A 288,358-nucleotide genomic window follows, 5' to 3' on the forward strand; every position below is an offset into this window, starting at 1 on the left:
ATTATTATGGAAAGGATCCCTGAATGTCTAGTTTCAGATTACCAAATGACAGATGTCTATAAATAGGGTTTTGGGGGGTTTTTTTGTTTGTTTGGTTTGGGTTTTTTTTTTTTTTTTTTGGTTTTTGGGTCACACCTGGCAGCGCTCAGTGTACTCCTGAAATCACTCCTGGCAGGCTCGGGGGACCATATTGGATGCTGGGATTTAAACCACCGACCTTCTACATGCAAGGCAAATGTTCCACCTCCATGCTACCTCTCTGGCCCTAGATGTTTATAAATAGTTTTCAAATACTGGAATACCCACATGATAGAGAGAGCATGCTTTGCTTTTGTGAAGCCCTGAGTTTAGTCCCCCAGAACACTCTGGTTCTCCTAGCATTGCTAAATATAGCCCTAATGGCCCCCAAACTCTATAAAGCCCAAACACCACATTTGCACTGTTGGACTAAGCCTCTAAATCCGGCATAAATATATGTGGCTCCTAGAAAAAGAATAATTTGATTTTTGGAAAGGCCATTCAATAATGGCCATCAATGGATTCGCCTCTATATTAACAGCCAAGGTTGGGGGCTAGAGAGTTGGGTCTGTAAGACTAAGATAAGAAAATGGGTTAAGGGGACTGGAGAGACAGTATTGTGGGTAAGGCAATTGCCTTGCATGCATACTTGTCCTCAGTTCAATCCCAAGTACCCCACATGGTCCCCCTTAATTCAGCCAAGATCATTCTTCACACAGAGCCAGGAGTAAGACCTGAGAACTGCTAGTGTAACCCTAAAAGAAAACTGGTTGACAGATTTGTAATTTGTCAGCGCTGCAATCAGAATTTAGGAAATACTTTAAAAGAATAAAATAATTTAGAAGACTAAAAATATTTGTAGAAATAACTTGGGCTTGAGTCTAAATCACATAGCAGGTTTTTTTGTTTTGTTTGGTTTGGTTTGGTTGTTTGTTGTAGGTTTTTTTGTTTTGTTTTTGGGCCATAGCCAGTGATGCTCAGCAGTTACTCCGGGCTCTGTGCTCAGAAATCACTCCTGGCAGGTTCGGGAGACCATCTGGGATGCCTAGGATCAAAGCCCGGGTATGTCCCAGGTCAGCCATGCGCAAGGCAAATGCCCTAGCACTGTGCTATCGCTTTCGCCCCTTTTAGCAGGTTTGAAGACAATCTTAGGTACTTTGTAAGTTTAGTGTTGAAACTGAGAGTTCTTGAGAGAATGAATTGAAGTATTTTCCTGAATTTCTTCACATTGCTCTTTATTCTGAGCACTCGGTTATTCTCTAAATCTTTTTTTTTATAGCTAACCTTACATTATCTTGTATTCATGTTTACACTGGCATGCTCTGTCTTCATAGTCATATTAGAAGCTAGTTAAGGCAGAGAAAGTGTGTTTACACGGACCTGTACCACAGTCCTATACTTGATTGTTAGTATCCCAAGTGTTGTTAAATAAAGAATGTAAATCAACATGGTTTTATATATTTATTTTGTTTGTGAGTCAGGCCTTGCAATACTCGGGGACTCTCCTGGCTTCATGCTTCAAGGATCATGCAGTTCAGGTATCCTCCATGCAAAGTCTGCTTTTCAGTGCTTTTCACCACAAGTACTTTGCGCCGCAAATCAACACTGGTTTGTTGTCATGACTGAGCAACAGCATGCCAAGTGATTTTCACCACCTTTGGAGCAGCTGTGAGATCTGATGGTAACACTGACCTCTCTTCACTTGCCATTTGGTACTAAGCAATTTATGGGAAGCAATATTTTCAGCCCTCCCCCAAATAAGGCTTGTGGTACTTTAATCTTAGCTGTGAATTAAAAAAATCAACCAGTTATTAAATGATCTGAATACAGCATATGAACACATCATATATTTAATTTTAAAAGTGGCTTTTAAGATAGATAAAACCATATTGCCTTCTTTTACTGATGTTACCTAGTACCAGATTGCAAGGCTTTGAAAATGTCCTGGAGTTGACTCTGAGGTCAAATCATATTGTTGAAACTCTGTCCTTTGTATAAATCCATATCATTGATAGCTAAGTAGCTTCTATATGAATAATTGTACATACTTTTAAACTTTGAAATACATACAGTTTGAAACAATTTTAGCATATATACACCCATATAATAGTGATGGTATCCAGTGTTACTGTTTAGTAAAATATCTTCTTACTATTTAAGATTTCTTTAACACTAGTAAATTTCAGAGCTTCAAAATAAATTTCATTAGTAATTTGCTTCATTTGGTATTTGTTGTTTCTTTTGTTTTGGTTTTGTTTATTAATACAGAAAAGCTTCATTGGCCTGAGCAAGAACTTGCTAAGAAGTCTGTCCTAAGTGTTGAAGACTCATTGATCATTAACAGCAAAAGAAACAATTCGCATTTACCTTCTGGAATTCTTAAGGATATATTCACAACTGGAACCAGTAGTTACAATGTCCTACTACAGAGCAAAGAGGAGAAAAAGCATCATTCACAAAAGCATTCTTCCTCTAACTACTCCAAAAGATGTAGAAAAACCAGCAAATCTAGCTCTTGTAGTAAAGATCTCTGCAAGATGAAAGCCCCACTGCCTCTGCTACGCAGAGGGACCTGGTGCTGCCTGGAAAGGCAGCCTACTGTTTTTGTCACTAGTTCAGTTTCAAGTATTGTAAAGTTTACACATGATATCTCTGTTACAGGGAACAGCATAGTCCTACCACCTAAACCCAAACCCAAGGCCAGGCAGCTCCATTTCTCCACTCTTCTGAAGCCAACGCCGCAGCCTCAACTATCTAGAAGTTTTGAAAAAGAAGATTTTTCTGGAAAGAGATTTTGTATACTCACCGCTATAAAGCCTTCCAACTTGGAGAAAGAAAAATTGAGCTTCTTCAAGTCTGACTTTGCCTACAACCCTCAGTTTGAATATGTTAATCCTTCTCTGCCAAGTATGTTAGCCAAGCACAGTCAAGCTTCTGATCGATTTCTTAAGCAGGTAAATCTACTTACATTGTGTTATTTCTATGAACTCAAACAATTATTTTCTACGTTATAAGCAAAAAAAATTATATTAAAGTGCCCTGATTATATTTGGGTGTTGAATGAAGATAAAGTGATATGCATGGTACCCCTTCATTAACATAGTGCAATCCTAATGGTACAGTGAATAAATATGGTGTTTGCCCCCCCCAAAAAAAACAAAACATAGTGTAATCTATAATATCTAAAGGGGAAAATGATGTGAGGAAAGAGAGGAGAGAGAGAGAGAGAGAAAGAGAGAGAAAGAGAGAGAGTGTTAAATGCCTGCTCAAGAGGTCAAGAGGTAGGCACGGTGGGTAGAGGGAAAGTGTGAGCTTTGGTAGCGGAAAATGTTCATTTATTCATTATAAAACTGAAATTCAATCATGAACAACTTTGTAATCATAGTGTTTAAATAAAAGGGGAAAAAATCCCAGTTATTTATATGTTTTAGTTAACCTTCCATCTAGGACATACAAATCTCCAAAATAACAAGAATTCTCCAGGTAAGTAACATATAACATATGTGAAAATGACTAGGTAGCAGTTAAAATCCATACTCTGTCTTGTACATTTTGTGAAATCAAGCATCTTAATTAGGAGAAGCCCTTTAGGATCATAGCAAGCCACACCCCTGAATCTGGTTAGTCAGCATGTACACCAGACACTGCCTGTGGTCTCTGTAGTTTTCACTACTTTAGGTGGAGCTTGTGGTCCCTCAACATCTCCTTGTTGTCTCTTCCATTCTAACCTGCTTAGGTTCCACTTAATTGCTTAAGCAGTTTGGGAACCAAGGCATAATTATTGCCCATAAGTTTTTTTTCATGCATTCTTAAAATTCTTAGTCATTGTCAAGAATCAAAGCACTCATTAAAAGAGGAAAATAATGGAATTTTTAGATTTGCCTTAAGCTTAATAAATGGTGATAAAAATGTTATGATAGCACTCTTCAGATTAGTTCATTTGATACCTAGCACTACCTATTTATATTAAAGTTCTTTAAGGGGCCAGAACAGTAGCACAGCAGGTATTGATCCCTGGCATCCCATATGGTCTCCTGAGCTTGCCAGGAGTACTTTCTGAATACAGAGCCAGGAGTAAACCCTGAGCACAGCCAGGTGCATCTCACACATACACACACTGCATACTACTTTAAGTACTTTCGTAAATTTCAAAATTCACTTAAGTACTTACAATTCTTTGTTGTTGTTGTTGTTGTTGTTGCTACACCAAGCAGTGCTCAGGGTTACTTGTAGCTCTACACTCAGGAATTACTCCTAGTAGGCCCAGGGGACCATATTTGGATGCCAGTTGTCAAAGTCAAGTCTGCCACATGCAAAGCAAAACACCTTACCCACTATACTATTGCTTCTGCCCCCAGATTTTTTTCTTAAATTACTTAAAATCTTAAAGTTTGGGCCCGGAGAGATAGCACAGCGGTGTTTGCCTTGCAAGCAGCCCATCCAGGACCAAAGGTGGTTGGTTCGAATCCCGGTGTCCCATATGGTCCCCCGTGCCTGCCAGGAACTATTTCTGAGCAGACAGCCAGGAGTAACCCCTGAGCACCGCCGGGTGTGGCCCAAAAACCAAAAAAAAAAAAAAAAAAATCTTAAAGTTTTTTCTTTTTCTTTTTCTTTTTTTTTTTTTTTTTTTTTTGGTTTTTTGGGCCACACCCGGCTGTGCTCAGGGGTTCCTCCTGGTTCTCTGCTCAAAAATAGCTCCTGGCAGGCACGGGGGACCATATGGGACACCGGGATTTGAACCAACCACCTTTGGTCCTGGATCGGCTGCTTGCAAGGCAAACACCGCTGTGCTATCTCTCCAGGCCCTTAAAGTTTTTTCTTAAATTTATAGAAGAGCCATAAAGACACATAGGAAAATCATGGTAGGAGCAAGTCTCTGTTAATTTAAATTCATCTGAATGTTAGAAACTTTAATATGTGAAGTGCTTTTTCTCAAGTAAAGTTGATATTTTGGGAGTAAAGTGGCACCTTACCAGGACTATGGCAGCCTCTTTTCTCCCCCATTTTATCTATACAAAGTTTAGCACTAAGGCCTTAGCAACAAAGCACAACTGTTTACATGAGCAATTAGCTCCTCTGAGATTTACACATTAATAATAGTCCTTTTTTTTTTTTTTTTTTTTTTTACTGCAGTCTCCAAAGCTCCTGTAGCTTCCTGGGGAAAAGCATAATGAAGTATCTCTCGGAAGGAATTAATGATCATCAAGAAATGTATTATTAATGCACAAGAAAAGTAGCGTCCAGGATACAAAGTTAGAATTTTGTGCAATGAACACTTTGTTTTAATAAGGCATTCACGAGGAAACTCTTGATATTTTTGTTTTTCGCTTTTTTTGTTTGTTTGGCCACACCCGGTGACACTCAGGAGTTATTTCTGGTTCTGCATTCAGAAATCGCTCTTGATAGGCTCGGGACCATATGGGATGCCAGGGATTGAACCCGGATCTGTCCTGGGTCGGCTGCATGCCTTATCACTGTGCTATCAGTCTGGCCCTGAAACTCTTGATTTCTTATAAAAATTAGAACAATTGTGTGGGAGTAAGAAAGCAAAAACAGGGGTGTGAGAGGGAAAATGGGAACATTAGTGGAGAGAAGTAGACACTGGGGATGGATCAGTGTTGAAACATTCTATGCCGGAAACAACTTTTCTGAACAACTGTGTAAACCACAGTGCCTTACTTAAAAAGAAAGAAGAAAGAAAGAAAGAAAGAAAGAAAGAAAGAAAGAAAGAAAGAAAGAAAGAAAGAAAGAAGAGAGAAAGAAAGAAAGAAGAGAGAGAGAGGGAGGAAGGAAGGAAGGAAGGAAGGAAGGAAGGAAGGAAGGAAGGAAGGAAGGAAGGAAGAAGGAAGGAAAGAAAGAAAGAAAGAAAAGAGAGAGAGAGAAAGAAAGAAAGGAAGGAAGGAAAGGAAGGAAGGAAGGAAGGAAGGAGGGAGGGAGGGAGGAAAGAAAGAAAGAAAAAGAAAGAAAGAAAGAAAGAAAGAAAGAAAGAAAGAAAGAAAGAAGAAAGAAAGAAAGAAAGAAAGAAAGAAAGAAAGAAAGAAAGAAGAAAGAAGAAGAGAAAGGAAAGAAAGAAGGAAGGAAAGAAGAGAAGGAAGGAAGGAAGGAAGGAAGGAAGGAAGGAAGGAAGGAAGAGAAAGAGAGAGAGAGAGAGAGAGAGAGAGAAAGAAAGAAAGAAAGAAGAAAGAAAGAAAGAAAGAAAGAAAGAAAGAAAGAAAGAAAGAAAGAAAGAAAGAAAGAAAGAAAGAAAGAAAGAAAGAAAGAAAGAAAGAAAGAAAGAAAGAAAGAAAGAAGAAAGGGCAAGAGCATTCTTTTGTTTACTTTTGGTGTGAAGACACATTGCAATGCTGGGGACTACAAGCTCAGTGCTTGGAGGCTGTGCCAGAGACTGTGGTGTAGGAGATGGAACTCGGGCTTTCTACTTTCAGGACACGTACTCTGGCCCTGTAAACTATCTCTTTGACACCGCACTTGTTGCTTTATTTTAAACATATTATGTTTAAAGTTAATGGCAGTTGGGTTGGAAAGACTATATGGGGCTGGTGGTGGGTGTGTGCAATGTTCTTGCCTTGAATGTGGCAGGCTCTGGTTCAGTTCCTGGCACTGCAAGATTCCCCAACTACTGTTGAGAATGACCCCGGAAAATAGCAGTAGCCCCACACTCCCAGGAATGGCCCAAACTATATTCCCAACAAAAGATTAAATAAGATTCAGTTAGTGATCCCATGTTACCAGAAGTAATTAAAGTTGTGGGTTTTTTTTTTTTTTTTTAATAAAAACCATCTCAAAGGTATTTAAAATGGGGGAGGGATGGGCTGGAAGGATAGTCTGGTGGGTAGGGTACTTACCTTGCACACAGTTGATCCAAGTTCAATCCCCAGTGAACCTTAAGGGTCCCCTGAAGTACTGCCAATTCTGATCCCTAAGCACAACATCAGGAGTAAGCCCTTAGTACCACAGTGTATGGCACCAAACCAAATTGTGCCAACCCTGTCTGCAAGGGTAAACTTCCTCCCAGTGTGTTCAGGGAGCTAGGATATTCCCCCAGCTAATGACCTGGAAAGAATGGGTCCTAGACTGAAGACCAGAGGTTGTTTATTCCTTAAAACAATGCTTATATAGGGCCAAAAGAGGAACTGGATATCTAAAGGGTTACAGGACATAGCCTGGAGGTAAGTGAGCTGCTGGGGTGAAATTCAGCATGAAATAATGGAGCTAAGGAGTGTCTTGGAGCAAGGTAGTATTGATAAGTATTATTATCTTATGGAAGCTCTCTGTGAGGGAGGAGGAATGGCCCAATTTCAAGCCCAATTAAGAATCATGTGGGAGGGCCGGAGAGATGGCATGGAGGTAGGGCATTTGCCCTGCATGGAGAAGGATGGTGTTTTAAATCCCAGCATCCCACATGATCCCCCAAGCCTGCCAGGAACGACTTCTGAGCTTAGAGCCAGGAGTAATCCCTGAGCACTGCCAGGTGTGAACCCCCCCCCCCCCAAAAAAAAAAGAATCATGGGGGAATGGTGCCCCTCTGTGCTGTTTATCCCCTTCTCTGGTTCGGTGTTGTTTCTGAAGCTTTCAGCCTCAAGGAGAATCTAGAGTCCCCTGGAATAAATAGCTCTACAGGGGTTTCATCTGCCAGGCAGTTCCAGAACTGCAGTTCCAGTATTACAGAGGGCATTCAACACCAACTAAATCTAAAAATGAGGAAAAGGGTAGAGAGAGATAAAAACAGGTTAAGTACATACCTTGTAGGTACTCAGCTCTGTTTAATCCCAGCATCACATGGTCTTCCAGAGTCTCTGAAGTCTTTGGAACATTGCTGGATATGGCCTTGGGGGACTCCTAAGGATAGCAGGGTCAAAGCATTATATATCCTTGGACCCTTACATTAAACTATTTAGCAGTTATTTAAGAACCATCAGAGGAGTCTAGCAGGAGGAGGCTTGGCAGGCCCACGCCATGCCGGAGGCCTGCTTGGCCAGGCCTAGGGGGGGGTGCGGGATTTGGGTAACCCCAGCACCCCTCTGCCGCCTTGCTCCAGATCTCCAGGGCTTCCCCGGGCCACACCCCTGGGCAAGCCGGTGAGTTGGGTCCCTTGGTGGAGTTTGAAGGTACCCTAGGCCTTCCCCCACTATCCATGCGGCTCCTTAGGGAGGGTCTGGGTGGGGCTCTGAACTTCTGTTCTCCCAGCTTCTTGAAGGATCTCTCCTTCCTGGGAGCCGGGAGTCTAGCAGGAGGAGGCTTGGCAGGCCCACGCCATGCCGGAGGCCTGCTTGGCCAGGCCTAGGGGGGGGTGCGGGATTTGGGTAACCCCAGCACCCCTCTGCCGCCTTGCTCCAGATCTCCAGGGCTTCCCCAGGCCACACCCCTGGGCAAGCCGGTGAGTTGGGTCCCCTGGTGGAGTTTGAAGGTACCCTAGGCCTTCCCCCACTATCCATGCGGCTCCTTAGGGAGGGTCTGGGTGGGGCTCTGAACTTCTGTTCTCCCAGCTTCTTGAAGGATCTCTCCTTCCTGGGAGCCGGGAGTCTAGCAGGAGGAGGCTTGGCAGGCCCACGCCATGCCGGAGGCCTGCTTGGCCAGGCCTAGGGGGGGGTGCGGGATTTGGGTAACCCCAGCACCCCTCTGCCGCCTTGCTCCAGATCTCCAGGGCTTCCCCGGGCCACACCCCTGGGCAAGCCGGTGAGTTGGGTCCCTTGGTGGAGTTTGAAGGTACCCTAGGCCTTCCCCCACTATCCATGCGGCTCCTTAGGGAGGGTCTGGGTGGGGCTCTGAACTTCTGTTCTCCCAGCTTCTTGAAGGATCTCTCCTTCCTGGGAGCCGGGAGTCTAGCAGGAGGAGGCTTGGCAGGCCCACGCCATGCCGGAGGCCTGCTTGGCCAGGCCTAGGGGGGGGTGCGGGATTTGGGTAACCCCAGCACCCCTCTGCCGCCTTGCTCCAGATCTCCAGGGCTTCCCCAGGCCACACCCCTGGGCAAGCCGGTGAGTTGGGTCCCCTGGTGGAGTTTGAAGGTACCCTAGGCCTTCCCCCACTATCCATGCGGCTCCTTAGGGAGGGTCTGGGTGGGGCTCTGAACTTCTGTTCTCCCAGCTTCTTGAAGGATCTCTCCTTCCTGGGAGCCGGGAGTCTAGCAGGAGGAGGCTTGGCAGGCCCACGCCATGCCGGAGGCCTGCTTGGCCAGGCCTAGGGGGGGGTGCGGGATTTGGGTAACCCCAGCACCCCTCTGCCGCCTTGCTCCAGATCTCCAGGGCTTCCCCGGGCCACACCCCTGGGCAAGCCGGTGAGTTGGGTCCCTTGGTGGAGTTTGAAGGTACCCTAGGCCTTCCCCCACTATCCATGCGGCTCCTTAGGGAGGGTCTGGGTGGGGCTCTGAACTTCTGTTCTCCCAGCTTCTTGAAGGATCTCTCCTTCCTGGGAGCCGGGAGTCTAGCAGGAGGAGGCTTGGCAGGCCCACGCCATGCCGGAGGCCTGCTTGGCCAGGCCTAGGGGGGGGTGCGGGATTTGGGTAACCCCAGCACCCCTCTGCCGCCTTGCTCCAGATCTCCAGGGCTTCCCCAGGCCACACCCCTGGGCAAGCCGGTGAGTTGGGTCCCCTGGTGGAGTTTGAAGGTACCCTAGGCCTTCCCCCACTATCCATGCGGCTCCTTAGGGAGGGTCTGGGTGGGGCTCTGAACTTCTGTTCTCCCAGCTTCTTGAAGGATCTCTCCTTCCTGGGAGCCGGGAGTATAGCAGGAGGAGGCTTGGCTGGCACTGGTAATCTCTGTCCAGTCTACATTTTCAAAATCGCGCGGGGGCTATTGCCCCCGCGCGCACAAGAAACATTAATAGTACTCTCACAAGAAACATTAATAGTACTCACTATCATTGAATTATGTTTTTATGTATGCAGAATGTCCATTTTGTACTCTGCCCTTTTGCATACCCCTTCATAAGTTCATATTTCTCTTTAACTTCTTTAACTCCTATCATCATTACTCCTTTTTTACCCTTTCTAACTTAAGTACTGTTGAGTCCTAATTCACAGACCAAAGTGGTGCCCTAGAGTTAACACCCACCCAACTATTTTAAAAGGCATAAAAAGGACACATATCTTTTCAACATTTTATGGGTGTTTTCTTTGACGGCTATAACTTTTGCTAAATACTTTCTTATACAGTGATGATCCCCCCCCCATGTTTTTTATCTTCTCTTTATGAACTGCTCAATATGGAATTTGGTGTGAAAGAATCCCTCAGTTTAATACTTATGTTTGAACCAAGTCATGGGTCTTGTTGGAAATGTTCTTATGCCCCCATATATCTGATAGCACCACGTGGCTTTATATCTTGTTTGCGTAGGCACACTAACATAGGAAAATACTATACATACCAATAAGTTCTTATCTAATAGAAATGGGAACTCACAAATCTTGTAGTGCAATGAGACCTTACACCCTGAACATTGACATAAAGACCTGGCACAGGCCTCAGAAGAATGGGCATTCTCCATTTACCCCTTGATCTACAGAAGACATTTATAAAACATCCAAGGTTGTATATAACATCACCTGGAGGCATTCCTGTACCAGGGACGACCCTACAGCTGCTCTGACATCGATCTACTCAAAAGAGACATCCCTTAACACTGAGAAGACAACAAGAACAATGACCTGTTTACTGGACAGGGCTTGCTGTATTGCCCCTTTATGGTGAGGTTTGTCTATAACATCACCTGGAAGCAATCCTCTACCACGGAAGACCCTACCACTGCTCAGACATCGTCCTGCTCAAAAGAGACTTCCCTTAACACTGAGAAGACTTAACAACAACAACCTGCTTACAGGACAGGGCTTCCTGCATTCCCCTTTCATGGTGAGGTGAAACGAAAAGGCACTCCACATCATGACTTCAATGTAGGACATGCAGATTCCAGAATCTTTAATACAGAAACATGAGACCAACAACAGAGACTGTGTGATAAGTGTGTTGGCGCTACGGACAATGTCTTGGAGCGAACGATAACTTTCCTGAGGCCTAGAGCTGGTCTTATGCCAGGAAACTTCAGGGGTAGGATCTCTTTGTATTTAGGCCAAGGCTATTCCTTTCCATGCCTCTCATATTTTGGTGGGCCTATGCAAACAACAATTGCCACTCTAACACCGTTTTTACTGTGCTCCTTTGACTCTAATCCTTAAAACACACCCACTTAAAATTTGAGGTTAACTTAAGCTAATATGCATGTACATGGAAATGTAAAAAATACTATGCCTCTAATGTTTAAGGAGTTACGTAAGTTTGATGGCTTTAGATTGCCTTGTGTGCTGTTAAGAAATATTATAATGTGCTACAATCTGGGGACTTGAGGGAAAAAGTAATTGCACATGGATTCTGTTTTATTTATCTTAACTTTCTTTGGTGAAAATTCAAAGTTAAGATATCAGCAAGGGGACTTCTTCTGATAATTATGTTATGGGTGATTGTCCTTCCACTGTAACTTTACCTTATCCTCTTTCTTTGCATCTTTTGTTCTCATAATTCATAATAAAAATTATAAAAAAAAAAAAAAAAAAAAAAAAAAAAAAAGAACCATCAGAAATGGTCCTTGTGTCCCTGAGCACCCCTTGTGAAGCCTAAAATATATAATCAAATAGGGAAAGAGAAGGTCTGTGACCTGATAGCCAGTTTCCCCTACATGACACGTCTCGCCTAGCACTGTATTTTCATTTACAGTTTCAAGCATTCAAATAAAAACCTAGATGGACTAGCTTCATTATGTTAAAAAATCAGATTTTCCTCTTCCTAGTTTGTAAACTGGTTAGGTTGTCTCAGGAATTGCAGTCTTTCATGTCTATCTAGGCAGAGATTATAAATTATGCAATGAGCCAACAAGAGGAGGTAGAAGACCTGAATTCTTATACGGAGTCCTATAATTTGCAAATATTGACAGCTAAATCAATTAAACAAGCAAATATTTTTAGGCCAGTATAAATATACCTGTTGGCCACATTCAGGTTGCCAGTTTATCTTTTGTGATTTAAGATTGCTTCGTTTTCTAAAATTATATCCTGTGTTTAATATAATAGAAAACCCAAATATAGTTTTCACAAGATGGTGTCTTGCTTTTAGAGCTTATAGTATAAATGCAATAAAACATTCATGGTTAAAAATATAGACAGAATAAAATAATATGTAGAACTTATTTTTCACTTTTTTTTTTTTTTTGGTTTTTGGACCACACCTCGTAATATTCAGGGGCTATACCTGGTGGTGCTCAGAGGACTATATGGGGTGCCAGAGATTGAACCTGGGCCAGCTCTGTACAAAATAAGCACTATCTTTCCAGCCCCATTATCTCTTCTTTTATTAACAAAATAATTTAAAACTTTTTGTTTTTTGTTTTATGGGCCACACCCGTTTGACGCTCAGGGGTTACTCCTGGCTATGCGCTCAGAAATTGCCCCTGGCTTGGGGGGACCATATGGGACGCTGGGGGATCGAACTGCGGTACATCCTACGCTAGCGCTTGCAAGGCAGACACCTTACCTCTAGCGCCCCAACAAAATAATTTAATTGGAAATCAATTTCCTTCACTAACAGCAGAATTTACTAGGTAGCCTTAAATGTAGTGTTTTATCTTATAGATTTCAAATCTTTAGCATTTATCTGCCCAGCCAATAAAAGGCAGATAAAAAATAAAAGCTTCCCTGGTGATAAGATTTTGTATATAATAAATTACACACCTTTCAGATAAACCTAAAGTTGTTAGCTTTAAAAGATTCCAGGGGCCAGAGTAATAGCACAGCAGTAGGGTGGTTTGCCTTGCATGAGGCTGACCCAGGAAGGACTTCAGGAGCAATTTCTGAGCGCATAGTAGGAGTAACCCCTGAGCATCACTGGATGTGGCCCAAAAACCAAAAATAATAAAAAAAAAAGATTCCATAGTAAATTTGTGTATTGGAATAGAGAAGAGAGGAGTTTATGGTCTTATAAAGGCTTAGGAGAACTTGTGACTTTGGTGACCAAAGAACTTTGTTGTGACTGAAGCCTGTAAAGTCTCAGATTCAAACATGGACTTTTTAGCTGAACAGCTAGAATTGCTTCTACTGCTTTTCCTCCATAGAAAGTGAGAAAAGTGTCTGTAGTACCAGTTGAGCATACTTAACTTATTCTGGTAGCTGGCGACATCTTTCTTTATCCTATTGTAATCTTTTTTTTTTTTTTTTTTTTTGGGTCACACCCGGCAGTCTCAGGGATTACTCTTGGCTCTATGCTCAGAAATCACTCCTGGCAGGCTCAGGGAACCATATGAGATGTTTGTTTTTGTTTTTTTTGTTGTTGTTGTTTTTTGTTGTTTTTTTTTTGTTGTTTTTTGGGCCACACCCGGCGGTGCTCAGGGGTTACTCCTGGCTGTCTGCTCAGCAATAGCTCCTGGCAGGCACGGGGGACCCTATGGGACGCCGGGATTCGAACCAACCACCTTTGGTCCTGGATCGGCTGCTTGCAAGGCAAACGCCGCTGTGCTATCTCTCCGGGCCCCATAAGATTATTCTTTACCTGTTGTCCCACCTTGACCTCCCAGGTGGGGGCGCTGTTGAGAGCAGAATAAATAGCTTGGGTGCCAGGCGTTCGGGGTCTGTTGCCAGAGTTGGTTGGCTGGCTCTAGGTGTTTTGGAACTAGCAGCAGGCTGACAAAGGACTCTCCTCACCTAACCTTTTAACCTTTTTTTTTTTTTTTTTTTTTTTTGGTTTTTGGGCCACACCCGTGGTGCTCAGGGCTTACTCCTGGCTGTCTGCTCAGAAATAGCTCCTGGCAGGCACGGGGGACCATATGGGACCGGGATTTGAACCAACCACCTTTGGTCCTGGATCCGCTGCTTGCAAGGCAAATGCCACTGTGCTATCTCTCCAGGCCGCATACAATGTTCTGTTTCCACCTACGCTTATCCCTCCACCACCAATCCCAGATTCCCTCCCACCACCAACCTGGTTCCTTGACAGACACATGTTTAAATTTAATTGCTGTAGTTTGGGTCCTAGGTTTATAGCAATGTTGGACTTAGTGGTTTAGGCAGATGCTGATACTTTATCCAGACCTTCTTTACTTTCTCCCTTGTCCTTCTCCCTTGAAATTTTTGTTTCTGTAATCTAGAGCCAGTGTTTTTGTGCCTTAGCTACCAACAAAGATATGAGGTTAATGTGACTGCTGCTCTAGTGTCCAGTGTTGGCTATAGTATAATCTTCTATAATAAGAAGAAATAGCTATCATGATACATTCATTTAGTATTTGAATTTTTTTTATTTTGGGGCCACAGCCACTGGCCATCAGGGGTTACTCCTGGCTATGCCTCAGAAATCGCTCCTGGCGTGGGGGACCATATGGGATGCTGGGGGATCGAACCACAGTCTGTCTGTCCTAGGTTAGCATGTGAAAGGCAGACACCCTACCGCTGGCGCCACCGCTCTGGCCCAGTATTTGAAATTTAACATTTTATCCTGAGAATCTCAAGTGTATATATGTGTGTATACATCACACTTAACTGAAGTGTTTTTAAAATGGTGTGAGGTTTTGGGGTTTTTTGTTTGTTTGTTTGTTTTTTGTTTTTTGGATCAGACCTGGCAGCACTCAGGGGTTATTCCTTGCTCTATGCTCAGAAATTACTCCTGGCAGGCTCGGGTGTGGGGGCATATGGGATGCCGGGATTCAAGCCACCGTCCTTCTGCATGCAAGGCAAAACGCCCCGCCGCCCAGCTATCTCTCTGGCCCCACAGTCTGAGTTTTAAAAACACACTTTCTCATTCATACTTTACTCTGTATGAGAGAGAATTCAATATTTAGAAGCTAATTTGTCTATGGAACATTTTAAAAAAAAGATTTAAGTACTTTTTTTATAAGAAACAGATTGGAAAACATTGACTTAAAGAAAAGCAGTGGGGAGAACCTCATGCAATCTTCTAAAGGTTATTTTGGCATTTGAGGGCTAGGAAGAGTTCTGGATGATATAATTTTTTTAAGGGAAAGTAATGAAAGAAGAGGGTTGGGATTTGATGGAGTTTAAGTTTAGATTCAGCAGAATCTAAATTCTAACAGCACTTATAAACTACATGTAATCATATGAGAAATCAGTTACAGTACATGTTCATGACCTCTTACTTTTCTCATTTCCCTTTTGCTTTTTCTCTATCTCTGATTTTGTCCTCAGAACAACCTTGTGAGGCAAGCAGGGCAAAGATTTGTATCTCCATTTGCCCGTGGAGAAACTGAAGCTGAGGAAGGTAAATGACATACATAAGGCCACATAATAAGTGCAGGTCACAGGCTAAAACCAGATCTTCTTCTGAGTCTGGTCTTTCTGTATCATAGCCAACTCCTATCACACTGGTGCTCTCATTGTGCCATTTGTAAGAGCTGCCTTTGAGAAGAGAGATTGTTTGGGGCACCTGACTGTTGCAGTGGCTTGTGACTGATGGTCAGATTTCCAAACTACTGAGTAGTAAACAGAGTCCACAGGTAAACTAAGATCAGATTACAGGAGATTTTTGGATTGCTTGCTTGCAGTGTTACAATACAAACATTTTGTCTTAATACTACTACTTTTTTTTGTCTTGGGTTCCCCCAGTTATCAGTTGATGACATTTAACTTGTTTCTATTTTTCTATAATATATGAATAATGCTATTAGGAACAACATGTATAGAATATGTTTCACTCGTACACCTACTTGGTAGAGTTGGTCATATGAGAATTCTAACCTTTCAATGGACACCCTTCTGAATTACCCTTGGTAATTCCAGCTAACAGTATATGGAGGTTTTTGGTCCTCGGCCACTTTGTTTTGCTTTTGTAACTATCCTGCTAGTTGAGAAGTGCTATATAATTGTGGTTTTGATTTGCATTTCTCTGAGTGATGTTGAACATCTTCTCATGTGCTTTTGTCTATTTGCATTTACTAAACAACTATGCATTCAATTCCTTAATGACTTTTTTTCCTATACCCATCTGTACTCAGGGCTTTCTTTTAGCTCTATGCTCAAGGATTATTCCTGATAGGACTGGGGATAAGATACAGAGCTGGGAAAGGAATTAAGCTTGGTCACATGTAAGAAGAGCACCTAAACCCGTGCTTGGTGGTTTTTTTAAATGTTTTTATTTGTTTTAGATTATTGAATTACAGAAGTTCTTTGTATATCTAGTTTATAAGACTTTTTGTTTGTTTTGTGACACATCTCTTAGTTCTGCACTCAGTAATCACTCCTCTCGGTGCTTGAGGAATGGGACGCCAGGAATTGAAACCAGATCAGCTGTGCGCAAAGCAAACGTTCACTACTCACTATGCTATCACTTGAACCCCCAAGACCTAGTTTATAAGTCTTATCAGAGATGTATCTGAAAATAAATGTTCACAGTCTGTGAACATTTTGCTGGTGTCCTTTTAGTCAGTTGAGGCTTTTTTCCAGGAGTGTCGAGTGTGCTTGAGGAGGAGGATATTCCAGGTGATGCAGGGACCCAGAGGTGTGGCACTCTGGTTTGGCAACCCCAGCATGCCCAGGGGTTGAACTCAGTGCCTTTCACATCCCAGACATCTTTCACATCATCTGAGCCATATCTCCAGCTCTGACCACAAGGTTTTTGCTTTTGTTTAAGGGGCAACTTCAACTTTAAGGCTTACTTCTGACTCTATGCGTAAGAATTACTCTTGGCGAGGCTCAGGGAAACACATGTATTACCAATGATAGAACCAGGATCAACCACATTTAAGGAAAATGTCCTTATCTGCTGCACTGTCTCTTTGTTCCTCCACAAAGTGTTCTAATTTTAAAGTATAATTTTATTGTTCATATTTTTAATGAAGTCTGATATCTCCATTTTGTTATTTAAAAACCACCTAATTCAGGCCCGGAGAGATAGCACAGCGGCGTTTGTCTTGCAAGCAGCCGATCCAGGACCAAAGGGGATTGGTTCAAATCCTGGTGTCCCATATGGTCCCCCGTGCCTGCCAGGAGCTATTGCTGAGCAGACAGCCAGGAGTAGCCCCTGAGCACAGCCGGGTGTGGCCCAAAAACCAAAAAAAAAACAAAACAAAAAAAAAAACCCAACCTGATTCAAGGGTATGTCTGCTTTCTTCTCAGAATATTCTCACTGTAAGGACTGGAGCAGAGGCACAGAGCAGTAAGGTGTCTGCCTTGCCAGCACTAGCCTAGGACAGACCTAGGTTAGATCCCCCGGCGTCCCATATGGTCCCTCAAGCCAGGAAGGATTTCTGAGCACATAGCCAGGAGTAACCCCTGAGATTCACCGGGTGTGGCCCACGAAACCAAAAAAAAAAAAAAAAGAATATTTTCACTGTAGCTCTTATGCATATAATGTATATATCTTTGATCTGCGTTGAGTTGATTTTATTTGTGACCTGTTCAGCTGCATTCTTTTATATGGGTTTCAACAACATTGTTTTATAATTGTTAATTTGGACCCTTTGTTGTTTTTTTGCTTTTGTTTTGGGGCCACACCCAGTGGTGCTCAGGGGTTACTCCAGGCTGTGCACTCAGAAATCACTCCTGGCAGGCTGAGGGGACCATTTGGGATGCTAGGAATTGAGCCTGGGTCCATCAGGCAAAGCAAATACCCTACCACTGTGCTATCTTTCCAGCCCATCCTAGGACCCTTTGTAGAAAAGAATTTCACTGCTATCTTGGGCCCAGCGATGACTGTGGCGAAAGGGACCTGATGCTAGAAAATGTTTGGCAGAATCCTTGTGTCTGGGACCCCTTGACAGTGTGTGATCTGGTATACAGCCAGGTTTGCAAGGACTGAGCTAAATAGATTTGCCAGGAGGATATTCCCCCTACAGCCCCCACAAGCATATGGCCAGCATCACAGTTGAGATCGTCTTGCCACCAGAGTCTACATCCACAATCTGTAACCAGATGGGCTGATCCCACTAGCACTACAGTCTGGCACATGTGACCCTGATCGTGACAGAAGTGACAAAGTAAACAGGAGAGGAAATGATTGGGCTCCTCTAAGAAGAAGGATTGATTTGAGCAGAGATAATGTGTTGGTTAATAACTTAGCCAGAGATATGCTAACTTTTTTTTTTTGCCCTAAACGTAAAGAATATTTTGGTGGCTTTTTTCAACCTATTTTTTTTTTTTTGTGGTTTTTGGGTCACACCCGGCAGTGCTCAGGGGTTATTCCTGGCTCCATGCTCAGAAATTGCTCCTGGCAGGCACGGGGGACCATATGGGACGCCGGGATTTGAACCGATGACCTTCTGCATGAAAGGCAAACGCCTTACCTCCATGCTATCTCTCCGGCCCCTTCAACCTATTTTTTTAAGCAAGAAATATATTCCACCTAACTATGTCTTGTAGAATTCAGGAGTAGGTGCCTCTTGTGTCATTTCCTACTGTGACAGAACTATGCATTGAAGAACTGCACACAGAACTGTGTAATGAGAAAGGAAGTGAAGGAGAGGTGCCAAGTCAGAGTCAGGGTTCTGCCAAACAGGAGACTGCGGCCTTAACGGTAGGAGGGATATAGAGTCAACTGCTTGGTTTCAAGAGGTTTAAAACAGATAAAGCACATTAATTAAACAACATAATGTCTCATTCACTCTGTATTTTGCCATTCTTAGAGATGGAAAGAAATAGAAAAATTTGTCAGGATTCTTAGAAGCTAGATATCCACATAGATGAGGAAAGTAGAAGCTTGCTCTATAATTACATCTCAAGAATGTGAATATTACTCTCTTATATTAGCAATCTAATTTTCCTAAAGGTAACTTTAGTATAAATTATCAGTAATTATGTGTTTCCTCTAAGTACAGATACGTTGGAGAGGAATGTCTGTGGCTGACTGGCAGGTGGGGGATAGTGACTAGATAGGTCTGGATTATAAAGAGAATACTGAAAACTGTGCTTTGCCCATTATAAATATTTAATATAGAGGTTGGCGAGATAGTATAGCTGGTAGGGTGCTTGCCTTGTATGAGCCCATCCAGATTTGATTCCCAACATCTCATATGAGCTCTGCCAGGAGTAATTCTTAAGTGCAGAACCAGGAATAACCTCTGAGCACTGCCTGGTGTACTCTTCCTAAGAGCTTAGTATAGAAACAAAAGCATAATTTACCATCCATAGAGAATCACTCTGAATACTTTTACTGTTTTTGGGTTTTTTTTGTCATGTGCCTAATTTTCAAACTTGGGTCAATGGAAGTCTATATGTCTAATTTTTTTGTGTAATTTAACAATTGACACTTTCCTTGATTATATATATTCTGTGCAACCGGTATAGAGAAGAAATTGAGGTGAGTCCTTAGGTTTTTCCCATGGGTGCTTTGACATAAAAATATGTTTGATAATAATCCCCTCACTAAGTACCTTCTTGCCTGGAGTTTGTAGTAATTAAGCTGTGGGAAACATTTGATATTTCTATTTCAGTTTAGTTTGGAAATAAGCACAGAACAGACCCTGATAAATAAGACTGTAGCTGCTCGTTACTCATCTCAAAGTAATGGGAGACTATTTAATTTCATTATCTGTTTCTTTTTCAGTCTATCAATATTATGGAACTGACTTTACAGAAATATGGAAGCTATGAAAAATTTGAACAGGCTAATGGTGGTAGCCTGTTATCTAAAACTCGAATCTGGAGCCATGTTAGAAAGTACATGGTGAAAGAAGGCTGCATGGGCGAGGTATGGATGAGGAGGAGCTTAGCGCTCAGTCAGAACCACATGAGCTCATTTGCAGCTTCTGTTTTCCCAGCCCTATTATACTCCAGTGACATAGGTCTCTTAATAAATAGTATACATTTTCATTTCTGTTGCATTGAATTGTTGTGTTTGATTTCATTGTTCTTTTCTTTCTATTGTGTCAACATAAATTGTAGGATGTGTGTGTGTGTGTGTGTGTGTGTGTGTGTGTGTGTGTGTGTGTTGCACTGGGTTTCTCACACATGTAGGCATGAGCTACATCTCTCACAATGTGAATTGCTTTATGAAACATTAAAGAAGAGAGTCTGGGTATAAGGAGAAGAAAAAAAATTTACAAGGATACTTTTCCCAGTAGCTTCTCATTAGCAGCCAGTTCCAAGGCTTCCACCTCACAGTATTCTCTGATTCCTGTACTTTCTTTTGCACCACTTTCTCTCTGGTTCATTTTTGAGAGCACATCACAGGTACAAGCACATTACTTGCATTTTTTATTGTTTTTTTTTTCCTTTTTTCTTTTTTTGTTTTTTTTTTTTGGGGCCACACCTAGTGATTATCAGGAGTTACTGCTGATTCTGTGCACAGGGGTCATTCCGGTCTGGCTCGGGGGGACCATAGGGATTTTGGGGATCCAATCTGGGTGGGCCACATGCAAAACATATGCCCTACTTGCTATGTTATCTCTCTGGCCTCAAAATACATTACTTTCAACACAGTAAGAGATTGAGTTCTCCAAAAGCTCAAAGCTGGAAGAAAGGATTAAAACTGATTCGTTCTGCATTTCATCATCTTGTTTTCTGAAAGGTTTCAAAGTGGTTGCAATCATGAGAAAGGATGTTGATTTATGGGGATATTGTTTCCTGTGACCCCTTCCATCTTCTCATTCTGTTATTTATTTATTTATCTTTCCTTCTGCCCTTAGATTGTAGTCCATCTCACTGAGGATCTGCTTTCTCGAGCTTCCATGACAGTGGTGAACGGGTGCCCAACACTGTCTATCAATGTCTCCACTGCACGTGAGCACTGGCTGGAAGGAATGCTGAGACATGAGATAGGTAGAGTCACCCTTTTCCCTCCCTGTCATCGTGAGGTCAATAATCAGCTTCAGAGAGGATTTTTTATTATAATTGGCAAAACATCATGGAATAGTGTATTTTATTTGAACATAATGTCTCATTTAAATTGTAAGGCAATATTAAGGTTGGAAAGTTATTAAATTCACTGAGTTTCAGTTCTCCATTTCAACAGAGAATTTCATGGAATATCTTTTTATTTTTTTTTATTTCAAATGTCAAGTCTATGATTTTCCTTGAAAAAAATTAATTCACTATGAAAGTTACACCTGGCAGTGTTTTCTAGTTTGTATGCACACCACAGTTTGCTTTTAGAACCCCTTTGAAGATGTTAAAAAATAAAAAAAAATGGCTATTATTATTTCTTATGTCTTTTCTTTTCCATAGGCACACACTATTTTCGAGGTATCAACAACCTCCAGCAGCCATGGAACAGTTGGACAGGCCGTAGAAAACATGAGCTAAAGCCAAACAATCCCACAGAGGAAGGTCTGGCAAGTATTCACAGTGTCCTGTTCAGAAAAGACCCCTTCCTTTGGCGGGCTGCTCTCCTCTACTACACTGTCTACCAAGCCAGCCACATGTCTTTTTGTGAGCTCTTTAAAGATATCGGAAAGTTTGTCAAGGACCCCAATACAAGATGGGATTATTGTGTAAGAGCCAAGAGGGGATTGACTGATACTTCCCAACCAGGTAGGTGTCCCTCAAGTTTTCTGAGATGGGGGTAATATCTGTGGATGTATGTTTTAATCTTCCAATCAGAATCCACTCGCTATAACAGATTAATATTTTATTACTTGAGATCACTGATAATTTTCCAAAAACACATCTGTTAGCATTTCTCTGTGAAAACTTAAGTCCTACAAAAATAGAATGATAGAACCAACCTACTTCCTTCAATTTACCTTCCTATTATCTATCTGTCCTACCTCTAAGATGACCAATTGGTAGAATTTTCACCTTTTTTTAAAATATTTTTTTTAATTTTAAGTGAATTACGAGTCTTTCACAGTGATATTTAAGGTACATAGTGACAAAGAATCAGGGGCATTCCCACCACCAGTGTTGCCTCCACCCGTTCCCAGTATGCATCCTAATCTCCCTCCTTTGCCCCTTGGACTGCTAGTGTAATTGGTCCTCTCTGTGTATAGCTTGTAGATTGGGTATCGATTATGTTGTCGTTGACTTTTAAGATGACTTTAAAAACAGTTTTATTGAGGTATTAATATAGGTATCTTTTCATTTACTTATTTGAAATATAGTTTACTGATTTTTAGAATATTCCATATAAATATTTGATCATCACTACTAATTCCAGAATATTTTCGGTTTTTTGTTTGTTTTTGGGCCACAGCTGGTGATGCTCAGAGGTTACTCCTGGCTATGTGCTCAGAAATTGCTTCTAGTTTGTGGGACTATATGGGACGCCGGGGATTGAACCTAGGTCCATCCTGGATCAGCCACTTGCAAAGCAAACGCCTTACCACTGTGCTATCATTCCGGCCCCTAATTCCAGAATTTTGTTTTGTTTTGTTTTTTGGGGGCACATCCAGTGATGCTCAGGGGTTACTCCTGACTTGGGGAGAACATATGAGTTTCTGGAGGGATCGAACCGCAGTCTGTCCTAGGTTAGTGTGTACAAGGCAAGCACCCTACCATTTGCACCACTGCTCTGGCCCCTAATTCCAGAATATTTTTCATAATCTCGCACCCCCACCAAATACCCCAAAACCTGTAATGTCAGAAATAGAGTGTAGGGGTTAAGGAATGTAGCCAATGCCAGTTTGATCCCAGCACTACAGAGAGTCCTTGAAGTGGCCCCAACCAACTACCCCAAATAAAAACAGGTACCTGTTAGAGGTTATTCACCATTTCTTTCACCTCCTAGACCTAACTCTAAGCAACCACTAACCTGCTTTGATGGATTTGCCTGTTTTAGACATTTTTTTGCCATTCACTCTGGTTGACTTTCATTTAATATAATAACTCATATTTTTAACTACTGAATCTATAAGATTTGAAAGTGAGAAAAGTGAAGTTTTGACAGTACCTAAGGGCACATTTACTAATATTCAAAGTCTACATTATAAAGAATAAATATTAGTTTTACTTTTTTATTAACATCTTTATTTAAACACCTTGATTACAAATATGATTATAATTGGGTTTCAGTCATGTAAACAACACCCCCCCCTTTCACCGGTACAACATTCCCATCACCAATGTCCCAAATCTCCCTCCTTCCCACCCCACCCTCGCCTGTACTCTAGACAGGCTTTCTACTTCCCTAATTCATTCACATTGTTGGGATAGTTCTCAATGTAGTTATTTCTCTAACTGCACTCATCACTCTTTGTGGTGAGCTTCATGTCGTGAGCTGGACCTTCCAGCCCTCCTCTCTTTTGTCTCTGAGAATTATTGCAAAAATGTCTTTTATTTTTCTTAAAACTCATAGATGAGGGAGACTATTCTGCATTTATCTCTCTCCCTCTGGCTTATTTCACTTGGCATAATAGATTTCATGTACATCCATGTATAGGAAAATTTCATAACTTCATCTCTCCTGATGGCTGCATAGTATTCCATTGTGTGTATGTACCACAGTTTCTTTAGCCATTCTGGCTACTATAAATATGCTGCAATGAATATAGGTGTGAGGAAGGGGTTTTTGTATTTTTGTGTTCCTAGGGTATACCCCTAGGAGTAGTATAGCTGGATTGTATGGGAGCTCAATTTCCAGTTTTTGGGGCAATCTCCATCTCGCTTTCCATAAAAGTGGACTAGACAGGCATTCCCACCAGCAGTGGATAAGAGTTCCTTTCTCTCCACATCCCTGCCAACACTGCTTGTTCTCATTCTTTGTGATGTGTGCCAATCTCTGTGGCATGAGATGGTACCTCATAGTTGTTTTGATTTGCATCTCCCTGATGATTAGTGATGTGGAGCACTTTTTCATGTGCCTTTTGGCCATTTGTATTTCTTCTTTGACAAAGTGTCTGTTCATTTCTCCTCTCCACTTTTTGATGGGATTAGATGTTGTTCTTTTTTCTTGTAAATTTCCATCAGTGCCTTGTATATTTTGGGATTGGGTGAATAGTTTCTCCCACGCAGTGGGGGCTCTTGTATCCTGGGCACTATATTTTTTATCATGTATCAATATTTCAGCAGTTTTTATACTGAGTAATATTCTGTTGGCTAGACATATCATTATTCATTCAACAGTTAATGGTTATTTGAGTTTTTGCAATTTTTGTCTACTTTAATGTGCTTTTGTGACACATATGACACAAGTTTAATTCTCTTGAGTATATATTTAGGAATAGGGTTGATGGCACAAATGGTAGCTCGATATTTAACCTTTTGAAGAACTTCAAGGGAAGCTCCCAGTGTGCACCACACTGCGACCGTACACATGTGACCAGAAGTAAGCACTCCTTTCTTTCTGTCAGGGTGCTTCAGTAAAGACCAGGTATATCTGGATGGCATCCTGCGAATCCTGCGCTACAGAGACAGCATTGACTTTCATCTGCTCACTGCTTTGGGGAAGGTGAGTGGGACACAGAGTTCTTCATCATAGCCTACTAACATCTCTTCCAGCCTTGACTTGCCATTCAATAAAATGGGATCACAATGGTACTTTATTTTATTGTCTCAGTATCTTTTCTTTACGTCATAACTGAAGGGAAGCACTATGAGACCAGCATGATTAGACAGTACAAAAACCAATTTAAAAATTCCTGATGGACATTCTGATGAAAAACAAATGGACAATGTGGGCACATCTTTTTTCTTTTTTTTTTTTTTTTTTTTTTTTTTTTGGTTTTTGGGCCACACCCTGTGACGCTCAGGGGTTACTCCTGGCTATGCGCTCAGAAGTTGCTCCTGGCTTCTTGGGGGACCATATGGGACGCCGGGGGATCGAACCGCGGTCCGTCCTAGGCTAGCGCAGGCAAGGCAGGCACCTTACCTCCAGCGCCACCGCCCGGCCCTGGCACATCTTTTTTCTAAAGCAATTTTTTCCACACTTCTCACAGCTCTGTGCTTAGGGGTTGCTCCCAGCAGTGCTTAGGGGGACAATGCCAGGGATCAAACCTGGGCAGCCTACATACAAAGCTCAGATATCAGTAGCTCTCAAAAGCATTTTAAAGTAGCTTCTTCCCTTAATATTACAACATGCATATCCCTAAATGACAATAAGATTCTGACTTTGTCTCTAGGATATTCTTATTTTGTTTCATTTTTGGCCACAAATGAAAGTACTCAGGCTTACTCTTGGCTCTGTGCTCAGGGATCACTCCTGATGGTGCCTGGGCACCTTATGGAATGTCAGAGATTGAACCCAGGTTAGATCTTGTAAAAGGCAAATCCCCTCTTCACTATAGGATTGCTCTGACTCCCCTCTTTTTTATTTTTAAGTTTTGATAAATTATCTATTTAAGCACCATGGTTACAAACATGTTTGTACTTGGGTTTCAGCCATAAAATGCACACACCCCTTCACCAGTGCAACTTTCTTGCCACCACTACTCCCATTTCCCTTCTCCCCCAACTTCCTGCCTATCTTTGAGTCAGGCATTGTATTTCTCTATCATTGTCATGGTAGCTGTAAATGTAGTTATTTCTGTAACTGCACTTACCATTATCATGAGCTGGTCCTTCCAGCCCTTATCACTATTGTCTCTGGGTGTTATTCTTTTTTTTTTTGGTTTTTTTGGGCCACACCCGTTTGATGCTCAGGGGTTACTCCTGGCTGAGCACTCAGAAATTGCCCCTGGCTTGTGGGGACCATATGGGATGCTGGGGGAACGAACTGCAGTCCTTCCTTGGCTAGAGCTTGCAAGGCAGACACCTTACCTCTAGCGCCACCTCACCTGCCCCAACTTCATTATTTCTAACAGCTGTATAGTATTCCTTTTGTATAGGTGTACCACAGTTTCTTTAGTCACTTATCTGTTTCTGGGAATCTAGGTTGTTTCTAGATTCTGACTATTGTAAATAGTACTGCTATGAACATAGGAGTGTAGAGGGCATTATTGTATTGTGTTTTTGTGGTCTTAGAGTATATCCCTAGGAGTGGTATCACTGGATCATATGGAGCTCTATGTCCAGCTTTTTAAGGAATATGCATATTCTTTTAAAAAAGCTAGACTAAATGGCATTCCCACCAGCAATGAATGAGAGTTCCTTTCTCCCTACATCCATACCAGCAGTAGTTGTTCTTGTTCTTTGTGATGTGTGCCAGTTTCTGTGACATGAGATGATATCCCATTGTTGTTTTGATTTGCAAAACATCACTAATTCCTAATGATTAGTGGTGTGGAACATTTTTTCATGTGCTTTTTGGCCATCTGTATTTTTTTCTTTGAGGAAATGTCTGTTCATCTCATTTTTTGATGGGGTTAGATTTTTTTGTTAAGTTCTGTCACAATACCTTGTATATCTTAAATATCAGCCCCTTATCTGGTGAATGTTGTGTGAATAGTTTTCTTTCATTCTGTGGGTGGCCTTTTTATCCTAGTCACTGTTTCTTTTGAAGTGAGAGGCTTCTCAGTTTAATGTAATCCCATTTGTTTAATGTAATCCCATTTTTTTTATCTCTGCTTCCACTTATTTGGAAAGTAGTGTTTTCTCCTTGAAGATGCATTTAGTTTCAATGTCATGGAGTGACATGGCTATGCACTCAGAAATCACTCTTGGATTGGGGGACTATATGAGATGCTTGGGGGATCGGACTGTGGTCTGTCCTAGGCTAGCACCAGCAAGGCACACCTTACTGCTCCGCGCTACTGCTACTGTTACTGGCCCTGCTTCTCTATCATTATTTGTGTATAAGGAGGCTATTAATTTTTGTACATTAATTTTGTCGCCTGTCACTTTGTTCTATGAATCTATTATTTATAGGAGCTTTTTGGTAGAGTATTTAGAATTTTCTAAGTATAATAACATGTCATCTACAAACAGTGAGAGCTTGACTTATTCCATTCCTATCTGGATACCCTTGATATCTTTTTCTGCCTAGTTGTTATTGCAATTTCTTCCACTATAAGATAAATGCATTCTAATTTTGCGATTTTGTAATCTAAAATAGTTCACATTTTGGAAAGCAATTTGAAAAACAAGTCCCATTCTTTCACTTAAGACTAGGAAAGAAACTGCTATTCAAAATGTAGCTGAAATTAGATGTTTAAATCAGCCATCTTCCTTTTTCCAGGTATCTTATGAAGATGTGGATCGCTTGAAAGGATTGGCAGTTACTGAGAACATGAGGGTCCCTCACTTCCTACAGGACCATAGCCGGTATATGGAACATTTAGAGAAGATCATGGAAGTGAATGAACTGACTGACAGAGAGCTCAAAGATCTTATTTGTTAATTAGCATTCTTGCAAAAACAGCTGCCCTGAACTTTTCTGTATATTGACAGTTGGGGGCAGTTAGCACTGGCAGAGTTATCAAACAATGAATATTTACTTAAGTTTTCAGAAAAACAGTTTGCAGTGTTCCGCTGAATTTCTAGATTAAGTATATACTGCACACTTTCTCAAGCCTGCAGGGTAAAGTCAGTCCTCTTCTCATCTGATCTTAGATGGGAATCAGAGGGAGATGACAGCAACACCCATGAGTGCCTCTGAAGAACCGTGGTCACACTGAGCAATAAACTTTTCTCTGAGAAGCTCCAGTTAGAGTTCCAGGTGGCTCAAACTCCAGAGCTCTATTGGTATTTGAAAAATGATACTTAGCTTCATTTGAAAAATCCCCTTTCTTATTTTCAAAGATAAATGTAGCTAAGATTTCTTATTTCTCTTATAACTTATGCTAGGGAGAGTGAAAATGTACCCCGAATAGTTATTACTACTTATATCGTTTATAGATTATTGCTTCACTAAGCAGTTTCCAAGAATGAAATTGAAGAATTACTTCTTTTACCCACTTATATTTTAACTAAAATTTTTTTAAATTTTCTGAGACACACTGAACTTCAATATTTTAAACAAGATTTAGGGTTTTTCCCACTTTTATATAAATGATAAGTACAAGAACTAGTAAGGCTAGACATGATATAGATGGGAAAGAAAGATACCACTCACCTTTATATTAAATTGAACTAGAAGTTGACTGACTTGCAGCTATTGATTAGGTAGAATCTGTACTGAACTTGATCTTCGTCTGAAAAACGCACCTTTTTGATGTTCCTTTCTGATAAATTGGCCTTACAATATTGGCTCAGTATAGTTTTTCAAAATATTGGACTTTATCAGGCCAATAATAATATAATTTGAAATTCAAAAATCAAAGTCTGTTTTACTACCTTTCTCCTGCTAATTTATCTAGCTTTGTAAGATATAAATTTGAACATATACTTGAATATATATGTGTATATATATATATATTTGGAATCAAAGGTTCACTTATTTTAATGATCAGAAATATTTCTGTAAATAGCCCTTCAAAATTGCTACCTTAACTTTGACCCAAAGCTACTTAGAATCATTGTCCCCTCAGTTTATGCTGAGAGGTGGTGCTAACACTGGTAGCTGTGTACTACAAAGCCTGGCCCACATTCATGCTAGTGAATGGCTTTAGGAAATCTTTGCAAACAAGGTTCTCTGATTATTTTCTTACATGAGGAAAGAGACTTTCCTCAAGAATAGTGAAGCGGGGCCGGGTAGGTGGCGCTGGAGGTAAGGTGTCTGCCTTGCAAGCGCTAGCCAAGGAAGGACCGCGGTTCGATCCCCCGGCGTCCCATATGGTCCCCCCAAGCCAGGGGCGATTTCTGAGCACATAGCCAGGAGTAACCCCTGAGCATCAAACGGGTGTGGCCCAAAAACCAAAAAAAAAAAAAGAATAGTGAAGCAGGGGCCGGAGAGATAGCACAGCAGTAGGGCATTTGCCTTGCACACAGCCGACCAGGACTGGCCCAGGGTTTGATTCCTGGCATCCCATATGGTCCCCTGAACCCACCAGGGTGATTCTGAACACAGAGCCAGGAATAACCCCTGAGCACTGCTGGGTGTAGCCCAAAACAAACAAACAAACAAACAAACAAAAGAAAATATTGAAGCTGATAAGACAGCCTATGACTGGCACTCGAGGTTGCTGAAAAACCATCCACCTTCATTTGGGCAGTGGTGGACTGGGCCCTCAAAGTACTAAAGGGGCCTCACAGCAGCACATTGTGTGGCATAAAAGTTCTGTGTGGGGGTAGAGCCCATGTGTCTATACTCTGCAGATAACTAGAAAACCTCGTGACTTCCAAATGTTATTTTCTGGTACCAAAGTCTTGTAGTCCCTGCTTTGTCTAGTCTTTTTCTAGCTTAATTTTCAAATTTACAAAGGTGAACAGTGAAAATAGAGACAGAAATGGTAATATTTATGTTCTGTGATTTAAACCCAAATGCTTATAAATTTAACACTTACAATCAATAGCACTACTAGTAATTAGTTATGGTTTAAATACAAAGGAAAATCATAGTAGCCTAAATTTAAGATTGGTAATATTTTCTGCAGAGGTTTTATTCTCTAGCTTTCAAAATGGATAAATATTTCCTCTATCTAATTTGAAAAGGAATCTCTCTAGTGCTTTCATGTAAAAGACAAAAAATCCCAACCAAAAAATGACCTTAAATCACATTAAAGTTTTAATATATTATTAAAGTTAGCAATGAATCAAAAATAGTCTCAAATAAGCAGAAATATTTAAAAGAGATCTAAGATTTAAAAGTTGGGATTGAATAATTACTGTATATTCTTTTTCCTGAAATAGCAGTAAGATCAATTTTGTTCCCTACAATGAAATTTTTATTATTAATAGTAATTTATAGTAGCTGTATTTGAGTCATGAGTTGAATATCGTATTTGTGTTATAATAGTTACTAGTTATAGGCTATTGATCAGAATTTCTTACATTTTATTTAACATAATTCTAGGGTTGTTTATATCAAATATAATTCTGATAAACTTGAGTTTTCAGACCATAAGAGCTTCAAAAATTGTTGACGAATATAAATCTATAGTTCTGCCTTCCTTATATTTTCACCTTTACAAAAGTATTTCAAATTTGTATTGTCTGTTTTGTATATTTGTGAATTTTTTGTCAGCTAAATAGAAATAAACTACAGGTTCTTAAATGAAGTATCTTAAATTTGCTATTGTGCTTACAAACTAAATTATATTTTTGTGATATTGCTGGGTTTGTATTTGTGGTAATTATTTCAGGGATTGTTTTTGTTTTTGAGTATTCATATTTACATAGACACACTAAATTTGCCCCTCTCTGGCCTAATGAATTCAGCTCATACTCATTGGCAAGGGGAGAAGAGATGAGACAGAGGGACTGTGTTTTAAAGTGCTTCCCAGTTTGTTTGTAAATTTTTACGTAGAACCTCTCTGCTGAATGCCAGAAAACTCAGATGAGGAAGACAGGAACTGTCCATAGTCCACTGAAAACAATTATACAAAACCAGGTCACCAGTCCTGGGACAGCCTCTTAACCACAAAGTACAACCAAACTAACATAATCTGAGGACAGGCAGACAGTTACAGAGATTAAGGCATATGTGAAAACCTTGCCAGCTGGCTATGTTCGCCTCCATTTTTATTCACTCTGATTGCAGCAGGTAAAAATCAATGCAGTAGGATTGGATATGCCACTAAGTGTCAGAAATCTATGAGAGAACTTTCAGATCCACAGAGGAAGGACCACATATATAGGAACAAGAGGATAGCCATGTACAAGCAAGAAGAGAGACTTAGAACTGTCCTTTCTCCCAGTTGCCAGGAGGTCTTCATTCACCAGCACCTTGGTCTTGGTTTTTAACCTTCAGAACAAAAAGGATTTTCTCCTTGAGAAAGATGGGAGAGCAGAACTGCAGAAATGTTAGCACTAAGCAAATGACTGTGATGAACATAGTCATCAGTTGTTCATAATAAAGACCACTGCAGAAGTGGATGGGCCAAAGCAATAGCACAGTGGATAGAGTACTGGCCTTGCATGCAGCTGACCTAGATTCCAGCCCCAGCATCCCATATGCTTCTCTGATTTGACCAGAATTAACACTTGAGCACTGCTGGGTGTGGCCCTAAAGCAAATAAAGAACCCAGAAGTGGACTTAGTAATAGGTTCAGTAAGATGTTGCATGAGGGCCCGGAGAGATAGCACAGTGGCGTTTGCCTTGCAAGCAGCCGATCCAGGACCCAAGGTGGTTGGTTCGAATCCCGGTGTCCAATATGGTCCCCCGTGCCTGCCAGGAGCTATTTCTGAGCAGACAGCCAGGAGTAGCCCCTGAGCACCGCCGGGTGTGGCCCAAAAACAAACACAAAAAAAAAGATGTTGCATGAGTTGTTCAGTGGTGAGTGCATGTTTTTAATATTTACAACTCTAAGTTCAGTCCCTAGAATTCCTAGACCCAATAAAAAAATCCCTCTCTCAGTGTTGTCCCATTCCTGGCCTGCAACAGCAGCAGCTCATGTAAAAAATTGCCTTTCCCAGAGCTTTGGGATTTAGTCTCTTTATTTTCATATAAAAGAATTTTAATTTTTATCCTTAGAACTTTATAGTTTATAAATTTAATTTAATATATAACATGATTTAGAAATAAAATTATCAAAAAATGTCAAAAGGAGAATCATCCAATCTAGTTCTTCTCTTTGGTCATCCAGAAATATAATATCAACTGTAATCATTCCTGCTTGTTGCTTCACATTCTTTTTTTTCTCATGAGTCAGTTTTATTAAAAACATCCAGGGGCCGGGCGGTGGCGCTAAAGGTAAGGTGCCTGCCTTGCCTGCGCTAGCCTTGGACGGACCGCGGTTCGATCCCCCGGTGTCCCATATGGTCCCCCAAGCCAGGAGCATCTTCTGAGCACATAGCCAGGAGTAACCCCTGAGCGTTACCGGGTGTGGCCCAAAAACCAAAAAAAAAAAAAAAAAAAAAAAACATCCAGTAACTGTTTCTTCACCTCTACTTAGACACTAAGTCCAAGAACTAAAGCCCGATCGCCTTTAAGCATTCTGTGCTACATAAAAGCATAAACTCTAGACATGTAAGTTTTACAGAACTCTTTTTTATTCCTCTGCCTATTTTTCCCTTTTATTTAAACATCTTTTTTTGTTTGTTTGTTTTTGGGCCACACCCGGCAGTGCTCAGGGGCTACTCCTGGCTGTCTGCTCAGAAATAGCTTCTGGCAGGCATGGGGGACCATATGGGACACCGGGATTCGAACCAACCACCTTTGGTCCTGGATCGGCTGCTCGCAAGGCAAACACCGCTGTGCTATCTCTCCAGGCCCTATTTAAACATCTTGATTACATATATGATTGTGATTATGTTTCAGTCATGTAAAGAACACCCCCTTCACCAGTGCAACATTCCCACCACCAATGTCCCAAATCTCCCTCCAACCCACCCCACCCCCACCTGTACTCCAGACAGGTTTTCCAGTTCCCTCATTCATTCACATGATTATGGTAGTTCTCTGTGTAGTTATTTCTTTTTTTTTTTTTTGGTTTTTGGGTCTCACCCGGCAGTGCTCAGGAGTTACTCCTGGCTCCATGCTCAGAAGTCGCTCCTGGCGAGCACGGGGGACCATATGGGACGCCAGGATTCGAACCGATGACCTTTCGCATGAGAGGCAAACGCCTTACCTCCATGCTATCTCTCCGGCCCCTGTGTAGTTATTTCTATAGCTGCACTCACCACTCTTTGTGGTGAGCTTCATGAAGTGAGCTGGTGTTCCAGCCCTCCTCTCATTGTCTCTGAAGATTGTTACAAAAATGACTTTTATTTTTCTTAAAACCCATAGATGAGTGAGACTATTCTGTGTGTCTCTCTCCCTCTGACTTATTTCACTCAGCATGATAGATTCCATGTACATCCATATATAGTAAAATTTCATGACTTCATCTCTCCTGATGGCTGCATAACATTCCATTGTGTATATGTACCACAGTTTCTTTAGCCATTCGCTTGTTGAAGGGCATCTTGATTGTTTCCAGAGCCTGGCTATTGTGAATAGTGCTGCAATAAATACAGGTGTGAGGAAAGGGTTTTTGTATTGTATTCTTGTGTTCTTAGGGTATATCCCTAGGAGTGGAATAGCTGGGTTGAATGGGAACTCAATTTCCAGTTTTTGGAGGAATCTCCATATCGCTTTCCATAGAGGTTGGACTAGACAGCATTCCCACCAGCAGTGGATAAGAGTTCCTTTCTCTCCACATCCCCCCCAGCACTGATTGTTCTCATTCTTTGAGATGTGTGCCAATCTCTGTGGTGTCAGATGGTATCTCATCCTTGTTTTGATTTGCAACTCCCTGATGATTAATGATGAGGAGCATTTTTTCATGTGCCTTTTGGCCATTTGTATTTCTTTTTTATTAAAGCATCTGTTCATTTCTTCTCCCCATTTTTTGATGGGATTAGATGTTTTTTTCTTGTAAAGTTCTGTCAGTGCCCTGTATATTTTGGAGATTAGCCCCTTATCTGATGGGTATTGGGTGAATAGTTTCTCCCACTCAGTGGGTGGCTCTTGTATCCTGGGCACTATTTCTTTTGAGGTGCAGAGGCTTCTCAGCTAAATGTATTCCCATCTGTTGATCTCTGCTTCCACTTGTTTGGAAAGTGCAGTTTCCTCCTTGAAGATGCCTTTAGTCTCAATGTCATGGAGTGTTTTACCAACGTGTTGTTCTATATACCTTATGATATCAGGTCTGATATCCATTTGGATTTTACCTTGGTACATGATGTTAACTGGGGGGGTCTATGTTCGCTTTTTTGCAAGTGGCTAACCAGTTCTGCCAGCACCAAGATGTTTTCCCTGCTCCACTTAGGATTTCTTGCTCCCTTGTCAAAAATTAGGTGATTGTATGTCTGGGGAACATTGTCTGAGAACTCAAGCCTCCACTGATTTGAGGGTCTGTCTTCATTCCAATACCATGCTGTTTTGATAACTATTACTTTGTAGTACAGTTTAAAGTTGGGGAAAGTAATGCCTCCCATTTTCCTTTTCCCTAGGAGTGCTTTAGCTATTTGAGGGTGTTTATTGTTCCAGATGAACTTCTTTGAAGAATGCCCTGGGTATTTTTAAGGGGATCGCATTAAATCTGTATAATGCTTTGGGGAGTATTGCCATTTTAATTATGTTAATCCTGCCAATCCATGAGCAAGGTATATGTTTCCATTTCTGTGTGTCCTCTCTTATTTCTTGGAGCAGGGTTTTATAGTTTTCTTTGTATAGGTCCTTCACATCTTTGGTCAAGTTGACTCCAAGATATTTGAGTTTGTGTGGCACTACTGTGAATGGGATTGCCTTCTTGACATCCATCTCTTCCCTATCATTATTGGTGTATAAAAAGGCCATTGATTTATGTGTGTTAATTTTGTAGCCTGCCACCTTGCTATATGAGTCTATTGTTTCTAGAAGCTTTTTGGTAAAGTCTTTAGGGTTTTCTAAGTAGAGTATCATGTCATCTTCAAACAATGAGAGCTTAACTTCTTCCTTTCCTATCTGGATTCCCTTGATATCTTTTTCTTGCCTGATCGCTGTAGCAAGCACTTCCAGTACTATGTTGAAGAGGAGTGGTGAGAGCGGACAGCCTTGTCTTGTACCAGAATTTAGAGGAAAGGCTTTTAGTTTTTCTCCATTGAGGATAATATTTGCCACTGGCTTGTGGTAGATGGCCTTAACTATATTCAGAAAGGTTCCTTTCATTCCCATCTTGCTGAGAGGTTAGATCAAGAATGGGTGTTGGACCTTGTCAAATGCTTTCTCTGTGTCTATTGATATGATTATGTGATTTTTATTTTTCTTGTTGTTGATGTTGTGTCTGATGTTGATTGATTTACAGATGTTAAACCATCCTTGCATTTCTGGGATGAAACCTACTTCGTGTAGTGTATGATCTTCTTGATGATGCATTGGATCCTATTTGCCAGGATTTTGTTGAAGATCTTTGCATCAGCATTCATCAGGGATATAGGTCTGTAATTTTCTTTTTTGGCAGTGTCTCTGTCTGGTTTTGGTATCAAGGTGATGTTGGCTTCATAAAAGCTGTTTGGGAGTGTTCCCGTTTGTTTTCAATTTCATGGAACAGCCTGGCTAGGATTGGTAGTAGTTCCTCTTGAAAGATTTGAAAAAATTCATTAGGAAATCTGTCTGGGCCTGGGCTTTTCTTTTTGGGCAGATGTTTGATTACAGTTTCAATTTCCTCAGTAGCGATGGGGGTGTTTAGATATGCTACATCTTCCTTACTTAAATGTGGAAGGTTATAAGTGTCCAAGAATTTTTCTATTTCTTCTAGGTTCTCATGTTTAGTAGCATAAAGTTTTTCAAAGTAGTCTCTGATTACCCTTTTGATCTCTGCAATATCTGTCATGATCTGCTCCTTTTCATTTCTAATATGGGTTATCAGATTTCTCTCTCTCTGTGAGATTTGCCAATGGTCTGTCAACCTTGTTTATTTTTTCAAAGAATCAACTTCTGTTTTCGTTGATCTTTCGGATTGTTGTTTGGTTTTCCACTTCATTGATTTCTGCTTTCAGCTTTGTTATTTCCTTCTGTTTCCCTATTTTTGGTTCCTTTTGTTGGTCATTTTCTAAATTTTTGAGCTGCATCATTAAGTTACTCATGTATGCCCCGTCTTCCTTCCTGATGTGTACTTGTAGAGCTATAAATTTTCCTCTCAGGACCGCTTTTGCTGTGTCCCATAGATTCTGGCAGTTTGTGTCTTCATTATCATTTGTTTCCAGGAAAGTTTTGATTTTCTTTTTGATTTCATCTTGGACCCACTGGTTGTTCAGTAGCAGGGTGTCTAATTTCCAATTGTTAAAGTTTTTCTTCTGTGTGTCTTTGTAGTTCACATCTAATTTCAGAGCCTTGTGGTCAGCAAAGGTAGCCTGCAAGATTTCTATCCTCCTGATTTTATGGAGGTATGTTTTCTGTGTCAGCATGTAGTCTATCCTGTACATTGGAGAAGAATGTGTATCCAGGTTTTTTAGGATGAAGTATCCTATATATGGCTACTAGTCCTCTTTCTTCCATTACTCTTTTCAGGGCTCGTATGTTTTTGTCGGGTTTCAGTCTGGTTGACTTATCAAGTGTTGATAGGACCATGTTGAGGTCTCCAACAATGATTGTGTTAATATTGATTTCTTCCTTCAGATTTGTCAGTAACTGTATTAGATAATTTGCTGGTCTCATTGGGTGCATATATGTTTAATAGTCTGATTTCTTCCTGTTGCACATATCCCTTGATTAGTACATAGTTTCCATCTTTTTCCCTTACAACTTTTCTGAGTATAAAGTTGGTGTCATCAGATATTAATATGGCCACCCCAGCTTTTTTGAGGGTGTTGTTTGCTTGGATGATTTTCCTCCAGCCTTTGATTTTGAGTCTATGTTTGTTCTGATTATTCAGGTGTGTTTCTTGTAGGCAGCAGAAGGTTGGATTCATCTTTTTGACCCATTTTGCCACTCTGTGTCTTTTAATTGGTGAATTTAGTCCATTGACATTGAGAAAGATGATTGTCATGGCATTTAATGTCATCTTTGTAGATAAGTTTGCTGTGTTTGTTGGTCTCTCTTGTCTTAGAGTAGACCTGTCAGTTTTTCCTTTAAAGCTGATTTTTCATCTGTGAAGTTTCTGAGCTGTTGTTTATCCATGAAGCTATATATTCTTCCTTCAAACCTGAACGTGAGTCGGGCTGGGTGCAGTATTCTCGGTGAGGCATTCATTTCATTGTCTTGTCAAAATATCCCACCACTGTCTTCTGGCCTTGAGAGTTTCTTGTGACATGTCTACTGTAAGTCTTAGGGATGCTCCTTTGAATGTAATTTCCCTTTTTGATCTTGCTGCTTTCAGTATTCTATCTCTATCTGTGGGATTTGTCATTGTAACGAGGATGTGTCTTGGGGTGTTTTTCTTTGGGTCTCTTTTAGCTGGTACTCTTTGGGAATGTAGGATTTGATTGCATGTAGTCTTTAAGTCTGGGAGTATCTCTTTGATGATGTCTTTGACAGTTGATTCTTCCTGGAGATCTCCTACCTGGGTCTCTGGGACTCCAATGATTCTTATGCTATTTCTGTTGAATTTATCAAAGACTTCTATTTTCATCTGTTCGCATTCCTTAAGTACTTTTTTCATTGCCTGTTCGTTTGTCTTAAGGTTCTTTTCCAATTTCTTCTGCTGTGTTGAGTTTTTCTGCATCACATCTTCCAGTATTCCGATTCTCTCCTCAGCTGCTGTTACCCTGCAGGTGAGGCAATCCATTGAGATTTTCAGTTGATCTACTATGTTTTTCAGATCTGTTATTTCAGTTTGGAGTTTTCTGATTTCTGTCTTTTTGTTCTGTTTGGATCGACCTATGCTTTCTTTGAGTTCTACAAACATCTTCCATATTGCTATTTTAAGTTCCTATCCGAGAGGTTAATCAGGTGGTTGGAATTTATTAGGTGTACCGAGCTTTCGTCTTCATTCTCTGTGCATGGTGTTTGCTTGTGAGGTTTCCCCATTGTCACGCTTGTAGTGTGGTTTTTCCTGCATGTTGTGGTGGGGTTCATTGGTTAGAAAGTGTAAGGCCGCAAAACAAAGCAGGGGTGCGCTCCCTAGGCCTCTGAGGAGATCTTCAGGTATTCAGAAACACAGACAGGCACCTGCTTCACATTCTTTTTTTTTTTTTTTTTTTTTTTTTTGGTTTTTTGGGTCACACCCCGTGGTGCTCAGGGGTTACTCCTGGCTGTCTGCTCAGAAATAGCTCCTGGCAGGCACGGGGGACCATATGGGACACCAGGATTCGAACCAACCACCTTTGGTCCTGGATCGGCTGCTTGCAAGGCAAACACCGCTGTGCTATCTCTCCGGGCCCCTGCTTCACATTCTTTACCTGTGTATTCATCATAGTCTACTTTCCCTCCCACAAAAACCCAAGACTTCTTTTTCACATATCTTAGGGGCCTTGCCCAAGTACTGATATTCTGTGCCATGTTGTCTTTGACAGACATCACCATATTGTATGCTTCATCTTCTGATCATTATATCTCACTTGTTGCCAGAGAAAATATCATGTCTGGGTTTCCCCCCCCCTTCCACCTTCTTACAGGGTATTGGCTGACCCATCCAAGTAACTTCCCACAATTTTTAAAGATTGCTCAAGAACCAACCTGCTGCTTGCTATCTCAGACTGGTATCTCTCTCTCTTTTTTTTTTTCCTTCATTTTCTTTTTTCTCAGACTGGTATCTCACAAGATGGTAAAGCATCTTTAATGTAGGTCTTCAACGTATGATTTCTAGTTTCTATCATACATATCTAATCTTTAGCCTTTTCCTTCCTCCCTTCCCAGTGTGAGTCTTGACTACCAGTACAACAAGTAATTCAGGTTTGCACTCAAGAACTGACTCCATCTCCTCTCGTCACAGTCCAGGAAACCCTGGAAAAGGCAAAATCTTAAATGATCTCTCTTACATAAGAAATACTTTGTGGAAGTTGAAACATCTACTGAAAAAGTTACAACACATTGTTGGGATAAAAGCAAAACGGGGTGGGGCCCAGAGCAATAGGACAGCAGTAGGATATTTGCCTTGCACGCTGCTGACCCCAGGCAGACCCGGGTTCGATTCCCAGTATCCCAGATGGTCCACTTAGCCTGTCAGGAGCAATTTCTTTTTTGTTTGTTTGTTTGTTTTTTGTTTGTTTTTGGGCCACACCCATTTGATGCTCAGGGGTTACTCCTGGCTAAATGCTCAGAAATTGCCCCTGGCTTGGGGGGACATATGGGATGCCGGGGGATAGAACCGCGGTCCTTCCTTGGCTAGCGCTTGCAAGGCAGACACCTTACCTCTAGCACCACCTCGCCGGCCCCAGGAGTGATTTCTGAGTGCACAGCCAGGAGTAACCCCTGAGCACAGCCGGGTGTGGCCCAAATCCTCCCCCCAAAAAAGGCAAAATGGGGCCTATGCATGGTAGAGAAGGTAAGAGAACAGTTTACCTCTTCCTGAGTTATCCCTCCCAGAGAAAGAGTCCATAGTTTCAGGTGTGTGCGATGCTGGCAAAGAGGTCTGTTTTCTCCCCACTGAGGATATTCAACCAGGACTTGCAAATCTTGGAAGCAAGATGGATCAGACAGAACAGAAATGATTCTGAGAAGGTTCAGGATTTGCGGAGTAGAGAAACCAGGCTATATGCGAGGAAAAACTTTTCTAGGAGGAGGAATCCTGGATTGTTTAAGAATCCCTATAAGGACCAAAGGAAGCATTCATACTGTACATTTGACAAAGTACTCAAGAAAAAAAACCCAAACCCTTTTTAAAGAAAAAAAACCCAAACCCTTTTTAAAGCGCCTCATCATAAAGTAGGTGCCAGCAATGATAATCCAGGGGTTAAGTCACTTGCCTTGCATGTGGCTGACCCTGGTTCAATTTACAGCAGTCCATATGATGCCTGAGAACAACTGGGTTTGGCCCCAATCAAAAAATGGTAGAGGAGGTGAATAGTCTTCCTTCAAGACAAAGACCTAACCAACAGACACATGAAAAGGTGTTCACAACTATCAGGAAAATGAAAACCAAAATGATTAGATCACTGCATGCCATCACGAAGACGGGAAACAATTAGCTCTGGTTTTTCTAACTAAGAACACAAAAATATCATCTTATAAAGGTAAGTGTTCATTGCAGCACTAGTTACAAACAGCCTTGGAAGCAACCTGACAGACAATTGGTTGAAAATCATTATATGAAAAATGCTGCTCCACTTTTAGAAGACTAAATTCTGTCTTCTGCTTCAACTTATATAGAGCTACAGAGAAAATTAGTGAGAAGGACAAATACTAGATGATCTCACTCATCTGCAGTGGATTTTTTTCTTTTATTTTTCTTTGGGGTCACACCTCAGGGCTTACTCCTGGCTCTGTACTCGTATTACTCCTGGTGACATTTTTGGGACCAAATGGAGCACTAGAAACCAATTGAACCAGAATTAGTTTGTGCAAGTCAGGTGCCCCACCTGCTGTATTTCTGTTCAAGCCCTAAAACATTTTTAAAATTTTTATTTAGAGAAAATGCATCACATAATTGACATAGTTGATCATAATACATTTGTTTCCAGGTAAGTTAAAAGCAATGTTATTGAAAAAAAGAAAGAAAGAATAAAATGGAAGAAAAGAGAAAAAAAGAAAAAGTACAGTAGCAAACTCATATGTGAAAATCATTGTATCCCCCCCAATGAAGTCATTAATTTAGTGACAGTAGATTTAGTAAGCTCTTGTTATATATGACCAGTCTGATAAACTGAGGTGTTCTTTTAGGCATGACAGCATCAAACAAATGAAGTTGTCCAGAAATTCAAAGCTACAATACTACAAATTTTAGTGGCACATTCTCAGCTGCAGGGCCTCCTGGAAGAAGGGTGTGGTTACAGCTGAGAGGCTTTTCCAGTAAAAGGAAGATATGGGGCAGGGTGCCTGCACTTCCTCCAAAATAGCCCTGCTGGTATTAGCTCAACAACCTGTGTACCTGAAGTGGGCACATTGGCGTCCCTGCAGGGAATCATAGAAGATCAGTGATGAGGCAGGCCACCAGGAAAACTGTGATTCTCAAAACATTTTTTTTGTGAAGCAAAACCAAAACATTCTTAAAGGGGCCGACCCTGGTGATGCTCAGGGGTTACCCCTGACTCTGCACTTAGGAGTTATTTCTGGAAGGCTCAGGTGACTATAAGGATTCTGGGGATCAAATCCAGGTTGGGCAAGTGTAAGGCAAGAATCCTGGAGCCCACTATAATCTCTCTAGCTTCACTTAGGCTGAGGGGTGGAAAATTGGAGATATTGATGGGCGGAAGTGGACACTGGTGAAAGGATTATTGTTGGAAAATTGTGCAGCTGAAACTTCAACATAGTGCCTCAATAAAAGTTAAAATAAGCAACTTAACTGTTCTGAATAATGATGCGCAGTGAGCTACAAACATGAAATAAAATTACTCTTTGGAAGCATATAAACAGCATTTGAACCAAAGGAGCAACCTAACAATAAAAGTTCACATTCTGGAATGGAAAAACACATTAACAAATGAAAAATACAACAGAGGACCAGAGTGACAGTACTGTGGAAAGAAGTACTGTACAATACATGCCTTGCATGTAGCCGACCCTGGTTCAATCCTTAGCACCCCACATAAGTCCCCCGAAGCCTGCTAGAAGGAACCTCTGAGCACTATGGGGTGTCCACACACACAAAAAAAGGGAAAGGGAAACAGAAAAAATCAACATTAAAGTAGAGAATTCTGTGAGCTCGAAGGAAGTTGGAAAATGTAAAATTATCTCCTAGTCAGGGAGAACAAAGAAAAAGAATGACAAAAGCCTATGAGATACATTTTAAAAATAAATGGTTATAGATTGGAGTTCCTGAGGAACAAGTATGGAGCGAATGTTAAGCGATAATAGCTGAAAATTTCCAAATTCGGGAGAGATGTATATATCCAATTTCATGAAGTTATAGGTCCCCAACCTCAAAATAGATAAGCCACACGAGCAGCTAAAAAGTAATGAGCACAGCTTCTTATTACTTTCAAAGGGCAACTGGGTCTGAGAGGTGGCCCAAAAGGCTGACTCATGTTTTGCATGCAGGAAGCCCAGGTTTGATCTGTGGCACTGCGTGCTCCCCCAAGCACCTCCAGGAATGACCCTGAGTGCTGAGCCTGGAGTAGCTTCTACTTATCGATGGTCATGACAGCCCCCAAAATGAGCCATAAAACAAAAGTGAACCCCCCTTGTGATCAAAATCTGTGTCAAAACCTCACCGTCAGTACAGAGCCAGAAGACAGCCCTGGGAGCACAGAAGGAATGAGTGCCAATGCTGGCAGTGCTGCCCAGAAGTGCAGATGGGACCAGAGAATATCAATAGGCAGGAACACAGACTTGGAGACCTGGGTTCAATCCCTCACATCATTGGGTCCTTAACACTACCAGGACCAAACCCCCATCCAAGCACAGAACAAGAGTAGCCTCTGAATGGATCTGGGCAAAAAGAAATGAAAGACTTGCCCAGACAAAGCAAAAGCTGAGAGTGCTTATCAGTACTAGTTCTATCTTCTCTTGCAAGAAATGAAAAATTTTACCTGAAACAAATGGATTCTAATTAGTAACAGAAATACAGGAAATAGCACACTAGAAAAACACACTAGTATACTGTCAATTTTAGAATATTCTAATTTTGAAACATGACATATCAATCTTATCATCCTAACAGAAAGCATTAAGCTAGTGGAGGCCAGAGTGACAGCACATCAGGGAGGCATACTATCTTGCATGCAGCCAACCTCGGTTCGATCCCCAGCATCCCATAAGGTTCCCTGAGCCCATCGGAAGTGACTTCAGAGCTCAGTGCCAGGAGTAGCCACCGAATACCATCTGATATGGGCCCACATCAAATAGACAAAAAGCATTAAAATAATAACTACAATAAATTTTCATAAAAATGCAAAAGTGCAGACAGGAAGTAAAAAGGTTTTGTTTTGGTTTTGGTTTTGGTTTTGGGCCACACCCGGCGGTGCTCAGGGATTACTCCTGGCTATCTGCTCAGAGATAGCTCCTGGCAGGCACGGGGACCATATGGGACACCGGGATTCGAACCAACCACCTTAGGTCCTGGATCGGCTGCTTGCAAGGCAAACAACGCTGTGCTCTCTCTCCAGGCCGGTAAAAAGGTTTTGTATGTGAAGTAATCATAGGCATAGACTGACACAGCTCCAAAATATTTTACGTAATTTTCAGGCAATTTACAAGGTTAAATCTTAGAGTTACAAAACACAAGGAAAGACTTTTTAAAAAATTAATTGATGCTAAGGTAGCATTTGACAAATTTTTTTTTTTTGGTTTTTCGGGCCACACCCATTTGATGCTCAGGGGTTACTGCCGGGGGATCGAACCTCGGTCCTGATCCTTGGCTAGCGCTGGCAAGGCAGACACCTTACCTCTAGCGCCACCTCGCCGGCCCCTGCACTTGACAAATTTTAGCACCCATTTAGAACTCACGAAAATTAGACAGAAGGAACATAATAAAGGTCATGAACCCACAGCTAATAGATACAAGGAGAAAAAAACTAGACATTTTTCTTCAAAATCAGGTTTTGAAGGTTGCTCGTTACTACCAGACCTCTGTAATCATTGTGTGTGTTTTTAATCATGTAATCTGACAACAAGAAATACAAGGAACCCAGACTGGAAAAGAATCAAGCAATCGTTATTTGCAGATAATATAAATAGAAAACCTATTGTCCATTATCAAGCTATGAGAGGGATCAGAAAGATAAAACAGGGTTAGGGTGGCCAACTCCACTTCCATCACCAGTTTCGAGTGGAAGCCACTCGGTGCAGTCTCAGAGGCCTAGTATTGCTGTTTGTTGCCCAACATTTGTTGCTACATTGCAGACTTGAACTCATCGATAACTCAGCGGTTTTTGGCATTTGCCTTGCACACAAATGATGGACCTCGATTTGATCCATGGCATCCCATATGTCTCCCAAGCCAGGAGTGATTTCTGAGTGCATAAAACAAAAACAAAACAAAACACTGAACAAATCCAATAGAGTAGGGAGGAAATCTGCATCTGAGCATGGCTTGTGAGGTCCAAGAACCAATATACTGTGCATCCTAGCAGGGGTAAGGCCTGGGTAATCCTTGGAACACACAAACACACACACACACACACACACACACATGTGCACACACTACTAGAAACAATAAATTATATAAATGACACATATGTGAGGTTTTTTGAGTGTGGTTCAGCACCAGAAAATAATGGTTTTAAATAGAAACAATAAATACAGCCAAGTTAATTAATGGTTACAAATTCTATTATCAAAATCTGTTGTTGCATTTTTTTTCATATATATTATAGTTATATATTAAAAACAGAAAAAAAAACTGCCTGAAAACTCCTGCTAGACCCAAATGGCCCAGGAATATTGCTGTCCCCCCTGTTCCCACCCACAAAAATTCTTTTATAAAACTTTCCAGTGCCATCTTCAGGAAACCGTGCCCCCCCACCCCGATCTCCGCTGCCCTCCCCGCCAGTCTCATCTCTGGCTGTCCATGGCCGCCATGGCTTCTGCGGGGCAGCCCCCTGTGTCGCTCCGGGGGCCCACGTGGGCGGCGGGTGGTGGTGGTGGAGGAAGCCGTGGGCCGTGGGCGACGAGGGTGGGATCCAGGCTGCCTGGTGGCCAGGTGGGGAGGAGGCCCAGAAGGGGCTGAAGTTGGCTGGGGGCGAGCAGGCGGCAGCCGTCCTGGGGCTCCCCGTGCCCTGTAGCCCCTCGGAGGCACGCAGCGTGGAGAACATGGCCAGGGCGTCGGGGAAGTTGGGCGGGGTGGCAGGCGTGTTGCTGGGTGTGCACATCATCTGGGGGTGGTGGTGGCTGTTGGGAACGTTGGTTTCTTGGAAAAACGTGCTCAGCGCCGTCTCGAACTGCCAATGCGCCGCCTGCAGCAGCTGCTTCGCCTGGTCCGCCGCGCAGCCCGCGGCCAGCACGAACTGATTGATCATGACCTGGTGCCGCAGCTCCTCCATGTTCACCGACCTGGCTCCGGGCTGCGCGGCCCGCGGAGCTCGGCTCGGCCCGGCCCGGCCCGGCGAGGCTCGCGATCCGGCTCCCGCAGCCGCCGATCGAGACGCTGAGCCTCGCGGGGCGGAGCCCGGGTGTCCCCGCAAAGCTTCGGGAGGCCGCGAGCCGCTGCCGATGGGCCGCGGGGCCGAGCTCCGGGGGGCTCCGCGCGGCCGGCCTCCGCGATCCCGATGCTGCGGCCTTGCGGGGCCCGCACTGTTTCGCCTTTTTTTTTGGCCACACCCAGTGACGCTCAGCGGTTACTCCTGGCTATGTGCTCAGAAATCACTCCTGGCTTGGGGGACCATCTGAGACACCAGGGATCAAATCACAGTCTGTCCTAGGTTAGTGTCCTAGGTTAGTGCATGTAAAGCAAATGCCCTAGTGCTTGTACCACTGCTCTAGCCCCCTGTTGCATTTCTTTATGGAAATGATGAGCATAAAAAAATTAAGAAAGAAAATTCATTGCCTCCAAAAGAACAAAATGCCATAAAAGAATTTGATCAAAAGAAAAAAAGCAGAGAAGGTCTAAAATTAACGGTCTAATCAGGGATCCTCAAACTTTTTAAATAGGATAAGTTCACTATCCCTCAGTCCATTGGAGGTCCCGACTCTATAGTATATATATATATATATATATATATATATATATATATAGTATAATATATAAACTATTTTACAAAAAAAAAGCTATGAACAAATTCCTATGCACACTGCGCATACCTTATTTTGAAGTCATAACAAGTAAACAGGAACAAATACAATATTAAAAAAGAACAAGTACATCAATAACAAGAAAAATAAAAACCACATGATCATATCAATAGATGCAGAGAAAGCATTTGATAAGGTCCAACACCCATTCTTGATCAAAACTCTCAGCAAGATGGGAATGGAGGGAACCTTTCTCAATATAGTGAAGGCCATCTACCACAAGCCAGTGGCAAATATTATCCTCAATGGAGAAAAACTGAAAGCCTTCCCTCTAAATTCTGGCACAAGACAAGGCTGTCCTCTCTCACCACTCCTATTCAACATAGCACTGGAAGTACTTGCTATAGCGATTAGGCAAGAAAAGGATATCAAGGGAATCCAGATAGGAAAGGAAGAAGTCAAGCTCTCACTGTTTGCAGATGACATGATACTCTACTTAGAAAACCCTAAAGACTCTATCAAAAAGCTTCTAGAAACAATAGACTCATATAGCAAGGTGGCAGGCTACAAAATTAACACACAAAAATCAATGGCCTTTCTATACACCAACAGTAATAAAGAAGAAATGGACATTAAGAAAACAACCCCATTCACAATAGTACCACACAAACTCAAATATCTTGGAATCAACTTGACTAAATATGTGAAGGACCTATACAAAGAAAACTATAAAACTCTGCTCCAAGAAATAAGAGAGGACACACGGAAATGGAAACACATACCCTGCTCATGGATTGGCAGGATTAACATCATCAAAATGTCAATACTCCCCAAGGCATTATACAGATTTAATGCCATCCCTCTAAAGATACCCATGACATTCTTCAAAGAAGTGGATCAGACACTTTTGAAATTCATTTGGAACAATAAACACCCTCGAATAGCTAAAGCAATCATTGGGAAAAAGAATATGGGAGGAATTACTTTTCCCAACTTTAAACTGTACTACAAAGCAACAGTTATCAAAACAGCATGGTATTGGAATAAGGATAGGTCCTCAGATCAGTGGAATAGGCTTGAATACTCAGAAAATGTTCCCCAGAGATACAACCATCTAATTTTTGATAAAGGAGCAGGAAATCCTAAATGGAGCAGGGAAAGCCTCTTCAACAAGTGGTGTTGGCACAATTGGATAGCCACTTGCAAAAAATTAAACTTAGACCCCCAGCTAACATCATGTACAAAGGTAAAATCCAAATGGTTTAAAGACCTCGATATCAGCCCCAAAACCATAAGATATATAGAACAGCACATAGGCAAAACACTACAGGACATTACAGGCATCTTCAAGGAGGAAACTGCACTCTCCAAGCAAGTGAAAGCAGAGATTAACAGATGGGAATATATTAAGCTGAGAAGCTTCTGCACCTCAAAGGAAATAGTGCCCAGGATACAAGAGCCACCCACTGAGTGGGAGAAACTATTCACCCAATACCCATCAGATAAGGGGCTAATCTCCAAAATATACAAGGCACTGACAGAGAACTTTACAAGAAAAAAACATCTAACCCCATCAAAAAATGGGGAGAAGAAATGAACAGACACTTTGACAAAGAAGAAATACGCATGGCCAAAAGACACATGAAAAAATGTTCCACATCACTAATCATCAGGGAGATGCAAATCAAAACAATGATGAGATACCACCTCACACCCCAGAGAATGGCACACATCACAAAGAATGAGAATAAACAGTGTTGGGGGATGTGGAGAGAAAGGAACTCTTATCCACTGCTGGTGGGAATGCTGTCTAGTTCAACCTTTATGGAAAGCGATATGGAGATTCCTCCAAAAACTGGAAATCGAGCTCCCATACGATCCAGCTATACCACTCCTAGGAATATACCCTAGGAACACAAAAATACAATACAAAAACCCCTTCCTTACCACTATATTCATTGCAGCTCTATTTACCATAGCAAGACTCTGGAAACAACCAAGATGCCCTTCAACAGATGAATGGCTAAAGAAACTGTGGTACATATACACAATGGAATATTATGCAGCTGTCAGGAGAGATGAAGTCATGAAATTTTCCTATACATGGATGTACATGGAATCTATTATGCTGAGTGAAATAAGTCAGAGAGAGAGAGAAAAACGCAGAATGGTCTCACTCATCTATGGGTTTTAAGAAAAATGAAAGACACCCTTGTAATAATAATTTTCAGACACAAAAGAGAAAAGAGCTGGAAGTTCCAGCTCACCTCAGGAAGCTCACCACAAAGAGTGATGAGTTTAGTTAGAGAAATAACTACATTTTGAACTGTCCTAATATTGAGAATGTATGGGGAAATGTAGAGCCTGTTTAGGGTACAGGCGGGGGTTGGGTGGGGAGGAGGGTGATTTGGGACTTGGGTGATGGGAATGTTGCACTGGTGATGGGTGGTGTTTCTTTTATGACTGAAACCCAAACACAATTATGTATGTAATCAAGGTGTTTAAATAAAAAAAAAATTAAAAAAAAAAAAAAAAAAGAACAAGTAAAGTTAAATCAACAAACTTACCAGTATTTTAGTGGAACTATGGGCCTGCTTTTGGCAGGACTTTAGTTTGAGAACCCTTGCTGAGACTGAGGAGGAGACAAAAGGAGGGAAGTCAAAGAATGTGGAGCGCATCTCACTGAAGGCCCGGGACAAGTCAGCTGCTAAGCAAGACAGGCAGCAGTGGCAAAAATATCAGGTGGGCTAGATAAATGTCCTCAGTGGGCCGCACTGAGGATGAGAATGAGAATGAGGACCCGTGGTCTAACTCAAAGCATAATAGATGTTAATCCAAAAGTTAACAGCAGGAAGAAAATAGCGAAGAGCAGAAATAAAAGATGAAACAAACATTGGATTAGGTTTCTAAAGATTTTTTTTTTTTTTTTTGGTTTTTGGGTCACACCTGGCAGTGCTCAGGGGTTATTCCTGGCTCCAGGCTCAGAAATTGCTCCTGGCAGGCACAGGGGACCATATGGGGCGCCGGGATTCGAACCGATGACCTCCTGCATGAAAGGCAAACGCCTTACCTCCATGCTATCTCTCCGGCCCCAGGTTTCTAAAGATTTAAGAGAGTGCTCCTCTCTTTGAAATGATATAGAGGGGCTGGGAAGGTGGCGCTAGAGGTAAGATGTCTGCCTTGCAAGTGCTAGTGGAGGACGGACCGAGGTTCGATCCTCCGGCATCCTATGTGGTCCCCTCAAGCCAGGGGCAATTTCTGAGCGCATAGCCAGGAGTAACCCCCGAGCGTCAAACGGGTATGGCCCAAAAAACAAACAAAAAAATGATATAGAAATCTTTCCTAGAAAATTCATCCTTAGAATTGGGTTTTAGGAGCCAGAGTGATAGCATAGTGGTAAGGTGTTTGCGTTGCATGTGGCCTACCCAGGACTGACCCTGGTTCATTCTAGAGTATCCCGTATGATCCCCTGAGCCTTTCAGGAGCGATTTCTGAGCACAGAGCCAGGAGTAATTTTTGAGTGCCACCAGTGTGCCCCCACACAACAACAACAACAAAAACCAACAAAAACTCTGGGTTTTTAGTTTGACTTTAGCTCTAAGAATTATCCAGTCATGTTAGTCCTTGTTAAGGACAACTTAAAAACAAACAACAACAAAATCCAACACTACAGAGTAAGAAAAAGAGGGAGAAAAGAGTGCTGATCATCCCGCTAGTGGAGGAGTGGCACCCAGAATCCAATCAAGAATTCCCTGACACCCAGCCCAGAAAGAGTCAGACTCCCTTAGAATCTAAACTACCTAGTCTCCTTGGAGATAATACCAAATTAGAACTCCTTTAGAAAGAAAAAAGTAAATAGAACTCTGGGGCCAGAGAGATAGCATGGAGATAGGGCATTTGCCTTGCATACAGAAGGACGGTGGTTCGAATCCTGGCATCCTATATGGTCCCCCGAGCCTGCCAGGAGCGATTTCTGAGCATAGAGCCAGGAGTAGCCCCTGAGTGCTGCCAGGTGTGACCCAAAAAAAAAACAAAAAAAAAGGTAAATAGAACACTCTACTACCTTTAAATTGTTCCTTATATACACTCCATGTTTATTGCAGCTCTAGTCACCTAGTCAAACTAGGGGAACCACTCAAGGGGCCATCCATGCAGAAAGGATCCAACCACGCCTTCCTTGACGGCACAGTGACATGCCAGTGGGTTATTTCATCATTGTGTGAACACACCATTGTGTCACCATACAAATGTAGATGCAGCTGCCCACTGAATATACAGGCTACGTGCTACAGCCTCTGCCATCTGCCCATGAGTATGTGTTCATCACTGACCAGAGCATCGGCATCCACGCATGGTTGTGCATACACAAGAGAGCAGTAGACAGATGAGGGTGGGAGAGAGCACAGCTGGTAAAGCACTTGTTAGTCTGTGGTGTGACCGCAGTCTGGATGAAACCCTGAGCACAGCCAGGTATGTCCCTGAGCACTGCTGAGTATGGCACTCAAACAAAACTAAATGCATACATAAAATGTAAAGAAGATAAAAGCTAGTCATATGGGATAATATGAAGAAACCTAGAAGATATTTTGTTAAGCAAAATGGAGAAAAACTATCGTTACACCATATCAGTGCTATTTTTTATACGTGAAAGATAAACCAACTAAACAACAAACCAAATAAAAATCCAGCCAATCAAGCTCTTAGATTATAAGAACAAAATAGTTGTTACCAAAGGAAGAGAGAAAGGGATCACTAGATTTTGGTAGTGACTGTAAGATGTTGAAATATAATGTTGTATGTCTGAAATCTTTATAAAAATCAGTGTTACTAATAATTTTTAATTTAATTATTAAATAAAATGAATTAAAAATAAAAATTAAAGATTATCTCCAAGTTATATACTGTTGTTTCAATATAAAAATGGTGTCCTGGCCCGGAGAGATAGCACAGCGGTGTTTGCCTTGCAAGCAGCCAATCCAGGACCAAAGGTGGTTGGTTCGAATCCCGGTGTCCCATATGGTCCCCCGTGCCTGCCAGCAGCTATTCTGAGCAGACAGCCAGGAGTAACCCCTGAGCACCGCCGGGTGTGCCCCCCCCCCCAAAAAAAAGGTGTCCTAATGTTGGGGGTGGTTGAGACATTTCTCAGCTTGGCCCAGCGCCTGCAACCTGATGGGCGATGGGTCTGTAAGTTGCAGGGTAATGGCGAAGAAATGACCCACAGGCAGTCAGATGAAGTTTCAGGAGAAATCCAGATTTATTTCAAGGCCCTAACTGCCATGTGCATATTCCTCACATGGCCTCTAAGCTGAGCCGCCTCTTTCCTGCTCCTCTCCATCATAGCAGGGTATGCTCTCTCCCTCTCCCAACAGGCAACCCCTTAATCAACAACCTCAGACTTCTCCCAGCTGTGGGTGGGTCTGACCATCCAGGTGAGATTAGCATATGGAATTGGGAGAGGGGTAACAATATACCATGGAAAAAATCAAATACATGAAACTAATTGTAACATTTGTGCTAAAAATAACTATTTCTACATAATCAGTTCTGTGTGCCTCCATAACCTGTGGGAGAGATAGAGCATGATGCTAGTGTTTGCGGGACTAACAAAGACTTACCATAGTGGGCTTACTTTTTGTTTGTTTGTTTTGGGCCACACCCGTTTGATGCTCAGGGGTTACTCCTGGCTAAGCGCTCAGAAATTGCCCCTGGCTTGGGGGGGACCATATGGGACACCGGGGGATCGAACCGCCGTCCTTCCTTGGCTAGCGCTTGCAAGGCAGGCACCTTAACCTCTAGTGCCACCTCACCGGTCCCCATAGTGGGCTTACTCAGCACTCATTATCACTTCACATAATTACCATTTCTTTTCTATAGTGAGAACATTTGTTTATTCTCAGCAACTCTCAAGTTCAGCGTTACTTCTTATAACCCCAGCACTGTTCACTAGACCTTCCAGAATGAACCAGAATTTGTTCTCCATGACCAACCCATGACCTCCCTCTGCCCCTACCCCCTCCTCTAAAGCACCATTCTATACTATCTGACTTTTTTTTTTCAATTCCACATATATTTTTTGTTTTTGTTTTGGGTCACACCCGGCAGCACTCAGGGGTTACTCCTGACTCTACGCTCAGAAATCGCTCCTGGCAGACTTGGGGACCATATGTGATGCCGGGATTCGAACCACTGTCCCTCTCCATGCAGACGCCTCACCTCCATGCGATCTCTCCAGCCCCTCTTTTGTTTTTGTTTTGGAATTCCACATATATGTAAAATCACACACCACTAGTCTTTTTCCAACTTATTTCATGTAGTACAATTTCCTCTTGACCCATTCATGTTCTCCTGAATGACCAGCTTGCCTCATTTCGTGCATACCAACAGCATCTGTTGTACACTACCCACACATCTTTATCTGCTCATCTTGACAATGAGGAATGTTGTAACAAGCAGGGGTGCAGATGTCTTTTTGCAATCTGTAGCAACATTTGCTGCACATCATGATGCACATAATGAACAACACAGAATTATCCCCAAGTATCTACAGTGGCACATCCCTTTGTAACCTTTTACAGCATCCCCAAGGGTTTGTTCATTGTAATTTCATAACAGCACAATTTTCCCTTGTCTTGAACTAATCTCTTGAACTAATGACCCCCCAACATTTAGAATGCAATACTAATGGTACCACTTAGGGGCGGGATGATTAATAGAAACTATTAATCAAAAGTGGCCATGGGCTAGCCAATGGTGGGCAACCTTTTTTTTTGAGCCAAATCTCGACAAAACCACAATTGAAATTTATTTTGAGAGCCACATTTTTAAAACAGAAAATACATAGGATGGTACACTGTTTTTAGTTTCAATAAGTTTTTTATTGAGAATATTCTGCATGCAAGTATCCACATAGGTTGGGAGAATACAAATAACACAACTAATAAAACAAACTTTAGAACAATATTATTTATTGATAACGTTAAATTCTGTAAAATTTGCCTTACAATGTAGAGAAAATTACATCCTGACAATGACTGACAAAGTCACAAACACTAATGTGAACATTGGCTTTGCATTTCCTTGGATAGTTTGAGTAAGTCGGGTTTGAATGTTGCTGTTTTTAATTTTAGGCATGATTCCCGGTTCTCATCGATTTCTCAATTTACTCTTTATAAGATTCATGCTTGAAAATGATTGTTCGCATAAATATGTAGACCTGAACAAGGAAAGAAAAGCAAACGCTAACTTTTTTTAGTTGATTATATGTAGAGTCAGGAATACTATTCCAGGTGTTAAAAATCAACATATCTTCCTTCTCCAGGTCTTTCAAAGTAGACCAGTTGTGCTTTGAACTAAGTTCAAATTTGTGTTTCTCCAATCTTTCTTTCTTTTTTTTATTTAAACACCCTGATTACATACATGATTGTGTTTGGATTTCAGTCATGTAAAGAACACCACCCATCACCAGTGCAACACTCCCATCACCAATGTCCCAAATCTCCCTCCTTCCCACCCGACCCCCGCCTGTACTCTAGACAGGCTTTCCATTTCCCTCATACATTCTCATTATTAGGACAGTTCAAAATGTAGTTATTTCTCTAACTAAACTCATCACTCTTTGTGGTGAGCTTCCTGAGGTGAGCTGGAACTTCCAGCTCTTTTCTCTTTTGTGTCTGAAAATTATTATTGCAAGAATGTCTCTCATCTTTCTTAAAACCCATAGATGAGTGAGACCATTCTGCGCTTTTCTCTCTCTGACTTATTTCACTCAGCATAATAGATTCCATGTACATCCATGTATGGGAAAATTTCATGACTTCATCTCTCCTGATAGCTGCATAATATTCCATTGTGTATATGTACCACAGTTTCTTTCTTTCTCTAGGTTTACTCCTGGATTGATGTGTGGCAATCACTGCTTGTAGTGCTCAGGGACCATACATGATGTCATACAAGAATTCAATCTTGCATCAACTATATGCAAAGCAAGCAGCTTATCTGTTCTACTCTCTGTCCTCCTACATTGCTCTTTAAGTTCTTTTTTTTCTGATTTCTTTATTTTATTTTATTTTATTTAAACACCTTGATTACATACATGATTGTGTTTGGGTTTCAGTCACATAAAGAACACCACCCATCACCAGTGCAACATTCCCATCACCAATGTCCCAAATCTCCCTCCTCCCTGCCCGATCCCTGCCTGTACTCTAAACAGGCTCTCCATTTCCCTCATATATTCTCATTATTAGGACAGTTCAAAATGTAGCTATTTCTCTAACTAAACTCATCACTCTTTGTGGTGAGCTTCCTGAGGTGAGCTGGAACTTCCAGCTCTTTTCTCTTTTGTGTCTGAAAATTATTATTGCAAGAATGTCTCTCATCTTTCTTAAAACCCATAGATGAGTGAGACCATTCTGCATTTTTCTCTCTCTCTCTGACTTATTTCACTCAGCATAATAGATTCCGTGTACATCCATGTATAGGAAAATTTCATGACTTCATCTCTCCTGACAGCTGCATAATATTCCATTGTGTATATGTATCAGTTTCTTTAGCCATTCATCTGTTGAAGGGCATCTTGGTTGTTTCCAGAGTCTTGCTATGGTAAGTGTGCTGCAATGAATATAGGTGTAAGGAAGGGGTTTTTGTATTGTATTTTTGTGTTCCTAGGGTATATTCCTAGGTGTGGTATAGCTGGATCGTATGGGAGCTCGATTTCCAGTTTTTGGAGGAATCTCCATATCGCTTTCCATAAAGGTTGAACTAGATGGCATTCCACCAGCAGTGGATAAGAGTTCCTTTTTCTCCACATCCCCGCCAACACTGTTTATTCTCATTCTTTGTGATGTGTGTCATTCTCTGTAGTGTGAGGTGGTATCTTATCGTTGTTTTGATTTGCATCTCCCTGATGATTAGTGATGTGGAGCATTTTTTCATGTGTCTTGGCCATTTGAATTTCTTCTTTGTCAAAGTGTCTGTTCATTTCTTCTCCCCATTTTTTGATGGGATTAGATGTTTTTTTCTTGTAAAGTTCTGTCAGTGCCTTGTATATTTTGGAGATTAGCCCCTTATCTGATGGGTATTGGGTGAATAGTTTCTCCCACTCAGTGGGTGGCTCTTGTATCCTGGGCACTATTTCCTTTGAGGTGCAGAAGCTTCTCAGCTTAATATATTCCCATCTGTTAATCTCTGCTTTCACTTGCTTGGAGAGTGCAGTTTCCTCCTTGAAGATGCCTGTAGTCTCAATGTCCTGGAGTGTTTTGCCTATGTGTTGTTCTATATATCTTATGGTTTTGGGTCTGATATTGAGGTCTTTAATCCATTTGGATTTTACCTTCGTACATGATGTTAGCTGGGGGTCTAATTTCAATTTTTTGCAAGTGGCTAGCCAGTTGTGCCAACATCACTTGTTGAAGAGGCTTTCCCTGCTCCATTTAGGATTTCCTGCTCCTTTATCAAAAATTAGGTGTCTCCAATCTTTCTAAATTAGCACAAAGACATTCAAATTTCAAGCTCCATAGTTCTTTGTCTTTTAAATCCAGCAATTGCACTTCAAAGTTGCCAATGTCGATATTAAAGGGAGAAAAATTTAATTCTGTTACAGTGGCATCCAGAGGTTTCTTAACAAAGGCCAACGTCGCTTTGCTGTTTCTGAAATCCTGAAACCTTTTGAGAAAAGCTTCCCTCATATTTAAAAATGCTGTTTTAAAATAGATGTCAATATCAGAATTATTTTCTTGGCAATGTTTTAACAGGCTTGGAAAGTGAATCAAAGTTTCTCTGTCAAGGGCCCGGAGAGGTAGCACAGCGGCATTTGCCTTGCAAGCAGCCGATCCAGGACCAAAGGTGGTTGGTTCGAATCCCGGTGTCCCATATGGTCCCCCGTGCCTGCCAGGAGCTATTTCTGAGCAGACAGCCAGGAATAACCCCTGAGCACTGCTGGGTGTGGCCCAAAAACCAAAAAAAAAAAAAAAGTTTCTCTGTCAAAATCTTAAGCAAAAAGAGATAATTTGTTTTCAAACAAAATAACTTCTTCTAACATCGAAAAAATTGTGTTTTCTTTCCCCTGTAGTTTATGATTAAGCTGATTTAGATGTGAAGTAACATCCACCATGAAATACAGTTTTTGAATCCACTGATCGTTTGTTAATTCTGAATAGTGAACATCCTTCTCGAGGAAAAATGCTTTGATTTCTGATAATAAGGAAGCAAAACGTTTCAAAATGTTTCCTCTTGATAACCAAAATGTGATGAAAATTTGAAACCCTACAGTATGGAGATGAAACAGGTAAAAGAGAAAAACCTTTTAACAATCTTTAAAAGCAAGAACAGTGTTCCAGAGAAAAGTAGTGATTTCACTGAAAGGAAAAATATTTAGTGTGTGCTGCAAGAAACCAAACAAAAATATACACAAAAACAAAAACGGCACTTTGTTAAAGGCATATGATATCATATGATAGAGTGATAGAAACATTTTAAAAAATAGTTTTTAATTTAAGCATATTTGTTACAGAATTATTCATACTTGAGTTTCAATCATAGAATGTACACCACCCTTCACCAATACACTTTCCCCACTACCAATGTCCCGTTTCCTTCCCCCTCACCCTCCTCTGCCTATGTCAGGGGCAGGCATTTTGCTTTTTTCTATCTCTCTTTTCCTTTATGACATTGAGGTTTGAAAAATTTCCTTTATGACGCCGTGGTTTGCAATATTGTTAATTAAAGGGTACCATGCATGTCCCTTATCCATTTTCAGTATCCAGTTCTTGTCCAGAGTGATAAGTTCCACTATCAATGTCATAATGTACCTTTCTCTATTCTAACTGAACTCACCTATCCTGTCCCTCATTCCTATTTTCTCTAGACATTATTACCATATTGCCATTTATTATTCTTATATGCCACAAATGATTATTCTGTGTCTACACCTCTCCTTCTGACTCATTTCACTCAGAATAATCTGATGTGTTGATGTATGTACAGATGATGCACTGTGCATGGCTCAGTGTTTTTGTGTAGTCACAAGAAACAGAAGTTGCACACCCGTACATTGTATCCACTCATTGTATGATAGACTGGATTCAAAAAAAACTCCCTGTTGAACTAAACTCTGTGACAGATGACACAGTAAAGATAATTTGTGAAATTCACAATTGTGATCAAACTAGGCTATTCACCACCCTGGGTGAGAGTATGGATGCCCACTTCTAGCATCTTCTTCATGAGGAAGTGAAGTGGCTGTTCAGGGGAAGGGTGCTCTCTCGCCTTGTTGGCAAGAGGGAAGAAGTAGTGCAGTTCCTGTGAGAGCAGAACTCTGACTTTGTACAGCCCCAGTTGGCCAAGGAATGGGTAGCTAAGCTTGTGTATTTGGCAGACATTGTTCATTTTCTCTGTGAACTTAATATTTCTCTACAGGGGAGTTTCACAAGTAGTTTTTACAGTGAGACATAAGATGGATGTGTTTAAAAAAAGAATCTGATTCTGGGATAGCTGTGTCTGAGAAGGAGATATTGAAATGTTTCCACTCTTGCAAAAAAATTTCTGATTGGCACTTACATTATGCAGAAAGTAATAATCAATATGAAAAACAGCATTTAAGGGCATTAGCTCACAACTTTAATCAGGAGTACTCTGACCATGAGAATCCACAGAAAAGAAAACTCTGGGTTGAGAATCCCTTCATGGAAGATGCCCACTCTTGTGCAAAATAAAGTATGTGTTTTAAGTCACTCCAGGCACTGTATTTCTAAATGCCACCCAACCTGGTCTGAAGAAGCAGGGTAGCAGGAAAGAAATAATAAACCAAGGTAGCCAGGAAAGGATGATCTTGGAGTCCATGGCCTTTTACCTTGTACTCTCTGCCTCGAGCCCAAAAAGCTAGAACACCTCTTTCTTTATTAAAACCAATTCCCAATACCAGGAGGCTTCAGGTCAAGAGAGACAAAAGTACATATTCAGTGGACTTTTATATATCAAAGGAAGAGGTTTAAGAAAGGATGATGTTGAGGGAACACCACCTTTGTTTAGGGTTGATACTGGGTATCATCTTACACTCTTGGAGCCAGTCGCTGGGGCTGCACACAGGGCGTGCACTGACAGAGGCTAGGAACAGAGTCCTGACTACTGGAGCACACAGAAGAGCCACATTAAAAGTATAAAGAGCCGCATGTGGCTCGCGAGCTGCAGCTTGCTGACCACTGGGCTAGGCTGAGGCCCAGACAAACAAAACTAAGTCTTGCTTGTTGAAAAGACTGGATTGGACAATGCTGTAGGAATCACTGATCATTCTGGATATTGGAAATGTTTTGAGCAATGTCACTCATCACATAGTGTCAGTGAAATCTGGTGAAGCGAGAGCTGGAAAAGTGTGGGAAACTTTCAAAGCTGATTCTAGAGGGAAATTACTTGTCAGAGTTAATCCATATAGGAGAAATCTCCCTATCCTGGAAATGTACCCAAGAGAACTTTCAAAAAGTAAGTCTGTGGTTGGGAAGGCAAATTACTTCCATCTGGAAATGGCAGACACTGGGAAGTTTCAAGAAGTAGCCTGGAGAAATATAGTAATGGAGTTGTTCATACTAGAACAGGAACTCAGTGCAGAGAACAAAATGCTGCAGCAAAGAACTCAAACTGAATGTACAGGAATGAATTTAGGCAGAAAGTTTCTGCAGATTCCAGCAGACTCCTGGAAAAGTTTAAAAACATGGGGCCCAATACTGAGATGTTTTTACTGATATAGACAAAATGTTCCTGGTGCATTATCTGTTTACAAGCAAATCTACATTGAAAAAAATGCACACCAAGTGTGGGGACTGATTTCCCAGAGGCTGCCTGCTTCCTAAAGTCCTCCTGTGTTTGTTCTGACCCTAGAATGTATGGTCAGCAGCAGGGGCATTGCACAAGAAAGAGGCAGAGTCACAGGTGAAGGTGCATAAGGTTAGGGAGGTTGAGCAGCCCCTTGGATCTACCTGGGTGAGTCAGCTAAACTGACCTGAGCTGCTTTCCCTAACAACTTTTATTAGCCAGAGTTAATAGAACAAAGGGGCAGGGTTGATGCACTAAAGGGTATTTATGTTAATTAACCTTAGGTGAGTCCCTAATCAAGTCTAGGTGGGGTTTTTACAACTCAAAAAGGGGTGTGAGAAGGAAAAGAAAATTAGGAAGTGGTTCAAGAATAAAATACACGTGTCTACACCAAGTAAACCACTATAATATTTTTCTGAAAAGGATGCCTCTTCACTTAGTCTTTCAGTCACTTTTCACAAGAAAGGGTTGCCACCTAGGATCTGAGGATCCTGTATCACTTACTGACCCTGATGCCCTCTGTGGGAGACTTGGCAATGAGATGCAAGATCTGAGGATCCAACTTGATTTTGTTGCAAAGCTGTGTCATTTATTGTTTGTGGGCAAAACGTCACGCACACCCAACAGCACTCAGGGCTTAGGGATTCAAACCAGGTCAGCCACTTGCAAGAAAGCAAGCGCCCTTCCCCTCTGTAACATCAGTCAACCCACCATTTGACTTTTGTTTTGTTTTGTTTTTGGGCCACACTCGTTTGACCCTCAGGGGTTACTCCTGGCTATGTGCTCAGAAGTCGCCCCTGGCTTGGGGCGACCATATGGGACACCGGGGGATCGAACCATGGTCCTTCCTACACTAGCGCTTGCAAGGCAGACACCTTACCTCTAGCGCCACCTCGCCGGCCCCTTGACTTTCATTTTTTAACAACCCAAGTTTTAAAGTAAAACAAGTCATTGAATTTTTAAATGGCAGAAATATTATAGCATAAGAATAAGTATAATTTATTTGTATCACTAATCTAAGTGACACACTAAACCACTAAATCACTAAGCTAAGTATCAGTACAAAGGACTCCAACGTCCAATCATCAGAGCTCAGGGCTCGCTCCTAGCTGTGCTTGGGGCAAATGCAGTGCCAGGGATTGCATGCAAGGCAAGCTTTTCTCCCTCTGGCCTGAAGGTTTAAAGGATGTTTATAATGTAAAACTATACACTATTCACAATAGCCAGAAGCTGGAAACTACTCAAGTGTATGAGAACAGATAAGTGTTTAAAGAAACTGTGGGACATCTACACAATGGAATTCTGTTCAATTCTATTAGGAAAAATAAATTATTAAACTTGCTTACACATGGATTGATATGGAGAATATTATGCTGAATGTAATGAGTCAGAGGGAGACAGTAATAGAATGATTGCATTCATTTGTGCGAGATATATATATATATATATATATATATATATATATATATATATGATAGTATGGTAATAATAACCAAAGACAAAAAGATAATAGAGATGAGGGCCTAGAGGAGCAGTTCAAAGTAGGAAGCTTGCCGCAAATAGCAAGGGAGTGCAGTTAGGCTAGAGAAGGGACCACTACAACAAAGATAGTTGGAAACGATCACTCTGGACAAGAACTGGGTGCTGCTGGGTCAGTGATAGCACAATGGGTAGGGCATTTGCCTTGCATGCAGCGGACCAAGGTTTGATCCCCAGTATCCCATATCCACCCCCCCCACAAGCACCACCAGGAATGACCCCTGAGCACAGAGTCAGGAGTAACCCCTGTGCCTCTCTGGGTGTGGTCCCCAAACAAAATAAACTCAAAAAGAACTAGAGTGCTGAAATGTGAGGTGCATGATACCCCTTCAGCAACAATATTGCAAACTTCTAAAAGAAAAAAAGGGAAGAACAAGAGAGTGAGAGAGTGGGAGAGAGAGAGACAGAGAGAAAGAGAGAGAGAGAGAGAGAGAGAGAGAGAGAGAGAGAGAGAGAGAGAGAGAGAAAGAGAAGATAAATGTCTGCCACAGAAGCAAGTAGCAGGGAGATTGGAATGGAAACAATTCAGTGTGGGTCAGACTCTGTGCTTATGGGTATGTCTGCAGCATCATCATTTTCCGACCCTCATGCAGGAAGCCCAGGAAGTTGCCATTTATACAAGTTCCATTCACATTGCAAGCGTATTCTTCTAAAAATTCCACTCATTTTTCTTTTTCCTTAGTCTTGCTAAATTTTTGGCCAATTTTATAGCTTTTCTTTCTTTTTCAGTTTTAGAGACACCGTGTAGTTAGTGCTCAAGGGCTTACTCTCTCGGTGCTTAGGAGCATACTTCACAGGACCATGTGGTTCCGGGAACTGAGCCCAGGCTCCCGCACAGGCAAGACAAGTGCTTAGTCACTGGACCACATTCCTGACCCTTTGCTTTTCTTTTAAAAATAGTCTGAGGGTGGGCCGGAGTGGTGGCGCAGCAGTAGGGCATTTGCCTTGTATGTGGCTGACCCAGGACGGACCTCGGTTCGATCCCTGATGTCCCTGATAGTCCCCCAAGCCAGGAGCAATTCCTTCCTTCCTTCCTTCCTTCCTTCCTTCCTTCCTTCCTTCCTTCCTTCCTTCCTTCCTTCCTTCCTTCCTTCCTTCCTTCCTTCCTTCCTTCCTTCTTCCTTCCTTCCTTCCTTCTTCCTTCTCTTTCTCCTTTTTTTTTTTTTTGCTGGTCACACCTGGCAGCACTCAGGGGTTAACCCTGGCTCTACACTCAGAAATCGCTCCTGGCAGGCTCGGGGGACCATATGGGATGCCGGGATTCGAACCACCGACCTTCTGCATGAAAGGCGAATGCCTTACCTCCATGCTATCTCTCCGGTCTCTTTTTATTTTATTTTTGCCAGGAGCAATTTCTGAGCTCATAGCAAGAAGTAGCCCCTGAGCATCATCAGGTGTGGCCCAAAAAAACCAAATAAATAAATAAATAAATAAAAGTCTGAGCACTGCAAAGGTAGCACAGCAGGTAAGGTGTTTGCTTGCACATGGCTGGTCCAGTTGGATCCTGTTCAAGTGCTCTTCAATCTTCTGTTCAATTCTCTCAGTAATAAGTTTGTCATAAAATGACTTAGAATAACAATGCGGGGCCAGAGAGATAGCATGGAGGTAAGGCCTTATATGCAGAAGGACTGTGGTTCGAATCCCGGCATCCCATATGGTCCCCCAAGTGTAGACAGGAGTAACCCCTGAGCGCCGCTGGGTGTGACCCCAAAAACCCAAAACAAACAAAAAAAGAATAACAATATGCAAACTGTATAATACAGAATATATGATATATTAAGATATTTTTAGATAGTCTTGAGTGTATCTAATAACATTTCAGAATGTCCTTTTGAAACGTATTTCGGATGTAGATGCTTTGAAATGCAGGTGCTACTCTTTCTAGATAAGCCATTATCTCTGTAAAACTTGTGTTTCTATGGCTGGAGAGAGCACAGCAGTAGGGTGTTTGCCTTGCATGTGGTGGACCCAGATGAATCTGGGTTGGATTCCCGGAATCCCATATGGTCCCCCAAACCAGGAGTGATTTCTGAGTGCAGTCTGGAGTAACCCCTGAGCACCAAGGGTGTGGCCCCAAAACCAAAAGACAAACAGAAAACTGGTATTTCTTTGAAAGAAGTGAAAGAGAAGGAGCTAATGAGGCCCAGATTCTGTAACTAAAGATATTTCTGAGCCCCATAGCCAAGAGTGACCTACCAGTGAGTTTTTCTATTATTTCACCCAGGCAAGGCTGTGAAATCTTTCATCTGATTTCAGGCTCTACCTTGCTCAGAATCTGCACAACAGCTCTGGGGAATCTTGAGGTCTCAGAATCAAACCCAATATAGTTGGACCCAGGCAATCTTCAAATCCTTTAAGATTCTGGGATGTTGTCAAAAGAAATACTGTAAATGGGATCTGTCTCTTTTCTTCCCAACCCAACCCTCAATCCCCAATGATCAAGGCCTTCCCAAACTCAGGACTTTCAGGGACCTCCTGGAAGACTTTTATCTTTGTTTTTGGGTCACACTCTGCGCCTCTCAGGGATTACTCCTGGTTCTGTGCTCAGAAATCGCTCCTGACAGGCTTGGGAAAACATACGGGATGCTGGGTATTGAGCCCGGGTCCATCCCAGGTCGGCTGCGTGCCAAGCAAATGCCCTACCACTGTACTATCTCTCTGGCCCCGTGGAAAAGATTTCTGATGTTTAGGGGCAGACAGAAATAGTCTAGGCTTTGAGTCAATGACCACAATGAGGTGAATCAGGGTCCATGTGCAAATGTCTTGTGAGTGGCTTAACTGTCCTCTGATGTAGTCACTGCATTGTGGACAATAAAACTGTCACCAAATTCCTTAGGCCTGGCCAGTTCTAGGCAGCAGGTAGTAAGACCATGGAGGAATCACAGATGGAACGTCATACAGTTCCTACAACTTCATACAGTCCCTGGTCATTTGAACTTGGTTAAGTCAATGATAAAGAAAGATGTTTGGGGGCCGGAGAGATAGCATGGAGGTAAGGCGGCATTTGCCTTGCATGTAGAAGGACAGTGGTTCGAGTCCTGGCATCCCATATGGTCCCCAGAGCCTGCCAGTATCGATTTCTGAGTGTAGAGCCAGGAGTAATCCCTGAGTGCTGCTGGGTGGGACCCAAAACCAAAACAAAACAAAACAAAAAACAACAACAAAAAAAGTGGAAAAAATTAAAAAATTTAGAAACCAAAAATTTAATTGAAAATTGAAATTTCTTTTTTTTGGGGGGGGTTGCACTGGAACCTGTAGGTATAATCCTGCTTCCGTGATATTTTAAATTGTTCCTTTTTGGTTTGGGGGCTACACTCAGCAATACTCAGGAATTACTCAGGAATTACTTCTGGAAGTGCCTGGGGAACCAGCTGGGATGCCTGGGATCAAAACTGATTCAATCTTATGCAAGACAGGGGCCCTGTGTGCTATCTCTCCAGCCCAGAACTTCTGTTATTCATTGTTTCTATATTAAGAATTCATTCATCTATCTAAAAGGGGGAAAAAGGAATAGAGAGAGTAAAAACATTTTGGCAATAGAGATTGGCAGGAGGAAGGGCGGTGGGGTAGGATGGGGGCAATTGGGGACGTAGGTGGTGGGAATGTGCACTGGTGAAGGATGTTGGACATTGTATGACTGAAACTCAGTCATCAACAAATTTGTTACTGTATCTCACACTGATTCAATTAAAAATTAATTAAAAAAGAATTGATTCATCATCACCATGGAACATTGTCACCTGGTGAGCACAGGATTAAGAACATTGCTCTCGGGCCCGGAGAGATAGCACAGCGGCGTTTGCCTTGCAAGCAGCCGATCCAGGACCAAAAGTGGTTGATTCGAATCCCGGTGTCCCGTATGGTCCCCCGTGCCTGCCAGGAGCTATTTCTGAGCAGACAGCCAGGAGTAACCCTGAGCACCGCTGGGTGTGGCCCAAAAACCAAAAACCAAAAACCAAAAAAAAAAAAAAAGAACATTGCTCTCGGGCCCGGAGAGATAGCACAGAGGCGTTTGCAAGCAGCCGATCCAGGACCTAAGGTGGTTGGTTCGAATCCCGGTGTCCCACATGGTCCCCCATGCCTGCCAGAAGCTATCTCTGAGCAGACAGCCAGGAGTAGCCCCTGAGCACCGTCAGGTGTGGCCCAAAAAACAAAACAAAACAAAGAAAAGAACATTGCTCTCAGTTGCTTGGATCTGCCAGGACAGCAAACCTGAGAGGTTAGCTCTGGGTGAAAGTAGATGATAGAAGGCGGACAAGAAATAGCTGAGAGGGGGCTGGAGAGATAGCATGGAGGTAAAGCGTTTGCCTTTCATGCAAGAGGTCATCGGTTCGAATCCCAGCGTCCCATATGGTCCCCTGTGCCTGCCAGGAGCAATTTCTGAGCATGGAGCCAGGAGTAACCCCTGAGCACTGCCGGGTGTGACCCAAAAACCAAAAAAAAAAAAAAAAAAAAAAAAAAAAAAAAAAAGAAATAGCTGAGTGATTCTAACCCTGGAAGGACCGAGGATCTGAGACAGAAAAGCTGGTGATGGAGCTGGATCTGCAGGCAGAGGCAGGGAACCTCTGGCACCTAGCCTGACATTCCAGTCCAAACAGGAAAACACGGCGTCACATCTTTGTGCTGTTTTCTCTCAGCCAGGCCATAGGGACGGCCATGTGCATTATTCATGGGACCCAAGAACCAGTGTCCTGAGAGCACCTTGCCACTCACCTTCCTGTGGGTCTGTCCAGGTCTCCTGTTCCCAAGACTCTGAGGTTGTAAAAGTCACACTTGAACTCGGATAAAACTTCGACATTTCTCAGATCCCCTAGTTCCTCCTGCTGCATAAGCAGCTTTCTAGGGGCCATAGCGGTAGCACGGTGGTTGGGCGTTTGCCTTGCATCCGGCTGACCCACCAGGACTAACCTGGGTTCAATCCCTGGAGTCCCATATAGCCCCCAAGCCAGGACTGATTTTGAGCACATAGCCAAGAGCATCACTGGGTGTGGCCCCAAAATAAAAAAATAAAAAAATGGATTAGTACTATCCAGATAGCACTTGTGAGGCACTCAAGTGAGTTCTTCTACATTTGTATGTCTCGGGACACTAGGGGTGAAGCAGCTGGGTTTGGGCAGGACCCCAGGTGTGTGTTAGGGCTTCTGCAGGCCATAAAGTTCCCAGTTGACCCTCATATGCTCCCAGATAGTGTGCTGATGGCTTAGAGAGATTTTCCGCTCTCCACCCTCTCTACCCCAGGACGCCTTAGCAGAAGGTGAACAAGATTTCTACCCACCCCTATTCCTGTGCTTTGCTTTGTGAGTCCTTCTGTCCTTCTCTGTCCTACCTCAGTTCCCCAGGGCTGCACCATCTCCCAGGTCTCCGTTGCTTCTCAGATCTGGCCTTGGACTCCATCCTGTCTCCCAGCACACCCTGCAGCACACCTTTGTCCCACAGAAGCCTCTGCCCAGACTACGGACTCCCCCAACCCCATCAGCCGAGTGCCAGCTCAGCCAACACCTACCTTCCTGCCTTCCCAGTCCCCACAATCCTCCTCCCCAACCCCCCCTCCCCCCACATTCTGCCTTCCAAGCCAGGTGCAGCTGGCCCTGGGAGCTACATCTGGCCAACTCTTTCATGTTGGCCCTGGGCAGCCAGGAGGAGCTGAGCTGCTCTGAACTCCAACAAAGCCCAGTGGCTCCTTCACAATAGAGGGCTCGTTCCCATGAAGTGCAGGGACCCATCTTCACCCCACGGAAAGCTGCTGGGCCCAGCTCCCCTGAACCCTTAGACCGAGGGAGGTAGACAGGGACAGATATGGGAAAGACCTTCCTGGCCCCCAGTGTGTCCTGGCTAGCCTGTGTGGCCCCGAAGTTCTGGCGCAGGCTGGTGTTCCTGTCATGCCTTTGGGGTGGGGGTAGCTCTAGAGTTCCTGGAGGCCTGGGCAGGGTCATAGGGCAGCAGAGAGGGAACACTCTGGCCCAAGTGTTACGCAAAGGTTTTGTCTGGGTCACTGCCGCAAGACTACACACCTCCCTGTCCCATCTGTGTTGGTGATATTTTTTGGGGGGATTGAAGGGGAGGTACCTGGTAATGCTTAAGGCTTATTCCTAACTGTGCTCAGGGATCACTCTTGGAAGGGCTGAGGGGTGCTACCACCACCACCACCACACAAAAAAAGAAAAAAGAAAAAGAAAGTGCTGAGGGCCTTCTGTAGTCCTGGGAATGAAATCCAGTTCACTGCTCCCTCTGTGGAGCAGTTGTGAAGCGCCTGCTTGTTGTCTACACGGTGAAGACATCAGAAGCCTAGTGAGATTTCAGAGTGTACGCAGGACTGTTCAGAGCCAGGAGATCAGAGGACAAGTCAGCACCAGCAAGACAGACACCTGTAGGAGACACCTGATCCTCCTGGGGTGACAAGGGAGAACAGGGAGGTCACAGGAGACCCAGCTTCCTGCTGGCGAAGCACCGTCCTGATGGAAGGGAAGGATAGGATGTCTGGCTGCTAGTAGCAGGAGAGACCCAGCAGAGATCTCAGCTGCCAGGTCACATCCTTCCGCTGCTTACAGGCTCAGGTTGACTCAGGAGAGGTACCAGTCAGTGTTCAGGTCTAGTACAGCGCCCCCCAATGGCCGGGATATGGGAAAGTCACTGTCCAAAGCCCAGGGCAACTAGCCGCTAAGTCTCCAGCATGCAGTGAGGGGGTTTCTGGGATTTGGGCCACAGGCGTGCCCATGAGGACGACAAAGTTTCAGCCCTGCAGGTGAGTGGGGACATGGGCACAAGAGCTCAGCATGGCCGATGGCCACATCCAGGGCCGGGGCCCCACAGACATGACGCATCCCATCGCTCGTGTGCTGAGGTGACCCTCCCCTCCCAAAGCCTGGTCTCTACAGCGGTGCACAAGCCTGCTCAGTATCTTGGGCTAAAAGAGAACGCCCCCCCCCAAAAAAAAAAACCCATGCACACCACTGTGATTCACATCGGGCCTCCCCCATCCAGGGGGGCTTCTAGAAACAGTGAAGGAGGAAGCTCTTGTCTGGGAACTGGAGTGGGAGACGCAGCGCCATTCGACAGAATTCTGGCCCAACAGAGGGGTTCCCAATAAGACTCAGGATGGGGACAAGAACAGTGATTTTTTTTGTGCCCTGAACCTGGTGTGGGAGCAGTGTTGGGTGGCAGATGAGGAGCGTGGCTTTGCTGTAGCCGACTCCATTCTCGGTACTGAAAACCCACAGCCCTGACTCACCCATGGCACTGCGCCCACGCTGCCAGACAGGTGCATCTGTTTATTTCCCCCCAAACACAACTAGAACTCAGAACATTCAGGAGAATATTCAGGAACTAGAACTCAGAACATTCCAGGAGAGTCTCAGCTGGCGCAGGCACTGTCTCTTTGGCGTCTGAGCTCTGGGCTGGAGGGACAGCTCGGCAGGTGTCCGAGGCGGCAGGCCACAGGTCGGGCCACACCCGAGTGGCTGCACACAAACAGTCACCGCTCGGGCCTGCTGTGAGCCTCGCTGTGTTCCACCGAGATGCCGCCACCGTTCCGTGGCGCCTCCTTCCTGCTCCAGTCCTTGTCGCTGTAAAACTCAGCCAGCACCGGGCAGTGTTCCGATGCCACGCCACCCCATGACCAGTTGTCAGGGATCCAGGGATTCGTGAGTCCTTCTCTCACCACCGCCCAGTGACCTGTGGGGCAAGAGAGATCTTCAGTCCTTGGCTCCCACTCTCAGTCCCCCTATCCAAGGACTCTGTGCTAGGACCCTTAAACATGGCCGCAGAGGCCATCAACCATGTGCCTTCCTCCCTCCAGCACCCCTCCAACAGGGTAACTGCATGCTCTGGAAAAATCTACAAGGGGTCCAAAATGAAAGTCCAACTTTGCAAGGGCAATGTGAGTGGGGAGGGAAAAAAACTGTAAAAAACAGTTACGAGTGACAGTTTGGGGGGGGGGGGTATGCTGGAGCAATAGTCTAGTGAGTAAGGTGCTTGTATTGCATGCTGCCAATCCGGGTTAGATGCCTGGCACCCCCAAGTGGTGCTCTGAGCCAGAAGTGATCCCTGAGTACTGCAAGATCTAGCCCCCAACCAACCAACCAAACAAACAAACAGAAAACCAGGGGCCGGAGAGATAGCGTGGAGATAAGGTGTTTGCCTTGCATGCAGAAAAACAGTGGTTCGAATCTCGGCATCCCATATGGTCCCCCGTGCCTGCCAGGGGCAATTTCTGAGCATAGAGCCAGGAGTAACCCCTGAGCACTGCCGGGTGTGACCCAAACCCCCCCCCAAATAAATAAATAAAATTAAATAAACAAAAAACTAAAAGAAAAACAAAAACCAAAAAAGTTTAATGAGAAAGGTGTAATGAGAAACAAAGCTTTAAGCACACAGCAAATAGGGTTGCAGTCTCTTTTCTTTTCTTTCTTTCTTTCTTTCTTTCTTTCTTTCTTTCTTTCTTTCTTTCTTTCTTTCTTTCTTTCTTTCTTTCTTTCTTTCTTTCTTTCTTTCTTTCTTTCTTTCTTTCTTTCTTTCTTTCTTTTTTTTTTTTTTTTGGTTTTTGGGTCACACCCTGTGGTGTTCAGAAGTTATTCCTGGCTCTGCACTGAGAAATTGCCCCTGGCAGGCTTGGGGGACCATATGTGATGCCGGGAGTCAAACCACCGTCTGTCCTGGATCGGCTGTGTTCAAGATAAACACTCTACCACTGTGCTATATCTCTGGCCCCCAGGGTTGCAGTTTCTTTTGGTTTTGCTTCGTCTTTATTTTGGGGCCACATCCCATGAAGCTCAAGGCATACACCTGGCTCTGGGCTCAGGAATCACTTGTGGTTGTGCTCAGGGACCATAAGGGGTGCTTAGGATCGAACCGGAGTCATGTACGCACCAGTCAAGCCCCCTACCTGCTGTGCATGCAGGGGGCTCCGGCTGTAGCTGGTAGTTAGAAGTCAGCACCCAGGGCCCGTGGGGTCCTGTTCTGAGCTGCATCCAGCCCCGGATGAGGCGAAACTTCTCCCTGTCCCCCACTGACCCTGCATCAAGCAGGCCATGTGAAGTCGTTTCTTCCCTCTTGTGGACCTATGCTTCCAGTTCTCCAGCTATCTCCAGTCTTCAGCCCTGGCCCAGGCTCTTAATGCAGATGCCTTCCTGGTCTCTCTCACTGGCACCGCCTGCCGAGAATGGCTTTGGGCAGGGCTGATTGCAACTGCTCCTCTTCATCAAAGCCCACCAGCCGCTGGGAATGTGGTTCAGGGCAGACCACTGCCTGGCACGGGAACAGCCCTGGGCTCGATCCCAGTACAGCCAACAGGCATGTCAGGGCCTGTGGCCATGCTCATAATTCCTTTCTTTTTAAATTTTAGTTTTACTGGAGCTGGAGCGGTGGCGCAGCGTTAGGGCGTTTGCCTTGCATGCGGCTGACCTAGGATGAACCACGGCATCCTCCCTCAATTCAGGACTGATTTCTGAGCGCATAGCCAGGAGTAACTCCCGAGCGTCACTGGATGTGGCCCCAAAACAAATCAAAAAACCCAAATAAAATGTATTTTTATTTACTTAGCATGGGGTATGGTATGTGGTGCCAGAAATTGAACCTGTCAAGCTTTTACCCCGTTTCATCAGCTTGGGCTCCCATCTCTTGGCCCAAAGCCTTCCCTCTGGGGTGGCAGCATAGGTGGGAACTATACTCTGAGCCTGCTACTGTCATCGAAGCTTTTTCTGGCCTGGCCTGGGGATCTGGACAGCTTGGCCAGACTGTGCATGCAGGGGACCTAGGTTCAACTCCTGGCTCCACATATGGCCCCCCAACACCATTAATGTGACGACTGCTGAATGCCTCTGGGTGGAGCCAATAAGACAAAGCAAGCTTTAAATAAAGGGCAGTTCATGTGCCATGTGCCACTCAGTGAGATGTTTGTTCACTCCTAACTTGCTCCTCAGGGCTGGCACACGCTCAGTTTGCCCCGACACTCTCAGGTGCCTGGGCTATGGATCCATAAATGACTAATTTATTTCTTCTCCTCCTTCCTGCTTGACAGAAGTCACTTTCCGGGAAAGTGAGAGTGCCCTGTGATTGTCCCCTCCACCAGGAACCCTGTGAATGCCCCCAGTCACCCTTGGTTCGCTAGCTCCTGACCCTTGGGAAGTACCAGCTCACGCGGCTTCTGTGAGTCGATCAGGGCAGGTGTGGACACTTCTTTACCTGTGTAAACCTTCTTCAAGTTTTTGCTGATCCAGATGTTGTCCAGGGACCTGGAGCCTTGCGGGTTCTTGGTGCTGATGTTGGTGAACGTGTGTGCAGGGACCAGGGGATGGAACTTTTCTTTCCTCAGAACGTCGTGCTCACTGCTGTCTGGGCCCTGCCCAAAGTCCCCTAGAACAATCACGTCTTTTTCTCCTTGAAGGGAAGAAAGGAAACCCGAGTTCAGAGGTAGCCTAGCGGGTGCTGAGCATGGGATTCTCCACTGTGTTGGCCACCATTGGGGAAAGGGCAGCAATGTGCAGAATGGCGACTACACCACTTTTGAGTTGTGATCTACTTGGGGAGGTTTTCTCACGAGCCGCCCCCTTTCTCCTGAGAAACACAACTCATTGGGAGCTCCCACTGGGCCCTGGTGGGGAAGCTAACGTTGTCATGTCCGGGACACATCAGAGGGTAGTGCAGGAGAGCTACCGAGGCTTGGAGGTTCTGTGTTCCAGGGCAGCACTGAGAGAGCCTGGAGGACACACTGGCACCCCTCAGGCATCCTTGCATCCAGAGCAGTGCCCACTCCCAACACACAAATGAAAGCAGCAGGCAAGGGGTATACTAAGGCCTCAGAGTGAAGGGTTCAAAAGGAAAGATGATATAGTTGGTTGCAAGGCTACATTTATCTAATACTAAGCAAGGTGGAGAGAGAGGGAGAGAGAGAGGAGGGGAGGAGACAGGAAGGGAAAGAGAGGATAGTAGAGAAGAAAAAAGAGGTAGAGAAATAGATAGGGAGAGAGAGAAAGAGGCAGAGATAGGGGTCAGAGTGATGGCACATAGGGCATTTGCCTTGCACGCAGCTGACCCAGGATGGACCTTGGTTTGATCCCCAGTGTTCCATATGGTCCCCCAAGCCAGGAGTGATTTCTGAGCGCATAGCCAGGAGTAATCCTTGAGTGTACTGGGTGTGGCCCAAAATAAAAGAGAGAGAGTGAGACAGATAGGGATAGGGAGAGAGAGAGAGGGGGGAGAGAAAAGAGAGCGATTAAGAGAGAAAGGAAGAAAGGAAGGAAGGAAGGAAGGAAGGAAGGAAGGAAGGAAGGAAGGAAGGAAGGAAGGGAGGAAGGGAGGGAGGGAGGGAGGGAGGAGAGAGAAGAGAGAAAGAGAGAAGAAAGAAAGAAAGAAAGAAAAGAAAGAAAGAAAGAAAAGAAAGAAAGAAGAAAGAAAGAAAGAAAGAAAGAAAGAAGAAAGAAAAAAAGAAGAAAGAAAGAAAGAAAGAGAAAGAAAGAAAAAGAAAGAAAGAAAGAGATAAATTCTGCTGGGAGGCAGAGCTGAATAGGTATGGAATGGAACAATTCTGACCAGGAGTGAAGGCCCAGCTTGTTGTGGCCTCAGAGACAGAAAGAACAGCTCTCTGTGAGGCTGGGGCTGGCATGGGTGAGACTTGCCATCTCAGATCCCCCGAACTCTCCTAGAAAACCATTGCCTGTCGCAGTACATGAGTGGCCAGAGTGAAGAGAAACCTGAGAATCTGATTCACTCAGATTTGTAAATATACCATCCCCCCCATACACCCAGAGATCAAGGAGACTGTATATCCTGCCTTACACTTGCCAGAGCAAGTCCCTCCCTCAAGTGCTCAGTGGTCTGGGAGAGAAAATGTCCTCAGATACACAAGTCACCAGCCGATGCAAGCTGGAAGCATGTTCCAGACTGGGTGGCCTAGCCCCTGCCCATCCATGACAGAAACCTGTGAGGGAAGATGTGGTTTGTTTGAGAAGAGCTGCCCCTGCTGTTAAGGGCTGACACTACTGCCTGCCCACAGGGCTGGGCCTTCCTGAACTCTGGGGTCTATGTCACTGGCTCACAATCGATTGGTTATTAGTTATGAGCGGAAGAACAGCGCGTATGAATCACCATCCGCCCAAAAATGCACGTCACGGTCAGACTCAGCTGAGTCAATCGTTTCTCCACCAACCTGAACAAAAACTGACCACTCCCCAGAAATCCTAAAGAAAGAGTCCAGTGAAGGCTAACTTGATGAAAGAAGTTACAAGGGGCATTTTTTTTCTTTCTGTTTCCATGTACAGAAAAACCCTAAGATTGAGAACAATAGAAATGTCCACAGGCATTTCCAAGAGCCTCGAGACTACCTGTAGGCACACTTCCTGTGAGGCTGCTGCCAAGGCTCATGGAATGAAATGCGGGTCAAGCCTTACTTCAAGAGGTCAGCTTGCAAAGCTTCACAGAAGTTGAGAGATGGAAACAAAGCAAATGTTTCTCAGACTGATAAGCAGACACAGAAAATATGGCCCCGCTGTTTCTGTAAACACAATGAAATAGTATTTGCCCTTAAATGGAAGAAAAATTTTGACATATTCTATAAAGTGAATCATGAAGAGATAATGTCAATAAAGGACACAAGCAGGACACTTTCTATCTATATGAGATTTATGTTCACAGAATGTCCTAGGACGGCCGAGTCTGTAGAGACAAAACACAGAACAGTGGTTGCCAAGAGCCAAAAGTAGGTAGGCAGAATGGGGCACTGGCAGGAGCTTCGAGTGTGGGATGAGGAAAATGGTCTGGAGATTATCTGGCTGATAATAGTAAAATAACATGAATGCATTAAATGCTAAATGTAAATGTACTTACTAACTGTAAAATTTAGTTGTGCACATTTTGTACAATACAAAATATGTTTAGAAATGTAAGTGTGGCTTAATGTATTTTTTGTAGCTAAATCTTCTGAGTTCCTGTCTGGTACCAAAAACAGAGGCGCAAATATCAGAGAGATGAGTTGATCCCACAACAGACAGGTCTGACGCCCCTTGTGCTTCCCATGCATACAGCTATAGAGAGAAAGCTGACCCAGGGGATAGACACGGGATGATGCGTGCAGGCCTTCACCGCCAGGGGGCGCCATGAGCCTTACTCTGAGAAACAGTGAAACAAGGTGTGCGGGTCTGTCTCCACCAGGGAGTGCTGTAGGCCCGGCTCTGAGAAACACTAACACAAGGTGTGCAGGTCGGCCTCCACCAGTGTGGAGGTGGCAGGTTCTGCAGAAAGGTGTTCTAGACTTCGTCCAGGGATCTGTGCAGAAACCAAGATCTCTAGTTACAGAGGACTGACTGATGACCAACCGAGCAGGACATTCCTGGCACCGTAAAGGAAGACCTTAGGGTTCGGCAATGAACAGGCCGGAGCCTGTAGTTGGTCCCATGACAGTATGCTTCAAGGGTAGAGATACCCTGTATCTCTTAGGCCAAGGGAATCCCCTTATTAATTCCTCCAATACTTACTGTGCCTATGCAAAAACCAAACCAAAACAAAAAACTTTGCCACCAGCCTCTTCTTTCTTCTGTTTCTTTCTTTTTCTTCTTTTAAATCCACATTTATAACTTCTAGTTGGGCTCCCACCCACTTTTTTCTTTATTTTTTGTTTGTTTTTGTTTGGTTTTGGTTCTTGGGTCACACCCGGCAGCGCTCAGGGGTTCCTCCTGGCTCTACACTCAGAAATTGCCACTGACAGACATGGGGGACCATATGGGATGCCAGGATTCAAAGCACCGTCCTTCTGCATGGAAGGCAAACACCTTACCTATCTACCTACCTATCTCACCAGCCCCTGTTTATTATTTTAACAGAACCACAGAATATGAATCATCTTGTTCTGCCTCCTATTTCTATGTTTTCCTACCATTGAGAAATAGAGAGGATGGTACCATGGGCAAAGCCGTCTCGTGAGCATTGAGTGGAAATAAAAAGTGATCAGCCCTAAATACCAAACCCAAAGTCAACAACAACATAATCAAGAGGCCCAAACAACAACAAGCTATCCACAAAAGGGACCCGTGACACTAGCAGTCCAGGGAGCTGAGGGTGGAGGGACGGGAGGCATGCTGGGAAGAGTGGCGGAGGGAGATCAGCACTGGTGGTGGGAATGGCCCTGATTCACTGTCACTACGTACCTGAAATAGAACCGTGATCAATGTGCAATTCCCAGTGGCTTCAATGAAAATTCTGACAAAACGGAAGACAAACAAAAGGAGCTCTTACCTTCCAGGCTTTCCTGCAGGGCCTGCACGAAGCCAGCCAAGCGGTGGCCGTCACTGTGGTTCCTGCTGGCGTTTTCGCGCCCTGCAGGAGCTGGGGCTGGCAGGTGAACATTCACCAGGGTCACGTCGTTGCTTCCCACCTGACAGCGACAGCAGAGGGACAGGCTCAGGCACTCCTGCGCCTCCTGCCCCAGACTGTGCTCGCGAGGCCCCTGCCCAGAGACACGAGGGAGCTTCTCTTCTGCCCCGCAGCCCTGGCCTCAGCCCAACGTCACTCTCTCCCATCTATGGGCTCTAAGGGCTGCTGTGGGCTCTGTGCTGGGGGCCGCTCGTGGTGCTAGGAATTTAACTGAGGGCCTTGCCGTTGCCCTATGCCATGTGCCAAAACTGGAGAGGCAAGCAGGGTTTCCTTCTTCCCTGGAGACCGAAGAGACGGAGGATGTTCAGAGCCATTGACTGGCAGAGCCCTGAGCTCTTCTTTCCCCTGGGCCAGTCTGTCCTGCTAGGAACCTGAGCCAGCTGGAGCCTGGCATTCTCTGTCCAGGATAGATGTCTTTGTCTAGGGCTGGACGGGCAGGGCAGAGCTTGAGGCAGGGGCTGATCTCCACCGATGCTCGGGCTTGGCTATCCTGCGCCATTCATGGACCACACAGAGTACAGGGCCGGGAGGCTGAGTAGAGGAGTCCCGGGAGCGGGAGGTAGCCACACTGTGTTGCGGGGTAGCCCCGCTTTGCTGTCACCTGCTGGAGGAGCTGCCATAAAGGTCCCTCAGCTAGACCCTCTGCTCAAATCCATGACCTGATAGCACCGTCTCACTGGCCACTGAGACAGCCGACCTCTGAGAGGCCACCTGAATGGCAGGAGCCATCTCAGTGATCAGGAAGGGCGGGGAGGCTAGGGAGAATGGGGTTGGGGAGCTGGAAGAGTCGGGGAGAGGGAGAGCAGAGGCGATGGGAAGGAAGGACAGGCTGGCGGTAGAAAACAAGAGACGGGCATACCTTAAAGCGGGCCAGGTAGGGACTGCAGCCTTCAGCCTTGCCGTGACCATTGCCAGGGGAGCTCTCCTGCCAGGGGCCATCCCTCAGCTGCACACCGGCGGCCGCATCCCATAGGAATCCCAAGAACGAGTGCGTGCCCCCCTGTGGGATGAGAGAGGGTAGAATGAGGCGGAAGGCAGTGGGGCCCAGGCGAGGCTCAGATCCAGCGCACAGAGCCATGCTCACCTCCCGCCGCTGCTCTGCCACCGAGACAAGAAAGCCAGTGTCCCGACAGAGGGAGAGCCCCTAGTGCCCTGGAGGCGTCTCGGGGTCAGGCTGGGCCCGAGTGGGTGTCACTTAGGGCCCACGGGTGCTGAGTGATGGAGCACGGCCTGGTCTATGCAAGTGCGGGCCTTGTGGAGCTGCACCAGGTAAAGGTGAAGGTGAGGGAGAAGGGCCTGGGTGGAGGGGACACAGGCTGTGATGCCAGAGGCCGGGTTCCATCTCCCACACCACGTGGATCCTGAGCAGCTCCAGGTGTGACATTACACACACACACACACACACACACACACACACACACACACACACGAGAGAGAGAGAGAGAGAGAGAGAGAGAGAGAGAGAGAGAGAGAGAGAGAGAGAGAGAGAGAGAGAGAGAGAGAGAGAGGGAGAGAGAGAACCCTATGATTCCATCAGTATTGACTACGGGGCAGACAGACCACGGCAAGCGGGATACCGATGAAAAGCTCCTTTGCCTTCATCCCCAGCCACACTGACTAGTTACTGTTCACACCCGCAAATGTCAAAGAAGTGACCGGAGGCTCAGAGGGGAGTGGGCCGCTCTGCCCACCCACACCTCTCCTCCTAGCCAGGTGTTTTGAGCCCCGGTGGCCAAGGCCCAAGCTTGAATCTGTCTGCAAGTGCAGGCCGGGGATACTCAGAAATCTGGAGGCATACTAGAAAGCAGGTGCATCTGAACTTGCAGTGGCTGTTTGGGGTGACGGGAAGACCCAGAGATGACTGTCTGCATGGGGGAGCCTCTGGCTCCAGCCAGAAGGAAGACCCAGCCCCAAGCAAGACAGCCCCAGAGAGCAGGCAACTACTTGAGAGGCCTGGCTGTAGTGAGACAGCAGGCAGGGAAGACCCGAGTTCCATCGGTGATGCTAAGAGAAGACACTGGAAAAATGTCAGCCCAGCATGGCCATGTGGGCACCACTGCTGCTCAGAGCCTACAGTGCTTGGCCTGTCCTAGGGCTCTGAAATGGGGTGGGGGGACAGAGAGGAGGAGTCAGGGACAAAGGACAGAAACAGCCCTCTGGGTGTGGTTCTGGACAGGATTTCTCCCCCACAACACCACACAACCCCTCTAGGCCTTTGTCTGTCCTGTCTGAACAAGCATGTAGCAGAGACAACACAGAATCCAGATGTTGGCGGAAGAGACATGCGTGATGACAGGAAGAAGCTGCAGATCGGGTACCTTGTGCTGCATCGAGGACGGTGACTCGGCAACCGCGGCCTTCCAGCTGCCCCGGGGTCCCTTCCACCTTCGGACGTGGGGCAGGATCGGCTGGTTCAGCTCAGCACACAGCTGGCAAGACACAGGGACATTGGGGGGTGTGTGTGTGTGCCAAAGTCGGGGTGTGCGTACGCATGTGTGCACACCTCGTGCCATTCCCCTGGTGCTACTGAGAGCTGGAAGATGAAGGGACCCAACTCACTGGCCTTCCCTGCTCATCCCTATGGTCCCCGGAATCTGGAGAACAAGGTCACTGAACAGGCACAAGTGAAACAACTGGTGGTGGGGTGTCAGTGAGTGGTGTTTGTCTTGAACACGCCTATCTGGGTTCGATCCCTGGTACATTCCTTGGCACCCCATATGGCTCTCTGAGCCTACTGAGAGCAATTCCTGAGTGCAGAGCCAAAGTGACCCCTGAGCACTGCTGGGTTGCCCTACTCCCCAATAAACACCAACCCCTCAAAAATAAACCCTATGGGTACAGGATATGCTCCAAGTTGGAGCCTCAGCTTGATCCCTGGTACTGCAGAGGCCCTGAAACATTGGCATTATGACTCCTGAACACTGTAGGAGTGATGACTGCATGGGGTGACTCCTGAGCACTGTAGAGAATGACTCCAGAGCACTGTAGGGAGTGATTTCTGAGCATTTTAGGGTGGTGTCTGAATTTGACTGCTCCTCAACAAGCTACCACTGATAGCGAGAGATCACCCTACATTTCTGGGTGGGCAATTAATGCTCCCTTCTCTGGGGGAGGAATGAGGAACCCCATAGAAGCTGAGAACAGATGGGTGCATCTATGTGTGCAGATACAACCCTGTGTTTCTTTAGGACAAGGTCATCCAACTCCCAACTTCTCCTTAAAGCTGACGTGGTCAAGCACCACTAATCTGGAGATGATTTAGTGACTTCTCTTTGCAGAAGAGACTATAATACTGGCTAGTCCAGGCTCTCAGTTCTACCTTCTTCACTGAGAAAGCAGCACATGCAGTAAGGGAATGAAAAGGCATTTAAGTCATGGCAATTGAGATGAGCATGACTGGACTGGACATCAAACCAGGCAAACCCTGCTCAGGGAAAATTTGGCTGTTCGGGACCCCAGGACTCTAAGGGCTCCCCAATTTCCCCTGTACCAGCCACTGTGCTATTTCTCTCTCTCTTCTCTAGCCACAGCTGCTGGAAGAGGTTGAGAAAAGTTGAGTCCAGAAAATTAAATCAATGAGAAATGAAAGATAATGACAATTAAATGGCCTATTTTCTTCCCCCTATTTTCTTCATGCCCTGAGAACATGGTTAGGGCAGACATCCAGATGGTCAACTTTGGTTTAGTTTTGTTTTCTCTAGTACCTACAATTGTGGAATTGCCACTGTTTCCTTGTCAATTATGTGAGCTGTGGGAGGTGGAAAAGACAAGTGTCTTGGTGGCTTCTGGATGCATTTTCTTGTCTTACGTGGTGCCTAACACAACACAAATTCAGGAAACATGGTTTGGAGAAGAACCACAGATGTTTACATAGCTAGAGTCAGTTGGGATACAACTGCCCAGCCCTCATTTCTGTCATGACTGGATGACATTTTCAAGGCTTTCCGATGGCCACAACCAGTCCATCAATCAAACAGATGTACTTCACCCACTGAGTGGGAGAAACTATTCACCCAATACCCATCAGATAAGGGGCTAATCTCCAAAATATACAAGGCACTGACAGAAATTTACAAGAAAAAACCATCTAATCCCATCAAAAAATGGGGAGAAGAAATGGACAGACACTTTGACAAAGAAATACAAATGGCCAAATGACACATGAAAAAATGCTCCACATCACTAATCATCAGGGAGATGCAAATCAAAACAACTATGAGGTACCACCTCACACCACAGAGATTGGCACACATCACAAAGAATGAGAACAAACAGTGTTGGCGGGGATGTGGAGAGAAAGGAACTCTTATCCACTGCTGGTGGGAATGCTGTCTAGTTCAACCTTTATGGAAAGCGATATGGAGATTCCTCCAAAAACTGGAAATCGAGCTCCCATACGATCCAGCTATATCACTCCTAGGAATATAACCTAGGAACACAAAAATACAATACAAAAACCCCTTCCTTACACCTATATTCATTGCAGCACTATTTACCATAGCAAGACTCTGGAAACAACCAAGATGCTCTTCAACAGATGAATGGCTAAAGAAACTGTGGTACATATACACAATGGAATACTATGCAGCTGTCAGGAGAGATGAAGTCATAAAATTTTCCTATACATGGATGTACACGGAATCTATTATGCTGAGTGAAATAAGTCAGAGAGAGAGAGAAAAACGCAGAATGGTCTCACTCATCTATGGGTTTTAAGAAAAATGAGACATTCTTGCAATAATAAATTTCAGACACAAAAGAGAAAAGAGCTGGAAGTTCCAGCTCACCTCAGGAAGCTCACCACAAAGAGTGATGAGTTTAGTTAGAGAAATAACTACATTTTGAACTGTCCTAATAATGAGAATGTATGAGAGAAATGGAAAGCCTGTCTAGAGTACAGGCGGGGGTTGGGTGGGGAGGAGGGAGATTTGGGACATTGGTGATGGGAATGTTGCACTGGTGATGGGTGGTGGTATTTACATGACTGAAACCCAAACACCATCATGTATGTAATCAAGGTATTTAAATAAAATATATTAAAAAAAAACACAGATGTACTTCAGGTGAGCAGCCATATCCCTCCAATTAGTTACTGGAATGGCTTCAATTAATTGCAACCAAAAAAGTATCTATAACCACACAATCAACATGGCATAGTGGCTAGAGTGCTTTGCACTAGACAGACCTACCGTATTTTCCAGCATATAAGACAACTTTCCCCTCCCCACCATAAGACAGCTTTTTAACCCATGAAAAACTTCTTAAAAGTCAGGGGTCATCTTATATGCCAGTAAACGAATGCTGAAACTTACTCCAGCTTCAGGGACTACTGATCCGCCCCCCTCTTACCACTGCATCCCATCCAGCTGCCAGGTGTCATCACTCAGTCCTCTGCTTGTCCTGATTCATCTTTCAGGGCACACAGAGGAACTGAATTACCGAGAGCTGCATCCCATCCAGCTGCCAGGTGTCATTGCTGGTATATGGGCTTTCCGGTACTCAGTCCTCTGTTCAGCTTTTATGGGGCACAGAGGAGGCTCTCTGTCTCTCTCTCTCTAGCTGTTCTATTAATCACTGCATCCCAGCTAGCTGCTCTTGGAGGAGTCCCCTCTCCCTGCTCTCAATGTGGATCACAATTAAAAAACACAGTCACTCACTACAAATGACAAATGTAAAATGATTGTTGGCACTCCAAAGTTGAGCTTTATTAAACACATACAGTTAACCTTTGAGGATTCTACTCTTTTTCTCTTACTTTTTTTTGTGTGTGTGTGGGTCACATTTGTTTGATGCTCAGGGGTTACTCCTGGCTATGAGCTCAGAAATCGCTCCTGGCTTGGAGGGACCATATGGGATGCTGGGGGATCAAACCATGGTTCATCCTAGGCTAGTACTTGCAAGGCAGGCGCTTTACCTCTAGTGCCACCACTCTGGCCCTTTCTCTTACGTTTTTTAATTTCTATTTGGTGTGCGTTAAAAGAGAGGTAGTCTTATATGGTGAATATAGCCTAAACCCTATATTTTAACAGGAGAAGTAAGGGGTTATCTTATATGCCCAGTCATCTTATATGCCAGAAATATGGTAATTAAATCCTCAGCTTCCCAAATGGTCCCTACAGCTCTACCAAGCATAATCCCTGAGTGTAGTCGTGCCAAGAATAAGTCCTGAGCACTGCGGGGTGTAGCCCAACACTGATAAACACATGAACAACATGCTCGAACATGTTCATTCTTCTCCCACTTTTATGGACTGTTTCCTTAAGGCACATTCTCAGATAGTATCACTTGCCAGAGAGAAGGGCCAGCGACCTGTGTGAAATGGTTTCACACAGTTCAATGAAATGTGCTGCCTGAGCCCTAGAGAATAGTGCCTCATCATTACTCTCCCAGACAGGAACAGGAGCACAATCTCAACAAACACTACTAAGAGTGTTTTAAAAATGCTTAGTAATGTTGCCAACCTAAAATGATCCCACAGATGTTAAAAAGATAGTATGGTAATTATATCCAGAGACAATATAGACGAGGGTCAGGAGGTCCAGTCCATGGTTGGAAGCTTGCCAAAAGAGTGGTAAGTGCAGTTAGAGTATAGGAAGTTCCACTGTGACAATGAGAGTTGGAACTTATCACTCTGGACAAGAACTGGGTGCTGAAAGGGGAGAGAGTGATATGCATGGTACCCCTTCATTAACAGTAGTGCAAATCACAGTGTCAAAAAGGAAAGAGAGAGAGAGAGAGAGAGAGAGAGAGAGAGAGAGAGAGAGAGAGAGAGAGAGAGAGAGAGAGAGAGAGAGAGAGAGAGGGGAGGAGAAGAAAAATGTCTGCTCAGAGGCAGGAAGATGGAGGGCATGAGGGAAATGGGACATTGATGGTGGGAAATGTGCTTTGGTTAGGGTATTGCACAGTGTACAATTGAAACTCATGAATAACTTAGTAACTGTGTGTCTCATGAAATTCAATGAAAGAATTTATAATTTTTTTAAAAAGTAGGATCCCACACTTTCTCATCTCTTTTTCTTTGATAGCTGAGGAAAAGGGGGATTTGAAAGTCCTATTTTGAGACTGACTCCATACTCACTTCAAACTAAAGCTTTTCATAAATGGACAGTGAGGGGATCCCCTAAATATACATGAAATCTCATGGTGATAAGAAAGAGGGAAGAGGGAAATACATCCATCATCTTTGAGAAAACTAATCAGGAGACCCTGCCAAAAGTCATCTCCAGACGCTCCAATCTCTGGCAGCTGAAGCACTTTGGGGGGACGCTGGCCCAGAGCCTTCCCAAGATGGCCGAGCTCCACAGGGACTTCTCCTTGGCAGGGTCTTCAGGAGTTTGCAGAGCATTTACAAAGTGGTCTATGCCTGCCTTGCTACCAGTCATGCTGGTCAGCTGTTCTCCAGCACCCAAGTCAAGAGACTGGGCCCCTTGGATCTGCCCCCATCATGGGTATGTAAGAGGAAGAAGCACCTATGGAGTTTGAGAAATGCTGATGTCCAGATTCAGAACTTATTATGCCTGACAGTGAATGAACCGACAGGACTCCATGTCTGCCATGGGTCCTGAACAAACAGGTCTCTGTCCTGTACAAAATGATGGGACTGCATTAGATCATTTTAAAAACCTCCCATAGCTCTGACATTCTGGGACTCCATAATTGTCACTCAAGAAAAACCACTAACTGTAACATAAATAAATAAACCAGAGCACAGATCACAGTAAACAAATATCAAAAGCCAGTAACAACAGTGCTAGAAACTACATACATGCGCAGGCATGCGTTTGTATCTGTACTGTGTTCAGAAAACATAATCACCTGTTAGAGATCAGCACTTAATCCTTTAAGCTATTCCTCCACATCAATGATCCATGTGACAATTCATCTTCTGCTTTCTTCTGAAAGACTCAAGAAACAACTTCTAATTCCAATGTGGTCCCCTTCTGTGTACCCCATTTGCCACAATGTACCACTATCACATTTCATTTTTCCAGTATCAAGCTTGCTGGTGAAATGTATATATTCCACCTCCCACAGAACTACCCAAGGGGCTCTTGGGGAAATCCAAGAGCTGGGTTGATGCTGTAGTTCTGGGGGTAATATGTGGCAACAGCAACAACAGGTATAGAATCTGGGCAGGCATTTATCCGAGATGACTTGGCGAGTAGGGTGGAGTGGATATCTTCCTTCTTTAAAGATTCTCCCATGGCAATAAATGATCTCACATTGGACTTCTAAGAAGGAGAAAGATGGTGATGGAGATGAAGATAATATGAAGATGACGAGTGAAGATGACCATTACTGCAGTGGCGGGATGCAATTAGGTACCACAGTCAAAACTTGCGCTTCCTTGTCCCAAACTCTTTTATCTCATACTATCAATTTCACCTCATTATCACAAAAAATCCCAGCGGGGGGTGGGGGGCAGAGAGATAGCACTGAGGTAGCACATGCAGAAGGAGGAGGATGGTGGTTTGAATCCCGGCATCCCATATGATCCCCCGAGCCTGCCAGGAGTGATTTCTGAGCATAGAGCCAGGAGTAACCCCTGAGCACTGCCGGGTGTGACCCAAAAACCAAAAAAAAAAAAAAAAATCTCAGCGAGGTATGCATTATTCTGACTCCACGTCCATGTTAGAAGAAAACTAAAGGGGGGAGAGAGGATTTAATGAGCTGACTGCAGACTTAACATGTGGGAGGACTAGATTCAACCCCTAGCACGACATGGTCCCCCTAGAGCTACTCAGAGCTGCCCCTTGAACACAGTCAGGGGGAGTCTCCAAATACAGCTTGGATATAGCTCTCAAACAAAAATGACAAAAACAACAACAAAATAAATAAATAAATAAATACAAACCCCACAAAAACCAAAACTAAGGGTGGCAAGTGATTTACCCAAGAGGTATCAGAGCTGCCAAAGGGCAGAGTGGATTGGCATTGCAGGTCAGAGTCTGGAGCAGGCTCTCAGGCAGCTGTGGCTGAGAGCCAGTCATGGGTTGGGGGTTGGGAGCCAGGTCAGGCGCCCTGCTCAGACAGGCTGCTTTGAGGTAAGCTTGAACCTCATATGGGGTAAGCTAGGGTTCTAGCTGGTGGCCAGAGAAAGACAGAGATAGAGAGAAAAAGAGAGGAGAGGGAGAGAGAGAGAGAGAAATAGAGAGAGAAATAGAGAGAGGGGAAAGTCAAGCAATTGTTTGCAGCTTACAAGAAGCTGTTGAAAAGGTCATCAATAATGACCTTTCTAATCAAGCTGTACCAACATTTTCATTTCCTTTCATGCAATGCCACATTTAAAGGCATTTCAAAGCTGGGAAACAAGTCTGTGTGACTTAATGTTGAAACCAGAAGTGTCTTGAATCTGGAGAGACAGCACATCAGGTGCTTGCCTGGCATGAACTTGACCCAGGTTTGATCCCCTTGCACTTCATATGGTCCCCTCAGCTCTGCAAGAAGTAATTCCTGAGTGCGGAGCCAGGAGTAACCCCTGATCATCACTGGATGTGGGCCCCCCAGAAAAACCATAAATTAAAAAAAAAGCAGAAGTGTCCCAGCCTTACCACAAAGAGGAGTCAGCACGCTAAAGAACATGTGACACCCCCCCCCCAACATCGGCTTCTTCCTCTTGACCTAGAGGGGATGACTGTCCAAAAAACCAGTCTGGCATTTTGCTCTGCCCTCAGTCTCTCATGTCCTACCCCATGTAACAACCCCATAATTACTCAATTGCTCTGTAACCACCAAGAGAATCTTGTCCTTGTTCTAAAAAAGCTATAGTACTAAAGTTTTGCCAGCCCACTCTGACTAGCTGTTTGTTTGCCCATAGAAATGATGCATTTTAGGGCATCCTTGTGGCTCAGTAGAGAACGTGATTCCCTGTACTACTTCTGAGAGACATCACATGCCCTGACGTTGATGCCAATGGAATGATCTTCTCAAGATTCTAGTTACTGCTTTAAACAAGAAAGCTTAATGAGAGTTAGATCTACACTTCAGAACAGACTTTTGAAGTAACAGGCCAGGGACATGCCTGAGCTTAGTGGAGAAGGGCAATTCAGAGAACTGACCACTAGACTTCCGCAACCCACACCCACTGTTGCCCAGAATCAACACCAAGAGTGCTCAAAAAGCCCAAACCTGGGTCCCCATGATGGTTAGACGGGGTCCAATGACCTCTACTCACACTCCCTTCTACTAGGACTCTTGCTCTGAGGGAGCAAGTGGGAGACATGTCTAAGCTGCAGGACAGGTGGAATCTCAGAGACTGACTCAGGCCACAGGAAGGGGCCTGGGGAGCGACAGAACAGGAAAGGCACTTGGTCAATCAAGTTCAATCCCTGTGCTCCGGAGCTGCACCAGGAGCGAGCCCTGAGCACAGAGCCAGGAGTCAGCAAAGCTGGGTGTTGCTCTAAAACCAAGAAAAGGCCTAACCCTCAGAGAGGGGTTGCTGGACAGTCCACCAGCAAAGGGGGATGGCTGGACAGGGAGTTCTCACAGCTGCCCACAGGCAGAAGAGCCTTTCACACAGATGTACCAAATAGGATGGTCTGCGACTTGAAACCGAGATCAGAACTGACACTACTTTTTGCTATGGAGGATGATGAAGCCAGATTCACAGCTTCATTCTCAAACCTTCAACTGTGAGGGTGACCCACAAGAGGACTGTAAAAAATTCTGGTCACAGTACAAGGTTTCTGAACTCACAATGACTCAGGTTTAATTCAAAATCAACAACACGATGGGCCTAAGACAACTGGCAGAGCTCACAAGGGCTGCATTTCTTGGGAGGAGAGTTTGGAGTTCAGCCCTAAGAGGCTTCTTTGGCACACCTCTGAGTCACATGCTTCAAATCTGATTTGAAGAGACTAAATGGGCCACAAAAGTAACAAGCCAACATCTCGCCTCCAGTTCTGTTTTATTTGGGGTGTGGTTACTCCTGGTTCTGTACTCAGAAACTCCCAGCGGTGCTTGGGGGACCCTATGAGATGCTGGGGTTCAACCATGGGTTGGCCACATGCAAGGCAAGAGCCTTTCCCTGCTGTGCCATCAAGTGGCTGTTTGAGGGCAGAATCATGCTGCACTTTTTCGTGTTCAGCATGTGTGTGTATGTAGGAGGGTAGATGTTCAGTGTTCAGGGGAAATGGGGCTCTTCCAGTGCTCTGCAAGACTTTAGATCCCAAGGCTGGACTGTTGTATGGGGCCTGCAGGACCTGGGGATACCTGGGCAAAGCTCAGGGGACCAGGTACTAAACTGGGGTGTAAGCCTTCTTACCGCTGTCTCTGGGTTCCAGTCCCCAGAGTCCTCTAAGAATTAAAACTGAGTCAGGATGTGAAACCCTGTTATTCCACAGGCCAATGACCTACCAAGGTACCTGTTCTAGTTCCTGATTTCCCTTGGCAGACTAACTGCTCTGGGAAAAGGAAAATCTGGAAATCATGGGTCCTTGTGAAAATGCACTGTAGTCTGCCAATATGGACTGGCCAATTCTACAGCAGAGGAATAGCACCACAAGGCACATTGCAGAAGTCTCTGGGAGACTCAAAATGTCATAGACCACCAAGTTCAAGACAACTGAGAGCATTAAGATTTCCTAAGATAGGCCTGTGACTTGCCTGGCACAGACATCTCACTGGGGCAACACATGAGTGAAGAAGAAATGAACAGAGAAAGAAGGGACATGGAAATGTGAGGGGGGGCATTAAAAAGAGATAATTACAAGAGTTGACTACTAGGATGTGGAAAACCAGAACCCATATACTCTGCTGGTAACAAGGGAGAATAAGAACAGCAAGGCTGCTTTTGCACACAACCTGGTTTCCTCAGTGATCCCTCTGCTCTGCTCCCTGATTTGGCCGCTATGAATGACAGGGGACACACATGCTTGGTTGTGGGACTTGCACATTTGGTTGCACACATCTGATTATAGTGTGCCAAAAGTCACACACTTTAAACGATGCAATGTGGGATACATGAGCAGGTGAGGCAATGCTGGGGAATACATTTACATTTGTAAATGTATTTATTTGAGACTAACGTATGTCCTAGTAATTCCACTTCTATGACCATGAGAAATGAAAACTAAGACTATACAAAAATATGAATGTACAATTTTGTAACATCATAACAGTCATAAGGAGGAAATAACCCTGGGGCCGGAGAGATAGCATGGAGGTAAGGCGTCTACCTTTCATACAGAAGATCATTGGTTCGAATCCCGGCATCCCATATGGTCCCCCGAGCCTGCCAAGAGCGATTTCTGAGTATGGAGCCAGGAGTAACCCCTGGCAAAAGAACAAAACCCTCAGATTTGGGAATGTGGGAGAAATAACAAGAGGAGTGGTTAAACATGAGGTTCACTAAATGCTAGGAACCTCATAAGTACTTTATGTAGCATAAGTCCTTTTCACTGTCCACTCTTATCCTGAATTTTTTTTTTGTGTGTGTGTGTGTGCGTTTTTTTTTTTTTTTTTTGGGTCACACCCGGCAGTGCTCAGGGGTTATTCCTGGCTCCAGGCTCAGAAATTGCTCCTGGCAGGCACGGGGGACCATATGGGGCACTGGGATTCGAACCGATGGCCTCCTGCATGAAAGGCGAACGCCTTACCTCCATGCTATCTCTCCAGCCCCTTATCCTGAATTTCTAATTTTGCTTCTTTTCTGTGCCTCCCTCAGTATTCTACTGGCTAGCTCCCTAGCTTCTTGCCATGACCACCCATTTAGGTGATTTTTCACCTGTGACCCCTTGGAACTCCCTGGGAGTTATGGGGGCACATGGATCCTTGTTGAGAAATGACAGCTGACTTCGTCTACAAACTACTGTGAATTCTAAAGATCTGTTTTTCTTGACTAAAACACTCAAGATGGGGGAGTTAGCAGTTTAAGGCAGCCCCTTAAAGGACAGGACAGAAAGAGCCTACACACCCATTCAACAACAGACTCACCCTGTGGCCCTGGGACTGGCACCTCCTGTGTCTTCTGCTAGGAAGACAGGATTCCATATCATTCCATTCCATAGAAGATATGGATTCCATATCAGCTTGATGTGTGTTCCCTGTACATCAGATATCGTCCTGGTTCGCATGATCTCACAGATATTTCTGGTGCCCACTCTTCCATTCTACTGAGGTGCTAGAACACATGTGCCCCCGCTATTCGCTGGCTTCATCCTTGAGAAGTACAACCCACTTAGTAACTGTAGTTAAGTACCAGGAAAAGAACAACTTTGTAAAAAGTTCAAGAACAACTGAAAATCTGCATCGCTCATTTGCCTTGGCTGTTACTGTCCCTTGCTCCATTCACAAGAAAAGTCACGGATCTCCAGGGCTGCCTGATTCAACGTGAGATGAAAGGGCACTGCTTGAGGGCTTGTTGGTTTTGCCTGAATGTGCAGTTTCCCAAAACCTGTGGCACTTCACAGTGACTTTCTAGAATCACTTGTGAATAAAATCATAAACATCATATCTGTTCATGCCTAAAGACATCATTCTAGAATTTCTAAGAACAAGGTAATTCTCTTGCACACTCACGGGTGTCCCTTAGCAATTGCAGAAAAAGTTCACATTGATCTAAATATTGTCTTTATAATCCAGACTCAATGTCATCTTTTGCCAAAGATGTACTTTGAGGCTGGTCCCAGTGAGTTGAGTGGCTGGATGTGGATTAAGAATTAATAACAAAAGTAATTAAGAATTCATAGGAGCCCAATGTTCAGCAGTTAGAAAGCTCTTCCCCTCCTCTGATTCAGTTGTTTATCGAATTGCTTCTCTGAGTCAGGCAGGCAGCATTATCCTGTCTGCTTTGAGAAGGAAATGAGACAGAACTGGGTTATAATCAGAGCCGCACCTCAGAGTGTTTATTCTCATAGCTTGGTTTGATGCTTTATTTTATTTTGGCGAAGGGAAAACCAGGTGGTGCTAAAAAGGACACATCGTATATCTTGCAGAGATTTCTGGCCACCTGTGATTTTTTTTTTTTTTTTTTTTTTTTGGTTTTTGGGCCACACCTGGCGGTGCTCAGGGGTTACTCCTGACTGTCTGCTCAGAAGTAGCTCCTGGCAGGCACGGGGGACCATATGGGACACCGGGATTCGAACCAACCACCTTTGGTCCTGGATTGGCTGCTTGCAAGGCAAATGCCGCTGTGCTATCTCTTTGAGCCCGCCACCTGTGATTTAATGCCAGGACCACAGAATGTAAGACTTGAGATGCTGAGTCCTCCAGGGTTGCGCCTCGTAGGTTCACAATTTACAACTTGGTTTCACCCAAAACAAAGATCATCCCTGGTTTCTTTGTTATCTGTTTGTTTACAATTTGGCTTCACCCAAAACAGATTTTCCTATGTACCATCTTGTTTTATTTGTCTCAAGCACACCTGGGCAGAACTGGTTCTTACTCTCCCATCTGGGGGTGGTCTCTGTGTTCAATAAAAACTGCAGTTCTGGCAGGCAGCTCTCTGGCTCAAAAACTACTCAACTGCATATGATTCACCCCTCCAGCTTGGTTTGAATTATTTCCTGTGGCAACCCCTGCTTCAGACTTGTTTTCCCAGGGAGGGATTACAGTGTGTGAAGCCTTTAAATATGACGCTCATATCTCAACAAAACGGTGAGTGGCTCTGAAGTCCCCTGGAGAATTAAGGCCATAATTCCCTGGTGGATTAAAGCTATGATACAGTCCCAACTTTGGAATGAAGGTACTATGCCTTTTTACCATATTTTTAATCGAGTGGTGATATTCATGCTAGGTGGCTTGATGTTACTCTGACTGAGTCTAGTCCATTCACATGCATCAATCAATCCAGAATGTACTGGCAATCTGCATTAGTGTCTTGTACATTAGAAAGTAAAAGTGCCTTCCCAGTGGTGATATGTTCTTGAATTAGAAGCTATGTGATGGCCAAAAATTCATCGCTCATCACTGGCACTAAACCAGAGAGATCATCATCTGCCAAGCCTATTACATCAGATGAGAGAGAAAGCAATGATGAGCGGGCTACTCCTCTTCTGAATCAGAGTCTGAAAGTGGCCCAGCAGAAATGCCCTTTGCTCTCTTTTCCCCCACAGTCCTGTAAAGCCCTCCCTAGACATAGGTCCACAATTGCAGGGCCAAAGAGATAGCATGGAGGTGGGCGTTTGCCTTGCATGTAGAAGGTCAGTGGTTCGAATCCAGACATCCCAAAATGTCCTCTGAGCCTGCCAGGAGCGATATTTGAGCATAGAGCCAGGAGTAACCCCTGAGCGCTGCCAGCTGTGACCCCCCAAAAAAAACCCTCACAATTGTCAGCTGTACCCCATGAAACAAAGCCTTGTGTTCCTACCCTGCCTATCTGGAAGATAATCAGCCTCTGGCTTACGAAGTCTTGAATATGGACTCATTCCGCTGGTTTGAAAAGACCTGCACATCATATGGATCAACTTCCCCAGCCTGGACTGAGTACCTTACAGGCTGGAATGAGAGTGTGCTTTGGATTCCTCAAGACTTTCGTACAATTGCTAGGACCTGCCTGAGAACTCTCCAATATATGCTGTGGAAAATGTGGCTTAGACATGAGGCTAAGCAAAACTCTACACCCTAGGTCTTTCTGGATTGAAAATTCCAGGAGTTTGGATGACTTATGAGATAAGGAAGGGAAGGGCAGTATGCTGACAAAAAAAATAAATTGGGCCTGGAGAGATAGCACAGCGGCGTTTGCCTTGCAAGCAGCCAATCCAGGACTACAGGTGGTTGGTTCGAATCCCGGTGTCCCATAGGGTCCCCCGTGCCTGCCAGGAGCTATTTCTGAGCAGACAGCCAGGAGTAGTAGCCCCTGAGCACCGCCGGGTGTGGCCCAAAAAACAAAAAACAAACAAACAAACAAAAGTTGCCCTACTTCATGATATCTTAGTGCAGGTCTGAGAAATAGATTGTGGGCTTGGGAAAAGATTGATGCTGATGCCGAATTTAAAGGAAGCTATTCAAAGATTTTTCAGAGGGTTTTCATGCCATCTGCAGAATTTCTGAGAAAACTGACAGATGTAGTCCAGAGGCAGGTTAGAGGTAAAGAAACACAGCAGAACCTATTAAGACCATTACTCTTTAAAAATACTAATGAAGATTGCCAGGCGATCTTGCACCCTATGAGAAAGACAGGAGACATAATGTTATGGGGTACCTGAGAGCATGTCAAAATGTTGGTTCAATTAAACATTAGGCATGCATCCATGCTCCTGAAGTTTATTCAGTATGGAAGAGAGCTCAGGATAATTGGTGTGGGTCAAGCTACTTCTGCAGGGATAAAAGAGCTTCACCCTATACCTCCCCTTTAAGGGTACCACTCAGACACCTTGTCCAAGACGCAACAAGGAAAACCACTGGGCTAGAAACTACTACTGGTTTGATAATCCAGTTTTGAGATCAGGTTTCAAATCCAGCTCCAGGTTTCAAATGTTCAGAGTAGGTGTTTTAACTGTGGTAAAGAAGGTCATTTTCATAGAATCTGTAGAATTCCTCCTGGACCTGCCTTCTAAAAACTTCGACCCAATCTTCCTGTCTAAGGAAACTGGTTAAGGGGTCAGTCCTATGCCCCACAGAATCAAGGACACTCTCATCTGTACCCCTCCCAACCTAGGACAACAGAGCTATGATCAATAGATTCACTGCAATCTGCTACTGCAGGAAATTGTGCTTCAGATATCCCCTGCCCTGTGACTGTCACCATGCACTGGTCTAGTGCCCCTACAAATTAAAATCTGGCATAAAAGGGTCAATTCCACCAGGTACTATAGACTGCTCCTGGGAAGAAGCAGTCTGACTTTTAAGGGAATTACTGTTCATGTAGAGATAATAGATTCTACTTACGTTGGAAAAATAATTGCCATCTTAGTGCCAGCAGTTTAGACTTTTAAGAAGCAGGAATATATAATCTAGCTAGCCACTCTGTTTGCCCTAGAATTGGAGATTTCAATAGCACCAAACTCTTAACTGCCTCTGCTGATTCTCTGGTGGCCTATATCTCTAATATTACAAAGGCTGAGGGCCCACGTATAAGTCTTGAGACTCAAGGGAAGAAGTTTATTTATTTATTTGGTTTTTGGGGTCACACCTGGTTGCACTCAGGGGTTATTCCTGGTTCTGTGCTCAGAAGTCACTTCTGGCTCACTCGAGGGACCATATGGGATGCTGTGATTTGAAACACCTTCCGTCCTGGATCGGCTGAATGCAAGGCAAATGCCCTACCACTGTGCAATGTCTCCGGCCCATGGGAAGAAGTTTAAAGGTGTGTTTGACACAGGTGCCAATGTTTCTATCACCTCTTTGCAATACTGGCCCTGTAACAGGGCCATACAAGAGATACCTTATGGCCTGCAAGGAGTAAGTTCATTGCCCTCTTCCTCTGTCCAACAGAGTGCTAGGTGGCTGAAAAGCATTGCTTCAGAAGGACAGATGGCTACCTTTAAACCACATGTAGCTCCCCAACCCCTGGATATATGGGGTAGAGATCTACACGAACAGTGGTGCACTCAGCTCCCTCTCTGGCCACTAGTTTAGAGGCCACACCTTTTTAATTGGGACTGCTGAAGTTAAGTGTCCACCACCCCTCCACAATCAGTGGAAATCTCACAATCCTGTTGGATTCTGCACCAAAAAACACAAAACTGAAGCTTTTTTAATCTTTAAAAATTTAATCTTTAAAATTAAAAATTAAATAAAGCTGGTAAATCTGGTAGAAGAGCAACTTAATATGGGACATACTGAAACCTCATTTTCATAATAGAATTCACCTGTTTTTATTATACAAAAGAAGTCAGCTAATGGTGGTTGTTAATAGACTTAAGAAACATTAATTCCACCATGGGCGCCTTACAACTCTGGCCTCCCCACCCCAGTGGCTATTCCTAAAGACTGACTGCTGGCTTTTATAGACCTAAAAGATTGCTTCTATAACATATCCATACACTTAGAAAACTATAGACATCTTGCATTTTCCATTCCCTCTCTTAACAACAGGGCCCCTAAGCATGTACTGTTTTACTTCAGGGAATGACCAATTCACCTACCATGTGTCAATATTTGTTGATGTTATTTTACACAATGATACTGCAAGATTTCCCCATGTTTATATTATTAATTATATGGATGGTATTTTGCTTGCATGTTTTAATGACAGGAAGCTTCAGAGGCTAGATGAGAATATGATGACATGTTTGCAGATGGCTTGTTTACAGGTTGCCACATAGGAAATGCAAACACTCCCCCATATGAATATTTGGTTTATGTTATGGAATGCACTACACTGCATCTGCAGAAACATATTCATTTACCAGAAAGATCTCAAAACCCTTAATGATTTTCAAAAATTGCTCTGCCCCTCCTTTATAATTCCCAAGTAATCTACTTTTCACTCTAGAAGGGGACTCCACACTGGGTAGCCAAAGGCAGTTAATCCCTAAAGCTCAAAAAAAAAAATCCAAGTTTTTTATGGGCTGGCTCCAAAAGTTTTTCCAGGTTTACCCCAAAGAAAATGTATGGTTGCTGCTCTTTGCTACATCCCAATCAATGGCTTTATTTACACAATATGCAGCCCTGCATCCTTGTGTCATATTTGGAGTTGATAGCTGCCCTGATAATTATTTTTTCTGGTTTTTTTAATTTTTAATTTTTAATTATGAGAACAAAGATGCAAAGAAAGAGGACAAGGTAAAGTTACAGTGGAAGGACAATCACCCGTAAACAGAATTCTCAGAAGAAGTCCTCTTGGGCCCGGAGAGATAGCACAGCAGCGTTTGCCTTGCAAGCAGCCGATCCAGGACCCAAGGTGGTTGGTTCGAATCCCGCTGTCCCATATGGTCCCCCGTGCCTGCCAGGAGCTATTTCTGAGCAGACAGCCAGGAGTAACCCCTGAGCAACACCGGGTGTGGCCCAAAAACCAAAAAAAAAAAAAAAAGAAGAAATCCTCTTGCTGATATTTTAACTTTGAACGTTCAGCCAAAGAACATTAAGATAAATAAAACAGAACCCATGTGCAATTACTTTGTCCCTCAAGTCCCCAGACTGTAATACATTATAATATTTTTAGCAGCACACAAAGCAATCTAAAGCCATAAAACTTATGTAACTCCTTAAACATTAAAGGCATAGTATTTTTTTTACATTTTCATGCTCATGCATATTAGTTTAAGTTAACCTCAAAAGTTTAAGAGATTTTTTTTTAGAATTAGAGTCAAAGGAGCACAGTAAAAACGGTGTTAGAGTGGCAATTATTGTTTGCATAGGCCCACCAAAATATGAGGAAGATGGAAAGGAAAAAATTGGCCTAAATATAAGGAGACCCTACCCCTGAAGTTTCCTGGCATAAGACCAACTCTAGGCTCCAGGCAAGCTAGTTTGTCCAATCCAAGACATTGTCTGTAGTGCCAACACACTTTTATTTTTCACAGACTCTGTTGTTGGTATCATGATTCTGTATTAAAGATCTTGGAATCTGCATATCCTACATTGAAGTCAGGATGTGGCGCATCCTCTAGTTTCACCTCACAATTAAAGGGCAATGCAGAGAGCCCTGTCCTGTAAGCAGGTCATTGTTGTTGTTAAGTCTTCTCAGTGTTAAGGGAAGTCTCTTTTGAGCAGGTCGATGTCAGAACAGCGGTAGGGTTTTCCCTGGTAGAGGATTGCTTCTGGTGATGTTATAGACAAACTTGGATGTTTCATGGATGGCTTCCATGCTTCAGAGGTGAATGGAGAATGTCCAATCTTCTGAGGCCTATGCCAGGTCATTATGTCAATGTTCAGGGTGTAAAGTCCAGTTGCACTACAAGATTTGTGTGTTCCAATCTCTATTAGATAAGATCTTATTTGTATGTATAGTATTTTCCCATTTTAATGTGCCTATGCAAACAAGGAAGAATGCCACATGGTGTTATCGGCGCAGATGGGGGCCATAAGAACAAGTCCAACAATTCCCATGACATGGTTCAATCATAAGCATTAAACTGGGAAACTCTTTCATTAAAATTCCTTATTGAACAGCTCACAAAGAGAAGAAAAGATAAAAAGTGGTTAGAATTGTCACTGTATAAGAGAATATTTACTGGGGCTGGGTAGGTGGCGCTGGAGGTAAGGTGTCTGCCTTGCAAGCGCTAGCATAGGACGGACCGCGGTTCGATCCCCCGGCGTCCCATATGGTCCCCCCTAAGCCAGGGGCGATTTCTGAGCGCATAGCCAGGAGTAACCCCTGAGCGTCAAACGGGTGTGGCCCAAAAACAAAAAAAAAAAAAAAAAGAGAATATTTACTAAGACATATAGCTGTAAGAAAAAACACATAAAATATTAAAAAGACATAATGTGCCATTTTATGTCTTTTGAAATAGTTGGGGGTTGTTAGACCCAATGCATGGCTTTGGTCTATGATTAGGATTGTGCAGTACTGAAGTTAAAAAAAATAATGTGGGTTACTGATAGTTGGGGGGGTTAGAGAGTTAAAGAGTAAAAATTAGCTTTGTAGGGGTGTGCGAAAGGGCAGAATACAAAATGGACATTCTGCATATGCAAAACAAAACTTAAGGATAAGGAATACTCTTAATATATACTGTGCGTATGGGGGGCACTAGCCCTTGTGCGGTTTTGAACATGTAGACTGGTAAGAAATTGCCAGTGACAACCTTAGTGCAACCGAGTAAATCTCAGCACACCCCGGGGCCGGAGAGATAGCATGGAGGGTAAGGCGTTTGCCTTTCATGCAGAAGGTCATCGGTTCGAATCCCGGCGTCCCATATGGTCCCCCGAGCCTGCCAGGAGCGATTTCTGAGCATGAAGCCAGGAGTAACCCCTGGGCACTGCCGGGTGTGAACCAAAAAAAAAAAAAAAAAAAAAAAAAAAAAAAAAAAAATCTCAGCACACCCCAAGTTAGGACCCACAATTTCTGGCCGCCTGGGCTGGCACCCAGGAAGGGCCTGGAGACTGGGGGCAGAAGAGGGAACGGCTGGGGGCCTATCCCAAGTTAGGGAGAGGGCCTTCGACATGGGGTCTCTCCAAACCCCATGCTGGCTAGAGCTAGCCTCCAGATCAAGAAGGATTCGGTAGAGAGCCAGAAGCCAGGATCTGCCCGCCCTCCACCCTGTACCCTTCCCACCCTAGTGCTGGGGGAAGGGCGGGGAAAGCTTGGGACCTCATCCAGGAGGGACCCCCCCCAGACACCCACCTTGTCTTGCCGATAAGGCTGGCACTCAGGGAGGGCCTGGAGGCCGGGGGCAGAAGAGGGGATGGCGGGGGCCTATCAAGGCTCCCAGCGCACCCAAGTTAGGGAGAAGGCCTTCCACATGGGGTCTCCCTAAACCCCATGCCGGCTACAGCTAGCCTCCAGATCAAGAAAGGATTCGGTAGAGAGCCAGAAGTCAAGATCTGCCCACCCTCCACCCTGTGCCCTTCCCACCCTAGTGCTGGGGGGAAGGGCAGGGGAAGCTTGGGACCCCATCCAGGAGGACCACCCGACACCCATCTTGTCTGGTCGCCTGGGCTTGCACCCAGGGACGCCCTGATAATTAAAAGGAGACTGTGAGCACATGTCACATACTACTGGAGCATGATCTCTATGTCACAGTCCTTTCCATGGCAGAAAAGAAAACTGAATACATTCTGCTCCTCAGCGAGGTTTTTCAAATAATTTTAGCTGATTTCATGGGAGAAAATTCCTTCCATTAACCAGCTGTAAAAGCCTGATTTTTTCCAGAAAGACACCTTTCATAATCTCTTCCATAATCCATTCTTCTCCCATTCCTAACACTCTGGTATTTTACACAGATGGCTCTCCATCAGGGAACAGTGGTATCACTAGTCCCACACTGACCACAACAGTGTCTACAAATTATGTTTGCCCAACAACTGGAAATTGCCATGATGATACACTTATTTTCTCATGTGTAAAGCTCATGCAATGTGGCAAGTGACTCAGCATTGGTTGGCCTTTTCCCTGTCTCCCTAAATGCTCATACCCGTATGGTTCAGGAATTACTTTCGTAAATACAAACCCTCTCATGACAATGTTCGAGCCCATTTTATCACTCATCTAAGATCCTATTCTGGCCTCCCTGGGTGGATGGTCAAAGAAAATGAAACTACCTATTGCCTGGCAGTGCCTGTTTACACATTACCTTTAGAAGAGCACCACGCCCTATACACAAATGCTCACTTCTTTCATGTATATTATCACATTCCATGGAGATGAACCAGACAGATTATGCACTCCTGTGATATCTGTGCTCAGTTACACTGTGTGATGCACATAGCCAGAGCTGACCCCCAAGGTTTACAGATGAATGAATTATGGCAGATGGATGTTATGCATATTAACCATTTTTTGTCCCCCCCCAAAAAAAAACAATCTTCATGTAGTAGTTCACACTTATTCTAGTTTTATATAAGCTGCCTCTATGACTTTTGAAAGAGTTAAAAAGCTGTTTATTCCCTTTATATCAATGTTTTTCTTTTATGGGTATTCCCCATACCATTAAAATGTATAATGGCCCAGCCTACATCAGTAAAACTTTTCTATGATTTAGTAAAGAATGGCAAATCAAACATGCCACTGGCATAGCTTACAACCTTCAGGGACAAGGCATTGTGAACATACTCACAGAACTCTTAAAATTCAGTTATGAAAATACAGGAAAGGAAGCATGCCACCACTTGACTTTTGTCCTTAACGCTATTTTCACTAAACTCCATTTACCCCCAAGGAGAGCCCCATAAGATGCCAAAAGATACTTGTAAGAAGATATACAAGCTTAGCCATGATTCCCGACTGTGAGTGTTGCCTGTGCATGTTTTTCCACTGTCCTGTCTCCGAAACCTCTTGGGAGTGGGCCAAAAAGGGCCCAGAAAAATAGCTCTCCCAGAGGCTCATCGAAGGGCTGGAGCACCAGGAACTGTGTCTGACCATGAAAAACGGCTATCCAAAGCATTCTGCAGAAAGGAAGGTCCCCTGTTTGTGACGTCAGGCTGGGAAAACCTATGTCCGCACAGTGATTCCCGACTGAGTGTTGACTGTGCATGTTTTTCCACTGTCCTGTCTACGAAATCTCTTGGGAATGGGCCAAAAAGGGCCCAGAAAAATAGCTCTCCCAGAGGTTCATCCTTGGCCAGAGTGCCAAGGAACTGTGACCATGAAAACTGGCTATTTGAAGTATTCTGCAAAAGGGAAGGTCCCCTGTTTGTGACGTCAGGCTGGGAAAATCTACACCCGCCCAGTGATTCCTGACTGTGAGTGTTGCCTGTGCGTGTTTTTCAACTGTCCTGTCTCCAAAACCTCTTGGGAGTGGGCCGAAAAGGGCCCAGAAAAATAGCTCTGCCAGAGGCTCCAGTTCGTGGCCAGAAACTATTTCTTTTTTTTTCTTTTTTTGGTTTTTGAGCCACATCCGGCATTGCTCAGGGGTTACTCCTGGCTGTCTGCTAAGAAATAGCTCCTGGCAGGCACGGGGGACCATATGGGACACTGGGATTCAAACCAACCACCTTTGGTCCCGGATCGGCTGCTTGCAAGGCAAACGCCGCTGTGCTATCTCTCCGGGCCCCGTGAACTATTTCTAACCAATGAACCCCACCACAACATGCAGAAAAAAATCACACTACAAGCGTGACAATGGGGAAACCTCGCAGGCAAGCACCATGCACAGAGAAGGAAATTTTTTTATGCTGAAGTCTGACAGAGGTCAGATAACATTCCTGTGATATTCGAAATTAGTGTAATGTAAATTGCTAGTGTCTTCTGCCTGTAAACCCAGGCCAGAAGACTAAGTAAATTCCTATTTTTTATATAAAGAATTAAATTTATGGAATATTTTATTGTAAAAAAGGGCCCCCAAGTAATCATTTTCCCCCTAACAAGCTGCTTCAATTTTTGCAAATTCACCCTGTTGTCTTTCCCAAGCTTACAAAACTACAGCCCATCCCTGGGGCTACTCTTGTGTTTACTGATGGTAGCTCTAATGGCACCACGGCCTTGAGCGTTCAGGACAAGGTCATGAAATTCACTACAGAGCACAAATCTGCTCAGCTTGTAGAACTGGCTGCAGTGCAAAGGGTATTTGAAACAGTTTTTAAACCCTTCAATCTCTATAGTAATAGTTTCTACATTGCAACCTCTATTCCACTACTTGAGACTGTGCCTTTTATTAAACCCACTTCTAATGCCCAGCCTGCCTTTGCAAAAATTCAAAGACTTATACTTATGAAATCCCACCCATTTTTTGTAGCACACGTTAGAGCCCTCCCTCCCACCCCCGCTGCCTTTGCTGCAGCTCCTGGCCCTTACCAGGTCTATAACTTTACCTGGGTTATTCTTACTGAGACTGGCGATGTAGCCAATGCCACCTCTATTATAGCTCCCACAGTCCCACGGCCGGATCTTTTTGTTGATATGTGTGCTCTTCGTACGCCTAGCGACTATTGGGTCACCCTTAATTTTATTTCTCCTCGCAGAGATCTTCAGCCCAAGGCTATTCCCAGCTGCTACAGCTCTGTAAGCTGCTCATCCTTGCTTGACACACCCATTTATGTGTGTCCTGGAGGCTTCCATAGAGATCAACATGATCGCTCCTTAGCCTACAGGTGTGGACACAGATCTAGCTTTTTTTTGCGCTGCTTGGGGCTATGAAACAACTGGGGATACTTATTGAACGCCCTCTTCCTCCTGGGATTTTATCACTGTCCTCCGCCTTCGACCCCCCATCAAGCGGCCATTATGTTCCCTGCATTCCTGCTATAAAGGATGGTGCAACCCGTTGCATATCCAATTTACCACAGCTGGCAAAAAATACTCTTGGGACAAAACACTCACTTGGGGCCTATGCCTTTACTGTACAGGCTATAACAAGGGCTTTACCTTTTCCATAAAACTTCTTAAAGAAATCCCCTTTTCTCGCCCCATAGCTGTTGGCCCCAATCCTCTTTTGCACCCCTCCGGTGGTGGCCCCTTCTTACCCCAGGCACCGCCCAAGGCGTTGACCCCTCCTCTGCCCCGCTCCTTCACAGCCAAGCTGGATGCTGCCGCTGCTGCTGTTACTAAGTTCCAGCCTACTATCCCTGCGGGACCTGTTTCCATGGTCGACCTCATCCTGCAAATGGTTAATGCATCTGCCCAAGCTCTCTCCATAACCCCCTACGAACGCTGCTGGATTTGCTACTCGCCGGTCCCACCATTCTATGAAGGCATTGCAGCCTTCGGAACTCCCCTCTACACCAATGACTCTGGTCTCCTTCGCTGGGGTACACAGCCTCAAAGACACGAACTGACAGTGGCACAAGTCCTGGGGTATGGACTCTGACTTTTTGGCCCCCACATGATTCCTCCCATTCCCTTGCTAGAAACCTGCAATCACACATTTCATGTTCATGAACAAGCTCTTTTTCTTATTGCCCCAAATTTCACCTTTTTTGTTTGCTCCACCAATTTGACTCCTCATATTATTGTTGATGTTTTTCTTGCTCACTGTTATTATTGTGTTTTGGCAATTCTTATGCCCAAACTCACTGTTCGACCCAAATCGGACTTATTGCCTCACTCTGGTACCTCCCCTGGTCTCTCTCGTGCTAAACGCGAACCTGTAACAGCCATCACCCTGGCTGTCCTTGTTGGCCTTGGTGCCGCTGGTGCAGGTACAGGTATTTATTCCCTCATCCGCACTGAGGGGTCTATAGGCTTTCAAACAAACACTGTTTTTAAGGATATAGAGGAGCTTAAAAAGGGTCTCGATTATCTACAACAAACTGTTGGCTCCTTGGCTGAAATGGTATTGCAAAATCGCCGAGGCCTTGATCTTGCCTTCTTAAAGGAGGGGGAAATGTGTGTTGCCTTAAAAGAAAAATGTTGCTTTTTTAAAGATAAGTTAGGCCTTGTTAAGGATAGCATAAAAAAGGTTGAAGAAAGTCTAGCTGAAACCAAGAAAACCTTGGACAGGGAGGAAAGCTGGTATAAAAATTGGTTCTCCACATCTCCCTGGTTATCCACCCTTCTATCCATGCTGCTTGGCCCATTCATTGGGTTCATGCTGCTCATTTCTTTTGGTCCATGGGCATTTCGCCGCCTAACTGGCTTTATAAAAACCCAGATTGATGAGGCTACAAAAAAATCTGTGGGCATTCATTACCAGCAGCTCCAGCCTCATGAGCCCCCCCATTGCTGATACTGCTGAGGGCGAAGAGAGCGCCCCTGAAGAACTGGATTTTGAGGAACTGGAACGGCTCGCTAAGCGTAAGAAATCCTTCCTCACACGGCTGTGGAAATGCCTTTGATGGGATTAGCCTGGTGCCAGTAGTCAGGAGCACACCTCATTCTTTAACTTTATGCAGGCTCTTAGGTGTAGGGCACTCCAGCCTACATGCACTGATGCAAGAACCTTCTTGCGTGCTCCCCGAGCCGCTAATTTCGGGGGCCCACCAGACAGCCTAAGACAGGGTTTCTACCCATCTTTGAATTAATAAAAAAGGGGGAATTCGTTGGAGACTGTTTGGAATAATTAAAAAGCCCTCTCACTAATCAAAATGGAGTTTCTGAAAGTCTTAGCCAAAGTGCTTACAAGCTGCATGTGGCCTTCTTTGCCCTTGGACCCAAAGAAATAGAAATAGCCTAGAGCTAGAGAGTCACTAGGTTCCAAGATGTCCTTGTAAAGACAGGGGTCAAAAGGCCCAAGCTGAGATTAGATTTTGCATTTTGTTGCTCAAAGATAATGTAAATCTGTTGATTGATGATAATCTTATTAACCTTGGAAAATCAAGATGTTCCCATGGAAAGTTACAGCAATTCTTACTATGCCTCGCCCCTACTCTCTCTGTTTTGCATTGTCTATGAAAGGTCTATTTTTTCCTTTATTAAATGGACTCCTGATTGGAATCTTTCGTCTCGAGTCTCATTATTTCCCAGTCCCTCTTCTATTCGAGGCCGGATTCTTCTTCGAGAACTGCGAATTACTGACGTGGTTCCCAGCTTTACCCGCTGGTCGGGGTCCCTGGTAGACCACAGACGATATCTCGGATGACCAAAAAAATCCCAACCATCTGTTTAACCTCTCGGATAAGGAGTTTAGAATAGAAATATGGAAGATGTTTGTAGAACTCAAAGAAAGCATAGATGGATCTGAAGAGAACACAAAGACAGAAATCAGAAAACTCCAAACTGAAATAACAGATCTGAAAAACACAGTAGCTCAACTGAAAAACTCAGTAGATGGCCTCGCCAGCAGGATAACAGCATCTGAGGACAGAATCGGCGTGCTGGAAGATGAGATGCAGAAAAACTCAACACAGCAGAAGAAATTGGAAAAGAACCTTAAGACAAACGATCAGGCAATGGAAAAAGTACTTATGGAATGTGAACAGATGAAAATAGAAGTCTTTTATAAACTCAACAGAAACAACATAAGAATCATTGGAGTCCCAGAGGCCCAGGTAGGAGATCTCCAGGAAGAATCAACTGCCAAAGACATTATCAAAGAGATACTCCCAGAGTTAAAGACTACATGCAATCAAATCCTGCATGCCCAAAGAGTACCAACTAAAAGAGACCCCCCCAAAAAAAACACCCCAAGACACATCCTCGTTACAATGACAAATCCCACAGATAGAAACAGAATACTAAAAGCAGCAAGATTAAAAAGGGAAATTTCGGGGCCGGCGAGGTGGCGCTAGAGGTAAGGTGTCTGCCTTGTAAGCGCTAGCCAAGGAAAGGACCACGGTTCGATCCCCCGGCATCCCATATGGTCCCCCCAAGCCAGGGGCAATTTCTGAGCGCGTAGCCAGGAGTAACCCCTGAGCATCTAACGGGTGTGGCCTAAAAAACCAAAAAAAAAAAAAAAGGGAAATTTCATTCAGAGGAGCATCCCTAAAACATACAACAGGCATGTCACAAGAAACTCTCAAGGCCAGAAGACAGTGGTGGGATATTATGACAAGACTGAATGAAATGGACGCCTCACCGAGAATACTATACCCAGCCCGACTCACGTTCAGGTTTGAAGGAAGAATACATAGCTTCATGGATAAAAAACAGCTCAGAAACTTCACAGATGAAAAACCAGCCTTAAAGGAAAAACTGAAAGGTCTACTTTAAGACAAGAAAGACCAACAAACACAGCAAACTTATCTACAAAGATGACATTAAATGCCATGACAATCATCTTCCTCAATGTCAATGGACTAAATTCACCAAATAAAAAACAGAGAGTGGCAAAATGGGTCAAAAAGATTAATCCAACCTTCTGCTGCCTAAAAGAAACACACCTGAATAGTTAGAACAAACATAGACTCAAAATCAAAGGCTGGAGGAAAATCATCCAATCAAGCAACACCATTAAAAAAGCTGGGGTGGCCATATTAATATCTGATGACACCAACTTTATACTCAGAAAAGTTGTGAGGGACAAAGATGGACAGTATGTACTAATCAAGGGATATGTGCAACAGGAAGAAATCAGATTATTAAACATATATGCACACAATGAGAGACCAGAAAATTATCTAATACAATTACTGACAAATCTGAAAGAAGACATCAATAATAACACAATCATTGTTGGAGACCTCAACATGGTCCTATCAACACTTGATAGGTCAACCAGACTGAAACCCAACAAAAACATACGAGCCCTGAAAAGAGTAATGGAAGAAAGAGGACTAGTAGCCACTAGTCCTAGTAGGACACTCCACCCTAAAAAACCTGATACACATTGTACATGGTTCATTCTCCAGGATAGACCACATGCTGGCACATAAAACATACCTTCATAAAATCAAGAGGATAGAAATCTTGCAGGCTACCTTTGCTGACCACAGGGCTCTGAAATTAGATGTGAACTACAAAGCCACACAGAAGAAAACCTTTAACAATTAGAAATTAAACAGCCTGCTAGTGAACAACCAGTGGATCTGAGATAAAATCAAAGAGAAAATGAAAACTTTCCTGGAAACAAATAATAATGAAGACACAGACTGCCAGAATCTACGCGACACAGCAAAAGCAGTCCTGAGAGGAAAATTTATAGCTTTACAAGCACGCATCAGGAAGGAAGAAGGGGCATACCTGAATAACTTAATGACGCAGCTCATAAAATTAGAAAATGACCAACAAAAGGAACCAAAAATAGGGAGAGAGAAGGAAATAACAAAACTGAAAGCAGAAATCAATGAAGTGGAAAACCAAAAAACAATCCAAAAGATCAACGAGAGCAGAAGTTGGTTCTTTGAAAAAATAAACAAGATTGACAGACCATTGGCAAAACTCACAAAGAAAGAGAGAGAAAGAAATCTGATAACCCATATTAGAAATGAGGAGAAACCAGCTAACGATAAGACAAAATCAGAAGACTTGTCACCCTTTGGTCTGTCCAAACGCCAAGATTGCAATCTACAGATGACTGGCTGATAGAATCATGACCGGACTGTATGTATCCTGGGACCAAATAAAGTCCTAGAGTTTGAGCTATGGCCTGAACAACAACCATGATCTCCAGTTCCAAAGGTCTGTCTGAGACAATTGCAATGGAAAGGATCTTCTGGAAACATCCTAGGATCAACGCAAAGACCAAAACCACCAACCACAGAAGACGGATTTAAATGTCACTGAGGGAGAAGAACTTCTAGAACCACAAAGAAAGACTTCGTCATAAGTTCCACTCTGTGATTTGTGTAGATACCGAGATCTTTAGATACAGAGGTCTGATTTTATCACCCAGGACAGAGCAGGAGTCTCCCAAACAGCACAAAAGCACCAAGGGGAAAGTAAATGAACCTGTACGGAGTCTATAGTTAATCCCATGACAATATACTCCAAGGGTAGAGAAACCCTGTAGCTCTTAGGCCAAGGGAATTCCTTTTCGAATGACCCCAATATTTACTGTGCCTGTGCAGGAGGGAAAAAAAAAGCACAAAACAATTTTTCTCCTTTTATTTTGTCTATGTAGTTTTTGTCAATTTCTTTATTTTGGTGTGGTTATTGAAGTTTTTGTCTCCATTTATATTTATATATTTATTTTCTTCCTTTATGTGCTCTGCCATGTTTTTGTCTCAAGATCATGGCTTTTATGTGGTGCTTACTTTTATTGTTGGAGTGCTCACTGGATGTTTTATTTGACACTTCTTAGTGTACTGTTGGGGTGATTCACCTTTTTCCCCTTCGTCTCTCAAACCGATGATGAAAGCCTCTAGAAGGACTCCGCCCATTTCTGGCGTATTTGATTTTTACCCCCCAGTTTATTACTTTTCTCTTCTTCAAACAAAACCATGTAACTTGATCTATCTAGTCCCGCCTCCCAGTTACAGGAGGAAATAAGGGAGCTACCAAGACCAAACAGGTATAAGACTACTAAGTAGCAAGTTAGGCACAGAGGAGACCATGTATTCTTGCAGCCCCAGGGGTGAGGGAGGAAGATACGGGAGGTAGGATGGGAATGGAGGTGTAGGGAGAATAATTCGGTGATGGGAATCCCCCTGATATTAAGTTAACATGTACCTAAAATGTTATTGTCAACAAGAGCTTGCTTTACATGCAAAAATTGGAGGTGGTGGGAGGACAATTTTGGTGGTGGGAATTCCCCTGATTCAATAATAATATGTACTTAAAATATTACTGTGAAAGATATGTAAACCACTTTGGTCAAAATAAAAATTATTATAAAAAAATGAGAAGGGGGAGATCATGACAGATACTGCAGAGATCATGACAGATACTGCAGAGATCTAAAGGGTAATCAGAGACTACTTTGAGAAACTTTATGCTACTAAATCTGAGAACCTAGAAGAACTGAATAAATTCTTGGACACTTATAACCTTCCACAGTTAAGTAAGGAGGATATAGCATATCTAAACACCCCCATCACTATTGAGGAAATTGAAACTAGAATCAAACATCTGCCCCAAAAGAAAAGCCGAGGCCCAGATAGATTTACTAATGAATTCTTTCAAACCTTTAAAGAGGAGCTACTACCAATCCTAGCCAGGCTATTCTATGAAATTGAAAAGACAGGAACACACCCAAACAGCTTTTATGAAGCCAACATCACCTTGATACCAAAACCAGACAGAGATACTGCCAAAAAAAGAAAATTACAGACCAATATCCCTGATAATTGCAGATGCAAAGATCTTCAACAAAATCCTGGCAAATAGGATCCAATGCATCATCAGGAAGATCATACACTACGACCAAGTAGGTTTCATCCCAGGAATGCAAGGATGGTTTAACATCTATCAACAATCTATCAACATCATACACAACATCAACAACAAGAAAAATAAAAATCAGATGATCATATCAATAGACACAGAGAAAGCATTTGATAAGGTCCAACACCCATTCTTGATCAAAACTCTCAGCAAGATGGGAATGGAAGGAACCTTTCTCAATCTAGTTAAAGCCATCTATCACAAGCCAATGGCAAATATTATCCTCAATGGAGAAAAACTAAAAGCCTTTCCTCTAAATTCTGGTACAAGACAAGGCTGTCCGCTCTCACCACTCCTCTTCAACAGAGTGCTGGAAGTGCTTGCTATAGCGATCAGGCAAGAAAAAGATATCAAGGGAATCCAGATATGAAAGGAAGAAGTCAAGCTCTCACTGTTTGCAGATGACATGATACTCTACTTAGAAAACCCTAAAGATCTACCAAAAAGCTTCTAGAAACAATAGCCTCATATAGCAAGGTGGCAGGCTACAAAATTAACACACAGAAATCAATGGCCTTTTTATACACCAATAATGATACGGAAGAGATGGACATCAAGAAGGCAATCCCATTCACATTAGTGCCACACAAACTCAAATATCTTGGAGTCAACTTGACCAAAGACGTGAAGGACCTATACAAAGAAAACTATAAAGCCCTGCTCCAAGAAATAAGAGAGGACAACAGAAATGGAAACACATACCCTGCTCATTGATTGGCAGGATTAACATCATTAAAATGGCAATACTCCCAAAGCATTGTACAGATTTAATGCGATCCCTCTAAAGATACCCATGGCATTCCTCAAAGAAGTGGATCAAACACTTATGAAGTAGTTCATCTAAAACAATAAACACCCTCGAATAGCTAAAGCACTCCTAGGGAAAAGGAAAATGGGAGGCATTACTTTCCCCAACTTTAAACTGTACTACAAAGCAATAGTTATCAAAACAGCATGGTATTGGAATAAAGAGAGATCCTCAGATCGGTGGAATAGGCTTGAGTTCTCAGACAATGTTCCCCAGACATACAATCACCTAATTTTTGACAAGGGAGCAAGAAATCCTAAGTGGAGCAGGGGAAACCTCTTTAACAAGTGGTGCTGGCAGAACTAGTTAGCCACTTGCAAAAAAGTAACATCATGTACGAGGGTAAAATCCAAATGGATTAAAGACCTTGATATCAGACCTGATACCATAAAGTATATAGAACAACATGTAGGTAAAACACTCCATGACATTGAGACTAAAGGCATCTTCAAGGAGGAAACTGCACTTTCCAAACAAATGGAAGCAGAGGTCAACAGATGGGAATACATTAAGCTGAGAAGCTTCTGCACCTCAAAAGAAATAGTTCCCAAGATACAAGAGCCACCCACCAGATGGGAGAAATTATTTACCCAATACCCATCAGATAAAGGACTAATATCCAAAATATACAAGGCACTGACAAAACTTTACAAGAAAAAAAACATCTTATCCCATCAAAAAATGGGGAGAAGAAATGAACACTTTGATAAAAAATAAATACAAATGGCCAAAAGGCACATGAAAAAATGCTCCTCATCACTGATCATCAGGGAGATGCAAATCAAAACAATGATGAGATACCATCTCATACCACAGAGATTGGCACACATCACAAAGAATGAGAACAATCGGTGCTGGCGGGGATGTGGAGAGAAAGGAACTCTTACCCACTGCTGGTGGGAATGCTGTCTAGTCCAACCTCTATGGAAAGCAATATGGAGATTCCTCCAAAAACTGGAAATTGAGCTCCCATTCGACCCAGCTATTCCACTCCTAGGGATATTCCCTAGGAACACAAGAATACAATACAAAAACCCCTTCCTCACACCTATATTTATTGCAGCACTATTCACAATAGCCAAGGTCTGGAAACAACCAAGATGCCCTTCAACAGATGAATGGCTAAAGAAACTGTGGTATCAAACAGGAATGAGTTTAGTTAGAGAAATAACTACGTTTTGAACTATCCTAATACAGAGAATGTACAAGGGAAATAGAAAGCCTGTCTAGAGTACAGGCGGGGGTTGGGTGCGGAGGAGGGAGATTTGGGACATTGGTGATGGGAATGTTGCACTGGTGATGGGTGGTGTTCTTTACATGACTGAAACCCAAACACAAACATGTATGTAATAAAGTTGTTTAAATAAAAAAGAAACTGTGGTACATATACACAATGGAATATTATGCAGCCATCAGGAGAGATGAAGTCATGAAATTTTCCTATGCATGGATGTACATGGAGTCTATCATGCTGAGTGAAATAAGTCAGAGGGAGAGAGAGACGCAGAATAGTCTCACTTATCTATGGGTTTTTAAGAAAAATAAAAGTCAATTTTGCAACAATCCTCAGAGACAATGAGAGGAGGTCTGGAACTTCCAGCTCACTTCATGAAACTCACCACAAAGAGTGTGAATGCAGTTATAGAAATAACTACAGAAAACTACCATAACCATGTGAACGAATGAGGGAACTGGAAAGCCTGTCTAGAGTACAGGTGGGGGTGGGGTGGGATGGAGGGAGATTTGGGACATTGGTGATGGGAATGTTGCACTGGTGAAGGGGAGTGTTCTTTACATGACTGAAACCTAATCACAATCATATTTGTAATCAAGATGTTTAAATAAAGAAAAAAGAATAAAATATAAAAATATATTTACTGCATTGTTCTTAAGTATACACACATTTAAAATATAAATATGATCTATATATAAGCTAAATAAATATGTTTTATAAATGTAATATTTTGTTTAAATTAACATATGGCAAAATAGATATAAACCAATACTTATGGATCACAATACATTCCCAATAAAGAAAAATGATCTGTAGCTCCAGTTTAAAAAAAAAGAAGATATACAACCTTAAAACCCAGTATTTTTTCATTTATATATCCAAATAACTCACCTATTCATGTAAAAAATGACAAAAAAATGGGAATCTGGGAATCATCTCATTTGAGAAGGACATACTTATATTTCTACAAAAGACAGCCCCACCAAGAAAATCTGGGTCCCATTACACCTTGGCAGAAGCAGAATTCCTCCAAATGATGAAACCAAGTCACAGATTCTTGCTAAGCAGAGTAAGGAACCCTCCAAGCCAAAGCCTTCCTATCCAGATCTAACACAGGTTGGTTATTCAAAAGGAAGAGAAAAGGAAACCAACAGCAACTCCAGCAGGTAATCAAGATAACAAACCAACATGTCATCATAAAGCTTAGGAATAATCAGATCCAAAACTTCAGTACTGTTCTTGGGAAAACTGGTCTAGCTCTCACTGGACTTTTTTTTTTTTTGGTTTTTGGGCCACACCCGGCGGTGCTCTGTCTGCTCAGAAATAGCTCCTGGCAGACACGGGGGACCATATGGGACACCGGGATTCGAACCAACCATCTTTGGTCCTGGATTGGCTGCTTGCAAGGCAAACGCCGCTGTGCTATCTCTCCGGGCCCTGGACTTTTTTTTTCTGATGCACTGTCTTCATGAAGATCTGAATAAAGCAGATAACCAGAAAAGACAAAAAGAGGAAAATAAGGATCACCTTGATGACTTGAAAGCTGCAGAGCATGTTTGTCAGAGACACAAGCCGCTCAATTTGCCTATTTGTGTTGCACATTTTTCAGGGTCAGTTACAGTCCCTGGGGCCAGACCGATAGATAGCACAGCGGTAGGGCATTTGCCTTGTACTCAGCCAATCTAAGACGGACATTGGTTAGATCCCCTGGCATCCCATATAGACCCCCAAGACAGAAACGATTTCTGAGTGCATAGTTGGGAGTAACTCCTGAGCATCACATGGTGTGCACCCCACCAAAAAAAAAAAATCCACAGTCCAGTGCCTCACCTGTCAGATAAGGCCTGGGACATCTGGTACTTTTATGCATACATTTCTGCCATTAGCAAGTAAATGTACATTACAGGATTGCCTTGGATTCTTTTTCTTTTTTGATTTTTTGAGCCACACTCAGTGGTGCTCAGGGGTTACTCCTAGCTCTTCACTTAGAAATTGTTCCTGGCAGGCTCAGGGGATCATATGGGATTCTGGGAATCAAACCTGGTTTGGTGGCATGTAAGACCTACAAATGTGCTATCACTCTGGCCCCTGAGTTTATTTTTCAGAGAAGAAAAACTGACAGATAACAACAGGCTTTAGTAATCATTGCAGATCTCAGAGTGATTCTCAAAAAAAGAATAGAAATTTAGAAGTAACCACCTGTGATTTTAATATATCTGAAACACTTTTCTGACAAGAGAAGGTGAGAGCAAAAATTACAGACATATGTGGATTTCCTCTTAGAAAATCTTGACTTGTCATAGTATGTTATTAATTCAAAGAACAACTTGAAAAAATGTAACTTATTTTGTTTTGAATCACTATGGTTGCCTGAACAGAGGCCATTACACTACTTATTACAAAAAAGCAGCACAACTCTGGTTTAAGTTCCAGGATCACAAAGTTTATATCCCCAGCCTCTTCTGAGAAATCCTCAGCAGCTTATTTTCCCTTTTATGCTTCAGTGCGATCAAAAGGACCAGATATAGCTGCATAACTCAAAGTAGATCATTAGGTAATTGCCTTTTTTTTTATTTAAACAACTTTATTACATACATGATTGTGTTTGGGTTTCAGTCGTGTAAAGAACACCACCCATCACCAGTGCAACATTCCCATCACCAATGTTCCAAATCTCTCTCCTCCCCACCTGACCCCTGCCTGTACTCTGGACAGGCTTTCTATTTCCCTCGTGTATTCTCATTATTAGGATAGTTCAAAATGTAGTTATTTCTCTAACTAAACTCATCCCTGTTTGTGGTGAGCTTCATGAGGTGAGCTGTAACTTCCAGCTCTTTTCTCTTTTGTGTCTGAAAGTTATTATTACAAGAATGTCTTTCATTTTTCTTAAAACCCATAGATGAGTGAGACCATTCTGCGTTTTTTTTTCTCTCTCTCTCTCTGACTTATTTCACTCAACATAATAGATTCCATGTACATCCATGTATGGGAAAATTTCATGACTTCATCTCTCCTGACAGCTGCATAATATTCCATTGTGTATATGTACCACAGTTTCTTTAGCCATAAATCTGTTGAAAGGTATCTTGGCTGTTTCCAGAGTCTTGCTATGGTAAATAGTGCTGCAATGAATATAGGTGTAAGGAAGAGATTTTTGTATTGTATTTTGAGATTCCTCCAAAAACTGGAAATTGAGCTCCCATATGACCCAGATATACCACTCCTAGGAATATACCCTAGGTAATTGCCTTTTAAAAGATATCTGTAATAATGTTCTAATGTTTTTGTCCACTGAAATCCATGAACAGAAATTTGGATTCTATGGACTCCACTAAAGTGCTCATTATAAGAATAATTTAGCGATCTATTTTCAATTTAAACATGTTTGCAAAATATATTGTTTTTGTTTACAGAAGTCTACAGGAAAAATTGTATGCACTGGATATCACTATATTGGTCAATGCTCTTTAATGCTTATTACAGTGCTCATTATAAAGATGCTTAGCAACTTTCTAAAATAAATCTTTTGTGATATGCTTATGACAGATATGGAAAAGCCAACTGGTTTGAGAATGATATATGCATAAAATAACCTAGGATGCTTTTATAGCCAAGTCTAACCTCCCTAGCAGTGATTAATAGTAATTAGCTATTACAGTAACTGGCTTAAAATTTCCTCACCACCTTACTTGTCAGCTTTATATTTCTGAAGCGCTTCAACCCATTCCCATTTACTACTCTAGATGGGTCAGTTTTACATCTGTAACATATCGATCGGACAATTTTGTTGTGTGTTCGTATGTGGTGGTCACCCTTATATAGTCCAACATACACCTGTGTTGTACATAGATAGTCCTTTTACCTTCCCCCTCTTGCCACTGAGCAAGACCTTTTCTATTGTTTCCCTATGGTTACTTATCTACAACCAAAATAGCATCCTTTTGCTGTACAACTTTCAAGACTTTGTTTTCTCTTAAGGCTTTAGGACAGTTCTAATCCATGTCCAGAGCTCTCTTCAATGCCAGGGAATCCTAAGCATCTTGGCGTGAGTGGGAAGGCCTGTAGTGGCACTTGATGCCTGGAGCAGCTAGGCCACCAATATACAGAGTCTGAGACGCAGCTGCTGATAGATCCCGGCTCTGTGCTAGCTACTGCATGCCAGGGGCCTCCCAGGGGCCAGTAGACCAGTGGTTTGGGTGAGGAAAGAACTTTAAAGTACTTAAAAATAACCTAAACAGGACTCAGGGAAAGAGAGACAGTTCAGGTACTCAAGCATTTACCTTGCATGTGGTCAACCCCAGTTGGATTCCCAGCAACCTAGGGCTCTCTGAGCATTGGTGAGCAGCCCTAGAGGGCCTGTGCATTGTACCCTGGGGCCTTTGGTTAGTCAAGAATCACCAAGAGAGGGCCCGGAGAGATAGTACAGTGGCGTTTGCCTTGCAAGCAGCCGATCCAGGACCAAAGGTGGTTGGTTCGAATCCCGGTGTCCCATATGGTCCCCCGTGCCTGCTAGGAGCTATTTCTGAGCAGACAGCCAGGAATAACCCCTGAGCACCGCCGGGTGTGACCCAAAAAAACCAAAAAAAAAAAAAAAAAAAAAAAAAGAATCACCAAGAGGGCCCTGGGCCACCTAAGCCCCACTTGGGAACTCCCTTTCCTGAATGAGGGCTCAGGCTCATAAACTTGTGTGTCAACAGAGAAAGCACCAATTCTGAAAATGAAATTGGGGCTCAAATCCTCACTTCGTGGTTCAGTTCATTTTTTTCTAGTCACCTACACTTGCTGGGCTCAGCTCCACCATCCATTACCCCAGACAGCACAGTCAGGCACGTAGGGAGCTACAGTGTGCACAGCTTTTTGTCTTGTTTTGTTTTGGTGTTTTGCTCCATCCAGTGTGCTCAGAACTTACTCCTAGCTAAGGGATCACTCCTTGCTGGGCTCAAAGGACCAGGAGATACTGAGGATTGGAATTAAACCCAGGTTGACCATGTGCAAGGCAAACACCTTCCTTGCTATTGGATCTCTCTGGTCCCAGGCATGAGTTTTGAGGTACAGAGACAATGGCTTATAGCGGGGAACCTGTGTTTCAACAACCTGGAAGAAGCCAAGCAATGCAGACATTGGAGGTGTAAATACACTGGCCCACGCAGGAGATGAGATCCGAAACACCACCATTAAGAACACACATGGCCTGGCAAGCCAGCAAGGCGTAGGTGCTGCTTTGGGTATCAGGGAATGGGACTTTTCCTGCATGGCACTTTGCTTTCTTTACAAATGTGGGCTAGGAAAAGCAGAATGTTTACCTTTTCCAGGGCCTCTCGGTCAAGTAGATCTTGCACAGCTAGAAGCTTGATGCTGTAATAAAAAGAAAGTTAAAACCATACTTGAAAAACAATTGTTTCACATCACCAAGTGACAAGAACAAAATCCTAGAAGTTTGAGCCAGTGTCTGTCACTTTCTTTTTTTTTTTTCAAACTTTATTTATGATACATTGATTGATTGGTTTCTGGGCCACACCCAACAGACCTCAGGGGTCATTCCAGGCTATGCATTCAGAAATCACCCTGGCAGCCTGGGAGACCATATGGGATGCCGGCATTCGAACCAATGACCTTCTGCATAAAAGGCAAACACCTTACCTCCAAGCTATCTCTCCGGCCCCATCAGTGGTATTTTCTAACTCCATTACATGAGGCCCCTGGTGTGGTCAGTGGAAGTGGCAGAAAGCAGCAGTGGCTGCCTGGAGGTGGAAGAAGGGCTGCTTGGATAAGGAGTAGTGTGAGCACAAGGTGCTGAGGGCTGCCCACCCCGTGACTGTTCTCAGTGACCTGACCTGTGGTGTGAAGTGGCAAAAACTGCATTCACTACATTATGGAGGGTGGGGTGTCATGCACCATATTTGCTGTTTTGGGGGGGGGTCTTTGCACCATCCCCCAAATCCTCCAAGCAATCTGCAGCTGTTTCATGGAAGAAACATAAACAAATTCAGAGGGAGACAAGGAAGGGAACGCTTTGCTGTTCAGTCTTCTCCCTGGCAGTCTGAGACGATGGACGCCCAAAGGTAAAATCCCCTCACAGCTCCACTGTGTCCCATGCATGAACACAAGCACTGAAACTGCTGTGTGTGTGTGTGGGGGGGGGCTGAGGTGCAGTACAGTGAGCATTCACAGAGGCACAAGGAGAACAGACTAACTGTAGGGAGATAGAAAGGAATTGGGGGATAGCGTGGTCCTTCTAGCTTTAAAAGCAAAATCCAGGGAGGTAGAGCTTTTACACAGTTGGCCTGGGTATTCCAATCCCAGCATCCTATTAGTCCCTGAGCACCATCAGGAGTAATCACTGAATGCAACCCCTGAGCGTTGCTGGGTGTGGCTCTCCTGGCCCACCTCCCACGAGGAGAGAAAGACCCAGAGGGCAGGCGGTGGCACAGGGAAAGCAGAGGAGCAGGTGAGGGCCTCCGTGAGTCTCTGTAGGACTCAGGGATATGTGTTGTCTGGGATCAAACTCAAGAAGGCAGCTTGACAAGCAAATCCCCTACCTGCTGTACAGTCTTGACTGGCCTGTGGAAAACATTCAAAGATCATCCAAGCCCCAGTGCAGGTCCCAGATGTCATTCACCCATTAACTCATGCCATATCTGTTTCTCCAATCACAAAGAGATGCTGTCAGCAGGCTGCAGTGCCACGGACAGCAGTTTGGGTAGACATATAAGACTTGAACAGTACATGGGTTCTCAAATATACCTGACCTACCTACCACCTTCCTTTCAGAGAGAAAATTACCACTCAGTGCTGACTGCCCTTGCCCCAGTCCTTCAATCACAAGGCTATTTATTCTTGGTGGCCCCCTCAAGGTCCTGGCACCCATGGCTGGTGCTCTGCACTGTGGAGAACAACCCCTTTCATAGAGCATGTCTGCAGACTGGGCAGAGCCATCAGCCACTCCTCAGCACATTCTGATCTCCAACATATGAATTCAGATTCCAACCTCGGAGCTGCTAAGTTGGGAGTTTCCAGTTGCAGGTCAGGTTTCAGAAATTTGAACTGCTTCTGAAATAACCACTGGGAAATATTTATACAGGAGGAACTTTTTAATAGCATCTCGTTCCTTCCCCTCTTCATGGTCATAAAATCCAACTTTGGCTCACATATCACACAGCAGGCTAGAGAAAGACTTAAACACTGCTAACGCTGTCTGCTGTTTTATTTTCCCTCTCATTTGAAAAAGCTCTATATTCATACCACTGTAGCACATGATATGTAACAACCGAGAGTAACTGACGCTGCATGGAACGTTACTGACATTGGTGAGAAGGTCCAGTGTGGCAGACTGAGGTATTTGCTCTCACAATTGCACTGTGCCCAAGAATAAAACAGCAGAGCCTGCGCATGGTGACTGCTGCATTGACTTTCACCCAAGGAACCTTCTGGAAACTCCAGCAGAAGCCACACCTGTTCTTTGCTTGCACTCCACTCCTCATTCTTCACTGTATACACACATAGTTTCATTCAGAAAAAAAAAAAAAACAAAAAACATTTGTGAGAAATTGTTCTATTTTGTCAGTCTTCTGGAAAAAATAAAATTAATACCACAGCTTAACGAATGTCTTCTAATTGATTCAGCCCAACCTTTAGTTCATTCACACTTATTTAAGTAACTCCTTTCACTAACATCATTTGATTACATTTCTTTAGTGATTTATTGCATCTAAGGACATAGATTCTCCTCTACGGATATTTGCCGTTGGTTCAAGTTTCATTTGGACAGTTGCAAGTTTGGGTCTCCACAGTTCTATGGACTTCACTGCCAGGCTGTGCATGTGCTGTGTTGTGTGCACTCTATGTGTTGTGTTGGACTGTGTGTGCTGTGTGTACAATGTGTTTTGTGTGTGCTATGTGGTGCTAGGGATACCGAGTCACCCCAGCAGCACTGGGGACCTCCAGGGCTCCACCCAGAGATGTGAGGGTCCATGTATTACCCAGTGTCAAAGCTGTATCTGGCACCCACTATACTATCCCCACCCTGGAAGTCAGTCTCATTAGCTCTCCATGTCCTGAGATTTCATGTCATGATTTAAATTTTCTATAATTCTGGCTTTCTTTTTTTTTTAATTTTTTTTTATTTTTATTAAGAGAACAAGGGTGCAAAGAAAGAGGACAAGGTAAAGTTACAGTGGAAGGACAATCACCCATAACATAATTCTCAGAAGTCCCCTTGCTGATATCTTAACTTTGAAATTTCAGCCAAAGAACATTAAGATAAATAAGACAGAATCCATGTACAATTACTTTGTCCCTCAAGTCCCCAGATTGTAACACATTATAATATTTCTTAACAGTACACAAGGCAATCTAAAGCCATAAAACTTATGTAACTCCTTAAACATTACAGGCATAGTATTTTCTTACATTTCCATTTACATGCATATTAGCTTAAGTTAACCTCAAATTTTAAGTGAGTTCTTTTTAAGGATTAGAGTCAAAGGAGCACAGTAAAAGTGGTGTTAGAGTGGCAATTGTTGTTTGCATAGGCCCACCAAAATATGAGGGACATGGAAAGAAATAACCTTGGCCTAAGTACAAAGAGACCTGACCCCTGAAGTTTCCTGGCACAAGACCAAGTCTAGGCTCCAGGCAAGTTAGATCGTCCAATCCAATACATTGTCTGTAGTGCCAATACACTTTTATTTTTCACACAGTCTCTGTTGTTGGTATCATGTTTCTGTATTAAAGATCCTGGAATCTGCATATCTTACATTGAAGTCAGGATGTGGAGCATCCTCTCCTTTCACCTCACAATCAAAGGGCAATGCAGGGAGCCCTGTCCTGTAAGCAGGTCGTTGTTGTTGTTAAGTCTTCTCAGTGTTAAGGGAAGTCTCTTTTGAGCAGGTCGAAGTCTGAGCAGTGTAGGTCTTCTGTGGTAGAGGATTGCTTCCAGGTAATTCTGGCTTTCAATGGTTACAGAAAGTAACCTGTACATACATTTTGTGATTTAAAAAAAAACTCATTTGATACTTTTTTTTTTTTTTTAATTTTTGGGTCACACCCAGCAGCACTCAGGGATTACTCCTGGCTCTGTGCTCAGAAATTGTTCCTGGCAAGCATGGGGAACCAAATGAGATGCCGGGAATCAAACTGGGGTCTATCTGGAGCTGGACATGTGCAAGCAAATGCCCTATTGCTATGCTGTCGCTCTGGCCCCTCTTTGGTGAGCTTTATGAGGTCTGTTCCTTTAACTCCAGTATTAGAAGTGATGCTTGCTTTTGGATCTTCCCATGATACCCTTTATGGTTTGATTTTAGTGTAGACAGGCTCTGAGGTTGATGTATTTGTCCAAGTAATACCACCCACTAATGTTACAACAGGGTAGAAATGAGAGAGGTGAGCATTTCTCTATATACAATGTGAGCAGATAATGTAGTCAACCTGACTAGTTGTTATATAAGTGACCTGATTGGGTGGTATACAGCCAATCTGGTTAATTATTTTGGAACCAATCAAGATTCATTAGCTTCTTGTCTTTCATTTACATAATGCATAACCAATCAGAGAGCAGAAGCAGCTAAGGGGCAGGGAAACAAAGTATATAAACTTGGATCATGCTTTGCTAAAGTTTAGTTTCTGGGGCTGCTCTTGGGACATGGATGCTGTTACTGGGCTTCTGTGAGCTGTAAACAGTAAGCTGTCACTCTAGAGACTTCTGATGGTCTGCGTGCTATTCCTACTCACTGTTCACAAGAATCCCAAAGCTAGAGGCTTCTGCTCGAAGAGAAGAACTTTAAGGAGCCTGAAGAGCACAGCCACTGGAGAGAGAGGGGACTGGTGTCTTGAGGCCCAGAGCAGAATAAGGATGAGTCAGCTCAGAGTAAATGTCAAGCTTGTCTGAACATAGTTACTGCTGGTATTTGATGCCTTCAACTAGCCATTAGGCTATTATTTTCTGTTCTACTTATCTCTAAAGAGTAGAATTAAAAAGAAAACAGTTTTTGGTACCAAGTTATTTCAGACAAACATCATAACACACTTTATAATCTCTTGTCTTCTGGATCTCTACAAACAACATTCTAGTATTTACATCCAAAATATGACTACAGATATCCTAACAACATTTTTTGACATTTGGATTTGTTTGATCACCTGGCATATCCTAATTTAATTTGTGATCTGGTTTGACTGATTCCAGAGTCAATGCTACTTATCTAGGGTAACTGTTCCACCCCTGGAGGTCTAACAATACATCTTTAAAGTTCATGGCAAAGAGAAGCATGTCTCTTTATTTTCCTAAACACTGGTATATCTGGGAATTTTTTTGACTAGTTTCTGATTGGTTGTTCACAAATGACAACTCCAATGAGCAAAAAGATTACTGTATTGAAACATAACCCCCCCAACTTTGTTGAGAGTTTGTAAACTTTTGTGATAATCAGAACTTTCAATATTTCCCATAATCAAACCTCAAACCTATGCCAAAGTGATATGAAATCATGAAACACACATGTGTTAACACAGAAAATTCTGGGATTGGAGCAATGGCACAGTGGGTAGGACACTTACCTTGCAATGTGGACAACCTGGGTTCAATATCCCATATTCCATCTGGCCCCTTAAGCACTGCTGAGAATAATAACTGAGCACAAAGCTAGAAGCAATCCCTGAATACTATTGGGTCTGACAAAAAATCCCTTTCCCCAACCTACCAAAAACAAAAACAAACAAACAAACAAAAAAACCCAAAGCAAACAAAAATAAAGTGAAGATAATTATCATCATTCTTTTCTATATTTGAATACTGGTGAAGGGTTTTCTTTTTGTTTGTTTTGTTTTTGGTTTGGGGGTCATACCCAGCAGCACTCAGGGGTTACTCCTGACTCTACACTCAGAAATCGCTCCTGGCAGGCACGGGGGACCATATGGGATGCCGGGATTTGAACCACCGTCCTTCTACATGAAAGGCAAGTGCCTTACCTCCACGCCATCTCTCGGCCCTGGTGAAGGGTTTTCTAACCATTCAATTTATTGTGTTAGTCTGTCTTCCTTCCAGGTATGTCTACAATAGACTTGTATTCCCTAAGTTTATTCAGAATGTGGTGAGTTAGTCCTTGACATCCACATAGTCTGTCATTAACCTAGGAACTATCTGATGATAATCAAACATCCTAGGAATGGCCAGTACACACCATTATAAACACCTTGCCTAGATAAATCATGCCTAGATAAAATATTTAAGGCCTGGTTTCAGAGCAGGAGACAAGGGTCAAAAGATAAGGCAACTGCTTTCCTGGGACATTTGGAAGAAAAGACCCCACAAAAGACTGAAATGCAGACATCCAAAGAAGAGGGCACAGGAAGCTCTGGCTGAATGCCTTATGATAACAGACGTGGATCTTTCAGACTTCCAGAGCTAGCACTCACTTAATATTACCCACAGGTTCTTGGAAATGGAAACTAAGCAAAACAGCATATTGCAAAATTAATGTACTCATAGGCTAATTAACATAAACAGAAAAACTTACTATATATTTCAACTCCAAAAAACCCACCAACCTTTAAATAAATATCTAGGCCATATTACATTTTTTAACCTCCTCATTCAGTTCAGGGCAACTTGGAGGCCTGGGACATATTCCAAAGGCTCAGGGTGCAGAAGGAAAATGATCATGGAGCTGATGCTGAACAGAGGGACCTTCCACCCCAGGAAGCACCTATCACATAGTTGTTGGCTGAATAATCAGACCCAAACCCCTGACGTTTATGTCTCTGGGATGTTGGAGGAACTAAAAGTCAAGGACAAAATGCTCTCAGAGGTGGAAAAAGTGCCAACCTTAGAAACAGTGGCCCTTGGGAAAAGTTTGTATTTCCCACTCCTATTTTGAGGGAAAAGGAAAGGAAGTAGTGCTCTATCAGGGAATCAATCCTATGCTCAATGCTAAGTCTGTATTATTTCATTTAGAGTTAGGCTCCAAAAGTAAGGTAAGTATTCAGGATTGTTTATGATTTATATCTGGCCATATTTATTTTATCACTCCTGATTTGAAGATATTTTATCCTCACTGACACAGCAAAGATTTCAACTTGGACTGTACAGTTTCTGAAACATTAAGCAGCTTATGCAATGCTCATTCATATAAAACAAGGATCGAACTCAATCTGTCATTGAAAAGTACTTAGCACTTTTTGCTTACTCAACAAATATTTACTGAGCACTTCTTGTGTGCCAAGAACCAGGAAGAAAAAGGAACCAAACAAAATTTTTTGTTTCATACAGCTAAGGAGGGGGAGGGAAAAGGGCCAGCTAGTGTATATCTAGAGAGGGTTGTGAAGAGCTAGAGCATTCATTGACTTCCTGGTGTGAAACCTCCATCACGTTGCCTTAAGATACAGGAACAGATGAGGACACTGATTCTTTTTTTAAAAATATATTTTCTATTTAAACACCTTGATTACATACATGATTGTGTTTTTTGGGTTTCAGTCATGTAAAGAACACCACCCATCACCAGTGCAACATTCCCATCACCAATGTCCCAAATCTCCCTCCTCCCCACCCAACCCCCGCCTGTACCTAGACAGGCTTTCTATTACCCTCCTACATTCTCATTATTAGGATAGTTCAAAATCTAGTTATTTCTCAAACTAAACGCATCCCTGTTTGTGGTAAGCTTCATGAGGTGAGCTGTAACTTCCAGCTCTTTTCTCTTTTGTGTCTGAAAGTTATTACTGCAAGAATGTCTTTCATTTTTCTTAAAACCCATAGATGAGTGAGACCATTCTGCGTCTTTCTCTCTCTGACTTATTTGACTCAGCATAATAGATTCCATGTACATCCATGTATAGGAAAATTTCATGACTTCATCTCTCCTGACAGCTACATAATATTCCATTTGTATATGTACCACAGTTTCTTTAGCCACTCATCTGTTGAAGGGTATCTTGGCTGTTTCCAGAGTCTTGCTATGGTAAATAGTGCTGCAATGAATATAGGTGTAAGGAAGGGGTTTTTGTATTGTATTTTTGTGTTCCTAGGGTATATTTCTAGGAGTGATATAGCTGGATCGTATGGGAGCTCGATTTCCAGTTTTTGGAGGAATCTCCATATCGCTTTCCATAAAGGTTGAACTAGACAGCATTCCCACCAGCAGTGGATAAGAGTTCCTTTCTCTCCACATCCCCGCCAACACTGTTTGTTCTCATTCTTTGTGATGTGTGCCAATCTCTGTGGTGTGAGGTGGTACCTCATAGTTGTTTTGATTTGCATCTCCCTGATGATTAGTGATGTGGAGCATTTTTCATGTGTCATTTGGCCATTTGTATTTCTTCTTTGTCAAAGTGTGTGTCCATTTCTTCTCCCCATTTTTTGATGGGATTAGATGTTTTTTTCTTGTAAAGTTCTGTCAGTGCCTTGTATATTCTGGAGATTAGCCCCTTATTTGATGGGTATTGGGTGAATAGTTTCTCCCATTCAGTGGGTGGCTCTTGTATACTGGGCACTATTTCCTTTGAGGAGCAGAAGCTTCTCAGCTAAATATATTCCCATCTGTTAATCTCTGCTTTCATTTGCTTGGAGAGTGCAGTTTCCACTTTGAAGATGCCTGTAGTCTCAATGTCCTGGAGTGTTTTGCCTAAGTGTTGTTCTATATATCTTATGGTTTCGGGTCTGATATCGAGGTCTTTAATCCATTTGGATTTTACCTTTGTACATGAGGTTAACTGGGGGTCTAAGTTCAATTTTTTGCAAGTGGCAAGCCAGTTATGCCAACACCACTTGTTGAAGAGGCTTTCTTTGCTCCATTTAGGATTTCTTGCTCCTTTATCAAAAATTAAGTGATTGTATGTCTGTGGAACATTCTCAGAGTATTCAAGCCTATTCCACTGATCTGAGGGCCTGTCTTTATTCCAATAACAAGCTGTTTTGATAACTATCACTTTGTAGTAAAGTTTAAAGTTGGGGAAAGTAATTCCTCCCATATTCTTTTTCCCAATGATTGCTTTAGCTATATAGGGTGTTTATTGTTCCAAATGAATATCAAAAGTGCCTGATCCACTTCTTTGAAGAATGTCATGGGTATCTTTAGAGGGATCACATTAAATATGTACAATGATTTGGGGAGTATTGCCATATTAATGATGTTAATCCTACCAATCCATGAGCAGGGTATGTGTTTCCATTTCCACATGTCCTCTCTTATTTCTTGGAGCAAAGTTCTATAATTTTCTTTGTATAGGTCCTTCACATTTTTAGTCAAGTTGATTCCAAGATATTTGAGTTTGTGTGGCACTACTGTAAATGGGGTTGTTTTCTTAATGTCAATTTCTTCCTTATTACTATTGGTGTATAGGAAGGCCATTGATTTTTGTGTGTTAATTTTGTAGCCTGCCACCTTGCTATATGAGGCTATTGTTTCTAGAAGCTTTTTGGTAGAGTCTTTAGGGTTTTCTAAGTAGAGTATCATGTCATCTGCAAACAGTGAGAGCTTGAATTCTTCCTTTCCTATCTGGATTCCCTTGATATCTTTTTCTTGCCTAATCACTATAGCAAGTACTTCCAGTGCTATGTTGAATAGGAGTGGTGAGAGAGGACAGCCTTGTCTTGTGCCAGAATTTAGAGGGAAGGCTTTCAGTTTTTCTCCATTGAGGATAATATTTGCCACTGGCTTGTCGTAGATGGCCTTAACTATATTCAGAAAGGTTCCTTCTGTTCCCATCTTGCTGAGAGTTTTGATCAAGAATGGGTGTTGTGTCTATTGATATGATCATGCGATTTTTATTTTTCTTGTTGTTGATGTTGTGTATGATGTTGATAGATTTACAGATGTTAAACCATCCTTGCATTCCTGGGATGAAACCAACTTGATCATGGTGGATGATCTTCTTAATGAGGCATTGAATCCTATTTGCCAGGATTTTGTTGAGGATCTTTGCATCTGTGTTCATCAGCAATATTGGTCTGTAATTTTCTTTTTTGGTAGCATCTCTGTCTGGTTTAGGTATCAAGGTGATGCTGGCTTCATAAAAGCTATTTGGAAGTGTTCCCATTTCTTGGATTTCATGAAAGAGTCTTGCCAGGATTGGTAGTAGTTCCTCTTGAAAGGTTTGAAAGAATTCATTAGTGAATCCATCTGGGCCTGGGCTTTTGTTTTTGGGCAGACATTTGAGTACTGTCTTAATTTCCTCAGGAGTGATGGGGTTGTTTAGATATGCTACATCCTCTTCATTCAACCGTGGAAGATTATAAGAATCCAAGAATTTATCCATTTTTTCCAGGTTCTCATTTTTAGTGGCATAGAGTTTCTCAAAGTAGTTTCTGATTACCCTTTGAATCTCTGTCATATCAGTACTGATCTCTCTTTTTTCATTCCTAATATGAGTTATCAAGTTTTTCTCTCTCTTTCTTTGTTAGTTTTGCCAGTGGTCTATCAATCTTGTTTATTTTTTCAAAGAACCAACTTCTGCTTTCGTTGATCTTTTGGATTGTTTTTTGGGTTTCCACTTCATTGATTTCTGCTCTCAGCTTTGTTATTTCCCTCTGTCTCCCTATTTTTGGTTCCTTCTGTTGAGCACTTTCTAATTCTATGAGTTGTGTCATTAAGCTATTCAGGTATGCCCCTTCTTCTTTCTTGATGTGTGCTTGCAAAGCTGTAAATTTTCCTCTCAGTACCGCTTTTGCTGAGGACACTGATTCTTATAAACCATTTGATGGGTTTCAACGTGTCCCACTGGGGACAGGGATCTCTACCAAGCTCAGTCAGATGATGCGATGTGGTGTGTATAGAATATGCAACTGTCTACTATATAAACTATAAACTGGAATATAAAGTCAATGATAGACAATAATTATAATAAATTATAGTTACATGGTGATGAAATAGTTATGTGTATAGTCATACAATAGATCATAGGTATAGACAGTCTGCACAAGAACTGGGAATGGAAAGGGAATAAGTGATATAAATGATAACAGTAACAATTGTTATAACATAACAATTCAGTATCACTAGTGCTCCCTTTGGCAGCACATGTACTAAAATGATTCAGTAACAATATTTCAAACCACAGTGTCTAAGAGAAAACAAAGGAGAGATAGAAAGAGAGATATATGTCTGCCACAGAGTCAGGTAGTAGGGAAGTCATGGGGGAGGGTGGGTAGAAGCTGGGGACACTGGTAATGGGAAATGTGCATTGATGAAGGGTATTGGACATTGTATTACTAAAACTCAATCATAGACAACTTTGTAACTGAGTAACTCATGGTGATTCAATTAAAATTTTATTTTTAATAAGAAATAATAGATATAGAGGTGATGAGTATATACAAATTAAAACAGGGAAAGAAATGACCAGCCTCTTTGTGTGTGTGTGTGTGTGTGTGTGTGTGTGTGTGTGTGTGTAGCCACTGTGACATGAGAGAGTCAGATGAAACTTATTTTAAGAGTACAGTGGTAGGGCTTTTGCCTTGCAAACAGCAAGCAACCTTGCAAGTAGCCAGTCCAGAACGGATGGTGGTTCCAATCCCAGCTTTCCATTTGGTCCCCCATGCCTGCCAGGAGCGATTTCTGAACTCAGAGCCCAGAGTAACCCCTGAGCGCCACCAGGGGTGAACCCCCCACAAAATAAAAGGGTTTTCAAAGATTGAATTTTCTCACCTATAAACTCAGAATTCTGAGTATGCTTGATAAGGTTATTGTGAAATTCCATAAAATGACACTTCCTGTAAGACACTGCTTTCTAGAATAAATAGCAGATACTCAAAAGATAGTAACTGAGGGGCCGGCGAGGTGGCGCTTGAGGTAAGGTATCTGCCTTGCAAGCGCTAGCCAAGGAAAGATCGCCACCGCGGTTCGATCCCCCAGCATCCCATATGGTCCCTCCAAGCCAGGGGCAATTTCTGAGCCCTTAGCCAGGAGTAACCCCTGAGCATCAGATGGGTGTGGCCTGAAAAACAAAAAACAAAAAACAAAAACAAACAAACAAACAAACAAAAAACAACAAAAGATAGTAACTGAGTTTTATCTAAATAGACATGGACATGACCTAGTACATAATTCTTTCTTAGAAACTTATATATAGAAAAATAAGAAGTATAAGGTTTTGGGGGTCAGAGAGCTAGTACATTGGGCAGGTTGTTTGCCTTGTGCATGTCTGATTCAGGGTTTGATTCCCAGCACCACAAATGATTCCCTCCACCCCTGAGCCTCCTTAGGAGTGATCCCTAAATGCAGAGCCAGCAGTAATCCCTGAGCACTGCCAGATGTGGCTCTAAAACAAAAACAACTAAAAAAAAAAAAATAAAGCTTCTATTTTTAAAAACTAAACTTGTCTTTCAATCACTTAAATAGGTTTTAATGACTAACCCGTAGTCTTCAAATGTTCTTGTCAAAGTAGAGTAATGGAGTGCAGATTTCACAATGTCAGGTCTATTAACATCTCAATTATTACTAGTGAATAATTCTATTACTTATGTCACTATTAATAAATAGATCAATTCTAGTTACCCAAGACTATTATAACTTTTCTTGCATTGAACAGGCAACACTATTCTGTTCTTCATCCTTCAAAGTGAAGGCAAGATATGCAAGAATGAGTACAAGATATACTGTATTTTTTGTACCGTAAGACACACTTCGGCCCCTCAAAAGATTCCCTAATGGAGTGAATGCTGCCTGGAGCTAAGGCCTGAGTGCAGGGGAGGAGAGTTTCTAAAAACTACGTGTGTCTGATGGTCAGGTGTTTCTTTTAGTACTACATAACTGATTCTTAGATAAGCTCAAAGCTATATCATTTATTCAAAATTCAAGTCCCACTGATAAAAAGAAAGGATTAAATGAAGTATCATGTTGTTTTAAACAAAAGGGAGAAAATTCTTTCTCAAACTGAGAAAAAGTATCTGCCTCTTTTTTTGTAAGAATTAAGATCTGTGGGCTGCAACAAAAGCAGGTAAGGCATTTGCCTTGTAGGCGGCCAACCCAGGTTCCATTCCTGGCTTCCTATATGCCACTCTGAGCCTGCCAGGAATGATCATTGAGCCACTCCTGAGCCAGGAGTAACCTCTGAGCACTGTTGGGTGTAGTCTAAAAAACAAAAACAAAAGAATAATTGAGATTGAGACAGATTCTTTATTTAGAGGGTTAAAGGGGAGGGGGGAATTTTTTCACTTGGCCGTTCCAGACACTAATTTTCTTTGCTCAGCATCACAAGGACAACACATTATTAGCAGTTAGAAGACACAGCAAGGTTACATTCCACAGTAAGAGCAAAGCCTTCATTCAAATTTGAGCTCAGAGGCTGGACACAGTACAGAGGGAAAGGTACTTGCTTTACACTTGGCTGATCCCAGTTCCAGTAGGCATAATATCCAATGACCCAAGCCTTCCAGGAGTGATTCCTGAGCACAGAGCCAGGTGGAGCTCTGAGCATGGCTGTGGACGGCCGAAAGCAGAAAATAAAACAAAATTTGAAAGAGATCATCAAGTCTGGGCTTGAGGACTCACTCATTTATGATCTTGCTCTCTTGACGTCCTTCCAAATTTCCTCCCTGGAATCTCTGGCTCACTTCAATGAGGGGCTGTGATCATTCTTGTCATTAATCAGAACCTTATCTTGGGGATGTCTCTGATGGGTGGTGCTCACCCCGTGACCCCTTTCAACCTGCACCTCCTCCCTCAATCGACTTCCCCCCAAAAGGAGTCCTCCAAGTACCAGAAGAAAATATTGTGACTATCAAATGCAATTAGTTTTCCTTCAGGAAATAAGACCTTGACTGCCTGCCGTCAACTCACTTCTCCTGAACCTGCTGCTTCCTCTGGTTTCACTGTAGAGGGTGTGAAACTTGGGGCAAGGAGACTTAACATAGCCTGGGGGGCAGAACAGAGCTGCAGCTAAGTGTCTACAGGCACCAGAACAGGGCACACTGCCTTCCTTCTAATGCTGCTAGCCTGCCTGCCTCTCCATTCACTAGGCTTCCTTCCTGCAAACAGAGATTTTCTTCAAAGAAGAGGCTGCCTCACAGGGACCTGGTGCCTGGAGGCCACTCTAAGTCATGCTTGGCTCCGTGGTTCAATGTTCAATGGGAACTGCACAGGCCTGGGTGTACTTGAGACTCCCATGGCACCCCTGCAGTGGAGTATGGGTATGCCTTTGAGTTATTTTGAGCCCCAAAATTTGTACTTTAGGATTCATTGGGGAGGGAGGTGGCATCTATTTCTTGTTGGTTTACAACTTACAACTTGGTTTCACCCAAAGCAAAGATCATCCCTAGTTTCCTTGTATCTGTTTGTTTACAACTTGGCTTTATCCAAAAACAGAGATTGTTTTACGTGCTTGAAACAAACTGGGTGGGACTGGCTCAGAATAGGCCTTCTATCCTTACTCCCCCACCCAGGGACAGTCTCTGTACTCAAGGAAAACTGCAGTTCTGGCAGGCAGCTCCCCCTAGACTTGACAAGACAGACTGCTACTCAGCCGTGAGTATTTCATTCTCAGCTTTGTTTATATTATTTCTTGTGATGAACCTTGCTCCAGACCCGCCTTCCCCAGGTGGAAATATGGCATTTGGGGTCATTACACTTATCACATACTTTCTTCTGTAAAAATACTTGTGAGCTTAAGTTTTGCCACCCAGTTGCTCTTTTGATTCCCCAACTTTCAATCATGGCATTGTTTTTTTTTCCAAATTTAAAGGAAGTGGAAAGAATGGTATGATTATTAGCATTTACGTGCTTTATTCTACACCTAGCCAGCCACTATTGTACCTTGTTTTAGGGGGAAATGGGAGTGGAATGGGAAAACCTCTCTCAAAGTAAGCTACAGTCCACTGATTTCATTTGCTCCTTCAGAGACTTGAATACAGAATTCCCATTTTCATCTGAACCTCTCTCCCTGCAGACTCAGACCCCAAATTCAACCCTGTTCCCACACTCTAATGCAGAGGCTTTCGAATGTTCTTCTTCCAGACTCTTGTCCAGGTTTTGCCTTAGGCTGAATCCCTCTGAACTTGAATGAAATCACTTCTATTATTTCCATCCCAAGTTCATTACTGGATCTAGATGGGTCAACTTCACATGATCTTCCATTTGGGATATTTCATATGGTGACTCCTTGTAAATAATCCCTCCTGGTACACTTTCAAAAACACATTGCCAACATCTGAGAAACTCAGCTCCTTGTTCTAGTTTCCTGGGAAAGTGTGAGAGTTTCATTGAATGTGCTGGAGGAAAACATGTGCATTTTCTGAAGAGACTGGAAACCAGACATTTATCCCAAACAATATAAGGTCTGTGATGGTTCCAACTGAAATCTCCAGCCAGCACTCTTCAACTGGCTTTCAATGATGACCTTTCCCCTCTTAGCAAGGAATCACTTCCTTTTAAGCCAGACACAATTCACCTCTGGATTATGTCAAAAGCAAAGGCCTCGTTAATCAGTAAAAAGCAAACTTTCTCCCCTCCTGGTAATGCAAACCAGCCAGGGAGTCTGGGTAGGCAGTTGTTTAAATCAGCCCTTACAAGAACATAATTCATAGAAATATTTTTTTAAAGAAGCCATTTTAGAGCATATATTTATTGCAGAAAATTTAGAAAATACACACAGTAACAGCTGCTGAGGACATACTCAGTGAGATGTTAGATGAGCTGCATAATACCTACATACAATAGAAGAAGCTGGAGAAAGGGTCTTAACATAAATAAACAGAGGATGGGAAAAATTCCTCAAAGAAAGAGAACAGACAACAACAGAACTCTGGGATAAACTCAATAGAAAAACAGAAGAATCACTGGAGTCCCAGAGACCCAGGAAGAATATCCTCACTAAAGAATCAACAGTCAAGAACATCATTGCTGAGAAGTTTCCAGAGTTTATAGAGTACATGCAAATACATCTTCAATGCCTGAAGACTACCAGCTAAAAGAGACCCAAATAACAGCACCCCAAGGCACATCATAGCCACAAAGATGAAAACCACAGACAGGAATGTAATACTGAAAATAGCAAGATCATAAAGGGAAACTGCATACAAAAAAGCATCCTTAAGATTTATCAAAAGCTACCCTCAAGGCATGAAGGCAGTAGTGGAATATAGTGACAAAACTCAATGAAATTAATACTTTGCCAAGGATACTTCACCCAACCAGACTTTCCTTCAGATTTGAAGGAAGAATAGACAGCTTCACAGATAAAGAACAGCTCAGAAACTTTACAGATTCAAAACCAAACTGAAAGGTCTACTTTTTTCGTTTTGTTGGGCCATACCTGGTGACGCTCAGGGGTTACTCCTGGCTATGCACTCAGAAATCGCTCCTGGCTTGAGGGATTAAGATGGACACGGGGGATCGAACTGCGGTCTGTCCTAGGTCAGCGCTGGCAAGGCGGAAGCCTTACTGCTTCACACCACCGCTATGGCCCTTAAAAGGTCTACTTTAAGACAAGACAAGCCCTGAGGTGAAACTAGAAGATACTCCACACCAGCCTGACTTCAATGTAGGATGTGCAGATTCCAGGATCTTTAATACAGAAACCTGATGCCAACAATAGGACTGCGTGAAAAATAAAACTGTATTGGCACTACAGACAATAACTTGGATTGAATAAACTAGTCTGCCTGAAGCCTAGAGTTGGTCTTATGCCAGGAAACTTCAGGGGTAGTGGTCTCCTTGTATTTAGACCAAGGCTATTCCTTTCTATGACCCCCATATTTTGGTGGGCCTATGCAAACAATATTTGCCACTCTAACACCATTTTTACTGTGCCCTTTTGACTAACCCTTAAAAAAAATACCTCTTAAACTTTTGATGTTAACTTAAACTAATATGTATGTGCATGAATATATAAAAATACTATGCCTTCAAAGTTAAGGAGTCACATAAATCTCATGGCTTTAGGTTGCTTTGTGTACTGCTAAGAAATGTTATAATGTACTACAATCTGGGGACTTATGGACAAAGTAATTGTACATGGGTTCTGCCCTTATTTTTCTTAATGTTTTTTTGACTGTAAGTTCAATATTTAGGCATCAGCAAGGGGATTTCTTCTGAGAACTCTGTTTATGGGTGATTGTTCTTTCACTGTAACTTTACCTTGTCCTCTTTGCATCATTGTTCTCATAATTAAAAATAAAAAATTAAAAAAAAAGACAAGACAAGCCCAAAAAACACCTAACTCCTACAAAAAGATGACATTTAATCCCATTTCAATCATATGATCATGTCATATCATTGATCTCAATGTCAATGAACTAAATGCAACAGTTAAGTGAGAGAGTGGCAAAATAGATCCTTATTGCCTGCAAGAAACACAGCAAACAAAGATTCAAAGTGAAATGTTGAAGAACAATTAGTCAAGCAAATAACTACCTTCCAAAGGCTGTGGTGGCCATACTGAGATCATACTAATACTATACATATAAATAACTTAATGAAACATCTTACAAAGTTGACCAATGGCCAACAAAATGAACCAGAAATAGGCAAGCAAAAGAAAGAATAAAGCTTAGAGCACAAACTATTGAACTGGTAACATTTACTAAAAAGCAATCCAAAAGATCAATATAAGCAACAGTTGGTTCTTTGAAAAAATAAAAAAATTGATAAAACATCAGCAAGACTCACAAAGAAAGGGAGAGAAACTTAATCAGCAGAATCAGAAATGAAAAGGAGAAGATCACTACAGACACTACAGAACTTATTATTATTATTGAGAAATTTTATGCCACAAGAAAACCTGAAATAAACAGATAAAAACTTGGACAAAACTGCCCATAGTTGAACCAAAATAATCTGGAATATATGAACAGACCTATCACTATCAGGGAAATTGAAATGGTAATCAAAAGGCTTCCCTAAAACAAAAGCTCAGGTGCAGAAAGATTAACTAGTGAATTCTTTCAAACCTTTAAAAAGGACCTACTGCCAATACTTTCCAGGATCATCCAGAAAACTGAAGAAACAAAAACACTCCCAAATAGTTTCCTTGAAGCTAACATCACCCCAATACCAAAAGCAAATAGAGATGGCCAAAAAGAGAACTATGTACCAAGGATATTCATCCTTGATGAATACAGATGCAAAGGTCCTCAGCAAAATACTAGCAAATAGGATCCAATGGCTCATCAAAGTCATACATCATGACCAAGTAGGAAAGATGCAATGATCTTTTTTTTTGGGGGGGAGGGTTTGTTTTTGGGCCACACCCGGAGGTGCTCAGGGGTTACTCCTGGCTGTCTGCTCAGAAATAGCTCCTGGCAGGCACGGGGGACCATATGGGACACCAGGATTCTAACCAACCACCTTTGGTCCTGGATCAGCTGCTTGCAAGGCAAACACTGCTGTGCTATCTCTCCGGGCCCGATGCAATGATCTTTTAACATATGCAAGTCAATTAATATAATATGCCATGTAAACAAAAGGAAAAATAAAAATTGTATGATCATATCAATAGATGCAGAGAAAGCATTTGACAAGGTCCAAGACCCACTCATGATGATAAAAACTCTCAACAGATGGGAATAAAAGGATCTTTTCTCAGTATAGTCAAAGCCATTTGCCAAAAGCCCCTGGCAAATATTATACTCAATGGGGAAAAACTAAAATCATTTCCTCTAATGTCTAGCACAAGACAAGGTATTGCTCCTTCTTGGCACTTCTCTTCAATATAGTACTGGAAATATTTGCCATAGCTATCAGGCAAGGAAAAGATAACAAGAGCATCAGATAAGAAAAGAAAAGTCAAGCTCTCACTATTTGCAGGTCACATGATACTACATTTAGAAAATCCCAAAGACTACCAAAAAGTTTCTAGAATCAATAGGACAGACATAGAATAATTTCACTCATTTGTGGGATATAAGTAAAATGAAAGACAGTATGGTAATAATGCCCACGGACAATAGAGAGAAGGGCCACTCTATGGTAGGAAGCTTGCCACAAAGAGTGGTGAGTGCTGTTAGAGGAGAGGAGAGACTACTATGACAATGATAGCTGGAATGATCACTCAGGACAAAAGATGGGCGCCGAAGCCACAGAGTCAAAGTGGAAAACATTGTATGACCAAAATCTAACTGTAATCATTTTCTAAGCACAATGCTTAAATATAGCAATTAAATTAAAGTTAATGTGTTTTATAAAATTAGAATCAGTGTATTGCTAGCTCTATTTTTACATTGTCATTAAGTGATAAATTGTTTTCAGTGTGTTAATTGATGATTCCATGCCATTAAGCATTATCTGACATAATTTTAATGGAGATAGAAATGTACATGCTATATTTAATGATTTTGATTCAAGTTAATATTGATTTGTTTAGTATTCTGAATGTCATTGTGAAAAACTGAATCGGCTTCTGAGTAACTTTGCTACGATTTTAAATAACTTTTGCAAAACAACTTTGCAGATGTGGACTCCTTTTGGTTTGTTTCGAGCCAATATTTAGTGATGCTCAGGGCTGGTTCCTGCCTCTGAACTCAGGGGTTACTCCTGGCTGGTTCAGGAGGCCACATGTGCTACCAGGGATTGAAGCTGGGTCTGCGGCATGCAAAGCAAGAGATACCCACTGTACTATCTCTATGGCTGCAGTTTTGGACTTCCGTCTGTAGCTCTCAACACCTTCTATCAGTAGTAACTTGCGCTGGTCGTTTTTTCAAACATAACCCAAACCCTGGGAAAAGACGCTCTGTTGCTTAAATGTACCTTCCATGGATGTAGAGAAACTAGAGAAATTGTTTTATTAGCAGTTTTTATCAGAGCCCTGAGTGTGATGGTGCAGGAATGCTGGAGGAATCCTGCTGGCATGAGCTCCACAACTTGGCAGGCGGGAAGTCTGACAACGGCATCTTCGTAGCTCACGTTCTGTAACTCAGTCCTTGGTTTATGAGCTGCAGTGTTGAGCAAAAACTCAAGGAGTGTCTAATGGCATTTTGATATTCTCTTGGGGATTCCTTTCATTAATTTCTGATTTTAGGGTCCCACCCACCAGTGCTCAGGGCTTACTCTTGGCTTTGTGCTCCGTGCTAGCTGCTGGCAGGGCTCAAGTCGGTGGTGAGGGTCAAACCCCACGCAGCAGTGTTCAAGGCAAGCGTCCTACCCACTGTGAATCTTTCGGCCCTAGAGTCACATTTCCTTGGGGGGGAGTGTTGTTGGGGGAGCACTCAGCGGTATTTAGGGGTTACTCCTTGCTGTGCGTTCTGGAATCACTCGTGGTGGCCTTGGGGCGATCATATGGCATGCTGCAGATCAAACATGGGTTGGCTGTGTGCTAGGCAAATGCCCTAGAGTGCTATCATTTGAGTCCCTAGTTCAGATACTCTTGAAAAATAGCTACTGTCTCTGTTTCATCTGAAGAGTATACATCCGTGAACAATGACTGCAGAAGTGTAACTGAGGCCTTTCTCAAGATCTGGAACTGGGTATTCAAAACGAGTTAGTCATTGACTTAGATCAAATGGGCAACCCTGACCATGACACAGGGCTCTTGAGTTTATGTTTATGGCAACGGAGGAATATTTATATCTACCCTTGTTGGTGTGCAAATGCAAACATTTAATCCCAACACACTTGTCTGTGGTCTACTAGGAGACCCCATTACCCAGAAGAGAAGAGAAGACCAGGACCAGGGATTGATCTCAGGTGCTCTGGCTCCCTACTAAGCAACCCCAATGGAGGATTACGTAGACCTAGGGCCGGCTCCACTCCACCTAGCACGCTGCTGCAACAGACCCCTCAGGTGGCAGCTTCAGGTGGAGGAGCGAGGGCCCCTTTCAGGCCAAACTGGCACTGGTGCTCCTTGGAGAGCTTGGGTCATCACAGTGAACTGTTTGGCTCAGGTTTCTGGAATCAGTTTCCCTAAATGGGGGGTCTGGCTGCTTTCTGGGTATCTTGCAGATTTGAACGATTTTGCAAAAACCCACACAGCCTTTCCACATTCTTAGTCTGTGACAGGGGTGCAGGTTGTAGCTCAGAGGCGATGGCTGCCAAGCTTGGATCTCTAGGGTTCCCCCTGGGAACTGGAGGGGCTTGGTGATCCTTGGATCACAGTGATCCAGGATCACAGCTGGCACACTGGGCCTGGTTTTTGCTCTGCAGCAACATCACACCACCGTGTCTTCAAAGCTGAGGCTGCAGTGTCTGAAACCTCCTCTGCCTCCAGGCTTGAAATCAGGCCCCATGGGTGGCCTGGCACTGCTGTAGGAAGACAAATAGTATCCCTCGACTCCTCCCCGTGCAGAAATTGAGGACCCCACAAAATGCCCTCCTCTGCCTCCTGGTGCCTCCAACTCACCAGCCCCACTTTTCAAGCTTGGGGAATTCCAAGGCAGCTCTGGAGTCCGTCATTTCTGGCAAGAAACAAGCAGGAAGAAACCTGTTTGGGGGCTCCCATTTCATGTCAGTGACTTTGCAGGAACCACTTGCTTGTGTGAGCATCAGGATACAAGTTCTGAAACCTTCATCACCGTGGCCCAGCCAGCTGAGCTTGATGCCCAGTTTGTGCTAAGGGAAGTTCCTTCCCCTTTCTCTTTCCTAAAAGATGCCCCAATTTCTTCTCCCTAGCTGCACATGCTGTGCTTGAAAACAGGGATCCATCCCATTTCCCACTCTCTGCCTCCTCTACGTCTGTGTTTTTGGTTTAGTTTTGTAGTCTAGCTACTTGCTGGCAGACAAGGCTGCCCGTTCTCTCCCTGAACTCTTCTGCTCACACTCTGAGGAAGCCTCCCTTGGTTGCTAGAGGCTGTCATTTACTCAGCCACCAGGAAAACCCAGAAATTATTAGAAATTACTGGGCAAGGGGCTGGAGCAATAGCATAGCGGTAAGGCATTTGCCTTGCACGTTGCCAACCCAGGATGAACCCAGGTTCAATTTCCAGCATCCCATATGGTCCCCGGAGCCTGCTGGGGTGATTCCTGAGCACAGAGCCAGGAGTAACCTGAGCAGCACCAAGTGTGACCCAAAAACCAAAAAAAAAAAAAAAAAAAAAGTAATCTAATTTTGGGGACTGAAGAGATAGCATGGAGGTAGGGTGTTTGTCTTGCATGTAGAAGGTGGGTTTGAATCCCAGTATCCCATATGGTCCCCTGAGCCTGCCAGGAATGATTTCTGAGTGCAGAGCCAGGAGTAACCCCTGAGTGCTTCCACCAAGTGTGACCCAAAAACCAAAATAAATAAATAAATAAATAATAAAGATTTTTAAAAAGAAGAAAATTACTGAGCAAGAATCAAGAATAACACATCCAGTCAACCATGGACCCCACCTTGTCTCCTGTGAGCATTCCTATTTACCAACTAACCGCACTTATTATTAAACTTATTATTTCTATTAATTATTAAACATATTATTGACAAATACATCCAGCATGTCAACATTCAATCAACTGGGGCTGAGGCCATGCACTGTGGAATGGTTTGGGTGCTGTCTAGTCTGGGATGAGGAGGGAAGGCATCAGGAGGCAGAACGCACTAGCAAGGGTCTGGCATCAGGACTGATCTGGCATTTCTTTTGCTTTAGCCTTAAATGCTGGTAAATAGAGAATCTGATCATTTTCTGTCTCAAAATGACTAGCACCTGATTCAAACATCACTTCTCCCCCCAGTCTCCACTTCTGTCCCAAAGTCCAATTCAGAATCTCTAATATTGGTATATTCTAACCATCATGCTTCGCAGGAACCAAACTGGCAGCAGGTGAAATGAGATCTGTCCTGCATGCCCGTTCTACATCTCTTCATCCAACAATGGTGTAAACTGTGATTCTTTTTTGGGCCACACTCAATGACGCTCAAGGGTTACTCCTAGCTCTGCACTCAGAAATCGCTTCAGGCTTGGGGGACCATATGGGACGCTGGGGGATCGAACCGTGATCCGTCCTAGGTTAGCAAGGTGAAGGCAAACACCCCACGGCTTATACCACCTCTCTGGCCCGTAAGCTGTGATTTTTTTAATTTTGAGTGAGTTCGTTACTCACCATTTAAACAGTCACCAAGATCTCTTAATTCTATTCACCCACACATATAGCCACAGAACTGGCTTCCAGAGGTTGATTTATTTTATTTTTGTTTTTCTTTTGGGGCCACATATCGTGATGCTCAGTGGTTACTCCTGGCGCTGTACCCAGGAATCACTCCAAGGGGGTTAGGAGGACCATCCACATAGCATGCTCGGGACAAAGCCCAGTTTGCTCATATGTAAGGCAAACACCCTAATCACTGTGACTTTTAAAAGGAAACAAGCCTCTATGACTCAGGACTATGGCTCCTTATTTATGAAATTATTAACAAATTAATATATTAACTGCTCTTCATTTTTTTTTTTTTTTTAGTTTTTTGGGCCACACCCGGCGGTGCTCAGGGGTTACTCCTGGCTGTCTGCTCAGAAATAGCTCCTGGCAGGCACGGGGGACCATATGGGACACTGGGATTCGAACCAACCACCTTTGGTCCTGGATCGGCTGCTTGCAAGGCAGACACCACTGTGCTATCTCTCCGGGCCCTGCTCTTCATTTTTTATTTTTACTGTTTGTGTCTAGAAAAATCATACATTCCCTGGAAAAGAAGATGCTCTTATACATTTTTCTTAGTATTTTTATGGCTTAAATGGGAAGACTTAATTATAATATATTGTAAAAAAAGGATGTAAAAGTTTCTCATTGGTCATTTCATCCATCACTTCACCTAATAACTTGTAATCCTCTATCATTATTTATTAAATTCTCATAATTCTAGAGCTAGCTTCTGAGATGCTACTGTATGCAATCCTGTAATTGGTATGTCTACTCAAGCCAACTCAACTGCTACTTTAATTATAATGTCTACCACTCTGCTTTCATGTATCCACTCAACAAATATTTAGCAAGTCCCTCTCAGGCTCCAGGCGCAGTTGCAGGCATTAAAGACGGGGGTGAAGTAGGCAAATGACTGTCAGCCCCCTTCTGAGAAGGGGATGGAGTTGAACATGATAGGACAATATGGATTCGTATTCTGTGTTCCATGTGAATCCTCACAGCTATCCCATGACACAAGCATTATGACTCCTATATGTGTTTTATTACATTGTTATCATTCAAGTATTTTATCAACCCTTGCCATTTTACCTAAAACGACAGGCCAAATCAAAGCCCTCCATCACTCCCAACACAACCCCATAGCAGCAGTTATGAAGGTTGTTGGGCAGCCCTTTTGAGAAGCCTGGAAGCATCTGAGAAAATAGTCTGTTTCTTCCATTGAACATCAATATTCTCTTGGCTCAGAGATTAAAAAAAAAAAAAAAAAAAAGCAACCTGAAATCCCAGATCTGTCACATAATTCTTTTCCTGTCAAAAGCAAGGTGTCAGGTACCCTATATTGTGGAAATGTTCCTTCTAACATTTTCATTTCACAGATGAGTAAAACTGGTGCTCAAAGGACAAAACCCAACATGAGCACAACAACTGTGGGTTTGAGCCATGCCGTGAATAAAAGTGTGCAGATCTGATCAAAGCAGGGGCAAGAGAATCAAAGAAAATTGGGGAGGTGTCAATTTGCTGATCCTCAGAGAAAAGATGTACCTTTAATTGAGACTGAAGTGTAGAAACAAGGACTCAGGAGAAAATTTAGACCAGAAAAGAAGAAGCTCTGTGCAGAGCAGCTGAGTGTGAAGGTGGCAGGGGCTCAGGGGATTCTTGGCAGAGAAAGAGCCCAGTGTCTCCATCTCAGTGAGCAAAAAACATGGGATAAGGTCCAGGAAGCTGGTTGCTTGCTAGCAGATTCTGGGAAACAATAGGGGCTTTATTCTAAGCATGACAGGATAATGAGATCTAATAGTTTTTTAAAAGATCATTCATAATATGCATTGAAATCCTAAAGATACCACCATAAAAAACTGGAAACAAACCAATGAAGTGGCAAGCTACAAAATAAATAAAAATGTACTCCATTTTTATGTGAATAAACTAGAAGAAAAATAACTTTTTCAAAGGCATTGATAACTGTGTCCCCAATATCAAGTAGTACAGAACCAACTTAACGGATATTATATATACGAAACTGTAAGTCATTACTAAAAAAAATAAATGGCACAAGAACAATAAAAACATATTCTGTTCATGGATTAGAGGCATCATTCAAGTTAAAATAATTATCCAATTCAAAGCATTATATAGATTCAGTGCAATCCCCATCAATATTCCATTTATGGTCTTCAAGAATATATATTTATATGTATATAAATGTATGTATGTATGTATACATATGATAAACAATTGTATATATATGAAAAAACTGGCAAAATGTTCCATGATATCAGTTTCAATGTCTGTTGTGATTCAACTATATTAGGGAGGAAAATTTGTTAAAAATGATTTGCATATTGTTAACAAAGGGGCATCAAGTATTTCACTAACTGGTGAAGGGATTGGGTTAAAAAAGGGGGGATTGCATTATATAAAAAAGCCTATGCACTATGAAGAAACTAACAGTAAAGCTAGAAAGATTCTACTTAATGGGAGAAACTATTTACACACCATACAATTGACAAAGGCAGAATAGTCAAAATCTATAAGATATTCAAGAAACAACAACAAAGACATCAGAAAATGGGAAAGACTATCCTCAAGAAACACACACACACACACACACACACACACACACACACAAAGATAGCCAATATGCATGTATCTAAATGTTTATCAGCACTTTTATCACTAGTATCATGAAGTATGGCCCCCAAGTTCCTAAATAATAAGACAAAACCAAAAAGAGTGTGCTGAAAATAACATTCACATTTTAATTTCTTATCACATCAGTGTGTCCTTTCTTTGGGAGTCTGAATCCCAGTGACTCACATGTGCTGCCTGCCTGGGCCTGGAGCAGCAGGATCAGGTCACTCCTGATCACCAGGCTGGACCCCCACCAACACTACAGGGCTGGAGGTCCCCATATGATGCAGAAGACTACACTCAGCTGGGCCAGGAGCAGAAAGTTGCTTCCAGTTAAGATGCAGTGACTTTGTACTGAAAGCAGAACCACTTCCAGAACTGGAGTCTGCAACACAGAAAGAAGCCAGAAGTCATGAGAGGCCACAGGCACTGCAAATGATGGGCGAGGACTAACACATGGTATTGAGGGCAGAAATGACATGTGATTTCAGAGCACACACTAAAGAATGCCAAACGTGAGATCAGAGTGATGGGAGCCAGCAGGGAGGGCATCTGCCTAGCACATAGCCAATGCAGGTTCTATCCCTGGCATCCCATATGGTGCCCCAAGCCTGCAAGATTTCTAATCTTAGAGCCAGGAGTGTCACCTGAGTGTCACCAGGTATACCCCAAAACAAACACAGTGAAGAATACCAAACATTTCATTAGCTATACTATTATGCTTAGATTAGTATAGATTAGCTTTCTCCTCCCATTTTAACCTGTGCTCCTGGAGCCTTCAAAATGGCCTATGTGGGGGCTGGAGAGGTGGCGCAGCGGTAGGACATTTGCCTTGCACGAGGCTGACCCAGGATGGACCTAAGTTCGATCTTCAGCATCCCTTATGGTCCCCCAAGCCAGGAGCACATAGCCAGGAGTAACCCCTGAGCATCACTGGGTGTGGCTCAAAAACAAATAAAAAAAATGGCCTATGTGACTTCATATTGTCTCTAATGGACAACACTGTTATGGACAACCTGCCAAAAACTGCTCCCTGGCTCCCAGACCTCAGACTCAGGGCTGCTCAGTGCCTGGATTTTTCCAACACAATCCTGGTCCTTAGGGAATGAATCTGTGCAGAAATCCAAGCCTGTTACTCCTTCATCCAGCCACACCTCTGGAGCCAGGAGCCACTCAGATGTGTCTGGCATGTCCTGGGGCCCTGCACATCTATCCTCTAGACACATCCTGGTTCTGGAGGGCCTTACATTGGCACTTACATTCCTCCCCTGATCCCAGTAGCCCAGAGTTAAAGCAAATTTCTATTGACTTTTGTCTCTGCTATTCTTGGTCCTTTTTCTGCAAAAGCAGTCACTTGGCAGACTTAGTAAGACAGCAGACTAGCCCCTCTGGCAGCTTTCTTTTGAAATTCAGCACCGCTATGAAAAGCTCAATATACAGTTCACAATTGAATGCTGCTGCGTTTGGAAGCAGAGAGCACATGTCCAGCTTTTTAGGTACAGTTCTGTCTTCTAACTCATATTAGGGACAAACATGGACCATTCTCTTAGGTCCCCAGGCAGTGCAGGTGGAGAGCTTGCAGGGGGGAAAATAGAGGGCTGCTTTGGAAATGGAGTTTGAAAACCCTCTCCTAGGCAGCTAGAGAGAAGTGCAGGGCTTAAGATGTTTGCCCTACACACAGCTGACCCGGGTTCTATTTTGGGCATCTCATATGGTCCCTAGTCCTGTCAGGAGTGATCCCTGAGTAAGTCCCAAGCACCATCAGACACAGTCTAAAAACAACTAAAAGGCCTTCCCCGAGTTCAAGGAAGACCAGAAATATCCTGCAGCCATGCTCTCTGTACCCACATGAAAATGGGCATCCCCTAGCTGGCAGATGCATACTGGGAGGGAGGGCATGACTTAGGCATGATTGAGCTTTGAAAGTAGAGGAAGTGGGAAGTCTGCAGACAAGAACTAAGTACAACAACCAATGGGGGAGCTTCTCAGAGATCTGAGTCACACAGATGACAGGCACTATGTCTCCACACAAGCTCATGCACACACACGCAAAACCCTGAAAGTACATGGGCAAGGAAGGCAAAAGGACTGTACTGCAGCTTGTGCTCCTTTGCTCGTAATAGACTGGGAGATGTGTCTGCCAGGTTTCCAACCTCACTCCCCTGCCCATCCGCAGGGCTCTCCAGGTCAGAGACCCCTGATTCCCTTGTTCCTGGTCACTGAGAGTTGTGGGAATGGCCTGTGTGTAGGGTTCTGGCTTTGAGTTGCCAATCCAGCTTCCTGCTCAGAAAACCCTGACCCTGTCTCATAACAGGGGAGCGCAGTTCTAAAAAGCCAAAGTGTGATACCACCACATTCCGCATCCTCCAGTGGCACATGCATTTGCTTTGCATGTGACTGACCTAGGATGGACCGCAGTTTGATCCCGTTGTCCCATATGGTCCCCCAAGCCAGGAGCGATTTCTGAGCGCATAGCCAGGAGTAAGCCCTGAGCGTCACCGGGTATGGCCCCAAAACAAAAAAATAAACAAAAACAAACAGAAAAACCAACTAGTTCCACACAGTCATTTCAAGTCACTTCAGGAATCTGCTGAGACATTCAGAATATGCTGGACACTCAGCCAGGAGGTCCAACTGAGCCCCATCTATTTGATGGATTGGGACTCCAACACCTACAAAGAGTACGGGTATATCAGGCACACCATGGTGCACACAACCCACTCCCAGTTCCTCCAATGAGGACCTGCACTCTGCAGCTTGAGCCAGGATGTCAGCAGTGAGTCTGCAAATTTTGTTCCAGCCAGTAGCAAAACCCACCCATGGGTTTGCCAACACAACCAGTACACATTTCTAAAATAGCAGCACTCCCTATGAGCAACTAGGAGACTGCAAAATGTTTCTGCCCACCAGGAATTTTCACTTCAACAGGGAGATGATAAGTTGAGAGAATGTGGCTAATCAACAACACAGGCAATGCTGTGTAAAGCAAGTAACTTGGATTCTGGAAGGATACAGGATCCAAGGTCCGGTTCTGCTCCTTCCCCTACTGCTGGCCACAGTGTGCCATTCAGCCACTGTCACAGACTGTCACCTCCTAGCCTCCAGGAACTCCCCTAGGAGTCCCACCCCAGGAAGAGGAACCAAACTGTTTCTAGGACAATGAGAATTTGCACGGAAGCTTTAAACCCTGCAGCCTCTCATAAAGACAAGAGCTTATGAAGATATCCTTAAACTGTGACCTACCAGTATTCCTGAGTCACACCGGCTGGGCTGACAATTCAATGCTCTGTTTCCACCATGGGCCCTGCTCGATTCAGCTATCCAGGATCCTTCCTGATCCAGACAGACACAGAGAGATTCCAACAGTGTCTGCTACCAGAGTCAGACCTGTGTCTGAGCAGGGACATGTGGTGCCAGGAATTATACTCAGGACCTTGTGCTTAAAAGGTATGCACTCTTAATCCCTAAGTTATCTTCCTGGCCTCTAAAACAACATCTTTTTTTTTTTTTTTTTTGGTTTTTGGGCCACACCCTGTGACGCTCAGGGGTTACTCCTGGCTATGTGCTCAGAAGTTGCTCCTGGCTTCTTGGGGGACCATATGGGGCGCCGGGGGATTGAACCGCAGTCCGTCCTAGGCTAGCGCAGGCAAGGCAGGCACCTTACCTCCAGCGCCACTGCCTGGCCCCTTTTTTTTTTTTTTTTTAATAAAGACAAGTGGGGTGGGAGATAGCGTGGAGGTAAGGCATTTGCCTTTCATGCAGGTCATTGGTTCAAATCCCGGCATCCCATATGGTCCCCATGCCTACCATGGATGATTTCTGAGCGTGGAGCCAGGAGTAACCCCTGAGCACGGCCAGGTGTGACCCAAAACCCAAAACAAACAAACAAACAAATAAAAATAAAGACAAGTGGCAGAGCATATGACTTACATGTGTGCAAGTCCTGGGTTCAAGTCTGCACAGCACCACCAATGTAGGCCCATGATAATAAAAGTGAGAGAGAGAGAGAGAAGGAGGGAGGGAGGGAGAGGGAGAGAGAGAGAGAGAGAGAGAGAGAGAGAGAGATAGCATAGTAGTAGGGCATTTGCCTTGCATGCAGCCAATCCAGAAGAGATGGTAGTTCAAATCCCGACACCCCATATGATTCCCTCCCCCCAACACCCCCCGTGCCTGGCAGGAATGATTTCTGAGCATAGAGCCAGGAGTAATCCCTAAGCGCTGCTGGGTGTGACACCCCCCAAAAAAAAAGAGATAAAAGGTAAACTTGAATGTGAAACCACAGGACTAACAGGGAAGACCAGAGAATATCTCCTAGTGTGTGTGAGACTAGGGTGAGTAGAAAGCCCAGACTGCTTGTCGTGGCTATCCGCCCTGGACCTAGTCTAGGCCATGCTTTTATCTGGGTGTCCATCCCAGCACCAAAAGGGACCTTCAGTGGCGTGACGTGATGTGGCAGCAAAACCCAAAATGCTAATGCATAAAGAAGATGATTTACATAAGTACCAAAAGGGTTTCATGCTGACACATTCCAGCATCAAATCCTTCCAACATTGTCCCAACGGTCCCTTCCTGATCCCACACCCTCTTCCTTTCCCTCTCTTGGGGTCTACTTCCTACTGAAGACCAGTTCTGTCATAGTGACAGGCTGAGGGAAACTGGGGATGCTGGTGAAGGGATACTATTCCTGAAACTCAGTCATGAATAACTTTATAAATCAGGGTGTCTTAATTTTAAAAAATAGCACTTTATAAAACTGGTGCCAGCCTGACTGCACAAAGACACACAAAGAAGCAAGAGGAAATACAAATGATAAGTACAAATGCATCCCGGGAGTAAGAGCAGTTGTTCCAAATGGTAGGATGAAGAATGATTTTTCTTAGTTATTCTTGTTTTTCTGACTCTAAATTTTCACAGCTGTGTTCTTTTTGTAATGACCCTTTTTCCTAATTAAAAAGTAAAAGAGTAGCTAGTTCTGGCCCATGGCCTAATCATCATGCAGCTAACTGGCTGGTTTCTGTTAGCTCCCGCAAGTGGGGGTCCAGAGCTATTTTCGGTCCTGCACCCTTGGTCTCCCTGCAGATAACTCTTTGGAGAAGGCTTTCAAGAGTGATGATCAGACTCTCTAGAGCAGCCATTACCACCCAGCTTCTCAGTGCATCCCAAAGAGAACCAGCTTTTCGTCTGCTTTTTTGGTCTGGGGGCCACAGAGGCAGTATTCCAGACTTACTCCTGCTCTGTGCCCAGGAATCCCTGGCAAGGCTCAGGGGACTACAGTTGGTGTCAAAGACTGAACCTGGGTCGGCTGTAATGCAAGGCAAGAGCCTTAACCCCTGCACTGTCTCTCTGGCTCTTTGCTTTGTTCATTTGTTTGCTTTGCTTTGGGGACATCCGCTCAAGGGCTGCTCCTCGCTCTGTATGCAGGAATGATCCTGCTGCTGTGCAGGAAGGAGTCCATATGCTGTGCTGGGCATTGACCCTGGGCTGTGGCTGATGTGGTCCCAGGCAGGCAAAATGCCTACTCTTCCTGTCCTAGCTGATTCAGAACCAGTTTTGAAGATATCAGCCTTGCTGTGCTGGCAAGCTAGGGAAAGAGCAGCTCAAACCATCATAGTGGATGAAGTCAGATTTTAGGGGCTTTCTGCCTTCCTCTGCTCACCAGGTACACAGGGAAGGACCAGGGAGGAAGTGAGCACAGCATGGGGGTCAAGTTGGCCACAGAGCTTACCTGAGCATTTCCTGTCCAGGCCGAGCCCAGCAGAGCGAAGCCATACTGAGCCACGAAGCCTTGTTTCCTAGACACTCTGTGCACTAGACGCCTGCCCTTGAAGAATATTAGTGATCACAGAGTGCCTAGGGCTTGGTCCGCTGTGCCCCCTGAGGAACAAAAATCCAGAATTGAGCCCAGCAGCAGGGCTGGCAGTTGGGGATTCCTGCAGGGCAGGCCCAGACACAGGGAAAGAGATCTCTGGGCCAAGAGATAGGACAGCTGGTAGGAAGTTTGGCTTGCACGCGGCCAGCCCACATTTAATCCCTGGCTCCTCATATGCTCCCTAGAACCACCAGGAGTAAGCCTTGAACACCACCGGTGTGGCTCCAAAACCAAGACAAGTAAGTTTTTGTAACACAAGAGAAACAATGGTCAGAATAAACAGATACCCCACAGACAAGGAGAAAAATGCCCACCACTCACCTGACATTCAAGATACATAAAGCACTGGCAAATGTTAACAGGAAACAACCAAGCAGCCTACCAATTCTAGTGTCTATGCCATTCCAGTCACACTCCCTGCAGCCTTTGTCTTTTGGCATCACCCATTGGGCAGAGGGATGCCTTCTCCCCAGCCCCACTTCTGGTAACCACCAGTTTGCTCTCTGTATCCAAGAGCTCAGTTTTTGTTTTAGATTCCATATATATATGAAATTGCGCTTCATTTCTTTCTCTTCTTGGCTTATTTCACTTAGCTAATGTCCTCCAAGGTCTCTCTCCATGTTAATACAGATGGCAAGATTTTGTTCTTCTTCATAGATAAATATCTTTTGAAAACATCATTTTTATTAAATGTGTTACTTATCAAACCTCTCGTATACTGTGTGTGAACTAGAAATAATGTAATGCAGAGTAGATGTACCTATCACAACTGAAGAGAGGGAGAGGCCATGACCTCATGAAGGTCTCTAAGTATCACCTAACACAGGTGATTACCTTCTCAGTATTTGCATTCATCATTTCTTTGCCTTTCTGGAGAATTCTGTTTGGTTTCAGCTTGGTTTGGGGCTGAACCCAACAGTACTTAAGGCTTACTCCTGGCTCTGCTCTTAGGGATCATGGACCATATGTGGCGCTGCGTATGGAACCCAAGTCGACTGCCTGCAAGGCAAGAACATTAGCTGCTATACTAGTGCTCCAGCCCATCTACAGGATTTTATCACTTTCATTGAGATTCATATAACTGGAGTGACAAGCCACACGGGCCCCCATTTCTAATCTCTTCGACCCCTGTGCCTGAAGACATCCTACACTGCTGTCCCATTCTGCGAGCATGCGTCAACTGAGTTTTTGCTACAGATAAACATTTTTATTATTTCTAAGGTTTTGTTTCCTGAGACAATAGCCTTTCCATGTCTTGGTAGCTGTGTAGAACAATTTCTTTGGGGAGTTGATTCAAAGTAAAACTGGCGAATGAATTTTATCTGAGTCCCATTTGCTCTTTGTTCCTCTCCCAGTCACGACCCAAAGTGTGTCCTCGTGCCTTTGGGTGGCCCATCACATCATTCTCTACTAGTGTCCCAGCTCAGCAGGGTCACAGAGGAGATGTGCACCCCTGGCTTGGAGGTAGGTCCTATGTTTGGAGAAATTGCTGTGTATGAGTTCATGTTCCCTAGCAGCATCGATGTGCCACTCAGACCCTTTGTGTTGGTGGCCATGTATTTGTTTGGAGTGTTGTTAGGCCTTGCAAGGCTCAAATGTCCCCTCTCAGGTTTCTTTTAAGCTCCATGGAAAGCCTTTCCCTTGGCATAATAGAGCATGGCAGAAATCAGACTTCCTGTATAGCTGGTGCATGACCCCACTTACCACAGGTACAAATCTAACCGCTGAGATGTTTTTGAGATATTTGAGATGCATTAACCTTCACATTCTCTTGCAACTCTGCTTCTTCCTCACAGTAGCTTGGTTTCTTCCTAACAATGTGGAGAACAAGCTGTATCTAACCTTGGCTTTACCTTCCCAGGGATCTGGAGGTCAAATGGCCAAGTGTCTATTGCCTCCTAAGACCTCACTGCAACTCTGGCTGTGCCTTAATCTGCAGTTTTCCTTCTGTTGTACTATTACCCTCCTATTCTTCCAATATCAGCTCATGTTTTAATTCTTCAGGGTTCAAAGTGAAGACAAAAATGGCCAATGGTGGGGTCGGAGCAGTGGCATAAGCCGAAGGCGTATGCCTTGCACACACTAGCCTAAGACGAACTGAGGTTCGATCCCCCAGTGTCCCATATGGTCCCCCATGCCAGAAGTGATTTCTGAGTGCATAGCCAGGAGTAACCCCTGAGTGTCACAGGGTGTGACCCAAAAACAAAATAAAACAAACAACAAAACAAAAACGAAAAAAAGGAGCCAATGGTTTGGATGAAGTGTGAATGATAACACAGTGAGTAGTGTGTTTTCCTAGAACATGGTCAATCTGAGTTTGTTCCCCAGCATCCCATATGGTCCCCCAGCTTGCCAGGAGTGATTTCTGAATGCAGATCCAAGAGTAACCCCTGAGCACTGCCAGGTATGCCCCCAAACAAACAAACCAAAAGAATGGCCAGTGGAGCAAGGACTGGCCAGTTGGCTCTTCTGATCCCAGTAGCTTATCTTAGAAGCCTCCCAGAATTGAGGGGAATGCCAGACCTCCAACAGGGATCTGTGTGGTACTCAGGTGGAAAGGATGTGTGCCCAGTAATCCACACATCCTCCTCTGCAGATTGTAACTGTGAAAATACAGGCCCAGTATCCAGGAAATATTGATTTTTTTTCTCTTCATGTTGAAATCAAAATTTCTAGTGACCTCAAGGGAATAGAATGAGTCAAGGGCAGCAGTTATGAGGGATTAAGAGTGAGTGTACAGTGCAAAACACACAGGTGTGGTGGTGAGATAGCTCCATGGGCTGAAGGCATGCTGTGCTTACAAGGGGCTTGCTTTGATCCCCGAGGCACTCCTTATTCCCTGAGCACTGCCAGGAGCGACTCTCCCCTCATCCCCAGCAGTTGGCAATAGCCCCTGAGCACAAGGAGTTACCCCAAAATAAAGTCCAAGCAAAAACAAACAAAAGAGCAAAGAAAATAACTGATAAGTGTGGATGGAGATGTGGGCAGGGGCACTGTTGTCGTTCAGATCTCTGCCAAATGTAGACTGACAAAAATGATGGGCCAGAATTAGTAGATGTGCCAACTGCCAGGTACCTCACTATAGCACAAGCTTCTGAATTGGAGGCGCCTTGGATGCTGTTCCAGTGGTAAATACTGGAACAAAATCAGTATAATGCAGGAAGTTTTGAGGTGTTCATAATTTTCAATATTTTCATTAATTTTCAAATATTTGTATTTGTCACAAATACAAGCCGAAGGGAAACACTGAATTAACTCTCCTTGTTTTGGGGTCTGCACTGCTCCTGAATCGAGTTCAGAAGTGTCTTCAGGCATTTTTGCTGAACTCATTGCATTTTGTGTTGATACATACAACTCTCTCTCTCTCTCTCTCTCTCTCTCTCTCTCTCTCTCTCTCTCTCTCTCTCTCTCTCTCTCACACACACACACACACACACACACACACACCCTCCTCTTATCTTTGTTTGTCTGGGGGCCACACCTGGTGGCACTCAGTGCTTACTCCTGGCTCTGCACTCAGAAATTACTCCTGGCAGGCTAAAGGGACTATATGGGGTGCCGGGGATTGAACCCAGTTGGGCTACATGCAAAGCAAATTCCCTACCCAATGTGCTAACACTTTGGCCTCTCCTCTTCGTGTCCGTCCAAAAATGTTTTCTGAATTCTTATGATTTAGAAGGTAGTTCTTTTGTTTGTTAGTTTTGATTGTTTTGTTTTGGGGCCACACCTGACGGTACTCAGGTGTTAACTTCTGGCTCTGCACTCAGAAATCACTCCTAGCAGGCTTGGGGGACCATATGGGATGCTGGAGATCCAACTCAGGTCAGCCACATGCAAAGCAAATGCCCTACGACTGTGCTATCACTCTGGCCCAGAGGTAGGTCTTATACTTTAATTAAAATATTTTAAATCATAAAACACAGGAGCTGGGAGATTTCCAGTGGTCAGGCTGCACTGCACAGACCAATCAGCACCACACTCTCAGATCTTTGCATTAAATTCCCTGGTTGGCTGAGAGCTACTTATGAGCTCCGTGGGCCTCCTGACCACAGCATATATAAAATATACAACATAAAGCTTGTCATTTCTATTACTTATGTTTTTCATTTGGGTTCTGTTTTTGGTTGAGAGGTCACACTAGGTTGTGGTCAGAGTTTAGTCTTGGCTCTGTGCTCAGGGCTCATCACTCCTGGTGGTGCTTAAGGGACCATAGGAGGTTGGCCACATGAAAGGCATTGCCTTTTCCCTAGACTATTGATCCAGCCCCCAAACTTGCCATCTGAACCACTTCAAAGTAATGAGCATGAACTATATTTGCACTACGGAACCACCACCAACACCACCACCGCCGCCGCCGCCGCCGCCACCGCTGCTGCCACCACACCACCCCTCTCCAGGAAAGTTCCATTTTTCCAGGTTTTGTCTCACATGTCTGCTTCTCCTTGGCAGCATGGTGGCATCATACAGTCTTTGTTTATTCTGTTAATGAATTTATTTACTTGGCATAATGTCCTCCAGGTTTAGACATGTTGTAGGATCTATTAAACCTCCTTACCTACTTTTTAATTTATTTGGGAAGCCTCTCCTTGGGATTCCATGTCAGGGATCACTCCTGGCAGCACTCAACAGAGCATAAGGGGAACCAGGGATCAAACATGTGTCAGCCACATGCAAAGCAAGCACCCTACTGTCTATACTATCTCTCTAGTTCTGGAACTTCCATACTTTGTGAGGCCAAATGATATTTTATTCAGTACCTATATTCTCTTTTGTTTATCCATTTATCCTCATTTAGATACTTGCATTGTTCCCACCTTTCTGCTATTGCAAATATGCTGCTGGGAATGAACATGGGTGTCCAGGTTCAGCCCTGCAAGTTCTGAGTTTCTGTTTCCTAGGAGCAAACTTCTTTTTAATTGCTGGCATTAAAAACAAATTTAATTGTTACTTTCTATATTCATCCTCTAGGCACAAATTTCTATCTTCCTTAAATGGGCCATTTTGCTCTTTCTGATTCATTTTCACCGCGGGAGTTTATACAGCAGGTGTTTGCTTTGATAATCACTGGAGCAACTGAAGGTTAGGCCAGTGGTAAGTAGGGAGAGGCACTTTCTGTCCTGATTTGAGTCGCAGTGATGTCATTTATCTGTGTTCTGAGTGTATGACACCTGCCAGTCCTGTGAGGCCAGTCTGAATAGTGCATGCCTATCCTTAATAAGAAAATTGATTTGTTAATTTATTTCCTCGACACTTTGTTGAGAGGTAGAATGCCATGACAAGAGACTTACTGGCCTCTGTGGGGATGGATGGGAATGCCAAGTAATCTCACAGACTTGTGGGAAACTCAGTAAGTAGGTGTTGAGAGTCACTTCTATGAACAAGTGATTCAACAAGATGCAGCACCCAAAGATCAATCTAGTAATTCTTTTATGACTATTATGTTAGTCTATTTAGAAATGTTCTGCATACTCATCATATATATATTTATGTGTCTATATACATATACACACTTGTATGTAGCATCAGATTTAGCAGATTTGTATATGCAAATATAAGGCCATCTGGCACATTTACAGATGTTGTATTGTGAACATAGAAGATATTTCTTGCAGCTTATATGAGACAGAAATAATCATCACAGAGGGTGATGTCAGCCTGTTGGTGAATTAGTTTCTGTCACGTTTAGTGTCTATGTGTGAGAACGCCATGCAGCAGCCTCCCCCCCCCCCCCCAGGCAGAAAGCTATATGATATCAGGCCAGCACATAGCCTGGCTCCTCAAGAAGACCGAGGAGGGAAGAATGCCTCTGCCTTGGCTAAGTCGCTTTTCTCTCTTGGAAAGAGCCAGGACCTGCAACGAGGCTTGTCAAGTCCTGGCACAACAAGCAGGTCATTCTGCAGTTTCCCAGCCCTGAAATAAGAACAATAGTTCAAGTCTCTTGGATTCTGATGAGCAGTGCAGGGCCTGCTCCTTCTGCCCCAAAGCACAGCCCACAGCAGCCAATCCTGCCTTGGTGCCATCTCACTCCAGCCCCCAAGCATGCAGCTGCCTGTTTGCTTTCCCAGTCTTCAATGCCATCTTCAAGTCTGGGCCCAGTCCCTGGGCCTGCACCAAGTGGGTCTCGTGGGTCTGCAGTGGGGCAGACTCTCTGGGAGCTCCCAATGGGTCCCAGGTCTGCTTGGATCCTCTCTGCACCTCTGAGGAGACAGCAGGTTTGGCAGCCCGGAAGGCTCAGCAGACTCAGACCATTGGGAATAGCTGACTCGCCCACGTGGGGGCAGCAGGGTCACACCTGGACCTTTCAGACAGGAGTAGCCCCAGCGTCACGAGTCAGATGTTTCCCACCTCACGCTCAGAGGTTCAGCTTTCATCCTGGGACCCCTTGAGGTGCCCCAAAACGAGGACTCCAGGTTCAGGAACATGAAGCAGACCCACATTTCCATGTACTTAAGAACTCAGTGGGCTGGAGAGATAGCCGAGGTAGGGCGTTTGCCTTCACGTGGCCGACCCGGGACGGACCCAGGTTTGATCCTTGGCATCCTATATGTTCCCCATGCCTGCCAGGAGCGATTCCTGAGCACAGAGCCAGGAGTAACCCCTGAGCATTACAGGGTGTGGCCGCAAAACCCAAAAAAGAGCCTGGTAGTCCCTCCACTGAGCCAGGCTGAGGGCACTGGCAATAGCAGCAGTGGCACGGGGTGTCCAGGCACTTTTGGTGCCTGCCAAGGAAATGTCACTGGGGAAAACTGGTTTGTTTCATTAGCTTCAGTGACTTGGTGACTTGTCCTAAACTGACTTGTCCTAAATCTGCTTCAGCACAGAGGGTGAGGTCACAGAACGAGGCCAGTTGGTTCCTGCCCTGAGCAACTGTGAAGGGAGCCTCCTGGCCCTGGCCTCAGAGGTCAGATTAATGCAGCGCATTCTGTTCCCTGGGTGACCATGAGTGAAGGGAGCCCTGGCCGGGATGGCGGATCCTCTCTGATGTGGAGATTTCCCCCTCACACCTCTACAGTACTGCATCCTGCCCAGAGCTGTAACTGGCCCAATGAAACTAGACTGGCTTGTGGAGGTCACTGCTCAGCAAAGCTGGGACTCTAAGCACATACATTTCACTTTGTGACCAAGTGGACCCCAGTGAGCTGTTCCTGCAGGCAATTTGTGTGCAGAGAAGGCCGCATTTTTTCATGGGGGGTCCACGGAGGGACTCTGGAGCCTGGTGGCTGTGAGGTATCCCGGTCCCAGACCCTTGGCACTGGCTGGGCAGGTTTGAGAGGAATCTGCAGGAGGGCTGGTAGATCCAAATTCCTCTTCATCACCTCACACAGGCTCAGGGAGGCCTGAGCGTCCGAGGGAACTGAAACTTCTTCCCCTTTCCAAAAGGGAGTGCAGGAGCTTTACATCGCAGATGTGATGTTCATTCTAACCATGGGGAGAGAACCTGTGCGTGCGATGCATCCACAGCCAACTCAGCTGTATTGTGTAAAGAAACGCAAACAGGGGCCGGAGAGATAGCATGGAGGTAAGTTTTTGTCTTGTATGCAGAAGGACGGTGGTTTGAATCCCGGCATCTCATATGGTCCCCTGAGCCTGCCAGGAGTGATTTCTGAGTGTAAAGCCAGGAGGAACCCCGAGCGCTGCTAGGGGTGACCCAAAAGCTAACAAATAAAAAAACACGCAAAATACAATTCATTTCCAACATGGAGAAAAGCACAGGAATAGCTGCCTACATTGGACTCCAGGGTCACGTGTGGAAGGAAAGCCCAGTGGCCAGGGAAGGAAACCGGGGCTAGCTGGGCCAGTCTGTAGGCACCACAGTTCAGATCTTTGTGTCCATAATGAGACTTACAAAAATAAGTAAGAAGTTTAGAACTGGGCCGGGCAGTGGCGCTAGAGGTAAGGTGCCTGCCTTGCCTGCGCTAGCCTTGGACGGACCGCGGTTCGATCCCCCGGCGTCCCATATGGTCCCCCAAGCCAGGAGCGACTTCTGAGCGCATAGCCAGGAGTAACCCCTGAGCGTCACCGGGTATGGCCCAAAAACCAAAAAAAAAAAAAAAAAAAGTTTAGAACTTATTTTCTTTTTTCTCCTCTGCCTTGGACCAGACCTACTGTACTCGGGTCATTCCTGGCAGTGCTCAATGCTAGTGATCAAAGCCTAGTCAGCCATGTGCTAGGTAAGTGCCTTGTCTCAGGTCCTGAATTTGCATATTTTTCTGTCCATTTGCTTTTGTTTGGGGGGAGACTCCATTGGTAGTGTTGATACCTTATTCCTGGCCATATGTGGTCCCAGGAACCAAACTTAGGTTGCCCACGCACAATGCAAGCACCCTATCCATGATACTATCTCCCAGCCCCATTTTTCCTTAAAGGTTGCAAGCTATCAAAAGAAGAATTAGATTTTATAACAAGAGAAAATAAAAGAAATTGTGCAATAATAAATTGTGAAATAAAAGTTTTAGTGAGGAAAAAAACCTCATTCATTCAGGTTGCCAGTATATGCTTCTCAACAGTGAGAGAAGTAACCACAAAGTATGCATGGTCCAAAAGGCCTTAAGAATGTACTATCTGACCCTTTATGAAAATATTGCAGACCCTGTACTGTAGACATTTTTCAAAACAACCAAAACTTACCAGGTGAGGTACATCAACTGTCATTTCATTATATTCATCCTGATTATAGAATGGACTGATGAGTAAAAGAATATATTATAAATGATAACATAATTTTAAACAGAGAATAAGAAATAATTTAGCTAAAATGGAGTGAAGCTTCCAACCTGCACAAAGACGGCAGGTTCAAGGACCGTGAAATGGTCAATACTAGGCAATGGTCAGCAATGGACTGACCTAGGCAACGGCTAGTACTCGAACACCAAATCTGTGCCAATGTAGAAGGGTGGAGTTCAGGAAGAAACTCATGCTGAGTCTCCACACCTGCAGTTCCTGGGCTGAAGCTGCTCTGGCCCAGGATGAATGGCTGAGGCAGAGGAAGCTCCCCCATAGATGTAGGGGACAAACAGCAATCGAGCCACTCTGCGCTCATGACCGAAGACTATGCTGGCCCTTCTGGGTCTTCCATGGAGACATTGCACCTGTCAGGTTGGCCAAGTCCAGTGCTGGAGTCAGGAGGAGTACTAGCTGCATGAAGACAGTTCACATGCAGGAACAGCCCAGGGAGAAGAGGCCAGAAATGGCCTGGACCCCCAGAACCTGCCCATGAGATCTGCTTCATGCCTATCCACTGAAGCTGTCTCCCAACACAAAAGCCTCCAAGTAACTACAGCTGCTGTTGCCCACAAGGACAATCTGGGCAAGGATTTATCATCATTGCATAGCAAGACAGGCTGTAGTCGCCAGCAGAGACTGCAATGTGCTTGGCATGTAGAGGCCTCAAGTGTGATCTTCACATTGAACCCCTAGATGACCTCAGGTGTGACCCTGTGCCTACCACCTAAAAGCTCCTGCCTGTACATTTAGGCCCAGTAGGGTTACAAACAGAGCCCAGGTGTCCGCCAGACCCTCTTGGTCCAGGACTGCAGTGGCTTCAGGCCCTCCTGCTGCAAGTCTACAAGAATCACACTACAGAAGCCACACTATCATGGCTACACACTACACACACCACACTACACACTACAGTCCCCACAGCAAGGCCAGCAAGGGAGCAAGGGCCTGGCGCCCGACACCCGGCATGCAGAATTGGAGACAATGAGCAACATCTCTCTCCACTTTTTTCCTCTATTCTCTGGAACAGAAATGGGAGACAGGGACGGTCAGCAGGAGGGAAGGAAGAAAAGAGCCGAATCCCATCATCTTTGCCTGCCCCATCTGCCCTGATCCGGCTAAGTCCTGTGCTGGGGTGACAGGACAATGGGACAAATAAGGAGGTGACGCAGGCAACAGCAGCTTTTGCACAGGTGGAGAACCCACCTTCTTCTTTCTCTCCTGAGGGGTCCTTCCCCAAGGGACTCACTCAGTTCTGCAGCTTCTACATTAGTCTTTTCTCTCACTGCAGCTCCCAGACCAAGGCCTCAGGTAAGCATCAGAGCCCCCATTCCATGAGCTCGAGAGAGGGGTTCTCAGCCTGCCACACAGCCCCATTCCAACCAGGGACCTCCAGGAAGACACTCTAGTCCGATCCACCCTGAACTCTGGACCCTGAAGGGGCCTCTGGGGCAGAAACAGTTTGGGGACATTGGGGTGCTACTCTAGACAGAAAAGCACGAAGAAGGCCCTGGGCCCCACAAGGGAGATGAGCGAGGCAGCAAATCACACTGGGGCATGTGCCGTGCACATACAGAGCTCGGCCTACACATTTCATTCACGGAAATTTGCTGATTATCTTGCTGTATTCTCTTTGGAACCAAACCCAGCATGCTCAGGACTTCCTAGACTCTATGCTCAGGGATCACTCCTGGAAGTGATTGGGGACCCTATGCAGTAATAGGGATAAAAGCTGGGCAGATCCGTGTTCTAGGTAAGAGCACTGCCCACTGCACTATCTCTCTGGCAAAGCACTGCACAGAGGGGCTGGAGCGATGGCTCAGAGCGGTAGATAAGATGTCTGCCTTGTCGGCGCTAGCCTAGGACGGACCGTGGTTTGATTCCCCGATGTCCCATATGGGCCCCAAGCCAGGAGCAATTTCTGAGCGCATAGCCAGGAGGAACCCCTGAGTGTCAATGAGTGTGGCCCAAAAAAAATTTTTTTTTAAAAAGCACTGCATAGAGATGCATTTCCAGATCATTCTGTTGCTAATTCTAAGAACCCCTGCCCTACCTCAGTCACACTTACAGAGCCATTCATCTTTCTGAGTACGAAGGCCTTTGCCCATATACCCCTCCTTGCATTTACGAACATACATAGTAGAACTTATTGACCATGATTACATCAGAATCATTAGCATGATGACAGCATTAGCATGAGTGTGCACTGTGAAATGGAGCTGGCACAGAAATGTGAGAGGAGCAGGCGGGATGCACCTGAATGAGAGTACTCGAATATGCTAGCACAGTTGAGGAGGAAAGGCTGCTCCTGGGACCTCCCCAAGAAGACTGCTCAGCTGAAAGACCTTTTCAGAACAAGGGTATGCAAAATGTCAAAAGGAAAGTTGGTAAATTGGTGGCCCGAACAGATGTAAAATGAAGTAGAAAAAGGAAGTACTTCTAACATTGGAACTATCAGACAGTAGTTCCTCCCCGCCATCTCTCCTAGTGTCTTCATCAGATTTTTTCCCACTTGGAATAGTTTTTGGAAGACAATGGCACCTTCTCAGACAGGGACCAGGGAGAGGGCTTAAGATGAAGTTTCCCATAAAGAAAAAAAGGGCTTAGGATCACCTTGTTTTCCTGGCTACTTGTCATAGCACTACCTCAGCTAGTGTCCATGGCTCCAGCTAAAAACTGTGGCAGGCAGAGCCAGATACTGTGTCCTAGCTCCTGAGGAGTATGGGCATAGCCTTAAGTATGGTCACAGGGGTCTTACAGGACTCTGAGGGCTCACAGCCAGAGGACCTTGCTTGGCACTGAGCTGGCTACCCTGGAGCCTTGGGGTGCTGGCACCTACCAGGAGATGGAGAGTCCAGATCCAGACGAGGCCACATGGGGAATGCCTGAGAAATGAGGAGTTGGAGACAAAGACGAGGCCTCAGTGAGGACACAGGGTCTCTCCCTGAGCAGATGGGGCCCAGGCTCTAGCTCAGGAACTTCAGAGAACTCCAAGAAATTCAGGACCTTACCCACCTGTGGGAGTAGAGGAAACCTTGCCTCTTGCTATAGTTTAGCAAGAGGACCAGTGGGATAACCAAAGAGCCAAAGGACAAACACTGCATGATCTTACTCAAGAGTAACCTATGCAGAAGGCAAAGGAAGAGACAACAGCCACTGGAAACATGGCCTCAGAACTGAGAGTACCAAGCAGGGAACAGGGTTGGAAGGGGGCAGACAAGAGGGGGCAGGGAGAAGGGTGAGAGGACAGAAAGGACAGTGAGGAGACAGGGAGAAAAGGGAGAGGATAGGAAGAAGGGTGAGGAGTCAAAGAGAAGGGTGACGGGACAGGGAGAAATGTAAGGGGACAAGAAGGACAAAAAGGGGGCAGGGAGGATGGTAAAGGGACAGAGAGAAGGGCTTCTGGCATCTTGATACCCACTGATCCCAGCAAAAAGCAGGGGTGCTGAGGGGTCATTGGGCCTCACGCCATTATTCTTCTCACTTGTCCTACCCAGTCTGCCCAGCCCAGGTGCACTGTGGCTGTAGCTTCTCTGCTTAGGAAGGCTACCCACACTTCTTAGGGGATGGCCCTCTCTCTCAGGGACCCTGTCCTCCTTGTCCTACCTAGTCAGGCCCAGCTGTCCTGCACTTTGTACAGTCTCCTTATCAATAGCTTCAGAGCAGTCAATTCTAACAGGTGACAATCTTGTCCCAATAAACTTTCAGAGCGGATGGAGATACTCTGGGCAGTTTTGTTTTTTCTTTTTTCTGGACAGGTCTATTTGGAACAGTGGGGGTGCTTCTGACACGCAGTGCACAGCATAGCCCCACCTGGAATGTCCTTCAGTGCGGAGTCGGAATGTCAACAAAATGTGAATCTCTAATACTCTCAAAAAGAAAGTGGGGTTTAAAAGTCGAACTGCTAAGATTTAGAGACCGTGCTTGAATAAGCACATCTTTTTATTTGTTTAGTAATTTCTTTATTTAAGCACCATGGTTACAGAAATGTTCTTCTACTGCTTCCTCTCATGCCATGGTAGTAGCACATCCTTCTTTACAAGTGAGGTGATTACTGATTACTGTTAACTTCTCACATTAGAATGGAGTTCGGGGCACAATCCTGATTTGACAATCCTGATTTGATCCTTGGCACTCCACATGACCCTCCAAGTACTACCAGAAATAAAACCTCAGTACAAAGCTAGGAAGAAGCCCTGAGCACTGCCAGATGTAGCCCCAAAACAAAACCAAAAAGGGTGAAATGACTGAGGGTGCTGGGGGCTAAATGTAAATGTAAATGTTCATGCCAAGGTCCTTGGTTTGATCCCTAAACAACCCTGAGAGTAAAACCCAAGCACTTTGCCAGACACTGCCCCTGAACACCCCACAAATGGAGTTAGGTTTTGAGGAAGACTCTCATAGACACATAACACATCTCTGAGCCAGGCACACCTACTGGTACAGCCTGCACATGGACCAGGCCTGTTGCGAAGCACCCTGAGAAGTGGAGAGTACCCAAGGCCAACATTGCTCTCTGCTCACCTGTGCTGCTGGCAAAAGATGGGGACAGAGAGGCAGTAATGAGTCAGGGCCATATGTATCCAGGGTTTTTGCTGTACCTTTTTGAAAACCATCCCAGGCCATGTCCCCTTTCACTGGCTTCACAATTGTGCTTCTGTACAAAACAGCATTAGGGAAAGGCTGGCAATTGTGGTGTACCCCAAGACCCACCCATATCTGGGAGGAGTTTTGGGAACCGGATAATAGGTGTAACTACCTGCAAGACCTCCCATTTCTGGGAGGGGTCTGGAAAAGGATAGATAAACCTCTGAGCCAGGGGATTCGGCCCCTTTTGCCATTTCTTTTTTGGCCCGGCTTGGTTTCCTGGCTTTTGGATCTTTGGGCCGCATGGAGCCCAAAGGGAAGATGGCTAACAGGAGATAAGATGCAGGGCTAGCAAAATATTGCTGAATGCTTGAAAGGTTGACATAGGCCACACACCTGTGGTGGCTAGGGCATGAATAAAGATGATTCTTCCTGAAGCCTGCGTGTGAGTGAGTGATTTTACCTGGGCCTGGAACTCGCCGGCTGCATGGAGGTTGCAGAGCCATGTGGGCTGGATGGCATCATTCACCATCCAGCCCCATTGTTAATTATTTAATGCAACAGCAATGAACAAGAGTGTTTAACACACTCATATAGGTGTGTGGTTCCATCCAGAAGTTCTCAAGGGCTATCCCTAGCTATGCAGAACCGTGTGGTGCCAGGCCTCCAAGCAGCACTCTGGTCCTGAAGATGAGCTGTAGAACCATTAGCCTGGGCCCTACAGACCAGGACGGACCAGACCGCGATTTCTCATTGCCTCTAGACTAAGATCTACAGTGGTTGATGTAAGCAAGGAAAGTGCTTCACTAAAAGGCTATAGGGTCCAGGACTGGGGGAGTCAGACGCCACCACAGCATCTCTCCCTGACACTAGCAGCAGTGTCACTAGCACAGAAGAAGGGTCTTAGCATCCTGTGTAAAGTACCTCCAAGACAGAGTAAGTATTCCATAGTCCCATGCAGTGGGCACTGCTTGTTCCCAATCGGAAACCAGGACACACACTGGGGAGCCTTGCTCTCCAAGGATGACGTTGGGAAAGTTATCACCTTCAGCTCCAGCTTCCCAAGGCAGACCCTGCTGGGATCAGGCAGGGCAGGGAAGGGGTTCCTAAAGGCACAACAGTTGGGAGTCCCAAAGGGCAGAATCAAATGCAGGGGCAAGCAGGAGCTAGAGAGGATCACTAAGAGCCCAAGGACCACCCACATTGCCTGGGTTTCAACTGAAGAAACTAAAGGCTCACCTGGGATGCCAAAATCGATCCTGAGAGTATGGCCTTGAACTATGCAAAAGAACAAAGTCAGGGAGGAGCCAAAATGGCTTTAGCCGTGACCAGGTCACCTGGGAAGTGACTGGTAAGAAAACTTTTAAACAAAGGCAATTTTTCACTTTTGCCTGGTTGCTCTGAGATGTGCCGTGCCAGGCACCATAAGGGCTGGGGCCAGACCATGATGGGGAGCACTAGCAGGTTATTACTTAATACCTTATTTTACCCCAAACAAAGATCATCCCTGGTTTCTTTGTATCTGTTGGTTTACAACTTGGTTTCACCCAAGACAAAGATTGCCTTATTATATAAACCGGGGCAGAACAGACTCAAAATAGCCTGAGCCTTCTGCCCTTACTCTGTCCTTACTACCTAACCCTACCTGGCGGTTAGTCTTTGTGCTCAATAAAAACAGTTCTGGCAGGCAGCTTGCTGGAGAGACGAGATAGAAAGCTGCCAAACTACACATGTTTCATCCTCAGCCTAGTCTGGATTATTTTACACATGCCCCTGCTTTAGACTCGTTCACCTGGGTTGCAGATACGGCACGTGGGGTGATTGTACAGCAGATAATCAGTCAGAAAGAAAGCACTACCCACAGTCTGCCACTCTTTCCAACTACATTTAGGCTCAAAGAAAGCAGAGGCAGCGAAGAAGTCGTCAACACGAATGATACCGATCTATTTTAAGTGATGGACGTATTTATAGCTCGCAGGGCCCCAGACACTCTGGGCGGAAGCAAGTACAGGCAGATGTATCTGGTCAAACACGTGGGAATCCGGCATGAAAAAGCAAGAGGAGACCCACTCAACACCATTTGCGCTACAAAACATCATTCCAAAGCCTGTGATCGAGCTATAAAAATGCCTGACTCCCCACTAGAGTTGTTTGCCACCAATAAAATTAATTTTTAATTTAATCAGCTGTAATTTGAGCTCTCTGCATCTGGGAGGGATTGTATATTTTAAACCACTACACAAATTGTATGTTTTTATGCTTTAATTTTTTTTTTATTTTAGGGGGTTTTCGGGCCACACCCGTTTGATACTCAGGGGTCACTCCTGGCTAAGCGCTCAGAAATCGCCCCCGGCTTGGGGGGACCATATGGGATGCCGGGGGATCGAACCTCGGTCCTTCCTTGGCTAGCGCTTGCAAGGCAGACACCTTACCTCAAGCATCACCTCGCCGGCCCCAAATAGTATGTTTTTAAACCACTTACATAAACCTTGACAGGCTGCACTGAGATCTGTATTCCTAATCATGCCGAGAAGAACAATCTGATCGAGAGGAGATGGCCAGAAGTTTGATTTCTACTTATACGAATGAGAATCACAAAGAAAGACAAAATGAACTGAAGTGATTCAAGGCAAGAACAGAAAGCAGAAGGAGACAGAATTGAGGTCTCCAAGCTTTTACTCCTGCTAGAAAAGAGTGAGAACTGTGGGCCTATGTAAAAGATTGCATCGTGGAAAAAGAAAATTTAACTATATACGGTGATGCATGCTAACTAGCTTTATTTGTGGTGGTCGTTTTGTAGTGTGTACAAATGCCAAATCATTATCTTATCAACCTAAAACTAAAACAGTTTGTTGTGTATCGGTTATATTTGAATGAGTTTAAAGCAGAGCCTCGCTACAAACGAGGTAGCTGTAGAGCCTGTGCCAATTAGCACATGAAACAGCTGAAGGAGGAACAGAACCGAATCTTGGAACTTCATCCTTCAGAGCTTTCAGAAACTAGAATCAAAGCAGCTCAAATGTACTAATCAGAAAAATGTACAGGGCCCTCGGGGGAAAAGAAAGCACAGTGAAAAATACGCTGTAAGTTCTATCACAAGTTTCTAAACCATACTTCAAGAGGCTGGAGAAATAGCAGGTAGAGTATTCTTTACTTTGTATGTGGCCAGTATGATCCCTGGTATCACGTTACGGTTCCCTAAATCCCACCAGGACTGATCCCTACGCACAGAGCCAGGAGTAAGCCCTGAGCACAGTCAGGAGTGGTCCCAAAGTGAAAACAAACAAACAAACAAAACAGAAACCCAAAGAATATGTGAACGAAGAAATATGAAAGTTCAAGGAAGGGTCACGGCACTGCCAGCTGTGGTTCCAGAGTCTTGGGGTTGACCACTCAGCATTCCTGGGTATGACCCCCATACAGAACAGAACAGAACAGAACAATGTTCTCAAACTTCATGTACAAAGTCTATGGCAATTGTGAATCAAATTTCAACGAGATGCTCTGAGAAAGTGAGACAGTAAAGACAATCAGGTGAGTTTTAAGGGGGGGAGGGGCACGCACACATACATACATACACACACATACATACACACACATACATACACACACATACATACACACACACACTCACACCCATTGTGCTCAGGGCTCACTCCTGGTGGTATACTCATAGGTCACTTCTAGCTGGGACTGGGGGATAATAAGGAGTGAAGATCAAAATTGGTGCAGCTATGGGCAAGGCTAATGCTCTGCCCACTGTCTTATGGCTTCAGCCTCAGCAAAGTTCTATTCTATCTTCTCGTTGTAAAGGCCACACGTAGACTCCTTCACCCCAAGGCGCTCAGGAGCCAAGGGATATCTGGGGTCATACCCAGAGTCTCCCACATGCAAGGCAAGTGCTTGGCCATCTGAGCCACATCCTTGGCACCTCTTGGGAAATTTTAAAGGAGATGAACAAATGAACACTATCAAGCAGATATTGTTGTGGTGTTAAAAGCCTCATGGAAATGGCATAGCAGCAATGGACAGGCCCCTAAACTTAAGGGACACATGTGACAAAGTCAGTGGATCACAGATGGTGATGGAGAAAACTGGAGGGGAAGGGGAGGGGCAGAGCTGGACTCTTGCCTCAGACTGATGCAAAAAGAAAATTCAGATCAATAAAGAACTTAAATGTCGTGGCCCAGAGCAAAAGCAGACTTGGGCTGCTATTTGGCAAGCTAAAGGTCACAAACTTGAGTTCCACTGAAGCTCGTCAGCAACAGCTACACACAGGTTTCAGCACTGCGAGTCAAGCCTAGTCACAGCACAGCAAGGCATGGTACAAACACCACTAAAGAATGAGGTGCCACCTCAAGGAGCATTCATGCATGCTGCCCTCTGCCTTCACAACCACCACAGCTGTAATAGAGGGCAGGGCACATCAAAAGTCATAAAGAAACAAATTTCTTAGAAATGGAAAGAAAGAGATAAATTTCAAGAAACTGGGAGTATAAAATGGAACTTGGGGTAAAATGGATGTGTGCACAGTCTGCTGGAGGGAACCGATTCATTCACGACATCAAAAGAAAGAACTTCTAAGGAGCGGAGAAGGCACAAGACTATGGGGAAGAACCAGGCAGCAGCTGAGACCAAACAGCTTCTAGCAAGAAGTGAAGTTGTGAGTCTTTCAAAGGCAGCAATTGAAGAGGAAAGTAAACAAATATTTACACAATAAGCAAACATGATCCTTACAGGACAAACTCAAAAGAGTGGCCTTGAAGTACAAGTCTGGTACAGTGCACAGCAGGAAGGCCAAAGTGACCGTGATGGATCCTGGCAGAATGATTGGACCATGCCACAGCACCTGCCTCCCACATGGCCAGTAACTGAGCAGTGGCCAGAAGCAAAAAACCATCTGGAAACTATAAAAATTCTCCGTTTTGTAGGTTTAGAACATTGTTTTCCAAGACTCTGGGCAAGGACCTATTTAACATGTTGCACTGGAAGTCGGGGGGAGGGGATGTAAGAGGATGAAGTGCACACACACAGACATTTTCACTGTAGATAAATGAGAAATCGGGAGGCCCGCATCGAAGACTCAGAATGCAGAAAAGGAAGTGTGGAATGACTCAGTCCACTGTGTTCAGAGAATAAGGATGCAAACCCAACAGACTGTGGCTTGCCAGGGACAACCAGGGTCAGGCCTGCTTTAGGCACCTTTTAAGGCAAGTTCTCAGCTGAGGCCAGCAGAGTGGCAGCTACTGTGATGGAATGTTGGAAGGTCTCCCTGCAATGCCTGGGGCACTGTCCATTACATTTTGATTTAGACAAGAACTGAAACACAGAACTTAAATCAGAAAACCTGGTTACTTTACATGCTCAGAAGAAGTAAAATCTGCTAAAATTAAACTCAGTATGAAACATAAAGTGTGTCAAAAGAATCTGCAGATGGCGCATCAAAGACTGCAGTCTGGGGCATTTTCTCCTGATTCTAAGGAATTACTCTAGATCAGGGATCTCAAACTCAATTTACCTGGGGGCCACAGGAGGCAAAGTCGGGGTGATCCTTGAGTGCAAAATCAGTAGTAAGCCTTGAACATTGGGGGGTGTGTGTGTGTGAGCCAAACAACTAACAAAACAAAACAAAACAAAACAAAACAAAACAAAAAAGATTCCTCTAGGGCAGGGCCACAAAATGCTGTATGGAGGGCCGCAAATGGCCTGCGGGCCGCAAGTTTGAGACCCCTGTTCTAGATCAAGTTCAGTGACTTCTGAGCACGGGACAAGGAAATTAAGAAATAATCAGCACACAGATGTCCTGTCAGCTTTGAAGCTGATCAGCTTGGATTAACAGACATTTATGCACTGGGCCAACAAGCTCAAATGTTGTTTCATTATTCATCAGAGAAACACAATTTGAGGCCTCAATCAACTTCCACGTCATGCCCCCCATTAGTCATGTTCAAACAGACAGTCAATAGCAAGGCCTGGAGAGGATGTGGGCAAATGGGAGGCCCGTGCTCCTCTGGGGTGGGGGGGGCATGTGAAATCATGATGCCATCCTGAAAATGGTTGGCTCTCCTCAAAACTTTTCATCAAATTACCCCCAACTCAGCAGCTCTACTCCCAAGGATAAGCCCCTGGGAAAGGAAAACATAACCACGCAAAAGCAGCATATATGTTCACAGTGGTGTCATGGTTAACAACCACATAGGAACATCTCAGGTCCATCAGATAATGACTGCATAAAGATGATGTGATACAGCCAACTAATCAAATATTATTCAAGCATTGAGGATCTGGCAAAAGGCTAAAGCCTGTGTCTCACTGGTGTGAGGCTCCAGCTTTAATCCCTGCCCCACATCACCCTACCCCACCAAAAAAAGGAGGGAGAGAGAGAAATGTCCATCCTATAAGATGGAGGAAACTTGAACCATGACCCAAGTCACAAGAGTCATATGCTGTAAGACACCATGGAGCTCCAAAGCTACAGAAAACTCTGCTGGTTCATGGCTGTCTGGTGCTGGAAGGACATGTGTGCTGGCAGGCTAAGAGCTTCCTTCTGAGATCACAGAAGCATTCTAGAGGAGTGAGAATGCTTCTAGAATTCTGTGAGCATATTAAATATCATTGGATGAGACACTTCAAAGGGATGAGCTGGATAGTTGGCAAACTGTTTATTAAGGTTGTTTATTATTTATTTTTTAATGTAGCTTCCTCAAAATTGTGTGTCTATATTTATGTATATAATAAATAATGTAAAATATTTAATATATTTATAAAATGTATTTAATATTATATTTATATATTTATAAATATATAATTATAAATAAATAAGTGACATATAAATATATCTACTATTGAGAAAAGGTTTGAATAAAATTGTTATTGAATAAAATTTAATTAAAAAGATGAGAGGGGAGAGAAAGGAACACATATTCAAGAGAGAACACAGCTTCTCCAGGGTGGGAAAAAAGCAGAGAAAAAGAGAGAGAATGTTCAAGAGAGAGCACAGCCTTGAGAGAACAAGCCTAGGGCCCCAGACTTTTTTTATTTTGTTTTGTTTTGGGGCCACACCTGATGACGCTCAGGGCTTATTCCTGACTATGTACTCAGAAACTGCCCCTGGCTTGGGGGGACCATGTGGGACACTGGGGGATCGGACCTCAGTCCATCCTAGGTCAGGCGTGTGCAAGGCGAATCTCTACCGCTGTGCCACCACTCCGGCCCTGGGTCCCAGACTCTTGACCTCACTGAATACAGAAAGAAATCGTTTCCTCCAGGGCTGAGAATGATTCCAGGGAGCACCCCAAGATCAAATCAAATTTGTGTTTGCACATTTTCTAGACACACAGGGTCCAAGAGACTGGTATGACCGCCCTATTCCAGGCTAATTCTTTTTCGGACTTGGAATGTTCGTGCTGGTGATACTCTGAGCAACTGTTCCTGGCCATGAGGTCTGCTGCTGTACTCAGACCATGTCACCAGGGATTGGGTGACCTAAATTCCCAAAGATAAGACCCCTTCCGCTTAAGGCAGACTGGATGATTTAGCTGGTTAATGAATGCAAAGGGCTGAGCCAGTACATGGGTGGCAAAGCAAACAATCAATGGCAGTGGTCATTTCTCCTTCCTGAAAATTCCTGAGTGCTGGGGTGTCTAAGAGTGCTGGAGGCTGAACCCCAGAGCCTACCACAAAGAGACTGTTCTGGGGAGGGGAAGGAAGGAGCAGCCTGTGGGGAGGCTGAGAGGAGCTGAGAGGTTGGGCATAATAATGGGGTGCGGACAGAGAGCTAATACAGGAGAAAGGTCCTTGCCAATCCCAGCTCTATCCCTGACACAGCATTAGGGTTCCCCCAGTCCAGCACCACCAAGGGTTGAACAAAAAACTAAGAACAGCCCTGAGCACCATCAGATGAGCCCCTGCCCCAAGAAAGACTGGCTCGATTCCAAAGCCTAAGCCCAAAGGTTGCTCTGAGATGTGGCCTGCCAACATGACTGTCCTGGTCACAGGTCCAAGAGAGGGGAAAAGGTCACACCAGTCAGGGGTATGTAGGCATCAGCAGTAGCACAGTCAAAATTCAGCATGTGAGCAGCGTGTGAGTAACATGGGAACATGTCACCCAAGAAAGAGGTAGACATGGGCTCCATGTGATGTGGGGGGCTCTGACCAGGGTATGCGAGCCCAGCTCCAGGATGGGAATAGGAGGGTAACATGTGATTCAGGAAAGTGACCTCTGGCTTGTCCCCTCTCACAGCAGCCTGGCTGTAGAGGGTGGGGGGCATGTTCCGGTGCATAATCCCCACAGCCAAGGACAAGGAAGGGCTCAGTGAAGGGCTCCGCTGCCTTGGCAGGGGACGATACTTCCAGGGGCCATTGGCACTTCACGAGCACAGTGGGCACTGCAAGTCCATGGGAGAGAAGTGGCAGGAGAGCAAGAGCAGCTGGACAGACCCCAGCAATCTGAGAGAGAGGAGCCGCCATTTCTGAGCTGGAATTCTGCAGCACTGCTGGTTTCTCTCACAAACATTCAGTGCATCAGAACAGTACAGTGAGATCGCAAGTAAGCAGACTTGTCCTTGGCTGTGGGGATTATACACCTCAACATACCCCCCCCCCCCCCACATCAGAAGCTGATCTCCTGGCAGAGAAACGATTGTGCACATGGCCTGGTTACTGGTGCACATCAAGAACTGAGCCTGAAAACTCAACTCACCTCTGAATTTCAGAAAAGGTGGTGCAGGTCCAATGCTGGCTCCACAGGCCACTGAAATAAATGCTGTCTGGCTGAGCTACTGACTCTGAAATCTCAGGATCACTGCTATCATATTTGAAATATTTAGGGGTAAGAAGGGCTCCCCAGCAGTGCTCAGGGGTTCAAAGAGCTCCAAGTACCTAGTTCTCAGAACAATGCTGTGGAGTTGCTCGAGCCAAGCAGAGTGACAAGACTCAGAGCTTCAGCCAGTGTTGCTGGGAGGGAGGTGGCGGCTGCCATGCAGAGATCGCACTCAGGGATTCTCAGAAGCACATTTTGTACCAGTCCTTGGAGCTCTCCCCAGCCCCTCTTTATCTTTTTTATTTCTGAAATTTGCTAAAGACTGGGTAGGTGAGGGATGAGGGGAACTGAATCAATAACTCTTAAATAAATAACTCAAATAAATCATAACTTCACAATAGACATTTGCAGCCTAAACGCCAAAATGCTGAGACCCAGACATTAACACGAGAGTACACACAGTGTTCTCGCCAGTCTCTGCTCACGCCTCCCACCAGACTCTTCCATTCTCTCCTAGGATGCTGAGGGGCCAAGCATGAGTAGTGATGCCTCAAATCACACCAATATTCTGACCCAGATGCTTTAGAAATAACATTGTTCCACTTTGAAGAAATAGCTAGTGGATACGTAGATATATCATTATATATCAATCACATACCATGTTTTGTATTAATATCATATACTAATATGTATACTGATCATATTAGTAAACATGCTATACATATACATATAAATATACTATATTTATAGTATCATTAACCTATATACTATATAGTACATACTATATAAATCAATATACTGATGAAAAAATATACTGATGAAAAACTAGGCTCTAAGGAACTGGAACCAAGTTGGAGAGAGTGAACTTGTTTAGTACAAAGGCTGAGGTGATAAATAACACACACACACACACACACACACACACACACAACGTTAGTTTAGGAGAAAAAATCTAATACCAAACTCTGGAGTCTAGCTCCAAAGTGCATTTTTTGTCTAAAATGAGCCTTCAGGACCAGATGGTTTCGTGGATAAGGCACTTGCCTTGCACGTGGCTAACCAGGTTTGATCCCCAGTACCCAAATTGGTTCCCTGAGCACACAATGAGGATTAAGTCCAGAGCACAGCAGGATGTGGCTCCCAAACCCAACTAACTAAATTTTTAAATGAGTCTTCAAATTCATACCAGAGTTAAGGCACTTGCCTCACACAGAGCAAGCTTGATTCCTGACAGACAAACTCCCCTCATTCCCAGTCCCTCACCGGTTGAACTGGAGGCCTGAGGAAGCACTGCGGGTTGGGGTTTGGGGGTAGACCAGCAGGTCCTGAGCAGAGCATCCTCAGACCTTGACATTGAACTGCAGGCCCAGTGAGCTGAAATGCTGTGAGGGGTCCCCAGGCCTTCTGAGCGCCATGTAGGATACCCCCAAACGAGATGAATGAAGAACTGGAAACCACTTTGTAAAAACTGATGAGTAAAATAGGGAGAAGCCAGAAGCTGTAGAGTTCACCTGCAGAGCAGGACAGGACTGCTGGTGGTTCTGGCAGAGTTTAAGGACCCGATACCTTTTCCCCATTAAGAAAATGGAGTTTTGGGCCCGGAGAGATAGCACAGCGGTGTTTGCCTTGCAAGCAGCCGATCCAGGACCTAAGGTGGTTGGTTCGAATCCCGGTGTCCCATAGGGACCCCTGTGCCTGCCAGGAGCTATTTCTGAGCAGACAGCCAGGAGTAACCCCTGAGCACCACCGGGTGTAGCCCCCCAAAAAAAGAAAATGGAGTCTGAAAAAATAACTGTAAGAGTCAGGCCAGATTTTCCTGGATGAAAACTTTCTGGAGAAGTCTTTAAAAAGAGTATATTACACATGGGTATTTTTTAGAAATAATGGTGCATGAGAAATAATGGTGCCACTGAACAGGCCCTGTGTAGTAGCACTGTGAAGAAAGACAAGCAGGGGCCAGAGAGACAGGACAATGGCGAGGGCACTTGCTTTGCTTGCAGTTTGACCCAGGTTCCCCAGCACCATATATGATCCCCTAAAGCCCATCACAGGTAATCCCTGAATATAGAGCCAGAAGTAAGCCCTGAGCATCGCAAGGTTTGGGGAGTGGCCCCAAAACCAAAAAAGAAAAAAAAAAGTACTTAATTCACCCTCCTGCTCTGGATTTAGCAAACCGGAGTCCCAGCCACAAAGCACTGTAAAAATCGAAGCCCAAATACACGCAACCTTAAACACGGCTAAGTGAATGAAGGTTCTGGGATGGAACTCTGCATCTCAGCACTTTACAGTGACCTCAAGATAAAACAATTGATGGCCCACAATAACCACTTAATCAGGTAATGGTTGGACCAAAATAGAATTCACAGGAAACAGGGTTTCTGGGAAACAGCGGAGCTGGGAAGCTGTACTCAGGAAAGGTGGCCCAGGGCTGCTTCAGGCAAGAGGTCAGTGGAAGGAGTCCAAGCTCCGCTTTAGGACAGATACCCTCAGCTCCGCTACGCTGGACTCGGCTGTTGATTTGTTTTACTCAAGCTTTGTGATGCCAGCCACACAGCTCAGGCACTGCTGAGGAGCCTTACCACTGCTAGGGAATGGAAGTCTGAAAGGGACACTGTGATGGCATCTCCGGCTGCGTGAATGGATGGAAGTCACTGGCATGGCATTTCCGTTTGGTGGCACATCTGCACGCCCAGACCTGGGTGTGCGTGATGAGACACCACACTTCAGAGACACGCATCGTTTTATTTGCTATTGGGAGAGATGGGTGCCAAAGAATCCCAAGATAAAAGCCTTTCAAGGGGAGCTTTTGATCTTTTTTTATGGGGGGGGGCACACCCAACCTGACAATGCTCAGGAGGCACAGTTCTGAGGATCAAACCCAGAGCCTTGCACACAGATAGCATGTGCTCTGCCCAGGTTCCATACTGTGGAACCAAGCAGGTTCTTCTTGTACCAGCAGTAAGGTATAATCCATGTCCATAGCTCACACCTCGCCTCTTCCAAAGGGAGGCCTGATTTTTGGGGTTGCATAAGCCTTTTCTGTTCCTGTCTAGACACCACACTGGAAGCCAGGCAAGTGGTCCAGCCCAGATCTTAGGCAACAGGGCAGCGGCTTCCAGCTCCTGCCCATCCACCCAGCTGAGTCCTGCCCTTTGGTCCCCTGGGTCCTCTCCTCAGTGTCAGGGGCCCTTATGCCCAGTCATGTGTCCCCTATGAAGAAGGAGCTTCCCGTTGCCAGACTAGGGGCTCCAGTACCTTCGGCCATGATTGGGAGTGGGGATGGTACACTGAATTTACAGAAATGTCTTTTGATAGTTAACCAATATCCCCACCCCCAAATATGCTCCTAAGAACCTACAGTCAGAGTAGCCCTGGGTCTTTCCCTTATCCCCCAGGTACCAAATCCCAAGGAAAGAGCAAGAGGCAAAACTGAGGTTAGCTAGCTGTGTCATGCAGAAGGCATGCAGAGAGGGCATGGAGGGCATACAGAGGTCATGTGTAGAACACATGAGGATCATGTGGAAGTCATGAAGAGACACAAGAACAGATCTGGGGTCTATGAGATGCCACTAAGCCTGTTTCCTACCCAGGAAACCCATTTGCTACTCCAAAGAGGCCAAGCTGTCCAGTTCCCCACAATAGCAGGAACCCTCATTTATTATTCCTCCCCATCATTGCCTGCACAGCCTCTCCACTCTGAGGTCCACTGCCTGGAGCTCCCATCTGCCACTAGAGTCTGCCTCCAGCTCAATAACTCTGTGTGGATGGAGCATGCCTGCTGCTCTGTAAGAGCAGTGCTGGCACCACTCCACCAGGCCATCCAGGGGCATCCTAATACTGCCTTCCTGGCCCAATAAGCCCTCTTGGGCTTCTACGCTAGCTCTTAAGTCCGCCCCTTCCTGCCCAGCTTCCAAGGAGCTCTATCCGCCCTGCTCCTGAACCTGTACAACCTTGGCACTGCCCATCATTCCAAGCCTGTGTAATAACGGGGTTCACCACCCTCCCTCATCTGTAAGTTCCCAAAGGACAAAGATGGACTCTTTTTTCACCTAACTTACCAGAAGCTAATGCAGAGGATGGGACTTAGTGAGAGCACCCCAAAAGGAATGCATGAATGGATAAAGGCACAAATCGTACCTGGGAGCATCCACACAGCAACCCACCCTCACACACATACAAATAGACTCAACCCAGTCTAGCCTTCAGAAAACATGGAAACAAACAGCTTCCTGGTGAGATAAATACTGTGCAGGGTGGGACCATCATCTGCTCACAGCTCTTTTCTCTCTGCACATAGCCCACCCTCCTCTGAAAATGAGTTCACAGCTCAGAGCTGAACCCCAATTGCAGTTCTTGAGGGCCAAGCAGTGGGTACTGCTACTCTCTGGCCATAAGTTCTGTCCTACAGGAAGAAAAACCTGCAGGGCTGGTCTCAGTGCCAGGGGTCTGGCCACAGCCCTGAGGCTTGGCCCACCGTGGAAAGACCCCAGCACTTGGGACCACACAGGTGGCACAGGTTTATTTGCAAACCAAAGAATTAAGAGGCACTTCCACTCCCTGAAGTCACACAAAGGCAGCTACAGTTCTAAAAGCCATATGGATATTATTTCTCTGTCTGAGCCTCAGTTTCCACAGCTGTCAAAATGTTCTCCCAATTTCAACTTGAGGGAGTAGCTCAGGCATCTTATTTCCAGATGTTCCAACAAGGTGTATCCACTAACCACAATCCCCAGAGATGAACTAATCATTCACGTGAGGAAAAGAAACCAGATCAATCACACTCAGGGATCTCTCTCTCTCTCTCTCTCGATCTCTCTCGATCTCTCTCTCTCTCTCTCTCACTCTCTCTCTCCTCTCTCTCACACATACCACACACACGTAAATATATACTTTCTTACACATGTACTCTCAAATACTCTCACTCGAACACACACATATAATACCAGATGGAGGTTTGCCCATTTATCTATCAGCATTGAACTCCCATGAATTACCCAGTCTCCAAGTGAGCTCCGGAACTGAGCGTGTGTCCACAGTGGCTGATTATTCCAAGTATTTCTCTGAGTAAGACAGACATTGCCCCTAGCTGCCCTCCTGACCAGGCCAGGTAAATCAGACCCTCTCTTTTCATAATCAGGACTTGCCGCCAGGCACGACCCCAATCCCTACTTTGGTCCCATGGTGATGTGCAGATTAGATCTAGGCCACTGTGAAGCAAAAGACTTGAAAGTGTACGTTCGCTTCTGAAGCAGGCCACGTGGAAAATGAGTGGAGTTGTGTTGCTAAACCTTATTTCTTTTAAAGATTACCTGTCAGCTCCTGCAGGATTTAGACCGTCAGAAACCAAAGTCGCATTCTGAAATAGAACACCTCACCACAAAGTGACAAGCAGAAGTCAAGTCATCTTCATCCCTTTCACAGGCTGTAACCAAATTTTGTAAGGAGGGGCCGGAGCAGTGGCCCAAGCGGTAGGACGTTTGCCTTGCATGCGGCTGACCTAGGATGGATGGATGTTTGATCCCTGGCATCCCATATGATCCTCCAAGCCAGGAGCGATTTCTAAACACCTAGCCAGGAGTAACTCCTGAGCATCACCAGGTGTGGCCCAAAAAAACTAAAAAGAAAAAAAAATTTTTTTTCAAGGCTATTTAGCAGAAACAACTCCTCTTTTTTAGTCTTGCTCTTTCATCAAGGAATGCAGTAGCTCATGGGAAGCAGGAGACCCTCCCCACCCGCCCACACACACACATACTGGTATCCCAGAAAGCAAGCTTAAAACACCACAAAAAACCAAACCCACCATCCAAGCAGCAAGTCCCTCGTCAGCAGAAGCAGGTTCCTTTTTCTCCTTTTGCACCAGCCGCATTCAGCAGATGTAAGCACTGAGACAAATATTGGTGGGATTTCACCAACACAGAAAAAAAATGCAAAATTTCTCTTCAAATGTCTTTACAACGGGTAAAAAAAAATTGTGATGAACAGAAAACTATCTGGCATGGACACCAGAAAAGAGCGATGCCCTTGCAAAGGCTGGGCCTCAAGTTGAAAATCTGGATCCTAGTTGCCAAAAAGAGGCTGATTAGCTAGGGGACAGTCAAGCGGCAAGCCACTGGGTTCTCTAGCTTTGGCTTCCTCACCCAGAAATGGAGAAAGATTCCTAATTACTTACATCCCAGAATTGGGGAAAAGAAACACATGTGAAAACTGCTGGAAAAGACAAAGTCTGCTAGGACTAGAGAAACACCTACTTGTAAGATCATGAAAGAAGACAAGAAGCACCTGGAAACGACCTGCATCCATTCCTGCTTGAGCTAAATGTGTTTCCTCTTGCCACTGAGAGGAATGCAAGAGGTATTTGTGAATCGGAGAATGCACAGAGCTCTCTGGAAGCCTGCATAGTTGTGAGGAAGCACAAGCCACTTGGCCATACCAGCTGTCCCTCAGAGTCCATCCCAGGACAGTCACAGAGGCAAGTGGCCCCACTCCTGCCTGCCAAATACTCAGTCCCCAAGCCTCTTACCTCATGTTTACCCAACACAAATAAGCACTGGGGAAGCTCTGAGCTCACTGTAGACAGCAGAGAGGCGTGTGAGGCAGCTGTGACAGAGCTCCTCTGTCTGTGACAGGCCTCCTCCGGGTATGTCTCCCCCACTGGCTCCAGGGAAACTCTTCTTTACATTCCGTTCCCTGAGCACAGCAGTTTAGTTTAATGCCTGCCCAAATCAGCAGATCCAAAGAAAAAAGGAAGGCTGGGATGAATTCTGACTCAGTTGGACAGCATTTGCTCTTGCCTGTCCCTTCCTCAGAGTCCCTGGCAGCCTGGATGCCTTCCACTGCAGGGCATCCCCACAAGGCTGCTGCTGCCTGTTTGTGCTCCCCTGTTCTGTCCTCCACGCTCTCTAATGCCCCAGGCTGAGTCAGCCCCATTAGGCCCTGGGCAGAAAGAACATCTCGAGGTGAGAACTATAGCAGGAGCTACAACCATGTCCAGGGATAGTACAGTACAGGCCCTCGGATATACAAGGCCAAGGTCATGGCTTCTAAGAGCTGGTGTGAATATAGGGTTGGGGTACATGCAGATAGGTACTTACAGAGAACTGGGTCCTGGGAAATCTTTGCTAGTGTATCCTGATCTATCAGCAGGGATGGCCAGGAAGGAACCTGCTGAGCAGACACCCCCCCCCCCACTCCCAGAAACAGCTGATGGCACCTGAAGCTCAAGTTTCTGGGGCACTGCTGAGCCCCAAGCATGCAGGAGCAGAAATTCCCACGTCTGTTCTGAGGCTGCAGCCAAAACTGCTCCAGGGAACAGATTTGAAAGAAGCAGTGTCTGAGGCAGGCAGCCCCCCACCCCACCTCCAGTGACCCCCCCCCCTCCACTTGCCAAAGGGAGCTTTAGGAATCCAACAGTAGCCCTGCTTTCCTGAACAGACACCCACACTGCTGAGCCCTCTCTGAGAAACACCCCCAACAGCTAAGTTCTCTTAGACGCATGGGCTATTCTGCAAACAGAATGAGGGAAGAGGGGCACAAAACGGCAACACTGTGAGGCTGGCTCTGAGTTGAAGCATTGGCTTCTCAGGAACGGGGTGTGCATGGAACAGTGCAAAGGACAGTGACCCGGTTGTCTCTTTCCTCATCTACCTCGAAGCTCTGCCACATGCACTGTGATCTCCCACCCCCCACCCCAGGAACTCACTTCAGAAGCAGAGGACTCAGCACAGAGAAAAACAGTAAATGACACACAGCACCCTTACCACTGGTAAGGGGTAAGACCTGAAACCAGGGTCAGAGGCTTGGTGACCTGGGAAAGACTGAGTAGTGATTTCTTTCCTTCCTGAAGCTCAGCCTGAGTCCAACACACTGTTTCACTAACAGCAGGAGCAGCAGGAGTCACCCCACAATAGCACTGCTTTGTTTTCAGGGTGCCGGTTGGGGGGGGGGGTCTCCCGGAAATGCCTGCTGGGAGCCGGGCTGTGAAAAACGTAAACACTGTGATAAGAGTTCTTTCCCTACAATTCTCCTGGTGCTTCAAATGGGAAACCCTGGCCAACATTCGCCACATGTCAGCAGGGGTTCTTTTCTGGTTAAGGGACAGGAAAGGTTACATATATTTGGGGCTGTAATTGTAGGCCTAGAGACCAACTTCGGGCTAAATAAGGAAAAAGAATGAAGAGTGATTCATTCACAACCTTTTGGTAAATACACACAGCACTTGCATTTGCAAATATCTGTTTTTTTAAAGACAGTTTTGTGCACGCAAATAAGCATATTCTGTGGATTAAAAGTGACATTCCTAGGCCAGAGCCATAGCACAGCTGTAGGGCATTTGCCTTGCACAAGGCCAGACGGATGGTGGTTGGAATACTGGCATCCCATTTGGTCCCCGGAGCCTGCCAGGAGCGATTTCTGAGTGCAGAGCCAGGAGTAACCCCTGAGCTCTGTGTGAGTGTGACCCCAAACTCCCCCACCCAAAAAGTGACATTCCTTCCCAAGTGTGACTTTCTTCCCAGTGAGATGTGCTCACCAGTGATGCCATATCGGCATCAACTATGCTCACCACCAGAAGAGACTCCAGAGCAGAGTCAGGAGTAAGCCTTAAGGATCCAACACAACCAACAACAATAACAAAAAAGCCAAGCAGCTCATTCGTGCAAAAGCTGCAATGGGCCCTCCTCTGTGAGCCTCTGATCTAGGGTAAACCCCAACAAGTCTTGTGGATCAACATTCTCCAAAGATGCGGTCTCTGTGCATATTGGTCTCCAACATGCATGCATATTGGTCTCTCTAGATTACCAAATGACCTCAGGGACAGGACATTCCAAACACAGGCCACGGACCAGGGTATTTAGAGATCCTAAGGGCCTCAGGTGGCAAGTGGCCAGGGCCTCTAGAGCATTGAATCCATGCGCTTCCCCTGCAATGTTCCCACACCCAGCGGCACAAGTCAGGCCCCGTCCTCACCTGTTTTCCAGAAGTGTCATGCACACCACCTCTCGCACCCCCGGGTTGTTGGCCTTCTCCAGCGAGCAGTCCTGCAGGTTCCAGGTGGCAGCCCTCAGCACAGGGTGCCCGTCCCTGGTGCCTCCGAAGGCCTCCACGGACGGCCGCGTGGAGATGATCTGCGTGGGGCCACCGGGGGGCAAGTCCAGGTCCTCACTCTGCAGGCTCAGGGACGTGGGGCTGGGGTGCGGCCTGGCGGTGAACGTCAGGCCGCCGTTGGTGTGGGTGGACGGAGGCCTGGACCTTTCGGCAGACACCTGGTGCCGAACCCTGTCCAGGAGGGCGGCGCTGACGCCCCCCAGCCTGGCCAGGTCCTCCACGCTGCGGAAGGGGCCGTGCTCGCGGCGGTGGTCCACGATGCTGGCCGCCAGCCTGTCGCTGATCCCGCGCACGCTGGCGAGCTGCGCCGGGGTGGCCGTGTTGATGTTGACCCTCGGGGCGAGCGACCCGGAGGCGGCCAGGTGGTGCTGCGCGGGCTGCTCGGCCGGCGGCGGCTCTCTGCGCACGGAGCTGGGCGAGTGCTGGGCGGAGCTGCCCTTGCTGTTGACGCAGATCTCGAACTTGACCTGCTCCAGCTTGGTGGCGCCCACGCCGCTGACCAGCGCCAGGTCTTCCACCTTCTTGAAGCCCCCGATGCAGTCCCGGTACTCGACGATGCTGCGGGCCACGGCGCGCGACACGCCGGGGAGGGTCATGAGCTCCTCCTCCGTGGCCGTGTTGATGTTGAGCCGCTCCTGGTTGACCAGCATGGTGCTGAAGTTGCAGGCGGCGCTCAACTTGCGGCCGGGGGGCGGGTCCGAGGGGTCTCTGGGGATGGAGCGGTGGCAGCCCAGCGTGCCGCCCATGGCCGGCCGGGACGGGCCCCGGGGGGGAGGGAGGAAGGAAGGAGGCTCCGGGACGAGAAGCTCTGCGCCCCCCCCCCGGGGAGGGAAGGTGCGGGTGCGGGTGCGGGGCGCGAGCTACCGCAGGCGCTCGCGCTCCATGTCTCGGCGTCCGTCGGGCGGCCACCTGGAAGATGCGGAGCACACGCACGGGTGGGTGGGCGCTGGGCACTTTCCCCGCCCTTCGCCCGCCCGCCTCGAGGCCTGCGTGCCCAGGGGGTCCGTGGCTGTTCATGGGTCGCGGTCACCTAAAGGAAGTCTGGGGCTGGGGAGTCCTTTGGGGGGGGGGTCAGAGGTGTGTGAAGGGTCGAATGGCTCTTCGGGCAAGGGGCAGGCCCGTCAGAGTGGACTTCTGCGCCCCCCTCAGGCTGGACTACTGCAGCCCCGTCAGACTGGACTAACGCACTCCCATCAGATTGGACTAACGCGCCCCCTCAGGCTGGGCTACTGCAGCCCCCTCAGGCTGGACTAACGCACTCCCATCAGATTGGACTAACGCGCCCCCTCAGGCTGGGCTACTGCGCCCCCTCAGACTGCAGCCCCGTCAGAGTGGGCTTCTGCGCCCCCATCCCGCTGGGCTTCTGCAGCCCCATCAGACAGAGTGGACTTGTGCCCCCATCGAACGGAGCGTCTGCGCCCCAACTCCGCAGCCCTGCCCACGACCCTCCGGGTCCCGCCGGCTCCGCCCCCCGCGCCCCCCACCGCGCCGACCCTCACCTCGCCCGACCGAGCCAGGCCCGGGCTCCCGCCGCCACCCGGCTCCCGGTTCCCGGGCGAGCCTCGGAGCGGCTCGGACGCGGCGGCGGAGGAGGCCCGGGCACCCGGCGCGGCGCCGCAGTCGCGTGGAGCGCAGCCGGCCGGGAAGTCGCGCCCACTCGGCCGCCGAGCCGCCGCCGCCGCGTCCCAGCCGAGCCTCGCCGCGCCGCCGCCGCCGCCGCCGCCGCCGCCGCCGCCGCCGCCGCCGCGCCCGACGCCACGCCCACGCCGCCGAAGCCCCGCCCCGCGGCCAGCCGCGGGACCGCACAGAGCGGCGGGGCGGGGCCCGGGGGCGCGGGGGCGGGGCTAGACCGCTTGTGGGCGGGCCTGGTGGCCGGGCAGCGCGGCCGTGGGGCGCGGAGGCGGGGCCCGACGGTGCGCGGGCGGGTCCTTGCGCCTGGGAAGCGGGGTCTCGGGCGCCGGGGCGGGGCTAGCCGGGAGGTGGGCGTGGCCTCGGGCCGGGAGGCGGGGCGCGACGGCGCGCGGGCGGGTCCTCGCGCCTGGGAGGCGGGGTCTCGGGCGCCGGGGCGGGGCTAGCCGGGAGGTGGGCGTGGCCTCGGGCCGGGAGCCGGGGCGCGACGGCGCGCGGGCGGGTCCCTGCGCCTGGGAGGCGGGTCTCGGGCGCCGGGGCGGGGCTAGGAGGGCGGCGGGCGTGGCCTCGGCCCGGGGGGCGGGGCTTCCGGCGGAGTGTGGAACCCGCGCGCTTTTCTGCGGTGCTGGAGGCGGGCGGGCGGCCGGAAGCCCGACAGGCCGAGGTGAGCCGCGTCGGCCCCTCCGAAGCGACGAAGCTCAGTCCCAGGCGACACGCCGCCTCCAGGCGCTCCTTCCCGGAGAAGCAGCCCGGACGGAGCGGACTGTGGTGGGATGCGCGGAGGCCTGCCCGCTCCAGCCCGGCCTCGCCCCGCCGCCCCCTCCCGCCTCCGCCTCCCGCCCAGGGCCGAGGGCTCCGAGCCGCGAGGGACGCGAGGGAGACGCGAGGGAGACGCGAGGGAGACGCGAGGGAGACGCGAGGGAGACGCGAGGGAGACGCGAGGGAGACGCGAGGCCGCCGCTGGTTCCGGGCTGCACGCCGCTTCCGCAGGGCCCGGGCCCCCGCTGGCCGTCGCCGCCGTCCGTCCGTCCGTCCGTCCGTCCGTCCGTCCGAGCAGGCCTCCCCTCCCGCCTCGTCCGTCCGCCAGCCCCTGCTTCTGCTTCGCAGCCGTCCCGAGGCGACCGTCGCGCGGCCCGAGGCCTCCCAGAAGGGGCAGCTCTGCATGAGGCTCCACAGGAAGGCGGGGTGGCGACGGCCCCGATCAGCCGACGGGACGGGCTGGGGGCGGCCTGGAGAGCGAGGCCTCAGGTCCGAGGCGCGGGACAGCGGGCAGGAAACTCAGGCACCGGGCTCCGGGAGAGAGCGCTGTGCTCGGTGGACAGGGCCAGAGCGGCATCGCCCGCCTCCCCCGGACCCTCGCTTGAGACGCAGGAGCCAGCCCCACCGGGGGGAGCAGAGCACCAAGGAAGGAAGGATCCAGCCGCTACCAGCAGGCCACACCCTCGCGGAGGGCAGATCACTGATTGCCGTAGGATCAGCAACCCGGCAGGACCACCAGGGACCCACCAGGGAACTCCCTCGCTGCGCCTGGAGAAACCGAGGGGTCCTCGCTCCTCCAGGCAGCCAAGGCTGTGGCTGTGAGAGCGCCCAGCGGGCGCTTTTCCCACCTTTCCCCCTGCACCGTCGGCCCCTCTCTCTCTGCAGCCTGACCGACCCTCACCTGGCCGGACCCTTGCCGGCCTGCCCGAGGGCACGACTGCCCAGGGCCCCGCCAGACCAGCACGGAAACTTCCCAGGGGCTTGGGCACCGCCGCTCACTAGCACATTTAGAGCCCCGCGCTTATCACTCTAGTGGCAGAATGGAAGGGGATTGCCGGAGGGGTTGGCAGCAGTGTGCGATGGCGATGGCACAGCCTCCTGTGCGCACCACACTTGGTGAGGAACTGAGGAGCTGCTCTCCTTCCGCGCTGGCAGCTTCGCACCCGACCAAGGCCCCAGTGTCCTCTGAGGTCTCATCAGTGCACCCTGCTTTAATAGTGAAGGGGAGGTCAGCAAGAAATAAAGGCAATAGCTAGCTCTCAAAGCCTCAAGTCCTCAGATGTTCTCAGACCTCATCTCCTCCCCAGGCCCCCCAGTACTGGGCTACACTTTTGTCTCCTTCCCTCCTGCAGCACTCCTCCGAGTAGGGGAATTGCAGTATCTAAAGCATGAAAAATGCTCTTAGGAGAGGAAACACTTCGCAAAGGCCGTGGATGGGACTTGGAAGCCATGGAAGTACCACCTGGGAGCTTCAGCAGTTACATTACAAGTAGGTTAGACTTATTCTACTCTGAACACAAGAATGCTTTAAAGGCAGTTTGAACGTCGCTGGTTCAGTGACAGTAGTCTACTTTTATTCCCCATAAAACTCAGCTTACTGGGTTGGAGCAATAGCACAGCGGGTAGGGCATTTACTTTGCACACAGAGCTAGTAGTAACCCTGAGTGCTGCCACATGTGGCCCCAAAACCAAACCAAAACAAAAACTCTGCTTATATTCCCCTTGGCAGAAATGTCACCAACAGGTGCAAAACCATTGTGTATTCAGGGGCCAGAGCAGTGGTGCAAGTGGTAAGAAGTCTGCCTTGCCAGCACTAGCCTAGGACAGACCGCAGTTAGATCCCCCCTGGCGTCCCATATGGTCCCCCAAGCCAGGAGCGATTTCTGAACGCATAGCCAGAAGTAACTCCTGAGCGTCACCGGGTGTGGTCCAAAAACCAAAAACCAAACAAACAATAAAACCATTGTGTATTCAGACATACCATCAAAGCAGAATGGGATGGATAAATTTATAATGATTGACCATACCAAAGGTTGGTAAGGATACTAATTATTTTGTGGAATTATAAGACAGTCGTACAACCACTTTGAAAATGAGCTTAGCATTTGGGGTGGGGGGGGGGTTGGGTCACACCCAACAGTGCTCAGGGGTTACTCCTGGTTTACATTCAGAAATCGCTCCTGGCAGGCTCGGGGGACCATATGGGATGCTGGGATTTGAACCACCATCCTTCTGAATGCAAGGCAAATGCCCTACCTCCATGCTATCTCTCTGGCCCAAGCTTAGCATGTCTTTAAAAGAGTTAAACACACATGTACCAGCCATAATACTCCATATAAATGTAGACCCCCAAAGTAACAAAAGTCTGAAATCTAAGGATTTGTTATATGAATATAAACAGTAGCTTTATTCATTATAGTACAAAACTAGAAACTGCAACACATCATTTAATGGATGAATTACCAAGTGGTGGTATAACCAAACAAAGGCAAAGTATACAATATTGAGTGAAATCATACTGAATAAAATAAACTAAGAGAAAAATATTAATTCCATTTATGCAAAGTCCTAGAAAATATCAGCTAATCTAGAGATAGACTATTGCCTGGGGATAGAGGAAGAGATGAATTAGAGAGAAGACAAGATGGGCTGGTGATATAGCTCTAAAGGTTGGAAAACATGCTTTGCACTATTTACAATAGCTAGAATCTGGAAACAGCTCAAGTGCCCAAGAATAGATGAGTGGCTAAAGAGATGAGGATTAGGGGGCCCAGTGCATGGTAGGAAGTTTGCCACAAAGAGTGGTGAATGCATTTGGAGTAAAATAAAGAGGACAGAAATTATATGAACTACTTACTCAGATCATAAAGCACTGAAATTAAAAGTAAATTACAAATAGATACAGGAAAAACTTTTAACACCTAGAAAATTAAACAGCTCACTTCTGAACAACCGGTGGGTCAGAGACAAAATCAAGAGGAAATCGAAAGACTGCTGGAAACAAACGAGAATGAAGACAGAAATTATCAGATTTTGTGGGACAAGGGGCCAAAGCAATAGCACATCAAGGGCATTTGCCTTGCATGTGGCCAATCTAGAATTGACTCCATTTAGTTTCCCGGAGCCTGCCAGGGGTGACTTCTGAATGCAAAGCCGGGAGTAACCCCTGAGTGCTACCGGGTGTGACCCAAAAACAAACAAAAAAATAAAACAAAAACAAAGAATTTGTGGGACACACCTAAAGCGGTACTAAGAGGAAAATTTATAGCTCTATAAGCACTCTCAAGAAGGAAAAGGGGCCTACAAAAATAACAATGGCATATATTATAAAGTTGAAAAATGATCAACAAAATGAACATGAACCAAAAATAGACGGATGGAAGGGAATAATAATGTTTAGAACAGAAGTTAATGAATTGGAAATAAAAAACTTTCAAAAATCAATAAAAGCAAGAGTTGGTTCTTTGAAAAAATAAAATCAATAAACCACTAGATAACCTCACTAAAAAAGGGAGATAAAGATATGTAATAAATCAAATTAGAAATGAAAAGGGGAGATTACTGCTGATACTACAGAAAATCAAAGAATAATCAGAGATTACTTTGAGATACTCTATGTCACAAAACAAGAGAACCTGTAAGAAATGGATAGGTTCTTGGACTCTTATAACTTCCCAAAGTTGAACCAAGATGATCTGGTATATCTTAAATTAAATGGTATTCAAAAGCACCCACCCACCCATACACACACACACACACACACACACACACACACACACAAAAGCCCAGGCCCAAATAGATTCACTAGTAAATTTTTTTTTATTTGGGGGCAGGGGTTCAGGTCACACCCAATGGCACTCAGGGGATAATCCTGGCTCTGAGCTCAGAAGTCACTCCTGGCAGTCTTGGGATGCCAGGAATTGAACCAGAATCCATCTGGAGTTGGCCACGTTCAAGTTAAATGCCCTACTGCTGTACTATTGCTCCAGCCCATAGTGAATTCTTTCAAACCTTTCAAGATCTATTGCCAATCTTATACAGGCTCTTCAAGAAAATTGAAGAAACACTCTCAATAGTTTATATAAAATTAATATCACCCTGATAACAAAAGCAGATGCTGCAAAAAAAAAAAAAGAGAACTACAGACCAATATTCCTGATGAACACAGATGCACAGATCCTCAACAAAATCCTAGCAAATGTGATCCAACGTCCCATCAAGAAGGTCATACATCATGACCAAGTAGGTTTTACTCCAGAGATGCAAGGATGGTTTAATATATGCAAATCAATCAACAAAAGAAAAAAATCATACGAATAGATACAGAGAAAGCATTCTACAAGGTCCAACACCCATTCATGATAAAAAAAAAAAAACTCAACAAAATGAGAATGGAACTTTTCTCAATATAATCAAGGCCATTTACCACAAGTATAATGGCAAACATTATACTCAATGAAGAAAAACTGAAAGCCATTTCCCTAAAATATGGCCCTCACTCATCACTCCTTTTCAACATAGTGAAAGTACTTGCCATACAAATCAAACAAGAAAAATATGTGAAGGCCTTCCAGATAGGAAAGGAAGAAGTCAAGCTCTCACTATGCAGATGACATGATACTACATTTAGAAAATCCTACAGACTACCAAAAAGCTTCTGAAAACATTAGATTTATATCAAATCATTCATATCATATTCATATATCAAAGTGGCAGGCTAAAAAATGACACACAAAAATCAATGGCCTTCTTATACACAAATAATGATAAAGAAGAAATAGACATTAAAAAGCAAAACCACAGAGACTCAAATGCCTAGGGAATCAACTAAAGAAGTAAAGGACCTATGCAAAGAAAACTACAAAGACTACTTCAAGAAATAAAAGAGGACACAAGAAAATGGAAACATATACCCTGCTCATGGATTGGGAGTATTAACATCATTAAAATGGCAATACTTCCTAAACATCGTACAGATTTAATGCAATCCCTCTAAGAATACCCATGGCATTCTCCAAAGAAGTGGATCAAAAACTCCTGAAATTCATTTGGAACAATAAATGCCCACAAATAGTTAAAGCAATCCTTAGGAAAAAGAAGATGAGAGGCAGCACTTTTCCCAGTTTTAAATTGTACTGTATAGCAATTGTACTACTATAATAATAATAGTCTTATTGCTTTGTCATTAGCAGCATGGCATTGGAAAAAGACAGATCCTTGGATCAATAGAATAGACTTGAGTATTCAGAGAATGTTCCCCAGACATACAATTAACTAATATTTGATAAAGGGGCAAGAAACACAAAATGGATCAAGGAAAGCCTGTTTAACAAGTGGTGTTGGGACAACTAATCAGCCACATGCCAAAAAGCAAACAGACCACTAACACCAGGCACAAAGGTAATAATACCTAGAGAAAAATAGAGATGAGGGCTGGAAAGACCAGCCCATGATATGAAGCTTACCACAAAGAGTGGTGAGTGCAGTTAGAGAAATAGCTGCACCAACAACTACTGTGACAATGATAGAGAAATAGAATGCTTGTCTCAAAGACAAGCAGGGCCTGGGAGAGAAGGGAAATGGTGAACATTGGTGGCAAGAAAGTTATACTGGTGAGCTAAAACCAACTACAAACAATTAAACATGGTGCTTGAATAAAGAAATTATTATTTTAAAGTATATAAATCTGATTATAGACCTTTATATTAAACCTGAACCTGTAAGTATGGGAATCATACTGAGAAAATTAAAGGAAGAGCCCTCATTACATTAAATCTGAAGGTGTCCTAAATGAGTCACTGCATTGACTAAGCATTGAAAAGTAAATGGGACTATTATTTACATCAAATTAAGAGGTTTCTACACCATAAAAGGAATGATAACTAGAATAAAAAGATACCCCATGGAATGGGAACATATTTTCTCACCACTCATCTGACAAAGGGTTTGTATTTAGTACATATAAAACACTTATACAACTTAACAAGAAGACAGAGAACCCCACCAAAAGGGATGGAGAAATAAACAGAAACTTCCTTAAAGAAAACATTCAGATGACTAATAGGTAGATAAGAAAATGTTCTCCATCACTTATCATCAGGAAAATACAAATCTACAAAAGATATGTCACACCAGTGAGATTACCACACATTAAATGAAAAAATAAAACAATCCGTGTTATCATGTATATAAGGTAAAGAAAACCTCATCCACTTCTGGTGGGAGTGTCAACTGGAAAAAAAAGATAGACACTTACCAAAATCTAAGAATTGTGCTTCCATGCAGCCCATAAATTTTTCTTGCAGCACTATTTACAATAGCCAAGATCAATTAATGTTTTTAGGATTTAGATATTTGGAATCCAAAATCTTTTCTAAAAGCCAAGGTCATATCTTCAATATGTTTTAAAGTTTTGTGTTTTATATTTAAGTCTATGGTCGATTTTATGATGGGTTATGTTTTTTATTTAGATTTTTTCCTATTCCATTGATTATATATTTAATATTTCATCAAAACAATGCTTTACTCTCATTGTGGAGGTGCTGACACCTACACACATATAGATGGTTAAAGCTGATATTTCACAAAACAAATACTATGCCTTCTTTTTATTATTTTGGGGGGCTCCCACCCAGCTGCACTCAGGGGTTACTCCTGGCTCTCCACTCAGAAATCGCTCCTGGCAGGCACGGGGGACCTATGGGATGCTGGGATTCGAACCACCATCTGTCCTGGATTGGCTGCATGCAAGGCAAACATGCTACAAATGTGTGATCTTTCTGCCCCCTACTATGCCTTCTTGATGATTTTACAAAATTCTACAAAATGGTGCCCTTAACAGGTCAAGTGAACCCTGGATTCTACAAGGATTTAAAAAAAAAAAGAAGGATAAAAAGGAAGTATAAATATTGAAGAGAGAGAAATTCAATGAATGAAGAGAGAAATGAATATGAGAGATAAATGATTAAACAAGAGAGAAATTGGGGCTGGAGAGATAGCATGGAGGTAAGGCGTTTGCTTTTCATGCAGGAGGTCATAGGTTCGAATCCCAGCATCCCATATGGTCCCCTGAGCCTGCCAGGAGTGATTTCTGAGCATAGAGCACCCCTGAGTGCTGCCAGGTGTGACCCAAAATCAAACAAAGAGAGAGAGAGAGAGAGAGAGAGAGAGAGAGAGTGAGAAATTGAGGAAAAATATTTATTATATAGAGAAAAAAGAATTAGAGAAACAGATAAAAAATGTTAAATTTTAAATAGAGAATATTTGCCCCTTAGATAGAGATAGAAAATGAAAAACTTAATAACTCCACAACTGTCCCCATCAGCAGGAAGCAGCTAGAAAGAATTTGTAGTCCCTTAACCCCAAAGGATTGGAGCTTTTTACTTTCTTAGGCTAGGCACAGTTTTGATAAAAAGTCACAAAGTTAATGTTTGTTCCTTAAATATTGTTTCATTTCTTTTCTACATGTGTCTATAGCTTTGGTGCTTTTACATGAACTGTCAAGAAGAGAAATGCTGGTGACAGTCACCTTGGCTTTTTCACTAGACTGAAGTACACTAACTATTGAGGATAACGCTCCATATAATTAAAAATAAATAAAAGGTGGAAATGTTGACGTAATGGCAGTTGGACTCGGACATGCCACTTGGATATCCCCATTGTAATGACAGTTGAACATGGGCACGCCTCCTGGACGCACTTCTTGGAGACCCCCCTGCCATGCTGGGCGGTCTCTACAAATTGGGGTCCCTCAGTGGGCTTTTGGCCCCACCCAGCAGCCAAGGCCCATGACATCTGGGTCACCTGACCCTGGCAGCCTCAGGTCACTGCAACGTGCAGCCCTGCAGCCCTTGCAGCAAAGCAGCAGGCAAACTCCAGTTCATTGCAGTAATCTGCAGAAGTCTGAAGATACTGTAGGTATCTGCAGTAACCCACCTGTGGACAACTGAAAAGTGATTCTATAGTTAAATCTGATATTCCACAAAGTAAATACCATGCCTTCTTGAGATCAGATGATGTTGTCTCTTTGATTTTCTTATATTCAAAATCCAGTTGACTAGAATGGGGTTTTTGGCTCTCCATATTGTTGGGTCCCGCTTTCATCTTGATTGGTTATCGGTGTATCCTCAAAGAGCTCCCAGAATGAGAAATTAATTTCCATTCCCCCTACCCCCTTGTGGGGGGAGATCTTGGTACTATTTACCCCCAGAAATAATTCACACAGTGAAAAGGTACAAGAATGGGTTCCAGAAATCCAGTGCTCAAGCAAGGAATTCAAACCACAAAAGCTTTCTGCTTCTAAGATGGAGTACAGCTCAGTGGAAGAAGACTGAAGAATGAGCCCCAGCCTTCCTCAGACCCTGGCTTTTATTCGCAAGAATGAGGTACCGCCCTAGGGTGGGGGCAGAATACCAAGTAAGGAATAATCCAATGTACTATCACCAGGTCACACTCTAGGGTGGGGTACAATAATTGATTAGGGTAGGATCAGTAAGATAGTAATAATCTTATGGATATGCTTTCATATATAATACATATAAGCTTTATGATCAGCTTATTAATATTCACAAAATAACTTGCTGGGATTTTGGTTATAATTACATTAAATTTATAGATTAAATTGCAAATAATTGATGTGTTTAATATAAAATATTCCTGTTCAGATATAAACTATTTTTCTTTTTACTTTTTTATTTCTTTCATTTGAGTTTTGTAGTTTTAGTTACATAAATACAATACATATTTTAATGTAAAACTAAGTATTTTATTTGGGAATATTAATATAGCTTCTTTAGTTTTTATTCACACCTTGCTGGCTCACTGAAAGTATACAACTAAGAAACAATTGACTTGTATATTCATTTTATGTCATAACTTTTCTGTAATCATAATATTTTATGGGTGATTTTTTATATTTTGCACACACAACTGTTTAGAGACTAGATAAATTAAGGAAAAGGACAGAATGAGTAGTTTGTGGGACCTTTAAACACAGTGCTGATGCCTAGAGGTGGAATACTACTTTGGTGGAGGTCCAATAACTGCTCTATCTCTACTCCCTTTTGTGGAAAAATCTCCCTCAAAGAAAGACCATTAGAGATGTTTATCTTGAGAAATAAATCCCTTGGATGTGTAAAAGTCTATCCCAGATAAAGATAGTTAGCACCTGAAAGAAGAATGTTGTTCTTCTCCTTCTGATGATTACTGGTTCAAGCCATAAATACTGTATGTGGAGGACAATTGGGCTCTCAGTCCACAAGGCTGTGAGTTCCTTAACCCCATGCTTTTCTCTCTTATGTCTGCCTCCTTAATTCTTGCAGCAGAGAGATACACAGCAGTAGGGGGTTTGCCTTGCACATGACCGACCCAGGACAGACCCAGGTTTGATTCCCGGCATTCCATATGGTCCCCTAAGCCTGCCAGGAGTGATTTCTAAGTGCAGAGCCAGGAGTAACCCTGAGTGCTGCCAGATGTGACCCAAAAAAAAAAAACAAAAACAAAAGAAATCCTTGCAGTAACCCTGTTTCAGGCGTGCTCACCTAGGGCTGATCCCCAGCAGACAACCATGTCCTCTATATAAACAATGAAATTTTATTACCTCCTTACCAATCCTCTTCTTGTTCTATTACATTAGTGCAGTGCTCAGTACAGTGTTGAAAAAAAGTGATAAAGAAAATATTTCTGCCTTGTTTCTGCAAACAGAAGCTTCTAGTTTCTCAACTATCAGTATCATTATCTGGAGGTTTCATGTATCTGTTCTTTATCATATTGAAGATGTTTTCTTTTATTTCTAGTTTCCTAAGGAGATTTTATTTTTAGTCTTATATGCATGTTTTATCAAGTGCTTCTTTAGCAAGTACTGATATGTCAGGTAATTTTGATTATCTTGTTTCTGTGATGGAATAGATTAATTAATATTTGAATATTGAAATTGCCTCACATGCTCAGAATAGTGTTATGGTACATAATTATTTTTTTGCATTGTTGGATTTAACTTATTAATATTTTTTTACTCCTGGTTCTGTGCTCAGATATCTCTCCTGGCAGGCTCATGGGGGCCATATTGGATGCCAGGGATCAAACCTGAGTCAGCTGTGTGCAATGCCCTACCCCGTTTTGATGAGTATTTTTACTATTGTATTTTTTAGATATACTGGTCTAATTTTCTTATTTTATTTTTGGGTTTGTGGGCCACACCTGACAGTGCTCAGGGTTTACTCCTGGCTCTGCACTCAGAGATCACTCTTGGCTGGCGTGGGTGACCATACAAGATACCAGGGATCAAATCTGGGTCAGCTGTTTGAGACAAACACCCTACCTGCTGTACTACACTCTGGCCCACCTTCCCATAAAGGTGTATGGGAAGTTATTAGTGCATGACTAATCCTGCATATTTTGGTTTTTCTAAATGTTTTAACAATAGCTTCCATAATAGAGCTTCAAAATAGGTGTCTCTATTCACAGCTTCCAAGCAACCCAGGGCATTACTTCTTTCTTCTGAGAACTTGGCTTTCTCCCAAGAAAGTAGATTATAAGATAGAAATAAAGCATGGATTATAAGACAGAAATAAAGCTTTGACAGTTCTGGATTGGGGTTCTTTAACTCCTTTAAGGATATAATCTAACTGACTGGTACTCTGCTTCATTTATTACTAAAAATTGGAGGCCTTTGTCATTTCCCTTACTGATTACTAAATGCTTTGTATTTTGTATGGTGCATTTGACTTATGAGTATTGTGGCAAAGACACAACATAAAGATAAGGCTTCGAGCCCGGGAAGGTGGCGCTAGGGTAAGGTGTCTGCCTTGTAAGCGCTAGTGTAGGACGGACCGCGGTTCGATCCCCCGGCGTCCCATATGGTCCCCCCAAGCCAGGAGCGATTTCTGAGCGCATAGCCAGGAGTAACCCCTGAGCGTCAAACGGTTGTGGCCAAAAAAAAAAAAAAAGATATGGCTTCATGTGCTGTACCAAACAGAGATTGTTTCCCATCAAAGATATGGGCTTCCCTCTGGAATTGTTATTATAAAAAATGGTATTCATTAATCTTTAAAAAGTGTTGTGATTATCACCATCACACTTAGAAACTCTTGTTTTTTTTCTTGAAAGAAAATTTTCCATTAGACTTGCATTTGTTCAGAGAACACTTTATTCTTTCTTTATTGAATTTGTGGGTTGATGAATATTCTTGGCAGTACCTACAACTTTCTTTGTTTTGGGAAGTTGGTTGGGCCACACCCAGCAGAGTATGATCAGAAGTGATGCTTGGTGGTGCCCAGGAAACTGTTGGTTGTCCTGGAACTCAAACTAGGCTCAGTGGCATGAAAAGCAAGTGCCTTACTTTCTATATAATTTCACTGGCCCTTAATTTGATTTCTGATTCAGAGTCTACAACACTCCAGAAGTAGAAGTGGTAAAAGGAAACAACTCCCTTTTGATAAATCAATACAGTGACTTGGATCTGCATGTCTAGAAGTGGGGTGAGGAGGTCCCTTTGGCCTAATGATTGTCAAGAGGGAGCTGGGGGAAAAGGATCATTGTAGACAAAGGGCAGGTAGATCTCACCTGCCCTGCCTCCTTTCAACACACCTGATGACTTCTACTGCTCACATGTCCCTATTTAATCTCATTTTACCATTTTACCATTCTCACTTGGCTTATCTTTTTTAAATTTGATTTATTAAAATAAATAAATTTTGAGGGAGGGACTTCAGAGCATGAAAACCGGCTAAGCTTTGCAAGAGCTGGCTCCCTGTGTGTGACACCAGGCGGGGAAAATCCGCGAAAGTACACTGGCCCAGTGGGGCTCAACTGTGAAAGACTGTGAGTGTGACCTGTCTATGTCTGTCTACTGTCCTCTTGCGTGAAACTCTTGCGAGTGGGGCAAAAAGAGCCTCCAGAAACCTCGCTCGCCCAGACGCCATTTTCAGGGAGGGACTTCAGAGCATGAAAACCGGCTAAGCTTTGCAAGAGCTGGCTCCCTGTGTGTGACACCAGGCGGGGAAAATCCGCGAAAGTACACTGGCCCAGTGGGGCTCAACTGTGAAAGACTGTGAGTGTGACCTGTCTATGTCTGTCTACTGTCCTCTTGCGTGAAACTCTTGCGAGTGGGGCAAAAAGAGCCTCCAGAAACCTCGCTCGCCCAGACGCCATTTTCAGGGAGGGACTTCAGAGCATGAAAACCGGCTAAGCTTTGCAAGAGCTGGCTCCCTGTGTGTGACACCAGGCGGGGAAAATCCGCGAAAGTACACTGGCCCAGTGGGGCTCAACTGTGAAAGACTGTGAGTGTGACCTGTCTATGTCTGTCTACTGTCCTCTTGCGTGAAACTCTTGCGAGTGGGGCAAAAAGAGGCTCAGAGGAGCACGGCCGCTCTGCTTCGCTACGCGGCCGTGCACTCTTTCTAAGGAAAGAACTCCATTGCAACAAGAAGGAAAAATCACACTAAGAACAGCGCTATATCACAGAAGCAAACATTTCTCTCTGGACTGTCTTCTCTGTTGCATGCTCAGGCCTAAGATTTGACCCAGTGTGAGGCTTCATCCACGGAGGACTCCCCTCCCTTAGAGGCAAGTCAGCCCATCCAGAAAGGGAGGAGCCAGAGGAGTGTGCTGCCTACATCACATAGACAATGAATACCACCACAACACGTAGAAAAACGCACAATACAAGTGTGACAATGGGGAAACAACGCAGGCCAGCATCAGACATAGAGAATGAAGATGACAATTCTGAGGACCAGATAATGACTGAACAACTAATCAACCTCTCAGATAAGGACTTTAGACTAGCAATATGGAAGGTGCTCAACAGACTCCAAGAAACCATGGATCGAGTTGAACAGAACACTAATAAGAACCAAGAAAATATGAAGGCAGAAATGACAAAACTCCAAACTGAAATAACATGTCAACTAACAGGACTGAAAAAGTCAGTAAACGAAGTGAATGACAAAATGGATAAGCTCTGGGACAGGGTATCAGAAGCTGAGAATAGACTTGGTGCTGTGGAAGATGAGATACATAACAATTCCATACAGCAGGAGAGATTGGACAAAAAACTTAAAGCAAATGAGCAGACAATGGAAAAATTAGTCAAAGAATGGGAACAGACGAAAATAGAAGTCTATGATAAGATCAACAGAAACAACTTAAGAATCATTGGAGTCCCAGAGACCCAGGAAGAAAATTTCCAGGAAGAATCAATGGTCAAGAACATCATTAAAGAGAAACTTCCAGAGCTAAAGAATATATGTGATCAAATCCTGCATGCCCGAAGAGTACCAACCAAAAGAGACCCCAGAAAAACCACCCCAAGACACATCCTAGTCACAATGACAAATCCCACAGATAGAGACAGAATTCTGAAAACAGCAAGATCAAAAGGGGAAATCATGTTCAAGCAAGCTTCCCTGAGATTTACAGCAGACCTGTCACCAGAAACACTCAATGCCAGAAAGCAGTGGTGGGATATTGTGACAAGACTGGATGAAATGAATGCTTCATCCAGAATACTATACCCAGCAAAACTCACTTTCCGGTTTGATGGAAGAATACATGGTTTCACAGACAAAAAACAGCTCAGAAACTTCACAGACACAAAACCAGTCTTAAGAGAAAAACTGAAAGACCTAATCTAATACAAGACTACCCAAAAGACACACCAAATTTTGAAATAAAGATGGCGTTAAATCCCAGGACAATTCTTTCTCTCAACGTCAATGGACTAAATGCACCAGTTAAGAGACACAGAGTGGCTAAATGGATCAAAAAACTCAATCCAACCTTCTGCTGCCTACAAGAAACGCACCTGAATAGTCAGAACAAACATAGACTCAAAATAAAAGGCTGGAGAAAAGTTATCCAAGCAAACAACACCCATAAAAAAGCTGGAGTGGCCATACTAATATCAGATAATGCAAACTTTATACTCAGGAAGGTTGTAAGGGACAAAGACGGACATTTTATATTAATCAAGGGGTACGTAGAGCAGGAAGAATTCACTCTCCTAAACATATATGCACCGAATGAGGGGCCAGCAAAATATTTAATACAACTGTTGACAAATCTGAAAAATAATATCAACAACAACACAATAATTGTGGGGGACCTTAACACGGCTTTGTCAACACTGGACAGGTCAACCAGACTGAAACCCAACAAGAATATACTAGACCTGAGGAGAGAAATGGAAGAAAGAGGCCTAGTGGATATATATAGGACACTCCATCCCCAGAAACCTGGATACACATTCTTCTCCAATGTACATGGGACATTCTCCAGGATAGACTACATGCTGGCACATAAAACATACCTCCATAAGATCAAGAGGATAGAAATTTTGCAGACTACCTTCGCTGACCACAAGGCTCTGAAATTATTTGTGAACTCCAAAGGGACTCAGAAGAAACACTTTAACACCTGGAAGTTAAACAGCCTCATGCTCAATAACCAGTGGGTCCGAGATGAAATCAAGGAGGAAATAAAAAGGTTCCTGGAAACAAAGGACAATAAAGACACAAACTCTCAGAACTTATGGGACACAGCAAAAGCAGTACTGAGAGGAAAATTTATAGCTTTGCAAGCACACATCAGGAAGGAAGAAGGAGCTTACCTGAGTAGCTTAATGACACAGCTAATAGAACTAGAAAATGCTCAACAAAAGGACCCAAGAATAGGAAGACAGAAGGAAATAACAAAGCTGAGAGCAGAAATCAACGAAGTGGAAACTCAAAAAACAATCCGAAAGATCAACGAAAGCAGAAGTTGGTTCTTTGAAAAAATAAACAAGATTGATAGAGCACTGGCAAACCTAACAAAGAAGGAGAGAGAGAGAAACTTGATAACTCGTATCAGGAATGAAAAAGGAGAGATCACTACTGATATGACAGAGATTCAAAGGGTAATCAGAAACTACTTTGAAAAACTCTACACCACTAAAAATGAGAACCTGGAAGAAATGGATAAATTCTTGGACTCTTATAATCTTCCACGGTTGAAGGAAGAGGATGTAGCATATCTAAACACCCCCATCACCATTGATGAAATTACAACAGTAATCAAATGTCTGCCGAAAAACAAAAGCCCAGGTCCAGATGGATTCACTAATGAATTCTATCAAACTTTCCAAGAGGAACTACTGCCAATCTTGGCAAGACTCTTTCATGAAATTGAACAAACAGAAACACTTCCAAATAGCTTTTATGAAGCCAACATCACCTTGATACCTAAACCAGACAGAGACGCTACCAAAAAAGAAAATTACAGACCAATATCACTGATGAATGCAGATGCAAAGATCCTCAACAAAATCCTGGCAAATAGGATTCAATGCCTCGTTAAGAAGATCATCCACTACGATCAAGTAGGTTTCATCCCAGGAATGCAAGGCTGGTTTAACATCCGTAAATCTATCAACATAATACACAACATCAATAATAAGAAAAATAAAAACCACATGATCATATCAATAAATGCAGAGAAAGCATTTGATAAGGTCCAACACCCATTCTTGATCAAAACTCTCAGCAAGATGGGAATGGAGGGAACCTTTCTCAATATAGTGAAGGCCATCTACCACAAGCCAGTGGCGAATATTATCCTCAATGGAGAAAAACTGAAAGCCTTCCCTCTAAATTCTGGCACAAGACAAGGCTGTCCTCTCTCACCACTCCTATTCAACATAGCACTGGAAGTACTTGCTATAGCAATTAGGCAAGAAAAGGATATCAAGGGAATCCAGATAGGAAAGGAAGAAGTCAAGCTCTCACTCTTTGCAGATGACATGATACTCTACTTAGAAAACCCTAAAGACTCTATCAAAAAGCTTCTAGAAACAATACACTCATATAGCAAGGTGTCAGGCTATAAAATTAACACACAAAAATCAATGGCCTTTCTATATACCAATAGTAATAAGGATGAAATGGACATTAAGAAAACAACCCCATTCACAATAGTGCCACACAAACTCAAATATCTTGGAATCAACTTGACTAAATATGTGAAGGACCTATACAAAGAAAACTATAAAACTCTGCTCCAAGAAATAAGAGAGGACACACGGAAATGGAAATGCATACCCTGCTCATGGATTGGCAGGATTAACATCATCAAAATGGCAATACTCCCCAAGGCATTATACAGATTTAATTCCATCCCTCTAAAGATACCCATGACATTCTTCAAAGAAGTGGATCAGACACTTTTGAAATTCATTTGGAACAATAAACACCCTCGAATAGCTAAAGCAATCATTGGGAAAAAGAATATGGGAGGAATTACTTTTCCCAACTTTAAACTGTACTACAAAGCAACAGTTATCAAAACAGCATGGTATTGGAATAAGGATAGGTCCTCAGATCAGTGGAATAGGCTTGAATACTCAGAAAATGTTCCCCAGAGATACAACCATCTAATTTTTGATAAAGGAGCAGGAAATCCTAAATGGAGCAGGGAAAGCCTCTTCAACAAGTGGTGTTGGCACAATTGGATAGCCACTTGCAAAAAATTAAACTTAGACCCCCAGCTAACATCATGTACAAAGGTAAAATCCAAATGGATTAAAGACCTCGATATCAGCCCCAAAACCATAAGATATATAGAACAGCACATAGGCAAAACACTCCAGGACATTACAGGCATCTTCAAGGAGGAAACTGCACTCTCCAAGCAAGTGAAAGCAGAGATTAACAGATGGGAATATATTAAGCTGAAAAGCTTCTGCACCTCAAAGGAAATAGTGCCCAGGATACAAGAGCCACCCACTGAGTGGGAGAAACTATTCACCCAATACCCATCAGATAAAGGGCTAATCTCCAAAATATACAAGGCACTGACAGAACTTTACAAGAAAAAAACATCTAACCCCATCAAAAAATGGGGAGAAGAAATGAACAGACACTTTGACAAAGAAGAAATACACATGGCCAAAAGACACATGAAAAAATGTTCCACATCACTAATCATCAGGGAGATGCAAACCAAAACAACGATGAGATACCACCTCACACCCCAGAGAATGGCACACATCACAAAGAATGAGAATAAACAGTGTTGGCGGGGATGTGGAGAGAAAGGAACTCTTATCCACTGCTGGTGGGAATGCTGTCTAGTTCAACCTTTATGGAAAGCGATATGGAGATTCCTCCAAAAACTGGAAATCGAGCTCCCATACGATCCAGCTATACCACTCCTAGGAATATACCCTAGGAACACAAAAATACAATACAAAAACCCCTTCCTTACACCTATATTCATTGCAGCTCTATTTACCATAGCAAGACTCTGGAAACAACCAAGATGCCCTTCAACAGACGAATGGCTAAAGAAACTGTGGTACATATACACAATGGAATATTATGCAGCTGTCAGGAGAGATGAAGTCATGAAATTTTCCTATACATGGATGTACATGGAATCTATTATGCTGAGTGAAATAAGTCAGAGAGAGAGAGAAAAACGCAGAATGGTCTCACTCATCTATGGGTTTTAAGAAAAATGAAAGACACCCTGGTAATAATAATTTTCAGACACAAAAGAGAAAAGAGCTGGAAGTTCCAGCTCACCTCAGGAAGCTCACCACAAAGAGTGATGAGTTTAGTTAGAGAAATAACTACATTTTGAACTGTCCTAATATTGAGAATGTATGAGTTAAATGTAGAGCCTGTTTAGGGTACAGGCGGGGGTTGGGTGGGGAGGAGGGAGATTTGGGACTTGGGTGATGGGAATGTTGCACTGGTGATGGGTGGTGTTCCTTTTATGACTGAAACCCAAACACAATCATGTATGTAATCAAGGTGTTTAAATAAAAAAAAATTATAAAAAAATAAATAAATAAATAAATTTTTAAAAATTCATCATATAGTTGATATAATTCAACATAATACATTTATTTTCCAGATAAGTGAAAGCAAGGTTATTGAAAAAAAGAAAAACAAAAATAAATGGAAGAGAAGAAAGAAAAAAGGAGGTGTCGGAGAGATAGCATGGAGGAAAGGCATTTGTCTTTCATGCAGAAGGATGGTGGTTCGAATCCCGGCATCCCATACGGTCCCCCGTGCCTGCCAGGAGAATTTCTGAGTGTGGAGCCAGGAGTGACCCCTGAGCACTGCCGGGTGTGACCCAAAAACCAGAAAGAAAAAAAGAATAAGTACAGTAGCAAGCACATTTGTGAACATTATTGAATCTACAATGAAGTCATTAATACAATGGCAGAGGGTTTAGTAAGCTCTTGTTATTAGCTGTCCATTTTGTTAAATTGATATGTTCCTATAGGAATGGTAGCATCAAACAAATGAAGTCCAGAAATTCAAAGCACCATTACTGATACTGTGAGTCTTAAGAGCATGTATTCCGCTGTCAGTCGTAGAAGAAGGAAGATATGGGGGAAGAGTGCCCACACTAGCTCCCTAAATCCCTGGTGATATTAGTCCCCAAACCTCCGTACCTGAAGTGTGGTCAGATCAGTGTGCCTGAAAGGAATTGTAGAGAATCAGTGATGAGGCCATTGGGAAAATCATGGTTCTGGGTGATGGAATCATGGCTTTGGCAGGGTGGGGCCTTGGCCCACCCTCTCCACCTGAAATGGACAGACTTCTGCTGTGTGGGCCAAGGTAGTCATAATTTTTCACAGCTCAATTTCGAGAAAAAAGTTAGTCTATGGAGTTGGCCCGGTTTAATCATGCCCGATCTAAGCATTGCTCTCATTGGCCTTATCTTTTAGCTACCATATTTTCCGGCGTATAAGACGGGGTCATCTTATACGCCGAGTATATCCCGAAAAATGTTTCAATATGCTGCTAAACGAAACAAACAAACAAACAAAAAAATCAGGCCGCAGAGTTTCCAAATCTCTTTCTTGGGGGCTCCCAAACAGTACTCAGGAGATCTGGGGGCCACTAACCGTGTTGGTGGTTCAGTGCTAGGGTCCGAAGATGGGGTGTTGTTTGGTTCATGTATGGGGGAGATTAACTGACGCCACTAGGGAATTGCCAGAAAAGGTGCTGCAGAGTTTCCAAATCTCTTTCTTGGGGGCTCCCAAACAGTACTCAGGAGATCTGGGGGCCACTTCTGGCAAAACCCAGCAACCGTGTTGGTGGTTCCGTGATGGGTGTTGTTTGGTTCATGTAGTGAGGGAGATTAACTGACCCACCAGGGAATTGCCAGAAAAGTGCCTACGATAAGGGACCAATCTCTGCCAGGCTGCTCGGACCGTCTCTCTGACTCAGCCAATCCAAGCAGGCTTTGGATGCATGCAAATTAGACGATGTTCTGCACCAATCACTGCCAGGCTGCTCGGACCGCCTTTCTGACTCAGCCAATCCAAGCAGGCTTTTGATGCATGCAAATGAGACAATGTTCTGAACCAATCACTGCAAGGCTGCTCGGACCGCCTCTCTAACTCAGCCAATCCAAGCAGGCTTTTGATGCATACAAATTGACAATGTTTTGGACCCGAATCTACACTGTCAAAAGCCTGCTCAGATTGGCCAGAGTCAGAGAGGAAGTCTATTACAGTATGACCTTTGAACCTTTGATTGTTGTGATTGGCTCACTGTGGTACATACAGTTGCAGCACAGGAACGTTCTGTCTGATACAGCGAATATAGGCCTAAACCTATGTTTAAGGTACTTTCCCCCTAAGTATAAAAACCTAAAGACCTAACAAGGTGGGTTCCTGATCTCACCATTTCACTTCTAGATATGGCTTGCTGAGGAAGTAATTGTAGGGATTTGGATATAGACTGGAGAGGATACATACCTAGAACATGCCTAACCTGGGTTTTATTTCTAATCCTCTTGGTTCCTGTACATCACTGGGTGGGGCCCGGAGGCCCTCAGCACTGCAAGGCATCCTCAGAACTGTGGAGTTGGAGTTGTGCTGCCTTAGGTCCTTGCACAGAACTCTGCCTCAATTGTTGAGAATCTCTGGTGTGGCTCCCTGACCTCCTGAGCCTCACTTAGGAGGCTCCCTAAAAAAAAAGTACCTTAAAGGTATTTAAGAGCTCTTCATGGTGATTCAAAGGTGGGTTGGGCGAGGAAGTACTCAGAGGCTCAGAAGCAACATTAACTACAAATGAACTACTTGGTAGTTTCTCTCCTGTCTACTTTTTCTCCTTCTGATGGTGTCCGAGAGAAACTCAGTATGAGGTCCCTGTGATTCGAACATGTTCTCTCATTTATTCTTCTCTTTCCATAGAAAACATGCTGACCCAGACTTGGAATCTTGGCAGGCAGCAGCATCTAGCCAGAATGTCATTTTATGCATTCCTCTGGGAGGGAAAGAAGGCTTTGGGTTTTTTTTTTGTTTGTTTATTTGTTTGGTTTGCTTGTTTTTGGGCTATCTTCCACTGACAGCAAAAGATACAGCTGTTCCTTATTCAGACCTGTGTTACCAGACCTAATGGTGCTCAGATATGGCACAAGCACAGGAAGATGTGCAAGTGAGGCTATGAGATAAGGGTTGTATTTTAGAGGCAGAGAATTCCTGGCAACTCATAGGAACCCCACTGTTACTTGTCAGAATCACAATTACCAGAGCAATGCTTTCAGAAAGTCTAGGGTAGCTGGGGTCTATAGATGTTTGTTAATTTCACAGATAACAAATGCAGTCATGTTTGAGAACCTGAGCTTTAAACTATTCTTGAATCACACTCCATTACTGACCCAGAGAAATGTGGAACTACATTGGGAGAGATTCCACATCCAGCTGGAAGAAATTGCTGTGCTATGAAATGGAGGTGGGCCACCACAAATTCCAAGTTCTTTCTTTGACAACACCTTAGCAACAGAATATGATCTCTAGAAAGCCCCACATGGAAGTAATTAGGAAGAAAACCTATAAAAAACTAATTCTGCAAAGAAATGCAGACACACCCACATTCTGAGATGTTCATTCTCTACGCTCCCTTTGGGAAAAACCCAAGAGAAGGGTTATTCTCTTTCTTTTCTTCCTCAAAAAGTCTAAATAAAACTGTTTCTGCTTCACTGTTTGTCTACTCTTGAGATTCTTATCTGTGAAGAAAGATGACAGGCCTAAAAAGTCTGGGTAAGACTTCAGACTGACTTTCCATTCCTGCTAAAAGCAATTCCTCGCTCCAGCTGGGATCCATGGCTTCCTGAGAAATCAGGTGGCAGAGATGATTTTTATGCTGGGGAGACAAGTGGAACCCCGGTGTAGTTTGATTGGACCACGTTGTGGGGCTGGTGATATATGAGGTCTGAACCATGCAGGACCTCAAGACAGATTCTCATCAGTGCTAGATTTCCTCAGGCACTGCCTCCAGTTGGGAGAACTGAATAGACTCCCCTGTAAGGAAGCCAACTCTCTCCTGCCTCCTCATGTGAGGCCACCCATAACTGGAGGCCTCTCCCAGGCCCACTGTGGGAATCTCTCCTCAGTCTCGCACTCAGTTTGGGGTCTGACCTGGCATATCTGGTGTCACTAGGTCTTTATCAGTTTGGCTAGGTTCTGGCACTTGAGTTTGACCTTCGTGAGTCTGCTGGTTGTGTGTGTTACCTCCAAATCTTCATCTCAGTGGCTGGATACAAGTGGCAAAATTAAAATATTTGATACAATTGGAGATTTTTAAAAAATATTTCTCCTTTGAGTTCTGTCCATTTTGGTTTTGTATACTCTGAAGATCTTTTAACAGTTCCATACATATTTAAAATGTTCTTTTTTTTCCCAACTTTAAACTGTACTACAAAGCAACAATTATCAAAACAGCATGGTATTGGAATAAGGATAGGTCCTCAGATCAGTGGAATAGGCTTGAATACTCAGAAAATGTTCCCCAGAGATACAACCATCTAATTTTTGATAAAGGAGCAGGAAATCCTAAATGGAGCAGGGAAAGCCTCTTCAACAAGTGGTGTTGGCACAATTGGATAGCCACTTGCAAAAAATTAAACTTAGACCCCCAGCTAACATCATGTACAAAGGTAAAATCCAAATGGATTAAAGACCTCGATATCAGCCCCAAAACCATAAGATATATAGAACAGCACATAGGCAAAACACTCCAGGACATTACAGGCATCTTCAAGGAGGAAACTGTACTCTCCAAGCAAGTGAAAGCAGAGATTAACAGATGGGAATATATTAAGCTGAGAAGCTTCTGCACCTCAAAGGAAATAGTGCCCAGGATACAAGAGCCACCCACTGAGTGGGAGAAACTATTCACCCAAAACCCATCAGATAAGGGGCTAATCTCCAAAATATACAAGGCACTGACAGAACTTTACAAGAAAAAAACATCTAACCCCATCAAAAAATGGGGAGAAGAAATGAACAGACACTTTGACAAAGAAGAAATACGCATGGCCAAAAGACACATGAAAAAATGTTCCACATCACTAATCATCAGGGAGATGCAAACCAAAACAACGATGAGATACCACCTCACACCCCAGAGAATGGCACACATCACAAAGAATGAGAATAAACAGTGTTGGCGGGGATGTGGAGAGAAAGGAACTCTTATCCACTGCTGGTGGGAATGCTGTCTAGTTCAACCTTTATGGAAAGCGATATGGAGATTCCTCCAAAAACTGGAAATCGAGCTCCCATACGATCCAGCTATACCACTCCTAGGAATATACCCTAGGAACACAAAAATACAATACAAAAACCCCTTCCTTACACCTATATTCATTGCAGCTCTATTTACCATAGCAAGACTCTGGAAACAACCAAGATGCCCTTCAACAGACGAATGGCTAAAGAAACTGTGGTACATATACACAATGGAATATTATGCAGCTGTCAGGAGAGATGAAGTCATGAAATTTTCCTATACATGGATGTACATGGAATCTATTATGCTGAGTGAAATAAGTCAGAGAGAGAGAGAAAAACGCAGAATGGTCTCACTCATCTATGGGTTTTAAGAAAAATGAAAGACACCCTGGTAATAATAATTTTCAGACACAAAAGAGAAAAGAGCTGGAAGTTCCAGCTCACCTCAGGAAGCTCACCACAAAGAGTGATGAGTTTAGTTAGAGAAATAACTACATTTTGAACTGTCCTAATATTGAGAATGTATGAGGGAAATGTAGAGCCTGTTTAGGGTACAGGCGGGGGTTGGGGGGGAGGAGGGAGATTTGGGACTTGGGTGATGGGAATGTTGCACTGGTGATGGGTGGTGTTCCTTTTATGACTGAAACCCAAACACAATCATGTATGTAATCAAGGTGTTTAAATAAAAAAAAAATAAAAAAAAAGAAATATCTTTATTTAAGCACCATATTAGAAACATGTTTGTAGTTTGGTTTCAGTTATAAAAAAAGAACACCCCCCCTTCACCAGTGCAACCTTCCCACCACCAATGCCCCCAGCTCTCTCCTCCCCCAAACCCTGCCTGTATTTGACACAGGCATACTACTTCTCTCACTTATTACCATTGCCATGTTAGTTGTCAGTGTAGTTATTTCTCTAAACTCACCACTCTTTGTGGTAAGCTTCATATCATGAGCCGGTCCTTCCAGCCCTCATATCTACTGTCTCTGTGTATTATTACAATAATGTCTTTTATTTTTCTTAGAGCCCATAGATGAGTGAGGCTATTCTGTGTCCATATCTTTCCCTCTGACTTACTTCACTCAGCAGAATAGTTTCATGTCCATCTATGTATAAGAAAATTTCATGACTTCATCTTTCCTGAAAGCTTCATAGTATTTCACTATGTATATGTACCACATTTTCTTTAACCACTTATCTGTTGAAGAGCATCTGGGTTGTTTCCAGATTTTGGCTATTGTAAATAGCACTGCAATGAATATAGGTGTGCAGAAGGCCTTTTTGTGTTTTTGTTTGTTTGTTTGTTTTTGTTTGTTTGTTTGTTGTCTTCCTAGGGTATATCCCTAGGAGTAGTATAGTTGGATCCTATGGTAGCTCAATTTCAAATATTTTGAGGAATCTCCATATTGTTTCCCATAAAGGCTGGACTAGATGGCATTCCCACCAACAGTGAATGAGAGTTTCTTTCTCTCCACATTCCTGCCAGCACTCATTGTTCTTGTTCTTTGTGATGTGTACCAGTCTCTGTGGCATGAGATGGTATCTCATTGCTGTTTTGATTTGCATCTCCCTGATGATTAGTGATATGGAGCATTTTTTCATGTACCTTTGGCCATTTATATGAACTGTCTGTTCATTTCTTCTCTCCATTTCTTGATGGGATTAGATTATTTTTCTTGTTAAGTTCTGTCAGCACCTTGTATATGTTAGATATTAATTTTCTCAATCCATTTATTATAGACATTTATTATAGACTTCTTATAACTTGAGTCATAAAATATAGGTTTTCATAACTAGCTCCTTTCATTTTGCATAATATTCTCAAGCTGCATCCACATTGCAGTGTCAATCAGTACTTCACCATTTTTTGAAGAAAATACCACCTCTGTTTATCCATTCATCAGTTGGGGACATTTGGTTTACTTCTACTTTGGGGATCTTCTAAATAAAGTCGCCAAGAGCATTTATGGTAAGTTTGTTACAGCTATATTTCTTTCCCTATATCTCTAGGAGTAGAATTGCCATGTCTTGTGGAAACCCTATGTGTAAGTTTTTGAGACTGAGACTATATCAAACTGTTCCAAAGTGGCTGCCCTTCTAATTTCCACTCACAGTGTATAAGAGATTTTGTTTCCCACCTGTTATTCAATATTTTTTATCCAATTTTCTTATAGCTCTCTGGGTAGATACAAAGTGGTATCTTGTGATTTTGAATAGCATGTTTGTTTGTTTGTTTGTTTGTTTGTTTTTGAGCCACATATTGCGGTGCTTAGGGGTTACTCCTGGCTATCTGCTCAGAAATAGCTCCTAGCAGACACAGGGAACCATATGGGACACCGGGATTCGAACCAACCACCTTAGGTCCTGGGTCGGCTGCTTGCAAGGCAAACACCGCTGGCCCCTTGAATAGCATATTTCTGTTGTTACTTTGCAGAATGTCTATCTCTTTATGAGCTTTTATGTATCTTTCTTGGCAGACTATTTTTTATAATTCTGTTTTCTCTTCTTTGTCACCATAAGCATCATTATTTTGGGGTTTTAGGGTGGGGGTTGGTTTTGGGTCACACCTAGCAGCGCTCAGGGGTTACTCCTGGCTCTATGCTCAGAAATGCACCTGGTAGGCTCAGGGGACCATGTAGGATGCCAGGATTTAAACTACCATCCTTCATGCAAGCCAAACACCCTATCTCCATGCAATCTCTTCGGCCCCGCCATAAACATCATTATACCATTGATTGTATCATTGGTTGTTTCACATGTACATTCTTGACTTAACACTTTTCTTTCATGTGATTTTATGCCATTTGAAATATATTCAAGAACCTTACAATTTTTTTTTCATTTCTCTCTTTCTAGCTCTGTTCTCTTGTAATCACATCTACCAGGGAAAAACATGTTCTTGTTTTGATCTTGAGAGTAGAAAAGAGAGAGCAAATGAGTATTGTTCGACTATTTCACATTGTTTCTGGACAGTGGGACTCTCTGACTTATAAGTGCCAAAAAGAGCAAGAAGACTCGGTGTAGGAAAGGAGCAAGAAAAGTCAGGGCAGATCCTTAAGAATTCTTCAGCCTCCTTCACTTGTGTCCTGAGTCTCTCTGACTCCAGGCTTCAACCAGCAGTATCCACACCCACAGGTTCATGACTAATAAGTCTGTTGTTGGCAATGATTATGCAGACAGGGTGGGCCATCACATGGCTGAGTGACAGAGACCTGGGTTCAAATATCAGCTCTACCACTTAGATATAAATAACCCAGGGGTCAGGGGCAACATTTGAATAAGCTTCAGCTTCTTTACTTATAAAATAGGAATAAAAGTTCCTTACCCCAAAAGAGATTCAATGAAGTAATGTAAGTGAAAGAGGTTCAGTGTTTTAATATTCTTAGCCCTGCTGTATGCCTCACTGTTAATCTTTTTTTTTTTGTTTTGTTTTCCCAGACATCTATAATTCAGGGTTGATATTGGGTTTGAGAGATTCTTGTTCTTTTTATGATATGGACACTCTAAGTCATTTAGGCATTCTGGTGATATTGTCACAAATGTCCAGCTCTACATTGCTTAGAACTTGATTCAGCCATTACTTGGGTCGAGTCAGCAGTGAATGTCTAGGACTGATTTCCAAGGCTAATGATCAGTTCCATAAACTGTTCCATAGACTTGATTTCTCAGCCTTAGGACTATAAATATTTGGGATTGTATTATTTCTGATTTATACTTAGCACTGTAGCATGCTTAGCCATATCCTTGGCCCAGCAGTTGTTGGCAACACTCCCTTTCCTGTGACTATCAAAACTATCTTCAGACATTGCCACATATTTCCTGGGGAACAAGATATTCCTCAGATGCCATTAGGATGGAGTTGGTATTATTCCTGTCCTAGTGGGAGCTACAGTTGAGAGTTGCCAGTATTATGATCAGAGTCACACAGCCACCAAGTGGTGGAGGCAGAATTCCAACCAGAGTCCAGCCAGCCCATAAAACCCTTGAAGACTCCAAAATGTACTTTCATTTGCAAATATAGAGAGGACATTTATCTTTAGCATTTTGGCTCTAACTTCTGTTTTTTGAGCTGAAAGTGGAGTTAGACTTGTCTCTAGTCCTCTGGGATGCTTATTATTGTCTTTAACAACCAAGCATAGTCCCCTAAAGAAAAGATTAGTGTGTTGGAACCCATAAATAAGTCACAGGAGGGGGGTTGTGTGCAAAATGATACACACAGATTACACTTTACAGGGTAGTGTTATATGTGAAATCATGTTCCCCAAGAGATATACTGAAGTCCCAGCTCTGGGAAACTATGAATGTGACTTGACTTGGAAATAGGGTCTTGGACACTATGATCAAAAAATATTTTTTTTTTGGTTTTTGGGTCATACCCAGCAGTGCTCAGGGGTTTCAACTGGCTCCACGCTCAGAAATGGCTCCTGGCAGGCTTGGGGAACCACATGGGATGCCGGGATTCAAACCATCGTCCTTCTGCATGCAAGGCAAACACCCTACCTCCATGCTATCTCTCTGGCCCCACTATGATCAATTTTAAAGGAGGCCATTAGGCTGGACTTCAAACCTAGTGTAGCTGGCATCTTTGTAAGAGCAGGAGCATTGTATCTAGAGGCAGAGAGGAAGATGGAGACAGAAAAGCAGACATTGTATGATTTTTATTCCTAGAGCACATAAATAAAATAAGTGAATAAATTAAACAATCTGAAAATAGACTTTTAATGGAGCAGAAATTGTAGAGACAGTAGGGGCATATGCATTGCATGCTCAATGCCACAAACTCAATGCCTGGCATTGTGTGCCCTCCACACCCCAAGAATCACTGAATGTAGCCCTGGAAATCCCTGAGAGCACTGGGTGTAATCCTAAAGGACCTCCAAACCACTGGGCTAAGTAGCACCAAATGTCTAGGCCCAAGCATGGAGCGTGATTTTATCCTACTTGACTGGTTTAGTCCTTGAGTACTGCTTCGTAGACTCTTCAAAATGGGTTCAAGGGGCTGGAGCAATTGCACAGTCATAGGGTATTTGTCCCCCCAAGCCAGGGGAAATTTCTGAGCGCTTAGCCAGGAGTAACCCCTGAGCATCAAATGGGTGTGGCCAAAAAAAACCAAAAAAATAAATAAATAAAATCAAACAATCAAAATTAAATGAAAAAGGAAATAGTAAGAAAATAAAATCAGTAATTGAAGTTTTGCAGGCACAAGGCAAAATATAGCTGGAGCTATCAGAAGATCCTCTTCTAGAAGCTTGTAAGAAGATGACCCTGACATCACAGCCAGTCAGAATTCTAAATGGTGTTCTCACAAAGGCCTCATTGAGGTAATAGGACCTTTCCTAGTTGGCAACTGCATGCTCAGTTCTCACAGTGTGGCAGAGTTTATCTTCTTAGGTACAACTGGGTAGATTGGGATGAGTGAGTTTTGGGCCACACCTAGCAATGCTTAGGGGTACTCTTGGCTCAGCACTCAGGAAACTTGGTGGTAGATGTTGGACCATATAAAATGCTGGGGATTGAATCCAGGTTAGCAGTATGCAAGGCAAGTGCCCTACTTGCTGTTACTACCTTGCTAGCCTGTTAACTGAGATATATTTTGTCTGGTGAAGGCGATCTACTTCGATCTACTAGATCTAGAAGGAGAACTAGAATGTGCCTGTGGCCAGATGGGAGATAAGCAAAGGATTGTCTTAGATAAGGAAAGCAGAGTATACAAATCTACAGCCTAAGCGTGTGCCCTGGGAGAGTGTATGGAACAGTTAAGCCCTGAGAGAGCATGGGCTTGCTGAGCAGGTACAAGTAGGTTCTGAATTTAAAAACCCTGAGTTTTGTTTGGTTTATTATCTTGCAAAGTGTATTAGTTTTAACTCTAGATGCATGTGCTACAGCTCTTGGCTTGCTTGGACATTTGGTCTGGCTTCTCACTACTTTGCAATCCTGAAAAGCCAAAACCTAGAACAAAGTCCTGAGCCACAAGGAGGGGGCCCAGCTATGACATTCCCAGCCACACCCTCATCCCTGTGAGTCACCACTTCTTATCAGTCTCCTGAAATTTTCAGCCTCTCCCTTTTGACTTTCTCTCCCTCTCTCATCCTTGCAAGGATTGTCAAAAGCCATGGCCTCATCAGGTACAGGCTCACCACTTGCCCCAAACCTCCTGTTAAAGAGTTGAAGAGATAGTCCAGCTGATGGCACTTGCCTTGCATACCCCGCCAAAAAACCAGGTTTGATCCCTGGCATCCATATGGCCCCCTGAGCACTTCCAGTCAGGAGTAACCCCTAAGCATTGGTAGGTATGGTCCAAAAAACGAGAGAGAGAGAGAGAGACAGAGAGACAGAGAGACAGAGACAGAGACAGCGACAGAGACAGAGAGACAGAGAGAGAGAAAGAGAGAGACAGAGAAAGAGAGACAGAGAGAGGAAAGAGAGAGAAAGAGAGAAAATAAAAAGCTTCCTGTTAAGAAATAAATAGTACAAGGGTTTAATCCTTAGATATCCAAGTCCAATTCCAGGTGCCCCATATGGTTCCTCACCCACCAATGTCCAGGATCCTTCCTGTTCACTGTCTCTGGATTTAATTCCAGCTCTATTCACCTATATGTGTAGGGGTGTGTGTGTGTGTGTGTGTGTGTGTGTGTGTGTGTGTGTGTGTGTGTGTGTGTGTGTGTGTAATTGAGAGAGAGAGAAAAACCATCAATAGTCTCCAAGTCTAACTAGGTTTTTCACAGATTAATGCTACTCATGTGTAGGGTGTGCCATCCAATTTATTTCCCATTAATTTTAATCCACTTCATTCTAGAATCATAGAGATTGCCAGCCAAAAGGTTCATGAAAATTACATATATCACATTTCTCATTTTAAACACTCCTGTGATTTAAATTATAATTTCCTTCTTTCATTGCCATTAATCAGTTCAACCAACCAGTTAGCAAGTGCTCATGGGGGTCTGGTAGGTAAGGGAGGCCTGGTGTCTAATACATATCAATGACAACTTACACTGGGATGAACTGAGTGAGAAAGAGAAAGTGTGAAAGGTGACAGTGTTACTGCAAGGGGGTGACTATCTTAGAGGGGCAAGAGCACCTCTCAACAAAGGTAGCATTTAAAATGGGACCTGATGGAGGAGGAGGGGGGCTCAACAGGGGAGGAACTGCAGGGTATCAGGTCTTGTTCTGGGTGGAGCCAGCCTATGCCTACTCCCTCTGTCCTCTTGTAAGGTCTCTAGGTACCATGCCCTGGACTCTGCCCTCTGCTCCTTGAAAGATCTGTTTCCTTGTTAGCTAAGATCCAGTCAGGTCACTCTTTCATCTGGTATCGACTCCCATTGTTAAACAAGCAGATGTAGCTCAATGAATGTGTGTGCACTGTTGAGTGCCTGGCTTGTGGCAGAGCAGCTGCACGACACAAGTTCCTAGAGGAGAATGGAAAACACTCAAGTTCTTGAAATCTGCAAAAAAGAGTCTTCTAAATAAACAATTACCATTGGGAAGGATTTCAGTGGTAAAGGTGTTAGGGTCCGGAGTTGAAGAACAAAGAACGTGACCACACAATTGGAGTAAAGCAAATCAAAACTTAATTCTGTTAGCCACAACCCCATACTGACTGGTCAGGGTCATCTTCCAGAGAAGATGACAACCTGCCAAGGTCACAAGCCAGCTATATAGGGAGGGGATGAGTATAGAGGGGTTCTATTTTCTGATGATTTTTATTTATTTTGTTTTGTTTTGTTTTTTGGGGGGACAGACCTGGTGATGCTCATGGGTTACTCATGGCTATGTACTCAGAAATCGTTCCTGGCTTGGGAAATCAGATGGGACCATCCTGGATCGGCTGTGTGCAAGGCAAATGCTCTACCACTGTGCTATCACTCTGGCCCTGCTTTTGATGATTTTTAAAATGATTGGCTGTTTTCTAGGGTATCTTCCTATTGCTCTCTCATGTACTTTTCTGATAAGATACCTGGAATGGCCAGTTATCTTGGGGCAGTATTAATGGAAACTTAGACTTCAGAAAGAGAAGCTTAACATGTAGCCTTTTACAAAATGGCATCCCTCCTGGTTGAGAACCCAGAGCCCCACAAAACCAATGGCAAAGGTGGAAGTGATTTGGTCCATTATTGAAATGCAGTTTTATGTTTTTATCATTCACTTAAATGCCCTTAGTTCCATAGGCCACATGGGGCTTGGGTTGTATGCTGGGCACACACACATGTCTAGAGGCTGGCAGTCCAGACTGAACTGTTATAGTGGCCAAGTTAGGAATGGCAAAGAGTGAGATTGCCAAGTATGTATCAGAGCTGAGGAACCAGGTATGTCTTGGGGCAGCCAGTGAGGGGACCAGGAGCATCTCTAGGAGTGCTAAGACCATCAACTAATTGTGCACATTCTGCTGACCACCCAGATATACTAGAACACTAGGAATGCAACTCTAACATCTGACTAACCCCCTCCACAATGACTCTTCTAGTGGATTCTTTGTGCTTGAATCACAATACTCCTTGGGACTTTTCTCAAAGGTTGGGTCCTGTTATGTGATAATACCTGCACTCAGAACCCTTGACTCTTAAGAGTCAGCTGTGTTTACCCAGGCCTGGCCTATGTTAGAGAAAACCTCAATTAATTTACACAACAATCCCAGAGAAACTCTTCAAAACAAACTAATCCTAGCCTAAACTTGCCATGGAGGCCTTCTGTCCTCTGGTCCAGAAGCCAAATTCCCCATGACAAGAAGTTCTATTATCAATAATTACTCTTCTCTTATACTCTGCAAAAATTAGGACATGAGCAGGTCAATATGAGAAGCCTGTAGTGCCAAGGTGGCACTGTCATGTGACTCTTACAATGGGAGGTTTCAAATCCAGTGAGCTTATATTGAGAAACTGCTCTGGAAACCATAGCAGACTTGACTGACCATCTATCACACTGTTTGTTACTTGAAGATACGTCCTTAAAAACACTTTCGAATATTGAGAGATTTGGCTCAAGGATCACTCCTGGAGGGCTCAAGGGACCATGTGGGGGTACCAGGGATCACACCCACATAGGCTGCATGCAAGGCAACATCTTACCCACTGTGGAAACTGCTCTGGTAGAACATTGACATAAGACCAGAATGGTTCCTAGGGTCTTTCACAATCTGTCATGGTCTAAAGGAGTCTAGAGCCTGGAAGTTCTCAGAAAGATGCACCAGTAGCATCCCTATGTCCTGCATGGTCTATGCCTTAGACCCTAGGGCATCAGCCAACATACCCTTCCTTCAGGATCTCACAGACATCTCTAGAAGGCCAGTGCCTTCCAAGAGAATGGCTAGCACAGGCAGTAAAGAGAAGAGAGAGAAGGAAACACACAATGCTCTTTTATTTGAAAAAGAAACTTGTTTTATTTTGTTTTGGGGCCACACCCAGTGACGCCCAGGGGTTACTTCTGGCTATGCACTCAGAAATCACTCCTGGCTTGGAAGACTATATGGGACTCCAGGGGGATTGAATAGCAGCGGTCCATCCTAGGTTAGCACATGCAAGACAAATGCCCCACTGCTTAAGCCACTATTCTGGCCCCAAAAGAAACTTTTAAAAATAATTTTTATTGAGATCATTACAAATCTTTCACAGGTGTATTTCAGGTACATAGTAAGAGTGAATTAGGGCCATTCCCACCACCAGTGTTGACCTCCCTCCACCATAGTTCCCAGCATGCCTCCTACACCTCCACCCCTAGCCCCCTGGACTGCTAGTATAACAAGTACCTTTTGTGTATAGCTTGTAGTTTGGGGTCTCTTGATTCTATTGTCATTGACTTTGGTTTGGGTATGTAGGTTTGACCATTTTTTATTATAAGTACAACATTTTATTTATTTTTATTAATATCTTTATTTATACAATTTGATTACAAACATAATTGTAGTTGGGTTTCAGTCATATAAAGAACACCCCCCTTCACCAATGTGACATTCCCATTACCAATGCCCCAAATCCCCCACCACCCTACTACACCCCCACCCCTGCTTGTATTTGATACAGGCTTTCTACTTCCCTCATTCATTCACATTGTTATGTTGTCAGTGTAGTTATTTCTCTAACTGCACTCACCACTCTTTGTGGTGAGCTTTATATCATGAACTGGAACTTCCAGCCTCATCTCTATTGTCTCTGAGCATTATTACAAAACTTTCTTATTTTTCTTAAAACCCATAGATGAGTGATACTATTCTGTGTCTATCTCTCTCCCTCTGACTTATTTCACTCAGCATAATAGATTCCATGTACATCCATGAATAGGAAAATTTCATGACTTTATCTCTCCTGACGGCTGCATAATATTCCATTATGTGGGGCCGGGCGGTGGCGCTGGAGGTAAGGTGCCTGCCTTACAAGCGCTAGCCAAGGAACGGACAGCCAGCAGTTCGATCCCCCGGCGTCCCATATGGTTCCCCCAAGCCAGGGGCGATTTCTGAGCACATAGCCAGGACTAACCCCTGAGCGTCAAACGGGTGTGGCCCAAAAACCAAAAAAAAAAAAAAAAATTCCATTATGTATATATACCACAGTTTCTTTAGCCATTCATCTGTTGAAGGGCATCTTGGTTGTTTCCAAAGTCTGGCTATTGTAAATAGTGCTGCAATGAATATAGGTGTGAGGAATGGATTTTTGAATTGTATTTTTGTGTTCCTAGGGTATATCCCTAGGAGTGGTATAGCTGGATCATATGGGAGTTCAATTTCCAGGTTTTTTTTTTTTTTTTAAGAATCTCCACATTGTTTTCCATAAAGGCTGGACTAGATGGCATTCCCACCAGCAGTGAATGAGAGTTTCTTTCTCCCCACATCCCCTCCAGCACCAATTGTTCTTGTTCTTTGTGATATGTGGGTTTGACCATTTTCTATTTCCACTCAGTGTTTCTGAGACCACTTGGCCCCTGGGTCCCATCCACTTTTTTGAAAAAGAAACTTTTTGAGTAGAATATGTACCTGGGAAAATGTTCAGATCATGAGTGTAGAGCTTGATGAATTTTCATGATGAGCACACTCTTGCACCAGCACCCAGTTAAAGAATCAATCCAGGTTGGCTTTTGTGTTTGCGCAGATAGATACAACCTGTGTCCTGCCTGCTGTCAGGCTTCATTCTCGCACAAGCTGTGTCATGAGATGCAGGTGTTGGCTCTGTGGAACTTGCTCGTTCTTGCTGCCCTCAAGCATTCACGCTGTAGCTAGACATCAGTTTCGTTACCTGGTAGAGGACATCTGGGTGGTTTCCAGTGTCTGGCCATTCTGTATACTATGTCTTTAAGTAGCTCCATCTACACATTTTTCTTGGGTTTGCATCATTTCCACAACACCTGCAGTGTGTGGCGCCATCATTTACTTCGTCTTTGTCCATCCCTCGTGAGTTGCATCTGCCACTTCAGTTGTCACTAAGAGGAATTCTGGGCACTTTGGGGGTGCATTGGGAACCAGAAGCCTGGGTTAATTTCCTGGCTCCACTTTCTCCTCCCCTAGTGACCCAGAGCACTTCTCAGATGAGCATCAGCTTCCTTCTCTGCTCAGTGCCGGTGCTAGTGACCACGTCCCCTCCTTTGGGTTGTTGTACAACAATCACTTTTCTTCCCACTCCCACAGCCTATGGTTGAGTCTCCCGTTCCATTAGCTCCAAGTTATTCCACAGCTCCTCGGCTGTTTCTTCTGGGTTGCAGTTGCTGTCCAGTTGGTCAAGGAGTGCCGAACTCCATACTGTTTTCCTTGATCTCTCTGGAGAGCTTTTGGATGAGAAGAGCAAGAATTTTTATTAACTGACACATTCAGAAAGAACTTCCACAAAATGCGGTGATGATGGTGCACCTGTGGGTTGTTTATGCCTCAGCTTGTACAGGGGAACCATATGTTTTATATTCAGACCAGACCACTGAATATGTTTGTGGGATCAGGAGGCATCAGGGACCAATTCCAGGCCTCTCCCATGCAAAGCATGAGCCCCAGCGTTTTGGAGTTTTTTCTTGGTTTCTCCTGGGGTTGTGAGCTACAACTCAGGAGTTGAATCTCTGAGGACTGGCAGGTCAGTTCAGTAGGCTCCATTTTTGTGATATTGGACCCTTGTTCTCACCTAATGTTGGATGTGGCAGGTATTTAACACAAAGCAGGCAGTTGTTTCTAGGAACACAATCAGATAGGTAACTCCTGCAAGTGAATTTGGGTGACCAGGTCCTCATTTACTGAAACAAGTCCATTTTTTCTCAATGTTAGTGAAGAGACAGAGAACAAAAACAGGAAATATTTATTTGCTTCCAGTATTTAGCAGTTTAGGAATAATCTAGACTGTGGACAGACCGAGGTCTCCACTAGAGAAAGAGCAGGTAACTGGGTCAGTAGGATTCCACTGGTTCCTGCAGTCCACCCAGGGATGGGATGGGGAGGAGGGAAGAGTGTTTACTTCTCCTAAGATCTAGAATGAATGCTCTGTACCCCCACCTCATCCATGCCAGTGCAGGATTTCTCAGAAGGCCCAAATCACACATGCCCTGTGCCTGCCTCCCATAATTTTTTTTTTCTCACCCAAATAAAACACAATCACTACTCACATCCCATATTGCCCTCAGATGCAGGCATCTCACTCATCATGTACATATGGAGGATAGTCAGAGTCTGGAAATGCAACAGCATCTGAAATTATGGCACAGCAGGCTGCTGGTTTATTTCTTTGTTTATTTGTTTTGGGGTTTCAAACATTTCCCCCCATTCAGGCTCCACTTCCACATTCTCTTAGTCTGATTCCTCCCTCTTTTTGTTTTGTTTTATGGGGCCATTTCAGGTGGTTCTCAGGGTTTATTCCTTGCTCTGTGCTCAAGGATCACTCCTGTAAAGCTAAGGCCACTTTCATAACCTGGAAATTCAACTGGAGTTGATCACATGCAAGACTTCAGCCCCTGTAATGTCTCTCTGGCCCTTTTTCCTCGTTCTTCCCTTTTACTTCCTTTTCAGATTCTGCTAGTATTCTCATTTCTAGCTTAAAATGCTCTTTAAGTTCATGTTCTCCCTTGAACATAGATCTTGTTTACCTGCATCGAGGTTTCTTTGCTTGCTTTGTTCCACTCTGGAAAAGTCTTAGGGTTACAGTGTTCCCCACCCACCACATCCCCTTACTTCCAAGAGCTCCCCTTTGTCACATCTGCTTGGTCCCTTCCCAGATACATAACATAGTCACAGATAGTTCACAGAGAGAGTTGGGTGTAAGCTCAGAGTAGGGGAATTTTGTTTACATGAAGCAACAAGTGGTGTCTTATTTTTTTAAAGATTATTTCTGTTTCCTGTGAGATGCATAGAAAAGTTTTAGGGACAGTATTACAGTCATGTCTTTAAAAAATATGTTCCCGTCTCTTCAAGTTATACCAGTATGTTTATATTAGAAATGATGTGAAAACAAGTGAGTCATATACACAAGTACTTGGTGTTCTCAGGATGAAGGTGCTGGTAGTGCCAGGCTGTGACACAGGCCTCCTTCCAGAAAACAAGGGACCCTTCTTGCTGGAAGTTGCCAGCCTGCTCCCTCCTATCAAGTTGCCTGAAGTGGATTCCTCAGTGCTCAGGACCACTATTGCTCCAAGCAGGCAGTTGATCTTGGTATAACTTCTGCCATTGGGCAACATTTCCACCCCAGAAAGTCCTTCCTCCTTTTCCCCGAGGTGTTCAGGCACTCACCACTTCTAACTGACTGGGAAGGGGACACTGGGAATATTGTCAAGTTGCCTGCCTGAGTCATCTTGCTTTGGTGTGAATCAGTCCCAAGCCTGGTGAGCCAGCCAGTTTGTGGAGCAGCTCCTTGAGGTGGGGAGAACAATGAGCTTCCTCCAGCCAGCAGCCACCGAAGATCCTCCCTTCTTTACTTTACTACAAGTACTTGTTTAGGGGCCAGTTCTCATTCTGTTACTGGTTTGAAGATACTTGTGAATGCGCTGCTTCCTGCCCTCCATATATATGTTGTCAATGTGGACACTAGCTTCCTACCCTCCAGCCATGTCACAGTCATCTGACAGTGAGAAATATACCCTGAGGTGGAGCTGGAACACCTTGATCTACGTAGAAGAAAGCATAAAGTTATTCAAAGAGTCCTGGGGACTTATCAAAAGTACTCTAGAGGGCCCGGAGAGATAGCACAGCAGCATTTGCCTTGCAAGCAGCCGATCAAGGACCAAAGGTGGTTGGTTCGAATCCCGGTGTCCCATATGGTCCCCCGTGCCTGCCAGGAGCTATTTCTGAGCAGACAGCCAGGAGTAACCCCTGAGCACTGCCGGGTGTGACCCAAAAAAAAAAAAAAAAAAAGTACTCTAGAGCCATATGAAGAGTTAAATATAGGAACATTTGAGCATCAATAATAATGGGCTGGGCCAGAGAGATAGTTCAGGGGCTAAGGCACTTGCCTTGCACACAGCGAACACAGCCTGATTCCAAGCACCACACATGGTACCTTGAGCACCACAGGGAATGATCCCTAAGCATAGAGCCAGGAGAAAGTTCCGAGTATTCCTGGGTGTGGACCCCAAGTTCCCTTACCCAATTAAAAGTAATAAAAACAAAGAATTAAGTAAATAAGTAAAATCACACAAGGGCGGCTTTCTCTTGTCTCAGTACGCTTCAGATCAGCCAGGTGATGTCTTCCCAGGCACACTGCTCTGTGCTTGCATCAGAAACGCTGAACGGAGCTCCGTCCAGGACTGCACAGCCACACCCGAGAGCTCACAGCAACTCCAACACACTGCAGGTTCCACCAGCTTTCTTCCGCTACACCCTTCCGGCCAGTTCCTGGCCCGCCCTCTTCCCTCTTCCTCTCATTCACTCTAGCAGCAGATGTGAGTCACCAGATAATGGGATGGGCAGGTGGAGGAAGTCATGGAACTGCCCCTCACTTTCCCACCTACTGCAGAAAAAGACTTTGTTCAAGCGTCTGACAAAATCAATTTCAATCTCTGGTATCTCTACCCATTAGATTATCACTGTGATGCCCCAAGAACAAATCCCTGGCCTTTCTGAGGTTCCTTTTCTTTGACCTATAAATGTGGCCTGCGGTCCCTGGGATATGTCTTGCAGGCATCTACTCAGTCTCTAGGCCAGAGATGGGGTGGCTGGGTTTGCATCAGAGCTTCCTGCCCAGCCCAAACTGCAGTGCAAAGGTCTGACTTCTGAAAACTTTGGGGAGCACAGTGCCTGAGAAATTGGGGTGTGTATGTGTGTTTATGTGTGAGAGAGAGGGAGGGAGAGAGAGAAAGAGAGAAGAGAAAGAGGGAAGGAAGAGAGAGAGAGAGAGAGAGAGAGAGAGAGAGGAGGGGAACTGGAGCTGGGACTGGGGCTGGGCAGAGGGACCAAACTCTGGGCCCCTCCTGAATTAGCTGCTCTGAAGAGCAGGCAGAGCAGGAATAGGTTGTTCCAGGGAAGGCTGGAATGCAGATTCCATTCATGCCCCAGCTCAGATTTCAAAGCTAATGCTCCTCAGTGTTCGAAAAGCTCAAATCAATGGACGTTTTTTCACATGTTTACACTTGGCAGTATTTTTTGTGGCTCTTGTTTGGAGGACATACCTGGCAGCATGTGGGATGGCAGGGATGCAAGGTAAATGCCATTGTTCTTGTGCTATCTCTCTGGCACATTTTTATTAAAGTAAAATGAAATTGCTTTTATTGAAAGACATTTATGAGGGAAATGATGCAGGTGGAAGAAGTGGCTCCCATCAAAAGAAGTGGGTCTCCAAGAGACTTGGGGTTCTGGGGAAGGTCTGACTCCTAGAAATCTCACCAATTGTGTGGGTGACGGGTGAATGGAGGTGAGGGAGGGAGCTCCAAGAAAACTGCTTCCATCTTCATGCCAACCCATCTTAGCCACCTATAAAATGGCTGGAGGAGTAGGCTGTGGGCACTCAGATGCTCACATTCCTCCAGGCCACTGTCAGGGTCACAGGTCCCTCAGTCCTGAATTCTCTGGTAAACCCTGAACTCAGGCAGGAGTGAGGAATTGCTCTTTGCAGGAAAGGAAAACTCATTCTCACCTCTGTCCAAGTGTTCTAGAAATGTCACTTTCCCTTGAATAAAGAATTTCAGGGGGGGAGATGAAATAGTGATGCAAATCGTTTATTTATAGAAATATGGGGAAAATACCAGATCAAGAGAAAGTGCCACTTCTTGGGGCCGGAAAGATAGCACAGCGGTAGGGCATTTGCCTTGCATGCAGCTGAACAGAACGGACGGTGGTTCGAATCCTGGCATCCCATATGGTCCCCTGTGCCTGTCAGGAGTGATTTCTGAGCACAAAGCCAGGAGTAACTTCTGAGTGCCACCACCACCAGGTGTGACCCCAAAACAAACAAATAAAATACAAAAAGAAAATGAAATCACCACTTCTCTAGAGAGAAAAGGTCACTGACAGTCCATATCATGGGCTGAAATGAGATGCAGGCGAGTCTGCAGACTGGAGGATTGTGCCTGATTGACTGTGTTGTTAAAGAAGACAAATTGGATCCAAAATGTTAGCTACTCATTGTCAATTTTAGCTTAAGAATTAGAATGTCGGGGCTGGAGAGATAGCATGGAGGTAAGGCGTTTGCCTTTCATGCAAGAGGTCATCGGTTCGAATCCCAGCGTCCCATATGGTCCCCCGTGCCTGCCAGGAGCAATTTCTGAGCATGGAGCCAGGAGTAACCCTGAGCACTGCCGGGTGTGACCCAAAAACCACAAAAAAAAAAAAAAAAAAAAAAAAAAAAAAAAAAAAAAAGAATTAGAATGTCAGGATCGAAGAGATAGTACAGGGGAAAATCCTTGCCTTTCACACGGTTGACCCAGATTTTATCCCAGCACCACATAGGGTCCTTTCAGTCCAGCTAGGAGTCATCCCTGAGTGCAGATCCCTGAGTGCATGCTCAGGAGGCACACACATAACACACACACACACACACACACACACACACACACACGCACACGCACACGCACACGATAAAATAATCAATGAGCATCTGGGAACCAGTATCCAGAGCTTTCCCACTCTCTTCCCTGCTCAGTAAAATAGAGAGGAGCAGAGCATTCCCTAAAGACACTCAGCTCTGGCTGGTGCTCAGCTGAGCTAGATGGTTCCTTGGTTCCTAAGGCCTCCTCTGCTATAGCTGAAAATTTCAGACTGCATAATCTCCCTGGCATGTGCTAGCTCTTGGTCACGCCCCACCCCCTGGATATCTCTGAAGAAGATTGGGGTTGCAGTAATTTCAACATGGATCTGCAGGCCCCCAGAAGGGCCCCTGACTTCCTAGAGCTTAGAAAGCCCAAGCTGGGCAGCTGTGGTCCCACAGCTAAAACAGACCATAATGGTATGCAGAGATTTATCCTGCAAGGTGGAGGCCATTCCCACAGAGAAGCGAACACAATTTATTCCACCTTATTTAAAATAAAATATTGAAGTGAAGGATGTCTTTAAAATGGCAGGGAAATCAATGTTGAAATGGTTCCAGTTTCCAAGTGTCCAAGAATGATGAGGAGGGAGTTCCAAGATGTCTTCAAGACAGTCCTGTTCACATTGACAAGAGATATGCTTAGATTTCTCTCCTTTTGCTGTCACACTTTCACCTGAGAACAGAATCAGAATAGGAAAAAGAGATGAGCAATGATCAACAGAGTCGGGTGGAAATAGGATGAAAGTTGACAGTGAGTAGCTAACATTTTGGATCCAATTTGTCATCAAGTGTCTATTGAAGAATGTTTCCTCGTTGCCCTTTGGCTCACTTCTGAACCTCGTGTGCAGAATCTGGATGAAGCTGCCAACTTACTCCAAGGGTGCTGCCTCTGATGCAATGGGAAATGGGTGATGCTGCAACACTTGACCATTTGGTACAAAAGTCATGTAGTGACTCCTGCTTTGCCAAAGGTGAATATTAAATGTGCAGAGATGTGCATTTAATCTGTAAATTGGCACACGTGCTTGGTGCCTCATTCAAGGCATTTACCTGGTACTGCTGCGGCTCAAGTACAAGTTTCTGTGCTTGGCAGAAGGCAAGGATGATGCACCAGTCTTTTATCGATACAGGCCAGAGGCAAAATTAAGAAAGGCTCAAGAACACAAGGAAAGTTGGCTTTATGGCCTCCTTCCATTCTCTAAGACACATTTCTAAACTTTCACTCTGTTGATCATCATGGAAAAGCTTTGACTGTCCAAGATGACCTGTGCTTGGGAGGATGAACCATCCCTGACTACTATCATGAGATGTGAACAGTGGCACCACCTTCTGGTTCTTACCATTTATATTGTCTCCAGATACTCCAGATGCCCCCATAGTAAAGATAGCTACTAAGCTGATCTTAATCCCTATTCATATACAGGATAGAAAGAAACATAATAGTGGAGAAACAAATGTCCAAAGACAATGGACAAAAATGCATAAGACCAATTTTCCCACTACTTTATTTTACTGAAAGTTTTGTAAAAACTAATTTTATTCCTTCCATTACTATTTAGTTGTAACAAGCAATATAAAGAAAATTACCTAATGCCTTTCAAAGGGGCAGAGTTAATGGTGGGTGGGAAACTGGGGACAATGGTGGAGGGAATGTACGCTGGTGTTGGGATTGGTGTTGAAACATTGAATGCCAGAACAATTTGTTTTGAACAACTTTTTAAATCATGGTGTTTAAATAAAGCAATTCAAAATTTAAATAAATAAACATTGTTTAGGAAAAATAATAGAAGACAGATGCAAAGGAACTTCTCTATCTCATATGTTATAGTTTTAGCCCATTAATATAATTTTATTGACATTTACTCTTATAAATTTCAACTATAGTTGTCTACAAACTATTTGTCTCTTCTACCTGGTTACTTTCCAACTTACCTTCAATAGATCATGAAAATAGGAACTCAGTATTATGCTCATCTTTTTTTTTTTTTTTTTTTTTTTTTTTTTTTTGGTTTTTTGGGCCACATCCGGCGTTGCTCAGGGGTTACTCCTGGCTGTCTGCTCAGAAATAGCTCCTGGCAGGCATGGGGGATCCTATGGGACACCGGGATTCGAACCAATCACCTTTGGTCCTGGATCGGCTGCTTGCAAGGCAAACGCCACTGTGCTATCTCTCCGGGCCCTATGCTCATCTTTTCTGTTTTATTAAGTGTTGAACATGGGCATCAAAAATCAAAGTTTCAGAGCAGTGATGCAGTGATAGGGCGTTTGCCTTGCATATGGCTGACCCAGGATAGATCTCAGTTCAATACCCAACATCCCATATGGTCCCCCAAGCCAGGAGTGATTTCTGAGGACATAGCAAGGAGTAATCCCTGAGCATCACCAGATGTGGCCCAAAAACCAAAAAAATAAAAATCAGTTTCCTTTAGTTAAATCCATAGGATAGTCTGTTATTGTAGGAAACATGCCACTTGAGGATGAGGTGATAGATGAGAAACACTTATGGTGGAGGAAAGTATTCAACCCGGAGGAAGTGGTTGTAAACTGTTATGTATAAAATCCTATCAGAAACAGTGTTGTAAACCACAGTGCAATATTTATATTTAAAAATAATGTGCCTCTTGTAGACTGGTGGGAGGCAAATAGAGGTGGAGGAAAGTGGACACTGGTGAGGGGATGGGTGCTGAGACATTGTATGTCTGAAACTCAATTGTGAATAATTCATGGTCATTATATAAAGGAATAAAATAAATAGAACTGCTGCTCAAGTCTGGTGTATTGGTGAATGGTGTTGGACACTGTATGACTGAAACTCAATCATAACAACTTTTTAATTAAAAAAACACAACTGGGGGAGGGCAGAGAGATAGCATGGAGGTAGGGTGTTTGCCTTGCATGCAGAAGGATGGTGGTTAGAATCCCAGCATCCCATACGGTACACAGAGCCTGCCAGGAGCAATTTCTGAGCATAGAGTCAGGAGTAACCCCTGAGCGCTGCTGGGTGTGACCCAAAAACCAACCAACCAAACAAAGAAACAAAAACCCCACAACTGTATTACAAACACCCTTGTAAACCACTGTTTAAATAGTATAATTTAAAATATTTAAAAATAATAGTCTGGCTCCTGGGAGATGATCAGTAGAAGCAACAGCCAAGCATGAATCTTTCCTTTCTTTTCCCCAAGAACATTTGCAAAAAGTAGCATTAGAGATGACATGCTCTCTTCTGAGCCCAAATTAAAGTTTAAAGGATTAAATATATTGTTTGCTCTTTCTATCTGTGGGAAAACACCTTATTATAAACCATAATGTATCCTGGGTGTTTAAATTAATTAATTAATAACAAAAATATTGTTTGCTTTTTAAGAAAAGTAATGTTTTTTTTTGGGGGGGTGTCACACCCAGCAGCGCTCAGGAGTTACTCCTGGTTCTATCCTCAGAAATCACTCCTGGCAGGCTCTGGGTACCATATGAGATGCCAGGATTCAAACCACTGTCCTTTTGCATGCAAGGCAAGTGCTTTACCTCCATGCTCTCTCTCCAGCCCAGTAATGTAGCTTTTTAAAGCCAGTGAATGTGGCATTCCAGCCCAGGGAGTATGTGGTGGAATACCTGCCTGGTGTATGTGAGACCTGAGTTCAATCCCCAGAAAAATGCATGGCCCCCTGGCAGTGTTGGGTGTAGCTCTAGCGGCCCCCACTTCCGAGTACCTAAGATTCAAGTCCACATCACAAGACTGGGTGTCCCCTAGATCTTCTAGCACTGCTGGGCATAGTAATCCTGTTCCAGAAAGAATACAGTTTTCTCAAGAGACCACATTGAGACTGCAAGCAGAGGTCAATATGCTGAGGAAAAAGAGCAGAGGAAGATAGAAAAAAACGAAACAGAATGGATACTCAGCTGACTGGAGAGCACGTAGAGCACTTGCCTTGCTTGTGGTTGAACCAGGTTTGATCCCCAGAATCCTATATGGTTCTCCAAATACTGTCAGGAATAATTATGGAATGCAGAACCAGGTGTGACCCCAAAACAAACAAATAAACAAAAAAAGCAGGACAATCAGTGGTGTCTGGTGCAACTCAACAATCAACAATAGTGGCTTCATTACTGGTTTAAAGATGGACTTGTGATATTGGGAAAGATATTTCCCCAAAAATCAGGAATGATAATGGGGTGTAGAGAAAGCTCTCTCTTTATTTGTTTATTTCTGGGCCCACTCCTGGCTCGTGCTCAGGGATCATTCCTGCTGATTCTCAGGAGACCATATGGGATGCTGGGAATCAAACTGGGTTGGCCACGTGCAAGTCATGTGCCCTCCATGCTGTACTACAGCTCCAGCCCAGAGAGCCCCCTTTCTGCTTTCTCCTTCATTGCAAAGAGAGAATCTATGGAAGATTTTGAGTCACAACACTATGCTGCAACCACTAGTGATCACAACCTGTAGAAGACTCAGCCTAGGTTTTTGATGATGTGATGAAGCTAACAGCTCAGTCTCACTACCTTAGACTCATTTTCACAGTGTATATGAAAGTAGGGCCAGTTGGGTTTTTGTCGTTTACAACCAAAGACATTACCAAGCCATGGGAAGGTGCTCAGCTACGGCCAAAAAAGAACATTCCACTGAGCAGAAGCAGAGAGAGAACAAAGTGAGAGAAGGATGGTTTTCTTATGGAGCAGGAAGTTCTGAAATCGGGACCTATGGTTGGTTGGATGACTGGACAGGCTGTGAGTTCCCTGACATTTTCCTTGGGGACATACTACTCCAGCCACAGTTTCAAATGTCATTCCAGCTGTTTCAGCCAAAAAGAAAGAGGCAAGCTCTCCTTGCTTAGCCCTCAGAGAAAAATAATTTCCCTTTAAGTTCTTAGTAAACTATTCATTGTCTCATTGACCAAAACTGAACCACTCACCATGTAGTAGTCTGGGAGACCACTGCTTGGCATTTTAAATCTCTGTTTGTGGAACAGGGCTTTTCTTCTAGAGAATGATTGTTGGTCAGCAGGCAGCAGTTAGTACCACCACATTATTTCTCACACTAAAGGCCCTGGTATTCTCAGGTCAGCTTTTCCCTGTATGGCCTCTCAACTTACCTCACTCCTAATGGTCCTTACACTACCCAAAGGGGGTGGCCCAGCTGCCAGGCACCTGAAAAGAGTGTGAGTGTCAATGAAGTCAGTTCTAATGGTCATTCTTTCCGACTCAGGGCATTGCTGTGGAGGACCATGCTCTCGACAGAAATGCTCTGCAGCCTCTGCTGAGAGACTCCCAGGTCCCCAAGAGAGTCTGTGGATGATGCAGCTCATTTAGGGAAGACAATCATACACCCTTGTTGGAATAACTGGTCTTCACCTTATTAAGGATAATTCTTTTTGTGGATGCTTGTCTCTCATTGGATGAAAGCACCTTTGGGCTTTAGATTGGTCTCTTAACCTACCTGTTCCCTATCCCAGAGAGTGTTCTTTCATTTCCCAATGAAGATGCTGGATCTCTGGGAGAAGCTTCTTGCAGTTTTGGTTTTCCATTACTGTGTTATCTGCTTGCTGGTACTAGGAGCGGAAGGCTTGCGAGCGGAAGTTCCTGAACCTGTTTTATCTCTACAATCGTGTGTGGATTTCCTGTTCTGGTGTTTGCTTCCAGAACTGAATCCACCAATCCCCTGGGATTGGGGCATGAGACTTCTGCTTCACACCCTAAGCTCAAGGCAAGCCGTGGTGCTCCAGTCTCAGCTATTGGGGTTCGACCTCTTCCTCGGGCTTAAGCTGATCCAGTTGGCTGGGGTCCACAATCACTACTCTCCCTTCCTCCCTGAGATGAACTCTGCCTCTTTCCAGTAGACTCAATGCTGCCATAGGAGGCCATACTGCCTGACCTTGGGAGCCCTCAAACACCCTTTTCAGAGGCTATTTTCATGTCTCTAAGACTGTAGTCTTCACTGCATGAAGACCTATAAACTCTTTTGTTCAATAAAAGAAAATAGTGAAATATTTACTCTCCAGCAGAGTCTCCATTCTGGTTCTTACAGAAGCATATCTGGCTACCCAGTTGTTTTTTTCCCATTCTAAATCGTTGGTCAGTTTATCAGAAATACCTTGAGAGTCTGACTGCCAGCCAACACAAGCTTTTTTTTTTTCTCTCTCTCTTTAAAAGAACAGTATATAAAATGGTTGACTTTTTAGGGCTTTCAGGATCTTGCTTCTTCGCTTTATTGCAGTTTTACTTCTCCCTTCCCTTTGTGCTTATATTGCTTCTATGTGGTCCTGCTAGCTTTTCTATTCAAAATATTTTAGATGATCTTATTTAGTTTAAAACTGGGTCCTCTTCACTAATGTTCACTGATTTACCAAGTCTTGAATGGGAAATGACTAAATCTCACCAAACCCTAACAAAATGGGGATCTGGGGAGAGAAAACATATTATGAATAGATATTTGTGGGCCAGAAGCTGCATGGAGGGTTCAAATTTAGAATTTAGGGATAAGATTTAGCCTCTGAAGTTAAGGTTAAGAGAATTGTCATCCAAGGATCAAAGAGTCGACTCTATAGATAACCAAGCTAAGGCTGACAGGAAAATGTTGAGACTTGAAAAGAGTGCCCAGTTTAATCCTAAACCAAGGTGCTCTCCTTCTCGCAAAGTGTTTTCTATCAAGTCACAATCCTGCCAGATTTCTACCCAAATCTTTGGCCTTTCTTTTTCTGTGCAGCCATGAAATCCAGAGCAGCCTTCCCATCCACTCAAGAGTGATCCTGATAGACAGTGAGGCCTTCAGTGAGCTCTCCTCTCCCACGGGGACAGGAGAAGCTTGTGTGTGTTTTCAGAAGCTGCTGCTCAAAGCCTTTTCATTGACAGAAGGGAGCAATTTGACATCATGTATAATCCCAGAGTACTGACTTTGTTAATATTTCATGATATCTATTAGGCACTGACATTTATAGAAACGAGGTCATAAAAAATTAAAGCTTTAATTGCTTTGAGTTTCCTTAAACATTTTTTTATGTTGGAAACTTTTCTTTTAGTTGAACTTTCTTCCAAATCTTGAGCTGAGTTACTCAGAAGTATCTGAAAATTTGGAGATATAATTGAACATAGACATATATATTCAAATAAGGAGGTGTGGGGCCGGAGAGATAGCATGGAGGTAGTGCATTTGCCTTGCATGCAGGACAATGGTTCGAATCCTGGCATCCCATATGGTCCCCTGTGCCTGCCAGGAGTGATTTCTTTTTTTTTTCTTTTTTTTTTTTTTTTTTTGGTTTTTGGGCCACACCCGTTCGACGCTCAGGGGTTACTCCTGGCTATGCACTCAGAAATTGCTCCTGGTATGGGGGGAACACATGGGACACCGGGGGATCCTTGGCTAGTGCTTGCAAGGCAGACACCTTACCTCTAGCGCCACCTTCCCAGCCCCAGGAGCAATTTCTGAGCGTAGAGCCAGGAGTAACCCCTGAGTGCTGCTGGGTGTGACCCAAACACAAAAAACAAGACAAATAAGGAGGTGTATAAATAATAAATATAATTTCTCAGCTCTGCAGTGTGGCTTTGAAATAAAGGAGTGAAATAAAACATCGTGTTTCTCTCAGCAAGAGCAACCTTTTATCTGAAAACAAAGACCAAATCTATAATTGCAGAGTTTCAGGCGTGAGGATGGCCCAACATTAGAGAGCATGGAGATAATACCGGATAGTCTGTCTTAGTAAACTGGCTTCTGTGACAGTTTGGGTTCGTGAACTCGAATTGGGCATTTCAGATAAGTTTGGGCCAGTCATCAACTTGTAAGACATGATGTACCAGGAATAGCAGCCAGCTGGAGTTTCCCTTGGGGCATTAACCTTGGTAGTTGGACTTCCTTGACTAAATGTTCATGGGTCAGTTAATATTACTGGAGTCCTGAGAAATAAATGTCTGGTCTTTGCTGTTCTGTACCTCTCTTTTCTTTAATTAATTCAAATGCAATTTAATTTTAGTTACTCTCATTTACAATACTGTCAATAATATGGTTTTATGTACCCAATGTTCAGCACCACTCCTCCAACAGTCTACATTTCCCTCTGTCCTCAGCTCAGGTTATGTCTCGTGTGGCAACCCCTGGTTAATTCCCTGCAAGCTCCCATCTCCCAACCATGGTAAGCTCAGTTCTTTGTAACCAGTTCACCGATTCTATTACTTTGGGCCATTTGTTGTTTCTTTTTAATAACCCTCATATGAGATTTTATTCTGTATCTCTCTGTACCCTTCTCCTTTCTGGCTAACTTCACTCAGCCTAATACTCTCCAGATTTGTCTGTGTAGTGACGAATTGCATGAGCTTAACTTATAGTTCAGTAGTAAAATTTCATTATGTATATAGTTTCCTTGTTTGTTTGTTTTTGTGTTTTTGTTTTTGGGCCACAGCTGGTGATGATCTGGGGTTACTACTGGCTATGTACTCAGAAATTGCTCCTGGCTTGGGGGACCATATGGGGATGCCAGGGATTGAACCTTGGTCCCTCCTAGGTCAGCTGCCTGCAAAGCAAACACTGTACCACTGTGCCACCTCTCTGGACCCTCATTATGTATATAGACCATATCTAGTCATCTATCTTTCACTTTCATAGAACTACTCAACTGCTCATCTTTGCTTGGGGTGTGTGTGTGTGTGTGTGTGTGTGTGTGTGTGTGTGTGTGTGTGTGTGTTTGGTGGTAGGGACTTGCATTTAATTTGGTTATTTAAAAGCACTAATTTTAATCTTTTGTCTATACCTCTGTGTGGGAAATTGGCTATTAAGGTGATTTGCAAAGTGTAGCCTTAGGCTTTATTTTCTAAAGACACTGATGTGGAGGATGGGATGTAGTATAAACTTGTCTTCTTATATTTAAGGGACAGGACGTCCATTGGTTCTAGTGTAAAGGCCTAGAAAATTATTATTTTATCTCACTTCCATTTATACAATGAAAATTACTTAATTGAAAATTAAATAGTTTGGGGGCTGGAGAGACAGTACAGTGGGCAAGGCAAGTACAGTGGTCAAGGTCACCTTACATGTGACCAACTTAGGTTAATCTCTGGCACTGCCCAGGGTCCCCTGAAAACCATCAGGACTGATCTGTGAACAGAGTCAGAAGTAACACAGAGAGAGACAGAGACAGAGAGACAGAGACAGAGAGAGGGAGAAAGAGAGAGAGACAGAGAGAGAAAGAAAGAAAGAGAGAGACAGAGAGACAGAGAGAGACAGAGACACAGAGAGAGACAGAGACACACACACACACACACACACACACACACAGAGGTACTGCCAGGTCTGACTGAGAAAAAAAGATGAAAATTGAACAAATTTTAACTTCTAAATTAAGAGATGCCGATTAAACCAAATTTACACTTTCAGAAATACTATTTGTCAGACTTGTTATAAGTTATTTTAGGCTTATGAAACAGTTCGCCTAAAACTCTCAATTTCTTTTCTTTTCTTTTTTTTTTTTTTTTTTTTTTTGGTTTTTGGGTCACACCCAACAGTGTTCAGGGGTTACTCCTGGCTCCATGCTCAGAAATCGCTCCTGGCAGGCTCAGGGGACCATATGGGATGCTGGGATTCGAACCAATGACCTTCTGCATGAAAGGCAAACACCTTACCTCCATCCTCCATGCTATCTCTCCAGCCCCAACTCTCAATTTCTTTTTCTTTTCTTTTTTTTTTTTTTTTTTGTTTTTTTTCGGCCACAATCGTTTGATGCTCAGGGTTTACTCCTGGCTAAGCACTCAGAAATTGCCCCTGGCTTGGGGAGACCATATGGGACACCAGGGGATCAAACCGTGGTCCTTCCTTGGCTAGCACTTGCAAGGCAGACACCTTACCTCTAGAGCCACCTCGCTGGACCCTCTCAATTTCTTTCTTTTTTCTTTCTTTCTTTTTTTTTTTTTTTTGGTTTTTGGGCCACATCCGGCGTTGCTCAGGGGCTACTCCTGGCTGTCTGCTCAGAAATAGCTCCTGGCAGGCACGGGGGACCATGTGGGACACAGGGATTCGAAACCAACCACCTTTGGTCCTGGATTGGCTGCTTGCAAGGCAAACACCGCTGTGCTATCTCTCTGGGCCCCCCTCTCAATTTCTTAAGAAAGAAAAAGTTCAGTGATTTTGTGGGTGGGGGAATTGAGCCAGACAGTGGTGATCAGGACTTACTCCTGGCTTTACACTAAGGAATCACTCTTGGCATATGGGGTGCCGGGCTAAAACTCTGATTAATCATGTGCAAGGAAGTACCCTACCTACTCTGGCCCTTATAGCTGTAAGTTTCCACAAGGATGACAAAGTACAGTTAGACTAACTGAACCAGATCTTTTTGCTCAGCATTAATGCTTTTAGGCACCAGGAGATTTTCACAAACACACTCAGCCTGCTTTTCTATGATATTAATCTTCAGCTATTCACAAAACTCAATAGTCTACATCATCCATAGCACAGGTAGCTCATTTCAGCTCATCACCATAAGAAATCCCATCTACATGAATGGTTTTGTAAACATGTTCTCAAAATATAGTAAAGTATTTAATAAGGTTAAAGCATACTTTCAGAGGGTAACATTTTAGTTCTGCTGGTTAGTTTAGATTATTTCTTTAGCTGGACTCCCTGGCCCTTCCAAAGGGCAGAAATTTGTGATAAAATAAATATGACAAAGCCACTCACTGCAAAAATGAATAGTATTTAGAAAAGACATCTTGGATTCTTAAATAATTGAACTTTTTACTACTGTCATATGAAGCACTAAGATATTTATTTTATATGTGTGAACACATATATATTATAGAGCACACAGAAATCGTGAGATACACTCCTAGGGATATACCCTAGAAACACAAAAACACAATACAAAAATGCCTTCTGCACACCTATATTCATTGCAGCACTATTTTTAATAGCCAGAATCTGGAAACGACCAAGATGCCCTTCAACAGATGAATGGTCACAGAAATTGTGGTACATATACACAATAGATATTATGCAGCTGTTGGGAGAGATGAAGTCATGAAATTTTCCTATACATGGATGCACATGAAAACTATTATGCTGAATGAAAAAGTCAGAGGGAGAGCGAGAGACAGAATAGTCTCACTCATGTATGTGTTTTAAGAAAAAATAGAAATGAGGGGTGAAGGAAGGACCAGCTCATGATAAGAAGCTCACCAAAAAGAGTGGTGAGTCCAGTTAGAGAAATAACTACACTGACAACTATCATGACGATGTTAATGAGTAAGAGAAGAGAATACCTATCTCGAATACAAGCAGGGGATGGGAGAGGAGGGAGATCAGGGGCATTGGTGGTGGAAATGTTGCACTGGTGAAGGGGTGTGTCCTTTTTATGACTGAAACCCAACTACAAACATTTTTGTAATCCTAGTACTTAAATAAAGGTATTATTTAAAAAAGAGAAAATAAATCATAAGATACAAATGCCAAAGAGAGAGAGAGAGAGAGAGAGAGAGAGAGAGAGAGAGAGAGAGAGAGAGAGACCCTGTGCATTTATTTGCATGAGGTGCTAATATTTTACTGCAACTCTGTTGTCTGCAGGTCAACCATTGTCTTACACAACCATTGGGTTTTGGTTGCTATGTCGACACAGGAAAATCATCAAGAAAAAGGAAGAAACTCTAAGAGAACTCTTGCGAAATTAAGCCCAAATGGCTGCACCCTCACACGCTCTCGGAGCTCCAGTGGACACAGATTCTGGGAGGCTACAAGAAGCCAGCCCATAGGCGAAAAGCAAGACTATCTACTCTGGCCTAACTGCTGTATAGGCAAATAGATTCCACTTTATTAGAAAAGGCCTAGACCTCGAACATTATCACACAACAACCACAGAAAGTGGCCATAGTGGTGGTTCAACAGATTCACAAATTGACAGGACACTGATAAGTCTCACTTCCTTCCTCTATCTACTGTCCTTGTATGCTTATAATATTCATGTCAGGATGGACAAAAAGAAAAAAAAATCAATTTAAACTCTTCTAGGGAGGTTTTCATCTCTGACAGGATTTTCAGGATAATTCCATTGCAAGAGACAAGCTGTTGTGAAGAGTAACTTTATTCTCTACTATTATTTAAGGATAAAAGTAAAAAACAAATACAGACTAAGCCCCACATTGAAGACAAAGTTGATGTAGAAAAACTAATAAGTTTATAAATTTTTGTCATCTGACTACCTCTCTCAAAAAATCAAGACAAAAATTATATTACTACTTGAGTTTAAGAAGTTTCCTTATTCTTTAAGTTTCCATCTGAACTTACAGATGCCCTTCCAGTTCGTTTTCTTTAGAATCTGTTTTGTCAGGTTTCTCACTTAGAAAAATTATAAAGTTTTGCAGGAAAAGGAAGAGGTTCACTCAGAAAAGAAAAAAAGAAAAACAGGCATACTTGTGTCTATTGCATAAACTAGAGGACCACAGTAAAAAAAAAAAAAGGAAAGAAGAAAGAAAGAAAGAAAGAAGAAAGAAAGAAAGAAAGAGAAAGAAGAAAGAAAGAAAGAAAGAGAAAGAAGAAAGAAAGAAAGAAAGAAAGAGAAGAAAGAAAGAAAGAAAGAAAGAAAGAAAGAAAGAAAGAAAGAAAGAAAGAAAGAAAGAAAGAAAGAAAGAAAGAAAGAAAGAAAGAAAGAAAGAGAAAAAGAAAGAAAGAAAAAGAAAGAAAGAAGAAAACATCAAAAGGCAAATTTGCTTTACACAAAATTCTTGGTCTCCATGTCTTCCACATAGTAAAGCTCCAAAGGAAAAAAGTCTTTACAAAGGGACCAGAGAAAGGCTTGTGCCAGTGAGTACATAGGTCTGCTGAGCAGCCAGCCTTACTGTGCCAACTCATCAACACAAAGGCCCTGGAGCTGGGCCTAAATGAAAGTGCTTACTCTCCCCTACCCGAGGGCAGAGCTTGGGAAGAAGACCTGGAAACTCTGAAGTCCTGGAAATGTTTAGCAAAATCGGGGCTCAGCTCAGCTGCTGAACGGAGAGTGCGACCCTATAACTATCCCAGACCCAACCTTGCCCACAGTATCTGGGCCTTTCAGCATCAGGGCTCTGGATGTCAGTCTAATGCGTTGACTTACTTTCTCAGCTCTCGATGCTGCAAATCTGACTTCAAGTTGGGGAAGGATCGTTTTCTGATAGTTAATCTCTTCATGTTCTCTCATGGTGTTCCTTCCCTTAGTGGGTGTCTAGGACCTGTTCCTGGGACTTGGGGCACACTGAAGTAGTGTAAATATGATCTCATCTTTTCTTAATCTCCTCCAGTGCAATTACATTCTAAATATCTGCAGTTAGGACTTCAACTTTATATAAACTTGGGGATGGGGACAGTTTCATAAGAGTAATAAATTCTTGGGGCCGAAGTGATAGCATGGAGGTAAGGCGTTTGCCTTTCATGCAGAAGGGTGGTGGTTTGAATCCCGGCATCCCATGTGGTCCCCCGAGCCTGCCAGGAGCGATTTCTGAGCATAAAACCAGGGGTAACCCCTGAGCACTGCCGGGTGTGACCCAAAAACCAAAAAAACAAAGCAAAACAAAGACTAATAAATTCTTGGCTTTCTACCTATTTTCACTGTATTTTCTTTAATAATAATTTTTCTGAAGTCATGAACATTATTTTTTGGTTCGATTATTTTTTAATTAGACCTTTATTTAAGCACCAATGAAAAAATTTTTAATTCAAATAATATTAAACAGCCACCAAAGGTGAGGAAAGGAGTGCCGTTAGGGCAGAGAAGAGACTACTATGAAAATGATAGTTGGAAATGATCACTGAGCAAGAACTGAGAGCTGAAGGAGATAAAATGATATGAATGGTACCCCTTCAGTAACAGTATTATAAACCACAGAGCCTAAAAGAGAGGGGGCGAGAGAATGAGTGAACTAGATAGAGATACAGAGACATAGATAAAGAGAGACAAAGAGACAGGGCAGAGAGAGAATAATGTCTGTCATAAAGGTAGGCTAGGGTTGAGGGAAACTAGGGATATTGTTAGGAAGCGAAGGGATGGATGTCCTGTCACTGTATAACTGAAACTAAATTATAAACAGCTTTGTAACTGTGTATCTCATATTTATTCAATTTTTTAAAATGTTTTTAAAAGAAAATATATGGGGACTGGAGAGATAGCATGGAGGTAAGGCATTTGCCTTTCATGCAGAAGGTCATTGGTTTGAATCCTGGCATTCCATATGGTCCCCTGTGCCTGCTGGGGGTGATTTCTAAGCATAGAGCCAGGAGTAACCCCTGAGCACTGCTGGGTGTGACCCAAAAACCAAATATATATATATATGAAGGGGCTGGAGTGGTGGCAGCATGGCGTCTGCCTTGCATGCACTAGCTTAGGATGAACCTCGGTTCTATCCCTGGCATCCCATATGGTCCCCCAAGTCAGGAGTGATTTCTGAGTGTGTAGCCAGAAGTAACCCCTAAGTGTTACCGGGTGTGGTCAAAAAACCAAAACCCAAAATAAAATTAAAAAACCATGGATTTCACTTTCTACTTTAAAAGATAAGGTTTGAGTCCTCACAACTCCCCTCACACATCCAGACGTCCTCTTTACCAAAGTCCTGATAAATCATTGCACAATTTAAAACATTAAACAATGTGTAGCGGGACCGGAGAGATAGCATGGAGGTAAGACGTTTGTCTTGCATGCAGAAGGTCGGTGGTTCGAGTCCTGGCATCCCATATGGTCCCCGGTGCCTGCCAGGAGCGATTTCTGAGCATAGAGAGAGGAGGAACCCCTGAGCGCTGCTGGATGTGACCCAAAAACAAACAAACAAACAAACAAAACAACATGTAGTATTTTATTGATTCCAAACACTACCCACAACTGAATCTGATGGAGCAAAAATTATATTTCATTTTTGCATTAATTTTTTAAAATTAACAGTTCATTTAAAGACCTAATTTTTATTGTTGATTCTTCACTATTCGAGATATTATATGATTTCACAGGGTTAGCTTTCTGGTATTTGTATTCTTCTGAGATTGACTGTACTTGCTATGCTTCCATGTCATATTCAATTGAATTCACTGTGCTTTTCCTACCCAGCATGTCTCTTTGGAATTTAAAAATCTCCAATTTCTTTGATGAAGAATTTCTTGTGCTTGTACTCTTGTAGCTGGTTTTAAAATCTTGAACTTATGGGGCCGGCGAGGTGGCACTAGAGGTAAGGTATCTGCCTTGCAAGCGTTAGCCAAGGAAGGACCGTGGTTCGATCCCCCAGCGTCCCATATGGTCCCCCCAAGCCAGGGGCAATTTCTGAGTGCTTAGCCAGGAGTAACCCCTGAGCATCAAACAGGTGTGGTCCGAAAAAAAAGAAACTGAAATCTTGAACTTGTTTCAGAAGTTAGCTGAAAGTTTAGTTGAAATTCTTTTTTTTAAATATAATTTTTATTTTAATCATAGTGGCTTACATATTGTTCACAGTATTATTTTAGGTACATATTAACATTGAGTCAGGGGAATTCCCACCATCAAATTGTCCTCCCTCTACCCTTGTTCCTGTTCTGCCTCCCATAGCCTCCACCCTCACCCCCCGGGGCTGCTAGAATGAGTGGTCCCCTCTGTGCCTAGCTTACTACTTAGTGATCTACAACTGTTTGGTCATGGTACCTCCATTATTTCCCCCCCTTCTAAATAGGAGGTGGGACTAGATAGTTCAAGTTAGTGATTTTGTTTGAAGAAGAGAAAAGTAATAAAATAGGTAGAAATCAAATACGCCGAAAATGGGCAGAGTCCTTCGAGAGGCTCTCATCCTCGGTTTGAGAGACTAAGGGGAAAAAGAAGGTGAAACACCACAACAGTACAAAAAGAAGTATCAAATAAAAAGTTTAGTTGAAATTCTTGTGTGTGTGTGTGTGTGTGTGTGTGTGTGTGTGGTTTTTGGGTCACACCCGGCAGTGCTCAGGGGTATTTCCTGGCTCCGTGCTCAGAAATTGCTCCTGGCAGGCACGGGGGACCATATGGGACGCCAGGATTCGAACTGATGACCTTCTACATGAAAGGTAAACACCTTACCCCCATGCTATCTCTCCAGCCCCTAGTTGAAATTCTTAATGTCATTAAGGTTAATGCCTCTTCTTTATTTTCACTAGAAATTTTCACAATTTCACAAGAAAGTTTCATAAGAATTTCTTGTTCTCTTGCAGCTGTTTTCAAAATCTTGAGCTTGCTTCTGAAGTTAGCTGAGAGTTTAGTTGAGCTCTTAGTTTAGATAAGAGTCCATCTTATGTCATTAAGGTATCGAATGCTTCTTCTTTATTCTTTTTTTTTTTTTGGACTGTAGTAATGAACATTTCTGTTTTACATCAATTTTAATGAGCATTAAAAACAGCATATTAGTGGTTTACATACCCGCCAAAATGGCAAAAGTGAATGTACTTTGCATAAATAATACACTCAAAGAACATTCTTACGCCTGCCTCTGTGGTTAAATCAATGTAGCATATAAAACAATGAAGTGACTTCCCATTAAGTAGGCATCAAAAATTAGTTTTGAAGAAGATGAAAAGAATATCCTCTAACTCCTGGATTAACGTCTGGATACCAGAGCCCTATTTCAGAGCAAGGCCCCACCCTCAGGGGTCACATAGTTCTGTTGCTTTTGATTAATTCATTTTAACACACCAAACAACCAGCCTTTACAGTATCCCAAATTAAAACTAGAGACATCATGACACTCTTCAGAAAGGCAGACACCCTGAGATACACATCATTACCAAAATCTACACCAAGACTTGCAACTTAAGTATAGTGTAATTTATATTTAAAGTCATACATAAAAATAACAACTACTCCAAGCTTCCACATTGTTTTCTCCAATGATGATCACCAAAAGCAAATTCTTATTAAGATGCTCCTTCATGGGGCCGGGTAGGTGGCGCTGGAGGTAAGGTGTCTGCCTTGCAAGCGCTAGCCAAGGAAGGACCGCGGTTCGATCCCCCGGCGTCCCATATGGTCCCCCCAAGCCAGGGGCGATTTCTGAGCGCAAAGCCAGGAGTAACCCCTGAGCGTCAAATGGGTGTGGCCCAAAAACCAAAAAAAAAAAAAAAAAAAAAGATGCTCCTTCACTACTTGAACGTAGAAACTGTTTAGTAAACTTCTCCAATTGATTTTCAAGTTGAACGGCTTTATTTCTTAAGAGTTTTGAATTGTTTTGTATTTTCTCCAACTGGTCTATTTCTTTGGATAATCTAGCAATTTCTTCTTCCAGATGTCTTTGCGTAATATCAACTTGTTGGCACAGGCGAGCAAAAGTAGTTGCCATTTCCTGTTGTACTTGATGGCTGCAGTTCACACTTGTGAAGCTAACAATCATCTGCAGTTTTTCAGTTGCATAGTTGACAAATTGTTGCTTAAAGGCTCTCTCTTTGGCACAGGTGGTCCAGGTCAGCCTTTTATAAAGATACAAAGCTCCATACATACTTAATGAAACAGATATGAGTTTCCAGCCTACAGTTTTTCAAACCATTCCTCCAACAACAATGATGCCCATAGAAGTTCTAGATGTAAGAGAAGCCAATCCTGTTATCAAGGTAAACATGAAGTCTTCTTGTGCTGTATTATCTGGTATTGTTGGATTGGCAGGAGCAGTGGGAGTCGAAGCTAATGATCTAGGGAGCTGAAAGATAGGCTCTGATAATCCTAGAAGCACCCTCTGAGCATTGGTAGGGCCCAAGAAACGATAAACAAGGGAAGACCGACCAGCCCAGGGAAAAGCAACATAAAATATCCTCTTGAAAGTCTGAACACAACATGTGGCAATTTAGATCATAGCTGAGATCAAATTTCTTGCAAGGGATCAATGTAAGTAGCTTATTCTGTATATTAGCTGAAAGAAATGGTTTCAAATTTTCAATAATTTCTTGCTGGGACTGAAGCATTGAAGCATTAACTTCACTGGTACACCGGTCAGCCAAAATTTTTCCCATACCATCTTCTATGTGCTTATTTAACTCATTTTTATATACTTTCAATACACTTGGAGTAGGATGAAACTCAAAACAAAATTCATCAACCAAAACGGAGAGTCGACAAATTTCATCTGTCATTGCACATGAAACCTTGTTTGCCACTTCCTCTGTGACTTCCTTGATCTTCTTCTTAACTTCCAGTGTTAAAATGTTCATCTGGTTTTGTATAAATTCCAGTCTATCAATCTGGTCTTCTCTCTCTTCTCTTGAATAAACCCTTTTCTCTGCTGCTGTCATGTTTATTGAATCCATTATGTTTTTCACTGTATCTAGGATCTGTTTAGCTCTGATAGTGTGCTGTTCAAACTTTGTTTCACTGCTGACTGCAAGATACACTCCTCAAAGATTTGTTCAAAATTCTGGAACTCCTGTAATCGTGCCTGAAATCCATCAGCAAGTGCCCCACCACCTTCTGGCATTCCTTGTGCTTTGTGCTTCCTAGCACTGAGAGCTTCCTTTGCTGAAACAAAGAAGATCCGATTTCGAGCTTCTAAAGGATCCACTACTTAGAGCTCCTCTACCAAGAAATGCAAACATCTTTCCATATGCTGCCTACGTACGTCTTCCATATACTCTGGCTCTGATGCAGAGGCATCCCAACGATTATTCAGAATGAAAATATTTGGTTTGGAAAGTCGCTCATTTACCTTGTGAAAAAACTGTTTTTCCGTGTTCATTAATGTGGATTCAGAGTTTGCAACCAAAACAAAGACATCAGCATCTAAGCAAAACTTGTCAATCCAGCTGTCCAGTTCTGTAGTGACATCAGTTCCTGGGCTTCTACTAAAACCAGATCATCTCTCAAGAGGGCGCATTTTGCCTTTGGCCAAAACACAAGACAGCCAGCTTTCAACTTTTTGTCCATATGAAGGGCATGGGCCAACTGATTAACTGTCTTCACACTCTTCTTTTCATCTGATCCTTCTGTCATTAGATAGGCTTTATCTCCATCAGTTCCTTCAACACTCAGGAAACAATTTGTTGTATGGCCAATCCCACTAGGGAGGACTCTATCCCATAACATTGCATTGACAACAGAGCTCTTTCCACTGCTAGTCCTGCCGAAAAATGCCACTGTCATGTGTCTCCGAGACAGCACCTCACCTATGATGGAAAGCTTGTTTTTATACCCCAGTATTTCATATAGGTCATCTTCAGTAGCTATTCGATCAAGTTCTGGATTCTTGTAAGTTCCTTCAACAAAATGTGATCCTTCAGTGACAAACTCCAGTAACTGATCAAAGATAGAAGTAATTGCCTTCTTCGCCAGCACAAAATGGAGAAGTCGATTCGGCCATGATGCCAGTCCCGGCTCCGACTGGGTCGGTCACCCAGCAACCACGCCTCAGCCCAGCTCTCCGCTTGCCGCCTCATCCTCTTTCTCCAGAGCTCCGGACGCCGGGGACCCTCTTCTTTATTCTTTAATCACCTTAAATTCTGTGTTTTTAAATTTCCTTTCTGGAGACTCATCATTTTCTTTGTGAAATATTGCCAAAATTAGAAAAATTGCCAAACTTTCTGCTTGTGCACTTGGTTTCACTAATTTTGCTTTCTTGCAGGCCACACTGTCATTGTAGTATTTTTTTTTTTTATTCTCTGGCATGGGGCTGGGAGGACAGTGGCAGGAGAGATTCACCAACCTTGATTCTTTACAGGGTAGCTAACAGAGGTATAAGGAGAACAATCCAGAGGTAATGTTCCACAATGTCTCTGCATCTGCAGAACCACTCCTGACCCCTATTCATGCTGAAGAGCAGAATTAGAGTTCTGATCTAATTCTGGCTGGATTTCTAAATTATTCTCTAAAAAAAAAAGAAGGCAAGAGCAAAGTGACTTCAGATAACTCTACTATCACTAGCTTAAAGCACTTGAACCTACCGTCCTCTGTTTTATTTTCCACCTCAGCCTGGTTTCTGCCAATATTACAATCTTCCTCCCCATTTGGAATTTCACTGATTTTTTGGTGTCTCCTGTGGATGATTGTGTCTCTTAGGAACTCAAGATGTGAGCTGATGAGACTTTAGCTTGCTATTCTATTCCATCATTTCCAGAAGTCTGTCTGTTGTCCTCAATTTAAATTGCAAGAGTTGTTCCCAGTGCCCCATCCCCTTTCTCAATCCACCAGGCTGCTTCCTCTGCTATTTTAGGGGACTCATTTACCTGCCAGGTTATAGTGGTGCCTCTGTTTCTGAGTCTATTTTTTTTTCTCTTGTTTTTCTATTTTAACCTTTTATTGGATCCCATTGACAATATCTGGTCTCTCATTTAATTGAGACAATTTCCTCCCATCCATTGCTACCACTCAGCTTCCAAAACTTGGTTATCACAAAGTTATTATTCTGCTATCTTCTCATTCTTTTTGCTCTTCAAGTTTACCCACAAAAAATTTTTCACTGTCATTTTAAAAGGTTGCCAAAAGAAGCCCATAAAATGCTTAAATTACCTCACTTAGTTTGCATGCTACCTTATTAACTCTCGATTTGAGATTTGGTTTCATCTTTTTATAATGTTTTCTTATTCTTATTTTCTCTGCTTCTCTTTAATCTGTCACTGAGTATGACTGGCTCTAATTCAGCTTAGTTCATTTGTGTTTATCATACTAACCCTGTGTTCTTAAAAAAATAAATAAAAAGCTTGAACTTAGAACCACGCTAGATTTCAGGAAAATTACAGAACAATCCAGATATTAGGAAATAAAAGGCCTTCTAGGGGCCGGAGAGATAGCATGAAGGCAAGGCATTTGCCTTGCATGCAGAACGACGGTGGTTCAAATCCCAGCATCCCATATGGTCCTCCGAGCAATTTCTGAGTGTAGAGCCAGGGATAACCCCTGAGCTCTGCCGGGTGTGACCCAAAAACCAAAAAAAAAAAAAAAAAAAAAAAAAAAAAAAAAAAGCCTTATAGAAATACATAGACTTACTTCCTTGCTAGAAAGTTCCCAGTTAGAGACAGAAATAGGGCTAAGGGGAAAGCATGTTTTCAGCATGCACTCCTAAGTTCCAGGAAAAAAGGGGGAAATGGAATTATAATTAGAATAGGGAGGGAAGGAAGGAAGGAGGGAGAGAGGGAGGGAGGGAGAAAGGGAGGGAGGGAGGGAGGAAGGGAGGGAGGGAGGGAGAGATGGAGGGAAGGAGGGAGGGAGGGAGGGAGGGAGGCCGGAGGACCAGTAGATTGTGAGCAAGTTGGCATCTTGGTCACTGATAGCACTTTAGAATGATGATATGAGTTAAGAACGGTCTAAGCTGCTGAAATCTGATCCCCACACAGTTTCTTATGTCAAATACAAAGTATTTCCCAGTCAATGTCCAATTTAGGGTGGTCAGGAGATGCTGCTGGGGGTCATAACCCTCCACTTGGATATGTGGGATGCAACACTACAAGGAATGAGGTAAAGCCAGGAGGCAGATGTACAGTCTTAGAAGAGTAAGCTTTCCAGGGGAATACTGCTGCGGACTTTTTATCATAGTTAGATAAAAGTCCCTGAAGCAAACCTTAGTGGGTTTATTTTTCCACTGGGAGTCAAGCAGATGCACAAGCGGACGAATATGAAATATGAAATAAATGAAACCACACAGAATTACATGGTGAAAACAAGAGGGAGAGGCCAGAGAGAGGCTTTATTTCTTGAATAGGCCTTATATAGATGGATTTTTGGGGCGTAGCCAGGGAGAAAAGAAAAGGGATGAACCAATGAGATCAGAGCTAAAATTAGCATATGAAGAGACAGGTAAAGAGAAACCAGATACCTATAAGGAAATGGGAGGAGAGAGAGAGATCACAGGAGAGCTCAGCAGGAGACTTTTGGCAGGCTTTGATACTGACATTTCTTTGTCTGTAGGAGAGCTGAGGCTGGATTTCTATAGTGGCCAAATAGAGAAGGAGGTAATGTTACAGCCATGTTGGAATTATGGCCAATGATCCACGCAAAGGGTCAAATGATTGACTTCACTAAGCGGGCCTTTTGGCAAATAATTTTTTTCGAAGAGGAAAGCCCTGCACCAGGGAAGGAAAAGACCACATCTGGTGCGTGCTTTCCTTGAGATGGGATGTAACAGGATACATGGGGTGAGATGGAAACTTGTATGAATTCAATTTAAAGAAACCTGGCTTTGGAGAGGAGGGGGATGTTCAGAGCAGATGGAAGAAGCAACAAGGTACAGCAATGTATCATTTTTTAATTTTTGTTTTTGGGCCACATCCAGCAGTATTCAGGGCTTACTTCTGGCTCTACTCTATGGGATCACTCCTGGAATCATTTGGAATGCCAGGAATTGAACCCAGTCGACTGCACACTAGGCAAGGGTCCTACCTGCTCTACTATATAACTCTGGCCTCTGCATTAGTCATGTGAGATGCAGGAAGAATTTGATGGCTGAAGAAAGCCAAGGAGGAACTCCAATAAAAACAAGACGTTATGAAGTGGAAAGTGGCTAGCTCCTGAAGTACTGGCTTCCTCAGCACTTTGACACAGGCTACCCAGTTCTGAAGAGGCTTTTGCTAAAGCCTTCCCCCTCCTTGGCAGCTGGAGGAAGTTCTCTAGCAAAGGCCCGTGGGATTCCAGAGAAATTGTTCCATTCCCCGAGCACCAAGGTGACCCAGAGGGGGCCAACTGCACAGCTGAGCTGACTGTGGGAGAAACTCTGCAGACCCTTCCTCGCAGGCTCCTCATGCTGAGGCTCCACACCCTCTATCCTCGCCAGCACAAGCTCTGATCCCAGAATCACTCATGAATAAAACTTTCCAGGCATCTTGATAACCCTAGAATGTACAGCCATGTTAATTCTCCATCTTTATGCAGATAAATTTTTCTTTTTATCCTACAGGTATTTCTCAGGCCAGTTTGTTTGCTCAACCAGCTAGGGAAGAACTCAGAGGGGTGGAGAAATGTCATCACTGTCCCCCAACTGTGGGTGGTGCCCTGAAGCCCAGGCTCTGCAGTATTTGCCTGACACCCACCGGATGTCAAGCTCCCCAGGCCTGTGGAGGACGCAGACAGTAATGCCCATTACTCTGGACGCCTCCACCCCATCCTCACAGTGCTCCATCCTCCCCTCCTTTGCTCCTCCGGGCCTGCTCCTCATTCTGTTTCTTGTCCAACTGCAAGAATCCAAGACAAATGTCTTTCTTTTGTTTTGATGTACACTTTTTTTCTGTTCAGGAAAATATGTCAAATATTCTAGTCACTATTTAAAAATCAATAATAGAGTTTTTATAAGTCAATTAAAACCAAAAGCTAAGCACTGGTAACAGTTGTTACATATCTTGTCAGACTTTTTAAAAAGTAGGCATTCACAAATAGCAGGGAAGTGCATTTAAGACAGGGAAAGGACCACTATGACAGTGAGAGTGTCACTGTCTGAACAAAAACAAGAACTGGGTGTTGAAAGGTGATAGAATGATAGGCATGTTACCCCTCACCAAAAATATTGCAAATCTTTGAAACCAATCACCTCTGGTGGTTCTAGTCCCGCGGGTGCTTTCCAGTCCTTTAAAAAAAATTGCAAATCAGTGTCTAAAGGTTAAAAAAAGGGAGAGAGAGAGAGAGAGAGAGAGAGAGAGAGAGAGAGAGAGAGAGAGAGAGAGAGAGAGAGAGAGGCAGGGAGAGAGAGAGTGAGAGAAAGAGAGAGATATGTCTGCCCTAGAGGCATGCATGGGAGAGGGCAGAGGGTAGGGGGGAAGGAAACTGGGGACATCGGTAACAGGAAATATGCATTGGTGAAGAGTACATTGTATTTCTGAAACTCAGTCAGGAACACCTTTGTAACTGTGAACAAAAAAACCAACTGTGTTACGAACAACTTTGTAATATGGTGTTTAAATAAAGTCATTTTAAAAAAGAGAAAAAGGCAGGCATACTTTTTCAGTGAGAAGTGTGAACTATTTTCATATGCTGCTTCCTAAGTTGTTTCAGTGGAAAGAAAATGTTCCTAGTAAGTTCGGATAAATAGAACAGTTACCTACAGCAGAGTAAGAGGCCATCTAAGGAGGCCTGAAAACACAGACCTGCACATCCTCACAGGAACTTAATGACATGTGTCTGTTTTGTTTTGTTTTGGGTCCACCTGGCAATGTTCAGGGCTGACTCCTGACTCCTGTGTTCAGGGATTACTCCTAGTTGTACTTGGGGAGTCACATAGGGTATGGGAGGTGAAACCCAGGTCAACTATATGCAAGGCAAGTGCCATATTCAGTGTACTATCACTCTAGCCCTGTGTGTTTTAATTAGTTGAATGACATGTCTTAAGATCTAAGATCTACCTAGAATGCATCATCGGAAGGACCATATGAAATGAGGGTGATGGGCCTGAGAGATGGATGAAACTATCTCAGTACCCTGAGGAGAAGTGGAGCTCAGATGTCTACTCAACTCCCCAGGGGACATCAGCATGTCCATGGAACCCCAGGAACATGTGCAGGTGGTGCTTAATGCTAGTAACACAGGAATGAGGGTGGAGAGGCAGGAGAGGAGGGGATAAAGTACAGATGTGTAGGGAGTTCAGCACTGAGGAATGAGGGAGAGAAGGAAAGAGCTGTGAGAAAGAGAAGGGAGGAATGGGTTGAGTGCAGACATGACTTGATGTGTTTCTGGGCTGATTATCCCCTGCTAGCTTTTTGTCATGATTCTTGAACTCAGCATTGTCTTAGGTGAAAGCAAGCATCTACAAATGTATTTCTGTAAGGTTCACACATAGAAAACATGTTAGAATTTGTGCATCAGAAAGTACTATTCTTTTTTTGGTTTTTGGGCCACACCCGGCGGCGCTCAGGGGTTACTACTGGCTATCCGCTCAGAAATAGCTCCTGGCAGGCACGGGGGACCCTATGGGACGCCGGGATTCGAACCAACCACCTTCGGTGCTGGATCGGCTGCTTGCAAGGCAAATGCCGCTGTGCTATCTCTCCGGCCCCAGAAAGAACTATTCGCCTCTGTTAGGAAAGTACCTAACAATTGGAGATTGAACCTGGGTGTGCTACTAGAAACCCTTATTTACAAAACACTGCTGTGGGCTGGATTTGGTCATCAGTGGAAATTTGATGACCTATGACTTCTAGGAGAGCACTTTTCTACTTTCTCTTGAGACCATTATACCCAGGGATTTTAGGGGAATGCTTAAATAAGCCTATTACCAGCATGAAATGACTTTTAACCTTCATATTTACCCATGTGGATGAAGTTTATACTCTTCTTCATAACACTGCATGTTGTGATTGGGGGAGATAGACAACCTAAAAAAGAAACTGAAGATTTTCGGGTCTTCTTCTGTGTAAGCTTAGCTAACTTCCAGAGGCCTCTTCCAACTGAGTTGGACTCTGAAGTCAGGAGGAGGTGGATTTGCCACCCACTTATTGCACCTACTGCCACTTCAAAGTTCCATTGAGTTTCTGCCCTTGGCAGACACAACTTTCCAGAGCTCTTCATTCTTCTAAGACTACTGAATGAGTGGGAAGGATATGGGAACTTCCTTTTGACACTAGGGGAGTCGAAGCATAGCCTACGACATTTGGGAGATATCTAGGAGTAAATTACCCCAATTGCCTTCTTCAGGGGGAAAGGAAGTCAAATGTGAGGCCAGTTTGGGATGGGAGAATCGCAGCTACTTTTAGCCCTGTCTCGGCTGACTTTGCTGGAGGGAGCATTACATCTGGATGTACAGAAGTCACAGAAAGAGCTGGGCAGGCCTTGCTGCCTGGTGGCTTTTGGCACAGCTCGGATCATTATGCCACAAAAAAAACAACAAAACTGCCTGGTGGCTTTTGGCACAGCTCTGATCATTATGCCACAAAAAAAACAACAAAACTGCCTGGTGGCTTTTGGCACAGCTCGGATCATTATGCCACAAAAAAAACAACAAAACTGCCTGGTGGCTTTTGGCACAGCTCGGATCATTATGCCACAAAAAAAACAACAAAACTGCCTGGTGGCTTTTGGCACAGCTCGGATCATTATGCCACAAAAAAAAACAACAAAACTGCCTGGTGGCTTTTGGCACAGCTCGGATCATTATGCCACAAAAACAAAACAAAACTGCCTGGTGGCTTTTGGCACAGCTCGGATCATTATGCCACAAAAAAAACAACAAAACTGCCTGGTGGCTTTTGGCACAGCTCGGATCATTATGCCACAAAAACAAAACAAAACTGCCTGGTGGCTTTTGGCACAGCTCTGATCATTATGCCACAAAAAAAACAACAAAACTGCCTGGTGGCTTTTGGCACAGCTCGGATCATTATGCCACAAAAAAAACAACAAAACTGCCTGGTGGCTTTTGGCACAGCTCGGATCATTATGCCACAAAAAAAACAACAAAACTGCCTGGTGGCTTTTGGCACAGCTCGGATCATTATGCCACAAAAAAAACAACAAAACTGCCTGGTGGCTTTTGGCACAGCTCTGATCATTATGCCACAAAAAAAAAAAAAAAAAAAACTGCCTGGTGGCTTTTGGCACAGCTCGGATCATTATGCCACAAAAAAAACAACAAAACTGCCTGGTAAAGGGGCACGGTGGAAACACAGGTCTAGGACTGGATCAAAACAACCTCCTGTTTGAATTCTGTAGGATTGCATCATAGTTCATTAAAATACTGGCATGCTATGTTAGTGGGGCTATGGTGAGAAAGGAACCCATCTTCTCTTGGTGGGAATGTCGTTGGAGTTGGCCTCTATGGAAAATGGAGAGTTCTCACAATAATAGAAATAATGATACCTCATCTTGACATTTATCTCCCCAACACAAACACATTAATTTGAAAGGATATATGCATGCCTCTGTCCTTTTCCAGACTTTGTACAATAACTAAGATATGAAAACAACCCAAATGCCAACTACACATGAATGGATCAAGAAGTTGTGGTGATGGGGCCGGGCGGTGGCGCTGGAGGTAAGGTGCCTGCCTTGCCTGCGCTAGCCTAGGACGGACCGCGGTTCGATCCCCCGGTGTCCCATATGGTCCCCCAAGAAGCCAGGAGCGACTTCTGAGCGCATAGCCAGGAGTAACCCCTGAGCGGCACAGGGTGTGGCCCAAAAACCAAAAAAAAAAAAAAAAAAGAAGTTGTGTTTTATACATACAATGGAATACTATGCGGCACTAAGAATGAACCTAACCATTACAATTTGCAACAACTGGATGTAACTAGAGGATATTATGCTGTATGAAGTCAGTTATAAGGAAAAGGGATAAATGCAGAATGACCTCTTTGGTCTGGAGGACTTAAAGAAACACAAAAAGTTAACAACCAAGGGTCAAAGTCACATAATGGGAGGACTGATCCACACAACGGAGTTGGAAAAGTTGAAAAGGAGAGATGTTAGAGTCATTGGGAGATGAAGGTCACACAGATGGTGTATTGTGTTGGTATTATGTATGTGAGAAAACATTATTAATAATATTGTAAATTTTGATGTGATTTTGTTTTTTTTTCTTTTTCTTTCTTCTTTTAAATTTAAATTCATTGTTTCTCCAAAGGGGCTCATTCCCCACTTTTTTTTTCTTTTTCAATAGAACATGAATCAACTTGTTCTGCCTCATAAATTGAGAAAAAAAAAAGTGGGTGGTACTAGGAACAAGCAGTCTCATGAGTATTGAGTGAAAATTAAAAAAAAAAAAAAAAAAAAAAAAGATCAGCCCTAAATATCCAACCCAAAGTCAATGATAATAGAATCCAAAGACCCAAACTACAACAAGCTATACACAAAAGGGACCTGTTATACTAGCAGTCAAAGGACTAAGGGTGGAGACAGGGAAACATGCTGGGTACTGGGCAGAGGGAGGTCAATGTCAACACTGGTGGTGGAAATTGCCCTAATTCACTGCCATTATGTACCTTAAATATAACTGTAAAATACTTGTAATTTATGTTTGTCTTAATAAAAATTATTAAAAAAGGAATATGTATAAAGGCTATTAAAAGTAGTATTGTAAACTACAGGATCTTAATTTTAAAAAATGTTTAAGTTTTAAATAAAATAAAATCCTAGATAAACATGTGTCAATAATCCTGCATAAGGCAAATTTCTATGAGCATGGCAGAATTGGGCAAGATCACAACTGGAAACCTGGCAACTACCCCACCTTCCAATCACTCTAAAGCAAGTGATGAGTGGAACACAGAGGGAGAAAGACCATTTCTGGAAACCAGAGGACTAAAAGGAGACCAGCTTAGGAGAGGAGAACTGATCTACCTCTGATAACACAATCAAACCAGGATTCCGGGGATATGGCCTATATAAAACAAGCAAATAAATTCTAGAGGTATAATTTGGTATACAAGGGCTAGTGAAAACATTAAAATACATATTCTAGAATCATAAAATTTCTTCACCTAAGCAATCCATAAATGAATGAGTCTCCAGACTTCATATTTGCAGGGGGTGGTGAGTCCCTGATCTCAGGGAGTCTCCAACCGACACTGGCAGAAGGCAAACAAATATCAGATCTCAGTGCAAAGGTATCAGAAAACTCCAGAATGTTAGAAATTGGGGCTGCTATGAAGAGAGCGAGTCAAGTGCTGGGAATGAAAGCTTTTGTAATTGGGGGTCAGACAAAGCCTCTTAGAGGAGACACTTGTGGAGGTTTTGGGGAGAGCAGCTCATAGGCAGACTTGAAGGCCCATTGAGACTGGGGAAGGGCCTGAACAGGGCATGCCTTGAAACAGGTGAGGTTTTGCATGCTACTAGAGTACAATGAGGGGCCAACCAGAGAATGAGTGACCTTGTCCAGAGAGACAGAGCTTATTGCTCCTCAGAAAGCTTGACTCTCATCTGAGAGAAAGATGATTGAGGAGAGGGAGTGAACAGAGAGTGAATCTGATTTTCATTTAGACTCGGTTCTTTCCTGCTGAGTTGAAACTTCTGGGAAGCAATGATGGGTATGGGAAGCATGGAGGCAGTGGACTATATGATGACTCTGGCTATTAACCCAAAACAAATGCCTGAGCCTGGGGGTAGTAACGGAGGAGGTGCCCTCTGAAGATGCCACATAAACCTTGAGGGTAGAAGCTACAGAGGGAGACATGGAACATAAGAGGACACAGACAAAAAAAGGCAACTACGTTTTTGACTTGAGAACCGAAAGGATGGTGTGGTAACAAGGAGAAACGGGCTGCTTGGGGAGCTCCTGAGTGCTTCTGGGTTTTTGTTTGGTTCTATTTTTGGTTTATTTCCCTTTGGCCACACCTAATAATGCTCAGGACTTGCTCCTGGTGCTGTGCTCAGGAATCTGTCCTTGGGGAACCATTTGGGAACTCAGGAAACCTGAGCCAGTTGTGTGCAAGGTGAATACCCTACCCACTGTGCTCTTCCTTCAGCCCCAATGTGCTTCTCTGTTTGAAAGTAAACTACACATCGGTCTCCACATGGACTAGGGGAGCCACAAACACTGTCTGCTAGTATGTCTCTCACAGGCACCTTCTTGCCCAAATGATAGATGAAGACTGAACAATTGAGCATCCGTACCTCACTTAAAGTTCCATGATTTATCTGAAAGGGGATGAATGGATGAGTAACTAACCATTTTGGTAGTGGCAGAATACCAAGAAGGAACATAATCCATTTTCCAACCAGATCTACTTTCTATCAAGATGTGCTATAGCAGCTTCCCTTTATCTGTGAGGAAAACTCTCCCAGACCCCAGAGAATATTGAAACAGCGGATTACCATCCCTTCTCCTCACCTCAACTCTGTACTGTGTTTATTCCTACATACCCCAAAGATCAAGTCTGATTCATCACTTAGGTACTGAGAGACATAAACAACAGTAATTCTCCATAAGTAAAACAGCCATCACATAATCCTTGATAAAGATACTACAAGTATGGTCTCTCTTCAAATACCTTATCATCGTTCTGCAATAATTCCCAATCTGCTCATTTGGGCTACAAGTAAATGAAAAAGTATACACGGGGTGACTATTGGACACAGTGATGTCATGAAAACTGTGAATTCAGAATATGATAAAGAAAGGTGGTGCTTTTCCTCATGAAAGGATGAGTTTGTGGCAATAGCTGGGGAAGAGATTTCCGCTCCTCTGGTGCAGGACCATAGTGCAGGTGCTCTGCTATCTTCCTCAAGGGAAGTGTCTGGAATCCACTACAGCACCAGAGAGAGACCTGCTGAGGAACACGGGGTTCATGGTGGTCTGCAGTCCTGGCCAATCCTGAGCCTGTGGAGCTGCATCTTTGCTTCTGATGCCTCCTAGTGGGCTAGCAGGAATTCCTGTGTTTCAGGCAAATGTTGCCTTCTTCTTTCAAACCCCTCTTTCCTAGATGGCTGCCTCCAAATCCAAAGTCAATCTCTGCCAATTCTTCCTTTTTTTTTTTCCCTCCGGAACTTTCCTCTCTAGTTAACCTAAGGCAGTTTTAACTTTGAAAATAAAGGTTGGCTTCATGTATGTAAAGGGTTCTCCTCTACACACAAGCATTCTGAATGAATAAAAGCTTTCTGTAGAAAACTGAGCTTTAAAAGATCTGGGAGAATCATTCATCAAGAATTTCATAACTATCAGATCATTTTTTCTAAGCAAGAGCAAAATAAAAGTATAATAAGGAACACTTAATTTTATAGCAAGTCTATATACTAATGTATTACAACAGAAACCATAAAAAATTAAATACAAACACACCAGATGGCTGTTGACAATTTAGCTCACCCCCACACATATGCACACAGCCACACATATGCAAGCAGCTAGAAATTTTCCTTAAAGCCTTTGTCATACAATTTAATTTTGAATTAGAATCCACTAAAGAGAGGCACTCAAGCAAAATCAAAGTTGGTGACTTCTTTGACAATGCGGAACCGATATATAAACTTTTGAATTCAGAGATTGTTATCAAAGTCCAGGAATTTCCCTAAAAAATCACCTGTTTTTTGGTTACCAACTGCTGAAACTATATCTTTGCTGCTTTTTGTAATTCCTACAACTTGTTGTTTCTCTGAAAGCTAATCACAAGCTCATTATCTTTCTTCTAGAACCCAATTAATAGTAATAATTATTATTATAATAATAAAATAATAATAGGTATACAAACTGGAAAATAAAAAACAAAATTACTCACTTATTTTAAATTAACATAATCATTGATGTATAAAATTTAAAGAACTGGCACATATACACAAAAATACACAAACACACTATCTTGTTAAAATGAACAATTTCAAAAAATTTCCAAAATCAAGATCTAAAAAGTCAGTTGCATTTCTCTACACTAGTACTTGGCAATATGAAGAGGAAATTAAGAAAATAATCACATTTATAACAGCATCAACAAGAATAAAATATTTAGGAGAAAATATACTTAATGATATAAAGTACATACACACTGGAAACTATAAAACTGCTAAAAATAGAAGTATATGACTTAGGCCTCAGTTGATCAGACATTGACCATGCAACCCTTCCTTGGATCCCTTCCTTGGAACCAGGACTGTTTTCTGCACCAGAATAAGGGATCAATTTTCCATTGGGGGAGGACCTAATGTCATGCTGGCAGTGACTTGTTCCAGGGTGGGCTCATATGACACCCTGACATCTAGGAAACAACAACTTGCTTTCAGGGCAGGTTTTCTTGCCTCGCCACTTAATGGTGAGATAAAATTAGAAGACACTCCATAATACGCCGGCTTCAACATAGGATCTGTGCAAAAACCAAGAAGTCTGACTGTGACAACCATGATTGAGGAGAACTTTTCCTGGAACCATGAAGAAGGTCCTTCCTTGAGGTTAAACACTTAGTATGCCTGGATCCTGTAGTTGGTCTTATGACAGGATACTTCATGGGTAGGGACACCCTGTTTTTTTTTTAAGGTCAAGTGTTTTTCTTTTCTAATTTCCCCAACATTTGCTGCACCTATTAAAAAAAACAAAACAAAAAACCTGCCACACCCCCTTAAAATTTTTTTTATTTGCATCTTCTAGGTAGGGGCTCTCGCCTTTTCCATAGGACCTTGGGACAGGTATTCATTTGTTTTACCTCATATTTCTGCATTTTTTTATAAAATTGAAATGAAAGAAAAGAGGGTGGGGCCAGGGGCAAAGGCCTCAGGTGGATTGGTGGAGATAAAAAAAAAAAGACAGGGGCCCAGAGAGATAGCACAGCGGTGTTTGCCTTGCAAGCAGCCGATCCAGGACCTAAGGTGATTGGTTCGAATCCCGGTGTCCCATATGGTCCCCTGTGCCTGCCAGGAGCTATTTCTGAGCAGACAGCCAGGAGTAACCCCTGAACACCGCCGGGTGTGACCCAAAAACTAAAAAAAAAAAAAAAAAAAAAAAAAAAAGACAGAACTAAATACCCAAGACAAAGTCAATAACAATAGAATCAAGAGACCCAAACTATAACTTAAAATGGGCCTGTTATACTAGCAGGCCAGGGGGCTAAGGGTGATGGTATAGGATGCACACTGGGAACTTTGGTGAAGGGAGATCAACAGTAGTGGTGGAAACAGCCCTAATTCACTGTAACTGTATGCCTGAAATCCAACTATGAAGGCCTTTGTAAATTACAATAGTTAAAATAGAAGTACATAGAAAACCAATCTATGGATATATATACAAAAAATAATACTAGAATATTTGTAGCACCCAAAGCAATCAATAAATAAAATGCAATCCCTATAAAAATTTCTGTTAATTTCCTAAAATTCACATTTAATCTCAATGCACCATGAAGAACTAAAACAATCTTTAAAAAATAATTAAAAAGATGACCAAAATAATATTATAATTGATAAAAAGAATTGAAAGTGGGGGCCGGGCGGTGGCGCTAGAGGTAAGGTGCCTGCCTTGCCTGCGCTAGCCTTGGACGGACCGCGGTTCGATCCCCCGGCATCCCATATGGTCCCCCAAGCCAGGAGTGACTTCTGAGCTTATAGCCAGGAGTAACCCCTGAGCGTCACCGGGTGTGGCCCAAAAACCAAAAAAAAAAAAAAAAGAATTGAAAGTGGGTGGCACTGAATGCAGTAGGAGTCAGTAGGGCACTTGCCTTGCACACAGCTGACTGAGGTTTGATCCTTGGCATCTCATATGGACCCCCAAGCACTGCCAGGAATAATTCCTGAGAGCTGAGCTAGGAGTTACCCTTGAGCATCATTGGATGTGGCCCAAAAATAAATAAATAAAAATAATGAAAAAGAACAAGATTGGAACTTTATGTTTATTGACTTAAAATCACAATACAAAGCAATATATAAAAATAATGTAGTGGAATGGGGCCAGCGAGGTGGCGCTAGAGGTAAGGTGTCTGCCTTGCAAGTGCTAGCCAAGGAAGGATCAAGGTTCAATCCCCCGGCGTCCCATAGGGTCCCCCCAAGCCAGGGGCAATTTCTGAGTGCTTAGCCAGGAGTAACCCCTGAGCATCAAACGGGTGTGGCCCGAAAACCAAACAAAACAAAAACAAAATAATGTAGTGGGGCCGAAGCAATGGCGCAAGTTTGCCTTGGATGCAGCTAAACTAGGACAGACCGAGTTTCAATCCCTGGCAACCCACATGGTCCCCCAAGCCAGGTGCAATTTCTGAGAACATAACTAGGTAGCCAGGAGTAACCCCTGAGCATCACCAGATGTGGCCCAAAAAGCAAACACAAACAAACAAACAAACAAAAACAAAAAACAAATGTAGTACAGGCATAAAGACAAACATAGACTAATGAAATAAAACAGAGTTCAGAAATAAATATGTATATGGTCAAATGTTCTTTTAGGCCACATACTTGTAAAAGAACAATCTCTTTAATAAATAGCACTGGAAAAATTAGATATTCACATCCAAAATAATCATGTTAAATCCCGAACTCACACCATACACAAAAATTAACTCATGATAGGTTAACATAATGAAATAATTTCTTGTATACAAGAAAGTATCAGGAAAAATTTTAAGATATGGGACAAAATTTTCAAGTTTTCTGCCTGATAAAACACCAAAAGCAAGCAAATGTTGGGTCTACACCAAGCTTAAAATCCATATCAGTTGAAATAATAGAGTGAAAAGATGGCAGTGGTAGAAAATGTTTCAAATCATATATGTGAACGGGGTTAATAACCAGAGTAAGAAAGAAACACCTATATATCAAGCATCAAAAAGTAAACCAGCTAAATCCTTGTCAAAAGATGCAAATAGAAAAATTTCTAAAGAAAACTCATCCTCAAAATGGAGAAAAATACACTCAGCACTACTGAGTATAGAAAAATGCAAATCAAAACTATTAGATATTATATCACAAATAGTGCAACAGTAATGGAAAAAAGTATGGAGAGTTGTCATAAACTTAAAAACAGAATTACCATGTTATTTAGCAACCCCACTGCCAGATATATAGTCAAAAGAATTTAAAGCAGAGTCTTAGTGAACCAGTTGCACGTCTACTGAAGTATATGTAAAAGAGCCAAGAGACGTATTCGTAAATAGATAAGGAAGATGTGACATATGCATATGTAATGAAGTATTATGTAGACTTCAAAAATAACAAATTGTATCACATATACAAGAATAATAAATCTCATGTGCATTGTACTACGAGGTCTAAAAAGTCACTTCAAAGTGACAATACTATGTGATCCCATTTGGGAAGTCCCTAAAGTAGGCAGAACATAGTAGAGAAAATAGAAAGATAACTGCCAAGACTGATGAGGGGGAGAAGAGAGAACATAACAGATGCAATTTCATTTCTGTAAGATAAAAACCTAGACATCTGGATTTTTTTTTTTCCTTTGGTTTTTGGCCACACACGGTGTCGCTCAGGGTTTACTCCTGGCAATGCACTCAGAAATCTCTTCTGGCTTGGGAAACCATATGGGACACCAGCGGTCAAACAGTGGTCTGTCCTAGGTCAGCGAGTGCAAGGCAAATGCCCTACCGCTTGTGCCACCACTCCAACCCCGACATCTGGATTTATATATTTAAATGTGATTCAGATGTTAAAGTTAATTTTTTGACAAAATAAATATCCAAAAATACTAATAAAAAGAAAAGTTAAATTTGAATCATCCTAGTCATTGAATATTTTCAAGAACTACATTGTCATTTGAAATAAAGAAGCCTGCTAGTTCCCTACCCCCACCTATTCAAAAGATCAACTTTCTTTTATCCTTGGCTTGGGCTCAAGGCTCTCAGTTTTGACTTGCTGGGGCCTTGAGCTCCATAAATCTGTGTGTATGCCATCAACTTATTTTCCCTCTCTTTTTTTTTTCCTCTCCTACCCCATGCATCAAACTTGGATGTTTTAGCAAAAGCAAATTGAAGCATTCTCTGGTCATGAAAAATTGCAACTAGACTCAAGACAGCTGTTGACATTTAGCTCCCTCTGAGGCTCAGAACCTTTGCACGAGTTACCTGCTTCATCTTTGTCCCTGTCAAGTGGCAGGACAGGTAGACACAGGAGGAGGTTCAGTAAATCCATCTCCCTCTTCATCTTGTCCCCACTTCTCTCACCTCTTGAACATGCAGATTGACTATATTTCTCAGGAGATCTTCCTGAAAGACATGAGCTTCTGAAAATAGAGCTTCTGAAGGCCATGGTACAGAGCAGAGTATTAAACACAGAGCCTCTTGCAGAACCAAGACCAAATGTGGATTAAGAGGAGCATATATGCATGCAGTATCCCAAAGCGCATCCAGTACATAACACAACTATGACAAAAAAGATGGAGAGAATGAGAGGAGGTGCAAAAGAAATGATAACTGTTCACAGAATATAGAAATGATACAAACAGTTTTGCTATTTTGAGACTGCTGTGTGTATAATTTGGGAAGAAGGAGATGAATCACTGTGGAGTATTTTAATTCCATCATCCCCTGGGTTGAAGGAAAACTTGAAGAAACTAAAATTACTCATGCTAAGGAAAGAAGATAAATGTCATTAGAAGCAAGGAAGCATGAAAAATCTTATAGCCCTGAATCTGAATTAAAGGTATTCAGATGAACTGATGAGATATTTTGTCTTTAAAATGTACATAATTTTTATTCTGTCTGCAGAAGAGCCTAGAAACAATGGTTAGCCCATAGTAGCATCTCTATCACTCAGACTGTGGTCTTGAAATGCCATTTCCCCATTGGGTAAGCTAAGTCATGATTAGAGTCTGACCTTCAAAAATTCTGATGAAATAAATAGCATTTGTATTCGAGAAGGAGTGGTAGGAGGAGGAAGAAGGGAGGAGGAAAAGTAGGAGATGGAAGAATTATGAGAAAGAGGAGGAAGAAAAAGGGAGAGGAGGGGCCAGAGAGGTGGCGCTAGAAGTAAGGCGTCTGCCTTGCAAGCACTAGCCAGGACAGACTGAGGTTCTATCCCCCTGCGTCTTATATGGTCCCCCCAAGCTAGGGGCGGTTTCTGAGCGCATAGCTAGGAATAACCCCTGAGCGTCACTGGGTGTGACCCAAAAACCAAAACAAACAAAAAAACAAACAAACAAAAAAAACGTTAATTATTCCAGCACAATAAACGTCCTATGGGAGGACAGTCAGCGCTTAGTCCATTAAGCTGGGAGACCCCTGACATCATACTTTTCTCTATTCTGTCTTGTTTTCTTAATTCTCATGATGCCCATTTCAGGTCCGTTCACTCGGGGCTGGACTCTGGCAGTAACCCCTGACAGGGCTCAGGAAATCACATATGGTGCCAACGATGGCATGCAAGGCCTGTGCCTTAACCTCAGTCCTATTTCTCTGGCCTCACTATTTGCAACTCTTTGAAAGCTCTTCCTTATGCTGACGTGTAATGAGGTTTAGGAACTTCTGGCCCAAAGACACCTCTAGGTTTAAGGAGAAAACAATTGAGCTGTGCTTGGCATTCTTCTTCTGACTCTAAAGTACTTGTTTGTCAAGAGGAGTAGAAGTGCCTGCTTCAGCTGCATACCTGGAACTTATATAATAAAAGCATCAGTATCACATAAATAAAATTTCTTTAAAAAAAAAATACTGACTTTGGGGCTGGAGAGATAGCACAGCAGTAGGATGTTTTTCTTGTGAGCAGCTGACCCAGGACCGGAGGTGGTTGGAATCCCAGCATCCCATATGGTCTCCTGCGCCTGCCAGGGGCGATTTCTGAGTGCAGAGCCAGAAGTAACCCCTGAGTGTCACCAGGTGTGACCTAAAAACCAAAAATAAATAAATAAATAAATAAATAAATAAATAAATAAATAAATAAATAAATAAAATGCTGACTTTGGTCAGAGAGACAGCACAGCAGGTGGGTGCTTGCCTTGCCTGCAACCAACCCGGGTTTGATCAGGGCACCACCAGGAGTAATTTCAGAGAACTATGCTGGGCTTTGGTATGTGCTTAGTCCTTAGGGACTGTATTGAAAACCAGTTTTTTGATTCTAAGAGGACTATTTTTAGGAAGAGGCTTATTTTAATCAGACAGTATAATTCTGGTTGTGGAGAGGAGGATTCTGCTTGTTGCCTCCCAAAACCTGAAGCAATTACTTCCTCCTCCTTCCCTTCCCCTTCCCCCATCAGTATATTTTATGATAAAGGCTGTTGTCAATTTCTAAGGCCCCCACGTCCCTAGCAAAATTCTGTTCTCAGCTATCCATATGGGTGAATAATCTGTTCCCTAAAATAGACAGCGGACATAGGCTCTGCCTGGATTGGATTTCACCTCTGTCAATCTGGCAGCTAGTACTAAGGTCAAATTATCTTATTGAAAAATCTCAAATTATGAGAAGGCCTTGAGGTACAGAGTTTTGGCCTTGGAACAGTTCTGTGACAAAACTCTCCAAATATGTAAAATTGAGCAAGAGTTTTACATTTGAATCACAACTATTTATCCTTACAAAATCCACATTGATGCTTAAGCTCTTCCTAGTGGGAAGGAAATGCCATGATAATGGAGTGCAGAAGACTAAAGGAGAGCGCAGGGTTTGCTTCTAGATGTTCAAGAAATTTCCAGCGCGATGATTCTTTCTTTTTCTCCCTCCCTCCCTCCCTCCCTCCCTCCCTCCCTCCCTCCCTCCCTCCCTCCCTCCTTCTCTTCCTTCCTCCCACTCTTTCCTCCTTTCCTATCTCCTTCCTTCTTTCTGTCCTCCCTCTTTCTTTCTTTCTATCCTTTCTGTCCTCCTTTCTGTCCTTTCTTTCTTTCTGTCCTTTCTTTCTTTCTGTCCTTTCTTTCTTTCTTTCTTTCTTTCTTTCTTTCTTTCTTTCTTTCTTTCTTTCTTTCTCTCTCTCTCCCTCTCTCTCTCTCTCTCCCTCCCTCCCTCCCTGCCTCCCTCCCTCTCCCTCTCCTCTCTTTCTTTCTTTCTTTCTTTCTTTCTTTCTTTCTTTCTTTCTTTCTTTCTTTCTTTCTTTCTTTCTTTCTTTCTTTCTTTCTTTCTTTCTTTCTTTCTTTCTTTCTTTCTTTCTTTCTTTCTTTCTTTCTTTCCTTCCTTCTTGACTATGCATTGATCACTGTTTCTTAAGTTGGGCACAATGGCCAGGATTTTATGAATGTATGTGCCCAGATAGTTGTTCTTCTACTCAGAACAGAATAATGAGAACATTCAATTGTAAGAAAAACATGATCTAACTGATGCTTGAGAAGAGAACAATTAGATACAATTTGGGCAAGTTTAAAGAACAATTTTGTGGGGCCGGAGAGATAGCATGGAGGTAAGGTGTTTGCCTTGCATGCAGGACAGTGGTTCAAATCCCGGCATGCCATATGGTCCCCTGAGCCTGCCAGGAGTGATTTCTGAGCATGGAGCCAGGAGTAACGCCTGAGCGCTGCAGGCTCAGGGGACCATATGGGATGCTGGGATTCGAACCACTGTCCTTCTGCATGTAAGTCAAATGCCCTACCTCCATGCTATCTCTCCAGTCCCACTAAATACATATTTTAACAATGCACTTTTTTAAGTAGGAAGATAGCAATTAATTCAATGATATGATGAGTTATTCAGAGTGTTAGATTCCTCAAACTTTGAAAATATTATTGGTATACTTTGATTTCTCTTCAGATTGTATTAATCTTTAGTCTTTTAAAAATATTGCTGAACTAAGGAGGGAACTCAGTGTAAGGGCTGGTTCCACTGGGGGGATTTCATCCCATTTGCTAAGCATTTTTCACATATCATCCTCTTTTTCAGCTATAAAATTAACCACATAAAAATCAATCAAGGGATACAACCAAAGACTATACAAGTAGAGAGTGACCAAGCTGGGTTTCTTGGAGAATTAATTGTGGGATGACTGAGTTGATGTTCTCAAAAGGCAAAATAAATGTCTAGTGGAGTCTTTGATGTCCTAAACAGAAAAATGGCATATAATTCACTGACTTAAGTAGACAAACTCCAATTCAAATTGAAACTGCAGGAATTGCAATTTGAGTGAACTGGAAGCTTTGAGTATATCTGGGGAGAAAGCATTGATTCAAAGTAGGTTAGAAGAAATATATAGTCTGCTCCATAGTGCTGGCTTATCATCCCACAGTTCTCATAATTGGCCGAGGCTTTGGCAAGTTTCTCTCTCTGCAACTCTGACTCCCAAGCATGGCATGATCCAGCCTGCAGAGTTGCCTACGGAGGAGCAACAGACAAAGCCTGGGTCTGGTTGGGAAACATACTCCTCTGCGGCTTCTCTGGGCTCCCAGCTCAGGTCTGTCCCATTCTACTCATGTCACTCCAGCACAAAGCCTTCATGTTATCACAACTAGAATTAAGAGCCCATGTGCAGCTAGCTGGAGTCATCACTGTAGTGATTCTCAAAGTCAGGGACAGAAAGCAGCAGAGATGGAGGGTGGGGAATCCCATATTCAGCCACAGTCTTACGAGACCACATTCTTGCCTCCTCCCCACTCCTCAAGAGGCCCCTCAGTTTCCAAACAACTTATAACTTCCCCCAAGAGGAAGCCTGAAGAGAAAGCCTGTGTTTCATTGCAAAATTATAGCTGGGAGACTTGACAAGGGCAAAGGTTTTGGAAGTCCAGAGATTTGATTGCTGTTATATAAAAACTGGCAAGTGAGAAAATTCACAGCCACGAAAAGGCTGAGAAACTTGAGTTTGAGCCACTGTTTATGTAAAACTATTGGCTGGGACCTGGTAGCTGTGAACATGTTTCTGCATATTACACTCTGTCAGATTGCATTGAACTCAAGTCTCACTGAAGTCAGCGATAAAGGCCGATTTCTTGCCATGAAACACATGAGTGCCAGTATAGTTTCATTTGCATATAGGGGCCATTGTGCCTCTCTTCTCGGTTGGGGCTTCATCTCTGACCATTATTTAGTTTCTAGTGAGGAATTAGCTCTATGTCAAAAGTTCTTCCAGATTACCATTCCTTATTCTCTTTCATTCAAAGTACAATAGTGCTACTTGTTAGCTCAGGGGTTGGCCCCTGGGGAAGTGTCTGCATTTATGCAGGTGCTGGCACTAATATCCCAGCAGCAGCCTTTAGCACCAGGAATCTCCCTTTCTTGCCCACTCCTTGCTTCCCACCCCACCCCCATCTTTTCCTTCCAAGTCAATTAAAGGCACTGGAACATGTTCCTACTGCAATGAAAAAACAAAATTTATGTGTAACTCTCAAACTATTCAAAGGGTTTAGAGGTTATTCATTATGTGAAAAAATTACATGACACAGGAAATGAGCAGAATTTTCAAATGAGCACCATTTTTAAAGAAAATATAAGACAATAAAAAGCTTTCATTTATCTTTCAGTAGAATAATTCTAATAACAACTAAATTGGGCTGAAGATAGTACAAGGTCAAGACATTTGCCTTGCAAAATGCTGATCCCAGTTGAAACTCCGTTTGGTCCCCCAAGCCCTCTGTGTGATTCCTGGGCTCAGAGCCAGGAATACTTTATGAGAGTTGCCAGATGTAGCCCCAAATGGGCTGTTTATTAAGTGGTTCCTTTTTGTTTGTTTGTTTGTTTGTTTTTGTTTTGGGGCCACAACCAGCTGTGCTTGGGGGTTATACCTGGCTCTTCAGGAGTAACTTTCAGAAATCTTCAGAAATTGCTCCTGGCAGGCTCTGGGGACCATATGGGATCAAACCCAGGTCCATCTTGGGTTTGCTAAGTATGAGGCATACGCCCTACTGCTATGCTATTGCTCTGGCCCCAAGTGGTTACATTTTCATGAATTACCTCACACAATCCTATAAATTGGTGTTGCTGTTATTCCCATTGTCTAGCTCAGGAGACTGAGGTTTGAAGTAAAGCATGAGTTTCCCCACAGCTTGTTCAGCTTAGTACATTTTTAGAATCAGAATTCTCAACCAGTGAGCCATCTTTAGTTCATGCCCTTGGTCCTGCTGCACAAACCAGGTGACCAATGTCAAGGTGATGGCCACACTTGTTCAGAAGTCTTGGCTGACAATCTCCTGCTTATTTCTATTCAGGAAAGTATCTTTCATTTGTTTCTCACTCATTGCTGGCCATCTTCAACAGTCAGGCTGAGTAGGACCTGGTGTGTCTTATCTTTGCTGTCACCTTTCAGGACCATCACACAGGTGTGGTCAAAAATACTAATGGGGAAACTACGCCTGCCAGTGGGGCACAACTGAGAAAAATTGTGAGTGCTGCCTGTGTGTGTCTGTCTACTGTCCTGCTGCATGAACCTCTTGGGAGTGGGCTGAAAAGAGGCTCCAGAAAACTTGCTCTCCCAGAGGCCAATTCTGGGGCGGGAATGCCAAGGAACTGCTCCATAACGTGAAAACCGGCTATAAGCAGTATTTTGCAGAAGCCAGGTGCCCTGTTTGTGACATCAGGCTGGGAAAATCCACAAAACTACGCCTGCCCAGTGGGGCCCAATTGTGAAAAATTGTGAGTGCTGCCTGTGTGTGTCTGTCTACTGTCCTGCTGCATGAACCTCTTGGGAGTTGGCCAAAAAGAGGCTCCAGCAGAGCACTTTGCTCCACTTCGCTATGCGGCTATGCCCTCTTTCTAAGAAAAGAACACCATCGCAACAACAAGAAAAAATCACACTAAGAACTGAGCTGGATCACTGAAGACCAGCATTTCTCTCCGGACTGTTTTTTTTTGCTGCGTGCTTGGGCCTAAGATTTGATCCTGTGTGAGGCTTCATCAACGGAGGACTCCCCTCCTTGGAGGCAAGTCAACCCATCCAGAAAGGGTGGAGCCAGAGGAGTGTGGCTGCCTGCATCATTTAGCAAATGAATACCACCACAATACGTAGAAAAACCCACAATACAAGTGTGACAATGGGGAAACAACGCAGGCCAGCATCAGACATAGAGAATGAAGATGACAATTCTAATGACCAGATAATGACCAGCCAACTAATCAACCTCTCAGATAAGGACTTTAGACAAACAATATGGAAGATGCTCAACGAACTCAAAGAAACCATGGATCGAGTTGAACAGAACACTAATAAGAACCAAGAAAATATGAAGACAGAAATCACAAAACTCCAAACTGAAATAACATGTCAACTAACAGGACTGAAAAACTCAGTAAACAAAGTGAATGACAAAATGGATAAGCTCTGGGACAGGGTATCAGAAGCTGAGAATAGACTCGGTGCTGTGGAAGATGAGATACATAACAATTCCATACAGCAGGAGAGATTGGAAAAAAAAAACAAAGCAAATGAATAGACAATGGAAAAATTAGTCAAAGAATGGGAACAGATGAAAATAGAAGTCTATGATAAGCTCAACAGAAACAACTTAAGAATCATTGGAGTCCCAGAGACCCAGGAAGAAAATTTCCAGGAAGAATCAGTGGTCAAGAACATCATTAAAGAGAAACTTCCAGAGCTAAAGAATATATGTGATCAAATCCTGCATGGTTGAAGAGTACCAACCAAAAGAGACCCCAGAAAAACCACCCCAAGACACATCCTAGTCACAATGACGAATCCCACAGATAGAGACAGAATTCTGAAAACAGCAAGATCAAAAAGGGAAATTACATTCAAGGGAGCATCCTTGAGATTTACAACAGACCTGCCACCAGAAACACTCAAGGCCAGAAAGCAGTGGTGGGATATTGTGACAAGACTGAATGAAATGAATGCTTCACCTAGAATACTGTACCCAGCAAAACTCACTTTCCAGTTTGACGAAAGAATACATGGTTTCACAGACAAACAACAGCTCAGAAACTTTACAGACTCAAAACCAGTCTTAAGAGAAAAACTGAAAGACCTAATTTAAGACAAGACTAACCAAAAGACACACCAAATCTCGATATAAAGATGGCATTAAATCCCAGGACAATTCTTTCTCTCAACGTCAATGGACTAAATGAACCAGTTAAGAGACACAGAGTGGCTAAATGGATCAAAAAACTCAATCCAACCTTCTGCTGCCTACAAGAAACGCACCTAAATAGTCAGAACAAACATAGACTCAAAATAAAAGGCTGGAGAAAAATTATCCAAGCAAACAACACCCATAAAAAAGCTGGAGTGGCCATACTAATATCAGATAATGCAAACTTTATACTCAGGAAGGTTGTAAGGGACAAAGATGGACATTTTATATTAATCAAGGGGTATGCAGAGCAGGAAGAAATAACTCTCCTAAACATATATGCACCGAATGAGGGGCCAGCAAATTATTTAATACAATTGTTGACAAATCTAAAAAATAATTTCAATAACAACACAATAATTGTGGGGGACCTCAACACAGCTTTGTCAACACTGGATAGGTCAACCAGACTGAAACCCAACAAGAATATACTAGACCTGAAAAGAGAAATGGAAGAAAGAGGCCTAGTGGATATATATAGTACACCCCATCCCCAGAAACCTGGATACACATTCTTCTCCAATGTACATGGGACATTCTCCAGGATAGACTACCTGATGACACATAAAACATACCTCCATAATATCAAGAGGATAGAAATTTTGCAGACTACCTTCGCTGACCACAAGGCTCTGAAATTATTTGTGAATTCCAAAGGGACTCAGAAGAAAAACTTTAACACCTGGAAGTTAAACAGCCTCATACTGAATAACCAGTGGGTTCGAGATGAAATCAAGGAGGAAATCAAAAGGTTCCTGGAAACAAATGACAATAAAGATACAAACTATCAGAACTTATGGGACACAGCAAAAGCAGTACTGAGAGGAAAATTTATAGTTTTGCAAATACACATCAGGAAGGAAAAAGGAGCTTACCTGAGTAGCTTAATGACACAGCTAATAGAACTAGAAAGTACTCAACAAAAGGACCCAAAATAGGGAAACAGAAGGAACTAACAAAGCTGAGAGCAGAAATCAACGAAATGGAAACCCAAAAAACAATCCGACAGATCAACGAAAGCAGAAGTAGGTTCTTTGAAAAAATAAACAAGATTGATAGACCACTGGCAAACCTAACAAAGAAAGAGAGAGAGAGAAACTTAATAACTCGTATTGTGAATGAAAAAGGAGAGATCACTACTGATATGACAGAGATTCAAAGGGTAATCAGAAACTACTTTGAGAAACTCTACGCCACTAAAAATGAGAACCTGGAAGATATGGATAAATTCTTGGATTCTTATAATCTTCCATGGTTGAAGAAAGAGGATGTAGCATATATAAACACCCCATCACTATTGATGAAATTAAAATGGTAATCAAATGTCTGCCCCAAAACAAAAGCCCAGGCCTAGATGGATTCACTAATGAATTCTTTCAAACTTTCTAAGAGGAACTACTACCAATCCTGGCAAGACTCTTTCATGAAATTGAACAAACGGAAACACTTCCAAATAGCTTTTATGAAGCCAACATCACCTTGATACCTAAATCAAACAGAGATGCTACGAAAAAAGAAAATTACAGACAAATATTACTGATGAATACAGATGCAAAGATCCTCAACAAAATCCTGGCAAATAAGATTCAATGCCTCATTAAGAAGATCATCCACTACAACTAAGTAGGTTTCATCCCAGGAAACCAAGGATGGTTTAACATCCGTAAATCTATCAACATCATACACAACATCAACAACAAGAAAAATAAAAATCACATGATCATATCAATAGATGCAGAGAAATCATTTGATAAGGTCCAACACCCATTCTTGATCAAAACTTTCAGCAATATGGGAATGGAAGGAACCTTTCTCAATATAGTTAAGGCCATCTACCACAAGCCAGTGGCAAATATTATCCTCAATGGAGAAAAAAGAAAAGCCTTCCCTCAAATTCTGGCTCAAGACAAGGCTGTCCTCTCTCACCACTCCTATTCAACATAGCACTGGAAGTACTCGCTATAGTGATTAGGTAAGAAAAAAATATCAAGGGAATCCAGAGAGGAAAGGAAGAAGTCAAGCTCTTGCTGTTTGCAGATGACATGATACTATACTTAGAAAACCCTAAAGACTCTACCAAAAAGCTTCTAGAAACAATAGACTCATATAGCAAGGGGCAGGCTACAAAATTAACAAACAAAAATCAATGGCCTTTCTATACACCAATAGTAATAAGGAAGAAATGGACATTAAGAAAACAGCCCCATTCACAATAGTGTCACACAAACTCAAATATCTTGGAATCAACTTGACTAAAAATGTGAAGGACCTATACAAAGAAAACTATAAAACTCTGCTCCAAGAAATAAGAGAGGACACGCGGAAATGGAAACACATACCCTGCTCATGGATTGGCAGGATTAACATTATCAAAATGGCAATACTCCCCAAGGCATTATACAGATTTAATGCTATCCCTCTAAAGATACCTATGTCATTCTTCAAAGAAGTGGATCAGGCACTTTTGAAATTCGTTTGAAACAATAAACACCCTAAAATAGCTAAAGCAATCATTGGGAAAAAGAATATGGGAGGAATTACTTTCCCCATCTTTAAACTTTACTACAAAGCAATAGTTATCAAAACAGCATGCATTGGAATATTGGAATGAACAGGCACTCAGATCAGTGGAATAGGCTTGAATACTCAGAAAATGTTCCCCAGACATACAATCACCTAATGTTTGATAATGGAGCAGGAAATCCTAAATGGAGCAGGGAAAGCCTCTTCAACAATTGGTGTTGGCACAACTGGCTAGCCACTTGCAAAAAATTGAACTTAGACCCCCAGCTAACATTATGTATGAAGGTAAAATCCAAATGGATTAAAGACCTCAATATCAGACCCAAAACCATCAGATATATAGAACAACACATAGGCAAAACACTCCAGGACATTGAGACTACAGGCATGTTCAAGGAGGAAACTGCACTCTCCAAGCAAGTGAAAGCAGAGATTAACAGATGGGAATATATTAAGCTGAGAAGCTTCTGCACCTCAAAGGAAATAACCCCCAGGATACAAGAGCCATCCAGTGAGTGGGAGAAACTATTCACCCAATACCCATTAGATAAGGAGCTAATCTCCAAAATATACAAGGCACTGACAGAACTTTACAAGAAAAAATCATCTAATCCCATCAAAAAATGGGGAGAAGAAATGGACAGACACTCTGACAAAGAAGAAATACAAATGGCCAAAAGACACATGAGAAAATGCTCCACATCACTAATAATCAGGGAGATGCAAATCAAAACAACTATGAGGTACCACCTCACACCACTGAGAATGGCACACATCACAAAGAATGAGAATAAACAGTGTTGGCGGGGAAGTGGAGAGAAAGGAACTCTTATCCACTGCTGGTGGGAATGCCATCTAGTACAACCTTTATGAAAAATGATATGGAGATTCCTCCGAAAACTGGAAATCGAGCTCCCGTACGATCCAGCTATACCACTCCTAGGAATATACCCTAGGAACACAAAAATACAATACAAAAACCCCTTCCTTACACCTATATTCATTGCAGCACTATTTACCATAGCAAGACTCTGGAAACAACCAAGATGCCCTTCAATAGACAAATGGCTAAAGAAACTGTGGTACATATACATAATGGAATATTATGCAGCTGTCAGGAGAGATGAAGTCATGAAATTTTCCTATACATGGATGTACACGGAATCTATTATGCTGAGTGAAATAAGTCAGAGAGAGAGAGAGAGAGAGAGAGAGAGAGAGAGAGAGAGAGAGAGAGAGAGAGAAACGCAAAATGGTCTCACTCATCTATGGGTTTTAAGAAAAATGAAAGACATTCTTGCAATAATAATTTTCAGACACAAAAGAGAAAAGAGCTGGAAGTTCCAGCTCACCTCAGGAAGCTCACCACAAAGAGTGATGAGTTTAGGTAGAGAAATAACTACATTTTGAACTGTCCTAATAATGAGAATGTATGAGGGAAATGGAAAGCCTGTCTAGAGTACAGGCGGGGGTCGGGTGGGGAGGAGGGAGATTTGGGACATTGGTGATGGGAAAGTTGCACTGGTGATGGGTGGTGTTCTTTACATGACTGAAACCCAAACACAATCATGTATGTAATCATAGTGTTTAAATAAAATATATATAAAAAATACTAATGGGCCAACAAATAAATAAAAGAGTGAATAAAATTTAAATTTTTCGTCAAAAGGAAAGCTCCGAAAGCAATGCACAGAAAATTTTCTAGACAAAACCCCTCTTGACTAAGCATATAAAAAACATGCCAATATGGACGAAGAGACAGCATGGAGGTAGGGAATTTGCTTTGCATACAGAAGGACGGTGTTTCAAATCCCGGCATCCAATATGATCTCCTAATCCTGCCAGGAGCGATTTCTGAGAGTATAGTCAGGAGCAATCCCTGAACACCCCCAGGCGTGACCCAAAAACCAAAAATAAAACAAAAAATATGCCAATAACATGCAACATATTCAGTACATGTTTGAAACATATCCAGAGGCTTGGAAATAACCACATACATTGGCTACAAGTACAATGACTAACCCTTTATAATGGCGGTGTAGTTTTTTATAGTGAAAGATAAATTCTGGAGGTTCTTAAATCATTTTCAGAGTTCTTGCTTTTTGTTTAGTCAAGCTGCTAGTGTCTCTTCAGAGTTTTGATAAAGATGTGAGTAGGTAAGAGGAAGAAAGATGGATGAGACAGTCGTTTCTTCTGCTACGCTTGGGCATACATCACAATCAGTTTAAACTTTAAGAGAGCATGTTTTGGCAAAGGCACTATTAGAGTGGTATGGATAAAGCAGAAGTGGGAGTGCAGAGAGGAAGGCTTGCCAGTGAGGGGAAGAAGAGCTGAAAGTCCAGAGGGAGGCAGCTTTGAACTTGGAAGTGAATTGGACCAGCTGATGGATCTGACTGTAGGCATGGAGTGATTAGTATAAATGAAACAAAGAGTAGCATTTTCTGTGGGACGTTTCTCATGAGATGTCCTTAGGTCCATGGTCTGCTCCAAGTTGTCCCCTTGTTTCCCCAGTTAAATTCACCTCCAAGGTAGGATGAATGTGAGTAGTGATAAATTAGCCTAACTGCATTTGAATGGACTATTATTACCATACTGTAGGGTCTGGTGAGCCAAATAATTCAACTTAGTGAGTTCAGAACTCTTGTTTGACTAAACACTGTAGCAATGATAAAGATATAAAGGAATTTGATATAAAGCTGCATCCTAGTGAGTAAAAATGTTCCAACAGGAGCATGAACTAGCCATCCTGAAACTACACACTGGAACTGAATAATGCCTTACTCTTGCATGCCATGAAAGTCAGAAAAACAAACAAAAAAACTTTACAAATAATGAAAGAGGAAAAGCGCTAACAAAGCAGGCACTGCTAAATTGGAATTATTTTAATATTGTGAAGCCTAGAGCAGAAGAGACTCCATTTTGTCAAACCAATGTTAAGTTTCCATTTAAGGCTAACAGACTAAGTTTCCATTTGAGGGCTAAGTTTCTATCCCAACAATAATTATGTATACTTCAAGTCCTATAAACCACAATAAACCACCCAAAACCTGTAGCCATAAAAAGACAAGATGAAATACCCTAGACAACAGTCAATCAACTTGAAGGTCAAGACTTCCTGCTTCTAGCCCTATTTAACCTGGCTTGTGACCCCATGGGTGGGATACATCCCCTGGGTGTAACCCTGGCTAGTCAGTTTGTAGCTTGTTAGTTGATGAAAAAAAAGGCTTTGCCTTGCTTTATTTCAATTGTGTAGCCTCATCCTTCATCTCCGGATCCTACCAAATATGAAATAGTGCTTTAAATGATAGTAGTGGTAAGAAGTATAATTAATATCAAAAACTCAAAGTGATAATTGATAAATTTCTCATGGATTGTCCATTAGCGAACACATCCCCACAAGCAAAATAGTAACTGATGATCATTTTTGCATGCCAGAGTGTTTTCTTTAATGCCTTCAAATGTATTCATCCTTTCTTATATTGTCTTTGTATTGTATTTTTTATTTGGATTTGGTATGGCTTTGGGTGTTGGGTGACAGGTCCTACCCTAATCAATATTCATATTCCACCTTAGGGTGTGATCTGGTGATGGGATTAATGGATTATTTTCTATGTGATATTCCTCTCCCACCCTATGGTATGGCTTGGGTTTCTGTGGTGGGATTTCTGGCTTGATTGCTAGATTTCCTGAACCCTTTCTTGTACCTTTTCACCATGTGGATTCTTTCCTGAGTCAATGTTTGCTTCCAGACCCTTGTCTCTCCAGTGTTCTGGTGTTTGAACCAGAGGACTTGATTCAATATTTGGGGAAGTATTTTATTTAATGAATCAGTTTGTTTTGAGGAATGCATCAAGCATCTCTGACTTTAAATCAGAGCTAACCTTTCCCCATGCTAAAGCAAGAGAGAAATTCACTCCTATTTTCTTCCACACTTTCTCCATTGTATTTGTACCATTTCATATCCTCTCCATTTGCCAGTGATCAGAAGTTAGAAGAAGGGGCCATAGAGATATTACAGCAGGTAAAATGCTTTCCTTGAATGTGGCTGCATATAGTTTCTTGAGCACAGAGCCATGAATAAGCCCCGAGAACAGCCAGATGTGGCCCAAAATAAAAAATTAAAAACAAAGCATAAAAGTGAGAAGACAGGAAAAAAAAAGTGAGAAGACAAAGCAACTCCTGTGATGACAAGCAGTGAAAGGCCTCAGACACACACTATACCAAATATCATTACTCACTCATCTCATTCACTGACTCATGCGTAATGCCATGAGCTACTAGTAACTATGGGGATCACTGCTGTATATAGGCTTAGATGCCATTCCCTGCTCCCTCCCTTCTTAGCAATCTGTTTCTGTGGGCTAGAAACAGAAACTTCGACTTTCATAACTGCACCCAACTCTCCCTCACCGTTGTCAACTAACTCCACATTACAAAGCAATGTCTCTTCTCTGCTGATTGTGTTAAAGTTTGGAATTCAGGACTTTGTTGGGTATCTCACAGGAGCAGCAGGCTCAATCCAACTCTCAGGCCACTGTTTTTCAGCATAAAAGAATACTGTTCCTTGATGTAAAATAAATCCCTACAGTTTGTGATATCACCCCACATGCCATGTTTCTAACCCCCAGGCAGATGGGGCTGAAGAAGCAGGGTAGCAATGAAGGATTAATAAATCAAGCCAGTCAGGAAAGAGTCATGGAGTCAGTGACTTTTCACCTCATGGTATCTCTGAGCCCCCACAAGCCAAAAACTGACTTTTTATTTATTAACCCATTACCAATTCACCTGAAGGGGGCAGGTTGAGAGAGAGAGAGAGAGAGAGAGAGAGAGAGAGAGAGAGAGAGAGAGAGAGAGAGAGAGAGAGAGAGAGAGAGAGAGAGAGAGAGAGAGAGAGAGAGAGAGAGAGAGAGAGAGAGAGAGAGAGAGAGAGAGAGAGGTGGACTTTTACATATCAATGGAGATATTTAAAGGAAAGAGGAAGATGAGGGAATGCCTTTATTTTGGGTTAATAGCTTGGTGTCAGCTTACACTTGGCTTGAATCTTTAAGGAAGTGATAACAATCTGTTGCCAGGGCAGTTACTCTTCCAAGATATTCAGCCACAGAAATTACTCAGAGTCAATAGTGTGTGATTCTGCCGCCAGTGATCAGCTGGCATGTGGTCAAGAAGTGGGGACAAGAGGCCTTGTACATTTTGTCTCTGTTTGCAATTTTCTTGAACTCACAGGCATGGGAACTGGTCAATCCATACCCTCCTTTTCCCTCACCCAATTCCAGCCAGAGTGAGCATAAAATTTGTCATCCTGCCTGGGAAAGAGCCTTTGTGGCGCCCTCAATAAGTTATTTATGCCAAGGTCTTCCTCTCCTAGCCCCTGGCAGTGCTCGCCACAGCAGAGACCCAGAGTAGGCCTTGGCAATTCTCTTCTGAGAAGGGAAAGTCAGGATAACAGTTGGCCTGCCCTGAATTATATCATGGGGTACCAGGCCAGGATTCACAGAGGGGTCAGAGTGTGGTGAGAAATGCTAAATTGCACTGAGCATGAAAGAAGCTGCCATGCTCTGCCAGGCAGAGGTATGTACCCAGTGAGGTGGGCACAGCTTTATGCCTCTGGTTTTCTCCTACCCAGAGTTAGCAGGAACTCAGCTGGCACCCTTGGGAGCACACTAACCTGCATGTCAGACATGCTCCCTGCTCCCAGGAATGGCTAGAGGTGTTTCTGTCTCTCCCATTTCACCATGCTGTTGGGGCACTGTCCTGACCATCCCACTGGTTGTGCACTCTTGGGGCTCTCCAGCACAAGTGACCTCAAAGATGGCATGTGGAGTGGGCACTTCCTAACTTCAGGGCTATGGCCACAGGTAAGGATATCCATTTGGCATAGACACATCTTCAATCTTTTTTATTGGTCAAACTAAGTTTTCTAAGTACATTTTGGTAACCTGATTACCAAAATGGAGATACTGATGCTCACAGGCCAACTCCAGGATTAGGATGGACTATGGAGTCCTATCACTTTCTCTGGAAGGACCTGGAGGCCACTTTTCTCTGGCTTTTGTTACTATTTTGGTTGTGTGTTGTAGGGAAAAGGATGGGAACATACTTGGCAGTGCTGGGAACTACTTTAGACTCTATGCTCAGAGACCATGAGGCTAAGCTATATATATATATTCCAGTCATTGAATTCTTACTAGCCCAGTTCATTGTCTCAGAACCTCCCAGCTCTACAGAGAGGAAGAGTTGGGAATGGGGGCAGGTGAGGGGAGTGAGACTAGATATAGCCTTTCTAACATGGCAACTGCCAAGCTGTCTGTGTTCTGACATGGATCAGGGTTCCCAGAAAAACTAAGACTTCATTAAGACTCAAGACTATGCCAGTTTCCAACTCCAGGCTTTACTTTACAAAATTAATCAGAGGAGAAAGATCTAACCTCTCTATGGTGTGAGCAGCCAAAAATGCTATGGATTTCTTTCTTCAGACTCACAGTCATTTCTAGATAAAAGTCCAATTTAATAGTCTCTTGTCACTCCAAAGAAGTTTCTATAGCTTTCTTTTGCTTGCAGGATAAGTTCCAAAGTTTTAGACTTAGATATGAGTTCCTGCAGCATTTAAACCCAAGTATCCCTATATTGTCCCAGACCCTTCCCCAGTGTTCTCTGGCTCTTGTCTGTGACCTCCAAAGATCGAGTTCTCTCTACAGCCCTCAGGCATTACTCGAGATATGATTGCAGTCAGAAGCTAGGGTGGTTAGATTCCAGCTTTCTCTGTCTCTGTGTCTCTGTCTGTCTGTCTCTGTGTCTCTGTCTCTTTCTCCCCCAACCCCAAATGAGCAGGCAGCATCTGGTGGCAGCTCCCCATGACTAGTTAATCACTTTGCTAATAACCCAGTGTGTATGGGGCTGTTCATCTAGAGCAGCCTGAAGACCCCTAAAGATCTGAGAGTTAAGGGTACTGGATTTGCCATGTTAATGCTATGGGTCCTGCTATTGCCAGGAGTAATAATGTTTTTTTTTATTGACTAAGGAGTCTCTAGTTTCAATCTTCACTCGGGCTATACAGCAGAATAACCCACTCACTCAAAATCTATAAGAATCTCACCCAGTGAGTTTCTTGGCCTCTTGGGTTAGGCACAACCACTTCCAACAATGTTGTCCATCTATTGTTCACACAAACACGAAGTATTTCTACCTCAGACTTGTGCCAATACCTAGAATATCCACATGTCTCATTTTCTTCCATTGGAAAAGCCAAATAGCATCACATGGCTCCTGGCAATGTTCAGGGGACCATATTAGTGCTAGGGAAGTAAACTAGGGCTGGCTACATACCGGGCAAGAGTCTTACTCCCAGTACTGCCTCCCAGACCCCCAAGGGAACTCGTTTTGTGTGTGTGAGAACATGCACATGTAATTTTGATTTTATTTGTTGTATTTCTTTCTGTTCAGGTACCATCTCTGAGAAGGCTTCATGAAGTGAATGGATGCCACAAATAATGATCAAGTATCTGTTAACTTTCCCACCCCAGACCCTGGCTGGTATCCCTGGTAGTGTGTAGTAGGGAATGAAGTTCTGCTGCCATTTAGAGACTCTTTCCTGCTTAATCTGAGAAACAAAAAGATGGCAAATATATGGATGGGTAGCCTTTCATAGCTACACTTCAAAAGCACCATCCAATGAGGCCCCCAAACCAAAACTTTTAAAAAGGAATAATATGCATCTGAAAGTGCCCTTGGGTGGTGCCAGACAGTAACCTGGGATGGTACCTTACAGAGCCTTCAGATGGCACCTGACAGACTCCTGGATGGTATTGGACAGTACTCTTGCATGGTACCTGAGAGTGCCCTCAGACAGTACTCAGATGGAAGCTAGAATGAGAGAGCTTTGGGGCAAAAGTGTGACATTTGACAATCTAATGCCTTGACACATAGACGTGATCAAACATAGCTTCTGGATATATTGTCAGCCTTTAACAGCCCCTCTGGAAGGCATCTTTCTCCTCCATGACACATGCAATCTAGTTAGGGCCCCAGTAACCTCAATGAAAACGAAGTCTGTCTCTTTGGATTCTGGCACAGGGTCTCATGCATTGGTCTAGCTGGGGCCAACTGATAAAAATTCACCTGCAGGGTCAGAGAGATAGCAGAGTGGTAAGGTGTTTGTTTGCCTTGCATGCAGCTGATCCAGGACAGATGGTAGTTCGAATCCCATCATCCCATATGACCCACCCCATGCTTGCCAGGGGCGATTTTTGAGCGCAGAGCCAGGAATAACCCATGAATGCTACTGGGTGTGACCCCCTCCCCCCCCAAAAAAAGGAAGAAAATTCACCTGCAGAGAAAGAAGCTGCAGCAGCCAAGGACATGTGCAGGTCTCACTGAAGCTGCTTTTAGCTAATGTCCATTTTGTCTGAAATAGTCAAGGCGGCAGCTTCTTATTATCTGCAACCAAGGCTGACTATCAGTTAGCATCTTAAGTCATCTCAGAACACCCACTGGAAGACAGAGGTGGAGAGAGCAGAGATGAAGGACCCTCACTTCTTTATCACCAGTAAAAAGGAAAACAAGACAAATACCTTCTCCAAATAGCAAGTCAGCAGACTTGGAAGAGAAACACATGATCCTTGTGTAGTCAGCTGACAAACAGTTTTAGAGAATGGGTAAAAATACGCACAAAAATAAGACTAGCATTAACTTTGTACCCAGTAAAACTACAAGATGAACTGCATAGAAATGCAGCACAGAGAATGCATTGAACCAGATTGCTCTAAAAAGCAGTGCTACCTGATAGCCATTTGTTTGAAATCAAGAAAGCACTGTTTGTTTTCTGACATGTTTTTGTTCTTTTCCAAGTGGTGCTTCAAAGATAAGCAGGGCGAGGGTGGCTCTCCTGAGGATTCTCAGAGTTTCATGTGGGGGTCCAAGGCTGTGATGTTGTTCAAACTCTGCCAGGCCTAGAATTGCCCAGAAAGCTCTTAGGTTTTCTGGGTGGTGCTGGGGCTTGCGCCTATACTATCTTTCCAGCCCCAGTGTTTTTGTTCTCCTTGACATCAAATAAAGCCCAGCACCCACTCAACTCTGCACACCCATGGTTTGGGTTCTTCCCCTCTGGAGGCCTGGTGAGCTGGAAGTCATGAGCCTCAGGATTCTCCTTGTGGGAAAGTAAGAAGAGAACCACAGAAGGAAGAACCAAGTCATGTAAAGATTTGGTGAGGCTAAACGCAAGGTGACTCAAATGGTCACAGAAGGCTTTAGAAAAGGTTATGAATTTAAGTAGGTTGGGAACAAGAAGATAGGAGATGCTGTTCTTTTGCTGATTGTATGTCTGTCTGTGTGAGCCTGGGGTGTGAGGGCATGTGAGCCTCAAATGTGTGGAATAGAACATCACCTGGGGCCAGGCCAGCCCTGGTGCCCTTCCACGCTCAGTTCTTTCAGCTCAACAGACTTTGTGATGTGTTTTTGCCCAGGGCTCTAAAAAACCACCATTCCTGCCTCCCTTTATTACAGTGGCCTTCCACTGCAGTTCCTAAGAGCTCCACAGTGAACCCAACTTCCTTTCATAGGTACTTGGCCCATGATTGGAACTATGAATGCAGATACCATATCATCTGCCCCAAGCCTAAGTCTCAGGAAATGCCTGAAATTCTGACTGAAAATGCCTTGTGTTTCAGAGCACGGAGAATTCCAAGAAGTGGGAGTGTTGAATATGGTGAAAAATACTGCATACTCAGGAGTGGTGGGGATAACTGGAGGAAATGGGAGACTCAAGAGGGCACTGGGGCAGCATCTAGCCACAGATTGGAGGGGAATGATGAGGATAACTGAGGTTCAGGATAGTCATGCTGGGTGTATTCACCCATGCTCTCTGCTTGAAACACCCACCGATCTCTGCACTACGGGGAAAATTCAGCACAGCAGGGCAGAGTACAGGAATGTCAGGGAGCCAGCCAGGGATTTCAGTAACTCAGGGTTGGAGAGAAGTGGGCTTGGGTTATAGCTTTCAGGCACGTGTCAGCTTCTGCTTGCTCCCCAGCTCCTCCAACACAGGAGAGGGGCCTGGATAGGCACATTGGCAAAAGAAAGAAACACACTTGGATTGCTGATATGGGGGTGATGGCAGGTCAGGTCTGGGTGGTTTGTGCTCTTGCCCTCCTGCTCTCAGCCTGCCTGCTTCATCTTTTGAGAGCTTGTCTTTCTCTTCCAGGAAGCGATAACTTTGCTCTCAGCACAAGGCCTTCATGTGCTTTTGATGTCCTCCTCTTCATCTTGTCTCTGAAGGTGGACAAAGTCACTGTCTCCCCAACCCCACCCAAGGAGCAGGCTGCCTGGTTATGGTGCCAATCAGAACCTATCCAGGCCCCTCTCCTGTGTTGGAGGAGCTGGGGAGCAAGCACAAGCTGACACGCACCTGGAAAGCTATAACCCAAACCCACTTCTCTCCAACCCTGAGTTACTGAAATCCCTGGCTGGCTCCCTGACATTTCTGTACTCTGCCCTGCTGTGCTGAGTTTTCCCCATAGTGCAGAGATTGGTGTGTGTTTCAATCAGAAAGCAAAAGGGGAGAGAGTGGCCTTAGGAGCGCTGGTGCTGGTCAGTCCCCACAGATTCCAGTGGACACCTTCTCAAGATCTGCTGTGGGTCCCACAAGGAAGAGTTTGCACACACGCTGCCATTCCAGGCTATCGAGAGGCCTCTTGGGAGGTGAAGGACCAATACAAAGAAACTACAAAAGCCTGCTTCAAGAAGTAAGAGAGAACACAAGGAAATGGAGACACATACCCTGCTCATGGATGGGCAGGATTAATATAATCAAAATGGCAATACTCCCCAAAGCATTGTACAGATTTAATGCAATCTCTCTACAGATACCCATGGCATTTTTCAAAGAAGTGGATCAAACACTTCTGAAATTCATTTGGAACAATAAACATCCATGAATAGCCAAGGCAATCCTTGGGAAAAAGAATATGGGAGGCATTACTTTCCCCAGTTTTAAACTGTATTACAAAGCAATAGTTATCAAAACAGCATGTATTGGAATAAAGACAGATTCTCAGATCAGTGGAATAGACTTGAGTATTCAAAGAATATTCCTCAGACATACAATCACCTAATCTTTGATAAAGGGGCAAGAAATGCAAAATGGAGCAAGGAAAGCCTCTTCAACAAGTGGTGTTGGCACAACTGGTTAGCCACTTGCAAAAAAGTGAACTCAGACCCCCATCTAACATCATGCACAAAGATTAAATTTAAATAGATTAAAGACCTTGATATCAGGCCTGAAACCATAAGGTATATAGCACAAAACATAAGTGGAACAGCCACCTTGACCCTCTCCCAGAGTGACGGGATCGGCCTTCATTCAACACAAGTGTACATTCCAATGTTCTGGGTTACATCTGGTGATGCACAGATGTTATTCCTGGATCTGCACTCAGAGATCACTATGCCAGAATTAAAGGAACCATATAAATGTCAGAGATTGAGCTTGGTCAACTATATACAAGGCAAGTACCCTACCCACTGTACTATCACTCCAGCCCTGATGTTTTCACAGGTCAAAAAAATTCCTTTAATATTGAATTTAAAGAAATGGTACAAAGCTGGAGAGAAAGTACAGGGCTTAGAGCACCTACCTAACATGTCAATGATCCCAGTTTCATCTCTGGCACAGAATATGATTCCATAAATAAGCACCATTGGGGTGACCCGGAATCCAGACCTGGAAGTAGCCCTAGAACAGCAGGGTTTTGTAGCTTTCTTTGTATAGGTCCTTCACCTCTTTAGTTAAGTTGACCCCAAGATATTTGAGTTTGTGGGGCACTAATGTGAATGGGATCGTTTTCTTAATGTTCATTTCTACTCTATCATCTTTACTGTATAAGAAGGCCATTGGTTTTTGCACACAAGGCCTTAGGGTTGAATCTCCATGTTCTTTGGTCTGTCCTGAAAAGGAAACTTTTCAGTGCTTCTGAATCCTGCTTCAGGAGGAAGAGCCCTGGGGATCTTTTATTATGTACTATGCACAGAGCTCTTCTTCCCAGCTCTCTTTTAGGAGCATCTGTCTTTTGGTTTGTCTGGTCTGATCTGGGTTGGTTTGATTTGGTCTGACCTGATCAGATCTGATTTGCTTTGGTTTGTGTGGTCCTATTTGATTTGGGCTGGTCTTGCTTGGTTTGGTCTTGCCTGCATTCATGTAGGTGATAAAAATAAGTTGCTTGGCACTGATAAGGACATTCCCAACTTTGCTTTTCCATCATCAAAGGACAGAATATAATTCTAGCATCCTCTGAGTTGTCTTTTCTGTGCTTAGGTGAACACATGAACTTCACTGTCTCCCTCCACATCCAGGCACTGCTCCCTGGACCGTTTTTGCAGGCTTGCCTGATCCCCCTGGTGATGAAGACGTGTGACTTGCATGGCAGAGGATGCTTTATATCTTTAGCAAGAGCTGTTGGGACAGCCACAAAGGCACAGAGCTGGGGCCGGATCACCTGTCTGCCTCTGACAGAAGGCGCAGCCCCAAAGTAGATGATCATCAAAGAGATTTTGGTGAGGTCTGAGTCCTCCCGTGGCATCATCCAGTGTTTTTCAATGAGCCTTGTTTGGGAGCGTGGACAGAGAACAGAGCAAATCTCGATGACTCTGGAAGCTGACGGGGGCCACCACATACAGAGAAGCACCTCCTGTTTATTTCAGGGGACAATCTTGCCAGCCCTCAGCTCTGCTTTAAGTATATAAAATGAGACTAACTAAAGGCCTCACTCTTAACTGTAAGTTCAAGGGAGTTTAGGAGTAGATGAAAGCCAGATGGGAGCATGCTGCAGATTTGAGGGGAAGAGAAAGTAGAAGAGACAGAGGGATCAGAGGGTCAGGCTGACCGGGGCTGTGACATAGGAACCCTGAAGAATTCGCCTTACAATTCTTCACTTATCAAAATCATTCTACTTCGGCATCTTCTGAGGGACATTTTGTGGATATGCTCACTCTACATAAAAAACCATGAAACACAGGGCAGCTTGCAATGGTCCCCAAGCTTATACTCCATTGTCCTTGGGTTTCTAATGCCAGTCTGGTGGCCTCTGACAGGTTTACTACTCTGGATGTTCTTGATATTCTGCAAAACTTTTCTTTTCCTGAAGTCCTGGCTCCCACACTGCACTTGGTTGGGTAAAGAGATGAATGTCAATGTTCAGTTCAATGTAGAGAAATCTGGGCCAGGGGCCTCCAAATTGCCCCCTATTTGAACAAGACTCAGTTGCTATAATTTCCAAGGTGGGTATCAAAGGAACAAAGAGACTAAGAAAATGAGCGTTATATCAAGTGATGTAGGCACCTCTTGAACATGGGAGGGAGACTGGTGGCAATCAGTGGTGTCAGAAGATTCTAAGGAACTCTTGGGACGTATCAGTGTGGAGGTGGGTCCACCCCTTTCAGATGCCTAGGACACTCTTCCTCCTCTCCACATTGGGTGTGGGACTCTAATGTAACTGCTTGGAGCACTGAATCACCTGCCCAGTGGCAGACAGGACTGCCTGTTAGCAAAGGCTGCCACTGAGCATGTGGGTGGGCCAACAGTGAAGTGTGCTGGGGCCTGGCCAACCCTGCCTGAGGGCCACCTTCTCTCAAACCTTCACACTGAAGAATGGTCTGTGCCTAGTGCCACCACTTGTTTAGAATACTCTCCTCACACAACCCAACCATGACCCCTGACCCCTAGAAATCTGAGGAGGACTCACCTCTAATGCCATGTTAGGGCATGAGTATTAGGTCTCTCCACCTTCACCTACACTTCCTCTCACCCTCAGTCTCTTCCTGTTTTCTCTCCTAAGCTGTTCTTATGCTTTGTGTATTTGAGGTTGAACCAGGCCCAACTATGATGGGATGGGGAGAAGGGTAAGAAATTGGATCCCTCAGAAAACTCTAGGACTTCTCATGCCCATGGGCCTCTACACTTGGAAAAAAGAAAATAAACTGCCATTGGAAAGGCTCATACTTGCAAAAAAATGACCTTCACAGTCCAAGGACTCATTAGCCACTGATGCCAACCTAGAAAGGCTTGGCACAGGACTATGACCTCTGTCCTTGTCTGTTGAGTTCTCTAAACTCACTTCTTTCCCATCTAGCCATGGTAAGGAGGGTGGGGGCATTCAGGGAATCCTGAAGGGAAAATGTAAGTCTGAGCCTCAGTGTGGAAACAAGGAAGAGCCCAAATTCTGAGAAAAAACACTACATACCCACTTTTGTGCTACAGTCATATCAGGGGACCCAGAATCATGGGTCCTGTAACGAGCAAGAGATCAGCCAGAAAGATTTGGGGCATTGTCCTCAACATGAATACCTTACTGTAAATATGATGTCAAGGAGCTGTAGCAAAAGTTCTCTGTAGGCACCCATTCATTTTCACTGCACAGCTGTGCCATGCCTGAGAAAATAGAAGAATGTGAGGTGTGGAAATGAAGCCAGCCTTGAAATGTGGCAGAATTAAACTCGACAAGGAGCTGACCATGAAAACTGGAATAAGGAATTTAAGAGGAGTCTTGCCAAGAATTTGAACTTCAATAAATGAAGAGAAAAGGTTTGAAACAAGGCTCTTCTAGATCTCAAGAAATCCTCAGATTTTAGCTGCCATTTGATTCATTCAGTATGAATTACAAACAGATACATCCTTCCACTGAGGACCCTGCCATAGTGGCTCAGCAAACTCTAATGACATGATATACTCTTTTCAAAAAACACATCACTGAAGCAGAAGCCTCATACTCCAATCCCAAGGGAAAGGGGAGCAAAGGTCTGGAAACAAACCCTGACACAGGAAATAATTCACACAGATTGAAGGGAATAAAACAGGTTCAGAAAGATTCCACTACAAACCTTCCAACTCACTAGCAATAGATACAGCAGACAGATAGACTAGCTGGGGAAACTGAAACCACAAGCAGCGCCTCTCTGAGATCCTAGGTCTTTATCAGAAAGAGAAAGACCACTCTAGAGGTAGAACAAGTAGGTTAAGGGACTGATCCAGAGGTAATTCTAGTTCATGAGTGACAAGCACCAAATTCAAAAAAGATGATTCAAAAAAGAATCATCCTGAGTAGAATAAAGAATGGTTATTCCCACCCATCACTATTGAACCCTCTTCCATCATCTGAAAGGGGAAATATGAGGAGGGAGAAACTCAGCTGAGTATAGAATCAGGATTGATGGAAAAATATAAAACATCTTACAACTTTCATTGTAAAGATAACTAAAATACACAAAATCCAAGTAACTTAAGAATAAACCTATAAAAAAAAGAATAAGCCTATAAACTACAGTTCTACTCAGGAACCAAAGTCAGCCGCTAGAACAGATGGAAAGGCAAGAGTCTTTCAGTTTCCAGAGAACTGTTGACAGTGCAACTCGGGCCTGGGATTCCTTGGAACAGCACTACATGCAAGCTGATTGTCGAGCAACTGGCCATTGCCCAATTCAGTGATGACTGGGTGAACTATTAGTGAGAGTTTTCCACAAAACTTAGTTCAATCATTAATATGGAACTAAACTCACTCCTGGCTTGTTTCCATGAACCATTAGCCATCTTGTCATTCTGTAAGGAACATTCTTCTAGATTGGCCAGATTAAAGACCAGAGTCAATGCAGCATTTTCTGCCATAAAGGGAGATCTGAAAAATAAAAGTAATTTATATTCTAGTACATTATCCAATTATTTCAGTCCCCTGATTATTTACTCTTAGCTATTTTTGGTAACATTTACATACTTTTTCATACTCTAGCCCTTCCTCTGTTTTGATAGATATGTGAACTCAGAGAACGGATTGAGAGCAGAAGATGGAAAGAAGGTGAAAATGCAATCCAGAAACAGAACAGCCTGTTTTCAAGAAACATGGGGCTGATCATCTTGAGCAGTGTGAAAATCTCTCACGAGAGCCAGAGAGATAGGCAGCAGGTAGGGCACTTGCCTTGCATGCAGCTGATCCTGGTTGGATCCCCGGTACCATTTACGGTCCCCTGAGCACTGCCAGGAGTGATCCCTAAATGCAGAAGCAGGAGTTAGTCCTGAGCAACATCAGACATGCTTCAAAAGTACCAAAAAAAATTGCATGAATGTGTCAATGCTGCACGTGATGATTGAAGTGAATATTGGTTCACTGGTTGGTTAGTAGGTTTGGAGGGCACACCCAGAAGAGCACAGGGTTTGTTGCTTGGGGAACCAGTCAGTACTGAGAATAGAACCTAGGACCTCAGAAGTGCTCTGCCACTGAGCTACATCCCTGGTTCCCACAGGGTATTGTTATCAGGTCCAACATTAATGAAGCTCATGTTCTCAAACTTAGGCAAAAGAGGTGGCATTTAATTTTGTGTAAATTCAAGAACGTCTCCATCTATTTATTGTGATTTATCGCACATTGTGAATACTACTTTACTTTTATGTTCTTATTTATGGGCCACGCCCAGGGGTGCTCAGGGGTTACCCCTGGCTCTGCACGCAGAAATCATTTCTAGCAGGCTTGAAGAACCATATGGGATGCCGGAAATCAAACCCAGGTTTGTCCCAGGTCAGCTGCATGCAAGGCAAATGCCTTACCACTTGCTATTGCCCTGGCCTTTTTTTTTTTAACAAATCAAAGTTGGTTGGTTTGTTGTGTTTTTTTTTTTTTTTTAACAAATCAAAGGTTTGTACCAACCTATGTCAATCAGCTTTGCTAATATATTTTTTTCACTTCCCGTCTCTCTCACATTTTATTTAGATATGGGTATTGAATTTTTCAGACATAATGCTATTGCAAACGTAACAGACAATGTAAAAATGAAACATTTTACAGACTGGAAAACAAACAAAAATATCAGGCAACATGTTTTGTGGTTATATTGACATTGTTTAGTTTGAAACTAAACCCAGATTCTCTAAGGTGCTGCTATCACTCCCAAATGCTACATTTCTTTCATATTGGCGTTGTCATGTTCCTATCTGCATGGTGCTGTACTCAGCGAGCACCAGCCCCAGCCTGTACAACCTTCTGTCATGGCAGCAGCCACCACAAGAGAAAAGGGGAGGAGGGAAGGAAAAAGACTGAGGGACTGTCCCAGATTCGAGGAGCATGAGGACATGTGAGGACCAAATGCAGTGAAATGTAGAATCCTGGATTTGATTTCAGAAAAGAAAGGCCTTAGTTGCTCAGCTGGGGCATCTGAATAAGGTTTGTAATTAAGAGTATGTGAGGATGTTACTTTTTCAGGGTTGTGATTATTATATGCTTAGTGAGGTATTAACATTTGGGGAAGCTGGGTGAAAGGTCCACAAGAAATGTTTGCATTATTTTGTACCTTTTTGAAGGCTAACATTTCAAAACGAGAAGTTAAAACCTCCTTCACTTCAGAGAAGAGAAACATAAAATTTTAGTAATAAATTATATAGTTGCCACACCCCACTCAGGAAGAACACACACCAAATAGTGTAGTGTTCTCCTGAAAAGGAATTATTTGCCAAAAAGGCCCGCTTAGAGCAGTTAAAATCACTTGACCCTTTGCGTGGAGGGTTTGGCAATAATTCTAAATAGTGGCTATAACTATCTCTCTCTTTATTTTAAACCTTTATTAGAAATCAGGCCTTAGTAAATTCTTTCTAGGATAGTACTAATCCCGCCAAAAATCTCCCACTTAATAGCTCTCTGTAATTTTTGCTACCTTGGTGCCTAAATTCAGGTTTTTCCATAACTTAGCTCAAAACAAAGTAATTTTCACTTTTCCTCCGAAACTCTAAAACATTCCTTACTCTTCCAACTTCCCTGTTAATTACAAGCTCCCTTTTCACCTTCAGCATCAGCTCTTTAATATGCTAATCTAGCCAGGGTCTTTCCTTTCTTTCCCCAGTCTCTTTGACGTCTAAAATTTGCACCTTTTTTTTCCTGCCTCTACCTTTTAAAAGCTGCCAGCTAAAAAAATAAATTTGTCTTTGTTCTTTGAACGCAGGTCCCCATGCAATCTGCGTGGTTTCATTTCATTTCTACAATATATTTCCGTCATTAGCCCTTCCGCGTGCCCACCTTTTCCCGTGGAATTTTTCCCGAACTCCACAAAGGATTTGTTTGCAGGTGCTGTAGACTGCAAACAAAATTTGGCTCACAGCATATAGTCATTTATTGTTCAGAGATAAAAATGAGTCAAATAGATGAATAACAAACCAAATTTCACTTACTAAAGATAGAAAATAAAACACCAGTTCATCAGGACATTCTATATTGAATAGTTTGGACTTTCCAAAACATTCACTTTAAGTGAAAAGTAGGTATTACAGGGACTGGAGGCACAGGACCTACCTTTGTACTTCATCCTCAGTCCCATGAGCTATTTTACATGGAAATAAAAACAAAATAGCATAAATCCTTCAAAAAAGGTCCAGGATTGTCTGCTTGCAAGGCAAATGCCTCTGTGCTATTTCTCAAAATTAGAGCCATAAACAAGAGAGAGAAGAAAACAACACAAATTAAAGGCAAGAACAAGACAGTTTAGTCTAAAGATGGTGAGTTGATACCAGCATCTACTTGAAAGATAGATAAGTAGGATTGGTAGAATTCTATGGCCATCACAAAAAAATGTGTAGCCAATGTAGTTGCATGATAACAATAAGTTTTTTCTTTTGCTTTTGTTTTAGGGCCACACATGGCAGTGCACAGGGCTTACTCTTGGCTCTGTGCTCAGGTGTCACTACTGGCAGTGCTAGGGGGACCACATGTGGAGGCAAGGATTGTACTTGGGTCAGCTGTGTGCTAGGAAAATGACTTCCTCTTACTACTATCTCCCCATTCCAAAGCAATCATTTTTTAACATTCTTTTTTTTTTTTGCTAGTTTGTTTGTTTTTTGGGTCACACCCAGTAGCACTCAGGGGTTACTCCTGGCACTGTGCTCAGAAATTGCCCCTGGCAGGTACAGGGGACCATATGGGCTGCTGGAATTCAAACCACCATCCTTCAGCTCTCCTCCATGCTCTCTCTCTGGCCCCCTTTTAACATTCTTAAACAAGACAAGACAAGACAAGACAAGACCAGACCAGACCAGACCAGACCAGACAAGACAAGACCAGACAAGACAAGACAAGACAACAAGACAAGACAAGACAAGACAAGACAAGACAAGACAAGACAAGACAAGACAAGACAAGACAGACAAGACAAGACAGACAAGACAAGACAAGTGATTCAAGATCAACCACACATTCAAGGTACAGAACTGCCTGAGGCAGGAGCAAGGCAAGTCATCCTCTGCTGAAACAAGATCACTGATAACAGGGACAGTCCAGCAAGACCCTGGCCAGGAGCAATGCACCCCAGCACACCTCTGAGAAAAACAATACCCAAAGTGTGTGTGTGTGTGTGTGTGTTATCAACACAGCATTCCAACTGCTATAAAACTGATCTTTGATTTCAAAAATTCTTATCACACCGTGATAAGAGTTGTTCATAATACAGTTGTCTCAGGCATCCAATGTCCAAACACCAATCCCACCACCAGTATCCCTAGTTTCCAATGGTATCTTGGGTTTTTATTTTTATTTTTTATTTGTTGGTTTTAGGGCCACACCCTGATCTCTGACTTTCTTACAAAGCACTCCCAGGCATGCATTTGTGGGATGGGTGCCCCAAGGCAAGTCTACCCTGGCTAGAACACCTCTCTACTATAGTGCTGTACATAAATATGTTTGTTTGCTCATTTTTTGCTGAGACATTGCAGTGGATGATGAATGTCCAAAGTCGTTCTGCAGCGGAGAGAATGTTCAGGAATCTCTCAAGCCAAGTCTGACTTCACCGATCCTTGGGACAGTTGTCAAAGGAAGTGACAGTGCAGATTCTACCTCCCTGGAAATCCATTCCTTTGCATGGACACAGACCCTCTATGTGCCCTTAGAGAATGTGGCATTCTTCTCAGGAGATGATGTTTCTGAGAGCACATCAGCACATCCCTGATGCTTTGTTGGGTTCCCATACACTGGAGGTTGACTGAATTGAGGAATTCGCTCCTTTGTCATGGGCGCTCTGACTAGCACTGAAGTGAATTCAGTCTACATGTGGATCTCATGTATGAGCATGATCTCTGTCTTTAATATGTTGGACTGGAGCCATATTTTCCACTGGCCTGTTAAGTTTGACAGTTAAGGGAATCCTATTGTGAAGTATTATCAAAGAAAGGGTTCAAGTAATAACCCCTGGGTTTGGGAGTCATATTTTTGTCACCCACGTAAAATGGACAATTCAGTCCTTGGAAGGGTGTGCAGCTACTGAATTTTTTTTGGGGGGGTCACACCTGGCAGCACACAGGGGTTACTCCTGGCTCTGTGCTCAGAAATCACTCCTGGCAGGCTCAGGGGACCACAGATGCTGGGATTCGAACCACTGTCCTTCTGCATGCAAGGCAAACTCCCTACCTCCATGATATCTCTCTGGCCCCTGCATTTTTTGAGAGTATTTTCATTAGTTCACAAACCTGTACACAAATCTGTCCCCCATTCCCACCACCATGCTCACCAGCCAGCTCCCATAGACTCAATTTTTTTCTTTTCTTTTTTGTTTGTTTTTTAGGCCATACCTAGTGGTTCTTAGGGGTTACTCCTGGCTCTACACTCAGAACTTGCTCCTTGTAGGCTTGGGGGATAATATGGGATGCCAGGGATCGAACTGAGACCAGTCCTGGGTCGGCCGTGTGCAAGACAAATGCCCTACCTCTGTGCTAGCACTCTAGTCCTGACTCAATTCATTTTCTAAAGAGATGTATATTAACCTGTGAAAAAATCAAGGGTACACCAGTCTTGAGACTGAAAACTGGACCGTCTCAGAAGGATGAGGTGGGCCAAGTCCCCGCCCTGATGAAGTCTCAGCAGTTTCACCCACAACCCACAATTGCCGCCACACCAATGGCCCAACTTCACTGCTTTACCACTGAAGAGATGCTTGAAAGATTAAAACTCCATGCAGGTATGCAGGTTTTGGACTGAGATCTCTAGTGTTTTATCATAGTGAGTGCCACCAGCTTTCTCCTCCCACCCCCTCCCCAGCCTTTTCTTTTCTTTTTTTTTTTTTTTTTGGTTTTTGGGCCACACCCTGTGACGCTCAGGGGTTACTCCTGGCTATGCGCTCAGAAGTTGCTCCTGGCTTCTTGGGGGACCATATGGGACGCCGGGGGATTGAACCGCGGTCCGTCCTACGCTAGCGCTTGTAAGGCAGACACCTTACCTCTAGCGCCACCTTCCCGGCCCCTCTCCCCAGCCTTTTCTTACTCCAAGAAGCCCTCCCAGCCACAAGCACAACCTCACAACCTACAGAACTTGGAATTCCTTAGATCATGCAGTCACATGCATATGTGGCTGTGTAACACCTCCAAATATTCCAATCTGACATCCCAGTAGGAACACACCAAATTAAATTTCTTGGTAGTATGGAAGCTGCCAAGGTTAACAAACAAAACTAATCACAAAATGATCAACCAGCAACAAACACTCAGACATTGACTTAGTGACCCCATTACAAGATATCATAATTTTCAAAAATTTTCTTTTGCTGTAATTTTTGGGATATTCCATTACCAACTCAACTATAAACAAGCAATATAAAATCAATTATTTCATACCTGCCAAGGGGGCTCTCTTGGAATGGGTGGGAATCCAGGGACAATGTTGGTGGTGGCATTGGTGTTGGAACATAGAATGGCAGAAATAAATGTATTATGAGCAACCACGGTGTTTAAATAAAGTAACGCAAAAAGTTGAAAAATAGAGCATTTGTCTGTACATGCTGACCCCGGCTTTGATACCTGGAATCCCATATGGTCCCCCAAGCCTGCCAGGAGTGATTTCTGAGCACAGAGCCAGGGGTAACCTCTGAGTACAGCCGGGTGTGCTCCTAAAACAAAAACAAAAGTTAAAAATAGTTAAGCACGGGCCTGGAGAGATAGCACAGTGGCGTTTGCCTTGCAAGCAGCCGATCCAGGACCAAAGGTGGTTGGTTCGAATCCCGGTGTCCCATATGGTCCCCCGTGCCTGCCAGGAGCTATTTCTGAGCAGACAGCCAGGAGTAACCCCTGAGCACACACACGCTGGGTGTGGCCCAAAAAACCAAAAAAAAAAAAAAAAAAAAGTTAAGCACAAGCTCTTATCATCTCCCCTCTCTCCAGCAGCCTCACCACTCCTTCGCCCACCCTTTATACTTGGCCACCACTGTCCTACTTCTTTGCCTCACAGGCTTGCTTCTTATATAAACAGAACCACGGAATAGGAGCTTTCAGACTAGCTTCTTTGGCTAGCATGTTTACCAGGCTCATCCAGATTTCAGCATATATCAACATTTATTCTCTTTTGATAGCAAACAATATTCCACCTTATGGTTATATTTTTATCCATCACTTGATTAGACACTGAACTTTTGCGTGCATACATGTTTTTAGTTCTCTTAAGTATATAGCAAGGATTGGGATTGTCAGATCAATGAAAAACTCTTAGAGGAACTATGAAGATTATCGTCCAAAGTCAATGTGACATTTTACATTTCAACCAACAGTGTATGAGGGCTTTGCTTTTCCATCTCCTCATCACCTAGCTTTTAAATGACACTCATCCTATATCTCCTACCTTGAAAATATGTCATGTGGAATCAACTTAGACCTCAGGTGATTAGATACCATTCATCCAGCCTTGAACCCTGGATCCCAGACATAGAAACGGCACAGCTCTTCACAACAGCTGCAGGAAACAAATTCCATCTGGGACAGCCTTAATACTGCGGGGTCAACAACAACAGCTCTAACATGATATCCTGACAACGAGGAAAATAAGAACAACTTGACCTTAGAGCAGATTAGCCTACCTTACCAACTAACGACAATACAAAAACAGAAGTCTTGGCACCCTTTGGTAGGTCCAAAAGCCAAGATCGGGATCTACAGATGACTGGCTGCTAGATCCACGACCAGACTGTATACATCTTGGGTCCAATAAAAAAGCCCTAGTTTAGGGTTTGAACTATGACCTGCACAATAATCATGATCCCCAGTCCCAAAGGTCCGGCAGAGACAATAGTAACGGAATGGGGCTTTTGGAAGCACAAAGAAAGACGCTATCCTAGGTGCCACCCTAGGTTCAGTGCAAAGACCAAGATCATCAACCACAGAAGATGGATTAAAATGACACTGAGGTAACAGAACCTCTAGAACCACAAAGACTGACTTCATCATAAGTCCCACCTCAGGATCTGTGCAGATACTGAGACCTCTAAACACAGAGCTCTGATTGTATCACCCTGGACAGAGCAGAAGTCTTCCACACACCACAAAAACACCACCGGGAGAGTAAATGATCCTGAGCAAAGTCTAGAGTTGATCCCATGACAGTATACTCCAAGGACGGAGAAACCCCATATTTCTTAGGCCAAGTGAATTCCTTTTCGAATGACCCCAATATTTACTGTGCCAGGGCAGGAGGGAAAAAACAAAAATACAAAAAGCACAAAACCTTGGTTATTTTTATTATATATATATTTTTTTACCTTCATTTATTATTGTTATTATTTTTATTTACCTATGTATTTTGGTCGATTTCTCTGTTTGGGTGTGATTATTGAAATTGTTGTCCCCAATTATACTTATTTTTTTCTCTTCTTTTCTTTTCTTTCGTTATGTGCTATGCCATGTTTCTTATTTCAAGACCATGGCATGTTTTTTGTTTGTTTGTTTGTTTGTTTGTTTTTTGTTTGTTTTGTTTTCTGTTTGTTTTGTTTTCTTTGTTTTTGTTTGTTTTTTGTTTGTTGTTTTTTTTTTGTGGTGCTTATCGATATAGCTGGAGTCCTCACTGGATATTTGACACTTCTTTTGGTACTGGTGGAGTGTTTCACCTTCTTTTTCTCCTTCATCTCCCAAATCGATGATGAGAGCCTCTAGAAGGATTCCGCCCATTTTCGGGATATTAGACTCTTACCCCAGTTTATTTCTTTTCTCTTTTTCAGGCAAAACCACGCAACTTGAACTAGCTAGACCTGCCTCCAGTTAGAGGGGAGAATAAGGGAGGCATCAAGACCAAACAGGTGCAAGACTACTAAGTAGTAGGTTAGATACAGAGTGGACCACATATTCTAGCTGCCCTGGGGGTGAGGGAAGAGGAAATGGGAGGTAGGACAAAAAACGGAGGTGTAGGGAGGACAATTTGGTGATGGGAATCCCCCCTGATTTTATGTAAATATGTACCTAAAATATTATTGTCAACAATATGTAAGCCACTATGATCAAAATAAAAATTATATTAAAAAAAATGACACTCATTCTAAAAGTGTGAACTGGCATCTGAGTAAATACAAAGTTTTGATTTATTCCTCTCGAATGGTTAATGGAATTCAGCATCTTTTGCTGTGATTTTAATATTTGTATATTTTCCTTTTACAATCTCTTGTCCATTTTTCAAACTGGTTGTCTGTGATCCTTGAGATGTAAAAGATCTTTATATTTTATATACAAGCCCTTTATCTGGGTAGTGTCCTTTGAGAGAAATATACTTTTTTTTTTAAAAAATATGGAACGCTTCACGAATTTGCGTGTCATCCTTGCGCAGGGGCCATGCTAATCTTCTCTGTATCGTTCCAATTTTAGTATATGTGCTGCCGAAGCAAGCACTAGAAATATACTTTTTAATTTTAATAAAGTTGAATTTATTTTGTCTTTTATAGCTCCTGATTTTAGTGTCCTATTTAAGAAACCATTTGTCAAATGCTTTCTTTCAAAGTTATGGAGTTTATCCTGATGTTTTCTTATACGCAGGTTTTTTTTGTTTTGTTTTGTTTTGTTTTGCTTTGGGGCCACACCCAGTGACGCTCAGGGGTTACTTCTGGCTTTGCGCTCAGAAATCGCTCCTGGCTTGGGGGACCATATGGGACGCCAGGGTTCAAACTGAGGTTTGTCCTGGATATGCCATGTACAAGGCAAACACCCTTGCATTGTGCTATCGCTCCAGTTCCTCTTCTAAGAGGTTTTAAGTTTTAACTCTTACATTCTCGAATACAGGCAGGGGATGGGAAGGGGGGAGGGAGTAATGTTACACTGGTGAAGGGGGAGTGTTCTGGTTATGACTGTAACCCAACTATGATCATGTTATTTAAATAAAAAATATATTAAAAAAAAAGAAAGAAAGAAAACAAATCTTTTTATTTTAAATAAGAAGTTTAAGCTCATTCTTCTGTATGTGGATACCTCATTATTCTAGGTTTTGTTTTGTTGTTGTTGAAAATATTGTTCTCCACTAAATTGTGTGGTCATCCTTATTTAAATTCATAACTATAAATGTAAGGATTTATATCTATATTTTAAAGTTTTCTTTGTTGTTTGTGCTACTACACCCAAGTGTGCTCAGGGCTAATTCCTGGCTCTGTGCTCCTCAAAGAGATCAGGAATGGATGCTAGGAATCAAACCTGGGTCAGTCACACACAAAACAAGTGCCTTCCTGGTACTATCCTGTCATAGGCTCTCAGCTTTAGCCTACCCATCTATCCAGCCAACCTTATACCAGTCTGTGTGTCTCTGTCCTTTCTTTTGATACATCATTTATCACTTCTACAGGATTCTCAGGATATCTTTGCAGGAATATCACCCTAGCAGTTTTCCTGGGCTCTTAGAAAATCTTCTCTAGGCTTCTCCTATCTAACTCTATCCAGCCATCTCCCACAGAGTTTCCTGTTGGAGTTCCTGCCTTTGAGATACAAACAGGCTCTCACCTTCTCTAGAGTGGAAAAGACCCTACATGCTCTGACTTCAGGGAAGAGCTCCTGCTCTTCAAGGAAGAGCCTGGGGGAGATGCTATGGTCCCAGCCACAGGCCCAATCCCCAGCAGCGCTCATGTTTGGCTTCTGGCTAAGGCAATTTTTCAGTGCTGGGGACCCCAGGACCTCAGTAATTGCAAAGTTGGCAATCTTGACTCGGATCCTAGAAACAAAACAACTCACTGCAGGATAGAACATGTGCCTGAGATCATTTGAAAACTCATGACGTTGTTATCACTTATCAAAAAGATTGCTCCAGGGTGAGCTTTCATAGATCCTGACCTTGACATGATCTGGCTCTCCCACTCTGGCCTCCAACTTCCTGGCCCAAGGATATTATCTCTCTGGGGACCACAGAATGAAGGGCCCACTATGTGCCTCTCCATATAAAGCCATGTATGTCCCCAGCACATGAGAAGTAGCACTAAAACCCCCTTCTTTCCCAAGAGGATACCCCATGGATTTAATTTGAGTTGCATCTAATCAGTTGCCAGAATATGCACCCA

General features: G+C 43.6%; 3 protein-coding genes, 1 non-coding gene and 1 pseudogene across 4 annotated transcripts; 1 reads left to right on the forward strand and 4 right to left on the reverse strand.

Moving 5' to 3' along the window:
- Positions 1 to 2,288: 2,288 nt before the first annotated feature.
- Positions 2,289 to 27,323, forward strand: MATCAP2 (microtubule associated tyrosine carboxypeptidase 2). The gene is made up of 6 exons (XM_049781889.1): positions 2,289 to 2,972; positions 19,542 to 19,685; positions 20,623 to 20,755; positions 21,161 to 21,466; positions 24,223 to 24,320; positions 26,985 to 27,323. Exons 1-6 carry the CDS (start codon positions 2,556 to 2,558, stop codon positions 27,144 to 27,146), a joined length of 1,260 nt encoding a protein of 419 aa, XP_049637846.1. The 5' UTR covers positions 2,289 to 2,555; the 3' UTR covers positions 27,147 to 27,323.
- Positions 27,324 to 43,823: 16,500 nt separating this feature from the next.
- LOC126020681 (UBA-like domain-containing protein 2) lies at positions 43,824 to 44,367 on the reverse strand. Its single transcript, XM_049782185.1, is given in 2 exon segments — positions 43,824 to 43,867; positions 43,870 to 44,367. Coding segments are annotated over 2 exon segments (486 nt in total). The 5' UTR covers positions 44,327 to 44,367; the 3' UTR covers positions 43,824 to 43,838.
- Positions 44,368 to 66,720: 22,353 nt separating this feature from the next.
- Positions 66,721 to 175,331, reverse strand: EEPD1 (endonuclease/exonuclease/phosphatase family domain containing 1). The gene is made up of 7 exons (XM_049782170.1): positions 174,442 to 175,331; positions 112,241 to 112,292; positions 76,037 to 76,147; positions 74,578 to 74,718; positions 73,581 to 73,719; positions 69,537 to 69,731; positions 66,721 to 67,028 (listed from the first exon to the last, which is right to left on the reverse strand). Exons 1-7 carry the CDS (start codon positions 175,323 to 175,325, stop codon positions 66,829 to 66,831), a joined length of 1,722 nt encoding a protein of 573 aa, XP_049638127.1. The 5' UTR covers positions 175,326 to 175,331; the 3' UTR covers positions 66,721 to 66,828.
- A 52,723-nt stretch (positions 175,332 to 228,054) lies between these two features.
- On the reverse strand, positions 228,055 to 239,400 carry LOC126020297 (mitofusin-1-like; annotated as a pseudogene).
- A 47,205-nt stretch (positions 239,401 to 286,605) lies between these two features.
- On the reverse strand, positions 286,606 to 286,712 carry LOC126021401 (U6 spliceosomal RNA). The gene has a single exon (XR_007499919.1). It is a non-coding gene; the product is annotated as a U6 spliceosomal RNA (small nuclear RNA).
- Positions 286,713 to 288,358: the final 1,646 nt, after the last annotated feature.

This window comes from Suncus etruscus, chromosome 10 (assembly GCF_024139225.1).
Source record: "Suncus etruscus isolate mSunEtr1 chromosome 10, mSunEtr1.pri.cur, whole genome shotgun sequence".
NCBI classification, from domain to species: Eukaryota; Metazoa; Chordata; class Mammalia; order Eulipotyphla; family Soricidae; genus Suncus; species Suncus etruscus.

Bases quoted from the DNA above. Each gene is read 5' to 3' on its own strand.
- EEPD1 (XM_049782170.1), bottom strand. From the start codon at position 175,325: ATGGGCGGCACGCTGGGCTGCCACCGCTCCATCCCCAGAGACCCCTCG. The intron at 76,148-112,240 runs GTAAACATTCTG...GTGTCTTGCCAG, and splicing joins ACCGAGAGGCCCTGGAAAAG to CTGTGTGCTGAGCTGAACCA. The intron at 67,029-69,536 runs GTAAAGAAGTGT...CTTGCCCCACAG, and splicing joins CTTGAAGAAGGTTTACACAG to GTCACTGGGCGGTGGTGAGA.
- MATCAP2 (XM_049781889.1), top strand. From the start codon at position 2,556: ATGAAAGCCCCACTGCCTCTGCTACGCAGAGGGACCTGGTGCTGCCTG. The intron at 19,686-20,622 runs GTATGGATGAGG...TTCTGCCCTTAG, and splicing joins AAGAAGGCTGCATGGGCGAG to ATTGTAGTCCATCTCACTGA. The intron at 20,756-21,160 runs GTAGAGTCACCC...TCTTTTCCATAG, and splicing joins AATGCTGAGACATGAGATAG to GCACACACTATTTTCGAGGT.